The sequence below is a fragment of the Melanotaenia boesemani genome, chromosome 3 (assembly GCF_017639745.1).
Source record: "Melanotaenia boesemani isolate fMelBoe1 chromosome 3, fMelBoe1.pri, whole genome shotgun sequence".
Taxonomy (NCBI): Eukaryota; Metazoa; Chordata; class Actinopteri; order Atheriniformes; family Melanotaeniidae; genus Melanotaenia; species Melanotaenia boesemani.
The window spans coordinates 11,586,819-11,824,336 of record NC_055684.1 but is presented as its reverse complement, the minus strand read 5'-3'; the positions used below and the strand labels follow the sequence as shown (position 1 = coordinate 11,824,336).

General features: G+C 39.8%; 11 protein-coding genes and 2 long non-coding RNA genes across 18 annotated transcripts; 8 read left to right on the top strand and 5 right to left on the bottom strand.

Moving 5' to 3' along the window:
• The first annotated feature begins 1,673 nt into the window (after positions 1 to 1,673).
• Positions 1,674 to 4,204, top strand: LOC121637427 (protein NYNRIN-like). Its single transcript, XM_041981605.1, has 3 exons — positions 1,674 to 3,122; positions 3,312 to 3,419; positions 3,924 to 4,204. Exons 1-3 carry the CDS (start codon positions 1,877 to 1,879, stop codon positions 4,202 to 4,204), a joined length of 1,635 nt encoding a protein of 544 aa, XP_041837539.1. The 5' UTR covers positions 1,674 to 1,876.
• Positions 4,205 to 7,974: 3,770 nt separating this feature from the next.
• On the bottom strand, positions 7,975 to 16,011 carry LOC121637429. The gene is made up of 2 exons (XR_006009841.1): positions 15,900 to 16,011; positions 7,975 to 8,995 (listed from the first exon to the last, which is right to left on the bottom strand). It is a non-coding gene; the product is annotated as an uncharacterized LOC121637429 (long non-coding RNA).
• Positions 16,012 to 22,738: 6,727 nt separating this feature from the next.
• hgh1 (HGH1 homolog (S. cerevisiae)) lies at positions 22,739 to 34,288 on the bottom strand. The gene is made up of 10 exons (XM_041981076.1): positions 34,141 to 34,288; positions 33,634 to 33,756; positions 32,039 to 32,177; positions 31,805 to 31,942; positions 30,475 to 30,626; positions 28,512 to 28,612; positions 27,900 to 27,998; positions 27,364 to 27,455; positions 27,169 to 27,291; positions 22,739 to 23,329 (listed from the first exon to the last, which is right to left on the bottom strand). The coding sequence occupies exons 2-10, from the start codon at positions 33,741 to 33,743 to the stop codon at positions 23,117 to 23,119; spliced, it is 1,167 nt and encodes a 388-aa protein (XP_041837010.1). The 5' UTR covers positions 33,744 to 33,756; positions 34,141 to 34,288; the 3' UTR covers positions 22,739 to 23,116.
• A 2,441-nt stretch (positions 34,289 to 36,729) lies between these two features.
• On the bottom strand, positions 36,730 to 45,252 carry zgc:153675 (uncharacterized protein LOC768179 homolog). The gene is made up of 3 exons (XM_041980254.1): positions 44,962 to 45,252; positions 40,562 to 40,649; positions 36,730 to 38,070 (listed from the first exon to the last, which is right to left on the bottom strand). The coding sequence occupies exons 1-3, from the start codon at positions 44,968 to 44,970 to the stop codon at positions 37,784 to 37,786; spliced, it is 384 nt and encodes a 127-aa protein (XP_041836188.1). The 5' UTR covers positions 44,971 to 45,252; the 3' UTR covers positions 36,730 to 37,783.
• Positions 45,253 to 48,116: 2,864 nt separating this feature from the next.
• Positions 48,117 to 59,663, top strand: rbbp5 (retinoblastoma binding protein 5). 2 transcript variants are annotated; one of them, XM_041980252.1, is made up of 14 exons: positions 48,117 to 48,264; positions 49,036 to 49,061; positions 49,231 to 49,403; positions 49,658 to 49,798; positions 49,932 to 50,094; positions 50,268 to 50,377; positions 50,592 to 50,711; positions 50,931 to 51,084; positions 51,204 to 51,275; positions 51,462 to 51,579; positions 53,399 to 53,468; positions 53,777 to 54,012; positions 54,825 to 54,902; positions 59,284 to 59,663. In XM_041980252.1, the coding sequence occupies exons 1-14, from the start codon at positions 48,246 to 48,248 to the stop codon at positions 59,334 to 59,336; spliced, it is 1,533 nt and encodes a 510-aa protein (XP_041836186.1). In that variant the 5' UTR covers positions 48,117 to 48,245; the 3' UTR covers positions 59,337 to 59,663. The 2 variants fall into 2 exon arrangements, with proteins under 2 accessions (XP_041836186.1, XP_041836185.1); XM_041980251.1 differs by having other exon boundaries at positions 54,825 to 55,061.
• A 1,843-nt stretch (positions 59,664 to 61,506) lies between these two features.
• Positions 61,507 to 78,604, top strand: ippk (inositol 1,3,4,5,6-pentakisphosphate 2-kinase). The gene is made up of 14 exons (XM_041981299.1): positions 61,507 to 61,717; positions 64,452 to 64,511; positions 65,919 to 66,014; positions 68,830 to 68,896; positions 69,590 to 69,708; positions 69,971 to 70,060; positions 70,935 to 70,993; positions 71,992 to 72,064; positions 72,363 to 72,515; positions 72,749 to 72,869; positions 74,748 to 74,883; positions 74,968 to 75,070; positions 75,177 to 75,268; positions 76,233 to 78,604. Exons 1-14 carry the CDS (start codon positions 61,637 to 61,639, stop codon positions 76,474 to 76,476), a joined length of 1,494 nt encoding a protein of 497 aa, XP_041837233.1. The 5' UTR covers positions 61,507 to 61,636; the 3' UTR covers positions 76,477 to 78,604.
• A 619-nt stretch (positions 78,605 to 79,223) lies between these two features.
• LOC121637259 (centromere protein P) lies at positions 79,224 to 204,507 on the bottom strand. Of its 2 annotated transcripts, none has more exons than XM_041981301.1 (9): positions 204,354 to 204,507; positions 203,254 to 203,414; positions 202,999 to 203,153; positions 201,720 to 201,808; positions 197,620 to 197,708; positions 188,764 to 188,860; positions 81,330 to 81,409; positions 81,138 to 81,229; positions 79,224 to 79,561 (listed from the first exon to the last, which is right to left on the bottom strand). In XM_041981301.1, exons 2-9 carry the CDS (start codon positions 203,397 to 203,399, stop codon positions 79,431 to 79,433), a joined length of 879 nt encoding a protein of 292 aa, XP_041837235.1. In that variant the 5' UTR covers positions 203,400 to 203,414; positions 204,354 to 204,507; the 3' UTR covers positions 79,224 to 79,430. The 2 variants fall into 2 exon arrangements, with proteins under 2 accessions (XP_041837235.1, XP_041837236.1); XM_041981302.1 differs by lacking the exon at positions 204,354 to 204,507 and adding an exon at positions 204,139 to 204,159.
• Positions 83,704 to 114,236, top strand: ecm2 (extracellular matrix protein 2, female organ and adipocyte specific). 4 transcript variants are annotated; one of them, XM_041981294.1, is made up of 12 exons: positions 83,704 to 83,916; positions 93,806 to 93,934; positions 96,793 to 96,945; positions 102,146 to 102,334; positions 105,688 to 106,386; positions 106,717 to 106,832; positions 106,984 to 107,119; positions 107,283 to 107,440; positions 108,316 to 108,455; positions 108,590 to 108,702; positions 109,850 to 110,063; positions 112,559 to 114,236. In XM_041981294.1, exons 2-12 carry the CDS (start codon positions 93,808 to 93,810, stop codon positions 112,725 to 112,727), a joined length of 2,214 nt encoding a protein of 737 aa, XP_041837228.1. In that variant the 5' UTR covers positions 83,704 to 83,916; positions 93,806 to 93,807; the 3' UTR covers positions 112,728 to 114,236. The 4 variants fall into 4 exon arrangements, with proteins under 4 accessions (XP_041837228.1, XP_041837227.1, XP_041837229.1 ...); XM_041981293.1 differs by having other exon boundaries at positions 105,649 to 106,386; XM_041981295.1 differs by lacking the exon at positions 102,146 to 102,334 and having other exon boundaries at positions 83,705 to 83,916; positions 105,649 to 106,386.
• aspn (asporin (LRR class 1)) lies at positions 121,728 to 136,590 on the top strand. Its single transcript, XM_041981300.1, has 8 exons — positions 121,728 to 122,017; positions 126,564 to 126,826; positions 128,412 to 128,524; positions 131,028 to 131,241; positions 133,386 to 133,496; positions 133,700 to 133,793; positions 134,197 to 134,335; positions 135,384 to 136,590. Exons 2-8 carry the CDS (start codon positions 126,607 to 126,609, stop codon positions 135,579 to 135,581), a joined length of 1,089 nt encoding a protein of 362 aa, XP_041837234.1. The 5' UTR covers positions 121,728 to 122,017; positions 126,564 to 126,606; the 3' UTR covers positions 135,582 to 136,590.
• On the top strand, positions 178,423 to 186,732 carry ogna (osteoglycin, paralog a). The gene is made up of 6 exons (XM_041981303.1): positions 178,423 to 179,015; positions 181,775 to 181,838; positions 182,277 to 182,441; positions 184,746 to 184,948; positions 185,046 to 185,138; positions 185,228 to 186,732. Exons 1-6 carry the CDS (start codon positions 178,860 to 178,862, stop codon positions 185,396 to 185,398), a joined length of 852 nt encoding a protein of 283 aa, XP_041837237.1. The 5' UTR covers positions 178,423 to 178,859; the 3' UTR covers positions 185,399 to 186,732.
• A 201-nt stretch (positions 204,508 to 204,708) lies between the features above and the next one.
• nol8 (nucleolar protein 8) lies at positions 204,709 to 221,750 on the top strand. The gene is made up of 18 exons (XM_041981292.1): positions 204,709 to 204,873; positions 205,503 to 205,650; positions 206,504 to 206,566; positions 209,808 to 209,886; positions 209,991 to 210,147; positions 210,292 to 210,575; positions 212,095 to 212,354; positions 213,388 to 214,442; positions 214,644 to 214,838; positions 214,916 to 215,035; positions 215,387 to 215,477; positions 217,186 to 217,324; positions 217,409 to 217,492; positions 218,669 to 218,961; positions 219,031 to 219,166; positions 219,472 to 219,533; positions 219,639 to 219,721; positions 221,158 to 221,750. The coding sequence occupies exons 2-18, from the start codon at positions 205,530 to 205,532 to the stop codon at positions 221,215 to 221,217; spliced, it is 3,282 nt and encodes a 1,093-aa protein (XP_041837226.1). The 5' UTR covers positions 204,709 to 204,873; positions 205,503 to 205,529; the 3' UTR covers positions 221,218 to 221,750.
• LOC121637262 lies at positions 220,088 to 223,974 on the bottom strand. The gene is made up of 3 exons (XR_006009821.1): positions 223,886 to 223,974; positions 220,886 to 220,928; positions 220,088 to 220,468 (listed from the first exon to the last, which is right to left on the bottom strand). It is a non-coding gene; the product is annotated as an uncharacterized LOC121637262 (long non-coding RNA).
• On the top strand, positions 223,229 to 230,359 carry gpr37l1a (G protein-coupled receptor 37 like 1a). Its single transcript, XM_041981298.1, has 2 exons — positions 223,229 to 224,035; positions 229,145 to 230,359. Exons 1-2 carry the CDS (start codon positions 223,391 to 223,393, stop codon positions 230,165 to 230,167), a joined length of 1,668 nt encoding a protein of 555 aa, XP_041837232.1. The 5' UTR covers positions 223,229 to 223,390; the 3' UTR covers positions 230,168 to 230,359.
• The last annotated feature ends 7,159 nt before the right edge of the window (positions 230,360 to 237,518 follow it).

The window sequence follows — 237,518 nt, the reverse complement described above, 5'->3', positions numbered from 1 at the left end:
CGGGAGACAGGACTCCAGAGGAGCTTTTTTCTCCACCCACCACAGTTTTCGCTGCAGCAACTGTTGAGGGAAGTGAAATGCACACACACACATACACACACACATACACTCATTTAGCTGCTATAGCTTATAAACGTTTTCCTTTGTTTACATTGTCTGTAAATAATCAACCAGTTTCTTTTATGGTTGACAGTGGTGCAACTCACTCAGTTCTTAAGACAGGCACCCTAAATCCCATACCACCACTCAGTGGTAAGACTGTTATTTCTGTGTCTGCTGGAGGCCATCATGACAAAGAAAAATTCACGGTACCTTTAACCTGCTCAGTACAAGGTGAGCATCCATTTACACATTCCTTTCTTTTGTCCAAAGTTTGTCCTGTAAATTTACTGGGCCGTGATCTGATGTGCAAACTGGGAATTCAGATTTCCTCTGGGTCTCAGGGGCTGACCATATCATGTTCATCTTCTGACACTGAGGAAAAAGATTTAATGATGGTTAAATATAGCCCAAGAGCTCCCTGCTATGCTTATCAGTGGAAAATGGGAAGCTCCCCTCTTTCTTCACATTGGCTGTCCCTCTGCAGAGCCAGAGTCTCCCCTGGGGCAGAGGTGATGGGGGAGAGGGATTTACATTGCACATCCTACATCTGTCCTGATGGGCCAGATCAGCAGTATGAAAAAATCTTTTTTAGGGACTGCTCTGACAAACTGACTGTGACATGTATGTTTTGGAATGAAAGTATGTGTGTTTTGTCTGTCTCACTAACCTCTGACCAACAGAAGTTGTTTAAACTTCACACACACCCACACGTGTCTCTTTCCAAGTCCCACTCGACTGAGTGGAAGGATTTGGGCCCCTTTGTTGCTACTGCTCTCAGAGAGTCTCAGTGGAAATCCACTCATGACTCAGCAGTTTTGTTTTCTCCAAGGCTGGGTGTGTTTAAGCAGAGCATGCTCTCTGTGATTCATTGCCAGAAAAGTGTTCAGTTGGTAGATGATGATTTTCTGACATGTTTATCTGCTGACTCACCCTTGCCACCTGTTCCCCCAGCCCTCTCTCAGGTTCCCTCTGATTTGTGGGCTACCTCTCCCCATGATGTGGGCCTGGTTAAGAACTGCCCCCCAGTAATCATCACTCCGAAATCTGACTACCGCCCCTGCCAGAAGCAATATCCTCTCAAACCTGAAGCTTTGGAGGGTATTACACCTGTCTTCAATTCACATCTTAGGAGTGGTATTGTTGTTTCTTGTCCAAATTCACCTGTTCGCACTCCTATTTTCCCAATCATGAAACCACGTAAACCACCAGCCAAACCTGACTGGCGTTTTGTCCAAGATCTCCAAGCTGTCAATAAAGCAGTTATTTCACGGGCCCCTATGATGCCCAACCCCCACACCATCGTGTCGCAGATTCCTCCTACTGCTACACATTTCTCCGTGGTAGATCTGGCAAATGCTTTTACGTCTGTTCCTGTTCATCCAGACAGCCAATTCTGGTTCGCTTTTGAGTTCAATGGGAAACCATACACTTGGACCCGGCTTCCCCAGGGGTACTGTGAGTCCCCCACAATCTACAATGAGGTACTAAGAGATTCTCTTTCTTCTTTGCAGCTTCCACAGGGCGTAGTTTTATTAACTTACGTTGATGACCTTCTGCTCTGCTGTCCTCTGCCTCCTTGTGTGAGGAAGCCACACTGGCCCTCCTCCTCCATCTTCATTCTGAGGGTCATAAAGCCAGTCTGCGTAAACTACAGTTCTGCCAGCCTCAAGTCATCTTTCTAGGGCATCACATTTCTGCCACCACCAAGGCCCTGACCCCTAAACGGATTGAGGCCATTCAGAAAGCACCAAAACCTGTTACCAAGACACAGCTGATGTCATTTCTAGGTATGGTAGGGTTTTGTCGGGCCTTTATTCCACATTTTTCTGAACTTGAGGCCCCCCTGACTTCCTGTATACATGGTAAGAATCTATCTGCTCATGACCATTTCGTCTGGACCCCGGAGGCTGAGCAGGCTTTCCTGTCTGTGAAACAAGCGCTGTGTTCTGCTCCAGCCCTGGCTCTGCCAGAACCAGCCAAACCTTTCTTTCAGTTTGTTGATGAAAAACATGGTTTCATGTCTTCTGTTCTCCTTCAACAGCACGGCTCTCACAAGCGCCCGGTGGCCTATTACTCTTCCAAGCTCGACTCTGTTGCTGCGGGGCTTCCTGGCTGTCTGAGAGCTGTGGCTGCATGTGAGAAGGCTGTACTTGCATCACGTGACATTGTGGGATACAGTGAACTAACTGTTTTTGTTCCTCATTCTGTATCCATCATTTTGCTCGAACAAAAGACTTCTCATCTGTCTGCAGCTAGATGGCTGAGATACACCACAGTTCTTCTCGATATGCCTAACATCACTATGAAACGGTGTACATCACTTAACCCTGCCACTCTTCTTCCTACCGCAGAAGATGGTGTTCATCACTGTTGTGAGACTGTTCTGTCTGAAATCTGCACTCCGAGACCAGATTTATCTGATGAGCCTCTTCTTAACTCTGATCTCATTCTTTTTTGTGATGGCTCCTCCTTCAGAGACCATTCTGGTAAGAACAGAGTGGGTTTTGCTGTCTGTGATGAGCATCAGGTTCTCTTCTCTGGCTCCCTCCCTTCACAATTCTCTGCTCAGACAGCTGAACTTGTTGCTCTCACTGAGGCCTGTAAATTCGCACAAGGTAAGTCCCTGACTGTGTATACCGATTCGCGTTACGCCTTTGGTGTAGTTCATGACTTTGGTGCGTTGTGGCGTCACCGTAATTTTTTGAAATCTGATGGTAAGCCTATTTTGAACTCCACACAGGTTGCGGCTCTCCTTGACGCTATTCTTCTTCCTTCAGATGTCGCTGTAGTGAAATGTCAAGCTCACACTAATGACACTTCCTCTGTTGCCCGTGGCAACGCCTTGGCCGACCAGACTGCTAAGCAGGCAGCTCTGTCAGCCTCGCCGCACATTCTCACCTCTTCTCCTCTCACAGAAGAGGATCACTCTCCTCCCTGTTCTCTGCAGGACATCCAGTCTTTTTCTACTCCAGAGGAACGCTCTGTCTGGAAGGCTAACTCCTGCACCCCTGATTCTGCAGGTGTATGGCGCTCTGTTGATGGAAAACCTTGCCTTCCTCGCCATTTCTTCCCCTGGTTTGCTAAGTTGTCACATGGGTTGGACCATGTGTCAAAAGGGGGGATGGTATCTTCCACAACATCTCTGTGGTTCACAAAAGGCTTCACTGTGGTGGCTGAAAATTACTGCAAAAAATGTTTGATCTGTGCAGGCTATAACACCGCCCGCCCTCTTGCCTGCCCTCCAGCTGGTCATACACCACCTAATCAGCCTTTTGATCATTTGATGATGGATTTCATTGAGTTAACACCTGCAGAAGGTAAGAAATATTGTCTAGTTATGGTAGACATGTGGTCAAAGTGGGTTGAAGCTTTTCCAGCAAAGCATGCCACAAGTTCAGTCGTGGCTAAGGCTCTGGTGACCGAAATCATTCCAAGATGGGGGATTCCAGTTAAGGTCTCATCTGACAATGGTTCACACTTTGTAAATGCGGCCCTGAAAGAGGTAAGTGGACTATTGGGGTTCCAGCTTAAGACTCATTGTGCTTATCACCCACAATCAGGCGGAGCAATTGAAAGAGAGAACGCCACTTTAAAAGGTAAGTTGGCTAAATGTTGTGAAGAAACAGGACTGTCTTGGCCAAAAGCCCTCCCACTCATTCTTATGCACATGAGAATGAGGAAACGTGCCCGGACAAATCTTAGTCCATTTGAGATTCTGTTTGGCAGACCTCCCTACACTGGTCTGGATCCTCCAGGACTCTCCGTGTCTACCACATACTGTGAAAGTAACATGCTTGCTTATTGTCAAAATCTGTCCAAAGTTCTCTCACAGGTGCAGAGTGTGGTGAAAGAGGCCCTGCCACGCCCAGCATCAGATCTGCTTCACTCCTTGGTTCCGGGAGATTGGATCTTGGTTCGAGAGACGAGGAGAAAGCACTGGCGGTCTAAAAGGTGGCTGGGTCCCTTCCAGGTCCTGTTGGTCACTCATACAGCCGTGAAGGTCGCTGAAAGGTCCACGTGGATTCACGCGTCCCACTGTAGAAGGTTTCAAAGTACCCCAACTCCAGCTGACCTCTCAACCACAGGGCAGAATAATCCCTGAGGTCAGCCCCGTGCGAGATGGTCCATTCTCCACGGGACAACATGAAGTACACCCAGACTGCCGTGAGGGGATGGTCGTGCGTCATCCTCTTCATCCTTATCACCTCCCTCCTCTGGTACCTGGATCCAACCGGACCTCACCTGACACAACGCACCCCAGCTTCGTCCCAACCCGCCAGACGACTGCAGGGGACAGAAGCACCCTCCCTCAGGAGGCACCGCCGAGATAACCACATCCTTCAGCATCATGATCACACTGAGAATCTTTGGTGGCAAGTTGCCAATTTGTCTGCTCATAAATTGACAAATGACAGTTGCTATGTTTGTGGACTGGTGCCGCATGCCACACCCACTCAATCAGTTTTTATTCCATATCCAGTCCCTTTGAATACCACTTTGTGGACTCTGATCATGGGTAATAGATTACACCCTAGGAACATTACTTGGCCACACCAGCGCCCTCCCCTCTCCTGGAGGAGACCAGCTGAGTTTTCCAGCAACACAAACTCCACTTGTGTTTCATCCAGAACTGTCTTCCGCTTAAGGGATCGTACAAATCCATATTCTTCTCCACCTCTTTGTTTTCAGCGAAATGGGACAGATGCACTATTCTTTTTAGGACACACTCTAGGTTGTCAGAGTATCATTTCAGCCTCATGTATATCCTCACCTTGCCCCAAACGCTCTGACCCGTTCACTTTAAATCCTCGTGATTTATTCCCTGATAGTTCTCCCTCTACAGAGTGGGCCTCAGGAGTTGTTGTGTTTAACCTTACAGCTCTCTTACCTTTTCCTGACCTTCCTATGTACAATAATTCTGTTCTTAACACCATTTGGTCTTATATCCCATCAGATACCGGCTTTGGATGTCCTCAGAACATGGTTTGGACATGTGGCAGACACTCTTATATTTACCTTCCTGTCAATTGGTCTGGAACATGTTATCTGGCTTATCTGCTCCCTGATGTCTCTGCGTTTACTCTAACCCCAAATGGTACATTGCGGCCTTTTCCTGAACCCTTTCATCACCCCCATCGTGTTAAACGCGGTATCTTCTCTCCACAGATGAAAGGATTTAGGATGGCTTTGCCCTGGTGGGGGTTGGGGAACTAGCATGGACTGTGGAAGATCTATCAATCTCTTTGAAAAATTTAACCTCTTTATGTGTGATTAATATGTTGCATTTTAATCAAAGGGGTGGATTGTAATGGAAAATTTACAATATATACCCTTATAGTTTGTAGGTTACACTTTGTATGTCTGTGTATCTAGATAAGAACTCCTTCTCACACCTTCCCCCCTCTCTCATCCCCTCAACAGATGTTGAGAGTTTAATGAGCTTCCTCCTTTGCACCCTTCACTCCGTAACATTTGTTAACAGCTATGTGAGAAATTTAAAACAATGACCTCCTACTGTGATGTTATCAGCTCATGCCTGGTATATTAACTAAGCTCACTTGTATCTGGCAGACTCTCGCAGACAAACTCCTTTGACTGTGCGACTCTCATTGCCGGCCGGCTCTTAATAAAACTACTTTGTTCGATTCTCACTTAGTGTGTGATCTTTGATAACTAAAGATTTCCACAACAGTAGTGTACAGAAAGATCAGTACAACATGAACAACTGCACTGCTAGCTGTGCTAATGCTAATCTGCTGACACGTATAATGTGACAGTGTCTTCATTGTAAAGTATTATTATAAACTTAAAACCTTCAGCCCTTTGACAAAGAGAGGAAAAGGGAAAAAGTTTTTAAAATATGTATTCTTAAAAATTTTTTAGAATAAAATTTGTAACAGGTTTTGAAGACACATACAAACAAACACACTAAGAAGGTTAAGTATGAAAGGATAGCAGGCCAAGAACAAGTACAGACAGTTACTGAATGAGCGGCAGTTAAAAACACTCCCACATAACACACAGCTGAAGACTTTGTAAGGAGAAAATTTAACACTAGATGTAAATGATCTTTCTCTGTCTAAATCCTGAATTGCATCATTGTGTGAATAAATAAACTGGTTTTAGGAGTGGGGGATGGGCTCCACGCTGCTACTGACTGTGATGATCATATAATTGCAAATAACACAAATAGAGACATATGTAAAAGGACAAAGGTAAATGGACTCAGGAGATAGCAGATAGAGTTTGGTCTCATCTGGTCAAATTTTGTGCTCAGGTCAGGTTACAGTTTATTGGCCAGATGAGGCTGAAATGTCATAACCTGGCTTCAGCACAGGCTGTGGCAACTGTGCTTCAGGTGTGACCCAAAGGTCCAAATACTAGGCAAATTAAGGCAATGTTTGATGGCGGATTCTAGGCAACATATTCTGAAGCAACACCACCAGACATCTGCAGATGTGGCCTAAACATTATGTGAAGCATCCCTACCTAAATCCAATTATCTGCAGCTGATGACTTCCCCTAAGTGATTTTCTGTTTTTAATTACATTTGGAGCATTATCTGTATTCATTAGTAAGCAACAATGCAGAGATAAAAGGAAATGAATGGTAGATTAATGTTTCTGCATGGTCACATAAATAATTTTGTCCAGGTTCTGTTTATCAAAAATAATAAACATATTTTCAGTTTAATGAAAATTTTCTCATAATATTCAAAGAACATAATGACTCCTGTGACATAATTCAATTCAATTCAGCTTGTCTGCCTCCCAAACCCACACTGGGAGCAGCAGTCTTAGACAGAACTGTTCTGTTGAGGAAAATATGGACCCATGAAGAGTATGACATGTAATTTTTTTAACTGTTTATAGAACATCTGTAATATCCATCATGACCCCTGGAAGCTTCTCCATCTTCACTTGTTCAGTTAAGGTTAAAAATGCTCCCATTACCACCTCACTATAGAACAAAATGGAGAATCATGTCAACTTTAACATGAAATAGTTAACAGTCTCCATTGACTATGTTTAAGTTTTCAACCAGTTTGAAGTGCCTGAACCATTTTTTTTAATATTTCTTTGTTTTCTTTAATATTAATAATATTAAAGGCACGATTTCCGGTTGTGTATTTAAAAAGGTTAATGGAAGCAGCCAAGTTCAAGAGAACAAACTGGAGTGGTGTCTGAAGTTTTTGATAAGAGACTTGATACGGGAAGCAGAAAACAACTATTCTGATGCAGCAACAGAGTCGTTGACATGACTAAATTCATGAATGATCAGCTATTTCTGCTTCCACAGAAAAAGTACGGCCAATACTTGCTGACATGAAAGACCAATCACAAAAGTTGAAAATAAAAGCTAAAAAAATATATAACTTAGTTACAGAAATACAAAACATTTGCACCTCATTATACACACCTACTCAAGAATAAATTCAATTTCTTGAATTCCTACACACTGCGATGTACTGGCGACCTGTCCAGGGTGTACCCTGCCTCTCGCCTGCTAACTTGTGGGATAGGTTTCAGCTTCCCCGCGACCCTGTATTGGACTCAGCGGTACAGAAAATGCTATCCCTAAGCAACTACGGAGGGAGAGGAGGGTAAAGAGTCTGTGTCCACAGTTCTACTTTGTTTGGAAAAGTCATGCTACAATTATCTGACCAAGGCTAACACAACTGACATAGCTTACTAAAGGTTTATGGTTTCTTTCTGGAGATGGAAGAGCACATCTCTATTAGCTTATTCCGCTAAGGGTTGCAAAATGTTTTTACTTAACTTTCAGGATCTATGCCGTTTGTGCTGGTTTTGGTCAGCTCTCTCTCTCTGATTGGTTAGGTATTAGACAAATCTCATTGACTCCCCAGTAGGGTTGTAAAATGTGGGTAAATGTTTTGTACTTGTATAACTGACTTATTATTTCTAACTTGTAATTTAACTTGTGGTGGTGTGGTGGTTAGCATAGCGGCCTCACAGCAAGAAGGTCACTGCTTTGAGCCTCGGCTTGGGGGAGGTTCCAGCAGTGGCCTTTCTGTGTTGATTTGCATGTTCTCCCCATGTATGCGTGGGTTCTCTCCAGGTATTCCAGCTTCCTTACACCGTCAAAAGACATGCATGGTAGGTTAGTTGGTGACTGTAAATTCTCCCTAGGAGTGAGCGTGAAGTTGTTTGTCTCATTCTGTGTTGGCCCTGCGATGGACTGGTGATCTATCCAGGTTGTACCTGCCTCTCACCTGCTAAATGCTGGGTTAGGTTTCCACAACCCTTAATGGACGAAGTGGTATTGACACGGCCTGCAGCCGCGGTACCAGGAAGCGGACCCAAAAGCAGAACACTTAGACAGCCGGGAGAAAGGTGCGACAATGTTTATTAATGACAAGTGTTGGTAGCTTGATCTAGGTCCGGGCAACTCTTCTGTGGAAAGGGCAGAGGGTTATTGCAGGGAAAGGTGCTGGGTTGTGTCAGCATTGACAGCGGCTTACTGTTTCTGCGTGAGACTGACTGTGGAGGGGTGAACCAGGAGATGTTATCTGTGGATGGTGTTGTGAGCTTGGTTGCAGGCAGGGCGAGCAGGCAGGCAGGTAGCTTGATGTGAGGAGTAGTCCAAAATCCTGGGTGCTGAGGTTAACTGAGGGGATCAAGGTCTTAGTCTGTAGAAAAAATGACAAGGTCAATAATCCAAGAGCAAAGCACAGATAGATCGTAGGTAGAGGCCTGATTACCACGCTTCATTGAATGACAATCTGGCGAAGACTGGAGCTCCTGCATGACTCTAAATAGCCGGGAGAAGAGCTGGCTAACGAGCCCGCTGATGAGCTGCAGGTGATGTCAATTGAGGCTCCAGCCTCCGCCCTCCGTCCCCACGGCAACCTGCTCAACCCAACCTGCAAACTCTCACACACACACACAGAGCCATGACAGGTATAGATAATGGATGGATGGTACTTTCATTTTTGCTGAATTAATCCATACATGTAGATTTGATTTGTATTTGTACATATTTTTACTTATGTCCCTGACATAGATCCATATTGTTTAAGCCATATTTACAATAGTTTATGTGTAAAAGTGCAAAATTTCAATAATAGGGCTGTACTCTGGGCTAAAAGAGTGGGCACACCTCTCTTTTACTAAACGTGTTTACCAACTAAAATGTAACACATGGAAGTTTTAAAACTCACATCTACAATTTGTGGATTAACAGAGATGATATTGATCAGTTTCACCCAACAAGACAGCTGGTGGCTTATTCTCCAAATGTGTGGGCTGATGTCTGCAGCCCCAAAATAGCAAACTAACCTATTTAATTCAGAAAGCTGTGCAAATTAAAAACTGAATATAACTTGGTTCTGTTATACGGTTATAAGGTACGTTATAACTTTTTGTACACAGAACATTAACAATCCATGACTAATAATGGTAAATCTGCTCATATCAGTGGGTGTATCTGTGTTAAAAGTTCAGATTAAACATGCTACAGTTAAAACTTATTGTCACCAACCTGGTGAGGCCACCTTTACATGTTGTTGGTGATAAGTAGCTGGTTGCTGTTGTCAGATTAATTGAAATCATTGCAAATCTGCACGTGTTACTTTTCAGTGAAGTAATTAAAAGTTTACGCATCTTGATGTAAGTGTAGCAGGAAATGAATATGGTACTTTTTTCTCTACCAGTTTCCTGTCAGTCTCTGTCATCTGGTAAAGTACAAAATAAAAAATTTTTAAAAATCCCAGGGATAATAACACTCTTATTGCTCATTTTTGAATGTGCTGATACAGAAACAAAAAGCTTGCTGCAATAGAAAATAAGTTGATTGGACTGAGAATTTATTGTGTTTTTGTGTTTCCCAGTCATGCTGTTGTCCCTGACTGGTTATTGCTGCTCCAACCTGGCGACAAAACCTTGGGAGACAATAGTTTGAGAATATGTGACTTGTTCCAAATCAGAATTAGAAAAGAATCTGGATGGAAATTGTAAAAGAAGTTGAAATTACTGTCACGTTTCCGAACATCTGAAGTGAAACAGAGCCTGCTGAGTTCCTCCTTTTTTTTCCCTGCCAGAACTTTTCAACCAGTTAGTGGGTGAGAAAAGTTGTTGTTTGTCTATAGAAAACCAAAATCCCTGAGAGAAGCCCCCATTAGTCCAAGTGTATGTGTGAATGGGAGGGGTTGTCTGTGTTATGAATACATGAAGTTAAGCGGGGAAGGAGGAGGAGTGGATGGAGCAAGATGCCAAAGTTTGGAGTGGAAAAATACAGCAGTCCATTCACAGGCGGAGACTTCTCTGTTGAGCATTCTGTCCAATCACATTGCAGGAAAACACAATGATCCACAGCAGCAAGACAAACCAGCAGCAAGGCTCCAAGTCTGGACAGCTTCATGTTAACTTTTATTTGCCCTAATCGTACACATAACTGTTTTAATAAACCTTCATTAAAAAAAAATCTCTTTGTAGAGCGTTAGCAACTAAGGTACACATATGTCAAATAAAAATCCCTTCAAACCCCAACATCACATACAATAAAATATCTTTTTCTGCAGTTTTGTTGGGAGACCCTTAAAATCATCAGTAGATATGGGTTTCTTTGGCTAAGGTATGCAATGAGAAAATACAGTTTCCCCAAATCTGTTAAAGCCCAGGGCTCATTAAAAAGCAGCTACTTGGCAGATAAAAAAAGGGAATCAAGGTAAGCTGGAAGATTACCCTGTATTTCTTTATGGACATAAAATATACCACTGCTTTTGTCTGTGAGCAGTCAGCCATGTAAAATCTACCAAATCATTAACAATACAGTGCTTTGCAACAAACTTGGCAATTGTAAATAATCATAGTGATTCATGGTAGCCTAAATCATAGCTCTGTTAAATAGAAATGGCTCCATGCATATACAACCCCAGTTCCAAAAAACCTGGGTTGCTGTGTAAAATGTAAATAATAACAATGCAATAATTTGCAAATCTCATTAACCCATATCTTATCCCCAGTAGTAAAGTAATTTGTTCCAAATAGAAAGTAGTAAGAATCTGGACTGCAGGCAGGCCAGTACAGCACCCAGACTCTTCTCCAGTAAAGCAATGCTGTTGTGATGGATGCAGTGGTTCAGCATTGTCTTGCTGAATTCTGTAAGGTCAGCAAACCTTTGTACCTCTTTGAGATGAGCATTTTATTTACCATGATATCGTCTGGAAAAAGTAACCATGTGAGGAATGCAAACTGGTGTAGCTGCAAAACAGCTTTCAAAACAACATCATCTCTCAAGTCCACAGAGGCGAAAATCTATGTACTTGTATACAGAATTAAACACATACCTGTTCTACTTTAGACTTTTGACATTTACCCAAAAAAGACGCACATAGTAACCTTAACTGAAACAAATCAAACAACACTGGCAAAATCGTGTATGACTTGAGATTATTGTTGTTGATGAAAAGGGCCTCTGCAGAAAAAGTTTGGGAACTACTGGTTTAAGCAGATCCAATATGGCCAATTTCCTACATGAAGGTGTTGCATAATCAGTAATATTGTTCTCCATATTAATCTGTTTTTGTTTCTTTTTTAACTTAAAAAAGTTTGTCCACATACCATTCATGTGAGTGAATTGTAATTCACTCTCTCCTGGTAAACTCCCTTTTCCCTTAATACTCTTCCTTCACTACCTCTTTTCCATTAGATTCAACCATTTTCAGCTCTTTAACAAAAGTCAGTCACAATTGCAGGCGCTCCTGGCTTACATCACAAAATACCTTTGTGTCCTATCATACAACAAAGCACGACGTACAATCAAACTCTTTACAGCGACTCATTTCTTTACTAAATTTGTCACTAGATGGGTGTTTACACATTCTTCTGGTAGAGGCCGGCATGTCCTAAAACCGGTCTTTCCAAATCTGAATGCAGGTACAATTTTTCAAATCTCAAAGTTTTGAAAGCAGACCCTTTATGCGAGTCTGGGCCTGTCTGAAACATTAACATCGATGGCTGAATGATGATTTACTTCAAAATGTGCATCAAAAAAACTTGATGTAAACATGCCAAACTATTGAGATAACACATAGATAACGATGCCCTTCGTGCCCTTTTCGAAATATTTTTGCATCTTCCATTCCTTTATTAGTCTCATATTACACAGAGCAGGAGTACAAACTCAGCAACATGTCCTCCACAACATGATCCAAATCTCTTCCTCATGTTGAAAATCTATGTAAACCTTTATTGTTGCTCTGCATTACGACTTAGGATCCCGGGGTTCTATTTCATTCAGTCTTCCAGCTGTACCTGCATGGATTGTTTTTGATGACTAATGATTAGAGTAGTGATTCCCAAACTTTTTGACCCCCCCACCCCCCAAATGTAAGGCTTGAAAACTGTCAGTCTTTATAAATAAGGAGGATAAAGTTGTTTTGGTAGATTTGGTTCACTGCTGTAACAAGGCCCCTCCATGCCCAAACTCAGCTTCATTTGCTGAGATAATGCCAAATTCAGATTTTTAATATGGCATGACTAATAACTTTGCTGTTTATGCAATAATACTTTAAGAGATTAATCTCGTTGCATTAATGCGTTCATTTTGACAGCTTGAAAGTTTATTTGATTAATGCATATTTTTTTACGTTGATCTGATGACCCCCTGAAATTATCTTGGGATCCTCTTGGGGGTCAGGACCTCCAGTGTGAGAAAGGCTGGAATAGAGAGTAGTAGACAGAAAGTCTGGAGACATGATTGAGGATGATAGTAGAGGTGTGGAACCATCAGGAGGGAAGGAAAACGCAAAGGAACAGATGGTTGTTTGCCATGAGGTGTTAAGCAGTGCAGTTATACAGGAATGTGTGAGTCAAATCAGTTAAAGAACAACCTGTTGAGCTCATTTGTTTTTTCTTAGCTCCTTCTAGTCATGATGGTCTCCATGCTTAACCATACCTCCTTCTCAGCTTGTCCTCCATATTTGTGCTGCACTTATTTATTTATCAGCTAAGGATACACGTAGATTTTCTTAACTTGTTAGCATTGTTCCCCCCTTTTATGATTCATTCTCAGAGTAAAATTTTATTTGAGCCAGTTGTCTCATAATAGTAAAGATAGAGCACACTTGACTGAAACTAGAACTAAACCACAGATTCAGGTATAGGCTACATCAGTTTTGACTTTGCATCTCTTTTGTTTGTCATGCCAGATAGGTAAAGAGACCGTGCTTGCTCGGCAGTGGTCAGCCCTGCTAGCAGACTCATCTGCTGCCTCCTGCTGCGAGAAACACAGGTCACCACCATTTAGTTTAGCCAAAGCGAGCTAATCGAGGCTAATGCAAAGCCCTTTAAGGTAATCAGCAGAAGAAGGACGCAAAGAGAAACAGCATTGCTGACAGTCGTGTGTGAGTTGCTTCTCTGCTGCAGCTGTAAGGTGACAGGTTACATTCAGCTGATAGAAAATTAGTTTCAATTGTCTTTTATGTTGGTCTATAAATTAAGGCTGCTTGGATGTAGGTATAACAGGGATGTAAAAGTAACAGTTTGGTTTATGGGAAATCTTTTCAAGTGTATAGTGACTTCCTGAGTCCTGAGGTCGTAGGTGGAGGTAAATACCAGATGGAGGGATTTACAGTCAAATAAGATGTTTATTTACCTTATTGATCCTGACTTCAGGATAGTGTTTCACCACCACATTGGAAGATCCATCTCTTAAATTTTTTTTATCAGTTTCTGATCCTCACAGCCTAAATTTATACATGTGATGGTACATCCCAGATAGCAAAAAGATATTTGGCCCACATGTGAAGTTTTGTTTGGTTTATATTGGCTCTTGACTTATGATGTCAACTCCATTTGGCTGTCAAAGCTCAGTCACATGACCACCACACGTGACCCACAAGGAACTTGCTGTAGTCTATGTCCAAACCAGCAACTGACATTTGGACCACATCTGGCCCACGCAAAATTTGCTAGTGCTATAACTGAGGCAAGTGCCAAAAGTAGCCCGGAACAGGCCCAAACATGTCTGCTATCTGGAACAGTGCTGCATGCTGGGACAGGAGCTCAGAGGAGGAGCTCAGTTTATGACCAGTGTTACTGGTTAATGTTTGTTTTGTTTGGCATGAAACACAATCTAAACTCGTGGAAAAGGAATGAGAGTGAGAAAAGAAAGGTGGAAGAAGATGGCATCTAACTGATAGCAACTGAATCACAATTTTTATATGTCACTGTATTCACAATAAAGATTTGTTTTTAAACCCAAGTTACAAAAAAGTTGGGATGCTTTATAAAATATAAATAGAAACAGGAGACTGGTTGCTGGAGTTTAAGAAGAGGAACTCTGGTCTGATGCAGGATTCTAGCTGCTTAACATTGTCTTGCTGTGATCTGCAAGGTCTTCCCTGAAAGAGGTCTGGATGAGAGCAAATGTTGCTCTAAAACCTCCATGTACTTGCAGCAATGATGGAGTTTCTCAGATGTCATAAGCAGTAATTAATCTTTTGATGATATCATATACCGTATGTGGTGAGATCTTCAAAGTCTTCACAGTTATACGCTGAGGGACATTTTTCTGAAATTGTTCTACAGTTATCAGACACAGTTTGTCTCAGATTGATGAAGCTCTGTCTAGCTCTGAGACTCTGCCTCTCTGAAGTGCTCATTTTATACCCAGTCACATTACTGACCTGTTGCCATTTAACCTAATTAGTTATCAGATGTCTCGGTTTCAACATCTGATATGTTGTTTATGTTCTATTGGGAATAAAATACAAGTTTATGAGATTTATAAATCATATAAGTGTTTTTGTTTACATTTTACACAACATCCCAGCTTTTTTTAATTAGGGGTTGTTCATACTGAAACTTATTAAAAATGGGTTTGTGTATATGCAGTGGACAGACACGTTTATAATTTGGTTGTGAGGATTAGAAATTGACCGCTTCATGATTTTAGAGGTTGATCTTACAGTATGAGAGTAGAAACACTATAATGTTAGATGTTAGAACAAGTTAGATTTCAGAGCCTATGCAGACAGACAGCCTCGAAGCAAGTGGGAATACAATATGGCGTCTAAAAACAACAACCAGATGTGGACTAAACAGTCCTTTTTTGATTATTAGCCTCAACCTCAGTGGTTTTACCTGACTCCTTTCAAAGTTGGCCCTCAGTGTATTCATAGTCCTGCTTCAGTCCATGTGATCCATGATTGTGTTTCTTTGCTATTCCTCCTGTTTGTTCTGCTTCCCTTTTTCTTTAAGATCCTCTAATGTTGTGGCTTCACTTTACTCCTTTATGGGCTTCAACTATGATTAACGTTCACTTTGTGTTGCTTTCTACATGTCTGTGTTTCAAACTTCAGTTAAATGTACCCTGTCTGACAACCACAAACACTATCACACTCCTAAAGCAGCTATCATTACATCTCTGTGTGATATATGCTATTAACTCTTAAAAGTTTTTTTCCTTCTTAAGGAAGAAGTTGATGCTTTGATATCAAGGCAAATCTTCAACCTACACCTAATTCTACCAGAGTATGAAACATATCCAATGAAAGGCCCTCACTTCTATAGACCTAATTCTCAAAACTGGCCCTCTCAGAGACAGACAAATGCCTACAAACACACACATGGAGGAGCTCAGTTCAAGGAGTGAGGGGGAGGAAGGACTGAGTTGTTATTCTGGTTGCATGAGCTCAAACTCTCTTCAGCGGCGTGGTGAATGTTTCACAGAGCTGACAATCCCCTCCAAGCACACACACACTAACCCTAACCCACATTTAAAAAGACTTCTTCTAATCCTGACCAATAACCTAACCCTAAAGCAAGTCTTACCCATTGTGATTTATCTTCTGACGACTTGCTTTTGGTCCCCACCACAAATGGCCACACAGATTGGACCGAACAAGCTGGGTGACAGATGTTGACTCAACAGTCGAGATTCATGCTAGAACAACAGAAAGAGATTTGATCTGCTGCTGTGTTGTATCACCTACCACCTGGTTCTGATTGGCTGATGGCTGTATTGTTATTTCATCCATTTTCTAAATAAATCCTGGTGTGCGATTCCAGCCAGTTTCAGCTGTAAGAGGAAACAGCTCCTCCAGGTGGTTGGAGCTTTTCCACCTGCAAATCTCCAAAAACAGTCATTTCAAACACCTGTGATTAATAATAAATGTTAATGAAATATCTGTCACAGTCTCTGAAAATGTGCTACCTCTAATTTTAATAAACAAAACTGCGTCAGCAAAAAGATGACAACGCAAGACTTCCAGAGGGTGGCTGAGATCAGACTATTATCATATAACTGTACTAACCCAAGTTTTTTTTGTAAGATTTGGACTAAAGCTTGTTACATACTCCAGGAGATGTGAGAACTTTGTGCATGCTGTGTGTCTTTAAATGTCACATGTTTCATACATCTCATACTTTCTCACCACCTCAATTAACTGTTCATTAAAACTGTTCAACCTCACGTCAGCAGAAATGCGGAAGTTTCAACTTCATGCTTTTCCGTGTTAACCACGCCCATCTTAGATGTCTGACCAATCACACAATACTTCTTGGAGCCCCACAAAGTTCTGCTTGGCTGTGTCGAGTACAAGAACTCCCAAGCCAGGGCTGTGAGAACAAAATTTACATCAATTTAGAACAAAATCAAAGTTCTCGCTTCTTGCAACGTATCTAACAGACCTTATACAAATAAATGATGCAGTTGGAAATTGAAATACCCCTGCATGTAAACGTTAAATCACACTCAAACTGGCCACTGCATGATCCCAAGTTTGCATCCTAGGCTCTGACCCAGATGTAGAAAAACCATAACAGATAACCTGCATCTAAATTATACAATAATGGTAAAGTGAGTCCAGTTCATAGCGTGATACTGATCCACCTACAGCTATAACATTGTCAGTTTTGGTCCATAACACAGCTGATAGCCCAATCTGAATGGAAATGGAAATCCTTAAATGTGACTGGGATAATAAAAGTTGCCATCGCTGTTGGTTCAAGACAAATGCATGTTTTTATTGTAGAGAAGTGTCTTAATTCCCAGTTTCTAACAGTATATATATAGTTTGTCTCTCTGTGTGTTGGCCCTGCGATGGGCTGGTGACCTGCCCGGGGTGTACCCTGCTCTCTTGAATGCTGGGTTAGTCTCCAGCTTCCCCACGACCCTTAATGGACAAAGTGGTATAGATAATAGATGGAATGGTTGTATATGTCTATAGATCTCTCTCTCTCTCTCTCTCTCTCTCTCTCTCTCTCTATATATATATATATATATATATATATATATATATATATACAATAAAAGTCAAATAAACAATCTGTACATTTGCATGTCTATTATATACATTAGAACATAAACTAAGGAACTGACATTTAAATTTAGGTTAATTTCTGCAGACGTCAATGTCACATCATTAAGTGACTGCAGTCTTTTAAAATATATCAGAGTCGAGTTACATTTGCATGATCTCATCACGTCCTGCATCTAAAAGCGTCTTCTGCAGCAGCTGGTGGCTCTGGCCGCCACCTTCATGAAGAGAAACACCACAGCAGTAAAACTCCTCAGCGAGCAGCTGGCTGACAACAACAAACCCCTCCGTGCAGGACACGTCTGGCACGTACTTCATGTACGTGCTCCGCGGGCACACGCGAGGAAGTTGAAGAGGAGGCTTCTGATTAGTTGTCTGGCTCAGGGGGACCCCGCCCACCTTTACAGCACCACTCGCGCCGCTCTCACCCGCGCGTTCACGTTAGGCGCGACGCGTCCATTGTCATCCTCAAGTCAACTCAGAAACAACAGTCGGTGTTATCCGATCAGCACCGATACAGGAACTGACAGAGAAAAGAAAAGATATGTTTCATTCCAGGGGGACTGCTGCAGGAGTGACAATAAGGAGTGAAAATTAAATTAAATTAAATTAAATTAAATTAAATTAAATTAAATTAAATACAGGTTAAATAAACAATCTGTACATTTGCTTGTCTAGATGAATTGTTTTTTATTTATTGACTATTTTTTAATCAAACTGTTATTGTTATGAGAGCTTTATTAATATTTATCATATTGCCAGTCTTCATTTTTTATGTTTCCATAAAAACAAAAAATAGGTGCAGTTATCTTTTAACTATGCAACCACAAGTTTAGAAGCAAAAACAGAGTTTGTCCAATTCTATAGAGTTTTAAAGTGAATATTTGGTCTGAGCAACTTTATTCCTCAACACACACTGAACTCTTCTACACAAGCTTCCTGTTATTTCTTTAATAAGTCAGCTGTTACTGGTTTTTCAGTCCAGTTCTCTTGAGCATATGACATACATATGAATATATATATATATGTATGTGTATATATATATATATATATATATATATATATATATATATATATATATATGTATATATATATATATATATATATATATAGCATCAAGTATTTCAGATATGTTTTCTAGTCTCCTGTTTGACCTGTTGTTCCCGCCCCTGATCGCAGCCCAGGAGGTGGAGGATGATTGATGATCCAGCAGGGCCCCCAGCAATCATACCACTCCTTCTCTGCAGGACTGTTTCACACACATAAAGTTTTCTTTAAACACTTGCTAGCATGTTGCAACTGTCTGTTTTCAGGTCAAATCAGGGTGGATCTTTTTCCACAGTTTCCCCCTCTGGCTTAACAGATGATCACAGTTGTCCCTCCTTGTTTTTTTTAGTTATTGTCATCACTAGCAGGTTTATTGTGCAACTCATGAAACACTTTGATTTGTTTTTATTATTCTGATAAATGTCTGAAGTGACTGTTCTCACTCAGCCTTTGTGACAATTATGAATAATTAAGAAGATGAAAGAGACTCATTTCTAAACATTTTTATCTATGTGACACCTGATGAGAGCCTGCTTCCTGCTCTCACCATAGAAAGGTGAGAGTATGTTTACTGGGACTACAAACCCTGGACTCCTCCCCCAGGTTAACACAAGTGCCTTTTTTCCTTTCTAAGCAATGAACAAACATGCAGGAGGGTGTTCGGTCACAACAGAAGCCCAGTTCAACATCAGGGGCTCTAAAAATAACTCTTTTTTTAGAGAAATACTTTATGTCTTCTTGTAATGGATTTAGGTTAAACTATTCACCCTGTGCACAGCAGGATGCATTTGGAGAGTACATTGTTGCATGAACGAATTTAGTGATTTACTGTTTTGCAGAGGAGCTTGATCTCTGTTTCAGTTATCATTTTTATTTAATAGTTAAATAGAAGGAAGGGCTTCCAGTTAAATGTTTGCTCTCTCCTAAAGTGATAATCCACGTATGTGAGAGTGAAATGAGGCCATTATGACCAACTTTTTATCTGACCTCATTTGAAGGTGAAAAAAAATTAGCAGAAGCTCTGATAAAAGAGCCGACTCAGCACACTTTTTTCAGGCTCTTAGCACACGCTTCAATTTCAAAAACCTGAAATCTAATCTCAATCTGAACCTCAAAGACGTCCTCTACATTCATATATTTATTAGATAATGTCCTCACCTTTCAGAGATCTTAACTTCTTAAAAAGGCATCTGAGACGGTTCCTTACTTTGTAAAACTGTGGTTAATTTAGGGGGTTTGACCTGATCTGGTCCCCACAAAGGCAGAGGAACGCTGAACACACACACACACGCAGAGTTTGTCCTCGGTTTTATCTGCAGAGTCTCATTGGTGTGAAAGTTAACGAGAGTTATCTAACTGCTCGCTGGAGATTATCTGAGTGTAAGCATCACATTACAGACTCTTTAAGTACTAAAGAAAACCACCAGGACACGGTTTCTTTATGTAGTTTCACTGACCGTAGCTTCTTTTTCGAGTAAAGCATGGGTCAGCCTGGAGTTTTACATTTTTCTACTTTCAGTCTGTTTATTTTCAAGCTGAAGATGAACGTCCGCACACATGGGTGGAGGAAGGGGTGGAGAAGGCAAACAGTATGTGGAGCAATGAGACCAACTGTAAAGGGTCTGACGCCCTCTGCTGGTCAGACAGCGTCTTTCTCCAACTTAAAAAAGAGTTTCACGGTGAAAATGTACGTTTTTTTTAATCCGGGAAAACAACATAAACAACACTAAATAAAAGTGTTTGACATAAAATAGGAATGACTAAAATAGCATAGTTGGATTTCATTCTTATTTTAGATGATGATTTGTGTAAAACTTGTCAATGTCTCTTGTTAAGTCTCGTTTAAAAACAGTTTTACTCTTTAGCTTTCAAGCAAGTGCTTTGTCATCCATCGGCTGTATTCCTAAAGATTCTTAGTTCAAAGAGTTGCTCCTAGTGGCCAAAGTCTAAGAAATTCTGAAAATCATGTTTCTTAGAATTTCCCCTAAAAGTAAAGAGTAGATCCTAGTAAAGATAAAAGCTTTTCCTAAAGAATTAGCTTTTATTTTTATTTATTTATTTTAATCTTAGCTCTCAAGAGCGTTCCTAAAGTGAGATCTGTTAAGAGCAGGGAAGAGGACTTTTAAGATGCTTAGGAGTTCCCTAAGCAGAGGAGAAAATGGTGGACAGAAGAGGCAGGAGAGATATTCTCCAAACACTGGATGACTGTGAATGAATTAAACGTTACAGATTGAATTGTGGAGGAATCATATTTGTGGTTTTTCATGAAATATAACCCACAAAACACTTTTATACTCAGTGACCAACTGAGCCAGGAGCAAACACTGTTCCTCTGTCTAGTTGGGTTTCCTTCTTCTTTTCTTCTCCATTGATGTTCACTGGTTTGTGATAGATTTGAATGCCAACCAGCCCTGCTTCTCATAGGCCACTCACCAGTCACAGACATTGATGGAAGCTGAGTCATTTACCCTCATTAATACAAAATGGAGTTGAAATGTTCAAAGTTGAAAGTGCAACAATTACCAGCATGGTAAATAAATGTAAGCAAATAAATAGAACTATCAGCATGTGGATACTGTGCAAGTGAGTCCGAGTTTCTACATTTTCTGTCTGATCATTTTAAAGTATAGCTTACCATTTCTAGATTCTTACAATATAATTATTTAAATTTAATAATAAAAGGAAAAAAACAAAACATAAAACAAAGTCATGATAAAGAATAAAAAGTGTTTTATTTCCATTTTGAATGATATTAAATGACCAATTTTAAAAGCACTTATTCTGTTTTTTCACAAATTTATCTCTCAGTGTAAAATCAAGAGGTTTTAGTAGACTTTTAGTGCAAGACATTTTAAAGATTAGTTCTTGGTTTTCTTTTTAGGTGTTTGATCTAGTTAAAATTCATTCATTCTCTGTACTTATTCCATGACAGGTCACGGGTAAGCTGGAGCCTATCCCAGGCTTAACAGGTGCAGGGTGCACCCTGGACAGGTCACCAGTCCATCACAGGACCAACACATAGGGGACAAACAACCATTCACACTCACACACGCTCCTAGGGAGAATTTTTAGAGTCACCAACTAACCTAACATGCATGTTATTGGACGGTGTGAGGAAGCTGGAGTACCCGGAGAGAATCCACACATACAAAGGGAGAACATGCAAACTCCACACAGAAAGGCCACCGCCCTCAAGGTTCGAACCTCCCCCCAACCGCGACCTTCTTGCTGTGAGGCTGAAGTGCTAACCACCACACCACCGTGCAGCCTAGTTAAAATTCTTAGTATTGATATGAAACTGGCTTTAATTTAAAAACAGAATGAGATCCTATGCAGTTTTTGGGCTATAAAAAATAAAATAAAAAAAAAATAAAATGTGGAAATTTTGCCCCTTGCCATGTTTTTTCATGCCGTCTTGTTGCATTTCTTCTAGCTGTACTAAATCATAAATCAGTGAATTAATTCCATAAATACCGGGATAAAAATGATGGAAATGTGAGTGAAGTAATGCAGCAGGCCTGCAACATTTTCATTAGATAATGTTTATGAATATTTGATTAATTCCATGAGACTTTACATAAAAAAAAACTACAAGATGCCGACCAGAATGTGAAAACATACTACTGGATACTATGAACATTTACTTCATGGGAACATAGGACTTGATGACATACTTTTACTTCACTACCTGTTAGAGAACGCTCATAGACTGAACTTCATTTCAACAAAGGTTAGGAAGTTTTATAAAATACAATAAAAGTTGACTTAGTAAGCTGTAGGTGGCAGGTGAGGGTGTCACAATTGGGTATAAAAGGAGCATCCACAAAAGAGACAGGGTCTGGTTAGTCATCTTTTTAATCAGGAATACCAGGAATGTTCCTGAATAAAACTACTAAAAGTGTTTGAGTATTACCCTAAAGAGACAAATGAAATCTCTACATATTGAAGAAAGTACCTTGGTTCTTCATTTCTTATCTCCTTTAGTCTAGGATACACAGGAGCATCTTTCACTTTACAGTCTTTTTATTTCTTTTTTGGAGTAGCCAACTTGATAAAAAAAAGTAATCATTTCTATCATTAAGATGATATGACAGCCTCCATAAAAGAGAATGATAAAAACATGGGGATGCAAATCCACATCATAGCTGAATTTATGTATGATCGGATTCCTGTCATGTTTTCCTTAGTCCTTGCAAATTTCTCCAGCCATCTTTCCTGAACCCCATGATGTTTTCTGACAAGGTAAAAAAGTATTTTAGAAGAGCCAATCAGGAGTCAATCGTTTCACTATTCAGCTCAGCCCTCAAATTTGGTCAAAATAAAGAATTGATGTGACATGATGGTAAATATAACTCCCAACTTCTTTTGAGAGAGTTTTTTTTTTTAATTTTATTAGATTTTCTAAATAGACTAATTTGGCCGGTGAAGACACAGAAAATAATTTCCTTTGTACATGTGTATTTAGTAAGTGGTTCAAATCAGAAAACTTTTAAGAAAATTTTTTTTTTTTAATTAGATCAGTAGCCAAGTCAATTAACTCCAGTAAATCATGATAATAATGTGAGCTGTAACTCAGAAATAAAACTTGTTAGTGAATTTACTGGGATCTTGACAGTATGAGGTGTTTTTTTTTCCTGTAAATGTCCCATCTGAGTGACGATATCAAAGTGATGTCTGAGCAGTTTATTTCATCAGTCCACTCTCCCGTTCTCCATCTGTTCTTTCTGCATCACTCTTCTTCTCCTCTTCCTCCTCCTCCTGCCTCTTCTTTTCCTCTTTCTCCAGCTCCTCCTGCTCCTTGGCGTCAGCCTCCTTTAGCTTCTCCTTCACATCCTCAGGGATCTCCACCTCCATCAGGTTCTCCATCCCTTTCTCCGGCTCGTCACCAATCAACACCTGGAAGGAAGGAGGGTTGAGGTGACATTGTATTTACAATCTGCGAATATTTGCTGTTTTTTGTTAATATTTTTTCTTTTTCTCTCTTCAGGGTGATATTCAGGGAACTCCTAAGTTCATCTTTGACTTTCAAAATATTTTATTATTGTTCAGTAAATGATCTCCTACAGTTCTTTTGGAATCAAATGTAGGCAAATTTCCTTAAACATCTTATGTAACCTCACGTTTGCAGAGCAGCAGTGGGATCGGACCACCTGTTTTACACATTTAGCTGTCAGTTTATCTAGTACAAATAACATATTACACTGTGTTATAATTCAGTTAACACAAACTCAGCCAAATTGTGTGAAAAACTAAGTTTGCCCAATCAAGAGGGTCAGTAGCAGCCAGGTGCTGCTGATCAAATGCAATCATTAACTGGTCACCATCAGTGTGAACTTCTCTATCAAATTAAAGACAAAAGATTATTCACAAGTGGAAAACAGTCAGTGCAGCTGCAAATCTACCCAGGAAGGCCAGCCCAAGGTCAGACCTGTAAAAACCGAAGAGCTACATCTCAGACTCTCCAGACCTGATTGTGACTGCAGACTATGAAACAGACACAGTCAGCACTCACATGAAAGATGAAAGAACCCCTTTAACAACCAACTGCTGTTCGCAAACAAAACATCACATCAATAAATTGTTTAATCATGAGCACCAGAAGGGTTGTAGAAACACATGGATGTAATGTATTTTATCCTAATGTGAACAGAATTTAAATGGTCGTAAGCTAAAAACACATGAGAATTGTGTTTAGGTCTGAGAATCCAAGTCTCTGTTGAATGGGGTTTAACAGGAGGAAAAAGTAGGCTTTCTTACGCTTGGAGTAATGTAGCTCAAAATCTCTAAGTCCCAGCTCTTTCGCAGCTGAGGATCATTTGAAGCCAACTTAAATTCCTCCGTTTTGATATATAATCTGTGTATGTACAGGGAAAACTCTGGGCGTGAGACACACTTCTTTGAGTAGAATTTTTGGGCCAGATATAGTGAATGCTAGACTGGAGAGGATTTTGGGCCGATACCTAATTTTTCTTAAAACACAACCTGGGATTGTGTAAAAAACATAAAAGATATCAAAATCTCCTTAAAGCCAGTCAAAGTTTTATCTTTCGTGACCCGTTTAAACTTTGAATGTTTCTAGGTGAAGGTAGGCTGAGCTGTAGGTTTCCAAAGTTGGCTGGGTTTTTGGCTCATGCTGACCAACTCCCATTCATTCCTATTGGGAAAAAAGTTGCAGTTTTCTGCGATTACATAACACTTTTCCTGATCGAGACGTGCGTTTTGATATAACTTTGTGGGGGCAGAGTCGAAGCTGCGGGTGGAGTTAGACAGTAGACGACAGTAGTATGTGTCCCTCAGTGCTTTCAGCACTGGCACCCATAATAACTCCCTCTTAATGACTAACTCTACTAAGTCTCCCACAGGAGACACTGTAATTTCCCCACAGTCTAAAAAATGCATCAGTTCGTTTTACAGGCCTCTAAACTCCAGCTCAGCTTCTAACTCTCAGGCCACTAAACAGGCTTGGGAGAAGGATCTTGGCCACCCTTCAGACTGGCTTGGACTGGCAAAGGGTTTGGGCATGTGACACAAATATTTCTGTCTTTAACTGGGCTAAATCCTAAAAATTGTCCATCATACTTATATCACAACTTAACTAAAAAATAAAATGGATACAAACTTCTTCCCATTATGTTGGATATGTATAGTGGAGATGACTGTGTACTGGTCAGAACTGCCTGCTACCTTTAATTCACCTGTATAACTGGGCCTGTGTCTTATACTTTAACAGTCAAGGTCATTAGGCTGTTCCAATTTCTGACTTTTGCTGTTAGTAAGAAAAACCTACTCTTCTAACTAACCCCTCTGTTCCACCGAACGTGGGAGCACAGTGGAGCGGCAACGCCGAGCTTTCCACCTAGCACCCTGCCACACCAGGAGCTTTCCAGTTCATTCGCCCACACAAGAACTGTAACATCCTGCAATAGGTGGTCCATTTATGGGCATTTATAGAGAACAATAAACCATCAAAAGATTATTTACTCTTTACTGCTTTACACTGGGGATGTGTGGTGCCGTATAAAATGGTGTGACTTTTCACCTCCAAGATAAACGTCTCGTCGACCATGGTGTCAAGCATGACCTCTCACCTGAAGGCTCGGTGCCAGTGCAGCTGGTTATGATGTAATGTTGATGTTTCAGAATAAAACCCGATCCAAAGGCTGCATGTAGTGCTTTATTTTTAAAACCGACCGGCTCCACTTTGCTTTTCATTGACTGATTTCCTGTCTAAATGAGCCGTTCGGCTCTAGATTGATGCGGTTTCCATGTGGTAAGCTGCAAAATAGAACAGCCGTTATTTTTAGAGAAGCGGAGCGTCACGGCGCTTCATGTGCACCTCAGAAACACTGCGCGGCACGACTGGTGGAAGCACCCTCACTGGCCACGGTTACAAGATGTTTATGAATTCGGAATTAATTATTCAGAATTAAAGTATTCTCCCTCACGTTTACATAGAAATAGTGATTCTAAATTGAGGTTTACACGGAAAGCAGGTTTAATTGCCTTTATTTAATTCCGCTTTAGATCTGGGGTTTGGTAGGTGTTCTGATTGGACAGGGGGCAGGCGTGACGTATTTATGTCTACCAGAAGAAAACAAACTCTGCTTCCTGCTTCTTTTCGTTTACAACAAGATCGGATAATAACAACCATTTTTGCTTTGATTTTAATCATAATTTGAAGCAGCAGCTCGATCTAGCGTACTACTTCACTCAGCTGAGGAGGAGAGGGGAGAGAGAGTACCGTACCGTCATCGCAACAGGACAAGGTAACGAGCATGTGCACAACGACCGGAATTAATTTAAAGCGGAATGAACATGATTGAGGAATTATTTAATTCGGATTTAAAATCAGAATAAAGCAGCCACTTACTTTGGATTCAAGTTTAACTCGGAATGGTCATTTTCATTCGGAATCAGGTGTTTACAAGGTCATTTTAAAGAGGATTTACTTTTTATTCCGAATTGAAAGGGAATTAAAACTCCTTAAAACTAGAAATCCTGGCATAACATTATGATGGACTGAACTCACAATAAAAATATGACATGCATATCATGACCTGTGGGTTCTGATTTAGGTTTTTGTAGCCTTGTCATTTTAGTTCTATTTTCTTGTCTTATTTTGTAGTTCTTTCCCTCGTGAATTCTGTTTTGCTTTCTGCTTCCTGTTCACTGGTGCACCTGGTTTGATTTGCTCATTCACTTCACCTGTTCCTCATTAGACCTTCAGTGTATTTAGGCCTGTGGGCTCAGTTCCTCCTTGCCAATTTATTGTAGTCTTCATCTCATGGACCCGTTGTGTTTCCCGGTTTGTCTGTGTCAGTATTCATTAAAACCTTGGTCCTGCATCCTGTCTGCTTCCTACTTTATATACAGGACCTGTATTTAATGTTTGTTTAGCCTGCACTCTGCTCCTCTCTACTACAGGGTTTTGTTTATCATTTTGTTCTGGCTTCTGTTTTTGATATCTGTTGGGTAACATCGTCACTTTGCTTTTTTTAATTTCTTTATAATTGTCACAGAGCCATGTTATGCTGAGCTGTGTTATTTGTTTTTTAGCTGGATCATGAGGTGGGCTTAATTTTTCACACACTGAGTCTAGTTTCTGTTTAATGACAGTGTAATATGTCGTGAGTGGTTTATCTGAGGTTACAGCTGGAGGAGGATGTACTTCCTTTGCACCATGACAGCTGATTGTTGTCCCTTTAACATTAAACAGGTTTCCAGATCTTTCCTACCTGTACCAGTTTCTCACAGGCTGCTGTAGCGTGGACGTCTTTCTCCCAGCGGTGAAACTCCCTCATGATGGGATAAACGTTTTTGTCTTTCAGTGTCTGCCGCCCGGCTTTAGTCGCCGTGAGCTGTGTAACAGAGAAAGAGTGAGGAGTTCTGCATGAAAGCACAAGTCTGCATGTGTTTGTGTTGTTCAGTACCAGTAAAAGCGTTTCTAGAAGCATCTTCCTGATGTCTGGATCTCCTTCTCGTTTCTTGTCCTCTGGCAGATACTGTAGGTCCACAGGCAGACCTGAACATGACATCAGCTTCTGTTAGTCACAACTAGCAGCGCTATGCACAACAAGTACATCCTAGTCCAGGGATCTCCAACTCTGGTCCTCGTGAGCTACTGTCCTGCAGGTTCTGGATTCTACCCTGATGCAAACCACCTGACTCAAATCGCTGGGTCATTAACAGGCTTGTGCAGAGATGTGTTTTAGTATGAGACGTCTAAAACCTGCAGGACAGTAGCTCATGAGGACCGGAGTTGGGAGACCTCTGTCCTAGTCCATGTCTCAACATGGCTGAGTGTTTTTATAGCGACAGTGTAGATATAAATACTCTGTAGTACGTGTAGCAATCTCCAGAAAGACTAGAGACGGAGCCTTTTATCTTCTGAGTTGGTACATGACGTAAAATGTTTCAGAGCCACTGCTCAGAAAAATATTAAATTAATAAAATTCCTCAGGCGCACCTTCATTTTCCTCTTCCGTCAGCTCCTCTGGGCCGGCCAATGGCAGCAGGAGGAAAGGCAGGATGTCCACGGCGTCGCTTAGCAACCACTCATGATGAGCTGGACAGCGGAGCACAGCGTTAGATCATTTGGATAACTCGGTGTAGACACAGCTAGTTTGGCAAAGATGCTGCTTCATGTTCTCTGAGATTTCACATTACTCATTGTACACATTGCAATGAGTAATGTGTACTCATTCTTCCAAAGTTTTCTCAAACATCTAAGATTTTACTGATTTCAGGTTGTTTTTTTGTTTGTTTTTTTCACAGGATACTGAAACTGTGCAGGTCACATCCTCACTTCGGTCTGGCTGCAGCTGTGTGTTCAGGCAGAAAGGAAGCTCAATCTGAATCCTGTAAAGATGCCCATTTTTATTCCTTTTCACCAAAAACATACATAATTTCCACTGAAACCAAAGATGTACATGGAGAAAAATTCCACATCCTACTCTAACTCCCAGTGTTAAAACAAAGTAACCACAGTCACAGGGTCTGGTAGTGTAATGGTGGAAGTGGAGCCAGTGGAGAAAACTTTTCTATCACTCTCAGTGATGTACATGTGAGCCTCTCTTACTGTGGTCGAAGCAACAGTTGCGCAGGGTTCCTATGACTCCGCCCCTTCTCATGATCGACGCCTGGTACTGTGTAAAGGGCAACAACCTCTGAATTACACACCTGAAACACACAAACAACATGAGCACATGCTGCAGAGGCTGCAGAGCTAAACATGTCTAAAGTGAACTGAAACATGCCTAACCTACAGACTCTGCACATCCAGATGCAGATACAGGTGAAACTCAAAAAATTACAATATTGCACAAAACTTAATTTATTTCAGCTTAAAAAGGTTAACTTATATAGATGTATTACATGTAAAGTGAGACAAGCATGTATTTGTTATAATTTTGATGATCATGGCTTACAGCTTATGAAAACCCAAAAATCCAAATCTCAGAAAATTTGAAAATTACATGAAATGAATAAAAAAGGTCTTGAATACAGAAATGTTGACCATCTGAAGAGTACAGTCATGCATATGAACTCGGTACCTGGTTTGAGCCCCGTTTGCATGAATTACTGCCTCAGTGCGGCGCGGCATGGATGTTATCAGCACTGCTGGGGTGTAATGGAAGACCAGGGTGCTTCAATAGCGGCCTTCAGCTCTCCTGCACTGCTCGGTCTCATGTGTCTCATCTTTCTCTTGGCAAACAGAGATTTTCTACGGGGTTCAGGTCAGGAGAGTTTGCTGGCCAATCAAGCACAGTAATCCTTGGTCACTGAACCAGGTTCTGGTTCTTCTGGCAGTGTGGGCAGGTGCCAGGTCCTGCTGGAAAATAAAGTCAGCATTTCCAAAAAGCTTTTCTGCTGAAGGAAGCATGAAGTCCTCTAAAATCTCCTGGTAGACGCTGCACTGACTCTGGACTTGAAGCCCAGCGGACCAACACCGGCAGATGACATGGCTCCAAACCCACACAGACTGTGGAAACTTCACGCTGCTCTTTAAGTGTCTTGGATTGTTGCCTCTCCATTCTTCCTCCAGACTCTGGACCTTTATTTCCAAATGAGATGTAGGATTTGCTCATCAGAAAAGAGCGCTTTGGACCACTGCTCAGCAGACCAGTTTATTTTTTCTTTAGACCAGGTAAGATGCTTCGGATGTTTTGTTCAGGAGCAGCTTGAAAAGGAATCCGACATTTGAAGTCCATGTCCAGGATCTGTCTGTGTGTGGTGGCTCTGGAAGCACTAACTCCAGCCTCAGTCCACTCCTTGTGAAGCTCCCCACATTTTTAAAAAGCCTTTTCCTGACGATCCTCTCCAGAATGCTGGTTGGTCCAAATTTTTCTTCCACACTTTTCCTTCCACTCAACTTTTCATTGATGTGCTGTGATGCAGCACTTTGAGAGCATCCAGCTTCTTTAGCAATTACCTTTTGAGGCTTTCCCTCCTTGTGGAGGGTGTCAGTGATGGTTTTCTAACAACTGTCAGGTCAGCAGTCTTCCCCATGATTTTAAATTCTACTAAAATAAACAGAGACCATTTAAATGCTCAGGAGTCCTTTGCAGGTGTTTTGGATTAAATAGCTGACTAGAACCTTTTCACACTATTATCATTTTCTGGGATGATGATTTTTGGGTTTTCATAAGCTTTAAGCCATAATAATAAAACTTATAACAAATAAATTCTTGAAATATCCCACTTTGCATATAAGGAGTCTATATAACATATTAGTTTACCCTTTTAAGTTGATGTACTGAAATAAATTAAGTTTTGTGCAATATTCTAATTTTTTGCATTTCACCTGTATTTGTTCTTACAGCATTTTATTTGCTTCTCCTCTTCAGTTCTCTCACACGAGGAGTAGTATTTAACCCTAATTAACTATTTAGAGGCATCATCTGCACTGATGCCCCACCATGCATAAAATGCCAGCCAGAGCCAGACAGCAGACAAGACCAAGAATATCTCAAATCCATGCACATAAAAATCTGCATGGATCTCTTGATCCTCAGCTGTCGCTCTGCAGTGTTATCAGTGACCTGTCCTTGTCCATTATGTAGTTTCTGGCCTCAGACAGCTGGGTCAGGTTGGACAGCAGAGGACCCAGGTAGTGGAGTTTAGCCTTCTTATTGTAACCTTCGGTGCAGAAGATTTCCACCAGCTTTGCCAAACCAACCTCCTCCTGCAGCACCTGAGAGAGCAAAGACACTCTTTATCTGTCATTATTGAGCTCTCAGAGAAAGCTCCACCTGACGGGATTAGTGAGAATAAACTGTAAATACATTGACTTTGAATTTGTGAATGCTTGGGGTCCGAGTAGAATTTGCTCCCTAAGACTTTCCCAACAAAGACAATGAAGACAGTTTTACTCTAGTTTCTGGACTAAAACAAAGGTGGGAAATATTTCAGCATATATTAAATTATCTTCTACACCCTCCTCCACTTCATCAGGTTCACCTGTTCAACTGCTTGTTAACAGCTAAATCTAATCAGCCAATCACATGGCAGCAACTCAGTACATTTAGTCATGTAGACAAGTTTAATCTAAGCATCAGAATGAGGTAGAAAGGAAGAGTATTTCAGAAACTGCTGATCTACTGGGATTTTCACATACAACCATCTCCAGGGTTTACAGAGATGGTCTGAAAAGAGAAAATATCCAGTGAGCAGCAGCTGTCTGGACCAGAATGTCTTGTTGGTGTCAGAGGAGAATGGGCAGACTGGTTGGAGATGATAGAAAGGCAACAAAAAGTCAAACAAGCACTGGTTTCAATCAAGGTCTGCAGAATAGCATCTCTGAACACATAACACATCCAACATTGAAGCAGATAGATTACAGTAGCAGAAGACACCAGGTGCCTCCTGTCAGCTAAGAACAGGAAACTGAGGCTACAATTCACACAGACTCACCAACACTGGACAATAGAAGATGGAAAAATGTTTCCTGGTCTATGAATCTCCATTTCAGCTCCACACTTAGGTGGTAGGGTCAGAATTTGGTGGAAACAAAAAACATGGATCCATCCTGCCTTGTATCAACACGCCAGGCTGTTGGTGGTGTAATGGTGTGTGGGATATTTTCTCTGCTACCAGCACGGTATGGTTTAACCACCACAGCCTACATGAGCATTGTTGCCGACCATGTCCATTTTTATTGAAACTATGACACCAAGAATTAAGGCAGTTCTGAAGGAAAAAGGGGGTCCAATCCGGTACTAGCAAGGAGGACCTGATAAAGTGGACGGTGATTCTATGGTGTTGTTATGTGTTGTTGCTTTAAACTACAAAATCTGTCAGGTGTTTGTTTACTGATGAACACCTGACAGACTAAGTCCACAGTCTAACTAAAGGTAAAATGACCCGGCTCACCTCAAACACCGTCTTGCAGGTCCTCTCATGACGGGTCAGGTTTGAGAGGATGGTTGAGATCTGATCAGAGAACAAGTACTCTGGATCCAGAATGTTCTTTAACAACGCTGGGAGAACTTTCACCTCAGTCACCAAAACCTGGATGACACAAAACCAAGAACACACACCTGTAACATGTTTGTCTTTTAAGATAAATAATCCATTTTGTTGTTTCCTTCAGATCTCACTGCTTACCTGGTGCAGAGTTTCATCAGCTGACAGGTTGATGAGGATGTGGTAACAGTCCTTTACTATGGCAATAGAGGGGTCAGAGGTCAGCGCAAACAGTGCAGATACTAAGTCGGGTTTAGAGCGCAGGAAGCGGCAACCATCCCTGAAAACAAACAGGATTTTGGTTTCTGATCAAACATTAGCAGCAATTACAGAGTTTTATCTTCCACAGAGTTATTCCTGGATCAGTCTGCATCACCACAAAGGAGTCTCACTGCTGGAAATAAAACATAAATACAATACAATAAACATTTAGAATAAAAATGAGCTTATTTTCAGTGGCAGTGTCTGAGTATTTCATATGATGAGAAAAAAAGAGAAAAAAAAAACCTTAAGTTTGTTTGTTCAACTTTTTCCTGTCACATCTACCAGAGGGCAGTTAGCTGAGCGAGTTGTGATTAGGATGGGAGGGACTTGTATTATTTTTATGACCCTGCAGAGTCTGTTCCTTCCTTCAGGTTTCATGATGGCTTCCATCCTGCAGATGCCAGCTCTGCTGAAGGCTGAAACTGCTTAACATCCAACTGTGCAAGATTATTTTAACTAATGTGCAAATACAGTCTAAAGTGCAATAAATGTGTGGGTTTTTTTTGTTTGTTTGTTTGTTTGTTTTTTGGTGCTCACTGCAACGTTCATGTGTTTCCATGTCTGTAGTTTGTCTCATTTACAGGCTGCACAATTAGTCTGCTTAAATAAAAATACATTTTTATATATTACAATTACAATATATACAGCTTTTACTGAAGTCTTTCATAAATTCATGCAAGTAGAAACTATTTCCAGTGGGAAAATTCTCAGTATTTCTTCGTACCAGTCCTCAAGCTTGGGGGAATCTTGGAGATCCAGTTTCTCAGCATGACTTTTCTTGTAAGAGCATTAAAATATTTTCAGCATTGTATTTGATTTTTTTGTGCGAGTTCAATCAGCTGCTAACATACAATGAGCACGGGATAAACTCAGTTATACCCAATCAGTTTGGCAATATTACTTATCACACCATCCCAAAAAGTCGGAATTTAGCTCAAAACATAAAACATGTGTATGTAAGTTCTCAGCTCACTACATTACATTTCAGAGGAAACTGCTTATCTTGCTTCTCAGTGTATCTAATGTGCTCTGAGTTTGGTCCATCCTGCTGCTGTAACAATGCAGGTTTCATTGTTGACAGACAAATCAAGGATTATTTTATTCTATTCATGCTAATGGGGTGTAGTTTGTAGTTTGATTAGGAAACAGCTTCCAGAGCAGTTTTGCATAATGAAAATGGAGTTACATACTTAAAATACTACTGTGTTATTGATTTTTACACCACAAATACCATATTATTCTGTGCATGTGCAGCACAGACTTTAAGATCAGTATTTTGTCATTTTACTGCCATTGATCATCATGTGTAATGTGCTTCCTTTTAATAGATCTGTGGTGAGACGGTAAAACACATCAGGACCACACAGCAGAGGAAGTGACTGAGTGAGTGAGGACCAACATCTGCATCTGGGTTGAGAAAATCTGAACAATGGACACAAACTATCCTTGCATAGTCATCATCCTCATCCCACCTGTGTCCAGACAGTCCCAGGAGATACTCGGTGGCCTTCCCTTTGACATCAGGACGTGTACTGGGGGTCAGGAAGGATAGCAGCTCTACAGCTTCACAGTCACTCAGCATCTTTAAACTATGTCTGGGAAGAAAACACAATTATTCATCAGCTCTCATTCAAACTGCTGAAAAACTCACGATCTGATCTAAAATCAGCACAATAAATTATTTTGTTTTATATGAGGTCAGAAGCAAACAAAAAAGAAACATGAAGGTACAAATTTCCACGTTGTTCAGCAAGTGCCATAAAATGTCAAATATCTCTGCATGTGTGGGTAGACAGCTAACTGTGGTAAAACAAAACTATTTATCATGTTTTATTTCCATAGAACTAATATATGTACACATAAGAGGTAAATTTATTAGAAAATGTTATGATTTCTTCCTTCATGACTCCAAATTTCGTTTAAGTATAAAAAAGGCTATTTGTTTAAAAAAGGAAGTATTTCCTGTATAAACGTCTCACCTTTAACTCATTACAACTCCTCCAGTTTTCATCTCGCATGAATAATTCCTTTAGTTACTTATATTCATCTTAATTTAGACATAACGGATGAGAAACACATGTGGACGCAACAGATATAAAACTTCCGTGTTTCTTCTTCTTTACGTTTTAAACAACTTAAAACTTCCATCTTTAGTTTTTACTGCCCTCTAGTGTTCACAAGATGAAGTTTGACACCTCATTACATTATTAAATGTAATTTCGTGGCTCCTCATTTCTTTGTATTTTTCTTCCAAGTAAATGAAAAGCAGCAAAGATAAAACAGTTTGACTGTCAGAAAACAGGATTTCTGCAGTAACAAGGTGAAAGAACTTTTAGCTGTAAACGTGGCCGATCTCAGCATGGTGTGTAATATGTCCTTTAACATTTGAGGAAACTGGAAAAGTGGAGGACAAAAGAAGTGTGAGGACTTAAAATATTATTATTTTTTTAAACTATCTACAGCAGATGAGCAGAATCTGAAGGTGATGTCCAAAAGAAATGGGAACAAATCCAGCAAAGACCTGACACAGGACCTAAAAATGCATCTGGACTTTCAGTTGAGCCATCTGCTGCTGGCCGAAGCCTCATCAGAAATTATCTCTGTGGAAGAGTGGAACACAGGGAAAAAAGGCTGAGGTATGTCACATGACACAAGAACTGGACTGAAAATCAGTAGCAACAGGTCTGATGGAGGGATGAATCCTCCCCAGAGCCCAGACCTCAATGTTATTGAAACAGTGTGGGATCATCTGGATAGAGGACAGAACAAAAGTCAGAAACATCCAAAGAAGAGCTTTGGAAAGTCCTTCAAGGAGATTTATTCCTGAAGACTTCTTTAAAGAAATAACAGAAAGCTTGTCTAAGAGGGGTCAAATTGCTCAGACCAGACATTTTTCAGACTGTTTTTGTCTTAAATACTCGTTCCTACTTATGCAAGTTCATGCAAATAATGACACTGCACTGTAGATGTTTAAATTCTATCAAACTTTGATTGTTTTTTCTTTCTTTTTCTTTTTTAATAGCCAATCAAGACACCAAATAGTGAACTACTGTACAAGATTATTTTGTCCGTTTAATTACAACTGTACAGTTTGGAAATAATTTATTCTTTGATCATAGTTGCGTCTTAAATTGAAATTAAGTAGCAACTTTTTCCAATATAAGCAAATCATGAACTTCAACTTTTCTCTGAGCAGCACCTGTGTGATGCTCTTCAGCAAAAGTTTGATGGTTAACAAGATGTGTAATTTAAGAAGGGTTTTCATTTCTTCTTGTTCAACAAACAAAAGCTATCCACTGGAACTTTCTTGAACCTTCCCCCACAAGCCAGACCACTCAGTCGGGATCAGAACTGCAGCTTTATGAGACAATACCGAATGTGGTAGTTTGCATTGAGTTTTAAATGCTAATTAATATGACAAACCTTGCATTGTGCAAAATTAATCTTAGACGACAGATTTGTCAGCATGACAGCTGGAGCTGTTGGAAAGTTTTTCCAGTTGAGGGAGAGAAAATTAGGTAAGAGAAAAGTAGATATTCAGCAACCAGCTGTAAGAACAAACACTAAACTTCACCGGATCTCCACAAGAGGGGTTCATTTATAGAAAAGCTGCAGTAAAGACATGAAAACATGTCAAACTTTAGGTAGATTTAAACAAATAATAAAAACGATATAAAGGATTAGAAACAATAAATGAGGTTTATTATAAATGTTGTACATTGTTTACTGTGATTTATTATGGTTGGGTTTTATTGTATATTAGGGTTTGTGATGTGCTAAGTATCCAGATGAAATTCTGTAAAAATGTCAACATTTAAGTTATTGTGGACAAAGGTTTAGGCTTAGATAAGTATTTCACTTCATACTGTACCCTTTTACAACTTTAAAAGCTTTGATTTTTTGTTAAATTTTTACTTAAGTTTGTAGTAAAAAAAAGATAGAAAAATGAAACGAAGAGCTGCAGCATCAACGCTACGTAAGTTTCCAACATTAAAACCCTGTGCTTGACTCATATTGATGCCACACTGATGCTCATTATGTACATTCCTACATACATAGTCTTTATCGGACTTCATAGTAACTTTTTTTTAAATTCTGTTTGATACCATTCCTGCAGCCGTTGTTTCCCTGCAGCGTCCCAGGGCTGAAAAATCACAATTCACAACTTTTTTCTTTCCAGTCTAGGGTAAACCACCCGACAGCTGTGTTTTGATTTATGATACCAGCAAATAGCTTTTAACACACAGGCCTTTTTGGTCAAGCACCATGGCTGATTCAGCAAAGTAACAAAGACATTATTAGAAGAAGCCAGGACAAAGACAGAAACAAAAGTCAACATCAGACTGACTTTTACTCGCTGGAGAGAGCTCAGAGAAGAGATGGGATGCAAAACGGATGCTGAATTAGCCGTCATTAGGGCCGGTCAAAGTACAAAAATCTACCAAAGTTCAGTAGTGTTGCTTTCAAACATTTGAAATAAATTCTATTTGACCACCAAAATGAAGTTATTAAGCTGTAAATAAGCACACTTTAAGAAAAATCAGGACAAAGGACATATTTTACTCAGCATGTTTTATATTTTTAATCTTCTAAACTACTTTATTGATATATTGGAAAAAATAACATCACATTAACAACATTCACATATTTTAGTCCCCTTAGCAATAGTTACAGTTTGCTCTAAATGTTGCATTGAAATAATGAGAACGCATACAAATGCTTCCGAGTTTTGCCTGCACTACAGTACGGCGTAAGCCTCTGATTAAAGGAACAGTTCCACTTTTCCTAAGTCACTTGTTCAGACTCTCACAACCACTGATGAATCAAACGCTGCGGAATGTCCTCTTACCAGCTCTTATATAACCTTTAACGGTCTGTTCCAGCATTTTAACATTTCACACACACTGAAAACATATTTCCCAATGACACAGTTGAAGCAAATACCTGAGCCCTGTGTTGGTGTAATTCTGAGTGTATTCAGCCTTAAGAGAAGTGTTCCTACATGCAGAGTGGAAACTGCCGGGGAAATCATCGCTCCAGGCTCCTCCAGACAGCTAACTGGGTCAAAGAGAAAGCCACTGCTAAACCACTGCTGAGCCTCGCTTTCAACGCTACAATTTTCCTCTTTCCCTAAACACATAATGTCAAAAAACTTTCAATAATACTAACAACTGAAAAATAAACAAAAAGACTAAAAATCAGCATTTGAGCTGGAGATTTCAGCAAGTGTCTGTAGACTGGAGAAGAGCAGAAAGAGGACTGGGACAGCCTCCGTCTGGATTGTAAACAGATAAAAGTGTTCGTCATGAAGTCCACCACGTTCCTCACATGTGGAGCCACTCATAAAAACCACTCCAGGACAGACGGATTGTTTGAAGTATTTTGGTTGCCAAGGTATCATAGTACAACTAAATATTTATGTGCTGAACACAGTTTGTTTTTTTTTGCATCAAAGTCTGGATATTAGGCTGCAACAGCGACTATGTTCAAGAGCAAGAAAGGCACTGTGGTGTCTGGTGGGCAGAGATCAGCTGGCAGCTTCTCTCCGTTGGCTCAGGCCGGGGCAAATCCATCAATCGATCCTTTTCTTCCAAATCATCGTCACCACCATCCTCCCCCTCCTCACTCAGCCTTGTCTTTCCTCTTGGCTGTGAACGGGACTTTACTGGCTACTGTTGAGCCTACGCTGGAGACGCCGCCGGCCACAGCGGACACCCCGCCCTTCACCAGCCCCACCCCCACCGAGGGCACCGTGGTCACTGCCGACTTGGTTATCTCGAGGCTCTTGCCGCCCACCCAGGCTACTCCACCCACTGCTGCACCGACCACACCCTTGGTGACGTTGAAGAGGCCACCGGTCACCCGCCACACCACGCCAGGAGGAGCCGCTTCATGATCTTTACCAGACTCTGAAACACATCAGATACGCCAAAGTAGTTTGATTAGTCACACGTACTTTCTACTAAATGTGATTTTTTTACTTCACTAATTCATTTTTCTTTATATTCCACCACATTCCACCAATCCTTATACACAATTTTTTTATACAATACAAACAAAACATGACATCCTCGTCTGAAAAGCTGAAAGCAATAAAAACTAGATTCCAATGAATCCCTAGATTCTATTTAAAGCAGATAAGCATCAGATTGGTGTATAGATAAATATACATCACACTAAACTGTTTTATATCACATTTAACTGACGGATTCCAGTTTGTTTGCAAATCAAAAGCTTTGAATCTTCGTCATACACCACAGTTAATCATGGAGTTCTGCAAGGCTTTGTGCTCAGACCGATATTTTTTAAACTTAAGACAAATTCATGGCAGCTGCTTCTGCAATCTGATCAGGAAACTGTGGCAAATCAGGTACATTGAGCAATATTAAACAAAAATGTGCATTACTATGCAGATAGCATTGATTTATGTATGTGTATATATATGTATATATATATATATATATATATAATTATTTGGATTAGGGGTGGGACTCAAATCTAATTAATTACAGACTTTGTAATTATTTAATCTGGATAAATCACATTTTAATTGCATGACAATATTTGCGCCAAAAAGGAACACTTTTTAATTTAAATGTATTTTAGTGGACGACTGAACCAAATAATAGACACAGACATTAATACTGTAAACACAAGCTCTAGTAATGTCTGGAAAATGCATTTATTTGCATTTCAATTACAAACAGTAGAAAAAGAAATAGAAAATATACCTGGCCCAAAATGAACAGACCTAAAGTTAAAGTGTCATTTTAAGGACTTTAGCTAGCAGCTTGTTACATGTTACAGTACTTTTGACTTTTTAAATGTTTTTTTCTACTTTGGTGCTATTTTAAATATAGCACCAAAGTAGCAGCAACACTGATGTAGCTCTGAGGGGTCTACCAGTTTAATCAGTGTACCGAACACCACGCACTGACAAACGTTTTGTGTTATTTGAAATTCAAACTGCAATTAAATGCATTCATTTTTGTTTCGAAAATGACAAGAACTGGACTGAAAAACCAGTAACAACTGGTCTGATGGAGGAGTGATGAATCCTCCCCTGAACATTATTGGAGCAGTGTGGGATCATCTGCAATTTCTCATCCTATCTCACTTTTAATGCTAATTTTTGTACTGTCAAATGTAAACTATTACATCTCTAGTTTTAAATGGTTCATCAACATCAAACAAAAACAAGGTTTCAATTTACCCTGTAAAACTTGAAACTGACACTAGTGCCTTTTTTTCTTTTTTGGTTACAGTGCTTTGAAAAGCAAAAGTGATCCAATCATGGAGGCATGATCACAGACGTATACCACAAATTTTAGGACTGTTTTCATGCACCTGCATAATATTCTCAAATTGAGATTCACCCTGTCTCAGTGTGGTTCAGAAGAACTAGTCTGTCCATTTGCAACTTCTAGGCTAAACAATCTTTATCACTAGGATTTCCAAATAACTCTCTGAAAAGCTTCCCGTTAATCCAAAATGCTGGTGAAGTAAATGCAAAATGAAGGTTGGGATACTACAACTAGCTGGAGGATCACAGTTTTAACCTCTCTTCATTAGCTCTCTGTTAAAATCTAGAAAATAACTTACAAATCTTCTCGCATATAAAGCTACTAAAAACGAGGCTTCATTAAAGTTCTTATAGTATCTGATTTTCCCAACGAAGCATTTCACTGTCAGACTGCAGGTTTACTTCTAAAAATAGAATGGGAGGTACAACCTTCAGTTATCAGGACCCTCGTTTTGGAACCAGTACCCAGTTTGGGATTAGGTAGCAGACACCCTCTCTATCTTTAAGATAAGACTTTAAACTTTCCTTTTTAGGTAAAGCTTGGTGACAACTGGCTAGCCCTGAGCCATCCTTTTAGTTAGTTTTCTGCCAGTAAATGCTCATAATAGATGTCAGGACAAATTGTTTCAGTTGAAATTACAAAACATTTACTTTCATGTGTTGCTGTGACCTCAGGAATATTTGTAAAAAGGTTCATAAAGTCATACTGGTCAGACGTGTAACAACAGCTGAGATAAAAACAAAATAAATAAATAAATAAATAAAAAGATGGAAAAAATCCCTATTGTTGGCATTTTTAGTAGCATTTTAGAGCTTTCCTTCAAGACTCCACTGAGCAGCTACTCAAGAGTAACTTATTCTCAACAGTCACAGTGGCTGTGGCTGGACTGTCATGGCGACCTAGGGTCACAGAGGCGACTAAACTGGTGCAAAGTGTTACGGTGCAGGGACACAAATAGCAAGCTGGAGCTGAAGCCACTCTTACACAAACAAGCACATTCCCCTGACAAACCCAGTGTTTCTGAAATAGCAGCAGGCAACAAGTAAGCGTAGATTATGCCATATTCCCTACTGATGCCTCCTCCTGGAGGACTTACCCTCTGGAGACTGGCTGCAGGCTGGTTCAGCTTCATCTGAGGCCAGGGTGGTCCCAGGCTGGGGCTCCACGTTGACGCTGTTTACGTCCTGGAAAACACAGGAAAACCTCTGACTGACATCACCTTGACTAAACCATAATATCCTACATATTAACACATTTTAATAGTTAAATGTACTGAGTTTAAACAATGATGCTAAGTGTATGTTTTAAACAATAATGCAGATCTAACAAAAGGACAGAAACACAGTCAGAGGTGAACAAATTCATAGAACCGTGCATCATAAAGGGCAAAGGTGTTGCATTAATATATCAGTGTTATGCCATTTTAACACAAGAGTGGGTTGTTTAATAAGAAAAAAAAAGATATTTAAGAACACGTGAGATTTCAGGGCTTTAAAAAGACGACCGAGGGGAAGCTTAAGATAGAGTCAGTATGAACTGGAACTACAGCGTTAATGTGGATACATGATTCATTTTGTGATTCAAACTGTAAAAAATACGTCCAATTTTTCTCTGGACTTACAGTCCATGAATTAAAAATGAACACTAATAAGAGTAAAATGCGATTTTACTTGAATGGGGTTATTGGGTGATTTCTTTTAGTTGCAGTACCCTGAATTACCACTGAGGGAAACCAGTAGCACCCACAGACTGACGTCACCCGCAAGTTTCTGAAGAGCTGAATTGAAGCTCATTGTTATTCCTGGAAATTCCAAAAATGGGCAAATTGGTGGAGCTGGGAGGGGAACTGTGAAGGTGGGGGTGGATGACTGACACCCATCAAACTCCGAGCTGCATGTAGCTAAGAGGTAACTGAGCCAACTCGGATCTACGTGAGCTAACCAGCTAATGAAGGTAGGCGGGCTAAAGCTAAGGCGCGCTGTGGTTCTTTTCTAGGCTGTAGCTAGGGCTGAGAAATTTCATATCTCAATATTTTTTACCTGAATCATGATATACAATTTATATCTCAATACAATTTTATTTTTTTGTCAAGTAACCAAAGAGGCATTTCTGATTTACAGCCTTGAGTGCTAAATTCACCTTTTTTAAGGTTCGGCAGCACATGTGCATTAAAACAGTTGACTGCTATTAATGTAGCTGTATATTAAATTCTCTTAATACACAACTGAATGTAAAATACTTTTCAATGAATATAACAAAATACAGTTGTGCTAAATGGAAAAAGAAAATATTTGAACTAAAAACAAGCTTTCAATATAAAAGATATTCCTTTATTCCATATCGCACGTGAAAAAGTCTTCATGTATCTGAAAATATTGCCCAGCGATAGTGTAGCCATACAATGTTTTTTAATTAAAATGTCATTTTAAATGAAATAAGCATTTTAGAAATCTCTGCCCACTCAGTTATAACTAGAAATGCATATCACAGAACCATTCATATACAGTGGTCACATATGAGCTGGTGTAACACTGGCCAGAAACAGCACAGGAAGGATGGATTTTTTTTTTAAAGAAGCGTTGTTTCTCGCAGAGTATAGAGAGTATGTATGTATAGAGAGTATGTATGTGAGGACAAGTTTTTAGGCTGCACCCTGCATTGAACACTAGTATAGTCCATATGTTAGAGCCCATTTATGCTCCCGTTACTTAGATAAATCGGTACGTCCCTGTCAAATATCACTACCCACATGCTCTCATCCATGCCTTACGGTGGCATAGTTGTTAGGTAATTCCTCCACTAGAGGGCAGTGCAGAGTTCAGAGTCTGCTTCCGAGCCCTGAGGCCAGTTTCAGACAAAAAGTGGAGACCATGACAACACTGCCTCAAAAGACATAGGTAGAGACGCAGTGCACCTCTTCGTAAGGTTCCATCATTTCTGCTGCCATCTTCTTCTTCTTTGCACCTGAGCTATACCACAACACTGCCCACAGGATTTCTGGGAGTACTGTTCTGTTGTCCGCGTTTTGGTATGTTTTTGGTGATAAGCTTGTTGATCACGTCTGAAATGACCCACATCTTTACGTTGCATCACTGCCACTTTAGTGAAATATACACTTGTCACAACAGCAGGTGAGAGATCAATGCGGTTTAAAAAGTTTAGTGCAGACATACAAAAGTTTGTGGAAATAAGTCACACTGTTGTGTCCATGCATGAAGGAAGACGATGAAGAAAAGGAAGGGGTATGGTGCCAATGGAGAGTTTTTTCAACCTGTTATCAGACATCTGAGTGGGCTCTGCAATTTCTACTGAGGCTAATTCCCCTCAAAATGTTACGTAGTTTTGTTCACATCCCATAAATACAGCCCCGCTATCAGATCTGAGTTCTGTAATCTGCCCCCTAGTGGAATCCTCTGGTAACAAGTGTAGTAACGGAGCAAGTACGCTCACAACAGAGCTGGTTGTTGACAGGTTAAAAAGCCTAAAGCCTCATTCATGCTCCCTTTATGCATGTAAATACTTCGGTTTTCCCATGCCGCCTCAACGCTGGCATGGTTGTTATACATCCAGTAGAGGGCAGTGCAGAGTTGAGTTTGCTTTTGAGTCTCGACATCCGCTTCAGATAACAGCACACATGGTGACAGTGGAGGAGATCATCATAATGCATGTGCACAAAGAGACATAAAAAGAGGCAGCGCAGTAGACGCAGTGGTACGTGCGACCATTAAATACACCACAGTTGTTTCTTCTTTATTCCTTTAGTTAGTGGCACAACAATGCCCCCATCATTTCCAGTGGTCCTCCTGCTCCGCTTGCTGGGTGCGGGTACGCATCTGCAAGCTATCTGAAAACAGGCCAAAATATGCAAGTAAGGACGCAGAAGACGGACAGGAGGCTCCGTCCGTATGTGTGTTTAGCGTAAAGCATAAATGAGCTTTTAGTATTCTGGAAATGAAACAGAACCTGACTGAGTTATTTCACTCACTGGATGTTTTTCCTGCTTCTTAACAAAATATTTTGTAAAACAAAACATATCAGCTCTGACAAACAGAGATTACTTTAAGACATAACTGAACGAGATGCTGTAACATACAATAAAAAAGAGGGTTTTTCTTAAAAGGGTACTTTAAAGCTCATCTTGATGGAAATAGTCTTGTTTTTAAAACACTATCCTTGATAGTGACCTTGTAAATTTCCCCACTGTGGGAAAAATGAAGGTGTGTTTTCCTCTGTGGTATTTCCTGCTGGGTAATACTGCCTCTTGCACAGTGGGAAATAAAGGATCTGGTGTTTTGGGGTCTTGACCCATGTTAAAAGACTACAATACACTATTTTTTTTGTTGCTTTCACTGGCTATTTGTTATTTTAAAGCAACTCTAAATCATCAAACATGAGATTTTTTAAAAGAAATCCTTAAATTAGATACAATTATTGCTTAAGTAAAGAAACTGATTTGATCACTAATTTGAGACTGCCTACAGGTTGAGTTAAAGAAGTCTTTTAAAGAAGATTTGTCTTGAACTATATTCTAAATGTAAAGCTGACTGGAAGTCTCACTGTGTGCATGCTCTCGTTATGAAATCAAAATATTCTGGCATCAAGTCTCAGGAATTCAGGATTGTGGTTGGTGTTGAATCCAGCATGTTTCTCTGCTTTTTAGCAGATTTCATAGCCGATCGATACAAAGGGAGAACTGTTTTCTGCTGGTTTGCAGCTGAATCATAGTTACAGACGACAGGTAAAGCCAGCTGGGACAGAGTCATGCTTAACATGTCATTATCTGACATAGTCAGCATGCTCTTAAGGTTAAGGTGTGTTATGATGGGATTTCTTAGGTGTGAGTATTCCATGTTAAACTGCAGAAACATTTATAAGTTTAACAAGTTTCTGCCTTTTGGTTTTGGTCTTTTTACCTACTGATGTTTAACTAAATGTACAAAGAGGCTTTTCACTCATGATTTATGCATAAGGAGAAGTTAACAGCACGAGGAGGCCATGACACGGAGTTGTTAACGTTCTCAGCTTGTGACCCTTTAAATTAAACAAGGCCTCCTGCTTCTGCTTCAAAGTGTTGAAATGGCAAGATCACTCTCAGACCTTAATTGTTCCTTAGAAGAAAAAAAGCTAAACAAAGCTGTTTCTTCAAGATTATTTATTTTGAGACTAACTTCAACCTTGTTTTTGTCTTTTTGTGACTCCAGAACCTAAAAAATAGTTTAACTGCTGATTTTTGTGTTTCTTTTTCATGAAGTCATTGTCAAGAAACTGAGTGTGAAAAACTTTTTAATACAAGACTTGGTATCGGTGGATGATGGTTTAGGTGCAATTTGCAGGACGTGGTGACGCCTCTCTAATTATGATGACCAGAAAATTACCATTTCTCCCCCCAAAATATTCTAACTATTCATGCGGTCCAAACCTGAGAAATTACCCTGCATGCAGTTAAACAGGTTTTTCAGCATTTTCTGACACATTTGGACATTAATGAGCGCTTACCTTCACCATTGTTCCCAGTTCTTCTCCTCTCAAACACACCTGGCAGTGGAAACTGAGACAGCAGCAGCCTGTTTCAGCCTCGGACTCAAACTGTGCTAGAATAAAAGATTATGTGTGTACTTGTGTGTGAAACAGCAGCTCGAGCTCACGGCGGCTTCTTCTTCTGCGTTTTCTCGCCTTTAACGCATAAACACGGAGCTTCTCAACTTTCTCCGGACTCTGTGCGGAGCTGCGCACCTCTCTCCTCTCTGCTGGTTCTGCCGACGTGGCGCCTTCACCACATGCACGCACACACGTACACACACAGTCAGACGCAAAACACAATATACAATTTCCGGTTTTGGATTTCAAAGTAAAACATTTCATCTCTAAGGTTAACAATGATTGGCGATCCGACTGTTTCCAAGAGCTCTTCCTAAATGACTCTTCATCGAGTATCACCCGGGGCTACTATTTCAGCACTTGATTCTATTTTTTTATTTGGTTTTTTTCATAAAAAATAACTTTTTACATGGTCTCATTACAAAAACAAGCAAACAGAGTTGCTATTGTGGAATATTTTTATTAGGGATGCAAAATATTGGATTTTTGACCGATATACCAATTTTTTACAGCTCATTTGGCCGATTATCAGAGATTATCGAGTTTTTTCTGTTGTGAAATTAAAATACACCATTATTCTGCAAACTCTTGGTCAACATAAAAGCGGAAAATGCTGTAACATGCATGCCTTGTGCAAAATAATAAAAAACTTCAGCTTTCATTATGTACATGTCAAGTTGAATCATGATTATTCTTTTTAAAGAAAACCAGTATGATGTATTGTGTACGTTGTATTCTACTTAACAGACTTGGATTATGTTTTCACAGCAGCTGTAATTTTATGATTATTCAATTTTGAAGCAATACTAATACCATTGCCGATACCCGATAATATCATGCATCTCTAATTTTAATCAAACATTAACATAGATATGGACATTTGACACTGAGGCTCTGAAGCTTATTTCACTTGAAGCAAACTGACTTAAAATACTGACTCCAGGCTTGTTTTATTCATATCACATAACTGATGATGTCTGAGGTTTTGTAGTCACACTGAAGCACCAGAAGTTAAGTAACTGATTCTATTCTTTGGCGTTTTTTCATTGGTTATGAGACACAACATGCTCGTGTCCCTGCTTCATAGTGTTGCTAGAGTCCATCAAATGTGAGAGAACATTGATGGTGGAGATTGCAGAGGGAAGAAAATATTATCCTGTGTATGGAAACACTTTCACATTGTGCCAACTACAAAGTTAAATAAGATATAGGATTTCTGAATGTCGCACCACATCCCTCGTAGACTAACAAAAATAAATGACTGAAGTAATTTCGGACGAATGTTGAACCGTGATATTTCCTTGGTTTCTTTAATTTTATTTTGACTCTTTTAATATAATGTTTGAATATGTTTTGAAATCTAGTTTCAGTGTCTTATATGTGGATTTGGAGCTGGGCAGTTAGAGCAGATTTAAGAGGTGGTCAGTGTGGTACTGCTACACTAAAACTTTTGACATTTGGCTGCACATTTAGTACAACGACCAATGTTATGTAAGACTATTAACCTGTTGTTAGTATGAAGCTATAGCAATGCTAATCTAGTTATATGGTAGCACTAGATTGATTTTAAGATAGTATAGAGAAACCACATTATCGTAATCATCATCATCATCATCATATATATCTCCTGCACTACTCTGTAAAATATCCAAGAATCAAAGTTGCACTTTTATGGATCTAAATCTTTTGTCTATCTCCCTCCTTTCTGCCTCATATTTTTTTTACAAAATATATCCTCAAGTGTTCTTGCAAATGTTATTGGTTCATGGGGGAGGGAACTCATGGTGGAATTAGGTTAATGATTAGTATGGTAAAAATCAGAATTTCCTTCATACGTGTACAAATATTTCACTTAAGACAAAAAATCTGAATCAAATACAAATAAAAAAATGTATAAATAATAACTTAATAAACAAATAGATGACTAAATTTAATAACCACCATAAATATCCTTGTATCATATTTTTTAATTTTGCTGGATTGTACCATCCTCAGGCAAATTTATTTATATAACATAATGCTGTATCTAATTAAAATCTCTTATCTTACTAACTCCAGCTTTCTGGTAATCAAATTTCTTTCTTTTTTTATTATTATTATTATTTTTTTTTCAGTAGCCAGCATTTGTGTGTGCATGTGTTTATCCATTCCTGTTCAATTACAGGTTTTTGGATTACACTGGAGTGTTCTGGAGGGTTCTTCGCAATTCTGCTTTGACCTTTATGGTGAAAAACAGAAGTCGGTTGTGGGTGAATGTTAACGCTACAGCTCCGGATCCACCCCCCGGATCCTGCATCAGCAACGGTTGTTGTGGCGTAAATGTGCGCGTGGGAAATGACTGTAGATGTGTCTAATATTTAATGTAAATGCAAAGTTACCTAAATAAACTGCAAAGGTCACAAATAGACTAAATCTATAAAGTTAACAATGACTAGTGATGCTGTGTGATGTTAGAAACAATCTTTAATTCGCTCTGGACAGAAACTATATTTAAAATAAGAGAGAAAACATCAAACAACCCAGATGAAGAAGGCATTTAACAAATAGTATGATGGCCAAGTCTGTTTAATTATTCATATCCACTCACAGCAAGAACAGGAGGTCACTAAATACAATTTCAAGACAATTTGAAAGATAACACAAAGCCCTACAGCAGGGATAAGTAACTCTGGACCTACTGGGCCAGTGTACTGCGGGTTTAAAATACACAACTGACTCAAATTAATGGGTGTGCAGATTTTGACAAACTGTTGGAGAACTATTTAATTTGACTCAGCTGTGTTGCAGCTGGGAAATACCTAAAACCTGCAGGACACTGGCTCAATAAGTCTAGAGTTATTGATCCCTGAATTACAGGGTAATTAATCCAAAAGTTGACTAATTCAGAAGAGAAAATTAAAGTTCACGTGAGTCAGCTGTAAATATTATTTATACTAGACCAAAAAAGGTTAATTAAAGATATTTTCTATGTGAAAAATCCCCCCAATGGTGAATGTTTGAGCGTAAAAATAAAAATAAGGCATTTCCTCGGTCGCATTGTTTGGGGTCCTTACTGAAGCTCGGCGCGAGTCTCCCCGGCTCTCCCAACCTCGCAGCAGATGTGAAAGAAAACTAGTGAAATTTAGGAATATACTGAGTGGAATAAACTTTTTTCGGGACTTTGGATCTACAAACGTCCAACAATGAATTTAGAGCTGCTTGGTAATTAACAGAGGACACTTTTGTACTTTCTGTATGCTTCATTGTTCCTTCACCGCTTGCGCTATGGCAGCTGTTATGGTTAACATTGTACGTTAGCTTAGCATCTTAACAGCTATGATACGAGTCAAATTAAAATGATCAGAATTGTTTTACTATTTCAGTCTCACTCTTATCTTTTGTGAAATATATCGCATTGAAGTAGTCCTTAATCTATGGCCTGATACATGTTTATAGCTATATATTTGCTACGGAAGTGTATAAGAAAGACAGTTTGCTAACGTTAGCCTCCAAACATTTATAAGTGAAGCTAGAATTAAATAAACTGTTTCACGGTTATGCGGTGCAACGGGTAAATTATATATAATGCCTGGTAATATATGGTTGGTAGGCAGTAATAAAACGATACACAAATTGTTAAAATAATTTTAGTCCAACAATGAATACAATCATTCGTCGTAACTGGTGTCTGTTGCATCCTGGTTGGAGAAATGTAAAATGTAAAGATCTGTTGTGGTCTGTTTGGTGAAGGATGTAAAAATCGACAGAGGACAAGTTACAAATGTAAAGTTTAACAAATATCTATGTGGCTTTTGAGTAGTTTTTGGAAACGTAGGTTTTGACAAGTATTGAGTTTAACTTGCTGCTCTCAGATTCCTGATTGACTAAATAGTCATCGATAGCGGCTTGTCTTATTTAAAGCGTTCATACCTCATGAATGTCTGTTACTTTGTGACCGATCATAATTAATCCCTTTGTTGTTCCTACTCATAGAATCATTCGGGCAGAACTATCCAGAGGTAAGTAATTAGTTTTTAAAATTTACCTAAACTTAATGAGTAATTCATTGGGATTTGGGTTAATGTTAGTGTGCTGAAAACCAGTTACATGTGAAGCATTATTAGTTTAACTACATCATAAATTCAGACTCTTGCTGTGTTGTCATTGAGTGTGTGTATTTGTTGATAGGAGGCAGATGGCACTCTGGACTGTATCAGCATGGCTCTCACCTGCACCTTCAACCGTTGGGGCACCTTGCTGGCCGTGGGGTGCAACGATGGTCGTATTGTAATCTGGGACTTTCTTACAAGGGGGATTGCCAAAATCATCAGTGCACACATCCACCCGGTCTGTTCATTATGGTGAGACGCTTCTTTCAGTCTTTCACCTGGTTCATTTTGGTTCTGTTAAGTCTAATTCTTGTGGATGTTGACATGTTTATTAATCATTTAAACCATTTTACGTTTTTCTGCTTCTCTCAGTGAGAAAGTAATGTCACTCTGGCTCATGTTTCCTAAAATGGACACTAATTCCCAACCTGCTGTGGACACAGTTATTTTCTGATAGTTTTTCAGTAAATCACTGAATGTTTTATGTTTTATGTTTGTGTTTGCAGTTGGAGTCGAGATGGACACAAGCTGGTGAGCGCCTCCACGGACAACATCGTTTCACAGTGGGATGTCCTGACTGGTGACTGTGACCAGAGGTTCCGCTTTCCGTCCCCCATCCTGAAACTTCAGTACCATCCCAGAGACATGTGAGTGGCTGATAGTATCTGTTTGCTAGATTTAAACCGCTGTGAGGCCCAGTGATGGGTTTCTGTTTGGGTAGTTAATCTTTAAGTTTTCTTCTTGTTTGTTTTACACTAAGATATCGTGTTTGTGTTTCAGGGACAAGGTGCTGGTGTGTCCAATGAAGTCAGCCCCAGTCCTGCTGACACTTTCAGACTCCAAACACGTCGTACTGCCTGTGGACGATGACTCAGACCTGAATGTGGTGGCGGCTTTTGACAGGCGAGGAGAGTACATTTACACTGGGAACGCCAAAGGAAAGGTCAGACTTAATGCATCCTAAACTTTTTATTTCCCCTGTGTAGTATAATTAGAAAAACATACACTTCACTTTCTCCACATACTCTGCAGAAGTTCTTATGTTCTTAAGTTTAATTATAAAGGTGTAATTGCAGTTTTCTCCACGTTTGCTTTTCATTTTGTCTACTGCTTCAGATCCTGGTGTTGAACACAAACACACAGGAGCTGGTGGCATCCTTCAGAGTTACAACTGGCACCAGCAACACCACCGCCATTAAGTCCATTGAGTTTGCACGCAAAGGCAGGTGAGATGCAACAGGAGGTCTTTCTGTATCTAGATCTGGATAAAATGATAAAACATAAAGTGGTTTCCGCAGCCTCAGCAAACAGACCTGCTTGGGTCTGTTTGCAAAAAAAAAAAAGAAAAAAAGAATTAATCTAGCAGCAGTTGTGAAATCTGAGCATTTCCCTCTGATTCTCTCATTTTTTTTTCTTCTGATATCTTTCTTGTTTATATAGTTGCTTCCTCATAAACACAGCTGACCGGATAATCAGAGTGTATGACGGCAGAGAGATCCTGACTTGTGGCCGGGATGGTGAGCCAGAACCAATGCAGAAACTACAGGACTTGGTTAACAGGTATGTAAACGCATAAAGCTGTTGACTACCTTAATGTTATACTGTTTTATTTAATTGTGTGTCTATGGTCGGGCTAATGTGAATTTTTTTATAAGGCAAATTGCAGTAATTGATTGTTTTGTGTAAAATATTTTTGTTGCCTCTAAACATGGTTTTTGTGGTGATGTTGTTATACCCTTGTATCTCTCCACTTTTCTCGGGGCTTTCTTCTTTGTTTAGGACTCCGTGGAAGCGTTGCTGCTTCTCGGGTGATGGCGAGTACATCGTGGCCGGCTCAGCCCGGCAGCACGCCCTCTACATCTGGGAGAAGAGCATCGGCAACCTGGTGAAGATCCTTCATGGAACCAGAGGAGAGCTGCTGCTGGATGTCGCTGTAAGGATGTTTATACTAAAATTCTTAGTCAAACACTCACATCTTCACTCCTGTTTATGCATTTTCTGTTATTTTATTATTCAGTGTTTAGAATAAGCAAATTTTACTCATCTCTCCAGTGGCATCCTGTCCGACCGATCATCGCCTCCATCTCCAGTGGAGTGGTGTCCATCTGGGCTCAGAATCAAGTGGTACGTGGACATTAATTGTGGAGAGGGGATGATGGTTTAAATGTCTCCATGGTCCTTTTATGATAGAAAATGTGGGGAATTGACCTTTAATGTAGCTTTAATAAGCTTTTGTGTACTGTAAGAGCTGTACTGATACAACTACATGTTTAATTTTTATGGATGTGTAAATGTTTGTTTAAATTGCAGGAAAACTGGAGTGCCTTTGCTCCAGACTTCAAAGAACTGGATGAGAACGTAGAATATGAGGAGCGAGAGTCCGAATTTGACATTGAGGATGAAGACAAGAGTGAACCTGAGCAGACAGGTAGGAACTCATGTTGTGTTCTGTTCATTGAAAGACTGTCCTAACTTTGAATAATTACAGATGGAGCTGCTGCACTTGCAAAAGTCTTGTATGTTAAATTTCATTGTACATGTGACATGTTACAATGACAGTAAAAGTCTATTCTATTCAATTCTATTCTATGTAAGGCTGGGCGATATGAACAAAATCTTATATCTCAATATTTTTTACCTGAATCACAATATACAATATATATCTCAATATACTTTTTTTTTTGTCAAGTGACCAAAGAGACAGTTCTAATTTACAGCCCTCAGTGCTAAATATACTTTTATTAAGGATCAGCAGCACATGTGCATTAAAACAGCTGAATGAAATTAAAGTACCTTTATATTAAATTAAATGCTCCTAAAACAAAACAAATTAAAAATAATTTTGAATGACCATAACAAAAAATACAGCTGTGCAAAATGCAAAAGAAAAGGTGCTTTTAACTCAAAACAAGCTATCTCGATATAAACGATATTCCCTTCTTCTATATTGCGTCTGATAAAGTCTCGATATATTTGAAAATCTCGATATATTGCCCAGCCCTAATTCTATGTTTTCAAAGTTGACTGCTTTTTCATGTTCAGTCCAGTCCATAAAGCACCGGTATAGCATCTACACAGCAGGTGACTTGAGATAGAACCAGATAGGCCAAATGACACAATAACAGGGCTAAAAATTATTAGCATTAAGTGTGATGAAGTGATGAATCTTCCCCAGGCCTCAACATTTTCGAGGTAATGTGGGATCATCTGGACAGAAAACACAACAAAAGGCAAAAACATCCAAAGCAGAGCTTTGAAGAATCCTTCAAGAGGTCTGAAGAGATATTCCTAAATACTAGGGTCAGGCTGTGGTCAAGCTACTCACACCAAATACTCACTTTTAATCTTGTTAGAATTGGATGGAACAGGTTTATATTTTGTCCTTTTATTTTTAATGACATGTCGTCAAGCGAATGCGACATCATGTCTCTGCAAGTTGGGCCGTTCACACACGTTCACACACTCCCACCAGTGAACAGGGCGCATGTTGGAAATTATGTTGCATCAACCACCTGAAAAACAGACAGAAGTATCTGGGTTTTTAATGCTCTCAAGTGGAAACACTCCTCCTCCTGCCTGGTGTACTACGAGCTGCACATCCATCACGGGAAGGCTCACAGCTGAACACTCAGAATCTCCTCGTCATTGTTGGTATTTTTGATGTGTATTACGGCTTAAAATGGAAATTCAGCTTCCATCTCTTGAAGCTTGTAAAGAGATTGCTGCGTACTCAACAAACAACAACATGTGAGTCCTGGCGAGTTTTTGGGCTGGGCGGGGAAGTGTGCAGTCTTTTTGCATGAGTGAGAGAAGCCAAACTACCAAGTGGATCACATGTAAAAAAAAAAAAAACTACATATTAAAATACTGCTGTGACAATTTGAACTCAATGCCTGCGATTTAGCATTTTATACGTCAAGTGTACAACAGCTCTGTGGTTGTACATGTCTGGTATTTTGTTTTCATCATAATAAATAATAAATCTAGCTAATAATAATAATGAAACAAAAAAAACATGGTGTAACCATTATTTAGGTTCATTAATCAGTACTGTCCCATAGTTCTCGGACATGCACATCAGGCTGAGGTTTACATTGAGTAATGACTTACTCCTGAAAACAAACGTTGGTGTTTACCAAACTGCTTTCTGAGTCTAAACCATCACTTGTTTTTGAGTGAGTTGCACTGGTTCAGTGGTTTTACCTGCTGTCTGATGGGTCAGAAATGAACTTATGGTCATGTTGCAGGTGCAGACGCTGCAGAGGATGAAGAGGTGGATGTTACTTCTGTTGATCCTATAGTGGCTTTTTGCAGCAGGTGAGAAACAACAAGGTCACCATCTAACAGACTGCAAAGTGTTCCTGCTTTGGTTTGACAAAATCTCTGAATCTTAAGTTATCCTGATGGTTTCTTTAAATGAACAAGCTAACTAAGTGCTAACCTAGCACTTTAAGAGAATCCCAACCAAACAACACGTGTTCATTAGTATCTTTGACTTTGATTGATGAAGGAATTACTCATTCAGAAGCTGAATGTTGATGAGAAAAATATTAATCACTGTTAATCCAGTTAGTAAGAGTGGACTCCGGTCCCATTAAACATCTGATCTGTGAATTTGTCTGCAGTGATGAAGAGATGGAGGACTACAAGGCCCTGCTGTATCTCCCCATTGCCCCTGAGGTTGAGGATCCAGAGGAAAACCCCTTTGGTCCTCCACCAGACACCTCAGCCCAGGCTGGAGGTCCAGAGGATGGTTTGGTTGGTGGTGACAAGAAGCAGCGGCAGCCTTCATCTGAAGGAGGCCCAGGCAAAAAGAAGGCTCGCACCACCACCATTGAACTGCAGGGGGTGCCAAGTGATGGTGAGAGATGAACTAAACAGGAATGGTGCATCTGATTTGTACTCGGAAGTCAGATTTCCCAGTTACCAGTCGGAAATACAATGCGAACGCCCCATAAAGTCAAATATCCGACTCGGAAAGTCGTGGCAAATTCACCAATCCCGACTTCACCCAGTAAAGATGGCTGCCCAACAAATCTAAGGGTTATACCTGCATAAACTTTATCTGTACTAAACAAAAACAAGTTGCACACGTGAGAAACTACAAAACTACCGCTCTCTTTTTCATAAAGTAAAGCACATTCACAATTTTTCTAATGTCATGTTTTTCCTTTGACGTCTTTCATGTTCTTCTGGGATAATTTCTACATACTGGTTTAATAAACTTCTACAAAGAGACGGTGTGAGCAAAACAAAGAGCTTCCTGGTGGCGTACATATTTGTCTTGTGAATTTTCTGACTGTGTCAACAAGAACGGTCTTAGGTGGGATGTCACGTCATTCCCAGATCCGACTTCCGTGCTCCAACTCAAATTAAACTGGCAGAACTTTATTTATGTTTATGTTGGTTACATTTTAAATTTATACTTTCTTCTGGGAGCCTAAAAGATTAATTTTAAGCTGTTGTTGATACAAAATGAATATATATATTTTTGTGTGTGAATACAGTATAATGTTAATTTTCACAGTGCTTACATCTCACCGCTTAGCTCATCTGGTTTATGCTGTTAAACTGTTTCAGTACACACATTTCTCTTTCCCCAGTTGATGATTTTATTTTAGTCTAGAGGTGAAAGCTGGACATTGTTCATGTTTCTGTCCCCTCTCTCCTCAGAGCTTCACCCCCTACTGGGTGTGAAGGGGGATGGAAAGTCAAAGAAGAAGACAGCAGGCCGGCCCAAAGGCTCCAAAGGTAAAGACAAAGACTTCCCCTTCAGGCCCAAGCCCTACAGGGGTGAACGGCCCTCCTTCCCCATGGTGCCCGAGGCCCTGGGCAGCTCTGCCTTAGGAGGAGGTGGAGGAGGTGGAGGAGGAGGGATGAAGGGCAGGGCAGAGGGGGGCCTGGTCACAGGTAAGCATGCCACTGCCCCTGCTGCTGCTGCTGCTGCTGCTGCTGCTGCGTGTGGGAGCTCTGCTAGCCATGCTGCCCTGTTAGTCTGACCGACACCTTACCAGCCTGGCCTGTTTCCAAAGCACCTCACCTTATACCCCTGTACTACAGCCAACCCCCTGCCACCCCTAACCACACAGCACCACGACACAGACCCGCCGGCCATAAAGCCACAGTCTGGAGGTCAGAACTTGCACTGTGTTTCATTAGATCCAATTTGATCCAGGAAACTGAATAAAAATCAATCTTTACTAAAGCCATCATGAATACTGTAATAAAAACATCTTGTTATATACAGACGTCCTCAGGTGAAAAGACAGGTCGTGTGTTTCTTCAGCTTAGAGCCAATAACTCTGCTTGTTACTGTAGTTCAGTTAAACCCTCAGAAGTATAATGCTGTTAGGTCCAGTTACTGTACTTCCTCTGGAAGTATGCATAATCCTCAGCAAGTATGGATTTAGTCAATTTGCTTTAAAAAAGAGCAAAAAACAAAGTCTACACCGACTTATGTGTAAAAAGTTATTTTGCTGTTATCAGCTGGTATGAATAGAAAGTTTGATTTAAAACATTTTTCCCTGTCAATTACAGTCCTGAAAATAAATCAGATCTATAAAGAGAAATAGCTGCAAAGCTGGTAATTAAATCATCTCCATATTTGAAGTGATAATGGAAATATTAATGATTAGGACAGTTTTTCCCCCGTTCTCTGTATAAAGCTGTTTACACAAGCTCATCACTGCCAGAGGATTTATATTTGAGATTAAAGCCTCATTTATGCTGTATGTGAAATATGCATTCAGATGGACCCTTTTGTCTGTCTTCCTCCTTTATTTGCATATATCGATCAGTTTTCAGAGAACTTATAGATGCGTATCCAGACATAGCAGACAGTACCACCACAAACCGTGGAAGCAGTTTAGCTCTCGTGCAACCAGCCAAAGCAACAATTCAGAGGAAGATGTGAAGTATTTAAAGGTTGTGTGTAGGAACTACTTCAAATACTAAGTGCAGTTGTGAATGGATGGTGGCTGTCAGTTGCCAACACAAAGCCGGTACTGCAGTTTTAAACCATAGTAAAAATGATGGCACGAATATAGCAGCTACCATGTATGTGGACCCACGGCAAGTAGATGAAATAGTGAATGGCTCATTCTAAGAGTTATTTTTTGTCAAATGAAGAGATACAAATATGTTTTTAATATGTGAAATTTTTCTGTTAATGACCTTTAATTTTGCTACACATTGCATCTTTATTGGCTGCACAGACCACTATTATTTTACTCTGCTGCCTCTTTTCATGTCACCTTCTGAGGATGTACATGAAGACTTGCTGCTGTCTGAAACTGACGTTGAACCAGAAGTGAACTCTGAACTTGGTGCTGCCCAAGTGGATGCATTTCCCAACAAAAATGTAGAGGATGCATGGGAGTATGTGGGCAGTGACATTTGACATTTGACACAGATGTACACATTTACATACATAAAGGGGGCATAAATGAGGCTTAACTTACGTAGCTGGAGATGTGGGTAATGTCTGTGTAGACTAGAGCATGTATGACGCATGCTGTTGAAGTCATTGTGTTTTTATAGCATGTTTAGAACAACAGCTGAGGCTCCTTTTTGTGTTGATACAAGTACTGCTTCATCTGTATGTATTCAAAACAGCAGGGAGTGAGCAGAAACAGCGTGCAGGTCAGCAGAAAGGACAAACAGCACATGCTTGTGCATGGACTAATTGCTCTGATGTTCATACATGGTCTCACCCACTGATGGGCCTGAGTGGAAATTTACACAAAGCCAAATGATGTGAACATTTGTGTTTTCACATGTCACTACTTTGGAGCATTTCAGGAACATTTCAAGAACATCTCAGTGCATGTGTGAAAGATATTTCTCATACACACAAAAATGCACTTTTTATGATTTCATGGTGTACAAGGTGGAGTAGTAATAGATGCTGCTACTCTTACAACCTATAAAACAGATATTATGTCACTTAGTTTCGTTAGTGAGTGCCAGCCTACTGTTGTTTCAGTGGAGGGGAACAAATTCCAGACCTTCAGTTTCTTCCCTTTTCTCATTCTTGTGACACAGCTGCTTTCATTAGCTGGGTTTTATGTAACATCCCCAGACTGTGGTTTTCTGTCAGTGTAACCTCTGCCAACTGCAGCCCCACTCTGAATAATTTGCTGTAAAGTTAAATTTGGTAAAGTTGGGCTGTGGTGTGCAGAGGTGTTTTGATGTTAAAGGTGGATTTGGTTTAGCTTGCTTCCCAGCAGGCTAGCTGACTAGTCTACATCTTCTACATCAACTTCCTGCTTGGCCTTTGACCCTCCTACTCCCTCTCCCGCCTCGCTCCGTGGGCTTTTTGTGTGAAATGAAAGTTTGTCTACTCAGGTCTTGTCTTTCATGTCTCATTACACATGCAACATGAGTAATGGTGTACCATTATGTGTTTGTTCTTCATTAATTTGCTTCCATCAGACGTCCTGTTGTTATTGTATATATTTAAAATAACTCTGGTGCAGTTAATTAGCTGGTGGTTTGAGTGAATGCGCCCTGTTTGACCTCTGGTGGGCCAGACTTCACACGCTGCCCCACAGTTCCAGTTGTCCTCGAAACTTGTTTTCCGAAGGAATTTTTGCCAAAAAATGAGAGTGATGTCATTTTTCCAAACTGTGAACTTGTAAGTTGCAGAGGACCCTGAGATTCTGATTTTTAATGTTGGGTTTGAAAGGAATGTCTCAGGTAAATAAACTATTTAGGAGGGTAAGTCTTAAAAATTATTTGTAGTTTTACTAAATTGAAGTCTGAAGATGTGAGAATAAACAAAAACCAGAACTGACCCCAAGACAAATAGAGATGTGAAAGTCTAGTTCACATAGATCTTACCTGACAAATGTTTGCATATGATGTTTGTCAAAATCTCATGTCTACATGTCTATTAGGGTAATTGGTTACTCTAAATTCTCCATAGGAGTGAGTGTGAGTGGATGTTTGTCTCTGTGTTGGCCCTGCGATGGACTGGTGACCTGTCCAGGGTGCCTCGCCTGTTATTTGAAGGGATAGATAATGATAAGACGGTGCTAACCACCTTTCAGCCCACCATTACATGTGTTGGAAGTAAAATTTTTTAAATGGCATGCTGCAAACCCCAAAACACACTTCTTTTAAAATCAATCTCCATTTTATACATCCTCATGATTATATTTAACCGTCTTTGCACGATTTATAATGAGTTGTTGTTCCAGAAACAGGTTTTCCATGTTCATTTCGATCAGTGGTTCCCAACCTATTTTCCTTGGGGACCCCCTTCATGCAATACTAAAAATCCGTGGACCCCTGCCCCACACGTGCTGTAGCCATGCTTGGTTTATGCTTCTAAAAGTGAGATTCTCACCATAAATAATGTTTTCTGGCTGAATGCTGTCCTTTGATTAAGCCAAAGTTAAGTCAACAACATACTGTTTTTTCTTAAAATAGGGACAGTGTGTGGACATTAATCAGAATGGCTCTGATTGTTCAAGCCTTGGGGACCCCCTGTGCTCGTTGGGGGACCCCTTTGGGGGTACCCGGACCTCAGGTGGGACCAACTGATTTAGAAGGTAAATTATGTTTGTGCCTTCTCAGCACTGATTTCATCAGTACAACAGATAGCCGTCAAACTGGATCCATAATACTAGAGTTGTTGGCACATGCAGATACTTTTTTTTGTGTAAAATTCTAATTTTCCTCTGAAAGAACTTTTTTCTCCCTCTACATATCGGCAATCGTATACCCAGATAAAGATGAATTGAGGTTGATGTATCTGTTGGGGTCTTAAGCAAAAACCACAAATCATAAGTTGCTCATCAGCTGGTCTGTAGAGGCTGTAGACACTGCACTTTTTAACTCCACCAGACTTTTTTTACTCATTTCATAGTCATGTCCGTAAGAGTTCATTTGTGAATGAAAAATGTTGTTTTCTGGAAGACTGTTTTCCTCAAAGTGGTAAGTAAGACCTGACTGTTTAAATGTGAGTATTTGTACATTATATCTGCAGCTGTGTCACTCTTCCCTCAGATTCATTTTCTTGACTGTAATTTTTAACCAGCATGTTTATGTTTTCTGAAATTATTGTTGTGTCAGTTTCTTTGTTGATGGTGGATATGTTGACAGAAACGGTGTGGTTTTTTTCCTGCAGGGAGTCTGGTGTCACAGTCCTATAAACAGCACGACATCGGAGGAATGGACTGATCAGTGCTGTGTTCATTTGTGGAAGAGCACCAATAAACTCAAAGAGACACAAATCCTAATGTACATATTATGAGTGGGCAGCTGGTTGGGTGTTTAGACTCTTTCCCAAACCACAGACCAGCCTCCCAGGGAACCTCTCCAGCTCGGATCACCAACAGAGACTGAAAAGAAGGCGAGTCGTCACTGTATCGCTCTCACATCCTCTGCCTCTGTAGGACTCCTGTATAGATTGACTGCATCCTGTTGATATGTGAGTGTGTGTGTGAGTGTGTGCCCTGTTGTTTTGAAACATATTAAAACTTTGTGATTTTTAAATAATGAGTGTTTTTTTTATTTAACTCTTCTGTAGATACTGGTGGATGATGGATTTTGTCAAACTATAATGATTGGTAAATAACTTTTTTTCAATGTACACAGCAAAGAGCAGTTAGAAGAAAATAAAGTTGAATCCACATAGATTTTTACTCATCTATAAACAGCATATGCTGAGAAAGTCAGTCCATCAAACCAACACATCTGGGGATGGATAACCCCCCCCCCCCCCCCCCCCCCCAAGAAAACAAGCAAACAAACAAAAAAACAAACAAAAACAACACATAGGTCTTAATTTTTTTAATCAATTTTATACAGAGTTGCAACTTTTTGGTCCAGCCTTGTACTGTACAAGTAAAAAACAAAAACAAAAGGAAAAATCAATCCATGGCCCTGCCAAGCCAACATTTATCTGGTGTATCCCATCTCTGTAGGACTCATTATGTATCAAATATATTTACATTTCATATACATTTAATTTATTTAAAATTAAAATTAATTTAACAAAAGATAAAGTAATCCAGCCGTTTCATATAGAAGTTGTTAAACTGGAATGACAATTTTTTTTGTATTCATATTAAAATATAATATAGAATAATAGAAAATGGGATCAAGGGTTAAAATACTGATTAAAACTTTATATATTTTTTATAGTATATATTTAATTTCCCCCACCATTAAAAGGAATTTAAATGACAAAAACTATTTGCACTTAATCCACTTCTTGTGACCTTTGTTGTGATAAACAAAAACAATCATAAAACAAAAAAGTATTTTTTCTTTAAAAGTGTTTTGTTATACAAGTACAGACGTTACCAGTTAATCACATGAGCTACTGTATTTGTTTAGTTGTTCCTCAATTATCTCATCACAGTTCTCTGAAAATAAGGCATATGGAGCGTTTCCTTCACCCTCTTTCACACCCTGTTCGTGTGAGCGCTGACCAATCACAGCGGAGCAACGGCGTCTCGCGGCAGCAGGGGGCGGACCGTCAACGTGCTCGCGAGAGCGGAAGTCAAGGTAGACAGGTTAAACTGGAACAACGCTCACAGAAGCTTCAATATAAAAGATAATATATATAAAGAGACAATTTAATTTTTTTTTTTTTTGCAGTGAAAGAATGAAACAAACATTTCAATCTGTAGCAAGCCATCTAAATAAATGATTACATAAAATAAGTATAAATAAAATTAAATAAATAGGATAAAAAAAAAATCTACTAACCAAAATTAATTGAACTAAAATTAATAAAAATACAAAATGGAAAAAACAAAAAAACTAGAAAGAAAACTGGAATATATATAAAAAAGAACAAAACAAGTTGTCATAATAATAGTCATAATAAGATAAGTTCTATTTAAGATAAGTCTTTGGCATTGTTATTAAAAAAACTCCAGGTGAGACTAATTAAAGATACACTCATACAAGTTTGTGACAGATCTGCCAACTTTTCATGTGATAGCTCTTTGGAAAATGACGTTGGTGAAGAAATGTCTTGTTTTATGTCAAGCTACGTTGTTTGTGGCATTTTTCATTGATGCAACTAAAGAAATGGGAAAAATTGTGTTTTTGACAGAGTGCTACTAACAAACCTAAAAATCCAATTCAAAATAGATTCTTTGCTGTTAATTGTTGACACAGTACTGGCTCATCCATTGAGTTAAGAGCATTTTATTTTTATGTTTGAATGATTTACAAATCAGAGTTAAGGGGTCTAAAAAACAACCAAACAAACAAACAAACAAGGAAACACAAAACAAATCTGCAGTCTATGGACGAAGTTTAATAGAATCTAGTTTATTTTTATTTTTGAACTTCCGGTTACTCGTAGTGACGTATTAGTCAGCGTTCATTGTTGCTTCACTTGCAGGACTGCTAAATTTCAGTGCTAGCTGCCAGCAGGCTCAGTCGCAGTACTTGTGTGTCACTGTGCTGTCGTGTGTCCTTTCTGGTCCTTGACGGGAGCTCAGTTTATCGTCGCTTGTGTGATGGAACTGGACAAAATGGATGAAAACGACTGGAAGTATCACGGAGAAGGAAACAAGAGTCTGGTGGTCTCTCACGTACAGGTAAATAAGCTATGCTAACAAGAAGCTAAGTCAAGTTCTGCTAAAGCTGGAGAACTGACACACAGCGTCCTCTTCAGTCTTTTCTAATACATAGTAAGCCACAGCCCGATGTTGTTGCTCATTTAACCTTTCCTGCATTCACTGAATAAATTAGTTAATAATGAGGGATGAAATGCCAGCTGACACGACTTTATAAATCGTCCTTGCCATTAGCCAATGTTTGATAGCTTAGTTAGCTAGTCGTTCCAGCTAATGAAAGCTGTTGTTAACCAGGAGCAATAACGTTTATACCTCCGTTAATAACTGCGAAAACATTTAGAAGTGTCTCGTGTCAGACTCGCGCATTATTGATCTGGTTTTAGGACAACAAATGTAAATTCCTGACAACTGCCGGCTGTTAGCATCTCCCCCAGTGTTTACACCCAGCAGCTGTTGGAACATACTTGGCCACAGCAGCAGTTCTCTGGGCCGCTAACCGGTCGCATCTTTCTGTTATCTGACACTGGAGAAGACACCAAATCTGTTTGGCTTTTTCACGAAGATCTGACCGCATTAGACCGGAAAATTGCTGCGTACACTGACACGTCCCTCTTGCTTCATGTCCGCCGAGAGAAAGTTGGCGTTAATGGGACTGGTGTTGACACATGATGAATGAAGAACGAGGACGTGATTCACATCTCGAGTGTTGAAATGTTTCAGATAATAGGGAAAACTGTCAACACAAGTTAGTCATACTTTCCATGAACCGGCTTTTATGCACGTTGTATTTCCTTACATTTTTTTAAAACTTGTTTTTCTTTTCATCCCCAATTTACCACATGAATTGTTAAATGTTGCCTAAACACAGATTTGGCTAAATCAAAATCTCTCATCTACCTTTTGGCAACATCACATTTATAATTCATTAAAATCTTTAAGGACAGATATTGGATATGAACATTCAGTAGTTTGCTTCATTTGAAGTTTTCCATCCAGGTATAAAAAGTCATTTTGGGATTTTACAACAAATTGACAAAAATTAAAATAAAAGATTTTTTTTTATCATCAGTGTTTTACCAAAAATCTGATTCCCTGATGTGTTGTGGCGTTCTTCATGCTTGTTTTCATGGTTGGCAGATCTCTGTTTGCTTTTTGACGGGTTTCATTCTAAGAAATGGTTAAACATGTTTGTTCCAAAGGATTGCATCGGCATGCTTCAGGCCTGCTATAAGAGAAAATGGTTAGATATTGGATTGAATAATGTGAGATGTGCAGAACAAGAAGTTTTGGGAAGGAGAGTATTGCTGTGATGGGATTAAACCAGACAACTTGTGTCTTTTGCACAAAAAAATATTCCATGTATGATTTGAAACTAAGGTTGCACGAGGTGACGGATGTGATTACTGGATCTTCGCATGCGTTGATTCACACTGAGGGGAAATGGATTTGCTGTTTGCTTTTTGTCATTCCTCAGTCTGATATTTGTTCTGTTGACATATTCTCAGAATTATTAATGCTGTTCAGCTGCTCACGCCCGGATGCTGAAAGGAGCCATTGTAGGAAATTTAAACAGTTTGCAATGCATTGTTTGAAATGTCTTGAGTCAGAGACGCTTGACCAAACTTGTGCTGACACACACATTTGTTGGCTTAAAAAAAACATCACTTGCTTTGAAAGCCTACTAAAGTATTTTTCCTGACACACCCTGGACATTGCAGGATGGACTTTCTGTTCTTGTCGCACTGTGGAAAAAACTGTTTGAGTCTGACTGAGATGTTCTGTGGTTCAGATATATGTTAAGATTTGTTCTGGAACAGCTTGAACATAGTAAAACACATCATTGGAGTTCAGTTTTAGACAATTTTTTATTTAATCTAATTATATTTTTGTTTTTGGGAACAATAGTTGTTACTCTTTAGAAAAATGTTGTTTATTATTCTTTGTTGTTTTGGTCTCTTTCATTTTGGTTTGAGCTGCAACTTCCTGCAGCCTGGACCAGAGTGAGTTTAAGCTGCTTTGTTGTAAAAGAAAGAGGTGCACTGAATCTGATGGGCTGCAGGTTTCTCTTTTAGCCACAATCTCATTGCGAGTGGTATTAAACTGGCCCAAGTTGCAGAAAGTAACTCGCAGGCCAGTTTTGTAATGCCACTGAGACCTTGTCATAATTCCTTTAACACATACCAACTTCATAAACTTTGAGCTTTCCTTTCACCAATACTTTGCTGATATTTGTTCAGATAGGAAGCCTAAACTCTCAGCTTCAGACTGGAAAAACATTAAAGAAAGTCAGTTTGAGAAATCAGATAATCCTCCTCAGAATATAAAACACTAACCAAATTACTGGTAGATCATTATCGGCTCAATTATTTATTCAAGTGAACTAAATAACAAATGATGAGATCTGATGTTAATAAAACAAAAAAGGAAGAAGAAGAGAGTTTAGGTTCCTCTTCCGAGTCACAGCGAATGCAGCATCATCCACAGTCAGGTGGCGATAAAAAGGGAAGAGCCTGGAGAACTTTTTAGAGTGATGTACTTTAACTCTGGAAACCTGAACGCCTCCTTGAACACGTTTTTTTAGATTTGCAGTCCAAAGCAAAATGCCAGGGTTCTGGTTTTTCTCAGGTTTTGACTTGATTGTGACTTTACGCCTGAACATAGGCATGGGAGGGGAGTTAGTATTTTTTTGCATAATGGTCTGTTTAAATGATCCTCAGCCAGTTTTCCTAATTGTGTTCCTTTCTTATTCTTGCAGCTCTCCAGAGTTTTACGTTTGCTCAAGTATCCGGCAGAAGACTCTGAAAATCCACCACAGGTACACGCCATGTCTCAGATTTGCAGAATATTTACCTCGTGTTGTAAATGTGCACTCATGAACAACAGAGTTCTGGACTGCTTTAACTTTACCAACCAGGTGTTTCAGATGTTCACCTGGACATTTGTGCAAAACACTGTCCTTCATATAGACTAAGCCAGTGTCTCCAGTTAGCTCTTGCGATCAGATATTGCTCTGTGTGCAAATAATAAGCAGCAGTGGTAACAACCAGTCTGTGAGCCATGAAGACATGAAGGGATGGGGTTACACTGTGTCCTGTTGTGTTCACTGTTGCTGCAGAAATGGGGAAAAACTGAGCAAAAACCATGTTTGTTTCATTTCTGCAGCAAACAGCTGGATCTCAGACTCTATCAGAATTTGGTCTGAGCAGTCAGACTTGAGTGCATTTACATCAGTACTACCCACATGAGATCAGATCATCCAGGCAGGAACGGTTTGATGGTATCAGCTGAAAATATGAACACATGAACAAACGCGTCATTGAGAAGTTTCAAAATGCTTTATTTATTAAGTGTACACACCCTACCAAGTCAAATGAGACAGCTCTAATGCTGCATCTCGCAGCGCACACAAGTGAGGCTGTTAAACTGGTTTTACTGTCAAACAGCTTATGTTTGTAACTGAACTGTGGAGTCTGAGATCTATAAGAGAGAGAAGAAAACAGTTGTTAGCTGACATGGTTGGATGAGCAGTAGACGAGCTTCAGCCTGTGGTTCCTGTCAGCAGGCTGCTTCATTTCCATAGAACTGATTTCAGTACCAGTTGATTCTACATTTGGGTCAGACTACAGGCTTCAGGACATAGTTTCTGATCTAAATATATACCCACATATAGTCCCACCCGCCCCAGAATAAAAAGTTCCTGCTCGTCAGCTAATGTTACTCGGAATTCACTTTGAATACCCGGACTAGCAGGAAACGGCATCTGAATCTGGATTTATTACCATTGTTAGTGGAATCATCCAGAGAACAGGCTGTTATTGATTTATTCCTCTACTACTCCAGAACCTCAAACACGTTTGGTTCTCAATCTTTTCTTAATGTTTTTTTTTTCTGTTCTAAACTGTAGGTAAAAAAAAAAATCATGAACTTCTTTATAATCCAGTTTGAGTTAATTAACCTGCTGACCTTGATTATAGTGCTGGTTGATGGTTGCCGTGGTAACCATTGGCACTTCAAATACACAAGGGCTGTGTTTGAGTCTTACAGATGACCTACATCCTCGGTCAACTTTAAACATGAGCATCATGCAGATTGATATCACGGTCATGCCAGCAGCCTCTATTTATGTTGTCCGACACACACTTGACTTAAATTCCAGAACAGGATGTCTCCTGGTGTTTACCTGGGAGTTCAGCTTGTCTGTTTGTGTGTGTTTGTGGTGCAGACAGCAGAACAGGCGTACAGGCAGATCCAGAACATCGTTGACTTCAGCTCCAACGTGATGAGCAGCCTGCTGGGGGAGAAGTTCATCCATAGCGGGGTAAGACACTGTTGGGTTCATACCATTTGTGTTTCTTTGTATCTTTTTGGATATTTAATCTACAATTACTTTAAATATTGGAGCAAACAACAACATCTAAATCCTCACAATGAGGATGCTCAATATATTACAGCACATTTGTGACCACTGAGTTATAAGACTAACAAATACAGATAGATAAAATAAAACAACCCCAACCTGCCATTTGAATAATTTAGTCTGGAACAAGCCAAGGGTGGATGCTACTAGTTTCACATCTCAATGCAAGTTAAACTCTAAAGAAGTCTTTGTGGGTGTGATGGAGCTTCTGCATCAGCTCAAATCAACCACAGTAACAGTACAAAGGTACCAGCGTTTGTTTTAGATGAACCAAACACTTTTTCTGAGGAAGCTCCCAGAGATTAAAGGGCAGCAACAAATGAGATTTTCACTGTTCTTTGGTCATATGGAGTTATGATGCTGAACATCTCAGGCCCCATTTACATGACGGCACTGAGACAGTGAAACACAAAAGTTCTCTGTCGAGTTTTGGCCTTTTGTTTACACCATAAGACAAAACCGCAAGGGTTTGAAAATGGGCTCCAGAGTTAAATGATCTTGAAACACAAGGTAAACCCTGTCCGTGTAAACGTGAACTGGAATCTTATGGCAATGACGTCTGTCACATCATCTTGCACTTGTGCACTCAAGCCCTGTTTACACTCGCAAACAGTACGACATCTTTTAAAGTTATTTGGTCTCTTAAAACAAAACCTGCTTCTCGTGCAACATTTATGTCGCCAGTGAAGATGCAGAGATTACGTGTGCCAGATAATCAAGACACAAGTAACTGTCATCTTCAAGATCAAGATTAACTTTATTGTCCCACTAGGAGAAATCTGTCTTGGGCTTTCATCACCAGCTGCAGCCATGAACTGAATGACAACATTCAATCAACAATTATATTGGAGTCTGCATCGAGGGACTCCACCTCCTCCCTGACGGCAGCAGCTTGTACTCTCTGTGGAGAACATGGGTCATATTGATTATTTTAAGGGCTAGTCTGTGAGAAGCCTGTTCAGAGATGGTCTGCGTGGACACGTGACCTGTAACGTCTGTGATTTTCCATGTAGTTTTTAATAAGCGTAGCAGCTTATTTTTGTTTCCCAGCAAGGCTACCGAACCAAGCTGTGACGCTGTATCTCTCAAGTCTCTCCAGAACAGCTTGGTAAAACAACAACGACCTGTTTGTTCACACCATGAATTCTAGGACTTAGAATTCATGGAATTCTTATTCTTGAAATTCTTCTGGTCTGATGAGGATGTGGTGCATACAGGGGGTGTGTCGTTGCAACGTTTCACTGCCCACTGCCTGGCACGCATACTACATCATTTCCAGTCCTATTTGCATTTTCTGCTCATGTGTAAAGGCTTTTTTAAAATTTCCTTTTTAATACACAAAGGAAAAAGTGTTTTGTTTTGCATCAAAACTTCTGTAAACAGAGTTGAGCATGTTCCTTCATTTCTGTTCCTTCAGGAGCTTAAAACAGTTGCAACTGAATCAAATGTAATCTTGTAATATAAGTGCAAGTAATGAAGAAATAATGGCAATTTTTTATTCTCTACTCATTTCAAACATCAGAGAGGCATGTTGGGTTGTTCCTATAAACTAGCGTGGAGGAAATAAAGTAGGTTACATAATGTCTGCATGGGCTTTGTTACACACGGTCATCATAAACAACAAGCTTGGAGGAAGAAGACAAACAAGCCCAGTGGCCCTGGCTGTTAAAAAAAAAAAAAAAACAAAAAAAAAAAACTTTTTCAGGGCTTCAGGAACCTCATTCGGCTGTTTTATTTATTCTTTCGTGAATAATACCCTGAAACGGGAAAGAGTTTATTGTAGCAGGAAATAATAATAATCAGTAATGTTACAATGGTTGCATCTCATTTAAAAATAAACCAGCGACTTTCTGAAAGTTGCTCCATTTGTGTTTTTCCTGAAATGGCCGTTCACACTGTCTGCCCGTTCACACTGTCTGCCCTAAAAATAAGTTCAGAGCAGCGATGACTGGCTTGAGTCGTCAGGAGGAAGACTCTGTTACTTTGTCTTTCATTTTCCACATACATTCAGGCTGCATCCCGTCAATAGCTTTTTTTTTGTGTGTGTGTCAAATGTTTGAAAGCCTCTCTGATGACCTTTTCCAGAGAAATGGGGAGGAAGATGATCAGTTTATACTACTGCTTTGTTTAGTCCCAGAATGTCCATGGTGCAGAATAAAACAGCGCTGTCAGCGTGGATGAATGTGTCACGAAAAGCTCGTTTTAATCACTGTTTGTGAAGTTTGACTCCTGCTAAAATTTTAATCATAATATAAATTCATTTTTTTTCCAAAACTGGGATTTTTAAACTAGAAAACGATGCAGAGTGAAGGAGAAAAGAAGAAAAGGAGTTACAGTAATGAAGTTGGGAGGGTTGTTAGCACATGAGCAACATTTCCCAGGTCAGATGCTTCCTTATTTTAGCTTCTATTTCTGATGCATCTGTCTTGTGTCAGTTCCAGAGCACAAACAAACAGCTCCTAACATGTGGTCTGTAGTCATATGAAAGTCATTTATTAAATGGTATGTGCTACCAAAATGGAAAATGTAATTCCCAGAATTGGTAAAAGGATGAAATAGCTTTAGTGTTAAGTTAAAGAATGGCTCGGTGACACCAGTTTGTTAATAATCGTGTGATGAGCTCACCACCTGCAGTGTTGTTGTTTTTAAATCGAAACCAAGCAGCTGAGCACAGAAATGTTCAGTCCACAAACCAGTGTCTTTATTTTCTCTACAGGAAGTGGTCAAACTACCTCTGGAGTTTGTGCGACAACTATCCATCAAAGTTCAGCATCAAAGGCCGGGTAAGACCGAGACGATTGACTTAGTAACATCATGAAGCTGAAGCCAACACGGAAACAGAATCAGCAGCATTCACTCCAGGAAGGACCGGGGCTCTTCCCACCATGTTTAGTTTGCTTTGCTTTCACGCTGCACTTTACTCAAGTAAAGACCACCATGCCTGGACAACTTCATGCAGTTACAACAGCTGGGGGGTGATTTTCCCTGAAATGACCACTGACCAAGAAGAAGAATAAGAAAATCTGGCTCACTGATTGGCCAGTGGCTCGTTCACTGAGAGTAAACATCTCGGGTTGCTGTTTTTACCTTGGTGTTCAAATCTATATGGTTTGCACCAGAATCTGTCCAATATGAGCAGCAGGAGAGGCAGCAAATTATCCAACAAGTTGCTCAACGACACGTCTTACATCACATGTCTGTCTGCATGATCCGTGTGCTTTCACTGTAAGCCAACCACACCAGAGTTCTACTACACCTTCACACTGCTCCACCGATGGAGGCAGGCCAGAGTTTGTTTAAAGCCACCTAAACTGGGGTGATGTGAATGCGCCCTTACACGTTATGCCATGAGTAAAATAACTTTCCCTTTTTGAGATATCAAATTTGAAAAAGAAAATTCAAATGATAGGAGTTGCTATCGGTGGCTGCTCTCTGCTGATATCCGGCTCATGAATGGCTTTTTCTGTGTGCATCAGCTTGGCGCTGTGATAAGGTGATGGACATCTACAGCGGCTGCGCGCTCTGCCTGCCCAACCTGACGTCTCCAGCTGTGCACCAGCCAACACACACCCCCCCACTCTGCATCGAGATCAAGGTACACACACATACAGCATCATGGGTTTTGTTTTAAAGGAAAAATTGGAAAAAAAAACTTTTTTGGAGGAGTGCAGCTTAAAAAAAAAACAAGCAAAAGGTTTCCATTTATGTCAGCATGTCAGTTTAAAACAGCCACGCCGTTGGAAATCTTTTACCTCGGACTTGAATCCTCATCATGCAGAAAAACTGGCCAAACAACAGGTCACATGACCTTGAGTGTGTGTTTGTCAGCAGCTGTTTTGTGTGTGGTGTGTTTTCAGCCTAAATGTGGCTTCCTGCCGTCCCCCAAACACGTCAGCAAAGACATAAAGACCAAAGTGTGCCGCTACTGCATGCACCAGCACTACAAGGTAAATATAATACCACACACACACACACACATTACAACACAACAAGAGGGCTCTACTCTCTTTTATGGATTCTCTGGTTTAAAAAATCTAATCCCTGTTTTACTTAAATGGTTTTGAATCCACCTCAGCCTTTGACGTGCATCTGGTAAAATGCAGAGTAGCAAAAGTCTGATGCTTTTTATTGTCTTTGATCTATTTTATGGACAAATGTCCCCCAGGTTTAGTCAACTTGATGACAGGACATAATATTTTTCTGGTTTGTGTTTTTTCTGTCTAACTAGCTATGCATTCTCAATTTGAGCTTTCTGATTCCCACGTTTATTTTTACCTTTACCAGTTAGTCTCTGTATCATACCATTAAAACCATTTAAGAAACAAACAGGATTTAGTTGCTGCTGAATTCCTCTCCCTTCATCCTCCATTTCCAAACATGTTGGAGGTAAATAAAACAAAATAAGGCCATAAGGGGAAAGGATGATAAATAAAAATGGGAATAAACAAAGCTAAATGTAATAGAAAGATTTAGTCAGACCTGCAGTATTATATTCATGCAGTTTTACCATTTGAATTATTTTTTACGCTAAACAGACAAATTGGTTTACATATTCTTGCAGTCAGCCATCTTTTTACAACATCTGTTCACAGACACACTGGCTCAGCAGTCATTAGAAACCACTTCAGCTTCACCACCAGCTCTGAAATGATCATTCTTCTCCTAAAAACAGGGATTTCAGAGATTGATGACTGGAAGCCTACATCCTTACAAATGAGATACAGAGAGGAAAATAAAACAAAGCAACAAAAAAATCTAAATATAATCATTTCTAAAATCTTTACCTGTTCTTTTGACATTTTTCTCATATTTCGTCTGCAGGTGGCCAACGGGAAGTGGAAGAGATGCAGTCTGTATTGTCCTCTGGACCTGTTCTCAGGGTACGTTCGCTCTATGTTTCCCTATTTTCTCTGTACTTTCTCCAGCAGTGATGGTTCCATATTAAACACGATAGAATACACATTCACTGCACTTTGGAACGCCGTACCTTCTACCAGAAGGATAAAGGATGCAGATAAAACTCTGCTTGTCTGAGTAGACTGCTGATGGATGGATTGGAGGCAAAGGTTTCCAGTCCTTCCATCACCTACTTGGCAGACCGTACCAGAGGAAGCAGTTCAGATTTTGCTTGCTTATTTTATCAGAGGTTTCTTGTGTTTTACAGACACATTATTTGTAATATGATATGCTGATATCAAGGAGTAGAAAATCCTGTTTGAGAAATTTCTAATGAGCTCATTACCCCTTTTTGTTTGTGGTATCCAGCGGATGTTGAAGATTATGTAGCTTTAGGAGGCCGTTCGTTTTGTGTGTAGACAAAACAAACACATTTCTGTGTAATTCAGTCCACTGAGACGACCATTCGGCTTCCTAGAAAGAATTATCCATGTGTTTTTATTTAAAAAAAAAAAAAAACTAAGCTGGCATGATTTGCTGTTTTTTCAACAACCTGGTGGACATGCTTGATTGGTATTCGTGTACCCAGAGGATTGGTGTTAACATTCCCTCTGTGTGATTGAGATGACAGCGCAGGCAGGTGTGGAAAAAACATCAGAAATGACAAGACAGAAACAACCGAGCGTTTAGGGTTAGATATTGTTAAATAAAGCTGAAGGAATAAACATTTGGGCTTGCCATTAATTTGTGTAACATTTGAGAGGCTGTTTACGTGACGTTAGCCAACAAGGTCAACAAGAAAACAAATGACTTGTAGGAAAGATTGGAAACAAACATGCCACAATGCAAGTGTCATTCACATTTTCTTCCAAACCTTCCTTCTAAATAATAGAAACGTTTTCTATAAACTGAAAATGTTTTGGGGTTTCTGCCTGTTTACTTTCTGCTGCTGTATCACTGCTCTTTTGTTTGTGTTGTGTAGGAACAGACAAAGAATGCACTTTGCCATCATACACCTGATACAAGAACCTCAAAACAACTTCAAAATATTTAAGGTAAGATGCAGCAACTATAATGTTGCTTCAGTGACTTTTCTCTGTTAAAACAGCCTCGTTGTGAAGCTGCTTGTCCAGGTTATTGTGAAGTTTACGACTTTTAAAGTGACTTTTTAAATGACTTTTTAAATGAACGAATAAACAAAGTTAATACTTCTGGTGAAAAATCGGATATCATGACCTGTTTAATCAGAGACCCGTACACCGAAGTCTGCCCTCAGTCGCACGTCTGAAAACCTGTTTTATAGAAGATACCAGTCTTATCGGACAGTCAGTGAAGCGTCTGTGTGTGTTTCAGGGTGGTCAGTGTGTTTACAGCAGTAAGGAGGGCAGTGACGACTCGCCCGACATGAACTCACTGCTGCATCACCTCAGACCTTACTTCCTGTGTGGAAACAATCGAATCAACAGTCAAATGACCAGCAAAGCAGTCTTGAATGACTTCATTCAGGTAAATGACCTTTTCCAGATAATGTGATTTGCACTTGGGTGGAAGGAGTGGCAAAAAACACCATCACACTACTGATACCTACAAGGAGCTACAAAAACAAGGAAAGAAGAGGAAATTTCATTCATAAGTCAGTGATTTGTGTCAGTTAAATGTTTTCATGGAGACAGTTTAATATGTCAAATGAAAAGCAGGTTTTAGACTCTAAAGCCTCACAGCTGAACCTCTTTCTGTAGGTCCTGATGAACGCTCTGCTGAGTGGTGGAGGAGGAGGAGATGGAGGAGTGGTGACTGACAGAGGAGGCGAAGAGCGGAGCTTCTGTGAAGCTAGCCAGTTCAAAGACAGGATTTGCCACGGTCAGAAGCTGTTTACCAGTTTACCAGTCTAATGGTTTTTCATCACTGTGTTTATATCTTTCCTTTAATAATAATATTATGATTATTATTAATAATAATAATAATAATAATAATAATAATAATAATAATAATAATAATAATAATAAATTTTTATGTATCACTTTCAAAACACAAGCTGTTTTACAACATCACAGAATAAAAACAATGACTGTACCAAGTTGGATGAATCCTTAAAAACAACACTACTGAACTTTGGAGCCGCTAATGACGACTAACCAGCTGCCGCCTTGCATCTCGTCTCCTCTCTGAGATCTCTCCAACCAGTAAAAGTGGACATGGTCAAAATTAAAGCAACACTACGTAAAGTTTGAAGATGGTGCACGTTCAAAACAGCCAGTGTGTCGATATCGAGTTGCTAGCGTGTGACAGTGCTGTAAATGAATGAGTTTTAAGGTTCAAACTTTACATAATGTTGCTTTAAATTTGACCATGTCCACATCAAAAGTGCTTCTCTCCTGCTCTGCTATATTTATAACAGTATCCCATAAACTCTGCAATATCAATGGTAAACTTCTCCTCTCAGCTTTTATAATATGCTGGAGTTACACCGGTAGTGAGGGCAGTTGAGAAACCAGGGATATTTGAATTATGCTGGATTTTAAGCGCATGAAACCAGTACTATAAAAGAAAATATAGAAGGTTTTAATTTGTCAAATACAACCAAAAATGTTTTCCAGCAAGTAGAGGTGTCATCATAAAAATGACACAATAAACCTTGTTTGTCAGAATGATCAGGAAAGTTGATGGAGGGAGAACTCGCTGTTTTCACTGCTGTATCTGAGCAGAGAAGTCAACAAATGCACCAGCTACTTCCACATTTTGTGTGTAAACCCTCCAACTTTGCATGTAACTTGTGTGAACCAGAATCGCAGGTCAGGAGCACTTGATCCTGCAGGTGAGGTGAGAAATTAGAAGGTAAACAGGAAGCGATGGCGAGATATGTGATGTCATGCGAGACATAACCATGGTGACCGACGCACTCGCTACCAACACGGCGGATCTGACTGCTAATCATTCAGTCTCTGGATGCAGGAGATGGTTGTACCCACAATGCTTTGCTTTCATTTAAAGTAGAGGTTTTGATTTTACAGTTTTATTGGTTACTCTATTTTTTTCCTTCGTCCAAGAAGAAAAGGCTTCTACGATGATCATTTGTGGTTTTCTGGGTTTGTAAACTGGGTATTTCCTGATGCTGAAGAAAATAATTAAATCACACCAGAAACTAGAAGTAGAAGTGTACCAACTAAGCTGCTGCTGTGGTCCTGGTCCTAACAGAGGACTTTAATCCTGAGGGATCTTTGCTGCTTCCTCTGAGCTCTTACCATGTTAACGACATCTGCTTTACAGGATTTACCTTTCTTACATTTTCCTCTTCATTATTATTGTTTTGTTCTCTCTCCAGCCTCGCACACATCCACATTTGTAATTGTCACATGAAGATATAACTATGACATGTGACTCCTCAGTATAATAATTACAGAACTCGTGATTCATCTCAGTTTGGTGATTTTTGGGATGATTTGCATGTTCTCATGTAAAACCACCAGTTGAAGGTTATGAAACCAGTTAACAGATCTGGTAGCAGCCTCCTCCTCCCCCTTCACAGATGTTTGTGCTGGAGAAACAAAGCTCACTTCAGGCTGTAGATGTTTTTGTTTATCTACACATGAATCTGATAATATAAACACAAGACGGAAAACCTGATTTTCCAGTTTATTTTCTGATGCTGAGAAACTTTATTTAAACCTGAAGTTTACAGAGTAGGAGTAAATCCTGAAGATGAGCTGAATCCTTCCCGACCTGTCTGTGTGTGTCCAGGCTCTCAGGGTTTACCCAGAGACAGCGTTTTGTCCAGAATCCTTCAGACTCAGATGTTGGACACGTTGGACATAGAAGGACTTTACCCTCTGTACCGCCAAGTAGAACAACACCTGCAGGACTTCCCCAAAGAGAGGTAGAACTCGGTGAACCAGAACGCTGACAGATGTGTGTTGTGCAAGTTAAATTGGTCTCTGATGTCACTTCCTGTCTGTGTCAGGACTCGTCTCCAGATAGACGGACCATATAATGAGGCCTTCTTGGAGAAGGTGCAGAAATGTTCGATGGAGGACGACGGCTCTGTGGAGTTCGCTGCTGCTAAGGTCGGATGGTTTGCAGTTGCTCTGCTCACACAGATGTGGAAATGTGTTGCCGGTTCAGTTCAAATCATCTGAGCTTAGACGACTCGCTGCTCTGCTTTCTCTGCAGGTCCATCAGTATCGGATTGCCATGACAGCCAAGGACTGCTCCATCATGGTTACCCTTGTGCCTGGTGATGCAGAGGAGGGTGATGCTGAAGGGTAAGAATTCAGCCGCAGATTATTCTCTCTAACCAAAAGATACAAAATGTGAATCAAACAGAACAAAACTGATATGAGACAGGATAATTTACAGCCAGTGGGACAAGATAGGCAAGTTTTGTTTCTGGTAATATAATTCAGGAAGGAGGCTTCAGAGGCAGATATGTTTCCTCTTGTGAGCATTATTTTATTTCTATTATGATGTGGTCTGACTTGAAGTCCGACCAGGTAGTGATGGGACATGAGTTCTTTGATTTCCAGTTCTGGAAGACTACGAATGTTCTTAGTGCCCGTTGAGAAATTAATAAAAGGTTTTTAGTTTTTGCACATAAAGAGGACCATTTCTTTTCACATCAGTTTTTTTTTTCCTCTAAGTACAATCCTGTCAATGGGAAAGCTTCAGAAATGAATGTTAATGTGTTTAAGAGACACACAAAGTCTTTGTCACATGCTTGATGATATCAGCTGTTCTTTCGGTCGTATGGAAAGATGCTGTGTCATTGTTTAAAATCAGCACTGTGTAGATGACAGATTATAAAGATAACCGCTCCTATAACAACAGACCAGCTTAGCAATCAAAAGTAAGTGTGAGGCGACTTCTCGTTGCTGTGGCTGAGTGTTGAAAACAGTTTAGTGTGTGTGTTTAAGCTTTAAAAGTTGCTGCAACACATTTTCACCATCATTTCAGGGATTATTTTTCTTCAGATTTATGTAAACCCGCATAATCCCTACACATTTAGTGTGAATATTAGTGAACTTTTTTTCCCGCTGAAGATTTCTAGTTTGATTCACGAAGTTCTGAAAAAGGCAATGACATCCTCAGAGCAGTCTGGTTGTTTCAGGTGATGGATGATTAAAATCGGTAGAAGCGGAACTGATTGTAGCGAGAGCAGCATGTGATGCTGAAATGACTCCAGCAGATGGAGACATCGGCTAATCTCTAAATCCTCCTTCTCTCCTCTAGTCTCTCCACACAGAGGCAGCTCAGAGACTTCAGACCTCCGGCTTTCTCCTACTCTGTCTCCATCTTGGACTTGGACCCGAAGCCGTTCGACAGCATCCCCCGCCAGCTGCGTCTGGACCAGAAGATTGTCTCTTGCTACTTAAGGACTGGTGGTGCCTTGCCAAAAGGCTCTTTGCCGCTGCTCCCAAGCATCATCACGTCCGCAGAGAGGGAGGACTGCACGTTACTCTTCCACCCCATGTGAATGAAACCAGCTCCACAACGATGCCTCAAACCGGAAACGCCATGACGAGGAGGTTCAGAATCATTTCACGTCAGTGCCTCAGTGATGGCTTAGTAGCTCTGACAGCTGCTACTTAGCAAACATAACACTTGAAGGAAGTTGCCACTCAGTCTAGTTATTTTTGTTACTTATTCACTTGCATGTGTTGCCATGGTAATGCAGCTTCCTGATCCAGTCAAGAGAAATCACAACGTCACCGCTTTCTTCTGTATTGGTTTGTATTTATCAGAAAACTTAAAGTACTTTATCTTTTTGATGACACAAATATTTTTCTCTTGATTGGATCTAAGCAGTTGTCATAGCAACAAATTCTGACCCCTTTCTGCACCATGGTGACACTGCAGGTCAGATGAGAAATTAGAAGGTAAACAGGAAGCAGTGCAGAGATATGTGATGTCATGGGAGGCATAACCATGGTGACCGAAGCACTTGCTACCTCTGCTGTAGCCAACACGGCGGATCTGACTGCTATTCATTTTGAGTTTCTGGATGCAGGAGATGGTTGTACCCACAATGCTTTTCTTTCATTTAAAGTAGAGGTTTTGATTATTTTTTTAAATCCACATCTTCACTGCAGACACCTTTACAGGATCAGTACACCCAACATGAACAGGATTTGTTTATAGTGGGAACGACAGTTTTCAAAGTGCTGAAGTTAAATCAGCAGCGTATACGGCAGAGGTTTTCTCATCAGCAGGGCTTTTGAACCAGGATTGGTTTCTACTGCTACAGTGACCTTTTATAACCAAACTGACACACTGATTTAATGTGTTTCAATAATCTGGGTAAACTGACCCTTTACCAGTTCTTTAACAGGTTTCTACCATTCCTGCTGACTAATCTGGTGATGTGCAAGTTGGTAAACTTACGGTCACATTTTGCTTCAGTTCTTTGAACATCTGCGCCATCGCTCCACACTGAATTAAGCAAATCAGATTTGTGCTGCATCATGAAGGCGATGTGGCCGTGCAGGAGCAGGTCTGCTAGATCTGATGAAAGCAGTCGGGCTCACCAGAGTGAAGGGCTGCTGTCGGGCTGAGCTTCATACTGCTGCTCTGCTGGTTTTTATGCCATAAATGGGTTGTTGTGTGTGTGTGTCTGTGCTTGTGCCTAAGTGTTGTGGTGGGACCGACGGATGGAGGTGGTGCATGTTTGTTTAAAAAAAAAAAAAAAAAACTCACTTTGTTACAGGCTGCGTTCACATCGGCTTTGGTTGAAGCTGATTCGAATCAGTTTCTAAGCTGCTGTGAACACAGCTGTGAACTCTCAATACCTCGAACTCCTGACAAACCAGACAATATTTGAAAAGCGGTGTGTTCAGGAGCACTAGGAGAGTTCTGAGGGCGGTGACATCACCCAGAGGAGGTGTGTTTTTTGACGTTGAGTACATTCAGTTTTTCTCCTGGGGATTTCCCGTCCCGATGAACCTGTGCCTCTGACAGAGGCTTTAGATGAACTGGTAACACTTGACCTCAGTTCCTGCTCTGTGCCCACTTTCCCACCTGCATGATCTCCATTGGCCAATAAAAAACACACTACAAGGACTGAAAGAACGCCCTTCTACAACTGACGCCTTGCTCATCAGCCAATCAGGTATCAGCAGCAAAGTCACTGAAAAAGTTTAAAGCTGAAATCTCACCAAACATGCCTGGTCGTCATGGAGACGGAGAGTGGACAGCAGAGAACTGAACTGACCACTAATTGTTGTAACTATTGGACTAAATGTGACGGACAGCAGGGCGGCACCGCTGAGGCGGAGGGGAGTCGGATCAGAGGGGGTGTGATGACTGAGGTCTGGACGTGACACAGTTGTTATTGATCTTTTTAAATGTTCACACACACAAACCGATCGATCAGGAACATTCAAATGACACTAAAGGAAAGGTTGCTCATTTAAACTAAATGTTCAGATTTTTCTTTCATTTTCTTGAATGTGATGATCAGAAAACAGTATGAGAACATTAAAGATGTAAAGTGTGAGAATTAGTTTACATGGCAGCTTTAACTTTTTTTTTTTTTTTTACCAAGTTAGATGAGCTACAAAGATTCAGTGTCTGCAGGTTGAGATGCTGTCATCTACATGTAAAGTTAAAAAAAAAAAAAATCAGGACTGCGTATTAAAATATAGAAAATATCGGCTTCAAATTGTTACGTTTTTTTTCTAGTGGAAGGGAAATAAAAAGTATTTTCATTTCATTGAGCTGAAGGACTCGGCAGCTGATGTCTAAAACTTTCTCCACATCCACAACATGTGCAAATTCAAACCCAAATTGTTCTCCAAAAATATCAAATTTTATCCGTTCACGAAGATTTCTACAGATAAAACCTCAGAGAGCGAAGCGTTGATGGTGACCTGTGGTCCAACGAGATTGTTGCTGCAGTATTTAGTTTTGGTTCATTTACTTAGATTTAAATCTTTATAAGCTTTGAGGAAAAAGTTACAAAACCTGTTTGATTTTTGTTTGAGCGTTTTTAGGATTCTGTAATCGCTATTACATGAAAAGTTCTGGCTACACGTCCAGACCTGAGCTTCGGCAGGTGAGCTGGAGCCTGATTGGTCGGCGGCCTCAGACCCCGCCCTTCTGTCTGTATGTCTCTGTGGAGGAACATCACAGCACTGTGATACCTGCAAACTTCTTCTAACTGCGTGTGTGTAAATAGCTGGAAAAAAACTATTTGAAAATACAAAGGCGACGCTGCTGTCTGGCATTTTGTATTTAAATTATTTATTTTTATAGATTTTGACCAACAAGCTTTGCTGTTACTGCTGTCACAGTCGTGCTCTTTATATCAAAATAAAGATTTCTAAGAGACTAAACCTTTGCTGTCTGTTTGTGTTCCTGCTGGACCATCATCCTTCATGTGCTGACAATCAGACTATGATATGGGACGTGGTATGGTCAGAAACTGGTGCATTAAATGTCTGATGAAAGGCTGACGGCTCTGATGACGGACTCGATGGCGGCTTCAGGTCCCAAAATCCTCAGCAGGCTCTGAAAAGCCTCAGCAGCGCCACCCACAGGCTGAGAGGGAAACAGCTGCAGAGCTGCAGAAACAAAGAGCAAGAAAGTACGATTTATCTCCAGGGAAGATGGATCGATATCAGACTCATTTAACTGGTCTGGACATGCGTTTCTAATGCTTTGTGAATAGTTTGGTTCTATTTACAGGGAACAGTTGGTCTGTTTATTCACTGAATCCAAATTATTGTCAGAGGGATAAAACGGATATTTTTTGCATGAAATATAACATGAATCCAATCTAAACGTTTTTAAGCCAAAACTTAATTCTGTTTGTAGTTTGTGTTGAGGATTTGATAAAACTACTATAATACTTTTACCAATACAGATCAGAGTTTATTATCTAACCTAAATTTGGGAAGACCTGAAGACCCATTTTTATGAGCTGGCCTTTGATCGAGCATGAGACTGGTTCTTCTTGTTTTTAGTGTTTAATCGTTTTACTGCTTTTGTTTCTGTTTTTATTTAGCATTTATTAATTTTACTTTGTTTTGCTTCTGTGCTGTGTTCAGCACTTTGTTTCAACTGATGTTAAGGGCTTTATAAATAAAGTTGAGTTGATGGGTGTCAAACATAAGGCACAGGGGCCAACAACAGCCCGCCAGTGGGTCCAATCTGGCCCATGGAATAAATTTAATACATTTGAAAAATACTTAAAAACCATTAACTTTCCTTTTATTTTTAATTAAAGCAAGTGTATAACTTGTTCCATCTTCTACTGTATATCTATCTTAATAGATTTAAATTCAGTTTGTATTATGAGGTGAGTCAGCTGAGGGGGTCAGGATTACTACAAAGATTTGGAAAAGTACACGTATGTACATTTAAATGTTACTCTAATCGTAATGTTAAATAATGTATTTTTCAGTTCGAGGTAACATCTGCTCCCATCCTGACTGTTTAGATTCATTATGATCTACAAGTTGTAGTGGATATATAAATCTGTAAAATATGTAAAATGAAATATGTAAACAAAAAAATTTAACAAACTAAAATCATTTATTCTAATTTTATTAATAAACAGAAATGAGGATATCAAATAATAGTGTCTGATAAAAAATATTTTCATATATGAAGTTCATAAAATATATTTTTTTAAATATATAAAATATAGAAATATAAAAATGCACACATTTTATAAATGCGTATAAATATAGAAATGTATATTTAGATATAAAATTATATTTTCTACGTATAAGTATGTCTTTAAAATATTATAGCTTTAATTTTTTCTAAAATATTCAATGAAATATGAAACTGAGGCAAAATATTGTTTAAATTAAAATCTCAAGAAAGTTCACGTTGTCCATAACATGTTTTCTAAAAAGATAACTCCTTAAATACTAAAATCTTGACAATGAAGAAAGTGTAAAATTGTTTTCATTACTTACGGGTTATTATGAATCAATATTCATGATATTCTATCAAACTTTCCAGCATGATTGTTGCTTCATATGTTGTAGAAAATAACAGCTTCTCCAGGAAACGGCTTAGTTTGGAAATGTTGAGGAAAAAGTTGTTTTTTCTGACCTATCATTTTTCTATGGGCTTGTAGCAGCGCCTGAAGAGGCTGGTGAGGTGAGGAGTTCAGGAAGGTCTCACCTTGCTCTGGGATCTTAGTCAGCAGGTTGATATTCGGAGTGACGACACCTTCTGTGGAAACCTGAATCGACCAATGAACGAACAGGATGCAGCTGCAAACAGAAAACACACAGATGAACTCGAGGGGTCTTAGCTCAGGGTTTTTATTAGATTTTTTTGTGGCTGTGCTCCATGAGGATGAAAGGTGTTTACCCAGGAAGCTGGCGGTGATTCAGGCTCATGACCTCTGACCTGCAGCCTCTAGGAAGAGACACGACGGACGAAAACTTCTCCTGCAGAGATGACAGACTGGATCAGTTTGAGCATGCTCAGTGTCTTTCACTTAAAATTCACATCATGGATCATATTTTTTAAAAAGGGTTTCATAATCTAATTATTATAAGCTCTTTATTGGTCATTTGTCAAATACTTTGTCCTTTTTTTATTTTCTTTTTTTAAATGAAATGTTCCTTATTGGTGATTTTCTGGTGTGTAATCAGTGGGGTCGGCCTCTAGGTGGCGCTACAACATGTGTTCAGCATCTTTGAGCTTTGCTCAGACAGAACGCAGAGGTCTGAACAGAAACATTAATCAGATATAATGAGCCATGGTGAAACCACAAGAGTGAATTCTTGGAGAGTGAAGTCGTCGATTCATGACATTTACAGACGACATGTTGACAGACGGATGATGCTTTGGATTCAGTCAGTTTTCACTTCGGTTTCATCAAGAAACAAACATTTGTGAACTTTCTGAGACAATAACACTGAAAGGAAATGAAAGGCTGAAAGGAAATTAGTTAGTAGTCAAAGCTCCTGCTTTCTCCTACTCTCCTCCTGAGGATTTGATAGAGAAATATGTGCAGCCTTTCAGACAAAACTCACTGAATAGTTTAAAAACAATGTTCCTCAAAGAAATACTTAATGATCTCAGTTTTTCCCTCTACAACCAGAATACCATTCAATCACTGTAGGATTTTCAGTGTGTAAAAGAAAGGAGAGCAAGTCTGAGCTGGACCCTGTGATCTCTGATCCATCAGATGGACCTGCATCAAAAACCATCATTCATCAACAACTATTAAACCACATGGACAAGGATTACTCTCAGGCTCTACAATACACAATTACAATCATACACATCACTTCAGATGTTACTGAGCTGAGAAGAAGCTGCATGTTAACCTGGTCCAAAGTTCTAGAGATGGCTTTGACTTCTCTAAACTAGGAGGCATCTGGGATGGACCATCAAACACGGGAAACCTGGTCAGACCAATCAGTACTCTGGAAAAAATGGAGCACAGAACAAAAGGAGCATCCAGAATCCAAAAGCCCAGTTCTGTGATGGTATGGGGCTGGTTTAGGGTTCTGTGATGGTATGGGGATGGTATGGTGTTGGATCAGGGTTCTGTGATGGTATGGGGATGGTATGGTGTTGGATCAGGGTTCTGTAATGGTATGGGGATGGTATGGGGCTGGTTTAGGGTTCTGTGATGGTATGGTGATGGTATGGTGTTGGATCAGGGTACTGTGATGGTATGGGGATGGTATGGGGCTGGTTTAGGGTTCTGTGATGGTATGGTGTTGGATCAGGGTTCTGTGATGGTATGGGGCTGGTTTAGGGTTCTGTGATGGTATGGGGATGGTATGGTGTTGGATAAGGGTTCTGTGATGGTATGGGGCTGGTTTAGGGTTCTGTGATGGTATGGGGATGGTATGGGGCTGGTTTAGGGTTCTGTGATGGTATGGGGATGGTATGGTGTTGGATCAGGGTTCTGTGATGGTATGGGGATGGTATGGTGTTGGATCAGGGTTCTGTGATGGTATGGGGATGGTATGGTGTTGGATCATGGAGTTCTGCAGCATTAATGCAGCGAGATTTACTGAGACTTCACTGCAACATCTGCCGCCTCCAAGACACATCCTTTCCTGGGACGTCCATGCAGTTTTCAACAAGACGATGAAGAAGCACGTTCTGCTACATTACAGCAGCATGGAGGAGGGTATGCTCCTTATAACCCAGTCATGTTACTGACCTGTTGCCAATTAACTTAATTAATCATCAAATGCTCCTCCACTTGTTTTTGATTTGTGCCAGTTACTTTTTCAGCCTTTTGTTGCTCCAGTTCCAAGTTTCTAGCAATGTGCTGCTGCCATCAGATTTATAATCATCTAACATTTCCAAGAAATGATTAAATGTCTCAGTTTCAACATCTGATATGTTGTTTCTGTTCTACTGGGAATAAAACATGGATAAATGCGATTTATAAATCATTGCTTTCTGTTAATATTTACATTTTACACAGTCCCAACTTTTCTGGAAATGGGGGTGTTTATTAACAAAATAATAAAATTTGTTTAGTTTATTACTGTCTGCAAAGAAATAAAAGTCAAAGTGAATCTGAGAATGATTTTTAAACATGAACAACAAACAGCTGTGAGTGTTTTCCATTCTGGTTTGTCTGAGCGACACTGGAGCGAGAAGTTTGGTCTTGTTTGACCTCTGACCTTCTCGTTTCCCCCCTTCCTGTGGAGATGAAAGCTCCCTTCGTCGCCACGATTCTGCCCTTTTCTCTCGTCTATGATATCCTGTTGGCAGCGTCCTCACGCTGACAGGAAGACACATGTTGGACCTGTCTCCCTCTCTCTCTTTCAGCTCGCTTTGCTTTTCGCTCTTTAACACACACTTACAGTGTTGTCATACAGCGACACACACACATCTCCTGGAGCTCCTGGAGAACCAGAGGAGAGAAAAAGGGTGGAAGGATTTGGCTTCCAGTCCTGCAGCCGTCTTCAAACTGCCGGTAATGTAGACTTAATGTCTGTATGTCCTCAGCTCCGCCCCTCTGTCTGTCCGTCGGTCTTACAGGGATTTGTAAACAGTTGTTTAAGTTGCTGCAGAACATCAACGCTGAGCTGAGTTATTTTATCTGTTTTTACTCAAGTTTAACCTTTTCAAGACCGTTTTTTCAGAACCTCAGTCAACAGAATTCAGTAAATCCTTCATATTTTTACAGTACAGAAACAAAAACTAATATTTATAAAATCTCTGGGCTCAGCACTGCTGTTGGTCCAGAAGGCTCTAACCCAGACCTGGAATAGAAACTGGACTTTGATCAGGAGGAGTTTCTACTAAGTAGAACTCGCCTTAAACGAATAAATGAGGAGCAAATCTCCGTTAGTTCATTTCTATTCCACTGCAGGAACATTACGTATTTGTTACATTAGACACTTTCTGACCACAGGAGGAACTTTTCAGTCATTATAGCTGGTAGAACTGGTTCTTCCTCGGTAGTTCTTACAGTACAATAAATTTTCTTCTAGCAGAAGCAACAGGAAGCCTGCTAATTGCTGGGATAGACTCCAGCTTCTCCGTGACCCTGAATTGTAATAAGCCAGTGTTTCTTAATCCTGGTCCTCAGGGACCACTGTCCCGCATGTTTTAGAGGTGTCCAGACTTTAACACACCTGACTCAAATCACGAACTGATTAGCAGGCTTGCTAATTCCACGAGCAGTTCAGTTAATCTGCATCAGGTGTGCTGGAGCTGGCAAGAACGAAGACATGCAGAGCAGTGCTCCCCAAGAACCAGGATTGAGAAACACTGGAATAAGCGGTATAGAAACTGAATAAATAAACATCTTTGAGAAAAAGACGTCTTTAGTATTTGCTCTCGACCCACCTGTCGTTGCAATAAGAAAATTAATTCTGGACAGTTAACTTATGATTAAAAGAGGTATAGAACATAGCTGAAGGGAAGTCAGAAGAGCCACAATCATGAGAATCTAGTTTGACACGTTCAGGGAGCTTTGTCTTTGTTCCTTATGTCCATCCATCAGCTGTTTGGTAAAGTTGAGCTAAAACAGGTTTTAACTACAGCTGGTCGGGTTATTACTCTTCTCGTTGGATACCAACACAATGACATAACATTCAACATGTGATGCTAAAAGCTCTGCTCTGCATTGAAAGGTGAGGTCTGACAAACTAGAATAAGACCAGGTTGTTAATGGGAAGGTCGACAGTTCAATCCCCTGCTCTCCAAGTTCACAGGAAATGCATCCAGTTACCTGCCTGCTTGGATTAGTATAGTGGACCAGTTTTTCTCTCGTTATTGATTACGTAAAACCCTTCAAGACGAAACATTTATTTTTCGATACTGACCATGGGACAAAACATTATCCGGATTATTATACGATTACTCGCCCAAAGATAAAAGAAGCTTCACAAAATACTTCATTCTGATGATTTTATTGTCCCGTAATGGCTTCCGTGGGGTAAAAATGGTCTTTTTAGCAAACAGAACTTTAACGTTAGCATGAGTTTCTGTTACGTCAAGCGAACAGAAGAATCCAGGTTTCAGCTGCACCCAGGACGTCCTCATCGGTGGATGAGGACGTCCCTTCATCACTGTTTACACCAACTCAACTCCCACATGATCTAACTGACCGCTTTAAAGTGGATGTGAGTGACAAACTACTACAGCTACCATAACTGCCTGTACAAGGATCCTTTTGCTAACAAACTGAGTCTTTGGTAGAGTTTAAAATCACAAATTTATTATTTTTTATTTGTATTTGAAATGGACCTAAACTTTATCAATATGTTATCAAGTGAATCACCAGAGTTTCTGTTTCATCCAGCCACAGGAGCACATTTAAGCAAGAGGTTGCTTATGACATAGAAACTAATATTTCTACCTCCTGATGTTTAGTTTAATGTAATATTACCACAGAATGACACAGAAACGTGATGTAATTGATCATTTTACTGCCCTGATTCATGGTTATCACATAGAAACTACTGAGAATGTTGTCAGGTTATTGTTTAATGTAATATTTCTATAAAATAAAATGGAAACATGCAATTAATAATTTTACAGCCCTGATTGGTGGTATTTACATAGAAACTATCTAACCATTATTAGGTTATTATGACATTTAGATCACTATAATTACTCAGTATTACCATACAACTACCAAATAGTTTTTTAAATGTTTCCCTGTCATTGCTGTAGGTTACTGTAGATTATTACTTTATAACTTCAGTTTTAGTATTTTGTTACCATGATGTTCCCAGTGTTGCTACCAGAATATAACCTGGTTATTACTTTGGTAATTACAGGGTATTACCCAGTTATTTCCTTTGTATTACCATCATGTTACCACACTGTTATCATATAATTACCGCGCTGTAAAATGCTACTGAAATGTAGTGGGGTAGAAAGTAGAGATATTTGCTGTAAATTGTAGTGAAGCAAAAGTTAAAAAGTATCCACAACTATATCTATTTACGTACAGATACATGAAAAACCTACTTAAGTACAGTAACAAAGTACATGTACTGTTGCATCTATCTGAGATCCAGCCACCTCCTCTGGCTTTCAGGGAGGAAACTAAACCCGGTCAGAAATTAAACCTCTTCATTAAGTCCTGCGTTTGGTCTGAGGCCCACCTGCTGGGAACGTGTCCAACACACCACCCCTGTGGGGCTTCGGGACACCGTCCTGAACAGTTTTCTGAACCACCTCAACTGGTTCCTGTTAGTAAGCAGTAACTCTGCTCCCAGTCCTTTCTGGATGACGGAGCTCATCACCAGTTCCCCAAGAATGAACCCAGACACCCTTTAGAAGACTCTTCAGAAATCCACCCATCAGCTCTGTTCCCATCCATGAACAACATGTAAAAATCCTTAAACGCCACCTGAACAGAGACTCACACCCAACCTGGAGTAGAAAATCCTCCTTTTCTGACAGAGGATGTCCGTGTTGTATGTGCTTCTTCTCATCCCGGCTGCTTCTTAACGTTTGCTTTGGAAAATGAAGGATAACTCAGAGGAATGGACAGGCAGTGAAGCCGAGGCCAGACAGAGGCAATGAAGTCAGACTTGTCTACTGAATGCCAACTATTAGGGATGCTGCATACCTGAAACAGAATTATGCAAAGTCAGCTGATTATCTGTGTTTTTTTCTGGGTTCATCTTTGTTCAGACTGGCCTAGGCTGACTCGGAGGATGAGCTCCTGGAACTAGATATGGGTGAAGGAAATAACACTGAATATAACATTAAAAAGCATCCTGCCGTGTCTATACGTGGGAGGAGGAGGTTGCTTGTGTTTTTAGAACATTTGTTTTGGTCATTTCTGGAGTTTATATGAGTCGTGTTTCAAATGAAAACATCAAACCTTTGGGGTCTGTGAGTATCTGTGTTTTAGATCAGTGTAACCTCAATATATATAGAATAAACATTTTTCACGTTTTTCCAGAAACTTTTATAGTTGTAAATATTGGAAGAAAAGGACAGAGATGATTTTATGATGAAACTCATCAGCTGTAAACTCCGAGGAAACTATTTGCTTTGAACAGCCTGTCAGAGGAGGGAGGATTTTATGTCAACACTGAATCAAACTCAAGTTGTTTGTTTGGTGTGATGAAAATGTCAAAGTGGAGCTTTTGTCATGGAGAAGTAAACTGAAGAGACACTGTTTAAACTATGGATCCTCAAACCTGGTCCTTGAGGTCCTGCAGGTTTTTGAAGTTACCCTGCTGCAACACACCTGATTCAGACTCTGTCAATTACCCACTGATTCGAGTCAGGTGTGTTGCAGCAGGGAAACTTCTAAAACCTGCAGTACACCAGCCCACGACGACAAGGATTGAGGATCCCTGGATTAAACAAAAGGCCATAAAAAAAAAAAATAAATAAACAAAAGGCCATACAAGGTTAACCTACTCTTGACAAAAATTACAGGGGATAGCATGAGATACATGCAATACAGATTATCTGCACACGCTAGGAAGCAGCAATGCTAACAGGCAGGATACCAACATGATGGGGAGAAACTTAGCTAAAAGACTCAACCAAACATTGCCATCCAAACAAAACACAGTTCAAACTCCAAGTAATTATATGGGAATGTAATAAAAACATAAGCACAGCTCTGTCCTCTTTAGAGCTTCTAATAATTTCTCCACTTCAAGCAAACCACACAAACAAGGTGTCATATGAAAGTCTGTCTCCTTACTGTAGGACAAAAACTCAGAGCTAGCAGCCAAAAAGTAGTAAAAAAAAAAAAATCACTAGATTATAAATTATATCTTAGTTTTGCTGTTTTGTGGTCAAATGTTTTATTCCACCTCAAAAAAACCTTGCTAATACCTCTATGACTCTGCCTTCATTAGAAATCAGTCGTGAAGTTCCTGGTAGTTTCCATGAAGATGAAGGAGGTTTTATAGAGACGTATTCACGTATCATAGACTACCTTGGGCTTCACATCATCTGGATCCTCATGGTGTTTGTATCCCTAAATTCTCCTGACTCTTAAAAGACGGGTCCATCTTCAATATTGGATGATGACTTCCTGAGATATTTACCAGCATAACACAGCTCTATTAAAACATCTGTAAAACTGCTCAGTGTAACTTTTTTCATTTCTATTTTTGCACAGTTCCTCATCAGACATTACTAATTCCTAGATGAGTTGGACTGCTATCCTCTGGTTTTCACTGAAAGTAATGTGGTTTTCTTTAAGGAGGAGATAAACATTTTCATTACTGTGTTCCAGGTGAATTTACTCTGACATAGTAACACATCTCTTAACTCTGACACTTCTATAGTAATCTCTCATGTCTCAGTTTTCTTTTAAGACCATGATTTTACATACAGTCCTTGTAGTTGTGAAGATATACTTAATTTATTTTGTAATTTTGGACTAAAGGCAGACAAAACAGGCCTTGACAAGAAGAGGTTAATCCAAATAAAAATTCTTTCTGTGGCAATGAGAGCTTTTTCTGCAAGTAAAGTCAGAAAGTGGAAACGGCAGCAGAACAAAGCTGAGCTGTAAGAGTCTGACTCTCTTTAATGCCCTAACACTCAGCCTCCTGGTTATTTTTATATCTGCCCTTCACTCTGGAAGTTTCTCCATTTGAGCCTGATCATCCAGAAAAAAAAGCTGCTTTCCCTCCCTCCTGTTTTCTCCCTCTGTCAAATGGTTCCTTCTCTCTTTGTCTCCCATTGATCTCTGGCTTCCTATTGGTTGGGATGGAGGTGAGGGAGGAGGGTCTCAGAGCTGAAACGACCTGCAGCCTGACGAGCTGCCGGCTCAAGTTTTGTTTCACGGTTAAAGAGGGGGGGTGGGTTGAATGAACATGCTGCAGCTTTTGAATGGTGATAGTGATATTAGGTGTAGTAGTCTTACAGTTGTAGTAGTAATATTCAGTCTTATTTTGTTTATGTGCACAAAGTTTTCTTGAACTATAACTTTTCTAATTTTGATAAAAAAAAAAAACTTCAATCTTAAACTGGTTATTCTTAACACTGTGTTATAACAACATGGTCTGATAACAAGGTTGTGACATTAAATGTAACAGCTCCTTTTTGCTGTGTACTCAGACATCCATCCATCAAATAAACCAAATACATAAGAAATCAGGAAAACATTCCCAGCTAATTTCATATACTCTCTATTTCCCTCAGAAATATATGGTTTGGATTTGTACAACACAAACTAGACTACACAGCTATTAAGTTGTAAGATTGCATCAAATAACATTGTTTTCCCACTGGAGTTGTGTTTCTGCTCTTTAATTTGAGGTTTAGAACAACAGAAGATGATATACAGGACTGTAGTGATTTATATAAAGGAAAATGGGATCCAGAGCTGAATATTTATAATAACAGAGAGAGGATGGTAAATGGACTTGTACTTATATAACGCTTTTCCAGTCAATTTGACCACTCAAAGCGCTTTACACTACTTATCACATTCACCCATTCACACACATTCACACCCCGATAGGCACATCGGGAGGTAACGTGGGGTTAAGTGTCTTGCCCAAGGACACTTCGGCATGTAGTCAGTGGAAGCCTGGAATAGATCCGCCTACCTTCCGGTTGAAAGACGACTGCTCTTCCTCCTGAGCTACAGCCGCCATATGTTACCATATGTGTGAGACACAGTGTATAAACACTTGTTTCATCTAGTAAAAAAGCAGGAGACTTGATGTTCAACATTGCTTTTGGAGACTATGTGGGAGCCTCCAGGCTGGTCACTCACATATCCTCTGGAGCTGTACTGAGATAAAACCGTACTGGGCAAATGTAAATGACAATATCAAAAAATCCCAAATCTCAGTAATCTCCCAAATGCTGTGAAAAATGTGGACTTTTATTTGACTTTGATGTTAAGTGCAGCAAGCATGTAAACTTGCACAACAGTGGCTGAGTATAAACATGGAGTAGGGGTGTGCCATAGTGTCGTTCACAATAATACCCGTAGATGTTTTTACACCAGAATAACACGTAATATCATGATTTCACATATTTCCGGCACAATGACGACGTTAAACTGCGCCTCAACCAGGTATGTTGTCGGGGGCTTTATGCCCCTGGTAGGGTCACCCATGGCAAACAGGCGTCTAGGGGAGGGACCAGACGAAGCGCGGCTCAAAACACCCCTATGATGAGGACAAATCATGGACCCAGGTTTTCCTTGCTCAGACGTGGGTCACCTTTGCCCATGGGGCCCGGTCGGGCTCAGCCCGAAAGGGTGACGTGGGCCTCCCCTCCCGTGGGCTCACCACCTGCAGGAGGGGCCATAGGGGTCGGGTGCAGTGTGAGCTGGGCGGCTGCCAGAGGCAGGGACCGTGCTGTCTGATCCTCAGCTACAGAAGCTAGCTCTATGGACGTGGAATGTCACCTCTCTGTCGGGGAAGGAGCCTGAGCCGGTGCGCGAGGTTGAGCGGTTCCAGCTAGATATAGTTGGACTCACCTCAACGCACGGCTTGGACTCTGGAACCACTGTCATTAAGAGGGGCTGGACCCTCTTCCATTGTGGAGTTGCTCCTGGTGAGAGGCGCCGAGCAGGTGTGGGCATGCTCATTGCCCCCCAACTTAGCACCTGTACGTTGGGGTTTACCCCTGTGGACAAAAGGGTAGCCTCCTTCCGCCTTCAGGCAGGGTGGCGAGTCCTGACTGTTGTTTCTGCTTATGCACCAAACGGCAGTTCAGAGTACCCACCCTTTTTGGAGTCCTTGGAGGTGGTGTTGGAGAGCACTCCTTCGGGGTACTCCATCGTTCTGCTGGGGGACTTCAATGCCCATGTGGCAGTAAATCAGTCTTTTTTGGTGAATGTTGGACTCCGCCAAGGCTGCCCTTTTTCACTGATTCTGTTCATAAGTTTTATGGACAGAATTTCTAGGCACAGACGAGGTGTTGAGGGGATCCGGTTAGTTGGCCTCAGGATTGGGTCTCTGCTCTTTGCGGATGATGTGGCTTCATCGGGCCGTGATCTTCAGCTCTCACCAGCGCGATTCGCAGCCCAGTGTTAAATGGCTGAGATGAGAATCAGCACCTCCAAATCCAAGACCATGGTCCTTAGCTGGAAAAGGGTGGAGTGCCTTCTCCGGATCGGCAATGAGGTCCTGGCCCAAGTGGAGGAGTTCATGTATCTCGGGCCCTTGTTCATGAGTGAGGGAAGGATGGAGCGGGAGATCGACAGGCGGATCGGTGCAGCATCTGCAGGGATGCAGACTGTACATTGGTCTGTCGTGCTGAAGGAGCTGAGCCAAAAGGCAAAGCTCTCGATTTACCGGTCGATCTACGTTCCTACCCTCACCTATGGTCATGAGCTATGGGTAGTGATGAAAAGAACAAGATCGTGAGTACAAGGGTGAAAGATAAAAAATTCGAGTGACTTCAGAAGAGGTAGGTAGGTACTACAAGCAAAACACCAAACTAGAACAGCATGGAATTGCAGAGGCTTTCTTTGGCTGTACGCCTTATGGCAAGTTTAACAAATGTTGGAAGTATGTTTCCGATGCTGTAATTTATTGTGTGGTCACAGACTTTTAATGTTGTCTGTAATATCATTATCAACATATTTTAGAAATATATTTTGATATTAATTTTGAGCAGTATTGCCCACCTTTAAAATGGAGTATAGTAATATTCCAAAACAAGAAGAATGGGTAGAAACTTTCTATGATGTTTATGTTTGGAAAGACTGACACATTTTTAAGGGTCAAATAAGACATGGAACAGGGACAAAAAAAGAGTCAAAATGGTCTGTTTATTAGGGCTGCAACTAATGACTATTCTGATGGTCGATTAGTCACCGACTATTAAAACGACTAGTCGACCAATCGGATTATGTATCTCATGATTATTATATATGGATCTTATTTCACTTTCAGCTTTGAAATCTTGCATGAGGTTGTTAGGTAAGTCCAACGTGCCTCCTTCTTAAATGTTCGAGCATTGCAGACGTACTTTCGTTGTACACAAGGTCCGCTTTACAAATCTCACATGTATTTAATTTATTTTGTAAGTTTAACGTGAAGTTATTCCAGACTTTTAACGTTCTCCGCCGCGGGTTTCCTCCCTGGTCCGCCACCATATTTTTCCCCTGGCAGACTTTATTGCGCACGTGCAACTCTCAGCAGAGATAAAAAAAAGAAGACGATGTCTCACTCTGTATTTTTTCCCCTCTCTGCGCATGTGCATTGTGCAACTCTCAGCAGAGATAGGATTAGAAGATGATGTCTCACTCTGTATTTTTTTTTTTTTTGTTTTGTTTTTTTTTTTTGCCGACAATAGTCGACGGCTAAATTCATTGTCGACTATTTTTATTGTCGACTATTGTCGACAACGACGACTAATCGTTGCAGCCCTACTATTTATAAAGGAAATGTTACACACTAAAGCAATGTGCACAATGTACAGATGTGAAGTACCCAAACACCACCAGACAGCAGTTTTTTCATGTAAACTTGTGTAAATATTTGCATTAAAGCACATTTGAGCAAGTATTTTAGTGCACAATTATGTCCACATTTTAACAGAAGTTTATTTTTTTTAAACAATAAAAAATTTAGTATAAAGAAAGAACAGAAAACATGAGCCAGCAGTAAAGTAACACAAATAAGAGGCTGTATGATTTAACAACAACAACTTCCCACCAGCCACAGCTGATTTATTCCAGCCTCAGATAAAAGAAATTATTAAACCTGCTGCTCTCAGGGAATCAGACAGAAGACAAACTATCAGGTGAGTGAAGGTGTCTGTTAGGCTCACATCTCCCAGTTTTAATAATGACAGGACTGCTGTGTGTAGACCAGTCATTAAACACACACACACATTAAGACCCCAGCAGAGAGCTATATGAGTGCCAGCAGCAGCTCCAGCTGCTCTTCTTACTGACAAGCTGCTGCAGGTAAAAATTCTGTTTTTCTGCAAAGTGGATCTCTGTCTGTTTGCTTCCTAATATTTTAGCTGCCGTTTTCTTCAGGTTTTAAATTCTTATTTATTCAAACAAAGGCTTTTAACTACAAGAAATCAGGAAAACTGCTTGTACAGTACCTTATGAACAACTTTATTTTTTTAAACATTATCTTTTCTGGTTTTGGGGGGATTTAATGTCTGGATGTTATTGTTTATGGTCTGCAAATTGTACAAAAAGTGGACAAAATCCACAGAGTAAGAACTGTCTTTGGTGACATCCCGTTAACAGACTGAGGATTCAGTGAAGTCAAAACATTTTCTTTTTTTTACGTGATCACTATGTAAATGTTTGTATCTTGTCTACATTTAACTTCTTAGAGCACCGGCTGCTCCTGTTGACTGACAAATGAAAAAATCTTAACATTTCTCAGAGTTAGGTGTTTGAGGCAGTACGAGCCTGAATCTGTGCTGCTCTGCAGGGATGAGGTGGTGGCTGGTGGTGGCCAGTCTGTGGCTGCTGGTGGTCCTGAACACCCCTGACACTCAGGCCAGGGGGAGACCTCGCAACCATGATGGTCGGAGAGAAAAGAGGAAGAGGGACGGACAGGGTAAGGCTCTGTGTGTAATTAAAATCTAATTTATACGTTTATACTTGAAGGTAATGTAAAATGTCATGGAGGACTGTTTTTAATTATGGAAGAACAGTCACTCTTAGAGAAAGTTGATGCCAGTCTTTGACACTTCCAGGTTCTGATGATCCTACCCCAAAAAATATAGATTTTGTATAAATGGGATGGAAAATTATTCACTTTTTGTGTTTTTATGTCTCATTTTGAAATCAAGTTCTAATCACAAAAACTGGCATTTAAGAGGTTAATTTCAGAAAAAAAGAATATTTGTTATGTATGATGAGCAAAGAAGCTAATGAGAGACTATTATAGTTTAATAGAAATTATGTATATATATCTGATATTTATGGCATTATTTATTAGAGAATTAGTTTGTGTTTTTAGAGCAAAAAGTAACAAATCCTAGCGGGTTAAACAGAGGAGTAAAATCTTTCCATGGATGTTCATTTAATTCATTAAAAACATTCTGGCTTTCTAATTGGAGAAATTTGTGTCAATTCTTGTGGAGAAAAATATGTAAATATAAAATATAAATACAACAATTATTATTACTTTGTTTTTTGTTTCTGACAACTTGAATTCTTTGAGGACTTCACTAATAAAAACAATACTTATTGTTTATTATTCAGTCTGTCTTTCTTGTCCAGCAGCTGACAGATCAGCTCTGCAGGATGGATTCTTGTCATGGACTTTTTCATTTTTTATCTTCCTCCATAAATCTGAACTCAAATTGAGTGTTTTCTGTCCTGTTCATTGAGCTTATCTGTTTCTTGAAGATAGGTTGGGACACCCTTTATTCTGGAGAAATGCATCATCATCATATTGAAAATGAGCTCAGCATCATCAAACCTTTTGATCGATGGAATGAGAAAAATGTCCAAAATTTCATCGTCCACCTGAACATTCCCTGTAGAGGTAATGAGCTCCATCTCCCCTGGTTCTTTACCACATTATCAACGATGGTGGAAATCTGATGATTTTCTTCACAAACTCCTTCTTCACCAAACCAGAGTTCCAGCATCATCTTTGTCTGCTCAGACTGGTGATTCATCTCTGAATATCACTTCATCCTCCGTTCATGACTGCTTCTCTTCAGCTTCACTGGAACCTGTTTTCTCTTCTCTTTAGTGATGCTTCATGTTTGACTTTTCTTTGGTTCCTTCAATTCATTTCTTACAGTTCTTTCAGAAACATTGACTCTTGTTTTTGTCCATTTGCTTTTAATTTCTTCAGTGGGACATTTTCTATTTTGCTTTTAGTTTTCAATCCTGATGCTTTGACATCTACTTGTATGTTTCCCTTTTAAAACCTTCCCAGCTTGTTTGGATTTGTTTTAGATGTTAGACACAGCTGACTGGAAACAACCAGCATCATTTTTCCACAATGAAATGAATTATCTTGTTAAATTTGAATCCTTTCCAGTGTTTCCACTGACAGCTCTCTCTTGTCAATCAGCAGGTAAAAGCAGCTCATTAAAATCTGCAAGCTCTTAACTGCAGGCTCATTTTTATATTAGACCAGTGCAGGTAAATGTTTAGAAATGTAGATCTTAAAATTATTCCATATTTTTGTTTCTTTTTTTGATTTAAAAAAAAAAAAGAAAAATCCATTAATTTTATTTACGCTGCTCGTCCAAAACAGTCACACTCTAATATTTCAGCACGCATTCGCTGTGACATCGTTCTGAAGCTTCAGCAAATCACAAGATTCATTTCCATCCAGTGTGGCATTTCACCACTGGATCATTTTTCACCAAGATCTCATATTGGTGATGGGAGAGTCCGACCACTGCGCAGTCTTCCCCAGCACATCCCAAAGGTTTTTAATGGGGTTCAGGTCTGGACACTGGGTCCGAAACGTGTGAAAATGATGCCTTCTGCTCCCTGAAGCACTCTTTTACAATCTGAGCATTCAGTATATTCAGGTATCAGCTGACCTTATTCTTGATGCAAATAATGTTGCTGAACGTAGACCTGACCAACTGCAGCAACTCCAGATCATAGACTGCTCTAAGGCTTGTACAGCAGACACTAGGCATGATGGCTGCACCACTTCATCTGCCCGTCTTCTCACCCTGATGCTCCCATCACTCTGGAACAGGGTAAATCTGGACCCACATGACCTTCCATTCCAATCTTTATGCTTCCTAGTAAATTGTAGTCATTTTTCTGATTCACCTCACTGATTAGTGGTTTTCTAATGGCTACACAGCTGTTTAGTCCCAATCCCTTGAATTCCCTTCACATTGTTCATATAAAAATGTTCTTACTTTCACTATTAAACACAGCTAGGAGTTCTACTGGCGTATTTCTTAAGATATGATTGCACCAAAGATTGAAGTGATAGTTGATCACCATCATTTAGGATTTCTTCAGACCACATTTCTTCCTGGAAAATGATGGTTCTCCACCATCCTTCCAGTCTTTAATAATGTGTTGAACAATTCTTAACCCAGTATTAGTAGTGTCAGCATCTCCTTAGGTGTTTTCTTTGCTTGATGCCAATAATTTGACCCATCTGAAACAGATTAATATCTTTTCCACGGCCGCAGGATATGTCTTCAGACATGGCTGTTTAAGAAATGAGAAGCTACTCACTGCATCAGCTGGAGTTAAATAACTTGTTGCAGCTAAACATAACACATGATATCCAAAAGGAGGCTCTTATCTATTTGCTTGGTTAAATCCAGATGGTGACTTTGTTTGTGTACAAATTATTTTTCAGTAACCTCTGCTTTACAAAGCCAGAATATTCAGGTGTTAAATGAACATCCTCAAAGTCAGGTGATTCCCATTTTTCCCCCCAAGTTGCAGCATTAAAATGCCCGTGTGCTGCAGGTCATGGCCAAGGCAGAGAAGGACGCTCTAGACCTCTGAAGATCAGACTGGTTCCAGGTCCAAACATTTCAGTGAATCCTGCAGAAAACCAAAGAAATGTTGGGTCCTATAGGACCCTTCGAGAACAGCCGTCCAGCTACAATGTTATCCCAGGTGAGTGAAACCAGAAACTCGATATTGACCAAGAACACACCAAAGGATTAGAGTTAGCTCTCGTTTCTACACCAGAAATTAGCACCTGCATTTGTTTATAAATCACAAGTCACATCTTCATCCCAATATTCAACAATGTTAGGGCCTGTTTTACAAATATCTTCCAGAAGTAAAGATAACAAATAGGAAAATGTAAATGCTAAACAGACAGCATTTATATGGGATTTATATTTTGTTTTTTTGACCTCTCAAAATACTTTTAGTCTACATGAAAAAGTCCTCCAATCACACAGCTCTTCACCAATACAGTCACACAGCCTACGCAGCACAGCCAACTGTTTGCCTTCTGTCATCATTTTCATACCTTCATTCACTGCAAACAGCCAATCAGAGGAAGATCCCTCACCTACTGAAATGATGTCAACTTCAGGCTTGAAAAACAAGGACACAGATTTCGCTTCAGGTCTGAATGATATTAACACTAAATCATTTGTCTCCATCTTTGTTTGTGCAGATTTAACAGAAAGAATCTGCATTTTTGCAACTGAAATGTTTGAGTGTTACACTGCATACACATTTTCTGTTCATAAAAAGCCCAATGCAGTAAAAATGAAATGAAAAAAAAAACAACATTTTAATAGGTTTATTATAGAGTGCAGCCAGAGAACGGCTCAGCTCAGACCTCATAATGAAGCTTCCTGATATTATTGCTCAGTAACTAAATGACAAATCATCACATTCCAATATAAAGAGTGCGGAAAACATCTGTGGGAACAGAGACGGAGCCCTGAAACATCCCACACAGAGAAGAGGACAAAGGCTCCAAAAAGGAACCCCAAGCTATGTGGAAAAGCGTCAGTCCAGCACACTAAAGTCAGCGTTATGTAATTAGAAGGGAAGCTGGTGGTGATGGCAACAATGTGTTGTCAGGAGCTGCAGGGATTTGCTTTGTTCTGTTTCCACTGTTGTTGGGATGAGAGAACAAGTCTGGGTTTTTTGCCGTCTGCTGATGAGAATGAAAACAAAGCAGAAAGAAAGATTTCTGAAAGTGTAAGCAGTTACCATGGCAACAAACCATAACTGTTTACATGGTCATCATTCCCAGTCCCATGGAAACAAGGGATGCTGGTGGCTGGAGGTGCATGATTTTGAGCAGGACCAGCTGAAACTGCTGGCAGATCCGTGAGAAAACCTGTTGAGCATAACAAACCTCCTCAGCTGCTGCTCGGACTTGCTCACCAACGGCAGGCCACAAAATACAGCAGCTTCAATCAGCAGAGAAATCGGCCGAGTTTTAAATGACAGTTCTATTTAAAATCATCTTGTCTGAAGATGAACACTCATCTAAGACAATGGTACCCAACCTATCTGCCTTGAAGACGCCCTTTATGCAACTACCAAAAAGCCATGGACCCGACCTTGTTTTAAAAGTTAGAGTTTTCAGGCTCCTGTTACATAAAAACATAAGTAAAAATGATTGTAAAAAAACAAACAAAACAACAAACATAAAAAAACCCCAAACTTTAGCATAAACATATCAGCTTATCTTTGTGTAGACATGACATAAGTTTAACAATCACACTGTACAATAAAAGCCTCACAGACCCCGGTGCTCTTTGGGAGTCCCCATTGGGGGGTCAGGGACCCTATAATGGGAACCACTGATGTAAGACATTGTTGATCATTTCTGCTGGTCAACAGTCAAAACTGTCATAAATGTTTATATTATTTAAGTTAAAATTAAAAGAAATAAAACAGGGAGCATTTATTGCTAATGTAGACACAAGGAAAAATATTCTCGTCAAGAAGATTCAACTGTATCCATCCATCCATCCATCCATCCATCCATCCATCCATCATCCATCCATCATCCATCCATCCATCCATCCATCCATCCCATACCAGTATATGTAAAGTTAAACTATCAAAAGAGGAATAACATAGTAAAATATAGAAAAAGGAGTGGATAAGATCCAAACAGGTCAAGGTAGGTTGCACTGACAAATATTACACATGCAGGTATAATATTCCCACTTTAAGTAATATATTGTCCAGATGTAATATTACAGTATAATGATGGTCATGGTCTGACTGTGGAGTGGAGCAGAGACAGTTAGGCATTACTTTGGCTCTGGGAAAGAAACTGTACGTGTAAGCTGTGGAAGTCTGTTCTGGGTTTAATGGACCTGGAATGCTGAGCAGAGGGCAGCAGGTCAAACGTGTGTGATGTTAATCCGACCCGACTGCTAACTTCCTCCAGCCAACATTATCACTCAGGGAGAGACTTCATTAATCCTCACTGCACCTTTCCTTTGTGAAGACACTGGTGCAGTAGATGAGCAAAATTCCAACTATTGCTATTATTAAAACAGGATTATAATCCAATGATTGTGTTTGAACAAGTTAAATTGAAGACATTCAAATTATATTCCTTATTAGTGTCTCATGTCATCATGAAGCTCCTCTTGTCTGCACCGATGATCAGAAAAAACAGTTCTACATGGCGACGTCTGACAGTCTATGATCTATGTGTATGATCACAACTATCACTGCCAAGCAGAGCAGACAATTCAGTTTATTACCACTCCAAAACAGCTGGAGACTGTATGATTAACTGTCATCGGTTCAGATTATTGTTCATTAATTGATTCACCAACCGTAAAAACAGATGAAAATATGTACCGAGCACCACAGAATGATGGTCCTGCAGCACTGTTGGTGGTTACAGTGTTATTTATACAAAAGCCTGCAGTTACCCATCAATAAAAAGGCTCTGTGACAGAGAGGCGATATTATGAAGAGAAAAGAAAAGCTCTAAAGTATGAGTGCTCCAGCAGAGATGACAGGGTGACAGTCTTACTGCTCATAGTAAAAAGGACAGAAGTGATTCAGAAACTGTATTTAAGGGAAACTACCTGAGCCTCTTTAACTACCTGTGCTCCTATAGACGTAACAAAGAGCATACCATTAGAAAGTACAGATGACAGACAGGACACACTCAGCACAGACACAAAGAGCCTCTTCCTTCTGTATAACAGTGTTTTACAGTCTTTCCTACTGACTCACTGGCAGTCGCAGCTTCATCTTGTCCCAGGCCTGGTGTTAAAGGTGAAGTTAAGTCAGAGGGAGGGTCACAACGCTACAAATCACTGCTTTGTCTGGAAAACTACAGGCTGTAGAGTCGACTAGTCACACACAATAATTACTGCAGCAGTGCTGCTGAGGAGTACGACCACGTTTGAGGGGGAAGGTTTGTGATTAACTATTTTCACGGTCCGAGGTTATTCAGAACTTTTATTGTGGAAAAATGAACGACAACGTCGTCAATTCACACAGACTCACCAACACTGCTCTTAATTTCAGCTCCACTTTCAGATGGTAGGGTCAGAATTTGGTGGAAACCACATGAAAGCATGAATCCATCCTGCCTTAGTATAACACTTCAGGCTGCTGGTGGTGTAATGGTGTGGGGGGACATTTTCTTTTGGGCACTTTAGGCTCCGTACAACTAACGTGACCTGGTTTAACCACCACAGCCTATCTGAGCATTGTTGCTGACCATGTCCATCCTCTTATGAGCACAGTGTAGCATCTTCTGATGGCTACTTCCGGCAGGATAAAGCACCATGTTACAAAACTCAAATCATCTCCAACTGCGTTCTTGAACATGACAATGGGTTCACTGGACTCCAACGGTCTCCACAGTCACCAGATCTCAATCCAGTAGAGCAGCTTTGGGATGTGGTGGAACGGGAGATTCTCATCATGGATGCAGTTGACAAACCTGCAGCAACTGTGTGATGCCGTCATGTTGATACGGAGCAAAATCTCTGAAGAATGTTTCCAACAACTTGCTGAATCTATGACACCAAGAATTAAAGAAGTTCTGAAGGAAAAGGGGGTCCACCCCGGTACCAGCAAGGTGGAGATGAAGAAGTGGTGTATAGTGGAGTATATCTAGGTAATATTTGTCAAGTTTCTTTTTAAAACCAACTGGATATTTAGCAAAGTGGAGATGATGAAGTGTAATATAATCTGCTGTTTGCATCAGCGTCTCTGTGCCGCTGGAAGTCATGCATGTCTCCGACAGGCTGCCTTCGGCTGCTTTAAAGCTGAAGTAAAACAAGAGGAAATGAGATTCAGAAAAGTGTTGAAGCAGTGTCTTTCAGTTGATGGAACAATCTAAACCTGGGGTGTCCAAAATCGGTCCTTGAGGGCGGCTGTCCTGCAGGTTTCCAGTGTTTCCTGTTTCAACACACCTGACAGGAAATAACTTGATCCAGCAGCCTATTAAGTTTTGCACAGTGTCAGGTGGTTTTGGAGCAGGGACACATTGAAAACCTGCAGGATTGTGGCCCTCAAGGACCAGAGCTGGACACCCTGATCTAAACCAAACCATAAAACACGATTAGATTAGTGCTTTGATGGGAAAATATAATGACTAACCCGTTGATGCAATAAACCTTTTATGGCCTCTTGCTTTCTTTAAAATTTTATGCATTTTTATTTTACTGATTTTATCAATTGATCTATTTTATCATTTTTACTTTTATTTATATATCTGTTCAGTCTTATTTATTAGTCATTTTTATTTATTTATTTAACATTTAATTGTATTTTATTTGGTCTTTCTTTTTTTCCCCGCCTTTCTTCCTGTATTTATTTTGCTTTTATATAATTGTAAATAAACTCAGACAAATTAAGAGCTTAATTTGTTTTGCTCTGTGGTGATGTGTAGATGGTGAATGAAGTGTAAAATATGAACTATTTGTGAAAATCAGTAGCATGTTGGCCTGCAACTGGTTTTAGTTAAAGTTTATTGTATGTCTGGTTGATTAATAATTAGTATGAGAAGGGGTGAATTCAAGTTTTCTTCTTTCTTCTGCTTTTATTCAAGCGTTTGTTTTGTTTAAAGAATGGAAAATGTATTAAATAAATAAGATAAATAACTTTTTTTAAACATTACACTGAGAAAAACAGATTTCTTTCAGTACAAATGTGTTCCCGATATCTCTAATCAAACAGCATCTTCAGGTTATTCAGTGTGATCTCATGTTTATAATTAATGAATATCTTCCTACACTTCCATTTACTGAGTTATGTATGAAACTGGACACCAGCCTCCCATTTTCCAAGCTTCCTACAACACCACTCTGTTCAAGAATGTAGAACTGACTCTAATGTGTGTGTGTTATTTCAGGTAAGCAGGACCGGTGTGTGTACCAGGGGCTAACCATGTTCGACCAGGCCGTCTGGTCTCCGAAGCCCTGTGTGACTTGTCTGTGTGATGGAGGACGGGTGGTGTGTGATGAGATCATCTGTCCCATAACGCACTGCCTGTTCCCCTTCGTTCCCGTTGGGGAGTGCTGCCCCGTCTGCATGGAGCCAGGTAGAAACACAACATGTGAAAACACCACGGTGCAACATCCAGAGGCAGCAGAGATCAGCGCTGACTGAAAGCTTTTGATCGTTCAACACTCAGTAGCATCAGAAAAAGTATCAGAAGTTATTGGATTCAAATGTAAAATTTATTCAGTGTTTAATCTTCAGTTGGTCACAGTTTCCCTCTCAGAGGCCTCGGCATATTGTTCCTGTTGCCATCATGATGGTAAAAATGTGCTTAACACATTTTGGATAAGTCAACACACATGTTGTGGAGGTTTTTAACATGTCTGTGTTTAGATCCCACATGTTGGGATTAGTTTCACCTTACTGTCAGCTCACGGCTGGACCTACGTCTCAATCTGAAATAAACATGAAGGTAAAGTTCATGCACACGTACAGCAGGAGGCAGAAATCAAACCAGACTGAGGGAAACATGACACAATGAAGTCTGTGGTAATAAGGATAAAGCAATGCAAATGTTTCTCCACACAGTCATTTTACAGGTTTAAGTCCTCCTTAAGTTTTATTAAGTTTTCTGCCTTCTGGCTGGATGCCGGTCCTCTGTTGTAAAACTCTAAAAATGATAAAACTGCAGCAGCTGAGCTGACAGTAAACACCTTATTAACTAGTCATGCACTGCAAAGTTACATGCATGCATGAGGGGAAGACACTTTGTTTGTGACTAACAGCGCCGCTGTATGAAGATAAACAGCATAGAAACCTGAATCTGTCTGTACATGTGCACGGTGTCTGCTGTATGAACGGGGTGGAACAAAACGGTCATGAGCCTCAAGAACCAAAACAACAGATTAGGATTTGTTAGATCAAACTGAACCAGAATGACAGGAAGAAAAAATGATGAAGAAAATTTTGAACAGGTCACGTTCTGAAACTAAGATATTCTCAGTGAAACACTGGAGGATGTCTGATAGCGTGGGCGAGCATCCTGAGGATTCAGCCAGCATCAGAGCGTTAACAGGGCTCTCTGCAGATAAGGAAGTGGAATATTCTGGAATGATAAATCTAAAGGTGGAAAGAAAAAAAAAAAAAAAAGAAGAAAAGAGCTGAGGACAGCCGATTTAAAAACAATCAAGCTGTTTCTTGATGACATCAACTAGTTCAGGACATCACTGCCTGCAAGCAATTATCAACAAATTCCACAATTACAAGCAAGCTTTCAAAAAAGAACAGAGTCTACGTATTAAACAGCTGTATTTTCCTAAAACTTCTTCCAAATTACATGTAATTACCCTAAAATTAAGGCTGAACAGAGCTTTAACTTGATTATTTTTCAGTAAACCCCCACACTGCTGAGTAAAGGTTCGTTAGGCTGCACTAAGCTGCTGTTTCTTAGTAACTCTACAGAAATGTTCTATATGTGATTTCTGAAATCTGTACAGCACATCTGTTTATGTGTTGGTATTAAAAAAAACCCTGACAGATGAGAATTAATAAGTTCTAATTACTGATGCACTTTTTATAACACAAGAAAAATTTAAATGATTTCCACACCATCAGTGTACATGATTTATTTCCAACTACAGAGCAATGATTTCTTGGTTAATGACGATGTTAAACGTCCAAGCTATTCTTATATATGATTTCTTTTGGACTGTAACTGGATTTAATCTGAAGTATAAAACAAAACATCCTTAGTTTTGTTTTTAAAAAAGATCACATCTACACTCACTGTCTACTTCATCAGGTCCACCTGTTAAACTGCTTGTTAACACGAAAATCTAATCAGCGAATCACATGACAGCAACTCAGCGCATTTAGTCATGTGGTCAAGACGACTTGCTGAAGTTCAAATTGAGCATCAGAATGAGGAAGAAAGGGGGTTGAAATGATTTTTAACGTAGCATGGTTGTTGGTCTGAATATTTTAAAAACTGCTGATCTACTGGGATTTTCACACACAAACATCTCCAGGGTTTACAGAGGATGGTCTGAAGAAGAGAAAATATCCAGTGAGCAGCAGTTATCTGGATTAAATGTTGATGTCAGAGGTCAGAGGAGAATGGGCAGACTGGAGGTTGGAGACAACAGGAGGTCAATAAGCAACTAAAATATGAAGAATAGCATCTCTGAACACACAGCATGTCCTGCCTTGAAGCAGATGAACTACAAGACCACAAGCAGAAGAACACACTGGATGCCACTCCTGTCAGCTAAGAACAGGAAATTGAGGCTACAATTCACACAGACTCATCAAAACTGGACAACAGAAGATGGAAAAACAGATGGTAGGCTCAGAATTTGGTGGAAACAACATGGATCCATCCTGACTTGGATCAGTGGTTCAAGCTGCTTGTGGTGTAATGATGTGGGGGATATTTTCTTGTCACACTCTGGGTTCCTTAGTACCAACATGACCTGGTTTAACCACCACAGCCTACCTGAATACTGTTGCTGACCATGTCCATCCCTTTATGACCACAGTGTAGCATCTTCTGATGGCTACTTCCAGCAGGATAATGCACCATGTTACAAAACTCAAATCATCTCCAACTGCTTTCTAGAACATGACAATGAGTTCACTGGACTCCACAGTCACCAGATCTCTATCCAACAGAGCAGCTTTGGGATGTGGTGAAACGGGAGATTCTCATCATGGATGTGCAGCCGACAAACCTGCAGCAACTGTGTGATGCTGTCACGTCAGTATGGAGCAAAACCCTCTGAGGAATGTTTCATTCACCTTGTACTAAGGCAGTTCTAAAGGAAAGAGGTGGTCTGACCCGGTACTAGCAAGGTGGACCTGATTAAGTGGCGTATAGTGGAGTATATCTAACTAAAGTTAATCTAAGAACTAATATTTGTCAGGCTTCTTTTAAAAACAACCTGGATATTTAGCTAAGCAGAAGGGTCAGAGTATGACAGAGATTTTGGCTGACGTGTTTGATTTCAGCTTCCATTTATACCAAAAACAAAACTGAAAACCTGAGTAGATTTAACATGAGATGACTCCAACATCAGCAGACACAAACAGACTGGTTTTATCTGACTGTGGTCATACAGGTTAGTGGGATTTAATCCAGACTGGTCTGGAATCTGTCTGTCTGTCTACAGCACTAACACACACCTGTCTGTGTCCATCTGTCCAACTATCATCCCGTCTGTCTCCCCTCAACAACTGCCATCTCCATCCTCTGTAGTTTCTTTCATATTCCTACTTCTCTTCTCCTCTGTCTGTCTGCTTCCTCTTCTCTTCCCTCTCTGTCCTCTTTTTTTCCACCCTGTTATCGTTTCTTTCCTCTGTCACACCTCCTGCCCCCTGATTGGCTGTCCCGCGGCACCATTCGTCACTCCCCTCAAGACTCCGAGCTCAGCCTTGAAATTTCTGGTGACTCCCCAGTTCCTAATGACCCCAGCGAGGCCATCACCCCACTGACCCAGGAGGAGATCCAGCGAATTCTGTGGCGGGAGGAAGAGGAGCACCGCGAGGAGGAGGAGCGCCTGAGGAAGAAGGACGAGGCAAGGAGGAAGAGAAGGAAGCAAAGGAAGGAGCAGGAGGAAATGCAGAGGAGGATAGTTGAGAAGAAGAGAAGGGAGGAAGAGGAAGCTTTGAGGCTGCAAATAGAGAAAGAGGAAGAGGAGTGGAGGAGGAAGATAGAGGAGGAGGAGGAGAGAAGACAGCAGGAAGAGGAGAGGATGAGAGAGGAGGAAGAAGAAAGGAGGCAGAAAGAGAGAGAAGCAAGAGAAAAGGAAAGGGAGCTGGAGAAAGAACAGGAACAACAGGAGAAGGAGGAAGAGGAGGAGGTGTGGTTGAGAGGAGATGTGTTTCAGATGCTCCCAAAAGAACCAGAAGTAGCAGAAAAAACAGACTTCCAACCAGCTCCGATCCCAACACCTCCTGCTGCCTCAGAGGAGGAGCTGAGGGAGGTCGATATAGGGGTGGAGGAGGAAGAGGAGGATGAGGAGGTGATAGAAGGGAACAGAGGAGGCCTCCCTCCAGGATGCGACATCTCTGATGTCATTGTGACATGTGAGAACGCCAAACTCACACACTTCCCTCCTCTGAGCATCCCGGAGCTGAAATCTCTCAGTCTGGAGGGTGAGACACACAAACACACACACCTGAGGACGAGTTTGCAGCTCTTCCTCTCTCTCTCACACACATGCATACATACATACACACACATAAAGACAGGACTAAAAGAATTTCTTTTGGCCCTGTTGGAAAAGTGGTGACGATTCATATTGAAAGCTGCTAAAGCTTTATTACATTTTTACTAAACCAGGATGTGTCATCAACTGAAACCAGTAAACCTACTGGAAACCAGTGGATTGCATTTCCAAACATTTAGTTATGCTAATCAATAAAACACAGAAGACTGAGATGAAGTTTTCTGGTCATGTTAACAGCGACTGTTGTGACCTGCAGGAAACAGCATCAGCAGCATCCCAGCCGGAGCCTTTAACGGCATCCCCAACCTGGAGTGGATCAACCTGAAGAAAAACAAGCTCACCTCTGCTGGCATCGACGCTAAAGCCTTCAAAGTAAGACAAACCACTGCACCCCTATAATGATTCTCTAGAGGCTCATGAGGATTAAACATGCTGGACATGTAGAGTTTAAAACAATCAGCCATAATGACCTGGGGCACTGGTTGTTAAACACTTGTGACCTGTTTGTGTGTGTTTATGTCAGGACCTGAAGATGCTAAGACGTCTTTACTTGGATGGGAACCTTCTAGAAACCGTGCCCTCTGACCTACCCCCGACCCTGCAGGAGCTGAAGATCAGTGAGAACAACCTGAGAAGAATAGATGAAAACAGCTTCCGAGGTAATAAAATTACACATCACATACTGGGAAACTGGATGCCTCCAATCTGATGAATCTGTCTTTGATGGCAACAAAAAGAAAATGTTTTTCACTAAGTCTACTTACTGTACTCTGTTATTTCTCAGCTTGGAAACATGGATGTTTCTCTCTTTTTAACTTTCAGATTTAAGCAGCCTAGTGATTCTGGAGATGGAAGGAAATGTGCTGAGTGAGGGAAACATCGATCCTCTGGCCTTCGCTCCTCTAACTCAACTCTCCTACCTCCGACTGGGGAGAAACCACTTCCGAACAGTCCCACAGGGCCTTCCCAAGTCACTGCTGGTACCCCCATGTAGTCTAAATTCTGAATATATGAATAAAATAAAATAAAATACACTATCAGTCAAAAGTTTGGAGACACTAATGGGAAAGTGACCACCATTTAGCCCTGACTTGAGATCTTTTTGAGCAACTGCAACTAAAGTAACTAAAACTAAGGTTTCTTGAAGGTAACAGTTCATATTTTTCCATTTTACAAGTAGACGAAGTTATAAAAGAACAGTAGCAACAAAGTCCAAGAATCATTCTTTGACTTTGAGCAGCTGGATTAACTTTGGATCAGCAGGTGGAAGAAAAAAAAGCATGTACAGTCCTCAGAAAGCTAAATAGATGTTTGAATGAACCCCGCAGCACCGTGATATCTATCACACCATCAGAGACCCTGAGTGCAGCTCCATGACCTCTGAATGCTGATGCAGCACAACGTTCCTCTTGGCTGTGCTGTTTAAACTCTGCCTCTACCTGTGGCAAACCAACCTAACCAGCTAATCATGGCCTCTGGTTAACCACAAACACTGCAGAACACCGACGGCATGCTGGTGCTATAAATCTACTATTAAATCTACTTCATTTTATAACTACAGGGGTGTTCTGAACAGTTTCTGGTTAATTATCCAGTATCAGAGGGTGGTCTCATTAACTTTTACTCCTTGATGTTACGTCTCAGGGAATAAATGCAGGGTTTGTTAAAGCACGTGATCATTTAAATGAACACTCGTGTAAACACTATTACTTTTAATGAGAAATACAAATTAAAATATGATCACATTAGTTACAAAACGTTAACATTAAACACAAATTTTCCCTTCAAATAGGTTCTAAACTGAGCCTGATGACACAACATTCTTTCATTTATTCAGTCTGATTTTCTCTTGCAGGAGTTGTATCTCGAGAACAATGTGATTGAGGAAATCTCAGAGACAGTTTTCAATCGGACCAGCAACCTGAATGTCGTTTCTCTCCGACACAACAAGCTGGATGAGACCCGGATCGCTCCTTTAGCCTGGTTTAACCACAGGTCAGACTCAAACACTCCTGTTATTTTCAGCCCTGAATGTCTGGGTTAGCAGGAATTTACCAGCAGGAGTCATTTGGTTTCTGTCATTGCCATTTATAAACCATCCCTTCCTTCATCCTCCTCTTCCTCTGCAGAAACCTGGAGTCCATCGACCTTTCACATAATGAGCTCTACCTGGTTCCGTCATTCCTGCCCAAATCTCTGGTCCATTTAGTGCTGGTGGGAAACAACATAGAGAGGATTCCTGGTAGGAAACAGTTTGATGACGCCAAGCAGTTTAAACACTCGCTTGAAAAGGTTCTCCACCCGTCCTCCTGATAATCAGACAAACTGTGGTGGTCATAGGAGGGGTCCGCCTGCCGGTAGATGGATTTTATTATTGACTGGCTACATTCATACTGGTTTTTTTTGGTAGCAAATTAATTTCATGTTAAATACATTTTTTAAAAATTAAACATTTTAAAAATTGTGACTGCCAAATTAAATAAAAAATTGAATTCATTTCAGAAGAGAAAAATTTAAGAAAGCCAATAATAATAATGATTGTCATAATCATTATTATCACTATATTCATTTTCCAACAAGTAAAAAGTAATAATAATAATAATAATAACAACAACAATAATAATAATTTAATTGCAACATCACCTAAAATTCTAAGTTACTAAAACCTCTGCTTAATGATCTGTAACAAAAAGTTTTCTATAACTTTTTGGAGCTGTGACAAGAATAATAATAATGATTATGTTAAAGAAATGCTCAGAAACTGTTATCTGTTATTAGTATACTAATTATTGATGAAGACAGCAGAATGTTTAATGGTCAGAGGAAAACATCACCCTTCCTCCTACGTGACTGTAGTTCAAATTCAAATTGTGTGAGTCCTGATTGGTCGAGCTGAAATGATGTCACAATAAGGACAAGTAAAATAAAAAAGTAATAACATAACTGTAGTACCTCGTCTGTATGGAATGCAGAACAACAGGTACTTTATGTAATAGTTAAGTATAATATTATTAACTTTAATATTTTGGACCACATTAGTCTCGGTGTGTGTTATAATTTAAGTTTATAAGGCTGAAAACAGTCCTGCAAAGAGAAGGACAAGACAGAGTCCAGATTATTATGGTCATAAGCTGCTTGAAGGGCTCAAGCGTTCAGTTCTGACTGACTTTGGCGGCTTTGGGCCCCAACAGTTTTTTTATATTGTACTTTCACACATAAAGAGCAAAACAACCAAACTTTCTGGTCCATCATTAATATTTGAGTTATTTTCTTTGCAGAGAAAGTAAAAAAAAAAATGCTGGAAGATAAAGGAGATAAAATAAAAATGGAGGAAAATGAAACATCCTAGTGTTCACTGTAATAAACACGTCCCTCTAACTCGTTCACAGGTTACGTCTTCGCCCACATGGACCCTGGTTTAGAGTACCTCTACCTGTCCTACAACAAACTGGATGGAGAGGGAATTGAACCTGAGTCGTTCTTCGGTGCTTATCACTCCATGGTGGAAATGTGCTTAGATCACAATCAGCTGGTCAATGTGCCGGCTGGGATCAATGAAATGACCAACTTACACTTCCTCAGACTTGACCACAACAAGATCAGGTACAAAGCTGTCGCTGGTGAATATTCTCCTTTTACTGTGTGCAGATTTAGAAAGTACAGATTTTTTGGGATGTTTGACCATTTCTGAGCTGATCCTACTAAAAAAAAAAACACCATCTATGATCATTTTGGTGTGAAATATCTGGTTTGACAAAAAGGAAACTAGTTGCTGAACATGTAGTTGGAACATATGATTGTTAAATATTGTTATTCCCACTCATTAAAAGGTTTATTTGATCTAAAAGTCAGTCAATAACACGTCTTTTAGATCAAATGACAGGAGTGAGTAGACAACTAAAATGAAACCAGGTGATATTCAGCAGAACCACAGTCCTGTAAAGACCAACAACGCTGGAGTAACCACAGACTCATTTATCACTTCCCGTCAGACAGCATTAACCTGAGAGTTCACCAAATGGAGAGTTGTCTTGACGACAAGAAACAAAACAAGTTGATTCCAGTTTCCACCTAGGAGTCACCCTCATTATGCACTCACAGGTCTGTGCACAGTCCAACATGTGTCCACGTGTTTCATATAAAAGTATGCTTACAGTGTAAACACTGAGCTATGCTCCATCTTCACTGCCAACATGGCCGATGCTGCAGGTGATAAATGACATTCAGCAACTACCAATGATTATTTTAACATATGTGAAGCATTAAATCAAAATAAATCAATTAGAAATGAGTAAATAGTAAAAGACAAAACCTCAACTCTCACCTGATAGCAGCTGGGACAGGCTCCAGCCCCCATGGATTGGTAATAAATGGTTATAGAAAATGGATGAATGCATAAAACCTTCAAAACTAGCCTGCAATAGAAAGTGACTTCAGTTCTTGAGTTAAACAGAATTCTATCTGCTTAACATGGCGCACAAACAGCAATGTTATTACACATACTGGAGGGTGCTTGACTGCTTATATACATCAAACCAACGCCAAGGAGAAGCCCACTACTCTGCCTAAGTGAAATTAGTGCTAAATATGCATAGCACAAGACACATTGTTATGTTGGTTTTCAGTTTTTTCACTTCACATGGCCTCATTGTTGTTCAAGTCTTTGTTTCAGAGAAACAAAGATAATAAATAATACACAGAGAGTAAAAAGTTAGCCATTAGCTTTTTCTGTTAGCTTGCTGCCTACCTTCTCATGCAGAACACAGAAATTTTTCTTCGAAGACTGACAGAGACACAAACTGGGAAAAGGGGGACACATGTAGGATAATCCTTCATTTTATAGCTTAAATCGTGGCTGCACAAACATTTATACTTTATTTATAACGAGGAAAACCGTCCTTTGAGCCAAATCGGCTCTTTAATTTTGCACAGTCGTCACATCTGGTGATTTGATGACTTAAGATCCTCTTAATAAAATGTGAACAGAAATAAAACAGAAATCAGCCACTATCAAGTACCACTATCAAGCCATTATAGAGTGGTGCCGTGTGATTTCATATATTTATATTCTAACTCCCTCTGTTTGGTCTCTATAGTCTGTCTTGAGAGGTGGAGTCGTGAGATTTCAGGGGATTTTAGAGAAACGCTCTCAACGTGCATAAACCATCAATTTCTGCAAAACATGAATTAATTTAGTTGAAAGTTGTAAACTGCTTCCACATAACTAAAGTTAAGCTGTCCAAACTGTATAAAGACATAATCAAGCTACACTAAACATGTTCACATGTTTTGTTCTTGCCTGACTCTGGAGTCCTTTTGGAAAGAAGTCCATATTAATGCATACTGGTAATAAAACTGGTTTATTTGGAATTACTCCACCAACTCTCTTCAATGGAAGCTAATTTTGTAAGCTTTGTCACTTTGCTGGCTAGATGCTTCATACCACGTACTGGAAATCCCTGATAGCTTCCTTTCATATTTACTGGATAAGGGAAATCCTTTTTTGTGTTAAACTAGAAAAGATCCAATACATAGTAAAGGATTCAACCAAGAAGTTTACCCACATGTGCAATACTTTTCACAAATATGTTGAACAACTAAACTTTGCAAACATTTCTGACATATAAGGCTTTGTCGGGTTATAAACTTTGTGGGAAAGGTTTATACATTATTGGAAATTGTTTTTATGTTGCCTTAAGGCTGAAACCTAGTTCTCTGTCTGTTCTTTCTTTCTTTTCCCCCCATTCTTCCAAACTGTTTTATTGAAGTGCAACTGTTTGCTCTAATCTGAAAATTTAATAAACACATATTTAAAAAAAAAAAAAAGAAGAAAAAAAAAGAGCATTTGCAGCTTACCCTGAGCTGCTTCCAAGACATACTGTGACACAATGCTGAAGGTAGCTTCAGGATCAAACTCTCCACTTTGTTATTGTGTTTTGTCCTTCAAGGCCACCATATTTTATGTGACTCAGTGACTTATAGATGTGTATCATCTGCATAACAGATGCTAATGTGGAGCTCTACAATTAGTGAATGAATAACGACATTAATTGTCTCGGTTTTCATCTAACTGGATGCTTGTGCTATGTGGTTTCCAGGAGCATCCCGGATGAGGGGATCTGTGACCCGGACCACAGCGGGGAACACACTCTGGTGGCCCTGAGGCTAGAAAACAACTACATCAACCCCCGAGAGATTTCACCCACAGCCTTCTCCTGTGTACGCTCCTCTTCAAGTGTGGTTTTAAAACCCCAGAAGACCAAGTGATTGAGGGATTCCCAAAAACAAAAACTAAGACAGACTTGTTTAAAGCCTCCTGCACACAAGATTTTGGATTTGAATGTAAATTCCCCTGAGATGTCTGATGTCACGATAAAAAGACATGAGGAAGGAAGCGGGTCAACATCTCATCAACAGGTTTAGTGTGAGATGCAGAAATGTAATGACAGGTAATGTTGATGTAACTCAGCTGAAAGAAAGTTCTTTGGCTTCATCTTTTCAAGCTGTGTCATATTTTCTTCCAGTTGGTCCTTACATGTCATTTTGGGTTTGGTTCAGTAAGTTGTTCTGCACGGTCACGTGGCCCACACCAGACAGAACTCCTCCAGACTTCACAAATCAAACACATCTGTCTCCTTTGGTAAAATGTTAAACTCTCTAAAATGGAAAGAATCCCTGCAGCAGGGACAGTAAACCGAAAATACTAATAAAGAGATGGAAAGAATTTCTTTGCAGTGAGACCACAGCAGCACAGTACATTATTTTTAACAACCTCAGCACCTTTATATTCCATTTCCCAGCTCCGTTTCTTCCAGTGCTTCCTTTAATAAAAATCTCTGACATGAGGAGGAGTGTGAGAAGAGTACTCACACGCGTGATGTCTTCTTTGTGGGACCAATTCACAGGTTTAAGGATCAAGTGCTGCAGAGGAGCTAAATCCTCCAGCAGAGCAGAAGACAGTAGATGTCATGACATGTCCATCCTTTGTCTCCCCTCATACAGAGACACAAGTTTAACTTTCAATAGTGCAGCTGAGCTGGATTCATACTTGATACAAGAGGTTTACACAAGTTTTCATTAGCGATATAATGCATGTTATATATCCGACTGGGACATATTGAGCTTCACTCTGAATAGTCCCAGTTATTCTTATAGTTTCCTGCTGAGTGAGGAGACAGTTTGTTGTCTTTCTGATGATATTTTCTGTTTTACTCAAACACAAATGGATCAGTAAAGTGTATTACTAACCCAACATCCACACCGACCCTCAAAATATTGTCACAATTACTTACTGTTTAAATTTTTGATTATGTTGTTTAATTTGCTTTTGGCTGGCCAACATGTTTAAATTATGATTATCTGTTTGATGTCTTCACAATATAAACTACATGTAACTTGTGTTATTATGCACAATTTTTCATGCACCCCCCCCCCAGCTGTCAAGCTCTAACATAAACTTCATAGACTCCTTGTTTCTTCTTCAAATTGTTTTTGCTTATTACTTATGACCCTAAAGTAGAATAAGTGATATAGAAAATGAATGGACGGACGGATGGATGGACGGACGGACGGATTTTTTCTTTTTTTGTGTGTCAACTCTTCTCACCCTGTTTCACCCAAATTCTTAGTCTTAGGCTGCATTCACACCAACATAGTCCGGGAGACTTGTTTCGATTGGATGGGGATTGCAAAGAAAACAGGATTTAAACCAGTTACCAGTTAAACCAGAACTGTGTGAAACAACAACAATAGAGCAACAATAAAGTTTCTGCAGTCTTTAGGTGTCTGTTTTTACTTCAGTGTTCAAACCTAAAATGGTTTTCATCAGAATCTGTCCAGTGTGAGCAGTAGGAGAGGCAGCCAGATATCCAGCATGCTGCTCTGACACTTCCTCTCGTTGGTGTCCCATCCCCAACCCCCACCAAAAAAAAACATGGACAAAGAAGAAACTGTCGTTGTTGGTTCTTCTTGAACCCAGTGATGCCTCTGATACTGTAGATCACTCCATAATTTTTAATGGACTGATGGAGACTGGACTCTCGGGCAAGGTTTTTAACTGGTTTAAACCCTACCTCAGTCTGGTTTTCCCAACATACAAGAATAAGAGAGGAATTGATTTATTGACCAAAGCATCTCTGATTCGTTGAACGCCCCCATTCAACTTTCTCTACTGGACCTTTTCTGGTTTATCTGTAAAAACCACAAAACAAAACAGTTGAAAAACCCTTTGGTTGCCTGGAAATACATCCCATTTCCAGAGCTACATGATAAAATAAAGAAAAAAAGTGTGTGTGTGTGTGTGTGTGTGTGTGAAGGGGGGTTGTTTCTTAGGAATAAAATATTTCTAAGAACTGTTGCATGTTGACACTGAATGCAAATAATCTGTTAGTTATGTGCATGACTTACATGCCCAAACAAGAAGAAAAGTGATGCTGCCGTGGATTCCCTGATCTCACATTGTCTGTCAACCCAGAACGCGAAGGAGCGCGTTCATTTGCACTTCATGTTATCAAATTAACACCTCTGGCCTCAGAGACGAAGTGGAGCCACGATGGCTTTTACTGAACGAGTTACGATATGATGTCAAACCATACGCATTCCGCTAAAGCTGGAAAAGCCAACCTAATCACGATTTTTTCCCCTCTCTAAACCTGCGGTTGAGGATTATTTACTTCAGCAGACATCTAAAGGATGACTGGAACAGGAAAAACTACGAATGCGATGAACAGAGAAACCTCAGCTTCTCTTTTGGTATCACACAGTGGAAATATTGGGTAATCACATGTGGAAAACAATAAATCTGAAACTTTCTTAGAATGAGGCTGAGCTCAGAAATGACAGCTTTTTTTCTCCCTGCAAAAAAGGGAAAAATTCTTCTCAGTTGCCAAAATGAACAGCTGCTTTTTTCATCAGCTTCAAAGAAGAATCAGTCACATGATCTTCAATTCAGAAGGACAGCATTCAACAGAAGAAAAGATCACACTTCCGCACATGCTCCATTCATGACACGAAAACATGAAAAAAGGACTGAAACGCCCTTTTTTGTTCGTCTGATCCGTTTTTTGTTTTTTTTTGCCCTAACTTGTGTGAATTATTATAATAATCCCACACCAAATAAAACTCATCATTGGGTCTTTTTATGCAGCTAAAGACGTTAACTAAAAGGATCCAGAAGCTAAAAAGGCACAGAGACACCTGATCTGTGGCATTATAATGGATACCAGTATAAGGTGGAGCTGTGGAAGATGATGTCATGGAGGAGTGTGAGGATCTGGGTATTGCTCCCAGCAGCAGGCAGTGCACAGGAGCTGCAGGGTCACGGCTTTTTTCATATGTTTCCTGGCAACGAGACGTTCCTGTGGCACTAAAACAACAACGCTGAGGCAACTTCTTGGCACAGTTGCCTTCAAAGTCATCCTGGTAACTTGGAACTTTTAATAAAAAAGCCCAGATGGAGGAAAGTCTGCTCAGCACAAGAACACAACAAGCTCCGGCCGGACCAGAGCCGGCACAGATGTCTGATGGGTTGGAAAGTATGAGATCCTTCGAGAGTAGAGCAATCCCACCCGCCTACCACCAGGAATGCAGACCCTGTCTTTCTTCAGGAAATTATCTCTAATGTTTAATTTGTGATTTGAAAACTGTAATTCCAACAATTACGCCATCAAGTTTTTTACGACCACAAACCAATTTCCCTCTTTGGACTATTAAAGTTAAGGAATTAAATCATTTTGTGGCAGAGCAGTCAGCTAACAAGGATGACGTTTTTATGAACTGAGAATGATGGCGTGACAGACTCATTTAACAGACTAAAGCTACACATCAGGATATAATGTAAGCACAATTAGCCTTATGCTGCAAACAAACAAAACCTGCATGTTTCCAAAGTTCACACAACAGAAATTCACAGACAGATTTACATCAGGAACTAACTGAGTCCCAGCAATGTTTGGGGAAAGGGTGCCATAAAGCGAATAACGATTCGGAACAGGGCGTTGTTTCAGTACAGCTATGAAGCGAAGATAATGAGCCACTTGGAGCCGAGTCTGAGGTACTATCAGGGGGACCATAAAGGTGTGCTTACATGCCAGATTAGAGCAGCTTACAGTGATTCAGTTAGACTTTTAGTGGTTTTGGCCCTGCTCTGGTGAACTCTACTACAAGTTAAATGTGCTGCTGTCATTTGACACACTAGTGAACAAATACAGGAAAATACTAAGCATCAAGGCACAATATCATCAAGTTTTTTTTTTTAGTTTGTTTCACTGTTTTTGTTGTTTTAAAAACAACAAAAAGAAAAAACAAAACAAACTGTATGACAAATGTGGTCTGCTTCAGCACTGTCGTTGTTCCACCAACCAAAACTGCTTCACACTTGCTTTTCATTATAATGGACCGAGTGGCTACAGTGGCTAGGCTAACCTCGGATAATGGGAGATCCTTCATCTGAGATTAGAATCCTGTCCCTCTCCTCTTCTTCCTCTTCATAATTTCATTATATACTGTAATATGATTGACTCTCGGATGTTTAGGGAGGTTTGTGTCATTGCTACAACACTTAAGTCTTCCCAAACACATCATACAGCACTGTTGCTGTTCAGCTCCACATGTGATGCTACGGACTGAGCGAGTGATCAACACACCGCTGCGCCGCTATGTGGAGCCTTATTTCACATAAGACTATGGCAGGAGGAAGAAGAAGAAGTTTCTGCGGACTGGGTATAATTTAGAAAAGATCCTGATATTACACTGTATTCCAGTTCGTGATAAACGACATATTCACCCAAATTACTAGAATATCGATATTCTAACATGAACATAAAAGGCTGTTTTCAAAAGTATCAATATTCCAGTATCGATCCACACATCACTGCTGCCTGTTCAGTGGTGAATGTTTTTCTACAAGCTTCCAAAATCAATCAATAAACACCACACAGCTCCTCTAGTTACAGCAGTCTGCTTCACCACTGCTGAGTAAAGTGAAAGCAGCTAAACCTGAAGCAGGGGCCTAAATCAGATTACATTTTTTGGCGAGACAGTAAACGGTAAAATTTCAGAGTAAGTCCTGGGAGGTTATGAAAACATTGCTCTCCCCCTCTGTGTCCTGCTTTTTTTGCAAATTGCCTGGCAGGGTTGAGCCTTCAGCATGTTAAATAATGTTATTAAAACTAATGATAGTAGTTATAGCATTGTTCTGTATTAGTCCATATTCTATATTCTGTTTACAGTTTTTTCTATGTTCAACCAGCAATATTAATGTTTTAGGTGGACATTGGCATGCAAAGACATGCATGTTAGCTTAAGCCTGGTACACACACAGAGGTTATCGGGCTGTTTTTGTCCCGATTTTGCCCCTTCCAGACCAAGGATGTCTGATTATCATGACTCTTATAAGATTTTTCTGTACAATTATCATGTTGTCTGAGGTGTGTTACGAGCAGATTTGTCCCGATAATCTGCTCCGAAACAGGTCGTAGCCGAGAATCGGAAATATTGAGCATGTTCAATATTTACGACCCGATATCTTCATATGTGAGGAAAGCTGACAACTCCTGAATTGTGACTGTGTGGATGGTGACGTGGCAAGGAACGTGGCCAATCAGAGAGCGAGCTGGCTGGGGAACAAGGAAGGATATAAAGTCCATGTTCACGCTGTTTCCAGTCTGTTATTTTTTTCAGTTCTGGCTTTTTCTGTTAACAATAGTCCCAAGACCACCATCATTCCCTCTTCCTGTATGTCCTCTTCCATGCTGGGTGTTGTTTTCCAGTTGTTGCTCTGTTTCTCCTTTGTTTCTTGCAGGTTATTGCCATGGTTCTTCTTCTACGTTTTTGTTAGATCACATTTGGTCATGTGAGATGTCCGGCTCGGAGGACTAGATTGTAGATCAGTTGCGGGACAGAATCATTATGTGTGTGTTGTTCTGTGATTGGATTATCGCACACCACACACAGTATGATCAAAACTGTTAAATGCCGGATTTTTTTATCTTCAAATGTGAGGTCTAGAACCGATAAAAAATCTCATAAGAATAAAAAATCCTTATGTGTGTACCAGGCTCAGGGTAAACAGGTCTCTCTTGTAAATGAGACTACATGGTTAACCGGCGTCTTGATTAAAAGAATTTTAATTTGGACAAAGCAGGAGAAATGTCCCTTTTCATGTTATAACCTTGTGTTTGTGGTGTGATAAATGACTTACTGGCTTTTACACATTGCAGTGGCTTCCTTGTGGGGGGGGGCATAATCTTTCAACAATTAAAAAATATTTTTTAGATTTATAATTTGCATTGCTTGCGCTGTGATATATTGAACATTATTTATTATTAAAAGAATGATTTGTGTTTAATGATTTTTGGGAGGTACAACTTATTTGAAGAGGAGGTTGCGTCTCCTTTGTCCCCCCAGGATTTCTACCTATGCCCTGAAGCTAGATGCAGCTTCACTCAGGAGGAATCACCTATGACTCCCGACCTCAGTTTGCAGGAAAGTTTAACAGCTGTTTCTATTGCACTTCTGTTTCCCCCACATTAGAGTATAACACAAAGCTGCATTAAATCCTAGCAGTCTCAGGATTACCACAAGCCATTTCTCCCAGCTTGATCTACATGGGCAAGTATTTTTGGTTATTTTTATCCACAATGTCCAGAATGCCATGAGTTGTACTTGCAAAGTAGTCTGCTTCCTGAATTTGGTTGAAGCAGACCAAGTTTTTTAAGCAAACAAAAGTTCACCTCTTTGCTCTTTATCAGAATTTGGTTATGTATTCACAAACCGGACTTTCTGAGTGAACGAACACGGATTCGAGTCATACGGCCAAGTTTCTGGCTCTGACGCTGCAGCCCCAACAGATGCTGCAAAGCTGATTGCACTTCCCAAAACAGACTTCTAGAAGATATGCAACATCTTGGTGCAGACACTGAAGGATCTCAGCTTCTTTAAAAAGTAGAGCCCCTTCTCTGTCGCTACTTGGAGACATCCTCAGAGTTGCACTTCCAGCCTCGTCTGTTGTCTAGCTGAAGTCCAAGGTGCTTATATTCTTCCACCACCTCCATCTCTTTTTCCAGGATGTAAACAGTTTTTTTTTTTTACTCTTGTTCTTTCTGAAGTCAACAATCACCTCTTTTGTTTTCTCTACACCATCTCACAAACTGACTGACCAGTCCTCTGTCATCGGCTTGTTGTCTGTCACTGATACACGCCACACGTGCAAAGTAATCAGAGTATTTCTGCAGATGACAGAACTCAGAGTTGTATTGGAAGTCTGAGGTGTAAAATGAACAGGACATCCCCATTCTCCAGCATGTTTTTCCTTGTCTTGCGTAAAAAAACAACAAACAACAGATGTGATTATGTCTCTAAGCTCAGGAATTCAAAGTGTATGTTGAAATCTTGAGAGACCTCAGCTGGCTCCTCAATGACGAGACAATCTTTGAACCAGATTTCTGATTGTTTGGAAAATATGATTTCCCTGCTCAAAAGATGTTCTGAAACCAGAACACAGAGCCGATTCCACATTAGTTCTTCCAACTGCCAAACCAGGGCTGGGTATTTGGATGGTTTGGCTCTGCACACAAGTTGTGCTGTTCCAGCTCAGCTCAGCAGAAAAAAAAAAAAAAAAACAACACTGGGTGGAAAAATGAACCCTCGAGGGAGAGAGCTCCTCTTAGCTTTTCCATTCTTGGGAGGTAGTTTTTTTTTTCTCTAATTTCTGCCTGATTTTTAAAGCTAAGGGATTTCCTGTTGTGCCTCATTAAGACAAAGTACTCATTAAGCAGAAGGCAAAATAAACACAACATAAAGTCTGATCTTGTAAGGCATAGCCTCTCTCTCTTGCTTCTGTCTCTGCCTTCTAAATAAACAAGGGATATTTTTAAATCCACCTTAAGACAGAATGGAGTTGGTATGTGACTGCTGTGCCAAACTCTGCTCTGTTGTAACAAGTCAGGCAGCATTCTGGACAACTGCCTACTGTCCGACACGATGCCAGCTGGTCCCAGCTCAGATTAAAAGCTACACGGAACTAGACATAGGTGTCTGTTATGTAACCGTTCCTCAAAGCTTTATGCACACAGGATCAATACAGAAAACGAAAACTGCACAACCCAACAATCATTTTACACACAATTCTGAATCATCTGGACCTTCAGAAAAATCTTTGTACATACCATCTTTAGTGCTTGACAATGACAAACATTCAATGGAAACCTTCATTTTCAGTCATCTAATCAGTAAATTATTTCAGCACAAGCTGAATATCTCCAGTTTAAGTTGAAACTCTCATAAAAATGTTATGTTTTTTTACATATTTCCTGTCAAAACAGAAAAATCCTTATGCTTATTGTAGTAGTACCCATTATGCAGTAAAAGGCTAATACCAGAACACTTAAATAAAGATTTTTAGTGAAAATTGTAAGGGAAGCAAATCCAGTCTCATCAGAAACTTGTATTAGGTACAGTAGGTTGGTCCACACATACAAAATGTAGTCATGTCAAAGTCTGTGGTTATAAAAAGAAGCAGCTTCTCCACCAATGTACACGTGACATGGATAGTCAAATGAGTAACTGGTAACATGTATTTTTCCAACCGTGAACATGTATTACGCAACATGTAAAAATAAGGATTAATATTAATTTAAAGGCCAACAACGAACTTACTTTTTAACCTTGTATAGCAACAGATTCCACAAAATAGACCAGACATTTCAGACCAGATAAAGTTGTACAAAAAAATAAACTTGGTAACAATAGAGAAAACATTTGTGAATGAGAGCAAAGGAAAAACAAAGTAAAAGGTTGTGGAAGACCTTGCATGGGTTAAGTCAAGAACCCCGGATGTTTAGCTTTAGAGTAGGTGGATTTATACCTCCATCTACCTCTCCAACCTATTTATGAGTGTTTTTCACTAAATCTCTGGTAGTGAATGTGTAGGTCGTCATTTAATTAAATATTAAACGTCAATGTTGTGACAAACGTAGCAAGATATCTAATGACATCTTTGGTAGTTCAGGCTCGCCTCCACCCTGTTGATGTATCTCTGATAAAACCTCAAACATCATAAGCTGTGAAGAGTCACGGTCTTCGTTCATCTTAGTGCCTACAGGTCACAGTGCAGGCTCCAATCACATGGATGTAAAACATTTCATTTGGCATCGTGCCGTGAAGGGAGGGGAGGTGACAGACCTACCACCCTATTCAATATAAAACCTGAGCATGCAGGAGTCGGAATCTAACTACCCTGGCAGCACTTCAAAGCTCCTGATGAAAAGCACATGACTAAAGTCCTAACAATGCCTTTTCAACCCTAGACCCAGAGACGTTCAGACGGTGCGATCACTCAGAGTTAAAAGCTCTTTATTGAAACTGAACCTCTCATCCAAAGCAGTGGAGGTTTTCCATTGGTGGGGGTGTTTTTTTTCTACTGAGGAGAGAGGGTGATGCTGTGCTTCATTCACTGGAAATGTATTGACTGAGGATCTGTCTTAGCCTTCCAGTTGGACCCTGCTGCTGCTGGTCTGTTCACTGCGTGGGGTTTAAACCGAGACGCACACGAGGCTGAGGTAGGACACACCCTGGGTTCATCAACAAAAAGACAGTTGAGCCCTGGCTGGTTTTACAGATAGAAAACATGGTATTTTGATAAGTTTAGATGCTGCCTGCTGGAGGTGTTTTAGTGGACCCACAGGATTATATCTTACATTTCAAATACTACATTTCTATAGGAGTTTGGTTTGCATGAAATAGATCAATGAATGAAGATCATGTTGAATGGATAAGATGATGATTAACTGTTTTATTTTAAATGCTGTGATAATTTTTGTGCTACATTCACTGAGTAATTTCACAACAGTGAAGATACATTTCTATGGACTGACTGTAAACATGTCACATGAGGAGAAAAATCTCTAAAAAAATTAAATTTCTTCAAATATTGGGCAAAAGAGCTGGTTTGAGCGCTGAGAAAAATTATAATCTATAAACTGACAAAAGTATGTACATATTTGATGATTTTTACTAATAGCTGAACAAGATTTATGAGATAAAAACCATAATCAATGTTCTGGTTCCTTGAGTATTTCATGTTTTTCTTCATTTTTAAAACAAATCTTTGGGTTGCGGCTTGATGGTTATTGTGTACTTAAAATATTTTGACATTTTCATGAAAAGAATTTAAAATGATCTGGATATTGAAAACAGAGCAGGGTGGTTAGAGTCCTGATTGATGCAGCAGACAGCAGGGAGGGTATAAGCTGGTTAAATGCCTCTGGTTCAAATGTTTTATAAATTGCAAACGTCTTTAAAGGTATAATTTGTCTGCACCGGTCTGACTGGAGCAAGGGAGATTTAATCATTTTTGAGGCTTGTTTGATTCAGTAAAAGAAACAACAGAAAAAATTATCTCAAACATACTGCCAAGTTGCAAAGCACCAATCAAGCAAACCATCCTCTCTGTGATAAACGAGCACATGTGGAATAAGGAGCCAGCAGAGGAGGGGTCTCAGTATTTGCTGTCGAAGCAAGATGCTCGACCACCATTACATATTACATACAACTTGTAGTCCACCCACAAATATGTGGGTGGACTACAAGTTCGACTGGGGGGCTCAGAATCCGACAGCACAGGCTGAGGCACGCAACAGACATCCCAGCCTCCCTCTGCTGGCTCTCAGAGGGTGTAATGGAGGGAAATGTATAAATCATTTTTAAAATCACGGCAGCTGGTGAATAGGTGAGACTTGGACAAACATTTATGTTGGCTGAGAGAACCTATTTTCCAGTAGAGGTTTGTAGGTCTTTATGGAGACACTGGTAGAAAGTAAGAGCAACACTTTCTGAAAGTGATCCCTCCAGGAACTCTGCATGCCCTCTCCTCATGTTCTGTTTTAGTAATACATTATTAATTCAGGTTGGAGAAGAAAACTGAACTTAGGTTTGATTGTTTGGGTCTGAGGGTTGAAAACTAGAGTTTTTTTATGGATAAAAAAGATTTTCAAAATAGAAAATATAATCAAAACAAACAAGAGAAATAAGAGGACTTGAGTGAATGCCAAAGTTTGTGTGGGGTCCCTGCCCTGGCCTGTTTGCTGTCGTCCATCATGAGTGGTTTTTGGGATGTGACAGATGCAAACTGATGTGCTGATGCAGACTGAACCTGTCGGTGTCATGTAGGAATTACCCCTCTGGTGCTTTCCTGTAACACTGTGCAGCAGCAGCCTGGCCAAATTCAGCCTAATACATATCAGATTCAACAAGTCTGAGAGTATAAGTAGAGGGGGGTCAAGACATACCCACCCAAAAAGGACCACAACCTCATGGTTTTACATCCAGTGCAAAGTTGTTTATTTTTTTCTTTTCTCAGCATCTGAGCTAAATTAACATAAAAAATCATTTAAAATGTTTAGCTGACAAAAAAGTTTAGAAGGATTTCTTTGAGGTAATGATTGTGAAAACTATAATGTCTCTAAACTTAGCTTTCTTTTTTCTTTTTGTTTCTCACTGTTATATTTTAATGAATCAAACTGAGTTATTGAGGAAAGAAAATCCTAAAAATACATTTCATGTCAGCTTGGAGATCTCTGCCTCCAAGGCTCCATGTGAGGGAAGCGGTTTTCAGATAGACAGGAAAACAACTTTAGGTCACTATATAATGACCTCCTCACTATATAATGACCTCCTCACTATATAATGACCTCATATCAGCAATAGCCCACCTGCTGCCAGAGTTTCAGTGTGTTGACAGCATGGCAGGGACACAGAAATATAGTTTAATGTTGATTCATAGTGAAAATGAATGATTTTGAATGCGCCTTCACTTTTCAAGTCATATCATCAGCTGATTACCTGAAAGTGTGTATTTATGGTCATTCTAGAAATCCCTCTGTTTAAAACAAATTGTACAAGCAGCTGCTGCAGCGTAACAAAGAGCTCAGATCATTTTAGGAAAGACCATGTCCACACCGAGTTCCTGCTGCAAAGCGAGAAGAATTTGAGTTTAATTAATTAAAGTGAACTTTAAATCATGATGGCGCTAATTTACATGGATTTGATCACATCAAGTTTCTCTAATCTAAGTTCTCCAAACGTATTGCTGTTTTAAAAACTGATTTTTAAGGCAACAAACTTGCATATGTTTTCTTATTAAAGCCATCTTGTTAGATTTTACAGTGCGATTATTTAGCTGCTTCCTTCCATCGTTTTATTTGACACACTGCTGTGTGCCTGTTAGCTCGAAATGAATTTTTATGGGAAAACATATTTTTATATGAGAAACTGTAACCCTTCAAGGACGCAGAGTTTTTAGTGGTGCAGCTTCTCATCTCGGCGTCATCAGGTGAAGTAAAACAATTCATGTGTATCAGGCTGATGACAACCAGGCTGTGATTGTAGAGCAATTAAACACACATGAGTAACAGTGATTCTTAAACAAGCTGCAACGTGAAGAAAAGTTCTGTTTTCCGCTGCTTCCATCCAAGCTGCATGTTTTATACAACTAAAGTGCACTTGGCATGTTTATGTGAAATGTACAGCCAAATGTTGTTAAAAAAAACTGTGAAGTTAAAAAGAATATCAAACTGAACTGAACATGTACAAGCCAATCTGATGTGAACATTATCTGAGGTTTTTTCACTTTACATGTCTAAATTAAACATACATGGAAAAGAAATCAATGTCTAAATGACCAGAAGTCATCACGTTAACGGACTGATGAAGCCATTATGTGAACAGCAATGGATTTATGAACTGTTAGTACAATTCACATCTGTTTTTGATGAATAAACCCAAATATTGTTTTTATTTATTACCTAAATCTATTCTAAATCCCTCTCATTAAACCGTTGCTCATAAATTCAACTAACAAAAAACTTCTTTTGCAGCAGAATTATGCTTTCTAATTTTTTTCAGTTGTGATAATTTCTACAGTTTTTCATTTTATTTTATGCAGGAATCCAAACCTTAAGTTGTGTACCAGTCCTTTAAAACCACACCAGTCATTAATGTGATCCAGGACCATGAGAACACAACACAGGTCTAGCTGGTTCCTAAAAACTTAGACCTGTACACCAAATCAAACTTGGTCCAAAGCTCTATGCAGGGTACCATTAAAATCACCATTACAGTCATTCATTCATGTGGGACACAGCCAGATGAGGTGAAGGACTGGGTTGGGAATTTATGTTCTATTTATGTTGGTGTAAAGCTTAAAGCCTTTGTCCAAACGGCCGATTAAACCTCTAAAAACTAATCACTGGTCTGTAATGGAGACATAATTCTGGTCAACACTAGCAAAGGGAAGAATATTCTGTTTTTCAAGCAGGAAAGAAAAACCCAGAACACAGAGCAGCTCTGTTTCAGAAAATTAACATCTGTTGGGACTATACGGAAATCACTTGCAAAGCCTCCATTCACAATGTGGCAAGTCACTGAGTCTTCAGCTCCTGTAAATCCACCTCCTCTTCTTTCCAAAGCTTCTTGGTGTTTTTTTCCCCTCCACAGCACACGTCTGTGTGGCAGGGAAATGAATGGCTCTGGATGTGTTGGAGAATAAAAACACACCACTGGGCCGTGTGTGTGAGGAGGACAAGTGTGTGTTTAAGAACACACTCACAAATACATGGGGAACAGTGTTGACAGAGGGGCAAAACAGTTGTAAAGACTCATGCTTAGTTGAAACAAACACACAGACCATACAAGCCTTCGGCTTGACTATGTCAACATACAGCTAAATGCTAACGTTAGACAATCCTCATGTTTAATCAGCAGCCCTAAAAAGGTAGCCCCACTACAAAACATGATGGGGGTGTTTTCTGTGATTTAGAGACTCAAAAAGAAATGTTTAGCCTAGAGAAAACACTGCTTGACAGAATCTTTGCATCAGTGTCAGAATTTCAGCCTGAATAATAAAAATATTCATCCCAAATAACTCAGTAATTGACTTTGGATTTGCTATGAGACTTTTCTTCAGTGCCTTACGCAGTCAGAATCTACAAAAGCTCTTCTCACGTTGTAGTGATCAGTCAACCAGTTGCACAAACAAATCATACTCGCACCGCAAGTCTGTTCCTGGCTGCTGGTTTGAGAGCTAACCTAACCCTTGCTCTTCGACAGCTCATCCTGGTGGCTGGCTAACCGATCAGTGGTTTGATAAACCATGAGAGCCCTCCTCCTGCTCTGCCTACTGGCGATAGGCCATACCAAAGTGTACAAGCCAGTCAAGATCACAGACTTCATGAAAAACTACGACATCATGATGGAGGATTGGGAATGGGATGACGATGATGACAAAGATGATGATGACGACTATGATGATGATGACGACTGCCCAGCTAGCTGCCGTTGTTCACCTGGAGTGGTGCAGTGCTCGGACAAGGGTAAGAACCTGCTCTGTCAGAACACACTACATCTTTTCTAGAGGTTACAGGTTGAAATCTTCTATAATGCCCCCTTGATATGTTGTGTAATTTAAAAAATAAGAAAGTTGTTTATTTGTAGGAGAAACTTATCTTGTGATATTTACTGCAATTTTATTGTATCATCTTTCAGATTCAGCTTTGTCTTCTTTATTTTCAGCATACTTTAGTCGGATTTGTTTTTTTTTTCTTGGGAAGAAGATAATTACCAATACTTAAAATGGCTCATAACCTAAATCTTTATGATAACTTCAAGCTCTGTTTTTTTTCTGGAACATTACAGAAGCTTAACAAGAACTGTAGTCAATCTTCCACTTGCCTTTTATTCACCTCCTTCCTATGTCTAAAATGAGCCATTTAATCTACTGTCTTTCAAGTTGAACTTCATAAATTAAATAAAAAGGGCTTTTTAGATTTTCTAAATCTGTGACCATGCCTCTAGAATCTAGATAAATACATAAGACCAAAAATTGTGAAAGAAAAAACAAAAAAAAGCCACAATCAGGTTCATCTGGCTTTTCCTTGTTTTCTGAACTGATTTGACCTGAATTAAAACAGCTTATGACCAGGAGGGTCTCTTATTGGAGTCGGCCGCTTCAGTTACCATGGTCACCGGCCCCTTTGCAGGGATGGGCTCTGAAAGAGCTGTAGCACAGCAGACAGGGAGGAGGAAGGTCCTGGAAGTTACGTTCTTTCAAATGTTAAAACCAATACAACCTTCTTTTCTTTTTAATATCACTAAATTATATTCTATACATCATAACCTCCTTAAAAGCCTACTTTCTTCTGATTGGTCATCTTTTGGAAGCCTGAGCTGGTTGTTCTGTTTTATCTACCCTTATGGTAAATGACCCTTTAAAGAAATCTATGAAGAGTTGATGTTACATTATATAAAAACAACAGTTTGAAAGGCAACTTTCTGATGTCGGGGATTTTTTTCTGGCCATATTTAATTTGGACATTGACGCAGTAACAGACTTATAACATAAAAATGGGGAAATGCATGTTTGTTAACAATTTTCATCATCACTTTTGCAAACATTGACTACTTAACAACAAAATGTTAAAAAAAAACCTAAATATGGCATCAAGAATAAAAAGACTTCATGCATCATGAGGACAGTGCAACATAATTTTTTTTTGTTTTTATAGGAATCTTAAAGTCAAATGATTAATTGTGCAAAACAAGGCCATTATTTTATACATGTCCATTTAGGGTTAGGTCTATTAAATTAGATGTGTGCATTGTTCTCTGTAATGAGATGCAAAGGATGCAGACAAGTAAAGGAATTTTGGGGCGAAACCTTTAACAAATGTTCTTGGTTTGTTGCAGCAGTTATGAAAACTGCATTAGTATACTCACTACATCCTAAACTATGATGCACAGACGGCTGTTTTTATGTGAGATGTAGAATGTTTGAGGAAGATTCTGATTTCATCTTCACTTCTACAATTAAGATTTTATTAATTACACAAAGTATTTACACAAAGTCACTTTTAATCGTCCTCTTGTATTTAGTTGGGCAACTGTGTCTCCTTTCAACAGGTCTAATATCTGTTCCTGAGAAGATTCCTGAAGACACTGTGATGATTGATCTTCAAAACAATGATATTACTGACATCAAGGAGGATGACTTCAAAGGCCTTCACAGGCTTTATGTAAGAGAAACCTTCATAAAAAGCTGAAAATATATCAAGAAGATCCAGCAGGAAAATGGCACCAGTTCATCTGAAAGAAACAATGATATCCAGTCCACACCTGATCTGAACTTTTCATTTGTTTACTTCAATAAGTTATATATATAAAAAAAGGTGGCGTACTGGATTATTAATTATCAGATTAGTTACCGGACATGTGATTCAATTACACCCAGTAGAGTCCATCTTGTTTCTTATTTTTTTTGTATCCATCTCTTTCCTTTTCCAATGGATTCTACAGTTTTTAGCCAAACAAAATAAAATCTAACCAGGAAGAAACAGGTAATTTGAGAGCATTTCTTACAAGCTAGCCCTCTTGTCCCAGCATCCAACAGAGTGAGCCATACCCACACACTCTTCATGAAAATACTGAGGGAAAGATGCACTGTGTATGATGACAGTCACAAACTATGAAAATTATCAGTTTTACCTTCAATGAAAATCTTCTGTTGGCATCATCCAGCTGGTGAATTTCACATGGTAGTAGAATATTCAGGACATAACCCAAAATGTGCACAGCTCTTTGCCCATGTTATTAACAACAGCTACAAAAGGCAACATGGACCTGATATAAAAATTTTAACACACCCTGTTAGAATTCCAGGTTTTTCGTGATGAGAAAAAAAAAAAAAAAAAAAAATTAAACCACATAAATCATTTTAAGTTTTCCCCACTTTTAATGTGACCTTTGACCTGAACAACTCAGCTTAAAAACAAACTAATCTGTTGGAGAAATATATAGAAAAATATAAGAATCCTTCCATGGTTTGATAAGTAAAACTATTATTGCTGTTGAGGATCTTTTGATTTAATCCCAGCATTCAGTCTGCTTGGGCAGGAGTCTATCAGCATGGCACATTGTGACTTGACAATATTTCTTCCTCACAAACGTTATAAATCTGCCAGATTCATGCTCAGAGCTCTCTTCATGTCAGCCCACAGAATTTCCATTGGATTAGGTTCTGGTCTCTGGCTGGGCCTGTTAAGAACTTTCATTTTATTCCATGGAAGCTGTTTGCTTGTTAATTTTCTTTTTAACTGGGCTTTGTAGCTGGTCTTAGAGATTTTTATTTCTTGGTCATAAAAGACTTATGTCTTCAACCCTACCTACACCATAGTCCAGACATATAGAAATGAAAGGAGATTGTTGTCACATGTAGGACACAAACAGTCTTTCAGAACTTCCTGCAGCTCCTTCAGTGTTGCTGTAGGTCTCCTGGCAGCCTTCCTGACCGGTTTCCATCTCATCTTTACGTCAGTTTTAAGGAGGTGTCGAGTTCTTTGTATTGTATTGTATTATTGTTTTCTCTACTTTTTGGTGACTGTCTTGCTGTATCCCTACTGTGGAAATGTTATTGTACCCTTCTCCTGATTGATGACTTAAAAAAAAGATCCCTATCCTTTGGAAACTCTGTGAATCATAGCTTTTGCTGTAACAGGAAAATGAGCACAAGTCAATCAAAAATTGCTTTAACAAAGTATTAGTTTAAGACAGTATGCTATTGTACTTTCTTTTTCAAACAGATTTTTTTTAAACATGTATAGTTATAAGTCACATTAAAAGTAGGGACAGTTTGGAAATGATGAACTGCAACTGTTAGGCGAATGCTCCCTCCATTAGGCCTCAAAAAAAAGACTTTGAGACGTGATGGCAGGGCTAAATCAGCATTTTCATCTCAGAATGGAAAACAAAATAACTTCCAGCTGAGGAGCAGGTTTGCCTTTAATCTGGCAGCTGTTGACTCAGCTGGGATTAAATCACATCAAGGCTTAAATCTCTGCTCTAAACTACTACAAACAAACAGAACAATATCATCGGTTTCCACTAATTCAGTGATTTGTTCTTGTTTGCAGGCTACAGCTGACCTGACCCCCAAATGACTTGTATTTATTTATTTTTGCTACCTCCACCAAGATGAAAGTCATGTATTTAGCTGCGTTGGTTTGTCTGTCTATCGGTTAGCAACATAATTTAAAAAATTAAGGATGGATTTTGATTCAGTTTTCCGGAAATCTCAGAAATAGAAATAAGGAACAAGTGATTAGATTTTAGGGGTGATCCGAATCACCGCCTTGGATCCAGGAATTTTTAAATGATTCTGTTCTATGGAGAGATTGGGATACTTTTCCCATCAGAGGTTTATAGGTTGTTTATAAAGTTATAGTACTTCTGATGAATAATTTTAATCAAATCTTAATCATAATTCTACTCTAATAAAAAAAAAAAAACAACCTTATCCTCAGCAGATTCCCTCTGTCAAACATTTGGCATTACAAAGAAGTCATAAGTGTTTCATTCAAAGCATCTTGGCTGGTTCAGATTAAATGTTGGCTGCAAAGGTTTGGCACTGGGTCATAATGACTATTACTAAGACATGAAAGAATCTTTTGTGTATAAAATGCAGCAAAAACGGAATCAAATCCATTCAGTTTTCTACAGCACTTTTTGTTTTTCCAACAACAGGGACTGTTTCTGATCAAGAACAAGATATCCAAGATTCACCCGAAGGCTTTCAGGAACATGGACAACCTAAAACTGCTGTATCTCTCCTACAACCTGCTGACTGAGATCCCTGCAAATCTGCCTCCCAACGTCCTCGAGCTGCGATTCCATGAAAACAATATAAACAGAATCCAGAGGGATGCATTTAAAGGCTTGAGGAAGCTGCATGTGCTAGGTAAGAATGGGTTTCAGCTTCCTCGGTCAGATTTGCATCAACCATTTCAGCTGGGTTCATAGGTTCCTACTAAACCCAAACATGACTGCAGTTCATTCCAACCCAATACAATATAGCCTTAAAACTTAGCCTTGGTCAACACCAAGCAGCCAGACTAGAGTGAGTTGGTCACTGCAACTTTCTAAAATGATCCATTCAACTTTATTAAGAGTTGGCCAGTTATAGAAAACTTAAACCACTTGGTTAAGCTTTTAAAACCTGAGGTCTCCCAAATGGGAAATGCTGAGACAGATGGTGCCAAACTGGGCCAAAATGGCCATTTTGGAGATCTCGTCTAAACTGTATTCTAAAAGCTTTCTAATTTTATTCTGCTTCACTTGGTCAGAGTTGACCTTTGCACAGATAATGTTCCCTACTTATACTATGATAGAGCTTTAAAGCTGCTTCATTTCCAAACGATATTCATATTCATCCTAAAAGTGTTTATTACATTTTTAGGCAAGCCTAAAACTTTTTAATTTGTGCTGTGTGCCATCTTCATTTATTCTTCACTAGTAGCACAGACACTGATATTTACACATCTTAAATCTCAAGTGTTTCCTTTACTATATCTTTGTTCACATGGACAAATGTTTCTTCTATCTGATTGAAACCGACGTTTACATGGACGCTAGATAAAATGATCCGATCAATTGTGTGTTTGCACTATGGAAAAATTTAAGATGGTCCTAACACCTTTGACATCCGCAATGTGTAGTAATTTGGAAGAGGAAGAAAACGATAGAAAAGATTTGATCAAATTTAAATATATATCTGTGAAAAATGTCTCTGCCGTATCCTTTTTGCTGCTGTGTTTTTCCTGAAACTCATTACGTCACCCAACCCCCATGTGGTTCAAAGATACACAGATAGAGCACACACCACAGAGACCATCAGAATCATCTCCCCAACATCTGTGTATGGTAGGCGTAGCTGACAATGGTGAAATGTGCTCTCGCATTTGAGTGTATTTACATGTCGTTTGGCAGTTTCTCTTGTGCAGTTACTGCACAAATTCAGGAGAATCTCCAGAAATCTGGAAACATATAATTACAAAATGACCAATCACAAGGGAGTACTTCCACACAACAACGTCAGGTCTGAAAGAGGTGCGCACCAAGGCTCTGCGGACTTATGAGACTACAGCGTAACTGACCTTATGCAGACAAGGATAAATCCAGCTTAAGACATGTGTCATAGTTTAGGTAATTATAAGCTAGTTGGTTAGCCAATGAACACAACACTTTTCTTTCACACTAGACCAGACAACAGCTACTTATTGGTAAAGAAACATAATTTCATTTTTCATTTTTTTACATTTCATCAATGTAACAGACTGAGTCAACCTGGAGTTTAATCCTAAAAATGTGGGACTACACACATTGGGAATTCTGATACTTTAAAACCCTTTGCTCGAAAATCACACGTCCTTAATGAAATGAGTGTTTCTCTGCAACCGCAAAGTCTGTTCAAATACTTCTGGAGCCATATGAATCGATGTTTTTAGGATGGCACATAGAACAAATTAAAAGTTTCAGGGTTGCTTTAAAAAAAAAAAAAAAACTGAAATAAACCATTTCAAGATCAATATGAATATCCCTTTGTAATGATGCCGCTTTAGCTGCTGAACCTCTATGAGATCATGGTAAAATATGTCAGCATTATCTCTGCAAAGGCCAACTCTGAGAAAGTTTAAGCAAAGTTAAATTAGGGAGGTTTTAGTACAGACAGTTCAGGCGAGGTCTCTAAAATGGCCATTTTGGCCCAGTTTGGAACCATCTGTTCCCCTGCTGAGAGTCCTCGGGTTTTAGAAGGTTAAAAAATTAAAACTTCAGGAAACAATAACCCACTGTTTAAAGAAAACAAACTTTAAATTTTTAAAGCAATACATCTTTTATATCAATTTCTATGGGAAAATGTCAAGGTACCAGTCTTTCCAGATGAATTACATTTATGGATAATTTCAACAAACCTGTGTGTGCAGAATAAGAGCAGCTGAGGAGAATTCCATCACCATAGATCTGTTATAATTCACCTGTCCATGTTTTCCATTATACTAATGACTCACTGATAAATCAACCAGATGTTTGCGTTTATCCAAACAGAGCTGGGAGCCAACCCTTTGGCCAACAGTGGAATTGAGATGGGTGCATTTAATGGCTTGTCCTCTCTGTATATCGGTATAGCAGAGGCTAAACTAACAGCTGTGCCAAAAGGTAAGACATCACTCAGCAAATCAAATGTGAGCCTTTTTTTCTCTTCATGCACCGACAGAATCACAGCACCACATGGAGACTGTTCAACAGATCTATGCTATTCCTGTTTGGTAGTATAGCTGTAGAAGTTTGCTTTCAGATCGTTCTCAGTGCAATAAATAAAAGATGCCTCAGGGGTTTAATGGGTTTGTTTTACCTCCCAGACTTCCCATCTTCCATCACAGAGCTGAGTCTGGACTACAACAAGATCTCAAAGGTGGAAGTAGAGGACTTCATCAGATATAAAAACCTGCAGAGGTGACAATCACCACTTTTGTTACCCGAACAATGGAAAAATATAAGATATTACTCAGTATCTAAAAATTTCTTTTAAATCAGTTGTTATTTAATATGATTTTTACTGAATTTAAATGTTTTAGCAAAACACTAGAGAGTTTAGCAGATACCAGGATTTAATAGGAGCGGGAAAAAAAAACAAAAATAAAAAGCAATCCCAAACGAAAACACAGCTTATTTAACTGTTTAGTGTTATCACTGATTTAACAGCACCCTCTTACAACCTTCCCACAGGCTTTATGCATCATTAGATTGAATATGTTAGACAAACTGATGTGTAAATCTGTTTTACTTATTTCTCCACAGCAGACTATTTCTACTAATAAGCATTAACACCTTCAACTATCCTTGACCATTTGTACAGGTTAGGACTGGGTTTTAACCATATCAGGTCTGTAGAAAACGGGAGCTTCGCCAGTATCCCAAACATCCGTGAGATCCACCTGGACCACAATCGTCTGAAAAAAGTCCCACCAGGTCTAAACTCCCTGCGCTACCTCCAGGTAAGAAGCAGTCAATAATCTGACTCAGAGAGTAACTATTGATGTTTGTTGAGGTTGATGATATCTTAGATAATGACCAATGATTTTTAACAATGGTTCTTTATTCAATCACCTGTCAAACTAGTGAAAACATGAAGCAAAAATTACAAAAATATGGCTTTTAAAGCAAATACATAAAGAACAAAACTGTAACTTTGCAGAAATTTCTCATGGTTGACACATTCCGCATATCTTGGAGCTGGTTTATTGATAAAGCCACACTTGTGGCGGTAGAATAAAAAGGACATGCCTCATAAGTCAGCAGTGAGAACAGCAGCTAGCATCCTCTCTGATGCATGACTGTCTTACTTTTTAAAAGTTTTTCTCCTAGAGAAGTGGCATACAACCTTTGGCCATGTTCACCAGTAAAAATTAGAACTTTCTGCATTAAAAAAATCTTTGTTTAAAACTAAATATACATTAATGCCACAGTGGGAATAAGAGCGAACGTGGTTGAGTTTATGTCTGCTTGTGTATTTGTTGAGGTTATGACGGGGCAGGGTTGACTAGCAAATATTTAAAAAAAACATGCAACATTTAATATTAATATACAAAATAACATTTAAATAAAAAAAATAGATTAGATTTTTAAATTTAATTTTTAGAATTAACACCAAGTTACCAAGGTGATGTAAACGAATAATGGATTCAATGTAGAGTACTGTGGGTGCCTAGAAAAGTGCTATATAAATCTAATCCATTCTTATTAACATATAATATTTAGATTTAAAATGTAGATGTATCTTCATATTTTCCTTGTACACATGTGTTTATCAATTACATTACCGTTTATGGTAATTGTTATTTTAAATATAAAAAAAATGTGTTAAATAACTTGTTGAGTTATGATACAGCTGAGATGAGGTCGTATGAGTCCACTTTCTGGGCTTGGGTGAAAAGATTATCATAATGAATTTTTAACAAGCGGCGTATTTACACAAGCCTCAATCATACCTTGTGGGGAGAAAACACAGATAATGAATTTAAAGACTATTCTCTGTTTCAACAGGTGATTTATCTTCATCGCAACAAGATCGGCTATGTGGGCATCAATGACTTCTGTCCCACCTCTGCCAACGTCAAGAAGAATCAGTACACAGCCATCAGTCTGTTTGCCAACCCAGTTAAATACTGGAGCATACAGCCAGTCACCTTTCGCTGTGTTACTGGCCGGAGGGGCATCCAGCTCGGCAACTTCAGAAAGTAGAGAAAGTAGATGACGGCTAAGAAATGGACCTGCTAACATCCTCATGGCAGAATAAGGAATAATTCTGAGAGGCAAAACAAGATAAAAGCACACATTCCTGAGGAGACAGCTATTTGTGAAATTGGTTACGTTTTCATTATATTGATGTATCTTAGAACCTGTAGGACATGTTGGACGCTGGTATTCTTTACACATAGAGGGTTTCATGTCAGGGAATTAACTTTGAACATTAACTCATAAGCTAAGGCAGTGGAAGTGTTTACTGTAGTTACAGACAGTAAGGAGGACGTACAAGACAACACAAGAGTACTGCTGCCCCCTGAAGGAAAAACATAGGGAAATGCTGGCATTTTACCCCTCAGCTGTTACTTTATGGACTTTGAGAGGAATACAGCACCACCCCCTGGTCATTTCATGAGAGAAGAAACACTCAGTTACTTGACTTAAATCATATGCCGACACATTATTTTCTATGAAGACTCTTTTTATTTCTTTCTAGTTTTCAAATGACTGTAATGTTTGAAAGAAAATGTGTCTTTCCTAAAGTTATATATATATATATATATATACATACATACATACACTCACACACACACACACACATTTATTTGGGCCATTTCCTTGCATATCTTGTTTAATTTAGTAAGGTAAGACATTGTAATGACCATAGAGGAGTTCCTGCAAGCTGGAACTGAAACATATGGAGAGCTTTAAATGGACATGTTCCTCTAGCAGAAGTTACTGAGTAATGTTGGATTATTTTACTGCATTAAGTCACTTTTAAGCCCCATGTCTGTCTGTACGATAATGTTATATGTTATCCTGATTTTCTGTTACTGATCTAAAATTCATCATTACCCTCCATGTGGAGCACAGATCATTTCTAAATCATGACCAGGTAGTATAACTCCCCACCTGGATTGTCAGAAGGTCTTTTGTTTATACATGTTCTCTCCTCCCTAATGGTGCTATATTTATTGAGGTTGTGTTTAATAAATCTGGACCACCTCAAACAATACTGTTTTTGACTTCTTTTTTTTTATAATGAAATTAGGTCTGAGAAGGAAACTGAACATGTGATTTTATTTCAGCTGTTGTCTTTTAATAAAAAAAAAAAATCTGAACAGGTTGCAGAAACAATTAAAAATGGTATTTTATTCTGAAATGAAAAAATGCTGGTGGCCCCACCATGATTTTTCTTTCCCTTCATACACATAGCAGCCTAGGATTTAATGCTATTTTTGCAGCATGGGATGGAGATTTGCCTTAACTGCAGAAGAATGCTTCTTCTCATACCATGGTAGGAAATGGTCACTTAGAAACTGAACAGATATTGCAGAGGTCATTTTGACACACTCAGGATCTAACACCTCACTCCTCATCATTCCAGCCCAAAACATCACTCCGCCACCATCTTGCTGGTACATGGTGGCCTTCCACCAACCATCCAAAACCCATCTGGACCTTCCAGTGTAGCACAGCATTCATCACTGAAAAAACTGTTAAAAATTATCCAAAATCATATATTTCTGAGCCAACTGCAAATGTTTCTCTATGTGAAAATTGGTTAAGGGTGGCTAAAATACAGCCTTATGCACAAGTGCTGCCTCTCTAGAGAGGTGTACAAAGTCAGTCCTCAAGGCCCATTATCCTGCAGGTATTAGATGTTTCCCTGCTGCAACACACCTGATTTAAATTAAATGGATCTCTGACAAGCTCTGCACAAGTCTGCTGTTGACCCATTCGTTTGAGTCAGGTGTGTTGCAGCAGTCTGGATTCATGCATATCTCACTGAAACGTTCCAGAAATGTCTAATGTTTTCTTTCCTTTCACAAGACACTGCTCTATTTCACACTTTTTATTTGCTGAAAGATACGTCTTTGCTCCCAGACTTCATGGAAACTAAGACTTGCTTTATAATGTGGAACAACCTCCTTCTGTAGATTCCCTTTAATTAAACTCACCTGGAAAACGAATGATCAAAACTGTCTGAGATTGTTATCAGTGATCTACACAAACAGGAGAAACAATGCAAGATACAAATAACACAGAACATCAAAAAAAACCCAGATGTTTCATTAACTGAAACCGTACATGCAGAATTGTGTGGATAAAAAGCAGCCTTCATCCACCAGCAGATGTCAGTGCACCACAAGCATCTGCAACCAGTTCTTGTTGCATCAGCAGAGCTCTGGAAACCAATCAGGGTAACTTTGTTATGGCTGCCAAGTCTGCCTCTGCTTCTGAAAGAAGTCAGACTAACTTGGAAAATAGTGTCAAGATTAAAGGGCATTTCTTTTTACATTATAAAATCTTTTTCTATTGGACATATTGGAGTCTGCATGCTATGAAATGTTATTAAAACAGAACTGGAAGAGACTCTTCATGCCAAAGAAAAATAGCCTACGATTGTTGAAACTGTGTGTGTTGTGCAGGATACAAAAGAAAGTGCTGCTCCTTGTCCTCTCAGCCTTTCACTAAGACGACCCTGGTGAGCTTCATCTACTCTGTCAAATCACCTGGTCCTAAATTTAGAGCAAACTCAGTATCTTAACCATCATAGTGCAGCAATGTGAGGTCTATTCCTCTGTGTCTGCAGTGATGAGGGGCAGTGCGAGAGGTTTCTAAGGAGACTGACTGAGATTTGTTCAAAAGGACAAATAACTTGAAACTTTTTTTAAAGTAATAAAAGGGAGGTGGTGTCTGTTGCATGCTGAACAACAAATGGTGCTCAGATGTGGGAATTATTTCTATGGGCTGTACTCCGGACCTGGAGCACCTCATGATCAGATGCCGGCCTTATTATCTTCCGCGTGAGTTCACATCGGTTGTCATGACAGTTGTGTATTTTCGTCACACGCTGAAACCAACGAGGCCATGGAAGAACTGTTTGAAGTTATCGACAGGGCAGAGACTTCATGGCCGGAGGCGCCGTTTATTGTAATCGGGGATTTTAACAGCGTCAGCCTGAGGAAAGTCCTGCAGAGACACCACCAACACTTTAGCTGTTCTACGTGTGGCAAGAACACACTCGATCATCTTTACACCCCTTATGCAAACACGTATAAGGCCCTCCCTCGCTCTCCTTTTGGTAAATCTGATCACGCCTCAGTTCTGCTGCTGCCTTCCTATAGACAGAAATTGAAGTGTCACGGGCCAGTGACGCGGACCATTCAACAGTGGTCCGTCCAATCGAGTTGCAGCATTCAAGCCCGTACCACCAGGCTCAGGGACAGCTTCATACCGCAGGCCATAAGACTTCTAAATCTGTCAGCAGCAACGCCACCGTTAAATAATAGCATCTTCATATTGCTTATTATACATTTTACTGTATAACTTATTTGTAGTATTCTTGCTTTTTGTGTTTGACTATTTTTGTTGTGCTTTATATTCTTTTTAGCATTGTTAGGAAAACCTGGGATCTAAGAATTCCACTGCCAATGATTGCTGATGTAATTGTTGTGCAATGACAATAAATTCATTCATTCATTCATTCATTCATTCATAAAGATAATAAGTTACCTTGGTTCTGAAAAGTAATCTCTTAGACAATTTCATCTGGCAACATCATAATACAACAGCCTTTTTGCCAGAACAGAAAAGATGGTCTAATACAGAGAAATTAGGCTTTTCTACAATGCCAGTACCAACAAGAGTTGGGACATAGTGTAAAGAATAATAAAAACATAACGCAATGATTAGCAAATCTCACTTTTATCAAATGTTGAAAGTGAGACATTTTACTGTTTTGTAAAAACTATTAGTTTATCTAAATTTAATGGCAGTGACACGAGTCAAAAAGCTGAAAAAGTAAGTGCTGCTTAAAGAAGCAGCTGCAGCAAGAAACAGCAACAAATGGAGCAGCTAATATATTAGCAACAGGTCATTAACACAGCTGGGTATAAAAAGAGCACCTTAGTGAGGCAGAGTCTCTCATTTGTGGCAACTGGCAGAGGTTCAACAATCTGTAAAAAAAACATGTGGAACAATTTCATGACTGTGATCCATGACACAAAATTGTAAAGACTAATCAACAAACAGCTATGAGGAGCCGGCGCACATTGGAGTCAGTATTAGGTGTCCATGCAGGCTCTCAGGCAGCACTACATTTAAAAAAAGACATGATTCTCTACTGGAAATCAGTGCACAGGCTCTGTAACACTTCCGGAAATCCCTGTCTGTGAACACAGTTCACATGAAATCCAAAAATGCAGGTCAAAGCTCTATTTTACAAAGAAGAAGCCATATGTGGACACAGTCCAGAAACACTGCTGTCTTCTCTGGACCAAAGTTCATTTAAAATGGTCTGAGGCAAAGTGAAAAACTGTTCTGCAGTGGGACAAATTTAAGACTGATTTAAGGATGAATCAAGGCTGCATCCTACCGACTGTAGAGCAAATTATTTAACAAGAGTCTGGATGAGCACAGATCAGACTTGTACAAGTAAGAGCAGTCGCACAGTCTCTTACAAAGTCTGAGTAAGGCTCTGCTGCTCAGCAAGGTATTTATAGATGCACTACTTAACTTTAGCCATTTTCTCAGTGGCATGCCACCTATCAACGGCTAATTCAGCATCCACCTTGCATCCTACCTGTACTGTAAGCTCTCTCCAGACAGTAAGTCTTATTTTGACTCTAGTCTTATCTCTTGCTTTGTCTCTGGCTCTCTTTTGTTTCTTCTCATCCTCTGATAATGTCTTCTAATGTTTCTTTGCTGAATAACTTACGGTGCACGTTCAAAGCTTCAACTTTTGACGTGTGTGCAAAGCAAAACTCAGCTGCAACACCACTCAGTGCCCCGGATGAAAACGTGGCAAATTGCAGGACGCTGCTGGGCAGAGACGGCTTCACAAATGCACATAATAGATGCCACTGTGCCATCAAATGAGCCAGGTCAGAAAGTTACGGAGTGTGTCTTTAATGGGTGGATCACATGCAAACAGGAAGGACCAGTTTTGAGAGGAAAGTTACAAAGCAGAAGAATCATTCACCCACACCTCGTGTGTTGATGGCTATCTTCTTTGTTTGTTAGGGTAAAGCTCTCCAGGGGCTCAGATGAGGTCAATCTACAGTTCTTGTTTTGTAAACACTTCTGCATTCAGTACTCATCCACTGGTTACAAGCTACTTTTAAATGTTACATAAACATGACAGTGCACAATGCAGTTGCATGAACATGATTATATGAATTTTTTTTTTTTTTACAGTGACTAAAGAAGAGAAGGACACATACATCTTACTATGAGAGTTTAGTTGTCATCTGTGCTCAGTCAGAAGCATGCATCTCTGGTGGAACTGGGGTGGATTAGTCACATCTGAAAAGCCCCCCCCTCTGCTGAAAGGTTTACTTAGGTTTGAGCGTGACACATGTTCCAATTCAGTCTTTTCCAGAGAAGGATTTGCATATTTCAGCAAAACAAGGCTGAAACCAAAAGTGCACTTACTCCAGCAGCATGGCTTTGTAAGGATCCAGATGCTGGACTGGTCTGTCTGCAGTCCAAAACTTTGACCAGTTAAAAAGATTAGGAGCATCATGAAACACAAAATTAGAGCCCAGGACTGTTGAGCAGCTAGAATCCTGCACCAGACCAGAAGATCTCTTCACTTCCCAGATCTTTACAGTTGTTAGTGAGGAGAGGCTGCACAGCGGTAAATATGGACCTGGACCAATTTAAAACATGTTGTTGTTGTCAAATTCAAGATGAATCATATAGAAAAATTCTCAGCTTTTGATATTTGTTCTATGTTCTACTGTGAATAAAATAGCTGAGGGTGTCTGTCAGCAGGACTTGGATTGAGATGATCAATGCAGGTCTATCAATGATCAATCTATTAGAAGCCCAGTTAGTTTTAGCTGCACTGTTCACAGAGTAATCTATGTAGTGATTAAGTTTGCATTCACTGTTTGGCCACAAAAAACACCTCGATTTTCCTTCACTAGAGAAGCAAAACTGATGCCATCTATTAAAAAATCAGAATAAACAAAGAAAAAAAGAAATGTGAATCAGACATGTTTTCGTTGACTAATCTGAAGTAAATAAACTAGACTGCAGTGTCGCCAGAGGGTGGCAGTACAGGCTACTTACTGATGTCTGTAATACAGAAGTAGTTGTCCAAACAGAAACAATTAGTGATGAGGAAAGAGCAATAACAATGGTTGATGATGAAAACTTTGAGAGCTTGTCTTCAAGATTTAATATATAGGATATCATATTGTATCTGGGAAGCCACCAGTCACAGTTTATTAAACTGTTTGTTTTCATTCCCTCCTTAATATGCATCTAAACAGGCAGAACCATCCAAAATGAGAATATTTTTTCTTTGTGCATGTTTTGTTTTTTATTTGCTGCTACTGCTGCTGGAAGTGATGATTAGAGAAAAGATGGCAAAAAAAAAACAAAAAAAAACTTTCAGGCCATGAGGCTGAAATGATGAACAGAGACATGCTTAAACACTCAGTAAAGCTAATTACAACCACAGAGTTGATAATAATTCTCTGTGGGTTTGTCAATTTCCTTACTGCAATACAATACGTTGTTCCAGGTGAAAACTTCTGGGAAGTGCTGATCATTGATGCAGGACTTAAAATATTCTCCAGTCTCAGCCCACCGACAGAAACGTTTCGGAGTGAAACACACATGGGAATGATGAATGTGATGTGTGAAAACGTGACAAACTGTGTGTTTTCTTTGCCCTCCTGGTTTTGCTGTGAAGCCAAACGGCAGCTCACTCCGACCCACTCCCAGAAACCAAACACCTGCCGTCTTTACCTGAAACTGATACCCACAGTTGCAGAAAATGAGTGAAGTACAGTACCACGACGTTATGCTGCTTCTTGACTGTTTTGTCTTTTTAAATGAAGACTCCTTGTGCTGTGGGTGGGGTGGAGGGAAGCAGCCTTACTCTGTCTCCAGGAAACATATGGAACAGATCTGCCGGTTGGCCAGGCCTCGCTCTGCCACGTCTCACACCCACACACATACATACCAACACATACACACATACAGTCAAAACTTTAGAGCTTTTTACATCTATTCATCCAATTTTACTCCTCGGTCTTCATCTCCTTTCCAGTCTTCCACTCTCATCCATCCATGACGTTGCTTCCTATAACAGACAGATCTCTGAGTAGTGAAAATAGTTAGAAATATAACATTTAGGTGGATAAATGAGACAATATGTACTTTAATATAATTACAATAAGTTTTTATGAATGCAAAACTAATTTGGTTGGTCGCAATCTGCTACTTCTCCACTAGATGTCACCAAATCCTAAAGTCAGAAGTGATACCAGTTTAATCTGAGCAGCTGCTGATAAGTAACCAGGCCTAAAGCTAAAAGGACAAGTAATAGTGACACAGTTTGCTATTATGTTTGTGAAAACACTCATTTTTAGAACATTTTTAAGTTGGTTTGGATGCTGTGCAGCATGAGGGACCCCTGTTGGTCTGTCCGGCACAATTCAAACAAACATTATGATGAGTTGTCATGCCAACAGAAAAGGTTTTATATAAACAATGTGTTAAATTTCTTCAACAGCTCAAAGATCTGTCTGTGATTGGAAGCTTGTAGCAATGTATGTAGGTGCAACTAACTGAACCTAAACATGAGTCATGACCAGTTAACCTAACATGCATGTCTTTGGACTGTGAGGGAAAGTCAGAGTACCAGAGAGAACCCACGCATACAGAACATGCAAACTCCACATGAAGGCTTGAACCAGTGATCAAATTTAGATTTCTGTTAGTAGTGGGAGAAATTTTTTTTATGCATTAATCATATTTTCCACTCACTCCGAGAAGAATTGCTGCAGAGAATTGGCAAAGAACAGACTGTTCCATTGTTATGAGAATTGTACATTGTACAAAAACAAAAATAAAACTTGGTAATATCCAGTGTATTGATGACAGCCCTGAGTCGGTCTTTCACCACAGAACCAGGTCTTTGTGTGAATTGTGTGGTTATCTCGATTCACCACTTTATTTATTTTTGCCGTTGGTAGAATATCTAGCAAATGTGTGGACCTGACTTGAGTGTCCTCCAGCTTTTCCAGTTTTTCCTGAGGATGTGGAGGGTGCTGATCTTAGTGTCAGACATGTCTGATACAACAAAGCAAGTTTGCAGCACAGTGGTACAGCGTCTCGATAGCATTCACAGTAAATCCTTTTTTGGGCCACGTCTGACCTTTTAAACCAAAGTATCTCCTGACAACAGATATGGCTCCTTTCTTCTGTGCCATGTTCAACTTCAACATCTGCTACAGATTCACTTCTGAACTTTCTCCAACCATTTCGCTACTCAGCATCGTCAATATCACAGCTGCTGAGCTGCATGTTTAGTGGTGCAACAGTGAAAAAGGTCCAAATAGCCAGCTCCCTTTAGGCTTTTTTGATTACCTCATGACATTTCACAGATTTAAACTCTGCTACATTTGTTTGCTGATCAGTTAGAAGTCTCACATGTTTGGTTTAAATATCTGGCCTGACATTTTAAAAACATGTCTTGACTTGGTTTGGGGGTGCAGTGAATTGTCATGATTATGCTGTGACCCAGGAGGAAGATTGAGGCCAATGTAGAGGAGGCAGGAGGGGAGCTCAGGTTCCAAATTATAACCTGAGGACAAAGTAGGCAATGGTAGAGTCATTAAGCAGGACAGGGCCTCAATGTTCAGAAGCTTCTGATTGGAGCCCCTAAAACCTCATCAATCACTCAACAAGTCTGACGAATTCAAGGCTACTGAAATATCAATCTACTCTCTAATTCAAACTAACTTTCCAGTTACAAGAATGTCAGCATTTTCTTCCTCCCGAAGCTTATGCTCCAACCTCTAGACAACTTAAACTGCTTATACGACCATGAACTCTTTCTTCCTCACATCTCAAACTTGTGGTCAAAATCAGCTAAAGCATTGATCTCTCTGTACTGAAAGAAAATTCAGCCAGACAAGTTTGTGAATTTGGAGGTGCCAGGATGTCTGCATCGAATACTCACCTAGATTGGTCCAGTTTATAGAATTATGACAAACAAACTGAATACACCAATAATGCACAAATTGTTTTTATTTTCATGTGTTTGTTGAAAATATTCAACCACTTCTCATAGTCTGGGCTGAAAAAAGAAACCACAAAACCACAGTCTGGTTTTCCAGTTACAGAAATAAGATATCACAGTGTAGGCGCCTTATACACTGCGATATCGTGTGAGGTGTGTTTCCTCCCACACTATAAAGAAAGACATGCATAATCTTTACTCAGGTTATGTCTTACTGAAGCTTGTGGCAGAAACATCCTGTGTAATTTTAGTTCAAGTGTAAGCCACAATGAATTCATGAAGTTATCTATGAAACCATGTTTGATGTGTAGACTGCACAATTGACGAATGAAAAACGTCTTCACTGTTTACTGTGTTGTGTAATTAAACTCTGTCCGACATAAACGTGTTTTCATCTGTGAGTGGATCCAGTTGCCTCAGGTGAGGCGATGACTACAGGTAACTACTTCAAAATTGTTTACATGTGTGCTGTCTTCTTCTATGAAGAGGCATTACTTACTATCAAACGGTGCTGTCTAGCACCTATCAAGCAACGCCAGTGCTGCAGTTTTAAAGCTCAGAGGGTTCTCACTTCACACACAGACTTGTTTGTCCATTCAGACACACCGTAGTAAAAATAGTAGCATGATATGGCAGATGCCATGTATGAGGACCCACAGCAAGTAGATATAAATGGCTCATTCTAAGAGGAGAAAAACCTATACCTACACAAATTGATATTTACACGGTGGCATCAGTAGACAGTTTTCCATAGCGGATTATGATGCCAATATAAGGCCTGCACATACAATCACAGTCCTCTCTATCAGATCCACCTGTTTAACTGCTTGTTAACACAAATATCTAATCAGCCAATCACATGGCAACTCAATGCATTTAGTCATGTAGACGTGGTGAAGAGAACTTGCTAAAGTTGAAACCAGGCATCAGAATGTGGAAAAAAAGGGATTTAAGTCACTTTGAACTGATCTCTCAATCTTCTGGGATTTTCACACACAGCCATCTCCAGGGTTTACAGAGATGGTCTGAAAAAGAGAAAATATCCAGTGAGCAGCAGTTGTCTGGACGAAAATGTCTTGTTGATGTCTGAGGTCAGAGGAGAATGGGCAGACTGGTTGGAGATGATAGAAAGGGAACAGGAAGTCAAATAAGCACTGGTTCCAACCAAGATATACAGAATATCATCTCTGAATACACAACACATCTAAACTTGAAGCAGATGGGCTACAGCAGCAGAAGACCACACCGGGTGCCTCCTGTCAGCTAAGAACAGGAAACTGAGGCCACAATTCACACAGACTGACCAACACTGGACAATAGAAGATGGAAAAAACATTTCCAGGTCTGACGAGTCTCCATTTCAGCTCCATATTCAGATAGTAGAGTCAGAATTTGATGCAAACATCATGAAAGCATGAATCCACCCTGCCTTGTGTCAATGCTTCAGGCTGCTGGTGGTGTAATGATGTGGGGCACACTTTTCTACCTCGTAGTACCAACTGAGAATGGTAAATGGTAAAATGTACTTATATAGCGCTTCTACCAAAGCGGTTTACATGTACTTCTCATTCACACACTAATGGCGGAAGCTGCCATGCAAGGCGCTCAACCACGACCCATCAGGAGCAATTAGGGGTTCGGTGTCTTGCTCAGGGACACCTCAACATGAGCTCTCCAGGACGGATCGAACTGGCAACCCTTGGGCTACAGGACAACCCCTCTACCCACTGAACCATGCAGCCCCCATCACTTAAATCATTTAAAAGGTAACCAACCATATGATGGCTACTTCTACTACAAAAATGCACCATGTCACAAAGCTCAAATCATCTCCAACTGAATTCTTGAATCACCAGATCTCAATCTAATAGAGCAGCTTAGGGAAGTGGTGGAACGGGAGATTCTCATCATGGATGTGCAGCCGACAAACCTGCAGCAACTGTGTGATGCTTTCATGTCAGTATGGAGCAAAATCTCTGAGGAATATTTCCACCACCTTGTTGAATTGAAGATAACAAGAAAAAAGACAGACCCGGTATTAGGGTGAATGTAGATGACTGATCCGCACGGTCCCTGCATAGTCACTACAAGGCTTGATAAGGAATAATTAGAGAGACTCAGAGCTGGAAAAAGGTTATGTAAATGCCTCAGAAGTTCTAAAAAATGTAAAAAAAAAATCACATAAATAAAAAAATCCTTAAAAGATCAAATAACATATAAACTTCTCTGTTTCTTGTCCCCACATGATCTTTGATAATTGAAAAATTCTTTTCAGAATGAGTACACCAGAGACACGACTCAGAACTTTGACAATGATTGTGTAATATTATCCTACTGCTGCCTCTTCCAACTGTATACAGGCAAATAAAATAATATGTGAGGGGCTTCAGGGGGCTTAACTGATTACTATAAATCAAACTCCCATTCTGAACACAAATACAAGGTCTTCCAAGAATAAAGACTATGAGACTCGACTTTATGTCTCATTAACTCAAAATAAATTGGATTACACTAGATTAGTCAATGAATCAAAATCTTTTATACATTTTACAGACCCCAAAATAAACTTAAATAATATGAAAATAGAAGCTACACATTTTCTTTCTTTAGTTTACTAAGGACGCTCTTTCACTGGGAGCTTTTCAACAAGCACATCCAGATTTTTTTATTTTTTGTAAAGTTTATGGCACAGCCTGCGCTGCTACTGCCAACAGACCCAAATAGCTAATGAAGCACAGTCTCCCCTGACTGCTGCAGATGCTTTCACAGAGGAATCAAACACTAAAGGATGCCAAAATCACTGCAAAGAACTCCCAAAAGTTGAAGAAAATTAGACATTTAAGCTTTCAGAGCTCAGTCAGCACCTACAGTTACTGTCCAAAAACTCTCACACACACACACACACACAAGCTGAGACATACAGCACCAGCTCATCCAGAGCAGAGCCAAGGCTAAATGAGGCCAGCAAAATTAAAATGTTTACAGGCGAGGACTGAGAGGCCTGTTTGTTCATGTGGGAGAATCCCAGCCGTGATGCTTTCTGCAGGGAGAAGACTGACATGAAAAATGAGCAACAAGGACGACAAGCCAATTTCTGGAGTGGAAAAACCTGGCCTATGATGACCATGTGTGAGGAAAGTCTGTCTGTGTGGGTGAGTAAAAAAAGGAAACAGTGTGTACATGTAACAGAGCACTAAAACAGTATACGCTTTAAAAGTTAAAATAGTGAAACCTCAAGCATTAAAGCCAAACTTGAGTTTCCATCCTCAGATAAAATGTATCACCAACAAACCATTTTACATCATTTAAAGTTGGCCATTCAGAGATGCTGGACAGTTAATGAACGAATCCTCAGCCAGATACTGCACCCCTGTTCAGAGAGGCACCGCATTAACCTTTTAAAGCCTGGGGTCCCCAGTTGAGGGATTTTGAAAATGGATGGAGCCAAACTGACAATTTGGAGATGTCTCCTGAACTGTGTGTGCTAAAACCTCTCTAACTTTGTTCTGCTTTACTTTATCTGAGTTGCCCTTAGCAGAGACAACGTTCACATGTTTTACTATGATCTGATAGTGGTTTACAGCTACAGCTGCATTTTCCAAAGTGATATACCCAATAATATTAATACATTAAATTCATTCTTCACCAGTAACACATGCACTAATATTTACACATCTTAAAACATCTCACAAATGCTCTCTTTACTGACTCTAAAAGTATTCAATTCAAATTTATTTATAAAGCACATTTAAAACAACCTCAGTTGAACAAAGTGCTGCACAGAGCATGACACGCAATAAAAGTGAAAATTAAAAGCAACACAAAATATCTGATTAAAATAGGGCTAATTAATTACAGTTAAAAGCCAATGAGAACAGATTAGTCCTCAGCAGTTTCTTAAAAGTGTCACTAGAAGTAGAACATCTAACTGACAATGTAATACAGTTCCACAGTTTTGGGCCTGCCACGGTCCAAGGCCCCATCTCCTTTGGAGGCCAACCATGAGCGGCGAACAAAGAAAAGCAGCTGTTCACAAGGCTGATCAGGGGATTTTTTAAGACTTACTGAAAATGTAGAATAAGCTTCAACAGATGAAAACTGACATTTTCAACTGTTGTCAGTTCAGAAACTGGTGAGAGATGAAACATCCTGACTCAAAACAATCACAATCACAGCAGCATCAAGCAATCAAGCAATCAAGGAGTCGGATCATGGGGAATATAAAATATAATACAATTTATTTACAAGACCACAAAGTAAATATATACAATTTAAACAAGGTTTGGGTCCGTAAATCCAAAATATTCCCCAAACTAAGAGTCCACAAATCTGACTAAGCATAAAGCTCACTTAAACATAAATCACAAACTACAACAAAACAGAAAAATTCAACTAAAGGTGTCCCGTAAAGGGTCAACGCCCACAACGGCGGATACTAAATAAACCAAAGAAAACAAAAGTACTCAGAAATCACTCAAATATAACTCAAAAGATCACCCCAGGCAGGGAACTAAGGTCCTCTTCAGACAAATAAACAAAAACTTACTTCTTATCACAATCTAGCAAAACCCACACAGGGTAAAACTTGTACAGCACACAAAAGCAAAACCTTGCAAGCTGGCAAACTGTGTCCCCTTGTCCACAGCTGCCCCGAATGTTGGTGATCATCATTCTTGTAGGCGACCATGTATACTGATTGGACAGCCAACACGGAACTGGAGCAGTCGTTGGCCAATCTGGACGGAGGAAGGCCGATTCCCGAAGAAGGTCCTGCAGCCAGTCATCATGGCACTCCAGCCCTTCCTTCTTACCTAAACGTCCACAGGCTGGAAAGCCTGAGGCCGTAACAACTACATTCAATTTAGAGACAAAAATTATGGAGTCATGTTTGTGTTGAATGAGGGTGTATACATGTGTGTGCATGCGACTGTGTGAAAAACTTTGTGCTTTTTTTCTCATGTAAAGCACTTTGTGTTGCCTTCGGTGTGAAAGGTGCTTTATAAATAAAGGTTGATTGACTGATTAGAAAAATCTAATTTTCTTTCTGATCTCACTCAGACATTTTCAGATTTTCACATCATAGAAAAGAAAATTGTAAGAATAAATTCTATTTGGGGACATTAAAGCAGGATAGAGTGTAAACCTTATTTCCACTCAGAGTCTCAAACCAGACATTTTTAGGTTAATATAGTCTGACTTGTTCAGTTACTCACCACATCTTTGGATATCAACATTTTCCTCATTAGATTACAATCAGACAGAACTAAGTAAACAGAACCAAACCAACACGCCTGACAAATGATTACTGTATTCATGTTTGATCAACATTGTCAATGACAATGTTGTTGACAAGATCATTGGATTGGATTGATGTATTGGTACAGAGGTCAGAGGAGAATGGGCATACTGGTTGTAGATGATCGAAAGGCAACAGGAAGTCAGAAAACCACTGGTTCCAGCCAAGAAATGCAGAATAGCATCTCTAAACACACAATATGTCCAACTTTAAAGCAGTTGGGCTACAGCAGAAGACCACACAGGGTGTCAACCAAATGATGACAGCACAACTGCCTTCTTTAGATTAGATCTGAAATCATCTGGACATTACCAAGACAATGTGCATTTCCAGCTGGCTAACAGTATGACATGATAAAGACTTTCAGGCAGTTCGGTGAGTGTGGTTAACCCTTTAATGGGCAAGTACATATACAAATAATGCCCTTTTACAGTTGATCTTCCTAGACACGTCCATTTAGTGTAGAAATTTACCATTTTCAAATACTCAGTGTAAAAGCTTTTAAAAACACATTATAGGTAATTCATTAGCTATTCTCTCTGATGTTCTGTGTTCAAAGTTTTAAGAGGTGGAGGAAAAACTGGATCCCAGTTATTCACATGTGTTGTAAACTGGAACCAAATGTAGGATTGAATAAATAAAACATTTTATCCCTGTATTCAAGCAAAAATCTTCTATGTTGAGCTACAATATTCAGTAACAATGTACAGCATAACTTCACACTTTTGGCACATGATGGAAATCAGTCCTAAGGGAATTTTCTCCATATCTTCTCCACACCACCACTGTGGCAGGGTGTGCAGCTTTGAAGAAATGGATAAGATTTCCTTCTGAATCATATATCCATCAGTATCTGTTCTCTGGTTTATGTTTCCTGTTGAAATGAACAGATCCCGGACCTGTCACTGGTCTCCACGGGCCGTGTCAGTCTGGGAAAAATTATATGACACGGAAACAGAAAACAACAACTTAATGTGGCGTCTCGTTTCTGACCAGTCTTTGAGTAATTTAAAGATAAGAACAAAGTTCAAGACTTTTTTTTATTACTAAATAACAAAAATAACAAATGCATATTAAAGAATTCAAGCTGTATCATTAATTATAACTAACAACACATAATGAGTAACACCTTTACAGGAGGCTGGATAAATTTCTTGGAGAAAATTGAGGTCAAAAGTGATAAATATGTGCAGAAAATATCTTGTGATAACAGTGTAATGTAGCATTGGTCAATGTGCAAGGTCAGTCAATAGAAAATAAATGAGAATCCCAGACAGGGAAATATGGAGACAGACGGACATACCCAGAATCACAGACGCTGTTATTTTAGCCAGTAGCAATCTTAAAGCCAGACCTTTTGAAGAGCTGTCCAATAAAAAGAGATTTTATCCAGATGGAGTCAACTGCTGAGGAGACAGTTGTGTTCTCCTCATCACAATTAGCAAAGAAGGAAACATTCAAGACCACAATGTACTATTAAACAGACATAATTACATTAACATGGGAACTTCCCAGAATTCCCTTGCCTCCAAAGACACATGAAAAATGCATGGACTTTAACCACATAAAATAATGTTGTAGATGAAGTAGAATTATAGTAGGAAAAAAAACAGTAGGCTACTGTACTACTGACACACATGATTGATTGCTTAATAATTAAATAGACTAAACAAATGTTCAGAAAAACCCAAGAATTTCAGGCTTCAGCATGTTTGGGCTGGCAGGAGAGAAGCAGAGCAGGAGCTCAAGTTGATTCATCGATCAGACAACAGCGAAATTATTTTCTAAATTTAATTTCTGTTTAATTACTTTATTAAATTTCTCCTTGCATTAACAAATAAAATATGTTCAGGACTTTGAGTGATGGTAGAAGTTAAGAGAAAGGCAGAGGACAGAGACAAAAACAGAGACGGGAATATGAGAACATGAAGCAGCAAGATTAATTTATATACACCTGTGTTCGACAGTTAAATATTAACGGTTTATGACCATATTTATGTTCAAGGCAGTTAAAAACCAGAGTAAGACCACAAACCTGCAGCCACACAAACATGGTTAAATGTCCATGTTTTCATTCAAGTAGATGGGCATGGTGCAGCAAGGCAGGTGGGAGAAGATCTGAGCAACTTAGTTTCCGGCCTTAAAACTCTGTGCTTCTGACTTGTTATGATGGCACATTGGCATTAATTATGTACACTCCTGGAGCACTTCAATTTCTTTTACTAGCCCAGGGCATCACATGAAAGCTGCGCTTTTTTACAGCATAATGTCACACGCTATCAACTGGATAGCAATATAATAGCCATTGTTTGCGTTCAAACCGCTAATTCAGCAAAGCAAAGCAGAGGATATTATTAGAGGAGAAGAAAAAAAAATAGAGAAATGACGGAGCAACACATAAGACAAGAGCCAACATTGGACTGACTTTTACTGACTGGGGGGAGCTCAGAGGAGAGACAGAGCTGAGTAGGGTTGCTTTAAGACTTAAAAATCTTTTCTATCCAAGATAGAAAATACTCAACTTCAAGGTGGCTCTGTAAGATTCCCTTAAGGAAATTACTGTCAAACGTGCAAGAAAAGATGGAGCAGGATATAATCTTGGCTGTGGCACTGCGCAGTAATTTAGGTGTTATTGTTTAAAACTGAACAGCTCAGATGTGATGTCACATCCATTTATTTTACCATTACAGTTTAGAGAAGTTTATGTGTCTTACCAATCTTCAGGGAGACCTTATCAACATAAACCATTGTTCTCTAAATCACTTCAGTAACTCTTCCAGCAGCCTCAGGTCCAACAGTAAAGTCTGGAAACAGGTGCTGACAAGGAGCTCCTCCTGTTATCTGTTTGAGCTGCGGTAACATGCTGTGTTTTAGCTGTCAGAGCAACGCATTCTGTAGCTTCTGACTAATTAAGCTACAGAATGACTGAACTACAGAAACTAGGTATTTAAGACAACATGGATCATTTTTCAGTTTACACTTAAATGTCCTTCAGTTTCTCCCTGGGAAAAGGCAAAAGCTTCGAACTCTGGGATAACAACTCCAATAGGTCTCAGAGGACTAGGAACAACTCTCCGAAACCAATGCAAACTGGAACCTACTCAGCCAGTAATACTCTCCACATGGCTCATACTGGTTTAGTCCAAACCATCATGTCCCAGCTGACAGTTTAATTAGAGCCGGTACGTTGTGCTGTACCCAAAGAGACAATTATTGAGACACCACTAGGGCTGAAACAATTTAGCATCAACACAGAGAAAAACCTAAAGATTTTTAGAACAAAAGACCTTTGTCTTTGTTGCCACAGTCCACATAAAGGCTGTATAACAATACTTAGCTTGTTCACATTGTTGTTTATCCTGTTTCCATACATCCTGTTTTTCATACAATAAGCCTCACACATGTACAATAAGCCTTACACAAGTACAATAAGCCTCACACAGGTACAATAAGCCTCACACAGGTACAATAAGCCTTACACAGGTACAATAAGCCTCACACAGGTACAATAAGCCTCACACAAGTACAATAAGCCTTACACATGTACAATAAGCCTCACACAGGTACAATAAGCCTCACACAGGTACAATAAGCCTCACACAGGTACAATAAGCCTCACACAGGTACAATAAGCCTCACACAGGTACAATAAGCCTCACACAAGTACAATAAGCCTCACACATGTACAATAAGCCTCACACAGGTACAAAAAGCCTCACACAAGTACAATAAGCCTTACACATGTACAATAAGCCTTACACATGTACAATAAGCCTCACACAAGTACAATAAGCCTCACACAGGTACAATAAGCCTCACACAGGTACAATAAGCCTCACACAGGTACAATAAGCCTCACACAAGTACAATAAGCCTCACACAGGTACAATAAGCCTCACACATGTACAATAAGCCTCACACATGTACAATAAGCCTCACACAGGTACAATAAGCCTCACACAGGTACAATAAGCCTCACACAAGTACAATAAGCCTCACACATGTACAATAAGCCTCACACAGGTACAATAAGCCTTACACAGGTACAATAAGCCTTACACAAGTACAATAAGCCTTACACAAGTACAATAAGCCTTACACAGGTACAATAAGCCTTACACAGGTACAATAAGCCTTACACATGTACAATAAGCCTTACACAAGTACAATAAGCCTCACACAGGTACAATAAGCCTCACACAAGTACAATAAGCCTCACACATGTACAATAAGCCTCACACAGGTACAATAAGCCTTACACAGGTACAATAAGCCTCACACAGGTACAATAAGCCTCACACAGGTACAATAAGCCTCACACAAGTACAATAAGCCTCACACATGTACAATAAGCCTCACACAGGTACAATAAGCCTTACACAGGTACAATAAGCCTTACACAGGTACAATAAGCCTTACACAAGTACAATAAGCCTTACACAGGTACAATAAGCCTTACACAAGTACAATAAGCCTTACACAAGTACAATAAGCCTTACACAGGTACAATAAGCCTTACACAGGTACAATAAGCCTTACACAAGTACAATAAGCCTTACACAAGTACAATAAGCCTCACACAGGTACAATAAGCCTTACACAGGTACAATAAGCCTTACACAAGTACAATAAGCCTTACACAAGTACAATAAGCCTTACACAAGTACAATAAGCCTTACACAGGTACAATAAGCCTTACACAGGTACAATAAGCCTTACACAGGTACAATAAGCCTTACACAGGTACAATAAGCCTTACACAAGTACAATAAGCCTTACACAAGTACAATAAGCCTTACACAAGTACAATAAGCCTTACACAAGTACAATAAGCCTTACACAGGTACAATAAGCCTTACACACGTACAATAAGCCTTACACAAGTACAATAAGCCTTACATAGGTACAATAAGCCTTACACAAGTACAATAAGCCTTACACAGGTACAATAAGCCTTACACAGGTACAATAAGCCTCACACATGTACAATAAGCCTTACACAAGTACAATAAGCCTTACACAGGTACAATAAGCCTTACACACGTACAATAAGCCTTACACAAGTACAATAAGCCTTACACAGGTACAATAAGCCTTACATAGGTACAATAAGCCTTACACAAGTACAATAAGCCTTACACAGGTACAATAAGCCTTACACAAGTACAATAAGCCTTACAGAGGTACAATAAGCCTTACACAGGTACAATAAGCCTTACATAGGTAACAAGAGGTCTGTTTTCATATTAGATCAGGAAAATTATAATGGGCAGTTAACTTGTGGGTAAAATGTCTGCACATTTTATTTATCTAGATTATACATGTGTGAAATAGTTAAATAGTGTAATGCCTTGTGAAAAGAATGAAAACAATAATTTCAAGAAACTTCAGTGAGCTTATCGTATTGTTAAATATTTGTGTTTGGTTATTTACTAGAACCGTTTCTGGACAAGAAGTTGGAGCTGCAGAGTGCTTGAAAGCTGATTGGACAAAAAAAGAAGACTAATTATTCACCAGTAATCAACCTCACTTTTACAGCCAATTTAGACACACCAGTTAACTTAATATGCATGTTTTTCAGGAGCATTCAAAGAGGAGCAAAAGTTTTGCTTCAGTTCTAATTACAGCCTTTTTTCTGGCGCAAGTCACGTGGAGTCTACAACATGTTACAGTACTTTTAACTTTTTAAATGTTTTTGTCCCACTCTTCATTAATAGAAATTAATATCTGACGATAAGCCAGGACGGGATCAGCCAGCAGCAGCTTTGTGTGTCTGGTCATGGAGCAGAGGTGAGCGTCTCCTGCTCTGACTTTAACTAATGGACGGGGCAGGCGCTTGCGGATGTGCTGCTAATTTGAGAAGTAAACGTGCTTTCACGTTAGTTTCCAATACGCTCCAAAAGAAAAGTCGCTTGATTTGTCGCTAGTCACTTCTTTGAAATAGAGTCACTAGAAGGGTCTTACAACTCGCTAATTATAGCGCCAAAGTATTTAAATTGGCACAACTGATTTAGCCGAGCTCTGAGGTGTCCATCAATTTAATTGGTGTACCAGGAATCGTGCACTGAAAAACGTTCTGTGTTGTAAATGTGTTAATTTTTTTTAACATGTTAATTTCTTTTTTTTTTTTTAGAAAATAATTAACTGTAATTAACGCATTAAAGTCCCACTCCTAATATATAAATTTATTAGTGCATGGTAGAACAGTTAAAAATATGGTTTCTGCCAAAAACTTTCAGCCACTACTGTATGCAACTACTACTGTATGCAACTACTACTGTATGCAACTACTACTGTATGCAACTGGCAGCGTGTCAAAATATGTATAGAATCGGCCTCAGTGGTGGGGATTCACATCCCTGCTGCTCTCAATGAGTGAGTGGGAGGTAAGGAATTTCGTTTTTATGTCTGTTCTCTGCTAACATAAACATACCATGATCCTAAGAGGGGCAATTTTAGGAATCCTTAACTTTACAAGATGCATCAGAGCCTGTTTCCACATCTGAACTAAACAAAAACCCCATTAAAAAGGTTAGATATGGCTTTCATCCCAATCCACCTGCAAAACCTAAACAGTGACCAATAAAAAGTTATTCTGACTCAGACATATTTGTCTGTACATCAAAATTAACCTGAGGTCTTACCTTTTACAATCTTGTTTGGTTATTCAGTAAACAAACATTCAATGTCATTCAGGTCTCTAAACAACAGCAGTAACACAGGCTGCTTGGCCAGCCAGTGGTCTCTCCACTGGAAAACCCTCCTCAGTGGGTGTTGAGGCGCTTTGTTTGAGGGAGCTAACAGTAAATCTCATGCTGGGATAAGAGCTTCCAGCCTTAGAAAACCATGAAGGCTTATTTACAGTAAACAGCAGCTACACAAAGGTGGCAGATCCTGATGTGTCCACAACATAACATGAACCAACTATCCTGTGTAACTGATCACAGCTCAATTCAATAGCTCCTGATGGAGTCCAAGGCAAAAAAAGCCCTGACAAACCAGATGTGATGGATGAAGGGTAGAAGAAAATGATCTTATGTTCCTGAAGGAAAATTACTATGTTGGACTAAATGCATAATAAAACAACAAGGGCAAGAGTAAACACTGAACTCAGCATGTGGATTTTCTTCCAAAATTCAAACAAGGACAATGCTCTGGCATGGCCTCGCCGTCATATCAAAATACCTAAGGTCCAGCATGGGCCCAACACTGGTTCCTGCATTTACAGTAGAGTCACACTTCACTAACTTAACAAATGTCTTATACAAGGATCCGCTTCTTTAGCATGATGAAGTTGTAAGCGAAACAGCAAACTTTAAATTCTGTCCTTCCTCACTGTGAATCGCAACATCTGCTCTGCATCTGGACGTGACAGCAGGGACCGACACAGCGGGAATACTGCAGTCTCTGGCTGCATCTCTACAAGCCTTTAAAACAGCTTCACAGTGATGCAGAAAGAAACAGGCGAAACATCTGTCAAAGTTATGAGCTACACAATAACTTTTTACCTTTTTACATTATATTTATAAATACAATCAGTGTGATGAACAGATATAGAAGAGCCATGAACAATGAAACAAAAAACAAAACAAAGGAAACTTCATATTTAACCTCTGGACACCAGAGAAAGACAGAAATGCTGAAATTAAAACCTAACCTGTTGTTTGCAACACCAAAGTGGTGGTCTCCTTCTGGAGGCTGCAGCTGTTCTGTTTTAACCATCAGCCCATCCTATGGGACCAAATTCCAAGGCTGATTGCCATTATTTGGACCAAGACTCGCCAGGAGGAAAAGAACTCACTGCTACAGTAAGTTGGACGAAAGAATATTTCTTCTGCACAGGGATCAAAAATTCCAAAAAAACGACAAGAAAAAAAAGAGCAGACTCAGAAATTCAGACCAAAGAACTTTGTTTATTAAAACTGAAACAGGCCAAAAAGAAGTGAAAAAAATCAACTGAAAACTAATTTGGAGCTTCATAAATTAATATTTTAAGGGTCGACCAAATTTAAATCCACAGTTAAGATATTAGGTGAAAAGTTTTTAAAAAGTTTTTAATTTAACCCGATTGTGCAAAAGCGTTTCTAATATTTTAGTCACATAATACCATCAGCAGGTATCTGATCAGCTGCTGGTTATATTCAACAGTCACCATACAAGCGGAGCACGTCATGGACCATGAACCCTCCGTGAGTTCATCTCCAACAGGGAGAGGGCTGTTTCCTAACTCAATAAATTCTTCATCTGAAGAAATTTTGTTTTGAAACAGAGAAAAACAGGTCAGCAATGTGTAAACCACAACCCCAATTCAAAAAAAATTGTGACCGTGTCAAATACATATAAAACCAGAATGCAAAGATTTACAAATCTTATAAACCCATATTTTATTCCCAGCAGAACATAAACAACATATTAGATGTTAAAACTGAGACATTTTACTATTTCATGAAAAATACCTAAAACAAAAAAACACATCTAAAACCAAGTTTGAGCAGGGACAACAAAAGGCTGGAAAAGTAACTGGCAGAAATTATAAACAGCTGACATCTAATCAGGTTAATTGGAAACTGGTCAGTAGCATGACTGGGTATAAAAAGGAGCACTTTAAAGTGGCAGAGTCTCTCAGATATAAAGATATTATACAGCTTATAATATCAAAAGATGCATTAGTGTCTATGGCATGGGCAGCTTCCACATCTGTGAATGCAGAAAAGTACATGGAGGTTTTAAAGCAACATCTGCACCCATCCCGGCAAATTCTTTCAGGGAAGGCCTTGCAGATGGCCTGCATGCAGTCCAGAACTTTGACAAACATAAACAAAAAAACAGGAAATCAAAAATCTAGTAACCAAGGTCCAGGACTGTTGATCTGCTAGAATCCTGCATCAGAACAGAATGGGACAACATTCCTCTGCAAAATCGTTGCATCCTGGTTTATTTACATTTTACACAGTGTCCCAACTTTTCTGGAATTGAGGCTGTAAACAAACAAAGTATTACAGAAAAGTTCCTTTAGCTCATCAACGTAGAAGATCAACACTTATTATCTTATTATATATCAGATTTCACAGCCAGATTACACTTGGTTGACCACCCAGGAACGACTGTATGATATATACCACCAACTGATGAACTATGTTCTGAGTGTCATGACAGTTCAGGATTTCAAATCCATTTTACACCTGGTATTTAGACCTCAGATTTGAGTCCAGTGTCTCTAAGCAGTTTTCCTTTGATATTTACTGTTGTCAGTCAAAACATTATAAACGAACAGGTCCTTCTTATGCTGTCTAAACCTACTGAGCAGCCAGGGTGGAGGCAAGTACCAGCTGAGGATGTCCTGGAGTGTCTGGTTCAGAGACATTAGTAATAAGTCCTGTGGAGTGGGGTTTCAGTTTGGGGAGTTTGAAGGCTGGGTGAACACCTCATACTTTCCTTCCTATGTAGCTTTGGCAGGGCCCACCGCTGTCCCTCTGCAGAAGGCTACTACTCTAGGGGAATGTTGACTGATCTGCAAATCTGTTTAAGTAGGCAACGTGTAATAACAACAACATCAATGTCAATGTAAGATGCATGTTTTCCCATCAAAGCATTGCACTGAAACAATATTAGCCTTTCCCATAGCTAGTAGCATGGGGTTTATTAGTGCTCCAAGGACCAAGACTTACTAGTCCACTCAATCTCCCAGAGGACAGCCAAGTCACCAGACAGCATGAAGTGACAGCATTACACAGTATCCTATTTTTTTTGTTTTAGTTCCTTAAAGAAATGTGCGATTAATCGATCAATCAAATTTTCCCTTTCTGAAGATTTTGACAAAAATCTGGATTTTTTCCCTCCTCTATATGCACCACAAACACTATCCTTGGGCTTCCATAGTTAGCAGCGCGCTCAGCCCTCCTTGCACACCAGCGGTGTTTGTCTGAAAGCACTAACAGATATACAGTGAAGGAAGTCATCACTCCCGCCTGGAATTCAGCTGTGCGTATAACTGCAGTGACAAATGCTGCTTTTTTTGAGATGCAGAAAACAATTTCAGCCTACAAAGTCTCGTTTAGAGACGACCTACATCAGGGGAATTATTTCTGCAGTTGATCCCGTATGATAAGGATCCAGATGGAAAGAGATCACAGATGCAGTTGTGTTGCACATCACTATGCAAGTTATGAAGTCATTTATATGGTGGAAAAGTTAGGAAGTTATTTACTTTTTTGCTGTCATTCATTTATTTAAATAAAACACGAACGCATTTCGCATGCAAAAGCATTAAGTTTATTATGTTAATATGTTTTTAAGAAAGAAAAGAAAAAAAAATCTGAGATTTTATGTTTAGGCCATACCGCCCTGCCCTAGTTCTTTTCCTTATTTCTGAACTGGCACTAATTAGATTTTCTCTCATTACAAATGAGTAACTTAGTGTTACTTTTGGAAAGGTGTGCTTCCCCTTTACTGTTGCATCCAGCACAGCACTTAGCTATGTTAATAAGCAAATGACATATCAGACAAGTGAATGCATCTATTCATGGCTAAAGTAGAAAAGGAAACGATGACTAAGATTTAGATAAGAAACCATTCGTGTGTAAAGCTTTTTAGATCTAGCAAAAAGAAAAGTGTATGCATATGTCCACTTTAATGCATACACACAATTTTTGTCATGAATGTACACACAGTTTTACACATCTGGTGCTTGTATCTGTACCCCCACAACAGTACACATAAAGTCAACATGAGATTCCAGCTTTAAAGACATTCAGACCGGACAGTGACGAGTCCTTAAAGTGTAAGTCATCTTAAACTGCCTGCCCCTGGCAGAAAACCCCCTCAGTCATTGTGGAGCCTCATTGCATGCTATAAAAAGTATAATTAGTGTAACAGAGCAAAGAATTAAACTTACAATAAATCTTGATGATTCATGAATGATAAAGTGATCTGCATGGATGCAGTGTGACCTGAGGCACTGGGTTTGTGTTAACCATTTAACATATAAAGCGTGTAACAATCATTACGTAACAAGTCTCAAAGCTGAAATGAAAAACAGCAGTGTCGAGTCTGCAGCTGCTGGCAGTAACCCAGAGCCAGCGGGTGGCTATGTCACAACAAAAAACGCACCATCTCAGCGGTAGGTTAACACATCATGTCAGTTGTCATCCAGACCCAAGCAAAGCCGTGTAATGCCGAGCCAGGTGGTCTGCTGCGTTGAAAGCTGCTGGGCCTGCGAGTGGAGTCAGCTCCCTGACGTATGTATGTTGCTCTGTCTGGGTTGGCTTCAGTCTGCCATTAGTTATCGCTCACTTACAGCTGTCGTGCTGAAGCCCAGCTCACCATCACGTCAACCACAGCTGTCAGGAGAGATGAGCCAGGAAGGCAGTTCACAGCTCCAAACATTGAGTTTTTATCAGAAAAAAAGTGGTTGATTTGGATCTTTTAGAGTAGTAAAACCTGTAGCTGTAGTTTTATTCTCATCTGAACCAGTAATAGTGAATGTTCTGCCATATTTACTGATGGTCAAGCCTTCTGAAACAAGCGTCACATTGAAGCTGCGTTAAGTGAATAAGCTTAGATAATTCCTGCATTTGCATCTGTGACGGTGGGTCATACTCTCTACTTTTCATTTACTTTAAAAGAAAAATGAACATGATAAAGAAATATTTTCAGTTCACAGACAAAGCATTGCAGGGAATGCTTTATGTCACAATGCTGTCACTGTAACATGCACACCTGCAAGCCCGGCGAAGGAAAACTCATCTTTCTTCCATTACTGTGCTCTGCTGCTTGGGAGGAAAACTACTTTTACCATCAGCAGCTTGAAATCAGCCTCATTGCTTTTCACTTTCACTCAGACAGAGTTTGTTTGTTAGCACTCTAAACAAACAAAATGCCAGATGTTAAAAAAATGTGCCTATGCATTTCTAAACAGCTGCGCAAACTTAGCTGATTCAACAATAAATGATGCTAAACAGAAATACTAAAACTTACAACTTCACACTTGCCTGAATACCTCAAATGATTTTGGCCCCAGAAAAAGGCTGAAGTACCAAAAGCTTAAAAGGAATCAGCTTAGAGATGGTAGAATGGTCTTTTTTTTTAAATATATATATATATATATATGAACTTTAATTAAAGTTCCTAAATAAGAGAAATGACTGATGGTATCAAACTGGCAGCCATTACAGGAGCTGAAGAAGAAAGTGCTTTATTTCTGTGCTTGATTTATAAAGATAAACTTTGCAGAAAAAGGAAAGAAATTTGTGTTTGGTGGAGTAAATCTCATACTGATAGAAAGCCTGTTCATTTTCCTTTTAAATGGAGCCACATTTGTACACAAATGCATTTGTGGCATGAGGAGCAGAGTTGAGTATGTGGGTAATAAAAAAAACTGCCAAACATTTAATTCTGCTATTGACTGCCATGACTGGCCTTCACCGTCCTGGCCCGTTTGCACTGGTATTGGCAGCATGTGCACGGATGAGTTCATATTCAGCTGGATCATAGGCTCAAAGCGTGGAGAAAATGTGGAGAACACTATATGGAGTCCTGCACCAATAGCGTAACAGATTTTGGTGGAGGGAGTGTGATGGTGTGGGGCAGCATTCTACAACCAGAGGCAATTCCCTCTCTCCACAATCTGGGACTGAATTCTATCCTCCAAGATAAAAATGCCGGCCTCTACAGAGCAGGTCTATCAGAGACTACCACCAGAATTTGGGAGTGGAGAGGAAGAATAACATCCCTACAGTCCTGACTTCATCCCCAATAAACACTTGTGGGATCAACTTGGGAGTACTGCTGGTACCTGAATGACCAGTACAACCACAATGGCCACGGTTACATGATGGTTTATTATTATTTTTATTTTTATTATTATTATTATTATTCAGAATTATTCTGAATTAAATAATTCAGAAATAAAGCATTCTCCTTTGAAATTCTGAATTACATGAATTACATTCTGGGTTACATGGAAAATACATTTAATGGCCTTTCTGCCGAAGATCTGGGGGTTAGGAAAGGTTCTGATTGGACGGGGCAGACATGATGTATTTACGTCTAGCGGAAGAAAACAAACTCCAGTTCCTGCTTCTTTTTATTTCGGCTACAGGATGGAAGAACGCTTTGATTTTGATTGTACTTTTGAAGCAACACCAGCATACTACTTCACTTTCGTCTGCTGAGGAGAAGGGAGGTCGAGTACTGTACCGTCATCACAACAGGACAAGGGAACAAGCATGCGCAGAACAAACGGAATTCATTTAAAGCTGGATGAATGTTTACATGATCGAGGAATTATTTAATTCAGATTTAAAATCAGAATAAAAGAGACACTTACTTTGGATTTAAGTTCAATTAGAATTGGTCGTTTTAATTTGGAATTAGGTGTTTACAAGGTCATTTTTAATAAGGATTTAATTTTTATTCTGAATTAAAGGGGAATAAAAACTCTCATATAAGCTTGGCCAATGGCTGACTTGTGACTTATGGTTGAAGAATACCATCTCACAGCACTGTGTGACCAAGCTAGTGGCCTGTTTGGATTAATAGTTTAATTGCAAATATGTATTATTTCTCCAGAATTCAATCATCACTCCAGTCCAATAAATCACACCAAACAAGAGTCAATAGCAGAAAAAAGCTCTTTAGCATTTATACACAACTCCACTGCTCACCACACAAACAAACAGCCTTTCCAATGATATAAGATTTATTGCCAAAAAGTACTGTATAATCCACCAAGCACAAACTTATGCCAAAACTCAGAGTATAGAGAGATAATGCTGTATCATAATATTTGTCACTGACTAGTGAAACAAATTACTTTCATACGCTCACAGTGCAATATAAGCAACTTGTAAACAACTGACATCATATTTTCAAGGTGCATCAACCCTGATTTTTACATTTCCACTGAGATTTGAGGTTCAAAATCGATTGGGGGGAAAAAAACTTAGGCGTGTTGTTTCTCCCTGACAATCCTCGCTGGAGGATCGGCACATACAGTCACTGGAAGTTTAATTCAATATTCATTCAAATATGAAACAATCCTGCATGTTTCATTTTTGTTAAATCCATTTTGTAAGCATCTCAGTAGCTTTATTTAAATTAAAATATATACATATTGATTAAAAATATAAGTAAAGTTTCTCATTTGGTATAAGTTGATGGTTCAGTCTTAAATGGTTTTATTTCAGATTTTTAGGTTATTCAGACTGAAAAATAAAAAGTGTTCATGGAAAATTTTTCCATAAAGATTGCTGGTTTGCGCCTGCACTCAGAGAGCGCAGACCTTCGTCAAGCCATAGGGTCACTCACCTCAGAAAAACCCCAAAAGACCCAAGAGCCCACCCAGTACGCCCCATACTGAATCTTCTGGATCACCAGATTCAGAATATCAACACGATCCAGGTCTGTTGTGGTGCTTTATAATGTTTTAGACATTGCTGCACTGAATGGATGGGTCCTCTACCAGAGCTGCATCGATGCCAGAATGACCCGACATGCGTTCATTACGGAGAATATCAATATCAGCTGACATCCAGCGTACTGTTTCATTACTTCAGCATTACATGATGCTTTTTTCTAATTGTTAAAAAAATAAATAAATAAATAAATTGATAAAAATTATTAATACAGTTAAATAATGATTTAATTTTGTTCTACGTAAACAAGATTAAAAAAAAATATTGGCTGCCATAAACGTCATTTTTATGCTGCATCAGCAAGGTGTAATAATGACCCCCTCTGGCAGCTCTAGGGGGTATTGAAATGTTGGCGGTTCTAGTGTTAAAAAAAATCCTGGTCAGTGATCTGAATCACTATCAAAATCTAATCAGTTGTTCTTCATTTCGTAGATTTCCTGAAAATTTCAACAAAATCCACCTATTGCTTTTTGAGTTATGTTTCTAGCAGGCATACAGAGAGGCAAACGCACGCCACTGAAAACATAGCTTCTGCCTTAGCAGAGGGGAAATAAAAAACAAAAAACAACAACAACAGAAAATTAGAGCAGATTTTTGGCCAAATCTGAGTACTGCATGCACCAGAATCACTGTGGCAGTGTAGCTTTGTGTAGCTATGGGTGGCTTCCCATTGACCAGCTTTATTGTGGAGTGAAATACCAGTGAAACACCCCAGCAGCCCACACAGTGCTATAGAAAATTAGTGACAGTAAAAACACATTCTCCAGTTACTGGCCCTTTTCCCAGAGTCATAAAAGTTTAAAGGTGCTCATAATTGCTAACACACCTGTAACAGTACAGGCTCATGTTCCTTGGATGTTTATATCTGGGCCCCTTTCTTTTTCCTCTGTTGTCAAAGGCTGAAATAGTCACATGTTTCCTATTTGTCTGTTTTTCTGTGAAACATCAGTCTTTGCTCTTTCACTTGTTTATAGAGAAGTACTGTCCTATTGTTTTTTTTTTCCCCCTCTTCCCGTTTGAACATGTCAGGGGACAACACACAAAAAAAAAAAAAAAAATCTGCAAATTCTTGAGTACAGCCCTGGAAAGGCCCAGCATTGCTCTATTTGACAACCAAGGTTTAACTCAAGCCAAGAACAGATGGACTTCAACAGCTGCTGAACAAACTGACTGAACAGACTCTGAATCATTTAGCCTTCAAACTTCTGGAAGTCCTCCAACAACTTTCTACTGTTTTCCAATCGTTTTATTTGTTCTTACATTAGGTGCTTTTGCTTGATATCTTACTGCAAATGAAGTAAATCATTACCATTTTGAAGAACAAGGTTGACACTCAAGAACAAGGATATTTCATGTTGCACCTGAGACTTTACTGACTGCCCAACAAGTCAGATATAAAGAAGTAACCTTCAGTTTAAAAGTCCTCAAACTTGGTTCCAACCACCAGCTCAGCAGCAGACACCATGGTCGCGGTTGTGTTGTTGTTTTTACTGGAACAAATCGGTGTAGCTTTAGCAGCCATGCGAGGCCACCCATTGCATTTATGGACTCCCTCTTGTATTTACAGACTCTTTAGGATATGAAAGGAAGTGGCCCCTTTCAGACCCATCATTAGCAGCGCTGACTTGATTACCAGCATTGTTTCCAAACACCTGCACATCATCCTTTCTCTTTGACAAACAGGAAAGGACACACAAAATATCCATGAATCCATGGCACCCCCACAATGAATTCCCATTCAGGAAGCAATACAGGCTAATGAAACGAGGGCCACAGGACAACAATCTGCCCAACCAGAGCCCAGATTAGAAGCCTGAGCTCCTTCACAGGAACATCCACTGGAGCTCATGAAGAAGACAATTATATTCCTACAATGGCATCCCAATTTATTTACACTTATGCATGTTTATCACAACTTCCTTGCATAAATCGTGTTTGTTTAAAGTGTTGTTTGTGCACATCCTCAAAAATTAACACCACACATTTGCAAGCTGCAATACAGAAGGTCAAAGGATCAACCCTGGTCAAAATGACCCTGTTTACATGGTGATCAAAATCTGACAACTGGGAATAATCAGATAACTGTAATAATCTGATCTGATGCGTTCACATGCACTTCTGAAATTGTAAATTTGACAAATCTGTGTCTACATTCATCGGTTCATAATCTGATTTATTTCGGAGTACATACATACGTGGTGACATCATTTCCTGTTATTTTCAAAACATGCTGTCTTTGTTAAAAATGGCGGCGTCTGCTGTCTTAGCGTTAGCTGGCAGTGTGAGAGGTAATAAGCTGTTTAGTCCACAGGTAAATGTTTTACTTCCTGCTGCTGCACGCCATCTTGTTTGTCTTTTGTGTTCCAGACACGTTGTGTCTGCGTTTCTTTCTATTTAACAGAGTTTTTTACATTTGCACAGGTATAAAAAGACAAAATGGATCAGATATACAGGTCCACATGCATGAAGACGTCACAGTATTTGGGATAAATCTGTGCGTTAATCTCATTTCTTATAATCTGTTAATGGCAGTTGTCTGATAAAGGATTTAAGATTTTGCTGTCTACACGACTACTTGAATTATCTGATAACTTCAGAAATCAGGTAATAAGATTTTTGGCGTGCATGTAAACAGACTCAATGATTGAAAGTTTCAAAGACTATGTGCTTGTTTCAACGGCCTTACATATGATCTACAATGGTGGGCTCAAAATTAATCAAATGCTAACCTCCTCTAATGTCACCAGCATGTTCTCAACCTTAGTCTGGGTTAGGCTGTTAGAACTGTTAGGAGAAGGGCTACCACATTTACAAAATTTTAGTCTTTAAGTAGCTGATTACCAATCTAACAATCTCCATCCTGTTTTTGTAAATGCCTTTTTCCTTTTCCCCCTCTTTATGCCGTAATTAATGGCATAAGAAAGTGCTATTCAGCTACATTTACCCATGGGCCTAATTGTCAGAAGGCTATGGCCCAGGGGTGCCCAAAGTCAGTCCTCGAGGGCTGCGTTCCTGCAGGTTTTCAATGTTTCCTGCTTCAACACACCTGACTCAAATGAAATAGATCCAACAGCCTATTAAGTTTTGCACAATGACTCATTAATTTGAGTCAGGTGTTTTTGGAGCAGGTGTTGCCCCCTTGAAATGAACAAGAATGGATCCTCTTTTCTTTACTTTTATTTTGAGCTCAGATATTTAAAAGATATACAAGTTCCGCAACAACCAGGTCAAGGTCCCCTATGAAAATACAATGGTTCTAATTAGATTTAGATTAAGTTTCAATGATACAAAATAGAATATAAAAAGAAGACACTTACACATCCCATATAGGCCTCAGTCTAGCCACTGCACCACACCACTCCTCACCTGAGAAGGATGTGGGCCTACTTAAAGACTTCCCCTACTGGGTCACATGACTCTGGACTTCCGCTTGTGCCCAGTCATAATATTATAGGTACAATTAACAAAACTAATACATTTTTACGGACCAACATAGCTGATGCAATAAAAAGAAATAAATGGGTTGGCAACACCCTCCCCCACTAAAAAAAAAGTGTTACACCAACATTTTCTCAACCATGAGCCATGCTTCCTGTAGCTCACATACCAGTCGAAGAACACTGGCTACCTCATCATTAGCATTTGGAAATAGAGTCCAGACTATATGAATGGTATCCATTACTTAAAATCTTTTCACATGGTAGAACACACAAGACTAACTGTCCATTTGTGTGGCTGGGTAGCCCGTCTCTTGAAACATCAGTGGGCCCCCCAATCTTCAAAATTGGCTCAAGGAAATTACCATTCTACCCAAAACAATGTAATGACACCATAAACCATGTATAACAAGACTAAACCAAAAGTATATACTACTTGGAAACCAATATTTTAACACTATTGCACCTGACTATGTCACACATAAGTACGCACTGTAAGGTGCAAAAAGTAAAATGTCTTTACTGTCACTGGTCCGTGAGGCACATGCTATTACTGCATTACAACTACTAATGAAAAGGATATAAGGTGGCTGATGACGCGAAGTAGACGTCGTCTCCACTCTTCGTTGGTCTGGACACCCCAACAGGACAACTCTGCAGTTCTCGGACTGTGGGTTCACCAAACCGATCATAGGTGTAAAGGCGTCTGGGCCGTCTGGCTCTGACAGGTCTGATGGGGCGAGGTTCAGAAGCTTCCTCAGAAGAGTCAGAGAATAGTGCTCCTGGGTCAGATGGATCTGTCGCTGGAGCCGACTCAGGACCAACCTCCGGGATGACCACTTCGGCTCTACCCGCAGGTGCATCTCTCTCCTCAGGTTGTACAGGTGTGGTGGCTCTAGGCTGGAACTCTCTGGCACCAGGGTTGAGTGGCTGTAGAGCAGGTCTAGATGGAGTAAAGAGGTGGTAGTCTTCCTCACTGGAAGTCTCTGTACCTGCAAGCTGAACATTGTACTCGACTCTCTTTCCTCTCTTCGGCATCGCACTGGCTCCTCTGTTTCTTCTTGTTGGACAGGCACCGTCAGGAGCAGGTTCAACCAGATAAGGACAAGGTAAGAGTAGATTTCTGTGCAGCACACGCTGTCTTCCTACAACATTCAGAGGCTCAACAAGGTAAACAGAGTTTCCCGGACCTTTGCTCCCTCTCACCACATGAACAGCATCTTCCCAGTGACTGCGAAGCTTCCCTGGACCACCCCGTGGTGTAAGATTCCTCACCAACACATGGTCACCTGGCTTCAGAGTGGAGCTCCAGGCACGCTGATTGTAATAATTTTGTCCTCTTTTTGCAGACCTCCGCATATTTTTCAGGGCGATGGCATAAGCTTCCTGCATTGCATCCCTCCACTTCTCGGCATAGCCAACAGGGGTCTGCCTCTCAGACTCGCCAGGTCTCCTTGGAAACAGGAGATCTACAGGGAGAGTTGGCTCACGCCCAAAGAGCAAAAAGAAAGGAGAGTAGCCAGTCGCCTCATGAACGGTGCAATTATAGGCATGGACTACCTTATTCAAGTGCTCTTTCCATCTGACCTTCTCCGTCTCCTCCAGAGTCCGCAGCATACTCAGCAGGGTCCTGTTAAAACGCTCTGCAGGATTAGCTTGGGGGTGATATGGTGTAGTGCGAGAGTGATACATCCCACTGTACTTTTGGAGTTTTTCAAACAGCTGGTTCTCAAACTCTCTTCCTTGATCATGATGGATTTTAGCCGGAAACCCAAAGCGTAGAATGAAGTCATCAAACAACTTTTTTGCTGCTGTCTTCCCAGCCTTGTCTTTGGTTGCATAAGCTTGAGCATATTTGGTAAAGTGATCCACCAGAACCAGGATGTATTCTTCTCCTCCCTTGCTTTTCTCCAGATGTAAAAAATCTATGGAAATCATCTCAAAAGGTGCAGAAGTCGCAATGCTTTGAAGTGGTGTCCTTGTAACTCTGTTAGGCTTTTTCCTCTTAATACAAGCGCAGACTTGGGTGACGTGATGCTCCATATCTTGTCTCATTCTTGGCCAAAAAAAAACGTCCCCTGGCCAGAGCTACCATCCGGTCAGCACCTAAGTGTCCCATCTCTTCATGGAGATACTTGTACACCAGGGGCTTCATGGATTCTGGCATCACCAATTGCATCCTGTTATTACACTTTCTCCACAGGAGTCCATCTTCATCCAACTGCAACTTTCGCCATTCCCTCAGGAAAGCTCTGATTGGTCCACTCTCTGCAGCTTTGTCTCTGTACTTCATATACGTGTGTGCTCTTTTCAGGCTGGAGACTCTTTGGATGACTGGATCTGCGTTTTGCTGTGCCTGGATGTCCTGGATGGAGAAGGGCTGAACTGGTAATACAACACTGCTGTCTGGCTGTAAGACATCCGTATTACAGGTTACTGCAGAAATCCAATTTATCTCACCTGTATAGCTAACTTTCAAGGTTTCACTCACAGTGTTCATGACCTCTGGCTCACACTCCTCAGTGCACTCCTGTATGATGGTCTCGATGGGCTTCGGTCTACGAGACAGAAAATCAGCATCTCTGTTCGCCGTTCCAGGTCTATATTTCAGCGTGAACCTGTAATCTGCCAGCTCTGCAACCCAGCGATGACCAGTGGCGTTAAGTTTTGCTGATTTGACAACATAGGTGAGTGGATTATTATCACTATAAACTGTGAAGTGTGGGGCGTGGAACAGATAGTCACGGAAACGCTCCGTAATGGCCCATTTCAGTGCAAGGAACTTCAATTTACCTGAATGCAGATTGTAATTCTTTTCTGCAGGGGTTAAAGTTCTTGAGCCATAACCGATCACTTTCAGGACACCATCCTGACGCTGGTACAGTACAGCACCCAATCCTTCTTCAGAGGCGTCCACGTGAAGAGTGAAGGGCTGCTCGAGGTCAGGATAAGCCATAACAGGTGGATTTATGAGTTGGTTTACAATTTTCTCCAAAATAGTTCTGTGAATCTTTGTCCACTGAACAGGAGAGGAAGGAGGGCGCTGGACACTGGTACGATTTGTCTCCCTCTTGCGGCAGTGTTTTGCCTCACCTTTGGGTTTTGCCAGCAGCTCATACAGTGGCTTTGCAATCCTGGAGAAATCCTGGATGTAGGCTCTGTAGTAGCTCAGGAATCCAAGGAGCTTCCTCACCTCCCTCACTGTAGCTGGAGCCTGGTTTGCGAGTGCTTTAACTGCCTCCACCTCCTTCGGATTCATCCTATACCCTTCTGCAGAGATCACCCGTCCAACATAAGTTAGTTGAGGTTTAAATAACTCACATTTTTCAGCTCTTAATTTTATCCCACAGGCCCTCTGTCTCTGCAGGACTTGTCTGACATTATGCACGTGTTGTTCAAAAGTGCGGCTGAAAACAAGGACGTCATCCAGATAGGGAACACAGACGTCATCCCTCAAGTCTCCCAGGCATCCTTCCATATGACGTTGAAAAGCAGCCGGGGCATTTGAGAGTCCAAATGGGATTCTAATCCACTCATAAAGTCCCCACGGTGTTATGAAGACTGTACAAGGTCTGCTCTTCTCACTCATGAAGCCTTGATGGTATGCTTTACCCTGGTCCAAGACAGTGAACCAGGAATTTCCTCCCAAATTTTCCAGAATTTCTTGGATTCTGGGGATGGGATGATGGTCTGGGAGGGTCTTTTCATTCAGCAACCTGTAGTCTATGCACAAACGGAGAGTGCCATCCTTTTTCCTGATGCAAACAACAGGTGAAGAGTAAGAGGAATATGACTTTCGAATCCAGCCCCTGTTTAGCAGGTCTTGAATGTGTGTTTTCACTTCTTGGTACAGGTGACGTGGTATTGCATTATATGATCTTTGAATAGGAGCAGAGTCTTTTAAGTTAATATCCATCTGCAGGCCAGTAATACAGCCAGCGTCCCACTCATCTTTGGCAAAAGCATCACACTCCTCCCTCAACATCTGCCGAACGATGCGCTGCTGCTCCGCAGAGAGGTGACTCAGGTCCACGGGCGGGTCCCAGAGCTCCCCCCGTGATACCTGACTAAGCTGCTCCATGGATGATGTGGTGCTGCTATGCAGTGACTGACTCTCTATAGACCTGGGCTCCAATGGATAAACATCATCAACACTGTATACCCAACCCAGTGTTGTGCGGCCACATAGTGTGATGTCACCGTTTGTTATATTTTCAATGGTCACTTTGACTCCCTTATTGGTTTGAGGGAGTTGAATGAGCTGCTCCCTCACTTTCAGTCCTATGGGCCACGGTGTCTCTGGGTTGGGTTCCAACATGCAATGGGGTCCAAACAGCGCACCCTGCTGGAAAAGATTGCACTGCACTTGGATAGTTTTATTCTTTGGGACAGTGACTGGCATCCTTCCTGTGCGAATCAGGTGGGGGTTGTTTTCTGGGGGCTGTTTCTTTAAAACAGTTAAGACAGCTCTGGCAGTTCTCTGTCCCACTTCAAGTGCAGAACAAAGTCTTTTTACCATGTGATCAGCAGGAAAACAGTTTTCAGAGTCCTCACTTTTCAGAGCCAGCTCTTCAATCACATTAAACCCAATAATGGGACGTTCCAACTCTGTGGTGGTGACAAGAATTGGGACAACCACAGACCGGTCACTCATCCCAGTTACAGCATGTTTGCACAGTGTAAACTCTACCTCGATCCAGCCTTGGTATGGGATCTGTGTGCCATTTGCTGCCGACAGGTCCAGTCCTCCTTCCTCCAGTAGCTCCTCCACAGGCCTCACAGCAACATCTGGTAAGTATCTCTGCTTCCACTCTGCTCCGATGATGGAAACTTGAGAGCCAGTGTCCCACAGCACTCGGGTGTCCACATTATTCATAGTAGCCCGAACAAGACACCTCCTCCCCACAAGCTTGGCTGTTTGATGTTGTTTACCTGTGAGGGGTGACGTAGTCCAGAATAAGTCCGCATCCTTACCAAGATATGCCCTGCTCTCAATTTTATTGGTTGAGGCTGTGGTATTCCTGGGTCCTCTGCGGCACCCAATGGCCCAGTGATCTGCACTCCCGCACTTATAGCAGTGATCGCACTTCCCTCCTGGATTGATCCGCTGGCAATGGTGACACTGTCGGTTGGGGCGTGCCCTGGGCTGCGGTCTGCTGTAGTTGGGGCAGGCCTGTCCCCTTAATGGCGGTGGTGATTGTCTTGGAAGCTGGTGCAGGCTTGACAACTGAGTGGTGAGATTCTGGATGGCTTCACAGATAGCTTTATTCCCCTCGTCAACTTTATCCATTAATGTATCGCGCTTTTTAAACCTTTCTTGTCTCCTATCATCTAGAGAATTACTGGTCCGATCGCAACTTTCTGAATCTGTGAAAGTTGAATCACGACCCACTGACACCTTAACTCTGGACTTTGTAGACAACTTAACCTTCCTCTCAATTTCCAGGTTATAAGCTGCAGTCATCTTCTCCAACAGGACTTCATCTGCGATTTTCGGGATTTGCAGGTAAGGTTTTAGGTCTGTCCGTATGGTATCATCTTGGAGGCCGGTAAGTATTGTCTGTAAAAACTGATTCTGAATGAGTTCTGGACTGTACTTTAATCCACTATCTGTTCTTTCTGAAGCAAAATGTATTTGCTGTCTCAGATCCATGACTCGAACCAAAAACTGAACTGGAGTTTCTCTAGGTTCTTGTGCAGCACGAGTGAGAGAATGATACAACTCAGTGGCGTCCTTTTCAACAAAATGAGTCCTCAATATCTGTTTAAGAGATTGCAGTGACAAATCCTCTGTAATTTCCAGGTAACTTCTCAGTTTTGTGTCAGGGGTTATAGCTTGAATGACTGCATCCACAATTTCACATTCATCATATCCTTTTTTTAATGCTCGAGTAATTTGTCTTTCCAAACTAGCGTATCCCAGCTTATCCTTTTGATTATGTTCACCAATTTGTCCATTAATTTTCAAATCTTTTCTGTACATTGGGTGAACAGTTCGAGCCCCTTCAAGCAGGTTCATGGCAGTAGCAGAGAGAGTTGCAAATGTATGCTGTCTTACCGCAGAGTCAGTTTTGGGTGCAGTACCACCTGTATCCGCTAAAGGGCGGCGTGGCGACGTGGGACCGGACATGGATAGGGTTCTTAATTCATCTATTTTATCATTTACCTCCAGTAATAAGGACATTCCTTCATCTTCAAGCGATGTGACATCATCACCCTCTAAATGCTGGAGGATGAATCTTCTTAATTTACGAGGCGAGCCCTTATCTTTATCACTAATAGCAATCCCAAGTGTCTCAGTACAAAGCTCAACAAGTCTCAACATAGGTAAGGTGATTAGCTTTTCTTCAATTCTTTCCAACATGTCTTCCCAGCCAGAGGACATTTGCTGGTATGGAACAGACATTATGGGAAAAGTCTTTTACCTTGGCTCTGCTGATGGGTGACGTTGTGATCTGTAGTGTTTGATTAGCCACAGTTAGCATTAGCTCCACACTAGCTCCGTGTTAGCGTCCCTTGTAATCCACTCAAAATGCACACACGAGCTCCAGCAGCATCTTTAACATCCATAACTTAATCCAACCTGGCAGAAACTCCAAGATTTGTGTTGTTGCCCCCTTGAAATGAACAAGAATGGATCCTCTTTTCTTTACTTTTATTTTGAGCTCAGATATTTAAAAGATATACAAGTTCCGCAACAACCAGGTCAAGGTCCCCTATGAAAATACAATGGTTCTAATTAGATTTAGATTAAGTTTCAATGATACAAAATAGAATATAAAAAGAAGACACTTACACATCCCATATAGGCCTCAGTCTAGCCACTGCACCACACCACTCCTCACCTGAGAAGGATGTGGGCCTACTTAAAGACTTCCCCTACTGGGTCACATGACTCTGGACTTCCGCTTGTGCCCAGTCATAATATTATAGGTACAATTAACAAAACTAATACATTTTTACGGACCAACATAGCCGATGCAATAAAAAGAAATAAATGGGTTGGCAACACAGGGACACCTCAAAAACCTGCAGGATTGTGGCCCTTGAGGACCGGAGCTGGGCACCCCTGCTATGGCCACTGGACCACACATTACCCTCTACTGCTACCCTTATATTGGATGTACAACTAACACAAAGTGCCACTACATTTTCAACATTTTCATTTAAATCACAGTCACATGACACAGTAAGAGCAGCTGCAGGTTTTTAGTGCAAATAAACATAAAAATAACAGTTTCTGGTTTAAATTCTATCAATATGTTCTAGAGTCAAGTTCTCTGACTAAGAAATCAAAAACACACACTGGTCACATGTGTGTTTCAGTGCAAAAATAACTTTGCTAATAGTTTGAAGTAAGTGTTTTTTGTTTGTTAGCTCGTTTTTGTCTGGCTAGCGTCTGAGCTTGGTGGATATTCATTGTCAAAATTGGTTTGAGTTGTTCTGAAGTGACTTTATTGATTGACTGATTGACTGAAGTTTATTTGAACATAATGACAAATATAAAAATAAAATAAAATACATGAACAAAAAGTTCAAAAAGGGGTGGGTGGAAGCATAAGCTTATTTAAGCCCACCTCTGTAAATTTTCAGGTTCAATCTTCAGATTTTATCACATTCTCAAAACCACTACTTTATGATTAAGACATTATCAGCTCCAATGGGCCTGACGGGTAACTGAATACAGGACTAAATTAGAAAGGTGTTCTCTGAAAAGATTACTTTTTCAAGAGATTCCTGAGGTAGGGATATACCCTCCTGCTCTGATGACATTCAGCAGCTCCATCATCAATGAACCACAGATGAAACAATCTGGACTAAGATCATCTGCAGAGATGCAGAACTAGATGATGTTTCTAAACGTCACGGTTGAGAAGGGACCCGTATTCAAATTATGATAGCTGAGGGTTGGGGAAGGACAACAACATCAGTGAAGAAATAAAAATGTTGTAGTTAAGGTCGTCCAAAGAAAATAAAAGTGAAAAACTGTGTCTCTCGTGTGTTCTGATAATGGTGGAAAAAGAGATGTAAAGCCAATAAGGAAGCAATGGAATGAAGCACTTAATTTAATAACATCTTTAGCTCCAACCAGCATCAAGCCCAAAAAGACAAAGATGTGTCGGCCAATTTAAGAACTCAAATCTTCAAAGTGGCATTTCAAAAACCAGTATCATCACCGTGGTACATCCACTCCCTACAAACTATATTCAGTGTCTCAGTATGGATATAACTGAATAACAAAACACCAACTCATACTTTCAGTGTCATTTTTTGTCAAAGAAGTCAAAACTCAAAAAAGAACAGATTTGGAATTTTACCAATAACATTTCAGAATATCAGAACTTTCTTTTGCCCACAGTAATTGTGTGAATGAATTTTAAAATGAAAAAAATAAATAAATAGAAAAAAAAAAAGAATTTTGCATATCAGAAAACAGAACCAAGAAGCATACTGAAATGTTTAAAGATGAGAAGCATCTGAATTTTGGACAATATTCTCATTCAAGACATCTCAACACAAGGAAGGAAGTAATAAAGTAAATATTCCTGCTCCAGGGATGCCCTGCATCCAGCCAAACTGAGTCGCTGGTTGGTTTGGTAACAGCACCTTATGTCAGCAACGTGTTCAGGCTCCACTTTTATAATAATTCTTTCAAACAGACATGGTTACAAAACTGTTTCATAAAACATATTTGTACTCCTGCAATCCTAATATCATCTACCCCTTACAAAACATGTAAGGTCTAATGACATTAATGACATCCATTCAGTTTTTTAAGGGAGGGAGAAAGGGTTTCCATCTTCATCCATTACAACCAGTGGTACAAACAGGTGTTTCATATAGTCAGAAAATAGACAGACTTCGAGCTCACATTTTAAATTCACATCACAATGACAGTCTTTTTAAAACCCCACCACTGAACTTAGGCCGATTTTGACACTGTGGCCTGACAAGTCCTAAAAACACAGTAATATCTACTGGCAAACTGTCCAGTTAACAACTCAATGAAATAAAACCAAATTAGAAACTCCCAAATTCTAAAACATTCACTACATACATCTTGATCCACCCAGTCTGAAGAAAATGTCTGGAAGATCAGTCAGTGGGACAATGTGCAAGTATGGCAGCAAATCTTCCACAACATTTACTGCCACCAAGAAATTTCTCTTCATGCTCTTTTCTGTATGCTGTTTTTAAATTCACTCAACGATGCCGTGGACACATTCACATGCAGATTATGTTGAAATAATCATTACAGAGCCTCATCTGACATTAAAAAAAGAAAAGAAGTAAAACAAAATCAAAATCAAAATAAAGCAAAACAAACATTGAGCCCATTTAAATGACCATTGAAATCAGATAGCTGGAAGTAACCAGATAATTGTAATAACTGGATCTAGCACGTCTATGTGCACTTCTGAGAGCTGAAAAACTCCCGTCTGCTCTTTGCAGTCCAGTATTGGATTTCTTTTAGCGTACACACACACGTAGTGATGCAATACTAAAAAATGTGTCATTTTTAAAACACCCAGTCGTTAGTGAACATGGCAGCGCTCGCAGTTGTAGCATAAGCTGCTAATGTGGGAGCTAATAAGCCTGCAAAGAAAGGCTACATGTCTCAAACTTCCCACTGCTGCATGCCATCATGTTTTCTTTTGTGTTCTGCTCACGCTTAATTTCTTTTTGAGATAACTGCCATTAATCCCGTTACAATGCACTCCATAAAATCCGATCATTATCTGACTGGAGTTACCAGAAAATTCAGGGGTGGTCATATAGACAGCACAATCTGATTTTCTTCATCAGTTAACAGCAGTGATTTCATAATGAGAAATCAAATTAACACATCTTCCAGATGCTCCGACGTCTTTGTGCTATGGATGTGAAAAAACTGCACGTGAAAAAAAGGCATACATGCTTCGAAAAAAATCCAATAATGGACTGGAAAATGTAGACCAGGGTTTTTCAAATATATCAACTCAAAAGTGCTTGTAGATGTGTCAGTTCCGATAATTACAACTATCTGATTACAACTATCTGATTACAACCATCTATTGGATTTGGATGGTCACTCTGATAAACCATGCCAGATTATGGTATCGTCCTGATCACTTAAATAATCTGATAACTGCAGAATAGAGATAATCATCAGACTTTTTGGTATGCATGTAAGTGGAGAGTTGTGGCAGAAGAAGCCACATATGTAATGCTGTGTCCAGACGAGACTATGCCTGCGCCATGAAGCTGAAGTGTGACCGTGTGTGAGGTACTGGCTAACAGTGATCTGGTACGGAACCAGGAAGTTCTACACATGTTACCATTAAACTCGTTAAACTATTTTAAGGTGGACACACAATCTGCCCAACGCATCTGTAAAGAGAACTTCAGACCTGTGGGAAAGTGTGGCTTAAAGAAGAAAACCTGCTGTTTGTTTCATTCAGCATCAGCACCGGCTTCTCTGCTGCTTTTGAACAACAGAATCTGCTGGTTGATGCAGATGGAGGCACTAAGTAATCAACCAGAGGCAGCCACGTCGGTCGAGGGAGTTTTAAAAGAAGCGTCTGTCTGAAGGCTGCTAAATGAATTGTTTGACCAGCAGCTGAGAGGAAAACAGAGAGTGAAGAAGGAACACACAGATCCAGCCTTATGAAAGATAGTTTGGTTATAAGTCATTACTGAGTGGCCAGAGTGAGACCACAGACATTCCTCCAGACAAAACACACTCACACTTTGGATGTCAACTTTTTCTGCTTTCTCTGCAATTTTTTTTCCTGTACACATTAAAGGGATATTTAGAAGAAAAATGGACACTTTTTCCCTTTTTTGAACCTCTTTTTAGGTGTGTGTGCTTCTCTCCCTCTGTGCCTCTCTTGCAGCAGATGGATGGTGGGTGGTCAGGAAAGGGTTAAATGCTGTGCTCTATAAACTCTGCTCTAAGAGTCTGCTGGAAGCTACTGGTTCAGCCTTTAAATACAGTCATTTGACTCATCCAAACAGGGACTCGAAGCAGAGGGAGCAGCTGCTGACCCAGACTCAGGCTTTAAGGCGCTGGTGTGTCAGCATCACACTGCTTTGGACAGCATGAAGGCGCTCTTATTCACCTGTACGCTTGTGCTGTGGATGGCGGCCACCTCGGCCAGGACGCTTGGTCAGAACTCTCGGCTGACACCGGGATCTCTACTTGGCAGGCAGCTGAGCGGATACTTCAGTGACTATTTGATATCAAGAAGGGCGAGGGTGAGAAATTTACTTTTTACATCACACCTTTCTGCAAAAATTGTTTGCCTCAGGTATTCTGATTATTCTCTATTTATAGTGAATTATTGATTCAGGTTTTTGCACATTTGTCAGTTTGTGTGGCATCACTTCCATTACTGTCACATAAAGACTGAAGCTGTTTTTAAAAGATGCATTCATAAGTTATGATAATATTTAGCCCAATTGTATGTTAAAAATTAAAAAATTGAAAAATATTAATTAATGAAAATTATTTTTTACATTAAAACTTCAGTATGGGTGCTGCTTAGCTTTGCTTAATAGTAGTCTATACATAAAGATAAAAAATTAATAATCCAACCACATAATATTGAAAATTAATGATCCCCCTCCTGGTTTTGTCAGTACATCTGTTTCCTCTTACTTGGTAACGACAGATCCTGTCAGCACTGTATTTCATTGTCCGCCCACTCAAACAGATAATTCATTCAGTTCACTTCAAATACACACACACTCACATATATGCACACACACCATCAGCCAAACTCTGCCTTTAATTAACCACATGAACCACACAAATATTTGGATGAACTAAAACCAAACTCGGGTCTGACTTGTCTGTTGGAAAACACTTGAGGAAAAACCCACAAACAATCCCCAGGATAAGAAGGAAGAATAAAAATAATAATAATAAAATAGAAAAAAAAAAGAAATAAAAAACTGTGGGATATGACTATGGAACATTACTTCTCTTTTAATGAGCGTCATTTGCGACCAGCTGTTTTTCATACAACGTTCCAGCTCTGCAAGGCCTTGAACCCTCTATTACTGCTAAAATTAACCACTTAAACAAAGTTTATTAGACGTTTTCTTTTAAAATGTGGAAAGTTATGTCTCCTACTTTGGATTGGTTTGAGAGCCTGTTAGCAGAACTGGGTTGGTATTCTGCATTAGGATGCTTTAATCAGGTCCAGCAAGTCAAGGGACATGAACAAAGTCATCAGGCATCTGACCAATGATGATGCAGGATTTCACCTCTGTTCAACATTTAGCTGTGGATCCTCTGCACATAGATTCCTGACCTTTTATGGCAGATTGCTTATTGGTGGTCTTAGATGCACAGGTACCACTGCTTGAAGTTTTCATTTAGCTGTCTGCAGGCAGACAACCCTTCAGATGAAAGGAAAGAAATTATTACTCAATGTTTCTGAGGTCAGAGGCTAAAGGGCAACTTATGGTATCTACACTTTAGGGGCCACATGGGGCCGCCAGCGGATGTCTGCATATAACCCAAAATGTAAGGCTGTGTGGTCTGTCTTTAATACAAAGACCACCAACCTTACACCCCCCAAAAAAGCAAACTCGATTTATTTATATATTAAATGTATTATATAATTTATATATAATTATATAATTCATTATTAAAGTTGAAAATGAAATGGTAATTACTTTAATTCCAGAAAGGAAATTATAATTATCATGGACATATAATGCCTCCTGTTTGAAGTAGGAGAACATGTCTTCTAAGACATTGAGGCAGAATTTGTTTATGGTAGCTATATCAGCTTATTTAGGATGATTGAGAAGACTTGCCCACACTATGTTTTTTAGTTTGTTAAACCTTTCTACACTGGTCAAAAAAACCACTAACATCTACCAATAGCTGGCTTTTAAGTGCAATATGAAAATAATTAGATGGAGTATTTACCTGCTTCAGTTTAAATCAGCATTTATGGGAACACAACATCTGGGTGCAGACAATAATTTTCAATGAGAGCCTAGGGATAGTAACTATCCCTAAACACTATCCATCCTCTAACATTTAATGTGGCAATCCTGAAACTGACAGCAACAACTTATGGTCAAAAAGAAACAAGCCTGAGATTCTACAATCTGAAAGACAGCTGGCAGCTCACTCTAGTGCTGCTTAAATCTGTGGTCAAGTAAAAAGCAATACAGAATACAGTATAATGTTTCCCCTTGTGTTGTAGCCCCCTTAGTACTGATGGGAAACAGCTACAGCACGCAATGAGAAAGGATCACCTTGTTAATAGTCAAGGTTTGTTAAAACAAACAAGGACACTATAATGTGTATTTTGGTGCCTAGACAGAACATGAAAGACTGAAGGCAAAAAGTTTGTTGCAGTAATACTAATTCAGCAAACCATTCTGGTAGATGTGCATCATAAAAGGTGTTAACTTGTTTAATAAAACAAGACTACACCAACATAATGCACCAGTTTAATGTCTGCTTATTTGGCAATTGTGAGCACATAGGGGCCATAAAAAGACGGATTGGCCATGTATTTACTGTGGAAATCAAAAATCAACTCTGCAAAGTCAAAGGAAATAAAAAAAAAAAATAGAAAAAAAGGAATTATAACAGGAAGGCTATTTCCTGTGTGCATCACTTTAATGCTGATGAACATTAATACTAACGTTTTTGTTGATAAAAACAGAAACATTCTTATCCACATGAATACTGACCACAGTGATGTTTACAGTCTGAACGTTCAACAGAGTCCCAGGCTGACTTAAGTTATTGGTCTCCACAGATTAACATTACACATTCAGTGCACTTAAAAGAGAGAACTTTGGCTCCAGACCGAGTTCAACACAGTACAGATGTCTACAAGGTTGTCTTTAATCTTCATTTGGTGTCAGCCCAAACTGACACAGTACAATATGTTTGTATGTTTCCAAAGATGACCTCCTAACCCTGGCAGTATTGATGTTCTGCTCTAGCCTGGTATATGAACAGGCTGTGTTTTCTCCTGCAGAGGGCACTGCCTGCTGCTGATGAGCCCGAATTCAGCCCAACACCAGCAGTAGGAGACAGCTCCGGTAAGAAAGGACCTGTTCAACACATCTGCACTTGCTCGCATACAAAAAAACAAAAAAAAAAAAAAAAAGAGAGGAACTTAACTGCTTTGCATGTAGCAATGTTGCTTTGATTCAGCCTGCTAGCAGTAGGAGAACTGCTCAGAACAATATAGTCAGGGCTGTGGGGAGTTTGATCCTAGAAACATTTACAGAGTGTAAATGTGTAGACTGGGACAGCTAGAAGAATGTTTATTTAATATTTCACTGTAGATTATAAACTGAGCAGCTTAAGTTTTTAATTGGCTGGTAATATACAACATGAAATGTGTACATGGTTTTCATGAAATTGACATTCTTACATCACATCTAGGGATCTAGGGAAATTTAAGCTTTCTTTTTGACCTGCACTGGTTCTCTATGAGCAGAATATTGAGGACATTTGGGTTTTTTGTGTTACAGATCTTCCCACATGTCTGCTGTGTGTGTGTCTGACTGGCTCAGTGTATTGTGAGGAGATCAGTCCAGACATGACCACTGTTCCTACGCTGCCTAAAGAAACCGCCTACCTGTATGCCCGTTTCAACAAGATCAGAAAGATTAGCACCAAAGACTTTTCTGATATCGGTGAGTCTGAAAACCTTTTTGAACAACACAGAAAATTACTTTTTACATGATTTGTATGATTCAATCAATCAATCCTGTTTCTAAAGAACTTTTCATACAGGCAATTTGAACCACAAAGTGCTTTCCATCATCAGTTAGGAAAAAGCAGGAAGGGTGAAAAATAAACCACATTACATCTGCATCAGTTTATCAATCCAAATCCCTCAACCTCAAGCCATGATAAATATACACCTTATAACCTTCACTGACAGTAAAAATGATAATGTATACTAGTGAAATATTTTCAATTAAAAGCTTTACTAAAAAGGTAAATCTTAAATTTTCTTTTAAAATGTCAACACTCACAGCTGCCCTCAACTCCCCAAGAAGGAGGTTTTACAAAAGACGACCATAATGATAACCTATAATTAGGGCTGGGCGATTAATTGATAAAATCGATAAATCGAATTTTCCATTTCTGGAGATAAATTTTTTTGAAAATCGGGATTTTTTTTTCATAGTTACTTAGCAGCAGACTTAGCCCTCCCTCCACACCAGAACGGTGTTTGTCTGACAGATTTTCATTAAAGTGACCCTTCACTCATGCCTGGGATTTAGCTGTGCGTATAACTGCAGTGAGAAATGCTGCTCTCTATGAGATGCAGAAATCAACTTAACCCACAAACCCTAGTTAGGAGACAACCTTCATCAGGGGAATTATTTCTGCAATGGATCCTGTATGATAAGGATCCAGATGGAAAGAGATCACGGATGCATTGTGTTGCATATTTCAGTGTAAGATATGAAGTCGTTAATATGGTGGAATAGTTATGACATTATATGCTTTATTTTTGCTAGCATTCATCTATATAAACAAATGAATTTTTTTAATAAGTTTATTTATGTTTTGTAAAAGAAAAGGAAAAAAAATCGATTAAAATCGGAAATCGGATTTGGTTATAAAAAATCGGAGATTTTATTTTTAGGCCATATCGCCCAGCCCTACCTATAATACTCTTCCAACATACAAACAAAAATAGTAAAAGAGGGTAGGACTATTTCTGCCTACTCCTCCTTCAGACCACAAGAATTTCAAAGAGATATCTGAAAATTTTGATTATGAACATTGTTTTTTTAATTGACTTCTATATTTAATTTATTGCAATTTCGTGTTATTTTGTCTCTTCGCTCTTTTTGCCTTATTTAAGCCTTGTTTTCTTTTATTATGTTTGAAAATACAATTAATAAACTAAATAATAACTTAATGCTTTTTCACGTTTTAGTTGCTGCTTTAGGAAACAAATGAAAGACCAGTCACTATGGACCTGAGGGCTCTCAGAGGTTCATAAACTAAAAATTCAGACAGATTAGTTGAACAAAGAGCTTTAAAAACGAATAAAAGAACTTCTAAATAAATCCAGAAGCATGCAGAGATTTTAAAACAGGTGTAATAAGAGTAATTCCAGTTTTTGTCAGCACAGCATAAGCTAAATTGTGCTGAAATGGATTTAGTCTTTCTAGGAAGACCAGGAAAAAGAGCACTGAAATGATAGACTGCAGGTAATAAAAGCCTGAATTAATGTCTCTGCTTGGCTTCAGAGAGGAACTGTCTCAGTTTGGCAATATTATTTAAGAGAAAGAACCTCTCTTTGTTATGTTTCTAACACATTCATTCATTTTCAATACTGCTTATTCCAATTTAGGGTCACAGAGAAGCTGAAGCCTATCCCAGCAATTAACGACCGAGATGCAAGGTACAGCCTGGACAGGTCGCCAGTCCACCACAGGGGCCAAATGGCATAAACATTTGTTTCTAATACAAGATGAAAAAAATAATTTGAAAATAAAAAAATAAATAGGTCCTCTCTGAGTGGTTCAGGACTAGTGATCAAAATGTGTTTATGTGAAAATACAGTTTAAAAGTGTATTAATGAGGTGAATGTCATCAAGAGACACAGTAATATAAAGCTGAGTATCATCAGCGTAACTATGGAAGTTTAGTCCATGTCTCCTGATGACGACCCTAAGGGCCAGCATGTAGAGATTAAAAAGAACTGGACCTAAAATTAAATCTTAGGGAACACTGTAAGTCAGTTTATGTCTAATGGAAGCTGATTAATCAATGTTAATAAAAACATATCTGTGAGATAACCAATTTAATGCAGCACATGACAGGCCAGCTTGGTTATAAAGTCTATTTAAAAGTATGACGCGGTCCACAGTATCAAAGGCAGCACTAAGGTCAATTTTAACTAGGTTAGTTCTAATATCATCTACAACTTTGACCAGATTCAGAAGTTTATATTTTCTGTCATCTTCCAACAGTGACTCTGAAGAGGATTGATCTGACAGGAAACCTGATTTCAGAGATTGAAGATGGGGCCTTCTCTAAACTAACCCTGCTGGAGGAACTGACTCTGGCTGAGAACAAATTGGTCAAACTTCCAATGCTTCCCGCCAAACTCACATCCCTCAACGTAAACTACAACCTCCTCAAAACCAAGGGTGTAAAGGCTAACGCTTTCCAGGTGCAGCATCATTACCTCTCATGTACAAATCTGTTTTCTTACAGTTGGTGGGTAAAAACAAAAACATGTTTATGTTTTTTTAATTCCCTTCCAACAGAAACTAACCAAGCTGACCAACCTGTTCCTTGCTGATAATCAGCTGGAAGCTGTTCCAAAAATCCCAGAGGGTGTCCGGGTCTTACATTTACAGGTTTCAATCTTTTCCTGACTTTGTTCCAATTTAAACTACACGCAAGATCACTGTGTTTTATTCCTAACATGGTTTCATTTCACCACCAGAACAACAACATCACTGAAGTCAACATAGACACCTTCTGCAAGTCCGATGACAACTACTATCTACGACCAAGTCTCACTGAAGTCCGAATGGACGGCAACCCGGTAGTGCTGTCCAAGTACCCCGACAGCTTCACATGCATGAAGGTGCTGCCTGTGGGACGGTACCGCTGAGAAACTGTACTATTAGCCCCTTTGTTGCTGATGGAGCCATTTTCCTTCCTGAGGGGCACCAAGACATTCTGGACTCTAAGGAGTTTGTCCCACAAGTAAAAGTGTCAACGTTACTTCAGCAAACATGCAAAAAGTTTGTTTTACTGTAAGGTCAAAAAGGAAACAAATCATTGGACTAAAGGTGGGGATCTGAAGATGTTTCTCAGCTCATCTCAGTAACTGGGTGTTTAAAGATCTGCAGGAGGCTACATCTGACAATTGTGGAGAGTCAGAGTCACATTATTTGATACAAAGCCACTTTTAAAATGATAGTTTGCATTTAAATGGGGGAAAACAGCTCCAGTTTAACTTTAACAGTCCAACGTTTTGTTTCATTTTGACCAGATGCTTCTCAACCTGGATTACTCAAAAGATTTAAAACTAAGATAACTGCAAAGCTCTTTATATTAACAAATAATTCATGTAATACTTCAAAAAGAAAATTTTACTGGAATTAACCATAAAACATTTAAGAGAAGTGTCTACAAGCAGCTTTGATCTTGGAAGGATCACAGGCCTTGGCATGCTTGTTATGTGTCAAAGGGAATTAAAGCCACAGTGAGTCAAAACAAAAAAAAATTTAAAAGGAAGATGTTTGACAGCTCATATATTTTTGATTTTTTTTCATTGTGTTTTGTTTTATTTACTCTGGACTTCTGCTGTTATATTTCTGCATGATATCCAGTCAACAGAAGTCCATATGTTGTCCAACTCCTGTTTGGCATGTGTAAATTTGCTTTAGTCGTCCCAATGACAGCTAAACAGAGTTTGAAAATTTCAGTCGTACAAAGGGAAAACTTGATGCATGCAAATCTTTGTTTCTTCAGTTTAACATTGTGATGAGATGGTGTGAAAAATTTGTCTTTATGTTGCTTTGATATGTTTCTCAGAGACATTACATGTGCCTTAATGCTGAGTAAAAAAATAAAGATAAAGCATTATACAAACATCTGACTGGTCGGCATGGCTTGTAGACAGTGGTGATGTAGACTTATGGAGCTGCAAGTTTTCTGTGACTTCCCGTTGTTTTCTAATTTATAGACTTTGAAATGGAGAACATGTATCTATGGACTATAGGAATGTGAAAGTTATCCTCTTTCTTATGTTTGCTTCGACAATGTCTTACTTTGTTTCTTTTTAATTCCTCCCTTTCAGTAATAATAATAATAATAATAATAATAATAAAAAAATCACAGTAGAAGTTATTAATGATGTGAATACGACAGTGGTGTACAGGAATATGTGTATGTAACGTGGCTATGTTTTGGTGATATTTTAATAAACTGTTTTTAATTAAAATATGTTGGGATCATTGTTAGTAAGCTTTCACATGTTATGACAACTAGTTTTAATGATTGTCCTGAAGTAAAGGATTTGTACAGAAAAGAAAAGATTGTGGGAACAGTTAGCATCTTCATCACAGTGCACACTACCCGTCACTAGTTTAGGCACACTTTTCCATTAGACCTAATGGGAAAATGTGTTTAAACTTTTGACCGGTAGTGTATATTGTGATCAAGATCGATCAATATGAAAAGTATTGTGATAATATCTTTACCATATCACCCGGCCCATATTAGAAAAAATAGAGGTATACATTGTGTATAACAATTCAGTTTAAAAACAGTGCGGTATATTTTCAGTCATATCTGACTTTACACCTAATTATAAAACACTGAAACAGTCTTGAAGGACCCCTTATTTGTTCAAATATGGAGAGTTTCGTGTGGTTCTTTGCAGACTGTCAACACAACAATGGTTCATCCCTTGAGTTAGGAGTCTTTTTTATGCTTAAGTGATTCAAATTTCAGTGTTCGGTGAATTAAAAAACAAAACAAAAACACATTTCTCTGACAACATCAGAAAAAGCATCCAATGTCCCAAAAAAAAAAAAAAAAAAAAAAAAAAAATATGAGTAAAGACTTGAAAGAAAACTTTGAAAGACCTTCAGAAAGTTGGAGAACTGTAGATGAAGACCACTTCAAAAGATTACAACAGACTGCTTGAAGCAAAATATAAACAGTGGAAAAAAAAAAAAAAAAGCTGGACTGACAGCTGAGCCACACTGCTGGTAAACATGTATAGTAATCAAATGCAACCACTCCTCTCCAATGAATGTAATACACAGATGTTTGTGCATCAGTGTGTGGAGATGTTTGCACTGATGTCTTTACAAAGCTTAAATAATGATAATCAGTGTCTGGCCACATGCTCATAAACGTCTGCGGCGTGTAACGGCACGAAGCCAACCATCATCGGCCGCCCTGTACAGCAGACTGCTGCTTAATTCTGTGGTCTACCAGTAAGAAAAACATTAAAATTCCTCCCATCAATTATATGCAACTCTTATGTTTCCTGTTTTTTTTATATGTTTACTCCTCTAAATACACGTTATTTTTGTGTTATTAAAGAATGGAATACATTATAGCAGAACCGTTACATTGGAAATTATATTTTCCATAGAAACACTGAACAAAGTGCATATTAAGCAAAAGAAGACTTTGGAGCGCACAGACCAGTGTGGAAAATGCGAGCTAATTCTCTTTCAGTCCAGCCAACTTGGCAGAACGATACATTCTCCAAGTAAACAGGAGAATTTGTTCCATACTGCTTCTGCAGACTGATGTACTATTTGACATTTTACTGCAAACTCTTCAGAGAAGTCCCACCCTCATATTTACCATTATTAACACCTACAGGTCTAACATTCAAAACATTCATTTTTCTACTATTTCACGGCCATAAATTTAAGTGGCACACGCACCTACTCTATAAACTGCCACAATCATAGAAAATTCGTTCTGAATTTAACTATCTTAAAAAACTCTCTTAATGAGACAAGAGAAAGACCACCAAGTTAAATTAAGTTAATCATTTTTCAGAAACCAGTGCATCCATCCATCCAGTTATCTATAGAGCCACGAAGAGAAATCTGGACCTTTGATTCGGAAACTGTTTGTTAAAAAGGGAGGATGAGAGTTGAACCCAGAAGAAATTAAAGATCATGTCCAGCCTGAAGCTGCTTTTCAGGTCTGCATTGACTAACTGACATCACCACAATCAACGTATTTGCTCTCTCCAAAACTGATGTCGAGATCTCAGAAGCAACAAGACAAAAAAAAAAAACCCAAACAACTAAAGAAAACTGGGTTAGCCCAGTTCTCCTCAACTACAGATATCAGTTCTGTCCGTTGTGTTTCATAGAAGAAAAGAATCAACCTGACCAAATCCAGAGTCACGTCCAGAGTCAGTCCAGACAGCAGGCTTGTGAGGTGGAGATGTTTTGCCTGATTCCAGCTCATTTCGGCACACACATTCTCACTTACTTGGAAATGCTGGAAGGTTCTGGTCCGGTCATCGCATCTGTCTGAAAAAGTTCTTAAAGTCCTGATTAACAGTAGAAGATCCTTGTTCTCCTCCACCCTGAAAAACAACAAATACCATTAAAACAAGCCGCCAAACAAATGATGCTCATATCAGATCTGTTACAGGTATCTGAATCATCATCTGGGGGTACACTCAAGGAAACAGGCAAGTATGGTGAAGGACACCATGACACTTTTCTACGTAAAGAGCTAACACGTGAAATGTGTTACTTTTTAAACCCAAAATGGGCCAAAATTATCAAAGTTTAAAAATCAAGTTACACTTGTATGTTCCTGACCAACTGGTTATTTCACTATGATATACACTTTTTTTTTTGTTTGTTTGTTTTAGTAACTTTGCTGCTTCAGTCGTCATGTTGGTGATTTGCACTATTATTTAAAAATAATTAGCCAAACACAGATTTTCTTACTTTTTGTGCTAAGTGTATATTGTACTAAGTGGTCAGTAGTGTCTTTCTAAATTCAAAAGATCTACTTTTGGTAAATGCTGCCTTCATCACTAAATCCCTATTTTTATTTTTGGACTTTGTCACATGACCAATTTCAGTAATACTTAGCATTTTATCTAAATATTTAATGACATGCATTTAAACAGAGTTGAAATCACTGACTTCCTCTAGTTACTTTTAAAGAAAGCTGTGCCGACATTGTGGCTTTGCATAAAAACGTTCTTGCAGGGAAACTGCTGCCAAGTGTCATGTACCTGAAAGATCTTTGTTCTTGATTAATACATAGTCAAAGAAGAGAGGTTTAGACATCCAAGAGTTTCCATAAAGTGCCAGGATAGTCTCTTCCTGATGAGTCAGCTTTGAAATTTGGGTTGCCAGCTGTGCAGTACTGCACGAGTAGCAGGTGGGTGTGAGAACTTTTGTACCCACTGAAGACTTTTGGACAACGGCCTGGTGTTGAGAAGGACACCTCTACCCAGTTGCTTTTATTTTAGAGAATTATTACAGAGACCTGTTAAAAACTCCATTACAACACTGAAAATAAATTCTGTTTTTTTTGTTTTTTTGAGCCAATGCTTTCATCTCAAACAACAACAACAGTGGTGGGTACACTGCAACATAAAAAATGTTAACGTCTCAAAAACTTGTGTTGGGTGTTGTCATTGTTTGATGATGTCTAAATGTGTAGAGTATGATGAAGAGGACAATTTAAATACATTTGGTGGTTAATTTGTGGTTCAGATACTTTTTTTTCTTCTTTTTTTGAGTTTCTTAGAGAACAGCATGCTGTGCAATAAATACTTAAAATTTGTACGTGTACTGAGAAAATTTTAGAAAACGACCATTTAAGTTCACCTCTTAAGGTTATAGTGCATTTTAGTGGCATTCTTACATCATTCAACAAGCTGAGTATCCCTAACTTTTTAAGAGTTGGGGAGAGCTGAGTGTCATGAGTATAATTATAAGCAGATATTTTGTTTATGTTTCCATGATCCGAGCTAGTAAGAGAATGTAGATGCTGAACAACAGGGACCCCAAAATAGAGCTTTGGGGAACTCCACATGTCATCTTTGATACCAACTAATAGGAGATAGTTCTTGTTTTTCAAGTAGAATTCAAGCTAGTTCAGAACCAGGCTGGTTTTCCAATTTTCCAGTCCGCTGGACAGCAGAAAGTTATTTTCTCAGATAAGACCCCCTTCTGTTTATTTGGGACATTTGGAAACAATCAGTTGTTCCAAGTAGATGAACGAAGAAGTCCTGTGTCGTGCTAACTGTGAAGTACACTTATTCTGTAGATGTGTTGGGTTGTTTCTCATCCAGGGGGTTTGAAACTTCTCAGTGACATTCAGTGCATTTTCAACCATGAAGCACCATGTAACAAATCATAAGTCAGACATCAACACTGAAATGTTAAATCTGTGGCTTAGAAACTCAATTCAACGCAATTCTCAAAAGTGGGTGGACAAATAGAAATCTACAATCTGGGATCAACCTGAGGCATCGATAAGGCAACAATGAATCACCGTCAGTCAGGATTTGGCTCAGAAGCTGATATTTAGTTTGTGTGACTGAATTTCAGGGGTTCTAAAGTAGAATGGTCAACATTAATAAATATCATTTCAACATATTTAATGGCAAAAAAAGCATTTAAAATAAAGGAAGTGTTTACTATTTTCAGTTTATAAACAGAAATATGCAACAATTCTCAAAAAAATAGAAAAGTTAATAAAACACTAAATTAGTATCTCTGATAAGGACTAAACAGGTTCAGTCAGTTGTGGGTACAGCTGTGCAGCGAGATACTGAATCCCACATTGAATCCAACCTGCTCATTGGTGAGTGTGTTTGAGATTAGTGCACTCAACACGAAGAATAGGAGGACTGTATGAATGCATGAACAAAGCCAGCAAGCCAGTCATCTCTTTGCAGAAAACACTCAATTTTTATTCCAGAATTACATAAAAACTGAAGGAAGCCATCACCATTAACTTGACTTAATGCATCTAAAAAGCTGAATTGTTAGATATAACACCAAAATGTACTTCCTTATATGCAATATCTCACATTTGGTCTGGTTTGCTCTGTCTGACAGAGCCTGGGACATTCTGTAAAGGATTTGCAGAGTTTTCCGTGGGGGCACAGGGCTAGACGGCAGTCAGGTTAAATTTCCAGATGACTGTTATTCCACACAGACCTGATGGAAACATGGCAGCACCCTGCCTTACAGTGGAGCACTATCAAAAAAGCAGACACTAAGATCCCTGGTCTGATATTACATGGACTGATGAAACTGATTAAATCTTTAGTGTGGAGGCAGTTAAAGCAAAGTGGTTGTAAAGGCAACAACCTTATCTTGAGTGCTTCTAATGAGATGTGTGGATCTGGAAAGTTTTAGTGGAGGCTTTCAGTTTATCGTCCTGATGCAGCAATAAAACTTGTTTTCACAAAACAGTGGAAAACAAATCAAGTAAAACAAACTTTGTCTAGAATATCTGATCGTTCTGGATGCCAAAAATAAATCTGAGCTCAGGTCATGCTCTTTAACTCAGTACTTTCACTTTAAAAATGAGCCTTTTTAAACATCTGTTTCTAAAATAAATTAAAGAACATGAGTACTCAAACAACACTTTAAATACTTGATAACCATTGGAAAACAACCAGATGAAACGCTCTGCACCTCAGGTTTAATGATTCACTTTGTGAGGCAGCTGGTTTCTTTGGACACTCACAGTCCACCTGTTCAACTGCTTATTTATTCAAATATCGAATCAGCCAATCACATGCCAGGACTCATATGTGACATCTCAGACCAGATTTATCAGACATCATCTGTCTGAGTCAGACTGTAAACGAACACTTCAGCTTTCAAAAAGCCTCACTTACACACACACACACACACACACACACACACACACACACACACACACACACACACACACACACACACACACACACAGACATGGCAGCGGCGTGTTGAATCATTATCTGCAGTAGTTTTCCATGTGTTGTTTGCCAGATTCTGCAGACTGGATCATACAATCCAGATGTGGCTTGGCTGCAGATATAGAGCAAATCACAGCAGAGCAGACACTTTCGAGCAGATTGTGGTTATAAAGACGAACAATGCATCCGACACATAAACACAGTATTAATTTAGTGTGCGCTCCACCGCTATGGAAGCATCAGTTTTATTTTAGAAGGGCATATGACTCACCTTCTGAGCAAAAATAAATAAATTAAACCATGATACATATTGTCAGAACAGGTTAATGTCACAATAAATAAAGTTAGCACAAGCAAAAACTGCTGAAAACAACAAAAGGTGTGATGTTGATCTTGATTTTTCAGTACATCGTTTCTCTCCCCACCGTGGAAAAGCTAAAATAGTTTAATAAATTATAACTGATGTTTCATTTGAATTTTACATTTTCAGACAAATCAGCGTAAACTGAATAAGATGCAGGACAAAATAATGAAGACTCTGTTTTAAATAACTTCATTATTCAATATTGAGATGTTTTTCCATTGACAGAAATAATAGTATTGATACATTGAGGAACAGATTTATAAAACTGCAGGATTTTTATCACATCATCATCCTGGAAGATGATGTCACTGTCTGGAAATGGGTAGTCACCAAAAACTGATAAATACTAATAATGAGTTGTTCAAGTATTAAACTAAAACAGCGACCCATACCATCATAAACCCACCTCTGTGCTTCACAGTTAGTTCAGGCCATCAAAAATATAAATTCATCCTGAAGAAGAAAAAGTCTTCAGGATGATTCTCAAGCAGTTATATTCATCTACTGGTCCACCTCCTGTGGTTTCTGCATCCTGTCACATATTGTTCAACATCAGTGCCGGAAAAACTAAAAAGCTCCCAGCAGTCACAGAACTTCCATGGTCCCTAACGGCAGTGATCTCTGGATGAACTATTTTGTTTGATCCAGAGTTTGCAGTATGGTCGTCACAATTATAGATTTTGACTGATTAATTTCAAAACACTAGATGTGTAAAATCACATGAACACTCCTTATAGGTCTTTAAGCTTTATTCATTTTATTTTGATTGCCAGCATTATATATATAACTAAAGTAACAAAGATGTCACAGTCCATCTAATCCACTCTGTTCTGTAAACAATGAATAAATCGATTTCTCTCAAAGAAAACAGAAAGGCTACAGGACCTCTACCTGGACTTGGGAGGCTTCTTTCTGTAAACTACATTATAAAAATGGTTTTGAACATTTCTTTTCAGCCCAAGTAGAAAATTTAGGAACACAGAATCACATCTAGCTAGCTTTGACTTCCAGCAGAATAGCTGCTGTTTGAGACATAAATCATACTGGAACAGTAAAATGAATTTACAGGTAACTGAATTTAAATACAGTTTGTTCTACAGGTCATTGTACCCTGACGACTCAAAGGCATCAACCTTCCGCTTAATGGATTATGTTTGAACAACAAAGCTATCCGTCAAAAAAAGTTTTTTTGGTTCATCACATCTGTATAATCTGCAAGTCCAACCTGTGGCTGTTCTCCTCAAAGATATCTTAACAGAACAGATTATGTCACAAAGATGACATAATCTGTTCGTCTGGAGGTAATTACTCATCGTCTGTCACACTTTCCCCACTTGGACACGCCTCTTCTGCAACTCGTGCGTATCAAAAACAAACCTGCGCAAAAACTAAAACCTACGTCTGTAGTTTTTACAAAGATTATCCAGTTCAGAAATTACCTTTTCTTTTTAAATATATATTCGTTCTTCAGTGAGACTATAAACATATTTGAGAGCTTTTTCTTTGTTTACCTTTAGCACAATAATGATGCCTAAACATTTATCCAACACCAACAATATCAGCATAACACAACTGATATTCCCCTGGCTGCATATGTCAAAGACAGGCAACAACACTCCAGAGATGTGCAGCTCATCAGGAGTGGAAATGCAGCGAAAGTTTCTAGATAGTTGTCTTTAGACGCTGCATATGCCTTTACATTAAACAAATAAAACAGTAGTGAAGTGAAAGTTTCTCAAACAGCAGCTGATAGAGGACGCTTAAGAGTTTTAATGAAACATTCTGTGCTGAAGCATATTTACATCCCCTGGCTTTGGTAGGCATTTATGTTTGCTGTTTTTTGCTGCCACATGAAAAGCACCAGAGAGGGAAGAGACTGACTAAAGCTCCAAATATCACTCAGTAAACCCAGCAAACAAAGTTTCAAGAACAGGTGCGTTCAATTAATTCTGGCTTAGTGCTACGGTACAGGTAGGTGTGCCAGCTTGCCAGCACACCTAAATGGAATCTAACCACTCTGGATGTAATGAGTTACACCTGGACTTCAGCATGACTGAGAAAGGCTTACTGTTTGTGAGTAAAACACAGACTGAGAGTGAGTTGATGTGTCAGCTGGACTTCATCTACTTTAACTAAACTACGCCAGAGTAAAACTAAACAGGCAGCTTCATCCCAACTGGAATAATATCCAATACTCAGTGTGTGGAACGGAACCAGGCAGACAAACTGTAAACAAATGACAAACTGACCAAAGTTAGATGTGGGTAATTTTGTAAAAGAATAGTTTTTATTAAATAAAATATACACTAAACAGGCTTGAGAGAAGGATATTGGTAACTCTATCACTGACTGACTGGCAGAAAGTGTGGGCCTGTGCCACAAATACACTGCTCAAAAAAAATAAAGAGAACACTAAAATAGCACATCCTAGATCTGAATGAATGAAAACACTTTGTTCTTTACATAGTTCAAAATCACACAAAAATTATCAATGGAAATTAATTTATTAACCCATGGAGGTCTGGATTTGGAGTCACACTCAAAATTAAAGTGGAACAACACACTACAGGCTGATCTAACTTCGATGTAATGTCCTTAAAACAAGTCAAAATGAGGCTCAGTAGTGTGTGTGGCCTCCATGTGCCTGTATGACCTCCCTACAACGCCTGGGCATGCTCCTGATGAGGTGGCGTATGGTCTCCTGAGCGATCTCTTCCCAGACCTGGACTAAAGCATCCACCAACTCCTGGACAGTCTGTGGTGCAACGTTGGTGGATGGAGCGAGACATGATGTCCCAGATGTGGTCAATTGGATTCAGGTCTGGGGAACGGGTGGGCCAGTCCATAGCATTAATGCCTTCATCTTGCAGGAACTGCTGATACACTCCAGCCACATGAGGTCTAGTCTTGTCTTGCATTAGGAGGAACCCAGGACCAACCGCACCAGCATATGGTCTCACAAGGGGTCTGAGGATCTCATCTCGGTACCTAATGGCAGTCAGGCTACCTCTAGCGAGTACATGGAGGGCTGTGCGGCCCCTCAAATAAATGCCACTTCACACCATTACTGACCCACTGCCAAACCAGTCATGCTGGAAGATGTTGCAGGCAGCAGAACGTTCTCCACGGCGTCTCCAGACTCTGTCACATGTGCTCAGTGTGAACCTGCTTTCATCTATGAAGAGCACAGGGCGCCAGTGGTGAAGTTGCCAATCTTGGTGTTTCTGGCAAATGCCAAACGTCCTGCACGGACGTTGGGCCCTCATACCACCCTCATGGACTCTGTTTCTGACCGTTTGAGCAAACACATGCACATTTGTGGCCTGCTGGAGGTCATTTTGCAGGGCTCTGGCAGTGCTCCTCCTGTTCCTGCTTGCACAAAGGTGGAAGTGGCGGTCCAGCTGCTGGGTTGTTGCCCTTCTACGGTCTCCTATGTGTCTCCTGATGTACTGGCCTGTCTCCTGGTAGTGCCTCCATGCTCTGGACACTACGCTGACAGACACAGCAAACCTTCTTGCCACAGCTCGCATTGATGTGCCGTCCTGGATGAGCTGCACTACCTGAACCACTTGTGTGGGTTGTAGACTCCATCTCATGCTACCACTAGAGTGAAAGCACCACCAGCATTCAAAAGTGACCAAAACAGCTAGAAAGCAGGAACTGAGAAGTGGTCTGTGGTTACCACCTGCAGAACCACTCCTTTACTGGTGGTGTCTTGCTAATTGCCTGTTGTCTATTCCATTTGTACAACAACATGTGAAATTGATTGTCAATCAGTGTTACTTCCTAAGTGGACAGTTTGATTTCACAAAAGTGTGATTGACTTGGAGTTACATTGTGTTGTTTAAGTATTCCCTTTATTTCTTGAGCACTGTATTTCTGACTGCAATCAGGCTAAATCCATTCAGTTCAAAATTGTAGATCACACATATATCACGCCCTTGCTTAGGTTGAAGATGGACACAAATTCCTCCCCATTATGTTGGAAATGTAAGGTGGAGAGGGGGGATTATATGTATCGTCTCTGGTCCTTTGTGAAACTCCAAAAGCACTGGTCTGAATTTACAAATGTACTGTTTGCCATCTTTAATTCACCTGTACACCTGTCAATTATACAACTGACTGAATGTACACCTGATGGCAACAACAGTCATGCAGTCAAGGACAAACACAAGAGGACGTCAGATGGCTGACTTGCTGCTAGGAGGAATATCCTGCTCTTATGGGGTAAGCCTGTGGTTCCAAAAAATAAAACCTGGTATAACATTATAATGGACTACATTCCCAAAGAATATTGGAAAATGCAAAAAAAAAAAAAACATGCTGAAATTTCATTTCAGTGGGAAGTATTTTTCGGACACGTATTTGAAAGACAGTATGTTAGGTCTGTACTCTCTGGATCTTTACTACAGAGTTTTACTTTATTTTCTTAGCTCTTCTTCTAGTCGTGCAATTTTGGCTTCTGTCTTTGATGTGACGGGTAACGCTGTCACTTTGCTTTAAGTCTGGCCAACTTCCTTATTTTAGGCTAATTTCAAAAGAAATATGTGACATCTCACAAGGATACAAAAGTAAGACCTGCAGAGGGCCAGATGCAGGTCAATTTTTGACGTAGTGGGAAAATAAATAGGCCGGCAGCCAGTTAAGAATCTGAAATAACAATATTATATCTTCAATACATTTGAGTCTCACCACTCCTTCTGTGATGTTAGTGCATCAATCACAATATGAGCTAAATGTGCCATTTGATGTCACTTTTTGTGATAACAGCAAGACTTGGTACCAGATACTTCTGTTTACGGTATTAGAATATGGGGTATTGATGAGGACCTTTGCATGCAGATCAGTTTTAAAACATGCAAAGAAGCAGAACTTTCTCTAACTGGAATCAAGTCCTCATTCATACACCTGCACGTCTCGTTATTTCAAATCAAAATGTTCTACGTGAAAAAGGTCAAAGGCCCATCACTCACTGTTGTTTTAAGGAAGCAAAGAAAATGATTTAAGGTTGTTATTAATCTACAATGTGAGTTAGTACCTTGACAGAAAGCTGCTGAAGTTCTGCAGGTCGCAGGAGTCCAGCACTACGTTCAGATCACTTATCGTCCTCTCAGATCGCTGACCCTCCTGCAGGACAGACACCTTCACTAAGTGAAAACAGTTTTATTGTTACTCCAGTTTATCTACAGATACAACAGTGGTTTTAGTAAGAGATGCTTCATGTTTGGAGCCTCCATTATGGGGAGGCACAAATGTACACGAAACAAACAGGTGGACAGATAAATTAATACTGTGATAGCGAACAAATAACATTTTTTATCAGTCACCAAAGCGGTGTGATTTTTCTGTATTCAACATGAATTATAATATTTATGGTTTAACACAAACACAACCCAATGAAAATGCGAATAATCAACAGATGGATTTATAACTCCTTGTCCTAAGATCTGAGGCAAAATAATGATCAAATTTTCTTTGTCAAATGAAGCTTTTCCTTTTAGAAATCTGTGTCTTTAATTGTATTCTTTGAAAATGAGAAGAGAAATCCAGGCGCTGTCTTTCCTGCTGCATTTAAACTGGAGACAAACATGAAGACAGAGCACATCCATAAAAACAAACTCTCACATGTCAGGGCTGCACATGGTCGCTGCACTGCTGGCTGATCAGAAACATAAAACAGTCTCACAGAACGACAGAAACTCAAACTTCAGTTTTAAAAAAAAAAACCTGTTCGTGTACCAGCTGAGTAAACAGGATAAAATTAGTCATTTTAGTTTGAGCAGTTTTTTTTTTATTTTTTTTTAACTTTAGACCGAGTCAGATATGCCACTTAAACCTATTACTGTTTTTATGCTAAGCTTGGCCAGACAAAAAATAGACATACACCTCTGGTCTGTTCATTCAAACTGCTCTTACATCAATGAGAAACGTCTGCCATATCTGGGGACACATGAACCATTTGTATGTCTACAAGTTGAACAAAACCCACATTATGCTGCAAAACAAAAAGGGAGGAACAAACGAACCCTATGACAGAAAACTGTTTTCAAATTATACAAATGTCTAACAAAACAAGTACAAACGTCAGAATAAAAGCTGGATTTCAGTAATGGAACATCGGAAGGCTGATAAGACTTAAAGCAGCACTACTGCATTTTAGCAGATTGGCTCCCCATGGCGTCCCCTAACAAAGGCCGATTCAGCATTCGTGTTGAAACCTCAGAATACTCCCCCCCCCCACCCACTGATGCACAATGAAGACACTGATCATGTGAAGCCTTTGTTGTTAATCATCATTACAGCCATGCGACACATGAGAGTCTGGCTGGATGAGTGTCTCACTTTTAAATGTTATACTGAAATCCTGGTGAAAAAATTCAGGCTGAAGTTGGGCTTCTACTACAGACATAAGGTTTGTTTTTCACTGCAGGTAAGAAAAGGCTGGATTTATTTATCTTTTTTCTGTTTTTTTAACCGTTCTTGATTCTCTGTACCATAACACTTAAAGATTTGTTATAAATGTCAGACCTTCAGCTCACAGCTGTGTCTAGTATTCTGGTGTGAATACGTGAATGAAGCTTGTTGGGCATCAGACTCCTGTGATGACACGTGTCATGTGAAAGGAAAGTGGATTGTTTGTATATAAAAAAAATGGCTCACAAATGAACGGTTCACAGCTACGACTCTGTTCCCATTGTTCATTTTCAAGGGCTGTTCAAAAGAATCGATTCGTTCCTGAACATCACATCTCTAGTATTGTGACGTATTTAATGGCTGCCCAGATCAGCGCAGCCTACTGCACTCCCTCCTTTCATGTCTCTTTCTGATGTGTGCATTATCATTATCATACCTCCACCATTGCCATGTTTGATATAGTCTGAAACTGACATCAGAACTTGGAGGTGAACTTTGACCCTCTGGTGGATGTTTTGACTAACAACATGCTAACGCTGATGTTTGAAACGAATGTACTAATTACTTACGTAAAGGCAGCATGAACGGGCCTTTAGTCTGATCTGATATTTGTTTTGTTTTTATTTTACTGGTGTCCACCTGAAGACCCAGTGCAGCTTGTACCCCTGGTTAATTCTAGTTCTTGTACTATCTAGTTCTTTCATTCATTTTCTGTACCACTTTGTCCATTACGAGTCGTGGGTAAGCTGGAGCCTATCCCAGCATTTTATCTGGTGAGAGGCAGGATACAACCTGGACAGTTCGCCTGTCCAACACAGAATGAGACACACACACACACACACTCCCTCCTAGGGAGAATTTAGAGTCACCAATTAAACCAACATGCATGTCTTTGGATGGTGGGAGGAAGCCAGAGAACCCGGAGAGAACCAGCGCATGCAAACTCCACACAGAAGGGCCACCGCCCCCAGGTTCGAACCTCCCCCCAGCCGAGGCTCGAACCAGCGACCTTCTTGTTTAATTTTTTGGGTTGTTGTTACTTACGCTGCCATCTTGGCCATGACACCATAGTAAAACCTTTCTTACCTTGGTTTGTATCCCTGGTAAAACAAAGCTTAAGGAGGATATTGGTTACGGTCAGCTGATGTGTTCAGGCATCATCTAACATGTAGATAAACATCTTTATACTTCTCAAATTCTGATTTGAAACAAATTTAACTACAAGCAATATTTTTTTAAGATAAAAGACCATAAGAAAGGAATCTGTGTTAACTGAATTTGAGGTCTCTGTCACTGAAAATCAGCTTTTTTGTTCAAAGGAAGGCACATCCATCAGAGCTGTGAGTAACACTCTCGAGGGACCTAAGAGAGAAAACTGGAGATGTAGCTCTACCAAGAAATGTGATAAGACTTTTGGGAAAACATTTAAGAATAACAATTTGTAACCAGTGTAGGATCTTACAACAAAGGGCTTTACACAGTAAATCATCTATCACCTGACTGTCTCCATATGTCAGTATGCTACATCTTCTTTGTGCATTAAGTGCAAAATAAACACTGGTAAGCTTACACACTTCCGATAGTCCTGCCTCATGTTTCAGTGATGCAGGGAAACAGTGTGGCATGAAGTGCAGACCATGTCAGGGATTGAGCTTTGACTGATCTAGTACCTCCATCTTTCCAGCATGTGCTTTAGTAAAGAACACTACAGAAGACCGTTCATGTCCTGACACACTGTGCAAGGAAAAATATTACTCTCCTGGATTTCATGAAGCCCTCTCACTATGTGGATGGTAGAGGATAATACTGCAGCACATCCTGCCAGAATTCATGACCTTTTTGGTTTTATTTGAAGTTAAAAAGTTATATAAATATATCAAATCAAATTAAAAATAGACATAAAATCACTAAGAATCAGATTGGCTTGAGTACAAGAGTTAAATATTTTTATATTTGTTTTATTTCTACCTGAAAGAAATTTTAACACCCCTGTCTCCCCTCAGATTTAAGTCTGAGAGGAGGACCTGAGAGTGACTGTTCTTTGTACTCAGTGTTTTAGAGTTTCTTTTAGTTTGAGAACAAAAATTCTGATTAAAAGAAAAACAAAACTCAGGTATAAAGTCAGGGCTCATTGAACATGGCTCTCTGCTGCCCTCTACTGGCTGAAGATAGCAACCACGCTGAAGCTTATGCGGCTGTGTCTCTGAAGTGTTATCATCTATATTTATCTTAATAAAATAAAAGTTCATCTGCTCATGTTTCTTCAAATTATTGTTAAGAGTTCTTTGTTTAAGTTTCAAGTTCTGCTTGATCTGCTTCATCATTTGTTTTCAGTAGACTTGATTACTGTCAAGACATTTTTAGAGGAGTCTGAAAAAAATCCATAAGACAACTGCAATTAATCCAGAATGCTGCTGCTTGTTTCCTCACAATAAATAAAAGGAACAATTACTCTGGTTCTCACATCTTTACACAGGTGTTCTGTGAGACAGACTTCTAGGATCATCTGGGTTCAGTATGCTTTTCATCCTGAGAGTTAAAACTAAACATTTAGTTTTTCTGTTCCTAAAATCTGGAACAAACTTCCAGAAAACCTCAAGTCTGATCCAAACCTTAGTTCTGGTAAAGCTGGTTTGATTACCAATTACCTTGCCACAGAAAACATCATCATAATGTCCATGCAGGGACACTGAAAACAGTAACTGTCAGATTAACATGACTCACCTTGACCTCAGAGAGCGTGAACTCTACCTGGAAGACGAGTTCAGAGCAGTGACCTGATAAACTCAGCTGCTGGACCAGTTTACTGTCACCTAACACACAAAAACACACAGATACAGCGCTTCATACAAGATCTAAAAAGGAAATGAAAGACTTCCTCATAAAAGCTTTTTTTATCTAATGGATGAGCAATTAACTCCACTCATAACACAAAACCAGATAACTTATTACATCTATACACACCACTGTTTCTCCATGACTGCCCAGTCATTGCTTGTTTTGTATTTATTGTCCTTGTGTTGTCATGTTTCTGTGTTTAAATAAAAAAAAAAAAATAAAAGTTTGGATGTTTCCCTTCTTCAACACACCCGATTCAAATGAATGGGTCATTGTGTAGAACTTGACAACAAGCTGGTGGACCCATTTCATTTGAACCAGGTGTGTTGGAGTAGAGAAGCACATAAAACCTGCAGGACGGTGGAACTTGATGACCTGAGTTTAAGATTCCTGCTTCATCCTTTTGTACTTGATTACTTTGCACTGAATTTGGTTCTGTGATTATCATAAGTAGCCGTGGGAGGTTCATTAGAATTAAACAAAAAAATGTGGTAACAACTGCACAGTAGTGGAAACATTATTAATCTTCCTGTAGCCACAATGATCACGTAATTTCTTTTTACTATTAGATCTTCCATTCAGCGTTCACACCGATACAACCTCTGTTCTTTGTTAACAAATGAAACCAAAACAAATTAAACTAAAATAAATCTAAATCGTACAGATATCTCCTTTAAATAAGTGTGGAAAATAAGACACCTTTTTGTTCTTCATTTTTATGTCATGCAAAAAAAATAAGAGCATAAAGAGCTTGAGTTACATCTTGCAGCAAGAGTATGGTTCATGTCCTAACTTTGGATTTTATGTTGAATTTGTGTGTCATTTAGCACCAGCCACAATGATCCTTATTTTTATCCAATTCTACACCAATAACAGCACAGTCTTAAATATATATATATATAGCACTGCATTTCTGCCAAGATATCACACTGTATGTTACGAGCTGAATCCTCATAGAGGAGCCAACTGTGGATTAATTTAACACGTAAAACTAACAGGGTGTGAATAAAGCTCCCTTTATTTGTCCTGGTGCCAAGCTTTTGAACAGTCCAAATAAAATAAATGTTTAGTTCATCCAGGTATTGTTAGTAAAAAATTAAAAAAAAGGGAAATAAATGAAATTCTGATTCTGTTAAAATCTCAGAAAACACATTAGAATTCTTACTGTTTTGCAGAGTTTTTATGATGCAGCTTTTCAGACTGATTCCATTCATCTCTGTCTGCAGCTTCAGATCTTCCTCCATCTCCTCCACCTCTTCCTTCAGCTTTGACAGCACCATCTCCTCCTCGCCACCTTGTGTCTGTCCACACACATATGCCCTGTGGAGACAAATGAAATGTTTGGAAGATGAAAGTAAAAAATGAAAGCTAATGTGAGACATATAAAAAAGCTTTAGATAAATAAATAAATAAAACTTACAGGGCATCCTGCATTTGTCCTCTGAAGTGCAGCGTTATGTCTTTATGGTTTTTCTGCTGTTGTTGCTGTAAAACTTTAACTTCAACCTTCAGACGCTCAATCTCAGCCTCAAGCACCTTCACCTCATCAGTGTTCTCCTCACTCATCTTTGCCTCTTTGTTCTGGGGAAATACATCAATATTAGTTAGTCAAATGAATAAACTTGACATTTTTAAGAAAGATCTCATAAAGACAGTGCCGTGCCAAAAGGTTGATTCAGCCCTCAATTCTTTATCTTTTGCTTCCAAACAGCAAACCTTTGTTTTAATCTTTTTTAAGTGGTTTTATGTAAAAATGTATGCGTCTCCCCCGAGGAAGCGGAGCTAGGAATACAGTGTGTCTATGTGAGGACCCATAGTAATTAGATATTGATAGCTAATTCTAAAAGAATTTAAGAGAATAAAAGCATAACAGTTATTGTAGTAAAATGGGATACCGACAGAAACACAGTTTTAAATGATGTGTTAAATTTTTGTCATTCACAACTGACTTTGTAACATGCTGCACCTTTAACAGTTGGACCGGTGTTGTGAATGACACATAACAGACAGCAAAGAACCACAGTTTTATTAATGAAAAACGACTAAATATTTTTGTTTGACAAAAATTTTACGGACAGAAAATAGATTTCTGCAACAACAAGGTGATTCCTAAAGAGCTGTTAACTGAAAACCTGGTATATCAGCATTAAAACATGTAGAAAATGGACAAGTGAGGGACAAAATCAAATAAAAAGTAGCCGAAATCCAAAGAATAGCTGTGGAAAGTAATTCAAGAGGTCTAGATAACTATTACTGAAGACTAGTTAAAGAAATAGAAAGGAATAGATCAACACTTCTCTAGTACCGTGGAAAAACAATTAAGTCGTAGGAAGCTTGGGGTAGTACTGATTAGATGTGTCAGGGAAAACTCACTATGGCGGAGACTGTCTACATTGAATTCATTCACAAAATACGTCAACTATTTTAACAACTAATTTAAATACACATTATCATGTACAAAACTGCGGCAATATAAACAGCGTTCTCCAGCCTAATAAATCATATACGTATTTTCTTTACCTGACTGAGCCTTTTCGTCGCTTTTCTCGAGTCGCACAAACCAAAACAGTTTGGGGACTCGCGCCCTCTGGACTCTACCAGTTTGTACTCTTTGTGGGGGGATTACTGTTTTGTCAAGTACCTTGAATGATAGTTATGCTACACAAAAATTTTACTAAAACAATTTGAAAATAGTTTAATTAGTAGTGTAAAGATGAAATTTGATTCTAAATGCAAAGCTAACTGAGTTGGACTTTTTTAACCCCCTACTCCACAGGAAGTCGTAGAATCCAGCAGCTGTAGCTGATCAAAACTCGCTTTAACAGGAAAACTATATTGTCAATAATTAATCATAGAAAAAAATTAACAACATTTACCCAAGTATTAATTTAATTCAATATTTGACTTTGTTTTTCCCTTGATTTTTTTTAACTATACGCGGAACGGTTTGCCTGGGAACAGTGGTAACAACTACGGAAGTATATGTGAACAGGACACCTCCGGACTTCTAAAACGGTAGCACCAGTTGGATACATGTGAGGTAAATATTTGTGTTATTTTATTGTCACTTTTCAGTGAACAAATAATTTAATCGCAATGTTACTCTTCTTGTAGATTAGTTTTAGGTTTACTGGTTGTTTCGAAGATAGTAGCTGTAATTTAAGACTTTTATGTCGGACACCTTTCTTTTTTTTTAGTTCCTGCCTTCATTCTGTGTTTGAGTCCAATGACCACATTAAATTACAGACTTACTTTTTTTGACATGCTGACAAGTGCTATAACTTCAACTAAAGAGGCCTGTAGTAATTGTTATAACGTTAAAGTTATAAGTCATCTCCACTAAAGATAATTATGATCTTCTTTTAACTGTTCAGAAATTTTATTTTCACCTTTATAGTTACTGTGGAGGTTGTAGCTTGCATTGTTGTTTTTGTTCTTTGCTTTTGATTTGATATTTATGCAGATTTGCAAATGTATTAAGCTTATGCATAAGGATATTATTCCAGATATATTTCTTGTTGATTTGGCTGAACAATAAAAAAAACATTTAAGCAAAGTCCCCACCTGTCTGTGTTTTTAAAAATGTCTTCCTGTATTACTGTGAGATTTATGCATATTGATGGATGTGTGAGAGCAGATGGCTGACACCGATGTTCATTCTCCCTGCAGTATCAGTGTTATCGTGGATACGGAGAGATGCGGCGACTGTACGTTGGCGGTTTGAGCCACACAGTCACTCAGAAAGATCTGAAAGATCGATTTGGAAAGTTTGGGGTTGTGGAGGATGTGGAACTGCGGACCAGGAGAGACGAGGAGGGTAAGAAATCTGATACCCTCTGCCACCTTGACATTAATAAAAGCATTTGTTTTTTAAATGTTACTTTACAATATTAAACACCTGTTGGAGATCATCCACAATATTCAGAACAGTAGCTGTGAGATTTCTTTTATTTCAGTCAAACCCACTTGTAATCCTCAAATATCACACCCACATGTGTGATATTTCAGGATTACAGGCTCAACAGCAACATTTTTAAGCCTTATCTTCTAAGGTTTCAATTAAGTTAGCGTTTCCTTTTTGAAATTCAGCAACTGCATTAACTTAAGGAAATGATTTGGTTTATTAACATCTTATTTCTAACAGTAAATAAAAGCAAAGTCAATTTAAAATATAGATATAGACAGAAAACAATCTAAATAATAATTAAATTAAGTGGATCCTGACTAACACTTGAAGTGAATCACTTCTGTGTTGGGTCATCCTCCACCTCCTCTTTTAAGAATTTTGTGAAAATCCTTCTTCTTTATAGTTATTCTGCAATCAACCAGAAAAACAAAACAACTAAACCAACTACACAATCTCTTTAAGAAGCTACATCACACCAATATGTCTAAAAGTGGTCTGTAAATGATTAAATCTCTTTAGAAAGGTTAATGTTAGCTGGTTGTCATAGAAACTAACTGATAGGTGTCTGCTGTAAAAACCAGGAGATTCGTTGGAAAAGGTGCTGTTTGAGTATGTGAATGTTAAAGTAAAAAGTAGAATTATCATCCTCTGAGAGAAAATTATATGCTTCAGTGCTGGTTGTTTTGGTTGCATTAGATGTTGTGTTGTGTGTTTATTTTGTATTTGTTTCCATTTGTGATTTTTCTCCACTTTTCTCCTGCAGGCGTTCCTTACAAAACCTTTGGCTACGTTAACATCAATATTTCAGATGCTGACCTGAAGAAATGTAAGTCATCACTGCAGAAATCTGATTCTGGAAAATTATTGGAATGTCTCCTATTTTTGTTTAAATATTTTCAGCCACAGTATTTCAGTATATTTAGCACAGCTCCTGGTACAGGCTCTGGTCATTTCACGCACTGACTACTGCAACTCCTTACTGGCTGGCCTGCCTGCATGCTCAGTTAAACCTCTGCAGATGATCCAGAACGCAGCAGCATGTCTGGTCTTCTACCAGCCCAAAAAAGCTCATGTCACTCCGCTGCTAATTGCTCCTTACTGGCTTCCAGTTGCAGCCGTCCATCCATCCATTTTCTGCCGCTTATCCGGAGTCGGGTCGTGGGGGCAGCTGCCTAAGCAGGGAAACCCAAACTTCCCTCTCCCAGGCCACATTCACCAGCTCATCCGGAGGGATCCCAAGGCGTTCCCAGGCCAGCTGAGAGATGTAGTCCGTCCAGCGTGTCCTGGGTCTTCCCCGGGGCCTCTTTCCGGTGGGACGTGCCCAGAACGCCTCACCAGGGAGGCGTCCAGAAGGCATCCTGACCAGATACCCGAGCCACCTCATCTGGCTCCTCTCGATGCGGAGGAGCAGCGACTCTACTCTGAGCCCCTCCCGGATCAACAAGCTTCTCACCCTATCTCTAAGGGAGAGCCTAGCCACCCTGCGGAGAAAATTAATTTCGGCTGCTTGTATTCGTGATTTTGTTCTTTCGGTCAGTACCCACAGCTCGTGACCATAGGTGAGGGTAGGAACGTCGATCGACCTGTAAATCGAGAGCTTTGCCTTTTGGCTCAGCTCCTTCTTCACCACGACAGACCGATGCAGCGTCTGCATCACTGCAGAAGCCGCACCGATCCTCCTGTCAATCACCTGCTCCATCCTTCCCTCACTCGTGAACAAGACCCCGAGATACGTGAACTCCTCCACTTAGGGCAAGACCTTATTGCAGACCCGGAGAGAGCACTCCAACCTTTTTTTCAGCTGAGGAACATGGTCTCAGACTTGGAGGTGCTGATTCTCATCCCAGCCGCTTCACACTCGGCTGCAAATCGCTCCAGTGAGAGCTGAAGATCACGGCCCGATGAAGCCAACAGAACCACATCACCCGCAAAGAGCAGAGACCCAATCCTGAGGCCACCAAACCAGATCCCCTCAACACCTCGGCTGCACCTAGAAATTCTGTCCATAAAAGTTATGAACAGAATCGGTGACAAAGGGCAGCCTTGGGGGAGTCCAACCCGCACTGGAAACGATTCTGATTTACTGCCGGTAATGCGGACCAAGTTCTGACACCGGTCGTACAAGGACCGGACAGCTTGTACAAGCGGGTCCAGCACTCCATACTCCCAGAGTACCCCCCCACAGGAGTCCCCGGAGGACATGGTCGAATGCCTTCTCCAAGTCCACAAAGCACATGTAGATTGGTTGGGCAAACTCCCATGCCCCCTCAAAGATCCTGAAGAGGGTGTAGAGCTGGTCCACTGTTCCACGACTGGGATGAAAACCACACTGCTCCTCCTCAATCCGAGGTTCAACTTTCCGACAGACCCTCCTCTCCAGCACCCCTGAATAGACCTTACCAGGGAGGCTGAAGAGTCCCCTGAGGTTGGTGCACTCCCTCCGGTCCCCCTTTTTGAAGAGGGGGACCACCACCCCAGTCTGCCAGTCTCTGGGTGGACCTCATCCACCCCCGGGGCCCTGCCACGAGGAGCTTTTTAACCACCTCAGCGACCTCAGCCCCAGAGATAGGAGAGTCTCACAGGCCAAAAGGCCAGATGGGACTCCTTCTTCAGCTTGACTGCATCCCTTACTGCCGGTGTCCACCAATGAGTTCGGAGGTTACCGCCACAACAGGCATCGACGACCTTACGGCCACAGCTGCGGCTGGCCGCCTCGACAATAGAGGCACGGAACACAGCCCACTTGCACTTAATGTCCCCCGCCTCACCCGGGACATGGTTGAAGCTCTGCCGGAGATGGGAGTTGAAACTCTTTCTGACAGGGGACTCTGTCAGACGTTTCCAGCAGACCCTCACAACACGCTTGGGTCTGCCAGGCCTGACCGGCATCCTCCCCCACCATCTGAGCCAATTCACCACCAGGTGGTGATCAGTTGACAGCTCCGCCCCTCTCTTCACCCGAGTGTCCAAGACATGCAGCCACAAGTCCGGCGATACGACTACAAAGTTGATCATCAAACTGCGGCCTAGAGTGTCCTGCTGCCAAGTGCACATGTGGACATTCTTATGTCTGAACAAGGTGTTTGTTACGGACAGTCCATGACGAGCACAGAAGTCCAACAACAAAACACCACTCAGATTTAGATCAGGGGGGCTGTTCCTCCCAATCACGCCCACGTGAGCATTGAAGTCCCCCAGCAGAACGAGGGAGTCCCCGGAAGGAGTGTTCCAGTTGCAGCACGCATCAAATTCAAAGCTCTGCTTCTGGCTTACAAAACAATAACCAAAACGGCTCCGGTCTACCTTCACTCCTTAATCCAGAGCTACACTCCCTCTCAACAGTTACGCTCAGCCAGTAAAAGATGCCTAGTTCTCCCACCACAACGTAGCGCAATATCAGTAGCTAGACTGTTCTCCTCTGTTGTTCCCCGGGGGTGGAACAATCTACCAAACTCCGTCCGATCCGCGGATTCCTTATCCACTTTTAAGAGCAAGCTAAAGACTCACCTGTTAAAGGAGCATTTCCACACTTAGCTTAACTCTTCCAACTCTTCGGAATGAGTTAGAAAGATCTGTCCAGCTCTTTGGCTCAACTCAGCACTGAATAAGCTGCGTGCACTTACACCCAAGATGATATTGTGTGATGAAATCGTGATCTTGTATTTAAACAAAGGACTGAAAAAGAAGCACTACCTCTAGCACTACATGACAGCACCTGGGTTCAACTGGACTCACAGCAGTCTGACTACCACTTAATTATGATGTCCCATCTTGTTTGAATTCTTGTTTGTGTTGTTCTTACTTTCAGATGTAAGTTGCTTTGGAGAAAAGCATCTGCTAAATGATTATAGATAAGAATAAATAGTTTTTAACCAGCTTTACATTATATAATTGTATTTTGCATAAAAAGCAAACTGAATTTTCAGTATGGAGACATGTAGATTTTTAGTCCGAATGAGTTTGTTATTCAGGGATCTGGAAGCTCAAGACAGCTTCTTTACTCAGATTTGGCAGCTTGTTTTTATGTGTTGTACCATCAGTGTGACAGCTGCACCTTTCTTCTGCAGGTTTGACGGTGCTTAACAAATCCAAATGGAAAGGAGGAACTCTGCAGATTGAAACAGCCAAAGAGAGTTTCCTGCAGCGGTACGACCACATTGACCCAACCCTTTGAACTAACCTCAGACTTCAGTTTGAGTGTAGACAACATGAGGAGCAGACATTAATGTGATGCTGTGTGTGTGTGTTAGACTGGCTGAGGAGCGGCAGGCAGCAGCAGAGCATCATCTCCAGACGCCAGCAGCCGAAGACAAGAAGCAGAAGCTTCTGGACTCATTTAGCAAAGCCGGCGTGGACAACTTCACCATGAAGGCTGCGGTGCCGGGGACTGAAATACCAGGACACAAGGTCCAGTCACCTCATGCTTCCTGTTACATTCCCAACCTGTGTGTGTGTGTGTGTTAGATCCAACAGACACTGAGCACTGTTGGATTTATTAGGCAGATCATTGGTCTCTATGTGGAGGTGTTGACCTGTCGTCTCTGGTTTCAGGACTGGGTGGTCAGTAAATTCGGCCGGGTCCTCCCCGTCCTGCAGCTTAGGTGTCGGAAAGGCAGCAAAGCTCGAACCGTGAAGTACGACCCATCAAAATACAGCCACAACATCCGAAGGCTGGACCAGACATCTGCGGACCAGTCCACACCTGTCTCCCAGCTCACCTGGGAGGTTGAGGGAGGCGACGATGACATCAGCAAGAAGAGGCGGGGTGAGTTCCCCCATTATGAGCCACCAAGACCCAAGAGGACCCGAACAGAACTGAACAGCTTCCATAACAGGTAAAACATTTTTAAAAATCTTAGTATTTTGGGATTCATGGATGATTCCGTCGACGTGTTGGCATGACACCTGGTTTTTCCGGCCAAAATCAAACAAAACTCAAGTCCTCGAAATCAGACTAACACACCCACATGATGCAACTGGAGGCTGAATACCACATCACCATGTCGGACAGACTTTAAAAAACTCAGTCAACCTCCTGTGGATGCACACTGGGACAAGGACAGCGATCATGTCTGGGCCAGATGATCAGCTTTTTTAAGAGTAAATGAAAGGAGAAATAGAGGAGATTAACAATAATTATAGTAATTACCATAATGTTAACAAAAACCACAACTTTTACCATTTCCACTGCAACTACTTCCATAACCATCACAATGACACAATGACAATTATGATAATAAAGAGTATGTTGATAATAACCACAACAATAACAACTCCTACTTTATGTGCCAGTTGATGGGCCAGGTCTCATCGACACAGTGATGAGGGAGCTTCTGTGACTCTCTGCCAGTTTCTGGCTTTCTCTGAATTTTCTCTCGTGTTTCTGGATCTCAGTTTTTCCCAGCGGTGCGTAGCTCTCTCATGATTATCTGCTGCTCCTGGGACTCCTCCCATTTTAAAAAAAGACTTAAACTTTTCAGCTTTTTGAACTAACTGATTCCAAATGTTTCATAGTTGACCACATCTTTTCAAAGACTTCTGTTTGTTTTTTGAATCCCTGAAGTTCCCAATGCTCTCTGGACTCTCCGCTGCCTCCTGAAGTTTCCTTTGTCCCACACTGCAAAGAAAACAATATGAAGCAAGTCCTTATTTTAAGACAGTTCGTCTCATTCTTTGTCCAAAAAGGAAATAATCTCATCAAGCATGTTTTCTTCTGTTTAACTAGCTGTGCAGCCGCCTCATGGATGGAGGCAGGCCCAGGTTTGAGTCCTGATCTGGGGCCTTTCCTACATGTCACTGACTCTCTTTCCTGTATAATAACTGTAATGAACTCAGCTAGACTCTGATCCCCGTCGGCTCATTTTGGCTTAATACAAGGAAGGAGTATTTAGCTTCTTTCCAGATAGTTTTTTTTTTCCCCAGTCCATTTAGTTTAAGTCCTTTCAGGTTATTCTGGATTTTATAGTCTGCGTTTAAATTTTTTTTTTCCCCCTGAGCTGTTCTAATGAATTCTTTTCCAGTGTTGTTAGTCAACTGCAGCATACAAATTCATATTAAAATTAACTATGTGTTTTAAGGACTAATTTATAGAAATATAAACATTTCCCATCTCCTTAACTTCTTCCCATACAACTTTGGGCAACAGACTGAAGTTTCGACATTTACAGTTTTATTCTCTAAATGTTTTCTGTCATCTTGCTGGAATACTGATTTATTTAGCGAAAGATTCTGTAATCTGTCATTTAAAAACAGGCTTTATGCAGAATTAGCGGAGATGTGGACATCAGAGATTTTTAGCTTTAACGAGCAGGCCAAATATTCCTGTTTTTCCCTTTCTTGTCGCTCTCGCGGTAGATCGGAGCAAACCGTTTCCTCTGGTCGCCACACTGAAGCCCATCTGCTCACCAACGGGTCCGAACCTCCTAACAACTACAGACTGGCTCAAAGGAAGGTGGCACGTTTTCCAGACAACGATGTCGACTCAGATGAGGAAATCCGCTGGCTGGTGGCGGCTCAGCAGACTTCCCATGGTGCACTGCAGCAGCAGGAGGATGATGAGGAGGATCGCCTGGAGGTGGTGGGACTCGACTACCTGGTTCAGTCTGGACGCAAAGGTAACAGAAGCGGTTTTAGAGTCTAGAACTGTTGTTGTGTGAGATTTCTTTTTTAGATTGTGCTGTTTCTTCCACTGTTTATCTGGAGGATTGTGTTTGTTTTTTTTCTTCTTATTTTAATATTATTGTGATCTCAGCTGATAAAATCAAAACCTATTTTGAATGCAAATTTGAATTAAATAAGATGAACAACAAAAGCATATACAGATTAATTTGGAACGTAGTTTACAGGCCTGAAGCTTACTGGAAATGAAAGAAATAAATGTAAATATTATTTATATTATTTTAGAAATAGTAATTTTGTAGTATTTATACATTTTATGTGCCTGAAAATCTGCTCCAAACGTTACAGAACTAAGTCGGACCTGCTCAGATCTGCATGCGGGTCAGACAGGACTGTTGATGAAGCAACTTGCACATTATTAAATATGATTCTTTCACATATTGAAGCTGCAGAAACTTTTTTGCTTCTTAAAATCGTGGCAGCTTTTACTTTATGAATGTGACTGTAAGAAGTGGCTGGGGGGAGGGAAGTCTGAGCTTCCCTGCCTCTGCAGCTTCCCCCTCCAACCCCAACCCAGGATACCTAGCAAGACTGTGGATGATTTAACTGTATGCAGCTGAATATTTTAGATCTCCAGAGAAACAACGGCTTTGAACCAGGTCAGATTTTTTTTTTTTTTTTACTGTAACACAAACAACACAATGTTTGTGTTGTTTTATCAGATGTTAAGTTTTCATCATATGATTCGCTTCTGGGACGTGTCCTCAACAGGAGGCAAAGTTAGTTAAGTTAGAAAGCGGACGCATGAAGTTTGCTGAGTTTCTGTAATTTTGTCTCAAGTACTGAGTTCTGATCTTGATCCCTTTCTAGAAGAAACAGCTGCTGCACATCCCTACTGAGCATTAGAGCTGATATCTGAGTTCAGGAACTTTAAATCTTCTTTTGATGATGACTACTGGATGATTAATACATTTTTGATCCACGACCAAAATGACATGGATATCATCCCATGACCTTTTGTCATTCCAGGTGAGGAAGATGAGGATTGTTATGACTCAGCTGACACAGATGAACTGTTTGCATCCAGAAAAAAGCCTCCCCTTCCTCAAGAGGAAACTTTGCTCCCTACAGCTGAGCAGCTCTCAGGAAACCAGAAAGACAAAAAGAAAAACAGGAATAAGGGAAGTAAAATCAGAGAGGAAGAGGATGAGGAAGAGCGTGTACAGCTGACCTCTAAGAGGCTTTCATCCACAAAACAGAAAGGCAAACAGAGAAAGGAAACGGTGGTCGTGCCTGTAATGCAACCATCCTCCTCCGAATCAGATAGTAGTGATGATGATGATGAAGAGGAAGAATCAGCAGATTCATGTCCAGATTCTGATTATGAAGCCATGTTTTCTAATGTCACCCATCTGGAGATTTCATTGGCTGATCTGCAAAAAGTCGCTGAAGAAGTCCATCAGACCACAGAGACCACAGCTTCCAGCATTCCCAGTTCCGGCTCCCTCCTGGAACTAGAACCTGACCTCGGGTCCAGTCCCGCAGAGCAACCCACACCCAAGAAAGGCACCACGCCCGAGGAGATCCTCGCTGCCATCCTAGAGGAAGACAGCAGCGAGGATGAAGATCAGAATAAAAAAAAGAAGAAAAGAAAGCGTGTAGCGTTGACGCCGCTGCCCGCCTTCCAGGGGACGAGATCGCTGAGCGACATGTCGGAAACAGACGAGGGTCAGAGGAGACGGGAGGAGGAGGAGGAGGAGGAGAGGAAGAAAGACACTCAGCCTGTTCTTACAGTTAAATCTACAGCAGAACCTTTATCTTCATCTTCGTCCTGCAGCTCCTCTGAGGAAGATGAGGAAATAAACATTTCTGTAAAAGACTCTGTAGAAGCAGCGCCAAGCGAGTCCTCGTCCAGTGAGGACGATGAGGAGGAAGGGTGTGTTGCTCGCAGGGTGGCGTTAGGAGCCAAGGAGGAAGAGGAGCTCCAGAGGATCGCCAACATGAGGAGGCTAGCTGCTCTGCAGATGAGACAGAAAGAGGCTGAAGAACACAAGAGGCTCATCCAGGGAGCTCTAGCCAACCTGGTGGGTGCAGAGTGAGTGTGTGTGTGTGTGTGTGAGAGAGAGAGAGAGAGAGACAATTAGTCGCTTTTGATTAAGATAGTAAATATTCCCCTACATGTTTCCAGTTCGTCTGTTGTATATTTAAACCCAGTTGGATCTCTAACTCTGATGTAAAGATGTTTATTTTGGCTTTTTTTGTTTGTTTGTTTTCAACTCCATCAGGATGCTGCAGCTCCAAAAGCAGGGAAACACATTGTTTTTGGTTCTGAGGATGAGGATGAGGGTGATGAAGATAAGCAGCAGACACTCTCAGAAATCACGACATCAAAGAACAGCCTATTCCAGGACAGCCAGTTAGAAGATGAATCCACAGATGATGAAGCAGCAGCCAGTCAGAGCGGCATGAAAAGCAGAAAGGTGAGAACGGATGTCAGCGTTTTTCAGACTGATCCTGTTTCCTTCGTCAGCTCCAGTTTAACTCTGTCTGTTCTCAGGTGAAGCCTTCAGGCCCTCAGCTGTTTGGTGGCAGTGAAGATGAGGAGGATGGTCATGAAGAGAAGGATGCCAGCAGATTTGATATCAGGCCTCAGTTCGAAGGTCAAGCAGGACAGAAGGTGATGCTGCCTGACATGTTTAATCCTTTCTTTTGTTGTTTTTTTCATGCAGACTGTGTTCAGTGTCCAAAACCACGACGACTTCAGGGGAGGAAGGACAAAAATCTTCCTTTTTCTTTTATTATTTAAAACACAAAGTTAGACCAACAAACTCAAGTCGTGTTTCAACAGCAATTTTAAGTGTTGCATCAGAAATGGTTGATGGAAATGAGAAAAAAGTTTTTGTATGTAGCAGAACTGAAACTCCTGAGTTCAGGTCGGATGCAGCAGAAATGGCATCGAATGTTTTAGACAAAGTCACTGTTCAGCGTTGCTGTGGGAAACAGCGTCTGATGTTTGTTTGTTTTCCAGCTGATGGCTTTACAGTCTCGCTTTGGGACAGACGAGCGTTTCCGCATGGACTCTCGCTTTCTGGAGGAGGAGGAGGGAGAGGAGGAGACAGGTGAGGGTGTGTGGATGCAGGGATGGAGAGCTTGTTTTAGCAAACTGAGAAATGGGTTTATGTGAAGACTGAGTGTGTTGACCCTGAGTTGAGGGGAAACTCTGGGTTTTCCATAAAGAGAGGTAAATCAAACACTGGCTGTCACCGTGGCAACGGACTCTGTGAACATAACCTGCTCTCTGGCAGGTTTTCGAAATCATCCGTCTCCTCCCACCTGAAGCATGCTGTCAGACACTGTCCATACCAACGTGAGATTTAGAAGTGTTATGAATACATGATGCTTTACATCAAAGGCGGGATTTTCAGACCTAGAGCAGATGTGTTATCACTTCCTAATGACATGTCCTTGAACAGACCTTTCTTTGTAACAGTGGACCACAGTTTGGCCACAGTTTTGGATCAGGACCAGCTCCTTAGCCTCCACAGAGATGCTGGTGGTGGTCCTCCACCAGTCTTCCGGGCCTCTGCCAGTTTGCTGAGTTAAAGTAAAATGTTAATCTACCAGGCAGGATGTTGGGTGAGAGGACATATACTGTGTGTTATTTGTTGGGCATTTGAATTACTAGATGTAGAAATAGTCACTGAATATGTACTTTTTAAATTAAGCAGTGTGAAATAGAAATAAGTTATGTACAGTTGTGACCTAGAACGGTGGTTCCCAACCTGGGATCCACAAAGTTGACTGTACAGAGATTGTGGGGCTGTTCAAATTAAAACCACAGAGACAAGTTGAGGTGTATCAGTTTAAAAATATATAGTTTTGTACTTTTCTTTTACATGGAACCAGCATTTTTGAAGCCAGAAAACATTCTGTACATCCTGCCCGCTATAATTTAAAATATATGTCCTTGGTCAAAAATAAAAAAAAAAGCTACTCATTGGGCCACAACGTGTGTATCCAGTCAGTTTTGGTCTATTTATTGTGTGATTTGATGAGGTTAGTGAGCTGGTGGAGTAGTTCTTGTCTTTCCTGGTATTCTTGATTTTTCGTCACCATTTCATTCATTAAACATTTCTGAGAAATGCCACAATGAGATGATTTGTTCCTACTGAAATAAAAAAAGGAGAAATAAATAAGATAAATCTATATGTTGATGATTACTTTAACTTTGGTTTGATCAAAGGGCAGGATTCAGCCGGAACTCATAATTTGTTATAAGAAGCTAGTAAGAAAAGCATAAAGCCAAGCATGGTTTCAGCGTAGGGGTGGGGTGTGGTGGGGGTGGTGCATGGCTTTTTGGTAGTTGCATAAAGGGGGTCCTCAAGAAAAATATGTTAAGAACCTCTGGTCTAGACAAGTTGATAGTAATGTTTTATGTTTTATTTACTTATGTTTTTATACTTGATCTTCAGCTGCTCAGCGTGTGTTTCCCCCAGTGAGACTGAGTCTAATAAAAATCAGATTTTATTAAGTCAGTGGACGAGTGTAATCCAACTTCCACATCAGCAGTTTTCTCCTGTGATGTTTCTCTCTCCTCTGCAGCAGCTTTGTTCCCTTTTTTCTGGAATACCTGTTCGTATTCCTCGTTCGCTCGTCCCTGCTTGCTCCAAAGGGGGCAAACTAAAACTGAACTAACCGGCATGCTTTTAGTCAGCTGAGTGAAATTAATTTTATTGGTTCATTAATTCGGTTGTTGCCTAGTCAGATACTTTGTTTGTCCTGCTGGAAGTTTGTAAGCGAAACACCTTTTAACTGTTTATGATCCAGAAGCAAAGAAGAGCCTGACGGAGGAGGATGAGGCTCTGGAGGAGGAGAGGAAGAAGAGCCTGTCGATTCTGCAGAGCGTCCTCGGGAACAGCCACCAGCCCAGCAGCAGCAAGACAGACGGCAAGGCCAAAAAGTTCAGGTCAGCTTCAGCCCGAGTCACAGCCATGTCTTCCCTGGACCGTGATTTAAAATGAAAAATGTAAAAATCTGTGTGTGTTTGCAGAGATGTGTCAGCGCTGCATTACGACCCCAGCAAAGAGGAACACGCTGCCTTTGAAACCAAAACAGACGAGACCAAGAAGGAGAGGTACAAACCGCAGCCATGCTGACACTGAATGTATCGTTTGATGTTTTTTTCAGTGTTTGGTGACTTTATTAAATGAAACCCAGTTCAAACAGAAAGAATATTGTTTCAACTGACTAATCGTATGAGCTGGGTGGTGGTGCTGGTGGTGTTTTTTTGGTTCAGCGTGAATGTAATGGTGTTCTGCAGGGATTGATCTACAAAGTGCACTTTGATTTTTTTTTTTAAAACAGAATTTAGTGTAAAATATTTAATTTTATTAAGAAAGTGTGAGAGAGTTAAATAATTTGAGTACTTTACAGGCCGCAATAATATAAAACAAAAAAAGGGACCCAGGATTGATCTCCGTAGCAAACCCACGCCATACATCGACATCCCAGAGAGGGATGTGGGGGGCTGGAGCGAGTCCAGGTTCATCTTGAACAGGGTCTTGCTGCCAACGTTCTTCCTGCGTGGTCAGATCACATGAGGGCAACTTCTGAGTAAAGATGTTAACACACTGAGATCTGATCAGATATTTGGGAAATTCTGGGCCACATTCAGTGTCTTAACATGATACTAACTAAAAATACATAGTCTGTCTAAACTTCACTTGATCACATTTATCAAACGTAAATAATACAGCCAGGAAATGTAGTTTGGAATTTTCTACATCCAGCCTGATTCGAGGTTTCCTGCATGTACGTAGTCTTCATCGTTCATTCATACACCAAGCTAGCTGAAAAACTCCTGAACTGGGACTAGCTTTGAGTTAATATTTATTTATTTATAAAGGTAATTTTTATTTCATTTTTGGTAAATAAAATATTTCCTGAATATTTTATTTCTTTAAAATGTAGCCTTTCTACAAACATAGTGGTTATAACTTCTCTGCTGTTATGGAGTCACATCAGGTTAGTAAATTGAGAATTTGTCCAGATGACAGATTATGTTCAGATTATTAGAAAAAAATGGCCGCAGGAGTCCTGGACCACCTCTGAATGTGAGCTGAATGATCACATCTGGATGGATGTTAGCACCACAGCTTGTTACATATGATCATGTGGTCTCTCGATGTTCATGTAGTTGTGGGAGACGTGATCTTGTATCAGAAAATTTTGACAGAGAAACCAGTTAAAACACCTGATCAGTTGTACCTGTACTCCAATAAAGTGGTCATGTGATCTGTTGTTCTCACAGCAAGTCGGCCAGGAGGAAGAAGAGGGAAGAGGCTCAGAAGCTTCCTGAAGTTTCTAAAGAGATTTATTATGAGGTGTCCGGCGATCTGAAGGCCGTGTTTGGTCAGACGAAGGATGCTGAAGGGGAGGAGACCAACTGGGACAAAGTGGAGGAAGAAGAGGGAGGAGGGGAGGAAAAAGAAGAGCTGTTGTCATCTTTCCTCACAGCTGATCCCAGCACCAAGGAAGAGGAACCCTCTGGATTTAAATTTTCCTTCTTTGGAGACAACGCGGAAGAAGGAGGAGAAGAGACGAGTGAGTTACATCAGGTTTGATCCTCAGACAGCCAGAGGAGGAATTTTAACAACTTTGTACCTCTTACAGCTGAATACAAGGTGGAGAACATCCAGGCTCCAAAGGTGTCCTGGCAACAAGACCCACGTTTCCATGACAGCAGCTCAGAGGAGGAAGAGGAGGAGCAGGAGAAAGATGAAGAGCAAAGCAGTATTAAAACCACAGAGTGAGAAAATTTATATTTTTTATCTAAACAGCTTAAATTTGCTTCGAATCTGCTGGTTTATGAAATCAAATCATTTCTTAGAGCTGCAGTTAAATACTAATTTAATCTGCTTCACTTTTTTATTTTAATGTAAATTTGCAGGGTCCAGAATGACCCGTTTCCAAACATGTAGGGTTCGCTTGGATTCATAATGAAATAACTCTGCATCTCCTCATGTCTGAGAGAATGGAAACAGCAGGACGGATGTAAAAGCCAAGATTAAACACTTCAAACTGAAAACAATCTGTGTTTGTGTTTCTGCCCAGAGAAGAGACGCCTTCCAAGCCCGATTTCTTCTTCTTCCATCCCGATGACCTCAGGCTCAAAGGTAGGAGATACTCTCCTTCTGCACTGGTTGGTTCCAGGTGTTTCTTATACAAAATTAAAAGCTTTGTCTCGTTTTTGTGGTCTCAGCATTGTGTTTTCTCTTCAGAGGGTCCCAGGTTGTTTTGTCGAACGTCACAGCTGGAGGAGATGAGGGAGGAGTGGGAGGAGAGGAGGACCACCCTCAGACTGGTAAACACGAGTTTAGGTGTTTTAAATAGCAAGGACTTCACAGAGAAACATTTGGTCTGGATGGTTGAGTTTGTTGCTCTAAAACCTGTTTATATGTTCGGGTTTGAAGATGTCCACATTAGTTCTCTCTGTAGACGTTCAGGCCCAGATCCTCACTCTCTTGTCCAGTTTAGTTCCTGCCGACTGTGCAAACTGTTTGGTTTGATCTGCCACTGTAGCACTAATAGTTATTTTCAGTTAAAGTTGTTAATCTGACCTGCCTGCTCTCTCCTGTCAGTCTCTGTTTCTCTACAAATAGAAAGTGTTTGATTGGCATCCAGTCCTGCGTCAAATAAGTTGTTTTCATCGGCTCTGGCTCTGATCGATGTTGATGGGAACGTGACGCATTCATTTCAATAAGAGTCCCCCTCTTCTGGGTGCAGGACTTGATGCAGATTGTTTTTTCTTCACAGAAACACACGTTACAAAGTGCAGAAACAAAAGAAAAAAGGTGGATTGGTGTTTACTGTCAGTAAGACTGCTGGTAGCTCGCTCTCTGTCCTGCTATGTCATGTTAAAACTAATAAACTAATTTAATTATCTGAAAAAAGTTGGGATTACCGGAAACCAGACCATCATAGTCTGCAAGGGACAGTTTATTATCATCCCTTCATGTTGTCATAGTTACTAGCTTGTCCCTGGGATGGATGGATTCTGGTTGTGATGCAGCCTCCAGACCACTGAGGATAAACTCATTGCTACCAGCAACTGGAAAGGATTTAAAGTATCCATGTTTAGTCTTTACATGGTAAAATCTTAACTAAATCTGGAGATGTGTTTACTGACAGCGGTTTTCTGAAGTGTTCCTGAGTCCAAAGCTATCTGATAACCAACAGTCAAATCCATTAACTAGTATCAACATTTTCTCATATTGATATTTAGATGAGTATTTATCCTTATTATTCATATCAATATTTGACTTTTTTATTTTGGTATTAATGTAGATTCATTTAAATGCTGACATGTTTAAAACAAACAGTGAGGTGTGTCTAGTTTTACATCCTGGTTTTAATGTTTACTTTGCCTCCCTCTGGTGGTAACATCCAACATCAGTTTCTGTTGACCGCATTAGAAAAATGCAAACCTCAACTTTTCATTTAACAGCAGAAGGATGTTTATACATACCTGCTCATACATGACAGACAGAGGTCACCTGACTGAAGAAGATCTGTGCTACATGTTAATAAGACATTTAAAAAAAAAAAAAAATATTTAGAGATTATTTTTCATGAAGTCTCAGATCTAATTCAGCCAAGCAGTTTTTCTGTAATCCTCCTGCATTTGGAAATGATTGACGTGTTAAACTGAGACAGAAGATGAGCATCATGGAGGAAGTGAAGGCATGAATTGATCTTGTGGAGTTTACTGAAGATGTCTCAACTTTTCTGTTTCCACAGGAGTACCGCAAGAAGCACAAGGACGCCCAGAGGAAGCTGACAGCCTCCTTGAAGAGCTAAGGATTGTGGGACATGAAGTCTGTTTTATTTTCAGTCTCACCGAACCGGACCTAAAAAATGAATAAAAATCACCAGCTGGCACAGTTTCTTCTTCTGTGCCTTTTTTTTCTTCCTCGCAAGAGTGAAGCTGCTGATGATAATTTAATTGGAAATATTTTATTCAAAGTTGCCACATATTTTTGTGCTCAGTGGTTTCTTGGCGTCACCATGGTAACAATGCTGTCAATGAACTGATGGACGATGTGCAACCGCCAGTCATCTACAGCAGATCAAACCTGGACTACACTCGTTCTGGTTTTTTTTTTTGTTGTTTTTTTTACAGTTTATTTCATATGAAATGTTACTCAGTCTCATGTGTGCTGTTTGTTTTGGTCCTCTGAACCACATCAGTCATTCAACTCTGTAAAATTAACTAATTTTGTTTAGTTTATTCTCAGCAAGAATAATTACAGATCATTAAATCTGCAATAAATACTGCATATCTCATCAGTTTTGACCAGCACTGCTCTGGATAAAAAGGTGTTAATCCTTCACTTCAATTGACCACTTTGGTGGGTCAGTATTTGTCATTTTTAGTGAAATGTTTCCATGTATACAAATACAATTTGATGCAAATATTAATGTTAAATTAACTTTAATAATTAAGTTCATGATTTGCTGACATTTCAGTCCAAAATTTATTCCCCCCCCCCAAATGATTCATTCATTGCAAACAGTCTCAGTTCACATCTTTTTTTTTTTTTTTTTTACAGGTTTGCACAAGTTTGAGATATGCAAACATAAGTGGAAATGCAGTATACAAGAAACCAAAAATGAAGTTTGAACCATTTTAAGAGCCTGAAAATGATTAAATTCTCCAGCGCAGTCTGAACCCTTCTAGATAAACTTTGTCATTTATTGAAGGATTTTCTAAATCATTTCCATAACTGAACCCATTTTACAAATTGAGAAAATGGCACTTATGGCTATTTTTTTATGTGTTTTACCATTTTTTTTTTATCTTCTCCAAACATCACTGGGACTTCTGATTCTCATTTCTGATTTGAGGTTCAGGGGCAACAGTCTGATTAACACTAATTCCTGTCCTACTATGTCATGGTCTGGAATTTGTTACATTAAGTGCATCACACACAAAAAGTAAGAAAATTAGGGTTTATTGGGTTATTTCTTTGTCGCAACAGTGCTTGGCAGGTTCCACATGCTACTCAGGCCCCTGTTTGTTAACTCTTGTGGGTCAGTTCAATTTAAAAAGTCCTTCAGCCAAAATTGATATAAAAGCAACACATTTATTTTCATTGCTTTTTTCCTTCAAATCTCTCCGTGAACATCAGTCCTTATAAAAACTACCAAATATGTAATCATTCAAATTCTAATTAGTTGACATTGTGTTATTGTTTTCATCATCATCATATAAATACATTTTGGGGAGCTGAAAGTTTTATTTTTTAAATCAGTATTTAAATATACTAAAAAAATTTAACATCTGTGATTTATGCATTAGTGTTTTTTGCAGTGTAAAAAAAGTTTCTAATGACGAGAGAATTTAATAAAAAAAAATTAAATTGCCATTGTGTATTGTTTTTTCAGACTTCAATCATCCAGTCCAATAAACTAACAAGAGTCAAAAGCACAATAACATGTTTGGTATTGACAGAGTGGAGTTGGCAGGTTTTTCATGGGCACAACCCACATACTCAACTCTGCTGCTCAATCTACAAATGTTTATTTTTTTTTTAACAAATATGGCTCAATTTAAAAGGGAAAAATAAACAGGCTTTCCAGCCAAATAAGATTTATTGCCAAGAAGCATTGTTAGAAATAATCCAAAACACTAATTTCCTTACTTTCTGTGCTACATTTTATATTTACAAATGGAAACGTAATTTCCGATTAGGGCGGTGAAATCCACCTTCAACGGTTTTCCATGGTTAGGGTATTAATAAAGTTTGTTTGGTAATGCTCCTTGAATTTGAAACGTGTGACCGGAAGCTCCGTGTTGGCTCGTGGGCGATGCTCTGAACTCAGCAGCAGCTTCAAACTTCTCCATCAGGACCGCGGGGAGGTCGGACCTTCACACAGGCAGTTCAGTGGACGGTTTAATCTCAGGATTTTATTTGCGGCTCATGTCTGTGGAGTAGACTCCCATCACAGACCTGTTGCTCTCAGCTGAACAATGAGCCCGGTTTGGTGTGTTTTGCTCATACTGCTGCGGACAGCGGAGCTCCGGACTGTCCCTACAGCTCCGGAGTCCGAGCCGAAGTCCGCGCTGACGCGGACGGAGGATGCCGGCACGGTGGAGATGGAGGAGTCTCCCTCCGCGGAGAGGAACTCTCTGACCCGGGTTGAAAGTTCAGGTCTTTTCAACTCCATACGAGTCGCTCGCGGTGCCAAAAACGGGAGTTCTATAAAAAGAGACCCACTTCCCCAGAACAGCCACGGGAACCCGCGACGGCACGACGACCCGAGCGGCTACTTCACCACACCGCGGACCTACCGCTACACCTCCGCCCCGCTCAGGAACTCCTCGTCCGGTCTCCTCAACCCGCTGTTCCCGGTCACGGACGGCTCCTACTGGGCGTACGCGGTGATGCTGCTCGCGCTCATCCTGTTCGCTGCAGGGATCGTGGGGAACCTCGCGCTCATGTGTATCGTGTGGCACAACTTCTACCTGAAGAGCGCGTGGAACTGTATCCTAGCCGGACTGGCTTTCTGGGATTTCCTCGTGCTGTTCTTCTGCCTCCCCGTCGTTGTCTTTCACGAGCTGACTTTAAAGAGGTTGCTAGGAGACCTGTCATGTCGGCTCGTGCCTTACCTGGAGGTAAGAAAAAGCCGAAAGTGCGCGCGAGCATCTAGTAGCGGTGAATTGGTTTCAGCTGCTGGTCTTTCTCTTAATTCAGTTTTGGCAGCAGGTGTAAAGATGACGTGACTTCCTCTCACACCTGTGCTTATTTTAACTTAATAATTCACTCGCATCCAATAATTTATTTTAATTAAAAAAATTATTTAACAAGCATGCGCACCTTTGAGCAGTGGCACAATCAGGACACATTTAAAGGTGGCCAAGATAAGACAGAAGTTAGTGTGGAAGTTAAGCAATATAACTCACTGCAAAGACCAAGAGAATCATGGTTTACTTTGATTAGAATTAGTTTGTAAAAAAAAATGTAAAAAAGTTTGGGTGTCAGGAAACCTTTAAATAACAACCTTGAGCTTTTTACAGATTGTAAAGAATAGCATGGTATGAACTTTGAAAAAGAACCAACATAATTAGATGTAAAATCATTTTAATAACATGTGAATACATGTGAAACCCATGTGGTTAATATGTAACATGTAATTATACAAAACCACATGGGTGGCACATGTTTGGTTAATTATTAGCACATTTTAAAATAAATATCCCCCCAACACTGATGTTCTTCACTCATGAGTTCACAGTTCGCCATTTATCTGTTTGATTGATCTCTAAGTTTCTTGAGTGAGTTCATACATGAGCTGAATTATAAAAACTGAAAAATGACTATTTCTAAGAATAGGAGGAGTTCAGCTATAATTTCATTTACATAAGACATTATTAAGTCATCATATTATAATGCAGATATATGGGAACAGGAGCTTCTAGCCAGACTTGATTTGTCCCCAGAGGGAGAAGTTCAGTGGTAGCAGGAACAAGAGTCCAGTATGGATTTAAACTACAAATAAAAATTAAATAATAAATAATTTAAAAAAAATATATACACAGAGAAGCGTAATATGTTGTGTTTATTTTATGCTGAATGTTGCTGAATCAATTGAAAAACTGCCCTCACCCTCATCCGTGATGTTTACAAAAGATTAGCAGTTGATGGTGGGGACCTCAGGTCTGTGATGAATGGTCTGTTTGTGCCATTGTTCCCAGTTCCAGCCGACTTCACTTTGAACAAATGTGCTGTTCTGGGCTGTTTGGCCTCTTCAGATTTGTTTATGAACCATCAGACGAGGTTAGAGGGGCCCCATGAAGCAGCTCTTCTTCTTCAGATCACAGAACACAGAAAAGTGAGACACAGACGCTGTTTTCAGAGCTGGGCTGTTGGTTTGCAGGTGCAGAGCTCAAGATCCTCAACAGAGAGTCTTCTAGAGAATTTAGACTGATGCTGCGTTCAGTAAATCCAGGACAAAAATGAATTAAATTAACTTGACTGGAGCTGGATGACCCAGTTTGTGGAAAGACGTTGATCTTTGGAGTAACAGGAAGTTTTCATCATGATATCAAGATAAACTCAGACCCCCTGTGATTTTGTGTTTACGTGTTTTATTACCAGGATTCACAGCTTTCCCCCAGAATTAGATTTTAACACATTCTGGGGATTTTTTGAAAGTAATGTTTTTAAGGTGTGTGTGTGTGTGTGTGTGTGTGTGTGTGTGTGTGTATATATATATATATATATATTCATTACATTCATCACAATATCAACTGTTTTAAAAATAGAAACATTTATTGCAATAAAAATGTGGACAAATAGAACTAAATAAACTTCTATAAAAAAAAAGGATAGTTAATGCAGGAAAACTTTGGCAAAACAAAAACCAGTGGCACTGTTTTAAATCACCAATTTAGACATAAAGTCAGCATCTCAGGCAACAACCCCAATTATTATTATTATTATTATTATTATTATTATTATTATTAATACTACTACTACTACTACTACTAATAATAATAATAATAATAATATATTAGAATTATTGGCAAATATTATATTTGGTAAAGCCAAAGGAGTTTCAAACTCCAAAGATCAACAAGGTAGAAAATGAAATAATTTAGTATTGTATTGATTTACAGTATAATGAGTTTTTTAATGGATGAAGAGATGAATCATGAGTCTTCATACCAGACTCGGACTCGTGGCTCAGACTGTCTCCGGCTGGTGGACATCTTCATTTAGATTTCTGTTCTCAGTGTGACGGTGCAGTTCTTCTGGTGGTCTCATCAGACTCTGGGTCCTGCAGCTGTCGGCGCTGTTGCTTTGGCTCCAAACCAGCTTTTAGATCACCGTCCAGGACTTTTGATAATTTGTAATAACAGCTTGTGTGAAGCAGCCTAAAAGGAGGTCAACTTGTTGCCCCCTCCACTCTTTCCTGCTTCAGTTATTTTTATGGAAATTGAGTGGATCCATTTCCTGCTAATTAAGTAACGTTTTGTAAAACTGCTCTTTTACTGAGAAGTGTTTAAAGCAGGTCAGGCTGCCAGCTGCCCCCCCCCCCCCCCCCCCCCCCCCCCCCCCATGCTCTGTTAGTTTAAGTATTCTCATGCTAATTACGACCCAAGTCTTAATTATCCCGAGTTGTGTCTTAACCGTTCGAGGTCATTAAGCACTCAGAGAGAGGACAAGTTTCTATAACTATAGTCTGTGTTCCTGGCCAGAACCAACAACTTTAATGTGCACGAGGCTCCAATAACTGTCCTTGGTCTACAGGGTGAGAGGTGTGACCACATAATGGGCTTTCTGTCCCCACTGTGGGTTTTTTATTTTCCTGTCTCTGCTCTGAATGTTAATGGGAGACTGTTTTGTGTCTCCAGTTGTAATTCTGTAACTTTTGCCCACAGTTTAGCATCACAACACAGAGGAAATCTGCAAACCAGTCAGGTAACACACCACCAAGAAAGTTTCCGAAAATCTGCAGCTTTCAACAAGGCAGCCACAGTAAAGTGAGCTCTAAGAAGAAAACAAAGAAAATAAACTTCAATGCAACCTCAAATTTGGTCAGTAATTGATCCACAATCTCAATGATTATTGTATTCAACATCTTTCAAACAGATCTGGTTAAATAAATAGATAAAAGATTTTTAAAAAATATTAAAGCAGCCACAAAATAAAGAAGAAAATAAAACAAATCAGAGGTTTATTTACATATAGAAGGAAAGAAGACAATCATGCACAAAATAATGAAAAATAATTGGTTGGTATTATTGGTTGTATTTTCTAAAAGTCTTTTTGTATGTATTTTTAGTCATGAATCTCGACCTGCTTTGAAGAATGAATCCAATTAAAATGGGACAACTTGTTCATAATTCTGACTGAAGATTCGTGCTGCTAGTTAATAAAAACCTAATAAGTTCAGCAGCAAATAAAGACAATTAAGTATTTCTGATGTCATACTTTTTATTTATTTTAACCTTAAATTAATATCTGAATTACTGGATACAACCTACTAAACAAAAGTATAGTACATTATGATGATGATGATGATGATGATGAATATTATTATTATTATTATTATTATAAAAAGAGCTCCATCTTAATTAATAAGATAATTTTACAACTAATATTTTCTCTTCAGTTTTTCTGAATTAATTAGATAATTTTACAATTTAATACATTTTCAAATTCATGATGAGCTAATATTTTACATTACAAGGTGAGTTTAAACACCTGATTTATCAAAAACATCTGTTTATGTACTACAGGGAAAAATGGATTGATGAGATTTGCAAATCAATGCATTCTGTTTTTTTTCCATTCTACATAGCATTCCAAGTTTTTTGGAATTGGGGTTGTATGTATTTTTACTGTCATAGTTTGGATTTCAGTGTTAAAATGGCAGAACTGTGAGTTATTCGGCCTGAGCAGTTACAAACGAGTTGACTCAAACTGCTCTGAAAGTTTTGAGTTTAAATTTATTTTAGATGGATAATTATACACAAGCTCTCCTGTCACCTCACAGCAGGACAGTGGTGTCAGACTCAGGGCCGGAGCTAGAGGGGTGTTCAGGGTGGCACTGGCCACCTCTCAAATCTGACTGGACACCTAAGGTGCCACCTCATATGATTGACAGGTCACAGGAGGAAGACAGAGATGTCTCTCCAGACACACACGGATTACCAGTGTAACTACACCAGTTTGAAGTACATTTTAAAGTAGTTTGCTAATTAGTCATCTTTTAAAATATTGACATTTGGCTGCAAATTTATATAAATAATTTTGTCCCTGTGTACTTGAAGTCCAAATACTGATGTTATGTAAGACTATTAACCTGATGTTAGCATGAAGCTACATAGCAGTGCTAATTTAATTATATGGTAGCACTAGATTGATTTTAAGAAAATGTGGGGAAACCATGTCATATTTAGTTTTCAGTCAGTGTATTTTGGGACTAAACATCAACTCAGTTAATTATGATTTTTACATTTGAGTTGAAAATAAACTATAAGATGCTTAAAGAGTACCTCAGTATCCAAGTTACTTAGCGTTATCTAAGCTAGAGCTACATGATCTGGTTTAATTTAAACAGAAGACTAGCAAGGCTGCTACTTAATTTTAAAGTAGCTACAGCCTGAAAATGTGGACAAATATAGTCTGAAGCCAGTTTTATTTTATATAGGAAGATTTAAGAATGAAGAGAAAAGGAGATATTTCTGACCTTTTTGTCAGAGGAACAAGACAGTTCAGGCCAAAAAGTATCCGTATCAGGCACTCCAACTTTTCCCAACATGGAGCTAGCCACAGGATCCAGTCTACCACCAGACAGTAAGCTAGAACTGCTCTGCCTGGTGCGCCCTATTACCCCTACTACTACATCAAGCTCCACATAGTTACTGTGCCCCAAAACAACCAACGTACCTTCTATGAACCTTTTTGAACTTGTAAATATTTCCAGACTATTAATGTAAAGATGTTTTATTTCTCATGTACCTCTCATGTGACCACAGTTATCACAGCAGTGTGTATGTGAGTGTGTTAGAGAAAGACACACAATCATTTCCTTTCTTAGAATATAGCTCACTGATAAAGTCTGTACTACCTGCTGGCCACACCATATATAAAAGTCTAGCTCCACCACTGGTCAGACTGGCACTGTAAACGTTTATAAAGTTTTTCTTGTATTTTACTTGCACGGGGTATTTCTTTGTCCCTGGTTTCCTCACTCTTTGTCGTTTCTCTGTCAGGTGACCTCTCTGGGCGTGGCCACCTTCAGCCTCTGTGCTCTGAGTATCGATCGCTTCCACGCGGCCACCGGGCCCGTCCCACATCAGACTCCAAAGGTGGAGCCCTGTCAGTCCATCCTCTCCAAGCTCTGCGTCATCTGGTTGGGCTCCATGGTGCTGGCTGCCCCTGAGCTGCTGCTGTGGCAGCTCATGCAGGAAACCGTCAGCCTACCGGCACTGTCCTCTGACCTACAAAACCAACCCGCAGGTTCGCTGATGGCGGCCTTAAGAGCTCGAACTGACAAGTTTAAGGTGGATGTTTGCGTTCGTGAGCCTTCTGAGGAGCTCCCAGAGAGCATCTATGCTCTGGTGCTGACCTACCACGAGGCCCGCATGTGGTGGATGTTTGGCTGCTACCTCTGTTTGCCTCTGCTCTTCACGCTGGCCTGCGACCTGGTGACACGGCAGGTGTTAGCCCAGCGTCTACCTCCAAAAGCCATTAATGACAAAGTGATGGGTAGATGTTCCTCCTCCTCTTCTTCCTCATCATCCTCAGCTAAGAAGAAGCAGCACGGGAGGGAGCAGAGGCTGCGCTCCACTGTGATGGCGCTCACCATCTTGTACATCACATGCAACCTACCACAAAGCATTTGTGACATCACCCTAGCATACGTGTCCAGCCCGGTGACGGCTGCTCTACCGGCTGTGGTTCTGCCTGCGTTGGCTCTCATGGAGCAGTTCCTGCTGTTTGTTCGTTGCTCGGCAACACCGGTGCTGTTGCTCTGTTTGTGTCGCTCTCTGGGCCAGGCCTTCATGGACTGCTGCTGTTGCTGCTGCGAGGAGTGCCTCCCTGACAGCAACTCATCTTCATCTTCCTCTGCCTCAACCACCGCCACCTCCCCCCTTTCTTCACCTACGACACCTTCGCCATCTTCCCTGTCCCCCTCCAGCAAAGACGAGGCCCTAAAGATCATGTTGCCTGCTGAGTCAGCAGTCTATGACAGAGAGAAAGACTCTACAGCAGCTCTCGGGACGCCCTGCTGAGACCCAGAATACGTTTACCTTGTTTCAGCTTCAGTGTTTTGGCCATTTTGTCCAACATTTCTTCCAATAATCAGATCTTACCATGTTAAATGTCTGAGATCTGGAAACAAACTGCTAGAAAACTGCCTAGAAACAAGGAAAGAAATATTGCCAGCAAACCATTAGATGTTTATTTTCTTTTTTTGTTTTTTTTTTTAAATGAAATTAAACTCAACTTTTGCAGTCAGTTATTTTAAAAAAAGTTAAAAAAGAACATTTTGATTTCTTCAGCCAAGATGAAAGCATGATGTTTCTTATGTTTATTATTGACACAAATGTTGATATTTTATTCTTTTATTACAATTATCTTCAGCATAATGTGACCAGGACTCTAAATGAACTGTTTTGATCAATGTAGAGTTACCAGCCAATCAGAATGTGTACTAGCCAAATTTTTGCATCCCACATGTCAGTGGCTTTTACCTCGTCTTTAGTCGTCTACGTCTTGCTCTACTTTCTTTCTGTTCTTGTAACCAGCCTCAATCTTTCCACCGTCCACCTGCGCCTCATGTCTGTTTGTCCTTCTGCACGTCACTTTGTTTAAACTTCTCTCCTCATTCAGCTGCACTTTGTTCAGACTCTTAAACAACACCAAACAGTCAGTGGATACGTCATGGTGTTGATGGGAAACGTAGTGATGGCACTGCCAGGACAAATAACTAAAACGATCTGCCTAAAGTGTAAAAACAGCCATGTTGTAGTTTTTTTTTTCTATGGATTTGACTTCAGTTGCTATGTTTTAAGCCGTTGAACCCTGTACCTATTTTTTAGGCCTCTGCTCTTCTCAAAAATGACATACCCATAACATAATGACTATATTTCTTCAACCACAAAGTTTATTTTAAATACTTTTGGAGTCGTAGTACAGGGAGACTTAAGATCTGTAAATATTAGTTTATGTGTAACTGGTGAAGATAAAAATAAAAATGGCACATAGCACAAATGAAAAATGTTTCAGGATTAATCGTAATATCTCTTTGAAATTATGCAGCTGTAGCCCTAAACCTCTATCAAATCATAGTACAATATATGAACATTATCTCTGCAACTCAGATAAAGCGTAACAGAATAAAATGAGAGGTTTTAGTACAGACGGTTCAAGAAAGTTCAAAATTACAGTTCTGGACCAGTTTGGCACCATCTGTTCACAACTTCCCCCAACTGGAGGATGTCAGGGTCGCAACGGTAATGAATCTTTCAGCTTTGTGACTATTTAACATTTAATCTGTCTGTAAATGCTATTTAGATACATGAAGGAAAATCCTTCTTACTCATGATTGTAAAGATATCCAGAATAACATGCTGACTGGTCGAGATTCTCCGTTTACATCTTAACGTTTGATTGTACTCATCAAAGCTGAGTTTAACTTAACTAAAAGTCTCTTAAAGTGTTTTAGTCGCCATTTAAGGTTTAATAGTTTATGCCGTGCGGATATCTGTAATTCAGTACTTCTCAGTGAAAGTGAATATTTTAGATATTAGTAACATTCTTCCCACAGCGATTGACAGCATCGTGTACATCCTGGCTTTACATTTGAGACCATTACATTCTTTATATCTGAAAGGAATATTATGGACATCTGCACTGAAAATCTCATCAGTAAAAACACACATTATAGATATATTATAGATTTTATATGGACCTCTGATCGATTCTGAGAAATCAGTATCATTTCTTTCTTTCTTTCTTTCTTTTTATTAGTTGCTGGATATAAGGCTTAAATAAGATGTTGATATCATGTCACTGCTTGTGTCATTTTACCTTATTTTACTCTCTGAATCTGATAAAACAGGTCAGAAAGGATCATTTTCTCAGAGTTCAGCGGTTTATTTGCTGGTTACTTTAAATATTTTATCCTATATGACAAGAAAAAAGTCACAAAAAAAGAAAAAAAAAGTCAAGTAGTGATGCAGTGTAAAGTGATTGTGTAGAGCAGATATTTTAGAGATAGTTTAGAGTTTGCTCTTTTAAAAATGAGGTAGGTGGATTTGAATCTGTTATTGATGACTCATTATTGTTTTGCAGTTTTTTATGAAACTATTTACATGTTATAGTCATTTGTAATTGTCTAATAATCATTCAGGATCTACATGTTCCATGTTCTTAGTACTGTATGGAAGAGAAACTCGACAGTGAAACCACAAATGAAGAAATTCTGTACCAAGACTTTTGTAAGAATGCTTTTTTAAGAAATAGTATTTTACTTTTTTTCCTTTTTGTACATGTTTTATCATTGTTTTAATAAAATGTGATTTTTAGAGCTTTTTATCTTTGGCTATTTATTCATAACTGTATTTTATTTATTTATTTTTTACAACCTTGATAAAAAAAAGTGGCATCAGAATCTACAATGTGAAGCACAGACACACCTTGACATATCAAATCCTTTTTTTTCTTTTAGGACATATCAGTAATAAAATTATCCCAGTCAACAATGAACTCATCAAACAAACAGGAAGGGCATCCAAAGCTTGTTTACTGCGGGAAATACAGCAGAAATATGAATTAATCTGCCTCTAAAAATAATCCCCATCAGCTTCAGCTCATTCCTTCATTCATAAAAATATAAATAAAATTGTTTCTCCAGAAAAAAGATGATTGCCTTTCAGAAAGCAGCAAAACAATAATGCAAACAACTGCCATCGGTTTTATTTAGAGATTAGAAAAGTGCAGTTTGGGGTAATTAACTTTGTGTAGGATGCATCTGATGCTGTAACTCACAGGTCAGATGTTTGTGTTTTGTATGTTTAATTAGCACCTAATATACACAGCTGGTTAACAGTGACTTCTTCTTTAACTTGTAATGTGTGGCTGTCATTAAATAATTTGATTGAACTTTATGTTAGTTTTTCGTTGAAGAAAATTACAAAAGTTTTCATAATCCCTAACCCTAAAGTCTGTTAAAAAATTGCATACCCACAAGGTCTGCTTGAATACTTTTGGTGTCATGGGGGACTTTGTGAGATTTGTTAACCCTTTAATGCAGTATGTGTCATATTTGAAACATACAGCTTCTGAGACCTTTTGCATCATTTTATGGTAAAAACTTGGCTTGAAACCCTGTTGTACACAATCTGATATTTTTCTTCTGCCCCCTAATGGAGATAATAATAATAAAATAATAATGCAATAATTTTGACATATCACACGGTAATATTTACATTTTGTTAAAGGGCCAAACAAAGACTACAGATTAAAAATATATATACATTTTCTGCCTGCTTTTCTTGGGTCAAGATGTAAAGAGTTCAAATGTGTAAATATCACTATCTGTGACATTGTTGAAGAATAAATGAAGACTGCAAATAACAGAAGTGGAAAATGCTTCAGGCTTGTCTAAAACAAACAAGATAAAAACTTTCATGATGACTGATGCAAAAATATGGTCGAGTGAATCTGACAGTAAATAATGAGACACAAAGTCAGAGATACAAATAAGACAGAAAATCCTAAGAAAAACAAATAAAAATAAGAAAAGGAGAGAAAAGAAAACTTGAGCAGCACAGTTACATTTTCATCTTAATTCATGATATGGTGAATTAATGTTACTTGGGTGGTTCATGTCTGCTATGAACTGAGAGGAATGCTTCACTGAACACCCACTGAAGTTCTTCATGCACCACTGTGACGCTCCTTTTTGTTATTATTCAATTACTGAAGGTCACAGCTCCACAATAACAGTTGGCCTTTGAGTTTCTGCAGACATAATGAACACAGTCACTCTGTGACCAGTTGCTCGGGAGAACAGACAAGAATCCCTCAGTTAGCCGGGTGTTTTCCAGCCACATCCCTCTATTTCCAAAAATCTCTCAGCATAATTTTTTTACCTGAACTAAAAGGTCTGTTTATACAAGCACAAATGATCTGTAGACATGTCAGTATAAGTCACTGCTCATTTTACTACTTAAACAGAGAAAAGTGAAGCTAGAGTGGATAGATTGATGCATTTAGGCACTTCTTCACCTCGCCAGCTACATCAAGTTTGTGGATGACATAATCATGGATGGACTCGTCATTGGTGGAGAAGAGATAGCCTACAGGAGGAAAATCCATGGACTGTCTGCATGGTGCATGGACTACAATCTGAAGCTAAATCAAGGAGCTTAAACCTTTGCTGGAGTTGTGCAGACCCCATCCCTGCACGTCATGGCCACAGTGTGGTGAGAGTTCCACCCTTCAGGTTCCTGATAGAGATTGGCAAAACCAAAATTTTCCTGTTGATACGATAACATTAGTTTATGGCACTTTTTATGGCCAATACTTTTTGCCCCACACAGGAAAATCATACAGTTGTACAGCACGCATTAATGTCTTTGTAGCAAAGGCAATATGAAATACGGATAAAACTAATTAACATAAATGCTTGAAAGAAATGCTCATAAAATTCTAATAAAATGTATCAATTATACTAAATTATATAAAAATAAGATTAAAATAAATATTTTAAAGTAATTAAATAATTACAATACAAATCAATATAAGATTATTTATATCTTTAAATTGAATATAAAAAATATAATCTGAAATAGTTATATAATAAATATAATAAAACATATTGTGTAAAAACCTGCATTAAAATATTAAAACTCACCATCATCATCATCACTAACTCTTGCATAATCATCATCATGACACCTGATAGGCTACCATAATCATGTGACACAGAGGACACAGAAGGAATCAGCCGTGGCTGGTTTCACACATTATTTTATTGAAAAAAAATCTCAGACATGAAAAAATAATGCTGTTTGTATCAGTACGGTGGTATCTTGATATTCAAAAAAGTATTAAATCTGAAATATCGATTCCAGAGTATCGATACGCCCATCCCCTGTTCCTGGGCTAACATCACTGCAGTGGTAAAGAAGGCACAGCAGCATCTCCACTTCCTGAGGATGTTTCTGAAAATAAGCCTGCAGGAGGGGCTGGTTGTGACTCTACTGCAGCTCTGTGCTTTAACACTGCGTTTCTACAAGGTATGCTGGCTGGAAAAGCTCTTCAGAGCATCACATCAAAGCATAACAGAATATCATTAGCCACCAAAAGCTTTAGAAGCATCTAGAAAGCACATTATCACTGTGGTGTTTTTATTTTATACTTACAATTTTCTGCAGTGTATAAAAATATGCAAAGATCTGTAGAAGGCTTATATTTAAAACTGAATATCTGGGGTTATTATGTACTCTGTACATGCATTATGTACTTGAAACCAATCCAAAAGTATTTGTTCAAACACTTTAGGGAACATGCTTTTTGAGCTGATGCAAAAGAGCGTGAACAGATAACTCCGGCCTTGGCATCCTTTCACCGGCTGCTGGTTTGTTTTCTGAACTGATATTGTTGAGTTTTATTTTGCAGATCGTCTGAACATCCCTGCTACAGCTCTACAGTCAACAAACCAGTCGCTCTTAGATGTTACAAGATCTAGGTTAAAACTCAAAAGTGATCGAGCTTTGTCAGCAGATTCTCCAAATCTGTGGAGAAGTTTAGTTTTTCAAGCTCCACTCAAGCTGTTGACATGTTTAAGTCTCCTTGGATTTCAATTTAGTACAACATCTAAAATTAGAATTTGTTTTTGTATGTTTTAATTTCTTTTTACTTATTAATTGTTTTAATGGTTTTACACACTCCCTGTCCCCCCAAAAATGTAACACTAATATTTTGTCTGACCTACTGTAGTTTTAACTACAGCAACATTTGCTGTGGAATAAACTTCTGCAATGTCACAACATTTATTTCCATCCAGAGCATTATCTCATGCTCCCTGAACCACCTCTTCCTCTTTCCAAATCCTCGCATTGTCATTTTGAAACATGCCTGTGCCATCAGGAGACATGGAATAACCTGCTCATTCAGTATATTCAGGTATCAGCTGACCTCATTCTTTGAGCACATAATGTTGCTGAACCTAGACCTGACCAACTGCAGCAACCCCGGATCATAGCACTGCTCCCACAGGCTTACAGTGGACACTAGGCATGATGGCTGCAGCACTTCATCTGCCTCTCTTCTTACCCTGATGCTCCCATCACTCTGGAACAGGGTAAATCTGGACTCATGACATTCTTCCATTGCTCCAGAGTCCAGTCGTTATGCTTCCTGGCAAAGTGAAACCTTTTTTTCTGGTTATCCTCACTGATTAGTGGTTTTCTTATGGCTACACAGCTGTTTGGTCCCAGTTCCTTGAGGTCCCTTCACATTGTTTGTGTGGACATGTTCTTACTTTCACTATTAAACACAGCCCTGAGTTTTACTGTTGTTTTTCTTCAATTTCACTTCATCAAATAGCCGAACATGATCATTCAGGATTTTTTCCGATAATTGATGCAGATAATTTGACCCCTCTGAAATCTTTTCCATGACCACAGGATATGTCTTCAGACATTGCTGTCTAAGAAATGAGATGCTGCTCACTGCATTGCTTGGGGTTAAATAACTTGTTGCCAGCTAAAGCATCGTCATCCATGCAGTAATTGTCCAATAGGAGGCTCTTATTTGCTTAGTTAAATCCAGGTGGCGACTCTTTATTTGGACGGGCAGTGTATCTTATCTTTTTCTTGGCTTTAAAATTTTAACTGTGAAGTATTTTGAACGTGTTTTGTTGTTTGTTTTTTTTTTTTTTAAATGTGCTTTATGAACTTGATCAAAAAACATGAGACGCCAACAGATTAAGAGGTGAGTGGACAGCTTGAAGTGTGTTAACATCACAGAAACCTGATTTAATCAGGTAACATTTGAAGCAGTGACATAAATGTTGACTTGCATGGTTTTATATTGAAGTGATTAGAGAATTTGGAGTAAATAGAAAAATCTGAGCTCATACTTTTGGTGCTGAGTGCTTTCATTAAGCTGGAGACACCTGGACGTCCTCCAGGTTCTGCAGTCTGTGAGTTTTACTTTAAGGTTTGCTGCTGTAAGCTGAGCCTCAGTTCCTTTGAGCTGAAATATTTGTCCTCCCACATTATTGCGCCTGGGCAAAGAGAAGGAGGAGGGGAGGCCTCAATAAGGCTTGCTTTGTTCAGGCATCCCCCTCTCTGGCTCAGAGACAGAGACACTTGAACAAAGCTGCATATCAATCGCCATCCTCTGAGGGAGTTGCTAAGCTACAAAACCCACCACCTCCCACCAGCTGCCCCAGTCACTGAGGAGAGAGAAGAAAGAGGACCGAGATGCAAGGGGAGGAAGAACGGCTGTGGTCCACCCAGAAAAGCAGAAACCAAAACTCCTCTTTCCTTGGTTGCCTCGGAAACCAGCAGAGACACAGCAGCATGGTGGCCTCAAGTTTGCAATATGGCCTCAAACCAACAATGC

Coding starts and splice junctions, on each gene's coding strand:
- rbbp5 (XM_041980251.1), top strand. Junction 49,799..49,931: donor CAGTACCATCCCAGAGACAT/GTGAGTGGCTGA, acceptor TTTGTGTTTCAG/GGACAAGGTGCTGGTGTGTC. Junction 51,580..53,398: donor GAGTGAACCTGAGCAGACAG/GTAGGAACTCAT, acceptor GTCATGTTGCAG/GTGCAGACGCTGCAGAGGAT.
- LOC121637259 (XM_041981301.1), bottom strand. CDS start 203,399: ATGAGTGAGGAGAACACTGATGAGGTGAAGGTGCTTGAGGCTGAGATT. Junction 188,861..197,619: donor TTCAGCAGCTTTCTGTCAAG/GTACTAACTCAC, acceptor GTTGTTTTTCAG/GGTGGAGGAGAACAAGGATC. Junction 81,410..188,763: donor GAACCTTCCAGCATTTCCAA/GTAAGTGAGAAT, acceptor TCATCTCTGCAG/GAGAAGTTTTCGTCCGTCGT.
- aspn (XM_041981300.1), top strand. CDS start 126,607: ATGAGAGCCCTCCTCCTGCTCTGCCTACTGGCGATAGGCCATACCAAA. Junction 128,525..131,027: donor AAGGCCTTCACAGGCTTTAT/GTAAGAGAAACC, acceptor TTCCAACAACAG/GGACTGTTTCTGATCAAGAA. Junction 134,336..135,383: donor ACTCCCTGCGCTACCTCCAG/GTAAGAAGCAGT, acceptor CTGTTTCAACAG/GTGATTTATCTTCATCGCAA.
- zgc:153675 (XM_041980254.1), bottom strand. Junction 38,071..40,561: donor CTGCAGCCAGTCTCCAGAGG/GTAAGTCCTCCA, acceptor GATGTGTTTCAG/AGTCTGGTAAAGATCATGAA.
- nol8 (XM_041981292.1), top strand. CDS start 205,530: ATGCGGCGACTGTACGTTGGCGGTTTGAGCCACACAGTCACTCAGAAA. Junction 210,576..212,094: donor CTGAACAGCTTCCATAACAG/GTAAAACATTTT, acceptor CTCTCGCGGTAG/ATCGGAGCAAACCGTTTCCT. Junction 219,534..219,638: donor CGATGACCTCAGGCTCAAAG/GTAGGAGATACT, acceptor TTTTCTCTTCAG/AGGGTCCCAGGTTGTTTTGT.
- LOC121637427 (XM_041981605.1), top strand. CDS start 1,877: ATGTCATTTCTAGGTATGGTAGGGTTTTGTCGGGCCTTTATTCCACAT. Junction 3,123..3,311: donor CTGCACCCCTGATTCTGCAG/GTGTATGGCGCT, acceptor TGATCTGTGCAG/GCTATAACACCGCCCGCCCT. Junction 3,420..3,923: donor TGAGTTAACACCTGCAGAAG/GTAAGAAATATT, acceptor ATCTGTCCAAAG/TTCTCTCACAGGTGCAGAGT.
- hgh1 (XM_041981076.1), bottom strand. CDS start 33,743: ATGCTGAGTGACTGTGAAGCTGTAGAGCTGCTATCCTTCCTGACCCCC. Junction 32,178..33,633: donor CTGGGACTGTCTGGACACAG/GTGGGATGAGGA, acceptor GTTTGTTTTCAG/GGATGGTTGCCGCTTCCTGC. Junction 27,456..27,899: donor GACGGAAGAGGAAAATGAAG/GTGCGCCTGAGG, acceptor TGTCATGTTCAG/GTCTGCCTGTGGACCTACAG.
- ecm2 (XM_041981293.1), top strand. CDS start 93,808: ATGAGGTGGTGGCTGGTGGTGGCCAGTCTGTGGCTGCTGGTGGTCCTG. Junction 106,387..106,716: donor GAAATCTCTCAGTCTGGAGG/GTGAGACACACA, acceptor TGTGACCTGCAG/GAAACAGCATCAGCAGCATC. Junction 107,441..108,315: donor GCCTTCCCAAGTCACTGCTG/GTACCCCCATGT, acceptor TTTCTCTTGCAG/GAGTTGTATCTCGAGAACAA.
- gpr37l1a (XM_041981298.1), top strand. CDS start 223,391: ATGAGCCCGGTTTGGTGTGTTTTGCTCATACTGCTGCGGACAGCGGAG. Junction 224,036..229,144: donor GGCTCGTGCCTTACCTGGAG/GTAAGAAAAAGC, acceptor TTTCTCTGTCAG/GTGACCTCTCTGGGCGTGGC.
- ippk (XM_041981299.1), top strand. CDS start 61,637: ATGGAACTGGACAAAATGGATGAAAACGACTGGAAGTATCACGGAGAA. Junction 72,516..72,748: donor TCTTGAATGACTTCATTCAG/GTAAATGACCTT, acceptor CTCTTTCTGTAG/GTCCTGATGAACGCTCTGCT. Junction 74,884..74,967: donor CAGGACTTCCCCAAAGAGAG/GTAGAACTCGGT, acceptor TGTCTGTGTCAG/GACTCGTCTCCAGATAGACG.
- ogna (XM_041981303.1), top strand. CDS start 178,860: ATGAAGGCGCTCTTATTCACCTGTACGCTTGTGCTGTGGATGGCGGCC. Junction 182,442..184,745: donor CAAAGACTTTTCTGATATCG/GTGAGTCTGAAA, acceptor ATCTTCCAACAG/TGACTCTGAAGAGGATTGAT. Junction 184,949..185,045: donor TAAAGGCTAACGCTTTCCAG/GTGCAGCATCAT, acceptor CCCTTCCAACAG/AAACTAACCAAGCTGACCAA.